Source organism: Dendrobates tinctorius, unplaced genomic scaffold (genome assembly GCF_039654945.1).
Source record: "Dendrobates tinctorius isolate UK_male_01 unplaced genomic scaffold, ASM3965494v1 ptg000117l, whole genome shotgun sequence".
Classification (NCBI taxonomy): Eukaryota; Metazoa; Chordata; class Amphibia; order Anura; family Dendrobatidae; genus Dendrobates; species Dendrobates tinctorius.
Window position 1 is genome coordinate 12,995,447 of NW_027361785.1, and position 267,827 is coordinate 13,263,273.

At 44.7% G+C, this 267,827-nt stretch overlaps 2 protein-coding genes across 3 annotated transcripts in view; one reads left to right on the forward strand and one right to left on the reverse strand.

Moving 5' to 3' along the window:
• Positions 1 to 19,715, reverse strand: part of SCIMP (SLP adaptor and CSK interacting membrane protein) — a 64,746-nt gene extending 45,031 nt beyond the window's left edge. The window contains exons 1-2 of one of the 2 annotated variants that reach the window (XM_073590598.1): positions 19,077 to 19,715; positions 17,754 to 17,820 (exon numbers count right to left, since the gene is read on the reverse strand). The gene's annotated coding sequence lies outside the window, so the exon portion shown is untranslated. The remainder of the gene's footprint in view (positions 1 to 17,753; positions 17,821 to 19,076) is intronic. The other variant, XM_073590600.1, reaches the window with a different exon arrangement.
• A 92,400-nt stretch (positions 19,716 to 112,115) lies between these two features.
• RABEP1 (rabaptin, RAB GTPase binding effector protein 1) lies at positions 112,116 to 234,207 on the forward strand. The gene is made up of 18 exons (XM_073590566.1): positions 112,116 to 112,311; positions 135,855 to 135,983; positions 137,168 to 137,371; positions 138,140 to 138,300; positions 140,589 to 140,708; positions 144,310 to 144,445; positions 159,374 to 159,552; positions 162,433 to 162,552; positions 169,877 to 170,341; positions 178,609 to 178,713; positions 179,418 to 179,534; positions 183,609 to 183,707; positions 183,789 to 183,929; positions 187,415 to 187,604; positions 190,979 to 191,034; positions 191,336 to 191,434; positions 232,000 to 232,116; positions 233,831 to 234,207. The coding sequence occupies exons 1-18, from the start codon at positions 112,278 to 112,280 to the stop codon at positions 233,930 to 233,932; spliced, it is 2,574 nt and encodes an 857-aa protein (XP_073446667.1). The 5' UTR covers positions 112,116 to 112,277; the 3' UTR covers positions 233,933 to 234,207.
• Positions 234,208 to 267,827: the final 33,620 nt, after the last annotated feature.

A 267,827-nucleotide genomic window follows, 5' to 3' on the forward strand; every position in this document is an offset into this window, starting at 1 on the left:
GTTTTGATTTTTCATTGTTACGCTGGTTAACGACCAGATTAATTTATTTTATATTTTGATGGATCTGAATTTCCTGAATGCTGCGAATAGTCTTCTTAGGAGACTGAAAGCTGCGATCATCTGATTGCTTGTGTTATACATAGCAGTGCTGATATACTGCTATGTGTACCAAAAAGCGCATGATCTCCTATGAAGGAGTATAATAATGACAGACACGGAGGTCTTTTGCAGAACGCCATCTGTTATGACAACCGATCGGCACCCCGTGATCATGTGACAGGGGCACTGATGGGCGCAATGAATTACGTGCTTCCAGCTGGCGCTTGTTAAATCCCACTCTCAGTAATTGACAGTAGGATTTAACTGGTTAGCAGCTCCAGGTGGAGCGGCACTCCACCCGCAGCGGATCAAGGCGAATGATGGTTGATTAAATCTGATTTAATCAGATGGCTGATTTACACCAAACATCATGAAGGAGTTAATGAGGCTCAACTTAGAATTTGATCAAAATGGTCACCACATCACATAATTTCATGCTACAACACATTCTAGTCATGTTTCAGGACGGGGTTCCAGATGTTTGTCTGGACTTTCTGACTGAGAAGCAGCATCGTGAACAAACATAACTGATCTACTCACTCAGCCGCAAAGCAGGACTGAAGCAGGAGAAAAAAAAAAATTGTCCTTAGCATACACAGGCTTTTATTCTTCCGATTCACGCCTGTTGCATGCTCATTTCTAAACGTTCTGCTCAGCCAGCTTGAGAGATTTACAGTAGGGCACAGAGAATGACTGAGCATAGTGGATGGTAAGTGGCCACTATTGACACCCTGAATGACCGTGGTAACTAGAGACCTAAAAGGCCACTATTAGTACTAGCACCTATTGTGACACTGCAGCAGAATTTCAGCTGTATTGTTGTGAAGACACCAACTGCTGATGGGGTTCATCTCCTGAGCCCACTCCATCCCTGAACCTCAAGGCTATGTGCCCATGTTAGCGCTTTTAAACGCACAGAAAACCGACTCCTTCCCAGAAACCGCGCGTTTTATTTCCGCGCGTTTTTTGTGCGATTTTTGCACAAAAACCGAGCGTTTTTGATGCATTTTTTTCCGCGCGGTTTCTGGGTACATTGGAAATGGCTAAAAACGCAGAGCAATGCGGAAATTAATGAGCATGCTGCATTTTTAGCCGCTAAGCGTTTTGGCACAAAAAGCCAAAAATGCATTAAATTTAATGGGAAGCTTCTTTTAAGCGTTTCTACAGCGTCTGATCCAGCTCAAACGCTGCGGAAACGCTTACAAAAACACAATGTGGGCACACAGCCTCAATGTATGGTCATTTTTTTAAAAGCACTTTACATGTGTGGTGGATGTTGACTAGGGGTTAAAAAGGGCCTATCATTACAAGTGGGTTAGAACTTATGTGCAGGACTTTGACACCAAGCAAGGCTTCTAGCTGAATGATGGCCAGTGATGGACACATACAATACAGGGTTCATTTGAAACAAATACAGTATATCTGGTTTTTGCAGCTAAACATAGAGGTTATAGTCTCTCGTGCAGGTACTACCTCCATGGCTACACAACAGACCTGATGTAGTTTTGGTGGTTACATGTCAATACTAAGGCACATAGCTTTGTGTTTACACCAAAACAGGAACAATCTCTTAGCTTGAAAGTTCTACTTCTACATAGTATACTTTGACACTGATTCATCAAGGCTGGTGTTTTGCACACCATTCTTGATGATCATGGTGGATCTTAGAGAAACCTACAATATGTGGTGAAAAGAACTGATCATTTGTGCATATCCTGAACAGATGTACACAACCTGGTGCAAAACCTGTTACTGCCCAAGGTACCTGTCACGCTGGTGGAACGTGGACTTACTGCGCCACTGGCCGGGGAGAGCCTGGAGGAGCATAACACCTGGGTTTTCACTAGAGCCCCTGATGGTGCGTTAGAATTGAACCACAGGAGGATGCCAGCTGCCACTCCTGATCCAGGACAGATTCCGGTACCGCAGCAGCTGACCCCAAGGGACAGTATAGTAAGCACAGACTCGGAGTCCAAGACACGACCAGATTCTGATGGAACAGATATTGGAATTGGTCAGACACTGGAGCTGATCCATATAATGAGGGTCTCAAGCACAAGTCCTGGTTCAGGTACTGCAGGTGCAGTTTCAAGTTCTGATACAGCATGTGCGGTTTCAGGTTCAGGTACCACCAAAAATGGTTTCAAGTTCAGGTACCGCAGGTGTGGTTTCAGGATCAGGTACCACCAGAGCAGTTTCAGGTTCAGATGCCACAGGTACGGCTTCAGGATGAGGTGCTGATTCAGACAAGGCTGGAACTGGTACAGGTAAGCAGAACATGTTCAGGGACCTAACAACAGACTAGCAGCTTGCAGACTGACTAATTGGTGCTCATGTACCTCCCAACAGGTGGAGGTGCCTTAAGTACTAAGTGCATCCCAGCTATTGGCTGGGGACACATTGGGAGTGTACAAGTGCATGCCATAAGCACGCTGTCTGGAGACCTGAGCAAGCCCTGGGACATGGGAGTTTGACCAGGAGACTTGGCAGGGTGGCCTGGGCGGTGAGTAAGTCAGTATCCCTGCAAGGTGGGAGGAGCAGAGGCATGTAGAGATGTTGGCATTACAGTGCCCATGGTGGTAGAAACATCTTTGCACATTTTTTGGGATTGTTGCTTTGCACAAGGCCTGTTAGATGCTATGGAATACGAACTCACTCAGTACTAGGACAACTTATCAATCACTACTGACCTCCAATGAGGGCACCTTACCCCTTGTCAGCGCTTAATCTTCCTGTGTTCGTGTGATATTATTATCTCCTGTGAGCCCTCCAGCCAATCAGTGGCCGATTCCCTCTCATTTCCTTCTGGCAAACTAACACCCGGAAGAACATGAACCTATGTTGCCCATAGGCAATAACATGAAGTCCCATAATAGCAACAATAACCTATTGTTGTGCTGCATAGCAAGTAAGGTTCAATACATTATAGAAAGTAGGTTCTCAGAGAGTCAAATGGGTGTCCATAATCTCAATAATGAATCATTATAGCAAGCAGATGTTACCTATATGACTCCATATGCAATGCACATAAATCATCAGAGCCTTGCGGGAAATAAATGTTCAGCAGATAAACTAAATGGTAATTATACCCAGCGAAAAGTATGGTCATATAGTCAGACCATGGTAGGCAGTAAATAAGGTTACTCAGAACCACGGATCAAGTCATTGTCACCCCTTGACGTGCGTTTCAGTCAATCTTACTCAGCAGGGGTGTGTCAAGGGGTGAGGAAGATTTTTACGCAAACTACACATTACAATTGACTCTCTGCTCAGGAATCCATTTCTAAGACTCATATATGCATATCTAACCTTTGTATTATTTATTGCTACATATTATTCTACTCCTAATGACTATAATAATCCTGGATATGCTCTATACCATAGTGAGTTATCTACTCTGGTACAGGATAGATACAGACATTTCCTATGTTGGATATCACATAGACATATCGACATACTAACTTGAATATTGAGTTGCATCAGAGTCTAGCCTTCACATTCAGCGGCATATGAAACTAATCACTGAAACTTTGTCGCAGACATGTTTCGGTTCAATGTTTTCTTTTTCTATCTGGGTACTTGGCATCTCGGTATTTTACATGTTTTTATTTATATATTTGTATCAATAAAATTCATTCATTTACATTTCAGTAGTCATAGAAGGACCTTTTCTTCTGTAGGTTATTAATGCCCGGAAGAAGTGAGATGGCGCTACTTCTATATGACTTCCTCCAAATGTCAGTTACATCCGAAGGAAGTGAGAAGGAAGCAGCCGCTGTTTGGCTGCAGGGTTCGTGTGACATAATGTCATATAGGCCCAAGAAGAGCAGGAGCCAACATAGTTGGAACGGCACCCACACCGGAGGGCATAGCTGAAATTATTTTACATGTGGAACTATGATGACTGAGACGGGGTTATCCGAGTAGTGGATAAACCCTATTCTTTGCAGATTGTATCTTTTTGTTGTGTGACTTGTTATTGCAATATTCTGGAATGATAGTGTGGTGTGGGAGTATGATACATAGTGTAAGTTAACCTGTGCTGTGTATTGTACTCTTGTGTTATGTTTGGTAAATATAATTATTTATCGTATGCTGCTACTTAGCCTGCTCTTCGACACAGTACATTATATATTTGTGTTTGATGAGGGCTGAATAACAGGAGCATACGATTTGTAAGTGTATTAAAAAGCAGTAAATTACTGTATTTTTTTGGATTATAAGACACACTTTTTTCCCCAAAAATTGGAGGTGAAATGGGGGTGCACCTTATAATACGAATTGTAGCCGCGGTAGCAGAGTCCCAAGGTCACTGCTGCCGGAAGCTTCTGGCACAGGCAGTGGTAGGAGTCGGGCTGGTACCACAAGATTTCAGTGGTGAAGGGGCTTCGCCAACATTTTATGAAAGCCCGGAGCACCGCACCATAGTCTTCTATGTGGTATACCGGAGGCGGCGCATGTGCAAATTGAGATCTTGGCACCGAGGTTTCATCTCCCAAGATCATGGCTCCAGAGCTCTCAATTGTTCATGCGCAGCAATTTTCCCAGAGTGCATCGCATTAGAAAGCATGTAAAGTGTGCGGCTCCGGGCTTTCACAATATGTCGTTGGAGCCCCAGCACCACTCAACACCTCGTCATACCAGTATGGGTCCTGCAGTCAAGGCTAAATTCCTGCCACTGCCGAACACCCTGTCCTACCGGTTTGGAGCCTGCAGCACCTCCTGCCTCCACCAGCAGTGACCCTGCCACCTGGGACACCGCTCCACCACCAATGCCAGCCAGGTAAGCTACCAAAAAGCAGATTATAACATGCATCTTTTCTTAAAAAAAACACATTTTTTTCCTATTTTCTTCCCTAAAATTTGGGGTTTGTCTTATAAACCGGTGTGTCTTGTAATCCGCAAAATATGGTATATGGTGTTGATTCACTGGTACACGTAAGAATACAGGTTATAGTAATTATCGTAACATGTATTAGCTGTAGCAGTGAGTCAGCATAATTAATTTTTCTCAGTAGCAAGTTATACAATTAACATTAATATAATAACAATTAATATGCTAATATTAATATTGAGCATAATTAATTTCAGCCTATTGGTTCAGTTCTCTACGACAGTCATGGTCTCTCATATAGCCCCTCTTGAAAACTAATTGCCCACCCCTGACCTAAATCCATGTACCAGAACAGCAGCGAATTGCCAAAACCTTGAGAAAATTTGAACTGTTCCCTATTTACAGCAGATATTTGGATTTTTTTTGCATATTAAGATGAATACCACTGGAAAGGATGTCAAAGAGAGACTAAAGTTTTAGGTATATGGTATTCAGATGGAAATCCTCAACAGAGAACATACAGTGGGAAAATAAGCCTTTGATACACTGATGATTTTGCAAGTTTTGCTACCTACAAAGAATGAAAGTATGTAATTTTTGTCATAGCTACACTTCAACTGTAAAAGACAAAATCTTTAAAAATAAATCCAGAAAATCACATTGTATAATTTTTACTTACTTAATTTGTATTTTATTGAATGAAATAAGTATTTTATGCAATAGAAAAACTTTGCAGAAAAGCACCCCCAAAGTATGATGTTTCCCCCACCATGCTTCAAGGTTGGGTCGGTGTTCTTAGGGTTGAACTCATTCTTCTTCTCCCTCTAAACATGGTGAGTGGAGTTGATATCAAAAAGTTCTATTTTGGTTTCATGTGACCACATGACATTCTCCCTTCCTTCCTCTGGATCATCCAGATGATCATTGGTGAACTTCAAATGGGCCTGGACAAGTGTTGACATGAGCAGAAGGACATTGCGTGCACCGGAGGATTTTAATCCATGATGGCGCAGTGTCCTCTCACAGAGAACAGGAGAGAAGGGTCTGTTACATCCATGTGCTTTTTTCTCACAGACTTTCCGCTGCAGAGAAGAACTATGATTTGGGAGATAAAGAGCTTCTAGCCAATATTGCTGCATTTAAGGAATGGAGGCACCATCTTCAGGTTAGGATCATCGTAACCTGGAATTCCTTAGATCTGCTAGACGTCTTTCTCCACTGCAGGCTTGATGGAGTCTATTTTTGAACCAATTTAATTTTGTCATTTCGTACCGCTCAGGTTCACGAATCCACGCCACGGATTCCGTACCTGGGACCGCGTCTAAGGCCGCCTTGTCTGATGCCAACTTTGTCGGAGTCATTCAGAATAAGGACTTATGGAACCATTAAGGAGGTCTATGACGCAGACCCATTTCCCCCAACCCAACTGCTGATGTGAACTTAGTTCTCAAGAATGGTATGTGGGTCCGGGATCAATGTTTATATGTTCCAGAGGCCGTAAAGCTGCAGGCCTCAAGTTTGTCCATGACTCCAAGTTGGCGGGTCATCGGCGGGTACAGAAGACACAGGAGTTCCTGAGCCGTTTCTTTTGGTGGCCTACCTGTCTGAAAGACATGGAGAGCTACGTTCTGTCTTGTGAGGTATGTGCACGCTTTAAGACTCCTCGTGTATCACCTACTGGATTGCTACAACCACTACCCGTCCCCTCTCGCCCTTGGGGTCTATTTCGATGGACTTTATAGTAGAATTGCCCACCTCTGGGGGGAAAGAATTCTATTCTGGAGATTATAGATTGCCTTTCTAAAACTGCCCAATTCATCCCTTGTACTGGTCTTCCCTCAGCCAAGGAGACGGTAAATCTGGTCATCCAGAATGTGTTCCGGCTGCATGAAATTCCGGACTAAATCATCTCGTATCGAGGAGTGCAGTTTACGTCCAGGTTCTGGAAGGAATTCTGTTCTGCGCTTGGTGTTAATGTTTGTCTGTCTTCTGCGTATCATCCTCAGACTAATGGGCAGACGGAGCGAACTAATGAGATTCTGAAACAGTATCTTCAATGCTATATCAGCCATTCGCAGGATGACTGGTTGGTGTTGCTTCCATTAGCAGAATTTTGTTACAACAACTCTCAGAGTTCATCTACTAAAGTAACAACCTTCTTTGCCAATCTGGGTTATCATCCCAGTATTCTTCCCAGATCCCCAATCGATGCACTGAGGACTGTAGGAGGCAGAAAGTGGAAAGGCAGAGCACCAAGTAAGGAGCAGCAGCAGCGAGTACACCAGCAGACAGGCAGGAGCTCTGGAGCCAACAGCAACAAAATACTCAGGGACAGAGGAGCACATGACCTGGACTTAAATAACACTGTTACCAAGGTATTGTCCCTCGGACAATTTTGAGTGTTCCTGATAGGTTTTTTTCATGCTGATTTCAGAAATGTCTTCAGATTTTTCCTATCACATAAGGCTTTTGAGAAATGATACGAAACATTATAATATTCTGTTACATTTCTAAAAACTTATATATGAACTTTTTCTGAAACAATATATTCTTAATTTTCCACTGAAATAACATAAATCGCTGATCTACACATATGCAACCACTCATTATGCGAATTCCGCGCAGGCGCAGTGAATCATTCGGCTGACCGTGTATGGAACATACATCTCCTGGGCAGGGGAGGAATCAAAAGACAATGCTGATGATAAGAACTGAATGAGTTAAATGAATTCTGCTGAACTTTATCTTTTCTTCGGAGATGTCTCAGACATCTCCCTTGTGAACCAAGGTCAAATATTTCCTGCTTACATGGCAAAGCTGTTGTAGAAGTAACTATTTTTCTTTTCTTTATTGCGCATGTCTGTAAATGTCTAAATTCTTTTCTATAAAAGATGGAAGCCTAACTGATAGCCAGAGGCATCTTGGCAGGCATCCCGAGTTGTATTATACAGCTTATGTCTGTGTTATTCTTCTCGACGGAGCAATCAATTAGAGACATATGGTGCCTTACACCCAAGAACATCGGTCCTTCAGATGAAAGAGATATCTGAGGTATCCCGACAGTTTCCTGGCGCCCGAAACAGGGACCTGATATAGGCACCTCTCCAAGACTACCCGATCTACAGACCACTCCAGTTACTGATGAAATTGTGAACAGCAGACCTAAACACCTGGCCAGGTAAGAGATCAATTTTTCTCTTCTCTGCTCTTCATAATGTATCATTATAACTAAGGTCTGTATAAAGGGGAATCTAGTAGAGGAGGGGGCCGTAAGATCAGGTCCATATAAGAACTCTGAGGAAATCGGGTGTGACACGCATATGTAACTTCTGCTCGAATGAGAGGTTATTGTAGATTCTGCCTGTATACTGCTATCTTTAGGAGAAGAGCTGATGCAAATCAAAATGGGTATGGTGCATGGACGTTTGCGGGAACAGTCCCAGGGTTGAATATACAAAAATATCACCACGTACGTAAGGGAGATGAATGGTGGATATTATTAGCATTAAATACACATATCCCATTGAATGATACGTTGAGAGGTCTAACATTACGGAATCTAAGGCTGGGTGAACAGTTCATACTGCGCAGCCCGGACGGACAAGTTTTTCACAATAGACGATTCCGCGTTAGGAATCAAGGAGGTCGTTGAGTGGCTGCTTTGATCTGAAAGATTGTGGAAAGTAGAAAAATAAGCTGCACAGTAGGTATTCGTTCAAAGAGTGGTGATATTGCCTAACTGGGTTATGTGACAGCGTCCTTTCGGGGAGGTCACCGCCTAAGCTTAAATCAACACCCTTTACGAATAAACCTTGTGACAGATAAGAGTGTGACCGAATGAGCACAGGACCACGAAATGAGCCTGTGACAGGATATGATTGAAGAACCCCAGTAGATGGACACTTTATTTACAATCCTGTGTGTTGTGGGAGTGTTACTGTTCGGATGCTACCTAGCATATAAGTACACGAGACACGTAGTACAAGGAGGAACAGACACCCCGTTTAACCTGTTGGCAACTTAGGAAGAAGGTAACGAGGTATAGTAGAGCCTAGTCTTGAGCTTACCCAATACACCACCTAAGGAAGAGAGGATTAACAGGAAAGAAACAAGAAAAACAGGATAAGAATAAAAGATAAAATGGGGAACAATCAGGGAAAGACACCCGAAGAAGGAGACCGGTTATGTGATATAATTGAGGATAGATATGGAAGTAGTGCAGCAAAGAACCTGGAAAAAGTATTAATCAAATCCAAAGTGCAAGATAGGCAGGCTGTGTGAATCCTTGTATATATGTCTATGAGAACCTCTGAATAAGATGAGAGATGAGGAATTGAGTATAAAAAAAAAAAAAAAAAAATCAGTGAATGAGCACGTATGAATGAATCATCACACATCATTTTTGTGTCAAGAGATTTGTGACCTTTCTAGTTGTGGTGGAATCCCGGACAGATGCGTTATAGATATTTCAAATCTACATCTGAGACTGAATGAATTGAGTAATGATATAGCTCGTGTTATATGTGGCATTATATTGTAAAGTTTCCTGAATGCATTTGGCCAGAAAAAGGGCAAGGCATGGTTAATCTCATTATACAGTTATCTGCCCTTACAGTGAAATCCCGTGATTTTGAGTTTCTTTGTAGAAATTGATTTTGATAAGTCTAAAGAACTACAGAATTCTGTGAAGGACGACGCTGCATTCTGATGGGAGGGGGGAAGGATGGCGCTGCGCAGTTTTTCTTCTCCCTTCGCTCTTATCTCTGCTGAGTGTGAGCTGTGCTCAAAATTCTCTGTAATTCTATCCGTAAGGTACGCGCTGAAAGATTTGTGCATTTTAAAGCAACAGTACTTAATTGAAGATTGGAAGTTAAAAGTAAGATATGGTGCCTAATTTAGAAGGGAATTGTAAGTGATTGTTTGGTCATTAATGTGTTTGAACCTGCTTCTAGTTGTGTGATTGATTTGTATAGCAAATTGTGTACAGCTAGGCAAATTACAAAAGACAGAGAAGGAAGGAAACAGTAAAACAAGTGGGACAAATATTGAAAAAGGCAAAAATACCAGAGTGTGAATGTTTGGATGTACAAAAAGGCACAGACAAGGGAAGAAAATAGCAAGTGAATAAATGATGCTTGAGAATGTGCAGCAGTATGGAAGGTGTATTATGAATGTTTGATTGACAAAGTGTAACCAGAGACCCAGACAAAACAGATGGACTTGTAAACACTGTGGTCAGACTCAGACAAACCCAGACTGAATAGCTACTTGTGTGACCTGTGCTACTGACCTAAGCGAATTGCACTAAATCCTATCCAGACAAGATCATAAGAAGCTGACATAATAGTGTGGATAGTGGGTAGTGGGGACATTGGCCCTTGAGGAGTAAGCTGACAGTAGACATCAGACGACCAACCCCATCAGGACCTAGAAGTGTGACTAGAATAAGAAAGATGCAGGTGTATTATCCCTGGAGCCCCTCTGACCAGCTAGCTTTGCTGAAGCAGCTGCCTGACCCTGAAGACCAACCATTCCCGTTTTACAGACACATAAAGGAAGTACAGCAGACATATAAGTGTACCTGGGCAGACCTAGAGAGGTTGGTGAGTTTAAAGGCAGGTGACGCACTAGATCATATAATTAAGACACATACAGATGTGACAAAGAATCAGGCTTGGGGCATGGATGATAAATCTGCACGATCTGGGGAGACGTACTGTGAGTCACTAAGACAATGGGCTATAGTGGAACAATCAGAGCAGTCTGTACTCCTGACTAATGTGACACAGCAAAAAGGAGAGAGTGTAGAGATGTACTTTGGACGGTTACAGCTGAAATGGGCAGACATGGGGTACATTTGCATAAACCCACTTGATGTTAGAATACTGGTGAATGCATTCATTGACGGTATGAACAAAGACTTACGAGACGCAGTACAGACAGTCAGACCTGAATGGAGACATGTAGATCCGAAAGACCTCCTTAAGGTAGCTAAAGAAATTGAGCAAACAAGGACAATAAGACAACCTGTCATGTATGCTGGAGCACAAGGAAAAAAGTGGAGACGTAATAGGGAAGGCATGTGAGATCACACTGACGTTTCTTTTGACAATCTATTCCCCACATGACATCCTGCCATACTCCTACAAGTTCAACCAAAACATCTGTCTATGGCCAGACAGCTCCGACTTGAGTGTGCTCTACTAATTCCTGAGTATGTCACTCCTCAAAAGATGTAACGTTCTGAATCCAGCCACCCTCCTGCCTGTGGATTCAGAAAAGGGGGAATTGGTGACCGTATTAGCAAGTGAGGAAGGATACTTTGACATGACGCATGAACATGTCTGCATAGAACTGATGAGTCAGGAGACAGTTGGGTTTGCACACATTCATGAAAAACCTGTTCCTAATGCAGACTTTGAGTTTCTTTTTTGAAGATGGCCCCAGATACCACCAGGATGGACGATTCTACACTGGATATGCAGTAGTATCCTCACATGAGGTAATCCGAGCGGAACCACTCTCTCCTCACATGTCGGCGCAGGAGGCAGAGTTGAAGGCACTCACTGAGGCGTGTAGAGCCGCTGCAGGTAAAGTCGCTAATATTTTCACAGATTCGAAGCCCATTAAAAATGCAGAGCTGGTGAAACAATTGATGGAGGCATTGATGTTACCAGTCCAGGTTGGCATTGTCAAGGTAAAAGCACACACAAAGGTGACTCCGTGGAGGTAGAGGGCAATAGAAGGGCGAACGAGGCTGCTAAAATAGCACAAGGCGGCCTAGAGAGAGCAGTGGACGGTGGCGGGGAGTCAGCGTATTCCAGCCACATTGGGTCTAGATGTCCTGAAATCCCTCCAGCATAAAGCTGCCCAAACAGAGAAGGTACACCGGGGGAGACTGGGAGCTGAGCTGAACTCAAATGGAGTATAGGAGAATAAGGATAAAATGTGCCCACCAAAGTCCCTGTTCCCAATCATGGCGCAAGCAACACATGGCCCCAATCACACCTCAAAAAGTCACATGTGTGCCATGGTAGATGCCTTCTGGATCGCTCCTGGTTTCAGTTACGCAGCCGCGAAACTTGTACAATCATGCCTCATCTGTGCACAGCACAACCCAGGTAAAACAGTAAAAGTCCCTAAGAAAGCGACACCTAGGCCTCTCTACCCGTTTCAGAGACGGCAGATTGACGACATACAGCTACCAAGGTAGGAGTGTATGCAAATATCCTAGTATGTGTAGATCTCTTCTCTGGGTGGCCGGAAGCCTATCCGGTAAAACGTGCAAATGCTAAAATGACTACAGACAAACTGATGAAAGAACTGATCTGCAGGTATGGTGTCCCAGAAACCACAGAAACAGATAGGGGTGCACACTTCACGGGATAAATAAAGAGGGAAGTCATGCAGGCCCCGGGTGTACAGCAAACATTTCATACACCATATAGGCCACAAGGTAGTGGGAAAGTGGAAAGACTAAATGGGACACAAACTGAAAATTCAAAAGGCCATGGCAGACACAGGAAAGAGCTGGGTGGAGTGCTTGCCTCTTGCACTCTTTTCAGTCAGACACACTCCAAATAGAAACACAGGCTTGTCTCCTTCTGAAGTCCTGAGACTTAGAGATCAGTATGATAAAGACAATGATCCTACTAAAGATGGTTGGTGGTCAGACACTTTCTCCTTTCTTAATCCAGCTAATTGGTTTAAGGGTATTGGAGGCTGGATAGCTGGGATTATACTAAGTTTATTACGTATTGCCGTTTGTCTCCTTATAATATATGTGCTATTGAGGCTTGTTTTTTGGTGTATCTCTGTATGCAAGAAAAGATGTAGAAATAGATAAGGAAGTTTGACTGTAAACAACAAGAATTTAACTATTATTCCTTTGAGTCCTAGGTTGACATCTCATTTCTGGCATGAAGGAGCGTACTCTTGCAATGATGGACGTGGCTTCAGTATCTGGGGGATGGAGAAGGTAGAAGACCTGTCTCCCTCGGGCAACCCGTCGGCCTGGGATAGTACCTGGTGAACGAGCCACTATCCGCTGTTGTTGCAGGATCCAGTGTTCCAGATTGTGGAAAATGAAGATGTCAAAGGGGGGAATGATAAGAACTGAATGAGTTAAATGAATTCTGCTGAACTTTATCTTTTCTTCGGAGATGTCTCAGACATCTCCCTTGTGAACCAAGGTCAAATATTTCCTGCTTACATGGCAAAGCTGTTGTAGAAGTAACTATTTTTCTTTTCTTTATTGCGCATGTCTGTAAATGTCTAAATTCTTTGCTATAAAAGATGGAAGCCTAACTGATAAGCCAGAGGCGTCTTGGCAGGCATCCCGAGTTGTATTATACAGCTTATGTCTGTGTTATTCTTCTCAACGGAGCAATCAATTAGAGACATATGGTGCCTTACACCCAAGAACATCGGTCCTTCAGATGAAAGAGATATCTGAGGGATCCCGACACTGACATACTTAGAGCATGGCTGAATGGATCACGACTTTCAATGCCGTTTGCAGTGCCAATGATATGGAGAGAGCAGAGAGATCATGTAACAGATTGCTACTTCTGCCTTACAATTGTAACAGGATATTCAGCAAAGGACATGAAATCAATAGAATATCCTAATCTTCCTTCAGCCATAAGACCAGTGCCACACAATGAAAGTCTTCGTGTTCCAAAGCCGCCCAAAGTATGGACAATGGAGGACGACGAAGATGAACTAACAATGTCAGTGGAAAATGAACAAAGAATCAGAAGCCTTTTCTTACTTGCAACAGAAATTTCCAAGAATAAGTGATGCAAAGATTAAAAAAGGTATTTTTATTGGCCCACAGATCAGAGATATAATTAATGACAGTAGCTTTGATAGTCTTTTGCAAGGTGCTGAGCAAGTGGCATGGAGAGCCTTTAAAGATGCGACCTTCAACTTCCTTGGCAACATCAGGGCACTGAACTTTGAACAACTTGTGGACAACATGCTCACAGCATATCATTTGATGAAATGCAATATGTCACTAAAAATGCATTTTCTACATTCTCACTTGGACTTTTTTCCAGCCAATATTGGAGCCGTTAGCGATGAACACGGTGAAAGATTTCACCAAGACGTTGAGCTGATGGAGAAAAGGTACCAGGGAAAGTGGAGTACGTCAATGCTGACTGACTATTGCTGGAATCTTATTCAAAAAGCATCTAACACGGATTATAAACGAAAGTCGTCTGCAAAACACTTTTGACCAATTGCTTTTGCTACTGACATCGATGCACATGTATGTAGTGTCTCAGACTTCATAATATAGACTATGAACTGTTGTTTCTTAAAAACCTTATGTAATACAGACTTTTGGAGCACATATTTGTGTTCAGCATATCAAAATCTATAAGATACAATAAAATTTTCTCAGAGGACAAGTACTTCCCTGAAATTTGTTGCGCAGTGTAATCAGGACAGACAGGAAGTTCCATGAGAGGGCGAGATACGAGACTCCATCTTGGATCAGGGCAAACAAGTACAAAGGAAAGTCCGGAATCCTTACACTGTGTTGATGGAACAAGAACCGGAGTGTTCTGTACCCAATACTGTGTGTTAAAGACTGATGTACTTGAACAGTCCAGTAAAGTTGAACTTGTTAAAATGAACTGAGTGTCGCCTGATGTGTGTGCAGCTGTTCCTGGAACTGAGGATGTGGAGACATCGAAGGCATCCAGCCTGCCATGGAGTACAATGCAATGTACACAGCACAACACTTATGGACCAGAACACGCTGTACGAGTTTGTAAAGTGCCAGAGCGTGAAGAAGCAGCAGCTTGCCCATGGCCTCCTTCCTGGACACCTTACAACTGCATAGCACTAATTGAGCACTATGTAGGCTGAAAAAAGACTGGTTATATATTGAATAGATATTATCATCAGGGTTCCCAGCTGAATCTGGCCAGTTCCTGATAGAATGAAGGAGCAGCAGTGTAATGTAGCAATGTGCACAGACATTGCTGTAGGCTTAGGCCTGTTTCACACATCAGTTTTTTTCGTCAGTTAAAATCCGCTAAAATGGCGGACAACGGATCCGTTCCAGTACTGACCACAACATTTGGCACCGGACCGTTGTTTTAACGGATCCGTCGAAGGAAGAATTTTAAAGGAACTGCTGCCCGGGGAGGAGAGAGACACAGAGAGAGAGACACAGAGAGAGAGAGAGAGACACAGAGAGAGAGAGACAGAGAGATCGAGACACAGAGAGATCGAGACACAGAGAGATCGAGACACAGAGAGATCGAGACACAGAGAGATCGAGACACAGAGAGATCGAGACACAGAGAGATCGAGACACAGAGAGATCGAGACACAGAGAGATCGAGACACAGAGAGATCGAGACACAGAGAGACACAGAGAGAGAGAGACAGAGAGACAGAGAATTTTTTTCAGACGCCAGAACTGAGTTTAGGGTTAAATTTCCGACACTGGCATTTCTCCCGGGCATGCGCAATAGAAAATGCGGATCTGGACGGGGAAAAAAACATTTCATTGTCCGTCCTGTCCACTCAGCGGACGGCAAAATCTTGGCGGATCCGTAAAAAAAACGGATCGAACGGAAGACCATCCGTCAAGATCCGCCGTTAATACAAGTCAATGGGGAAAAAAACGCATCCGCCAAGAAAAATGGCGGATCCGTTTTTTTTGCAAAATGGTGGATTTTGACTGATGGGGAAAAATGGATGTGTGAAACAGGCCTTACACTGCCTGCCATGTAAACATGGAGTAAAATTGACTTTTCTTCCTGTTAAACATGTTTGCTTTCATTTTGTAGCGCTTTACTAGAAGTAAAAAATAAGGGCAAATAAAAAATATTTTCTAATAAAGGCCCTGCTGAAGTCTGTTAGCTGTATATCATCTACAGGAAATGGCAATTGTACATAGTAACATGATAGATCATAAACACTAAAAGCTCTGTATTGAGTAAGAGTTGGAAACTGACCACAACTTCTTCCAAAAAATGAACTGCTATTACATTATGCGATAGTTGCGTGTGAATTATATTTTTTCCTGGAATGTGTAGCAAGAAATTCAATATAAAACTGTACATATATTGCAAAGTGTTTTTCCAACCCTTTTTTGTCACGTAAGAACCAGTGAGTGCTGCTATAAAAATATGTGATAGTTCATGTGAATCATTTTTTCCTGAAATGAGTAGCAAGAAATATTAAATATATAACCAAATATGTTAGGGCTTTTCCAAACAATAATGTAAAAACTACAAGGAAAGATGAGTAGTAGTTTTTGCAAAAACAATAAAAAGTCTAGTAAAAAAGTCCCAGAGCGGCAGCACAACTAATTTAAAAGACAATTGAAAAAAAAAAATGCAATGAGTGCAAATTAAAGGGGTTGGCCATTACTCTGACAACCCCTTCTCAATTCCTATGTTTCCCCCCCAGCTCCATTTCAGTGATTTCGGTGCATGTTCTCCCGGAGATTGCGTGACTTTGTCTGTCGAACAAATAAGGCTTCCGGTGAAAGTCTGAGATGCGGCTGTTCTCTCGCCTTCTCCAGATGTCAATGTTGTGAGAAGTCCATACTCATTAGATTTTATTGAGACTTGCTTGTCACAATCGCAGTACCCTCGGGGTCGCAATGTGACCCCATTCACTTGCATTGTACTACGATATAATAGCGATACTGAGTGTAGCTTGGTTGGAAGACAGGTGTAGTGTTCAAAGTCGCCGTATAGCCCTAACCTAGGATAGGAGAGGGACACAGCCATCTGATACTAAAACTCTGTGGAAATTAGTTTGCTGAAAGAAAACTTTTATTATGCTCACAGAATAAAACTTGTTACAATGCGCATATAAAATCATGATGAGGTCAATTACCGACACAGAGTTTCGCCCGGCTTTTTCCAAGGGTATGACCTGCACTACCTCAATTCCTGTTTAAATTCACCAAAACACCAAACTCTGTATACATACCAATACTGTTTCTGCCACTACTACGGGAGTGTACAAACTTAGGTCATATGAATCGTATTCAAAAATTCTAATTAAACTAATAGAATTAAGAAGTATAAGTAAAAATGAAACAAATTCATGTATATATTAAAAAGAGGTACTATAGGAACAACTTATTAAAGAATCAATTGAATCTTAACATGATATAATTTTATATTTACACTCCATGTTTCGACAAAATAACACATATTTCAGGGTATTTGACTCTCATTGGAAAAAGCATTACTAGAAGGCAAGATAAAAAGGCTATATTCTGAAATTATAAGAAAATCTTACTACGGAGCGTCACTATTGGGAGGACGTGTCTTCCTGCTATTTTGTTTTGTGATAGGTGAGATGGGAGGCAGCTGAAATTTCAAGGTGGGTGAGGTGTGGAATTAATAGAGAACTGGATACCTGTTTTGTACCTTACATACATTCATATACATAGATATATACATTGCAAGCCTTGAAACTTACAAAACTAAAAGGTTATTCACAAAATTGTAAGTTGTTCCTTATAAATAATAAAGCTTACTAATTGCTTGGGGTCCGACCCCTGGCACCCTTAGCAATCCAGACAATGGATTTCTAGATCACAGGAACCAGGCTCTGTAGAGCCCTGTATTGAATTGAGTGAAGGTGTACATGCTAGACCACAACTTTACTCATTGTCTTTAAGACTGTCAGAAATAGTCAACTACAGCCCCGACTATTCCCGACAGTCACATAGGGAATAAATTATGATTTTGGAAAAACCTTTTTAATTTAAAACAGCTGAAAACTAAGGATGCATCTAAGCAGCTTTAAATGTTTAAAGAAATCTTAAACTTACTGTCTGCCTTGTAAGTGACCGCAGCTCTAATGATCCTACTTCTTGTTTTATACTGCATGGTCTTAGTCTAGGAAGAAAGGACTTAGTTCACCAGATTTTGAAACACTCCTTTCCACATCCTGTTAATGCAATTCTCATTATTGTTTGACTAAATTAAATTATTTTCTTACGACTTTTGACTGTGGTTATCTTGACTTGGGTAATAGGAAACTGTGAATGCAGTTGAACCAACCGGTCCACAATCCAATTTTAGGAAGCAGATAGAATAGTAGTTGTAGAAAAGAGAAAAGTAGTCAAATTAAACCAAAATGAAAACCAAAAGTCAAGATAATCTAGAAATTAAAACTAGAGTCTAAAGCTAGCCATAGGGCTGCTATATACACTTTAATATACATTTTGCATGCAACTTTTATTTTTCTTAAAAAAGAAAAAATAGCTTACTAAACGTGATAGGGGCTTAAGAGTCATTTGTTGAGTGGTGGGCATGTGCTTGTTACCTCTTCATTTAAATGACTAAACAAAATATAAGTTAAAATTAGTCAAAAGTGTTCAGTTGCCTTTTTATAAGAATTATTGCTAAATTACTGGACGGTTTATTAAGGGTACGGATAGGCAAGCACAGTAATGTGATGAGTGTATGATTCAGGGAAGTCTTATTTTGTGCAATGAAAAATGTCATACGTGTGTGACAGGTGAAACTTAAGTGTAGAGACAGTTCTCTAACTGGAGAGCTGTGAGACTTTTTAAAGGGAACCTGTCAGAACCCCCAACAAAAAAAAACACAACAAAAAAAAAATAATATGATTTTGTTGCCCTTTAAGAGATAAGCCAGTCTATCCTAAGGCACTCACAAAGTTAGCAATTACTTTTTGAAGTTGTGTCTGGTTAGTGCATTGTAGTGTAACAATGCACTTCTAGTTTTTCAACCTCCTGCCGTATTCCCTGCCTAGCTCCACCCGAGCAAATCATCTGTCAATCAACCATAATAGGATGCTGATAGGTAGGAAATACAGCATGAGGCTGAGAAACTAGAAGTACATCTTGACACCCAAATGCAATAATCTGACTCAACTTCAAAGCGCGATTTCTATGCTGCTGGAGCAGCACTTTGGGATCATAAAAGGATTAACGAATGTATCTTTTATAGGGCTTCACAATCATATAAATGATTTGGAGTGGGATAAAGTTTCTGACAGGTTTGAAAGAAGATTCCTGGCTCCACAAGGGGTCAACTACCTTATGGATGGAAGATGGAAAGTCTGATTGTTGCGGTGTTGATATCCGAAAATTTACAAAAAACGAACAAATTGTTAGGCAACTCACCAAACCCTGACTAATGCACTGGCAGGATACAGCAAAGCCCCAGTGATAAAGGCTGGGGCAGCACAGGTGCATTCCACTGATAAAGACAGCCAGTTAACCCATCAGGGTCCGGCTGCCTAGTGGGAAATGCACACTAATAAGGCTTGCATAAGACATAAGTCACACTGATAAGTGTGATGCATAGTGTCTGAGCAGCCTATCAATGACGCCAAAATAGGCGGGCCGCTCAGCACTGTATACATGCATCACACCAAATACCAAGCCAACATGAAGGGCTAAGCTGCATCCTGTAGAAATGATAAAAAGTGCAAAAAGATAAATGATAAAAAATATGGGGTATTGGTTACTATTTTGGCCAAAGCAGATAAGCTCACAACCCATCGTCAAGGGTCCCCAGATATTGTGAGTCCCTAACACTAAAGCTAAATGGCGAACACAAGAAAAAATAAATTTTCCAAAAATTTACAAAAAACGAACAAATTGTTAGGCAACTCACCAAACCCTGACTAATGCACTGGCAGGATACAGCAAAGCCCCAGTGATAAAGGCTGGGGCAGCACAGGTGCATTCCACTGATAAAGACAGCCAGTTAACCCATCAGGGTCCGGCTGCCTAGTGGGAAATGCACACTAATAAGGCTTGCATAAGGCCAAAATAGTAACCAATACCCCATATTTTTTATCATTTATCTTTTTGCACTTTTTATCATTTCTACAGGATGCAGCTTAGCCCTTCATGTTGGCTTGGTATTTGGTGTGATGCATGTATACAGTGCTGAGCGGCCCGCCTATTTTGGCGTCATTGATAGGCTGCTCAGACACTATGCATCACACTTATCAGTGTGACTTATGTCTTATGCAAGCCTTATTAGTGTGCATTTCCCACTAGGCAGCCGGACCCTGATGGGTTAACTGGCTGTCTTTATCAGTGGAATGCACCTGTGCTGCCCCAGCCTTTATCACTGGGGCTTTGCTGTATCCTGCCAGTGCATTAGTCAGGGTTTGGTGAGTTGCCTAACAATTTGTTTGTTTTTTGTAAATTTTTGGAAAATTTATTTTTTCTTGTGTTCGCCATTTAGCTTTAGTGTTAGGGACTCACAATATCTGGGGACCCTTGACGATGGGTTGTGAGCTTATCTGCTTTGGCCAAAATAGTAACCAATACCCCATATTTTTTATCATTTATCTTTTTGCACTTTTTATCATTTCTACAGGATGCAGCTTAGCCCTTCATGTTGGCTTGGTATTTGGTGTGATGCATGTATACAGTGCTGAGCGGCCCGCCTATTTTGGCGTCATTGATAGGCTGCTCAGACACTATGCATCACACTTATCAGTGTGACTTATGTCTTATGCAAGCCTTATTAGTGTGCATTTCCCACTAGGCAGCCGGACCCTGATGGGTTAACTGGCTGTCTTTATCAGTGGAATGCACCTGTGCTGCCCCAGCCTTTATCACTGGGGCTTTGCTGTATCCTGCCGGTGTTGATATCCGGGCTGATTACAGGTTTTCTGCGTTCCCCCATTCAAGCAAAGCATCTGGCAATAAATAAACCAAACACACATATGTATATCAGCAGTTAAGAAAGTATATACATATATTTTAAAGTTAGGTTCAGAAATATTTTGAAAGTGACACAAGTTTTAGCATTTTAGCTTTTTACCAAAATATATTCAAGGTACAGTTATACACTGCTCAAAAAATAAAGGGAACACTTAAACAACAGAATATAACACCAAGTAAATCAAACTTCTGTGAAATCAAGCTGTCCACTTAGAAAGCAACACTGATTGACAATCAATTTCACATGCTGTTGTGCAAATGGAAAAGACAATAGAGGGAAATTATTGGCAATTATCAAGACACATAATAAAGGAGTGGTTCTGCAGGTGGGGACCACAGACCACATCTCAGTACCAATGCTTTCTGGCTGATGTTTTGGTCACTTTTGAATGTTGGTTGTGCTTTTACACTCGTGGTAGCATGAGACGGAGTCTACAACCCACACAAGTGGCTCAGGTAGTGCAGCTCATCCAGGATGGCACATCAATGCGAGCTGTGGCAAGAAGGTTTGCTGTATCTGTCAGCGTAGTGTCCAGAGGCTGGAGGCACTACCAGGAGACAGGCTAGTACACCAGGAGACATGGAGGGGGCCGTAGGAGGGCAACAACCCAGCAGCAGGACCACTACATCCGCCTTTGTGAAAGGAGGAACAGGAGGAGCACTGCCAGAGCCCTGCAAAGTGACCTCCAGCAGGCCACAAATGTGCATGTGTCTGAGCAAACGGCTAGAAACCGACTCCATGAGGATGATCTAAATGCCCGACGTCCATAGATGGGAGTTGTGCTCACAGCCCAACACTGTGCAGGACGCTTGGCATTTGCAACAGAACACCAGGATTGGCAAATTTGCCACTGGCGCCCTGTGCTCTTCACAGATGAAAGCAGGTTCACACTAAGTACATGTGACAGACGTGACAGAGTCTGGAGACGCAGTGGAGAGCGATCTGCCTGCAACATCCTTCAGCATGACCGGTTTGGCAGTGGATCAGTAATGGTGTGGGGTGGCATTTCTTTGGAGGGCCGCACAGCCCTCCATGTGCTCGCCAGAGGTAGCCTAACTCCCATTAGGTACCGGATGAGATCTTCCGACCCCTTGTGAGACCATATGCAGATGCAGTGGGCCCTGGGTTCATTTGATGCTTGACAATGCTAGACCTCAAGTGGCTGAAGTGTCAGTAGTTCCTGTATGATGAAGGCATTGATGCTATGGACTGGCCTGCTCGTCCCCCAGACGTGAATGCAATCAAGCACATTTGGGACATCATGTCTCGCTCCATCCACCAACGCCACATTGCACCACAGACTGTCCAGAAGTTGGCTGGTGCTTTAATACAAGTCTGGGAGGAGATCCCTCAGGAGAACATCTGCCACCTCATCAGGAGCCTAGGCATTGTAGGGAGGTCATACAGGCACATGGAGGCCACACACTACTGAGAATCATTTCCTTGTCTTGAGGCCTTTCCATTGAAGTTGGATCAGCCTGTAATTTGATTTTGCACTTTGATTTTGAGTATCATTCCAAATCCAGACCTCCATGGGATATGAATTTTGATTTACATTGATCATTTTTATGTTTTATTGTTCTCAACGCATTCCACTATGTAATGAATAAAGTTTTGCAACTGGAATATTTCATTCAGTGATATCTAGGATGTGGTATTCTACTGTTCCTTTTATTTTTTTGAGCAGTGTATAATTAATATGAGCTTAAAGTGAAAATGGTTTAGACATTACAACTCCTTAATATATAGCTGCCTATTTTTCAAGTGGCCAAAAGTAAATGGACAATTATCTAAAAAGCTCTTTAATGGGCTGCATGGGCTATACCCGTATTATTCCATCTTCAATTAAAAAGGTAATTTCGTGATGTCCATGGCTTCCAGGCATCAGGCAGTCATTGTCTACAAAGAATTCTCTGCAAAGCATTAAAAATGAACATTTTATTTACGGCAAAAGTTAATCTATATAATTACTTTTGAGCTCCTGAAATGAGGAGGCTTTGTAAAAATATGACTGCAATTCGTAAACTTGTTCAACCCCTTTAATTAATCCTGAAAATCTACACTTCAATTGCATCTCAGTTGTTTCATTTTAAATGAAAAATAGTGGCATGAACAATCCAAGTCACAAAGATTTTGTCACTGTCCAATTATTTCTGGACCAAATTGTATATACCAGCTTCTAGCAATGAATAAACCATGCACCCAAGTTTATGTCAGCAGTAAAGAAAACGTATACATAAGTATATACTATATCCACCAATGAATAAACTATATACGTAAATATATATGAGTAGTGTACAAACTCTATATATAACTGTATTCCAGCATCTTGAAATGCATGAATGAAAAAAAAACCATACACACAAATATATATTGGAAATGAAGACACCGTATACATCTGGGGGGATATACCAATGGTGCAACCTGTAAAGCCACACAGGGGCCACAGAGGTAAAGAGGCCCAATTCCACCTTTATTTGTGCATTATGATGAGCTGCAAAGGGTCCATATATTGTTCTACACAGGGGGCTCTCTTCTGTCTGTGTCTCCCCCTGGTATGCATAAGTATGTAGAAGCATCCAGAAATTAAAAAAACTATACACATAAATATATATCAGTAGGCAGTTGTGAATAAACCACATACGTAATCACAGTAAATATTGCAGAAATAATTAATCATCATCTCACCTCTAGATTATAAGCACTGTAATTATTGCAGTAATCATCCATACCATCCACCCCTGATTATTAACATAGAAACATAATTTGCAGTTATCTCCCATTATATACAATTTACCATGCTCACTGCTGCCTACTGTTTATTGTCACAGACAGTAGCCATGATGACCTGCACTAATCTTTATAAACAGGGTTTTAAACAACTGCTGTTTGGCAATCATTAAAAGCTGCAAATTGACTAGCACAGACATGTAATGTCTTCCATACAATAGTAGTATCCCTCATTGTGACACCTATACAATGAAATGTCTCACATTCTAGCCCCAATATAGTAATAATGTCCCTCATAGTGACCTTAATATAGTGATGATGTCCCTCATTCTGGCCCTAATATTGTAGCAATGTCCACATCTGTGGACATCATGCAAAATAATGGCCCTCATTTTGGCACCACCCAGTATAATACATTGCTCTGTGGCCCTCCATACAGTATACTGTCCCTCTCAATGATCCCCATACAATACAATATGTTCCATTCTAGCCCCCATACAGTACACTATATTCCATTCTAGCCTCCATACAATGTAATGTCACCCATTCAGTAAAATATCCCCTATTCCGGTCCCATTACAATAATAATGTCCCCTATTCTAACCATAATGCAGGATAATGCACCCAATTTTAGCTCGCATTCAGTGTAATATCCCCCATTCTGGACTCAAAATATTAATAAGATACCCAATTCTGCCCACAATATAGTATAATATCCCCAGTTCTGGCTCCAATATACTAATAATATCCCCAATTGTAGCATAAATATAATATAATGTCCCTCTCTGTGTGGCCACCAGACAGTATAACGTCTCCTATTGTGGACTACATACAGTAAAATGTCCTCCATTATGGCCCTGATATAGTAATACAGTTCCCCATTCTAGCCCTAAAATAGTAATAATGTCCATCATTCTAGCCCACATACAGGATAATGGCCTCACTACAGTAATAATTTCCCTATTGTGGTCACCATATAGCATAATACCGCTTATTGTGGCCTACATACAGTATAATGTAACGTTTCTGTAATAATATCCCCAAATTCTGTTGTCAAATTAGTAATGCCCCTGTTAGGCATCGGGTTCCTGCCACTGCACAGCAGGAATCCAGAGCCTTGCACCCAGCGGTCTCCCATTCTTTTTCAGCCTCAGTGGAGCCTGCTCAGCAGATTTGTGGGTCCCAGCACTCTGCCCAGGCCAACTCCGTGGGTTTGCTTGCTGCTGCCACCTCTGGCACAGCTATGACAATGCATGCTGCTCAGCAGCGAGCTTCTCCAGGGACTAAGTCCTCATGTCGGGCCACTGAGCATGCCCGTGGAGTGATCTCCCATTGGAGATCGAGGGTCACGTGCTCAGGTCCTGCTCGTGTTCAGATTGGCCCATCCGAGAAGCCAGGAAGGTCCCGGACGCCCGTGGCTATAAAAGGTTTGCATGGCCGCTCGCCCATGCGCTAGGATAGACTGTATTTACAGATTATGTGGAGTGAGTGATGTATGCACGTATGAATGTCTCTGGTGAATGACTCATTATGAAACCCCTACCCTTGATACACATATATTGTGCAGCCTAGCCTGCTAGCGCCCAGGCTTAGGCGCAGGTAGGTCTGAGGTTGAGTCAGGCATCAGGCCTCACCAGGGACTCGGCACGCCTCAGTGTACGTGCTCCATAGCCAGCATCTATAGCGGCGCTCGCGGCAGCAACGCCGCGCGTTCAGTGGGCCTAGAAGGACTCTAACCCCGTGTCCTTGGGGTAGAGTTTTGTGGCCGTACACTGGGCGCTCTTTTGGCCGGGCTCTGTGAGCTAAACAGGCTCCGGCATCTACGTTCAGCGGTGGTGCGGCTCTGTGCAGTAACAGAGTTCGCCCTGTTCACATTGGGTGACGTAACCCATATGTGACTGGTTTCACACCGCTTAATTCTTCCGCCATTACTTAGCAGCAGTGTTCCACCTCTGCATGGTGGATCCCGGGCTGCGAACGCACCTACTATTATTTTATAATTTGGTGCGTTCCGCCAGCCCTAACATTATCCTAGCGCCAGGGTCTGGCTAGTAATGGCGGATGAACAGCGACTGCTGCAGTACATCCAGCAGCTGCAGGGCAGGTTGGCGGCTCTCGAGCGTTCAGCCTCAGCTGCGGATGTTACTGCAGTCTCTGTTCAGGCAGCCACAGAGGCTGTCTCCCGTGTGTCCACAGCCATCCCTGCCCCGACTTTGTCCTGCCTCCCGCTGCCCGAGAAGTTCTCGGGCGAAAGTGCTTCTTGTAGGGGTTTCGTAAGCCAGTGCTCTATACAGCTGGAGCTGCTGGCCGCACGATTCCTCTCTGAGAGGGCTAAAGTGGGATTTATTATTTCCCTCTTGTCGGGCAGGGCTTTGGAGTGGGCCACACCGCTGTGGGAGCGTGGTGATCATGTGGTGCATAGTGTCTCGTGGTTCTTGGATACTCTGAAGCAGGTCTTCCTGGGACCACGAGTCACCCATGACCCCGCGCTCCGGCTGCTGGCATTGTCACAGGGCTCCTCCATGGTCAGCCACTTTGCCATCCAGTTCCGGACGCTCGTCTCAGAGTTAGAGTGGCCAGATAAGGTCCTCATTCCGGCATTCTGGAGAGGTTTGGCTGGCCATGTGAAGGACGCTCTGGCCACCAGGGAGATTCCCGCTACACTGGAGGAGCTTATCGCTGTCTCCACCCGTATAGATCTTCGCTTCGCCTAGCGAAGGTTGGAACGGGACCAGTGTAGGCAGAGGTTTAGGTTGGCACCTAGTTTTACTAAACCTCTGGAATCTTCCGATCGGGCGTCCGAGCATTAGGGGGCTTCATGTGAGGGATCCAGGCCCAGGTCCGCTCGAGCTCCTGTGAGCTGTCATGTTTGCTGGCAGTCTGGTCACCTTGCCAACCGGTGCCCACAGCAGCTGGGAGAACGCTCTCACCTAGTGGCCGTAGGAGGCGGTGCACTAGAATCGGCGACGTTTTCCTCCAAGCTGTCCTTTAAGGGGACACTTGAGTTTGATTCTTCCACTCTGGCGGTGGAGGTTTGCGTGGATTCCGGGCAGAGGGCAATTTTATGTCGTCAGCCTTCGCTCAATGGAACGCTATACCCCTGGTTATGATGTCTACACCAGTCACCATCAGAGTGGTGAACGGCACCACTCTACCCTCACAGATAACCCACCAGACCGTCCCCTTGTTACTCTCAGTGGCTCCATCTCATCAGGAGACGATATCCCTCCTCGTCATGCCCGAGGGTATTGACCAGGTACTTCTAGGGGTCCCCTGGCTGCGGCACCACTCCCTCATATAGAATGGTCCTCAGGGAGGATTATTGGGTGGAGTAAATCATGTGAGGGTAGATGTCTGAGGGAGTGCGTTCAGGTTGCCTCCACCAAGGTTCCCGCTGATCGCTCCTCACTCCCCAAACACTATCGACAGTATGCAGACGTGTTCTCCAAAAAGGCGGCGGAGACCCTTCCACCGCATCGCCCCTATGACTGTCCTATTGACCTCTTGCCTGGTGCTGAGCCTCCCCGGGGTCGAGTCTATCCCCTATCTCTCCCAGAGACAGAGGCCATGTCTCAATACATCAGGGAGAATCTGGCAAGAGGAATCATTAGGAAGTCAGTGTCACCAGCGGGGGCGGGATTCTTCTTCGTCCAGAAGAAGAGTGGGGAACTACGTCCTTGCATTGATTACAGGGGTCTTAACGCCATCACCGTTAAGAATAAGTATCCTCTGCCCCTGATATTAGAGCTGTTTGATAGGTTACGGGGAGCGAGGGTGGTTTCCAAACTTGATCTGCGGGGGGCTTACAACCTGATTCGCATCCGTGATGGGGACGAATGGAAGACGGCATTTAACACCTGGGATGGGCACTATGAATACCTGGTGATGACCTTCGGCCTCTGTAATGCCCCGGCCGTCTTCCAAGACTTTGTGAACGATATCTTCCGGGATATGCTTACCACCTCGGTTGTAGTCTATCTGGATGATATTCTCATCTACTCTCCAGATATTGACTCAGGAACCTCATTCTCTCAAAGCGGTGCAGCGCTTTATGGGGTTCATAAATTATTATCGCCAATTCATCACCCACTTCTCGACTTTGGTAGCACCCTTGGTAGCCCTCACCAAGAAGGGTGCAAATCCCAAGTTGTGGTCGGAACCGGTCTCCAAGGCCTTCTCCTCCATTAAGTCCCATTTCACTAGCGCTCCCATTCTACATCGCCCCGATGTAGATAAGCCCTTCATTCTGGAAGTGGATGCCTCTTCCATCGGTGCTGGAGCGGTCCTGTTTCAGAAGGACACTCAAGGTCGGAAGCACCCATGCTTCTTTTTCTCCAAGACCTTCACACCGGCGGAGAGGAATTGTGCCATCGGGGACAGGGAGTTGCTAGCGATGAAGTTGGCCTTCCGGAGTGGAGACACCTCCTGGAGGGGGCTCGCCACCCTTTCCAGGTGTTCACCGACCACAAAAACTTGGTGTATTTGCAAACAGCCCAGCGGCTAAACTCTCGCCAGGCCAGATAGTCTTTGTCCTTTTCCCGGTTCCACTTCACCCTCCATTTTCTCTCCGGGGAGAAGAACGTCTGGGCCGATGCTCTCTCCCGCTCCGTGGTGTCATCGGAGGAAGAGGAGGAGGAGCCTCGGCTGATCGTCCCATCCGAGAGCCTGAGGACTATGGCTCCGGTTGCCCTTGAGTCAGTACCTCCGGGCAAGACTTTTGCCCCTGCCCGTCTGCGACCGGAGGTCCTCTCTTGGGCTCATTCTTCCAGGGTGAGTGGATATTTCGGGACAAAACGGACCTCTGAGCTTTTGGCGAGGACGTACTGGTGGCCGCATATGCCCGTGACGTCAGGGATTATATTCAGGCGTGCGTCTCTTGCGCCCAGAATAGGTCCTCTTGGCAGCGGCCCGATGTGCTTCTTTTTCCTCTGCCGGTAGCGGACAGGCCCTGGGAGATGGTCGGTATGGACTTTGTGATGGGGCTACCCAAGTCCAGTGGCAGCACGGTCATTTGGGTTGTCACCGACCATTTCTCTAAGATGGTGCACTTGGTACCTCTCTCCTGGTTACCTTCTGCGTGGGGCCTGGCAGTGTTGTTCATTAAGCACGTTTTCCGCCTGCATGGCATGCCGGACAAGATTGTCAGTGACTGGGGTCCTCAGTTTGCATCCCGGTTTTGGAGAGAGCTTTGTTCCCTGCTCAGCATTGAGCTGAATCTCTCCTCGGCCTATCATCCCGAGACGAACGGATTGGTAGAGAGAGCCAACCAGACCCTGATCACATATCTTCGACATTTTGTCTCGGCCAGGCAGGACGACTGGGCATCCTTGCTGCCATGGGCAGAGTTCGCTTTGAACAATGCTGTGGCCGACTCCACCGGTCAGACCCCATTCCTCCTAAATTACGGTCAGCATCCGCGCGTCCCTGTGCCCGTGCCCGTGTCATCCACCGACTCCAGGGTGGCAGATTGGGCGGTGGAGGCACGCGACATTTGGGATCGCACCTAGGATGCTATCCGGGCTTCCAAGGAGAGAATGAGGACCTCCGCTGACGCACACCGGCACCCTGCTCCGACTTTTGCCCCTGGCGACTTAGTGTGGCTCTCCGCCCGAAACATCAGACTGCGGGTAGAGTCCGCTAAGTTCACACCGCGCTACATTGGCCCCTTCAAGGTCCTTGAGCAGATCAGCTCTGTGGTCTACCGTCTGGCCCTTCCACCACACTTGGTTATCTCTGATACATTCTACGTGTCCCTCCTTAAGCCTGTTCACTTGTCCCGGTTCTCCGAGTCATCTGCTGGGACATCAGACTTGTCTTTGGACGAGTTTGAGGTCAATGCCATTGTGGGTAGCAAGGTGATGCGGGGCAAAAAGTTTTATTTGTTGGATTGGAAGGGTCATGGTCCAGAGGCTCGGACCTGGGAGCTAGTGGAGAACATCCACGCTCTGCTCCTCATTGCGGCGTTTGAGCGTAGCGAGGCTCAGAGGGGAGGGGGCCCTAGGAGGGGGGTAATGTTAGGTGTCGGGTTCCTGCCACTGCACAGCAGGAATCCAGAGCCTTGCACCCAGCGGTCTCCCTTTCTTCTTCAGCCGCAGTGGAGCCTGCTCAGCAGATTCGCCGGTCCCGGCGCTCTGCCCAGGCCAACTCCGTGGGTTTGCTTGATGCTGCCACCTTTGGCACACCTATGACAATGCATGCTGCTCAGCAGCGAGATTCTCCAGGGACTAAGTCCTCATGTCGGGCCACTGAGCATGCCCGTGGAGTGATCTCCCATTGGAGATCGAGGGTCACGTGCTCAGGTCCTGCTCGTGTTCGGATTGGCCCATCCGAGAAACCAGGAAGGTCCCGGATGCCCGTGGCTATAAAAGGTTCGCATGGCCGCACGCCCATGCGCTAGGATAGACTGTATTTACAGACTATGTGGAGTGAGTGATGTATGCACGTATGAATGTCTCTGGTGAATGACTCATTAAGAAACCCCTACCCTTTGTATGCATGTGTTGTGCAGCCTAGCCTGCTAGCGGCCAGGCTTAGGCGTAGGTAGGTCTGAGGTTGAGTCAGGCATCAGGCCTCACCAGGGACTCGGCACGCCTCAGTGCACGTGCTCCATAACCAGCATCTATAGCGGCGCTCGCAGCAGCAACGCCGCTCGTTCAGTGGGCCTAGAAGGACTCTAACCCCGTGTCCTTGGGGTAGAGTTTTGTGGCCGTAAACTGGGCGCTCTTTTTGCCGGGCTCTGTGAGCTAAACAGGCTCCGGCATCTACGTTCAGCGGTGGTGCGGCTCTGTGCAGTAACAGAGTTCGCCCTGTTCACATTGGGTGACGTAACCCACGTGTGACTGGCGTCACACCGCTTAATTCTTCCGCCATTACTTAGCAGCAGTGTATCACCTCTGCACGGTGGACCCCGGGCTGCGAACGTACCTACTATTATTTTATAATTTGGTGCGTTCCGCCAGCCCTAACAGCCCCCTATTCTAGTCCTAATGCAGTAGTACTGTCCATTATTCAACCCTTTGTACAGTAATAATGTCCTCAATTCTGGCCCCAGTAGAGTATAATGTTTCCCTTTGTGACCATTATACAGTATACGTAATGTCCCCCATTCTGTCACTAAAATAGTTATTATAGTCCCCATTCTGGCCTTCATACCGTATAATGTCACTGATTCAGTCCACATATAGTATGATGTCCCTCTTCTATGGCCCCACAGTATAATACACCCCTTTGGTGTAATGTCCCATATTTGGGCTCTAATACAGTAATAAAGTCACCCATTCTGGTACCAATAGAGTAATACTGTTCCCCATTCTAGCAGTGAAATAGTTATAATGTCCCCCATGCAGTATAATGTTCACCACTCTGGCTACAAGATAGTAATAATTTGCCCATTGTGATCACCATATAGCATAATACCCCTTAGTGTGGCCTACATACAGTATATTGTCTCCTTTCTGGCCCCAATATAGTAATAACTAGAGTTGAGCGACTTTTGTTTTTTTAGGGTCGAGTTTCATAGAATCATAGAATCATAGAATCATAGAATCGTAGAGTTGGAAGGGACCTCCTGGGCCATCTGGTCCAACCCCCTGCTCAAAGCAGGATTCGCTAAATCATCCCAGTCAGATGTCTGTCCAGCCTCTGTTTGAAGACTTCCATTGAAGGAGAACTCACCACTTCTCGTGGCAGCCTGTTCCACTCATTGATCACTCTAACTGTCAAAAAGTTTTTTCTAATATCTAATCTGTGTCTCTTCCCATTCAGTTTCATCCCATTGCTTCTAGTCTTTCCTTGTGCAAATGAGAATAAAGTTGATCCTTCTACAATGTGACAGCCCTTTAGATATTTGTAGACAGCTATTAAGTCTCCTCTCAGTCTTCTCTTTTGCAAACTAAACATTCCCAAATCCTGCAACCTTTCCTCATAAGACAGGGTTTGCAGACCGGTCACCATTCTGGTCGCTCTTTTCTGAACTTGCTCCAGTTTGTTGATGTCTTTTTTAAAATGTGGTGCCCAAAACTGGACACAATATTCCAGATGAGGTCTGACCAAAGAGGAGTAGAGGGAAATAATGACTTCACGTGATCTAGACTGTATGCTTCTGTTAATACATCCTAGAATTGCATTTGCCTTTTTTGCTGCTGCATCACACTGTTGACTCATATTCAGTCTGTGATCTATTAGTATACCCAAGTCTTTTTCACATGTGCTGTCACTTAGCCCTATTCCTCCCATTCTATATATGCTTTTTTCATTTTTATTGCCCAGATGTAGTACTTTGCATTTCTCCCTGTTAAAAACCATTCTGTTAGTTGCTGCCCACTTCTCCAGTTTATTTAAATCTTTTTGAATCCTCTCTCTCTCTTCTCTAGTATTAGCTATCCCTCCTAGCTTTGTGTCATCAGCAAATTTAATCAGTTTACCCTCAATTCCTTCATCTAAATCGTTGATAAAGATGTTGAACAATACAGGGCCCAGGACAGAGCCCTGTGGTACCCCACTTGAGACATTCTTCCAACTGGATGTACAGCCATTTACGACCACTCTTTGGGTCCGATCACTAAGCCAGTTATGAATCCACCTAACAGTTGCCTTGTCCATTCCATACTTAGTCATTTTTTCAATAAGGATTGTATGAGAGACTTTGTCAAATGCTTTGCTGAAGTCAAGATATACTATATCTACAGCATTTCCTTGATCCACCCAATCAGTGATACCGTCATAGAAGGAAATTAAGTTAGTCTGACATGACTTATTAGTTACAAACCCATGCTGACTCTGTTTAATCACTTCATTCTTATCCAGGTATTGACATACATGTTGTTTAATAATTTGTTCAAAGATCTTTCCTGGTATAGAAGTCAGACTCACCGGCCTATAGTTGCCTGGGTCCACCTTCTTCCCCTTTTTGAAGATAGGAACAACATTTGCTCTTCTCCAGTCTTCTGGCACTTCTCCTGTTCTCCAAGAATTTTCAAATATTATGGAGAGGGGTTCAAAAATTTCTTCTGCTATCTCCTTCAGTACTCTGGGGTGTAATTCATCTGGACCTGGAGACTTGAATTCATTTAGGTTAGCTAAGTGTTTCCTCACTATCTTTCTGTTTATAGATATCCTGGATTCTTCTATTCCCTTAATAGGACAGTGAATAACAGTTGATGTTGCATTTCCTTTCTGAGAGAAAACAGATGCAAAATAGGAATTTAAAAGTTCAGCCTTCTCAACATCCTGTCTTACCATTTCATCATTTTCATCCTGTAAAAATCCTATAGCATCTTTGACTTTTCTTTTACTTTTGACATATCCCCAAAATCCTTTATTATTGCTTTTGACATCTCTTGCAAGCCTCAGTTCATTTTCAGCTTTAGCTAATCTGATTTGTGCCCTGCAGGTTCTGCAGACAGCATTATATTCTTCTTTAGATATGCCTCCCTCTTTCCATTTTATAAACATTTTTTTCTTCCTTTTTAGCATGTGCTTAAGTTCTGTGTTCATCCATCCTGGTTTCCTTAAATGCTTCCTATTCTTCCCTCTTTTCGGAATTGTTAACAACTGTGCTTTGAGAATTTCATTTTTCAAGATTTCCCATCCTTCCTGGACATTTTTGTCTTTAAGGATATCCAGCCATTGGATCCCTCCAATTCTCTTTCTGAATCCCTTAAAATCTGCCTTTCTGAAATCTAACCTTGACGTCTGAGTCTTCACAGGTCTTCCACCTCTAGTAATCCAAAATTCTAAAATAGCATGGTCGCTACCTCCTAGGGTCCCAGCCACTTTTACCTCCTCAACCATTTCCTCCCTGTTTATAAGGATTAGATCCAAGGTAGCAGTTCCCCTTGTTTTCTCCCTTACCTTTTGGAAGATAAAGTTGTCAGCAAGAGAGGATAAGAATTTCCTTGACCTGTTAGTTTTGCCTGAGAGAGATTCCCAACAAATGTCTGGATAGTTGAAATCTCCCATGACAACTATGTCATATTTTTTGGAGAACTTGGCCATCTGATGCATAAAGAGTTCATCTATATCTTCGGCTTGCACAGGCGGCCTGTAGTAAATGCCTACAATGGTGTCCTTTCCATTGTTCTGTCCTTGTATTCTTACCCAAACAGTTTCCACAGAACTCCCAGTCTCTGAAGCTTCAATCTCTGTGCAGATATACGCGTTTCGAACATACAATGCGACACCCCCTCCTCGTTTATCAAGTCTATTTCTTGCAAATAAGTTGTATCCTTCTAGTCTTGTATTCCAATCATGTGTATTGTCCCACCAAGTTTCAGTGATTCCAATTACATCATATTTCTGTTCCTGTGTTAGTAGTTCCAATTCTCCTTGTTTGTTGCCCATGCTTTGTGCATTAGTATAGAAACATTTTAGTTTGTGATTGGTTTCTCTTTCTCCATTATTTTTATTAATTAGATTCTTTCGTCTTTGTTCTTCCTTTCCACTTCTAATAGCAGAGTTCTCAATAGCATTTGTCAGGTGTATGGCTTTTTCTGGTCTTTTGCTTCCCTTCCCATGTTGTTCTAGTTTAAAGCTCTCCTTACAAGTGTAGCAAGGCGACTTCCAAATACATGCTTTCCAGTCTTCGTAAGGTGCACCCCATCTCTAGCAAGTAGTCCATCGTATAAGTAGTTCACTCCGTGATCCAGAAATCCAAATCGTTGCTGACGGCACCATCGACGTAGCCAGTTGTTCACCTGCAGAATCTTATTCCACCTCCTTGTTCCATGGCCATCCACTGGGAGGATGGAAGAGAAGACCACCTGCGCTCCCAGTTCTTTCACTTTCTTGCCTAAGTCTTCAAAGTCTCTGCAGATGGTTTCCAGGTCGTTTCTTGCGGTGTCATTTGTCCCCACATGTAGTAGCAGGAATGGGTAGTCATCTGTAGGTCTGAAGAGTCCTGATATCCTGTCAGACACATCTTTAATTTTTGCACCTGGAAGACAGCACATTTCTCTTGTAGTTATATCCGGTCTGCAGATAGCGGCCTCTGTTCCTCTCAGCAGGGAATCCCCCATGACCACCACTCTCCGTTTCTTCTTCACAACATTTTTCTTTCTCCATCCAGGAGGACTCTGAGGGCGTACAAGGTTGCTGTTTGTTGGCAAAGTCTTATCCTGATGTATTTCTTCATCGTTTTCCTGCGTGAGAGCCTGGTACTGGTTCCTGAGCAGTATGGGTGCTGACTGCCTCCTGATCCTCCTGCTTCTCTGGGTCACATGTCTCCATTCCTCTGTTTCTTCAGGTGCACTTCGAATTTCTTCTCTTTCTGTAACATGAAGAGATAATTCTGCTCTGTCCAAGAACTCTTCACCTTCCTTAATGATCTTCAACGTAGCTAACCTCTCTTCGAGATTTTGCAACTTTTCCTCCAACAGGGACACAAGCTTGCATTTGTGGCATGTGAAGTTTGGCTTTTCCACTGGTAAATCTGTGAACATGTAGCAAGAAATGCAGCTCACCAAATGGCTCCTGGCCTCTTCCATCTTGAGATTTCTTAAAAACGATGAAAGATGAGCCAAATTTCGCTGCAACGGCCAAAACCCAGTGATCGTTGAGCTCGCGGAGACTCTTCACTTATCCCAGAAGGCACTGGGAATATGCAAATGATCTCCTCAAGACTCTTCCCCTGGTTTTCCGATTTCCTCTTTTCAGCTGCAACGGCCAAAACCCAGTGATCGTTGAGCTCGCGGAGACTCTTCACTTATCCCAGAAGGCACTGGAAATATGCAAATGATCTCCTCAAGACTCTTCCCCTGGTTTTTTTTCGTTTCGTGAAACCCGACTTTTCCAAAAGTTGGGTCGAGCAAGATCGGCCGATTATAGGGAAAAGTCGGGGTCGTCCCGAAACACGAAACCCAATGTAAGTCAATGGGGAATAAAAGTCGGCAGTGAGAGGAGGACAGGAAACACACCTATAGTGCCCATTTGAATGCCAAAAGCATTAATTCTTCTTACTTAAGCTTGTCAACCTTAATTAACTTCATAATACAAAGTTACGCACTGAAAAATGGGGGTTATTTGGCTAAAGTTGTGGGGGGGGTAGGGCTGGCTCCAGGTTTTCATGTGCCCTGGGCCAAAGAGCGCCCCTTTAACACATACCACAACTCATCATGCTCCGATACGGCAGAGAAATAGCGGTATAGTACAATGAAAAATACTTCACCTTTTACATCTCATGACGAGGCCCATCTATTTCTCCATACAGAATCATTGGCTCCACATAATGCTACAGTATATGTTGGTCCCCATGGATGAAGCTCCACTGTCTTATGGGCCCAAATAATGCTCCAAACATAATGGGCCCCATTTCTAATGCTCTAGTGTATAATGGGCCATGTAAATGCTGCTCCAGTGTCTGATGTCCACCTTTGGAATGTTCCAGTGTATGGTGGGCCCCATCTATCATTCTCCAGAGTTTAGTGCTCCCCAAAAATTGCTGTCCCAACATTGAAAACAATCAAATAAGTCTCCTCGCTAGGGAATCCCTGTACTAGTCTGGACTCCTCGTCGTCCCCATCTTCCATCTCACTGCACAGTATTTCAACCTTGCAAGTGCTGTGATCCTGAGCAAGCAGGGGGGGCCCACTCGTTGGCGACGGCACTGGCACAGGGCCCCTGATAGTACGGTGGTGTGTCTGATGGCGGGTGGGCCGAACCTGCACTTTCATCTGCAGCTTCCTCTTTGTCACCGTGTAATATGGAACTGTATATGGGAAGGGTAACCTGAGTTTCATCAGGGTCAGATTCAGGCCGTGTAGCGTGCGAGGGGAATGTAGTGGTCTGGGTCAATGTACCAGCAGATTCATCGAGCAGTGGCTGGGCATCAGTGCACTTGTGTCGCCCGCAGGAGTACGGTCGACACAGTGGCATTACCTTCCTCCTAGGGAGTGTGATGTCATGCTTGGGAGCAACGAAGGATCTCTCTAGCAGGTTAACTGATTGGGCGGCGTTATTCCCACGAGTCATGACCCTCCAAACAGCGTTCATGAAGGCAAAGTGTTTGTTTTACGTGGCCAGTATGGTTGCAAAGCTGAACCTTAAAGGAATGTCCAGAAGGGCACCACCAGGAGTGGAGCCTACGGTTAAATTCGACTCCACCTGGGAAACCTCAACCATGCCAGCTACAGAACAGATGCACACATTGCAAGCTTAATTCCGTTAACGAACGAGACTCCGTCATGCCCCGCGGTCCGAGTCCGGCTTACTAGAGGGACACGTGAGGCTCTGGCACATGAGATTGGCCAATAACTGGTGTGTCATGCCCTTACATGTCCGTGGCTGCATGTGCGCTACACTGAAAAGGCCAGCGTTTGTCGCTTACAGGTGCAGATAACCCGCTGAACAACGTTAGTGATGGGGATCACTGATTACAATTATTACCCGCGAACGATGATTTCCCAGTAAGTGCAGGTCAACCGCAGTTCCGGAATTAGGCCTAACGTCATTCCTGAAAAAATGAAAAACTTACGTGTGCAAACCACAGGTGCTGTAGCTTGCTTAACAGCTCGCCTAACAGCTCGCCAGCCGTTCTCACGCCCAGTATGGATTACACGTGATTGCACAAAGGTGAGAAAGGGTACCGTATCCCCGGATAACATGTATGGATAGCGTACACATTCAAAATATATGTCTATACATCAGGAGGCAGGCTCAGACGGTGTTAGGCCCAGTATGGATTGCACGTGATTGCACAAAGGTGAGAAAGGGTACCGTATCCCTGGATAACATGTATGGATAGCGTACACATTCAAAATATATGTCTATACATCAGGAGGCAGGCTCAGACGATGTTAGGCCCAGTATGGCTTGCACGTGATTGCACAAAGGTGAGAAAGGGTACCGTATCCCCGGATAACATGTATGGATAGCGTACACATTCAAAATATATGTCTATACATCAGGAGGCAGGCTCAGACGGTGTTAGGCCCAGTATGGATTGCACGTGATTGCACAAAGGTGAGAAAGGGTACCGTATCCCAGGATAACATGTATGGATAACGTACACATTCAAAATATATGTTTATACATCAGGAGGCAGGCTCAGACGGTGTTAGGCCCAGTATGGCTTGCACGTGATTGCACAAATGTGAGAAAGGGTACCGTATCCCCGGATAACATGTATGGATAGCGTACACATTCAAAATATTTGTCTATACATCAGGAGGCAGGCTCAGATGGTGTTAGGCCCAGTATGGCTTGCACGTGATTGCACAAAGGTGAGAAAGGGTACCGTATCCCCGGATAACATGTATGGATAGCGTACACATTCAAAATATATGTCTATACATCAGGAGGCAGGCTCAGACGGTGTTAGGCCCAGTATGGCTTGCACGTGATTGCACAAAGGTGAGAAAGGGTACCGTATCCCCTGATAACATGTATGGATAGCGTACACATTCAAAATATATGTCTATACATCAGGAGGCAGGCTCAGACGGTGTCAGGCACAGTATGGATTTGACGGCCCAGACTACACAGCGGAGGAGCAGGGAGAGGTAAAGATTGCAAATGCTGGGGCCCTGCCCAAGCAAGGGGGGCCCACTCATGGGCGTCGGTACTGGCACTGGGCCCCTCATAGTACGGCGGTGTGTCTGACGGTGGGTGTGCACCACCGTCAGAGACACTTGATTGCACTATGAGGGACCCTGTGCCAGTGCCCGCGCCCAAGAGTCGGCCTACCCACCTGTCCAGGGCAACGGCACTTGCACGGTGTCGTGCGCTAGGTGGTGACCCCGGCCATGGGGGGGGAGGCAGCACAGTTAGGGAGTTTTAGAAAGTGGCATATGTTGATGTTGGACATTCAGCTGATGCAAAAGGCGAAATAGGTCAAGTCCCAGGAAGAGGTGGACCAAAGCAAGCCATTTTTCTGTCACCCTATGTGTCATCAGGGGAAGGTGGGACAAAATCCTTGGAAACCCATGCATGGTTCATTTTAATGAAGGTTAGATCATCCACATTTTGGGTTGACAGACGGGTCCTTTTTTCTGTCAGGATTGATCCAGCTGCACTGAAGACTCCGATAGCACACTTGCAGCTGGGCAAGCGAGCTCCTGTAAGGCATATTGTGCCAATTCAGGCCAGGTGTCCAGTTTAGCGGCCCAATAGTCAAAGGGGAATGACCTGTGTGGGAGAACATCGATATGGGAGGAAAAGTAGTTTGTAACCATAGTTGACAACTGCTGTCTCCTGTCACTTTCCATCGAAGCAGTATTACCAGTTGTGTGAGCGGTACTTGAAAAATCAGTCCACAACATTGTCATGAAACCCCTGTCTCCAACGCCACTTCTGCTGTGTGCACCACGAACACCTCTGCCAAGCTGCCCCCGGCCCGTACGGCTCGTGTGAGAACCATCACCGCTGCTGTGTGCTGGGAATGCCTCAAGCAACCGATTTACCAGAGTTGCTTGTTTATTAGCCAATATTAGGTCAAGGTTCTCCTGTGGCATGATGTTTTGTAATTTGCCTTTATAGCGTGGATCCAGGATGCTGGCCAACCAGTAGTCGTCATCGTTCATCATTTTGGCAATGCGGGGGTCCCTTTTTAGGATCTGCAAGGCATAATCTGACATGTGGGCCAATGTTCCCAGTGTCAATGATGCACTGCGAGTGCTGGGTGGAGGAGCACTTTCTGGCAAATCCACATCCCTCCAGTCACGCACAAACCCTGTACCAGACCTTGCCACTCCAACATTTTCACTTGCCCCACGAGATACATCCTCCTCCCCTAAGTAATCATCCCCATCATCATCCTCCTCCTCCTCTTCTTCCTCCACCTCGTCCAGGAGAGGTCCCTGAGCAGACAATGGCTGAATGTCATCAAGGATTCCCTCCTCCTCTTCCTCCTCATCAACATTGGCTGCAGACGCCTGCTCCTTAAGGTGCGTCAAAGTTTGCATGAGCAGACGCATAAGTGGGATGCTCATGCTTAGGATGGCGTCGTCTGCGCTTACCAGCCGTGTGCATTCCTCAAAACACTGAAGGACTTTACAGAGGTCTTTCAGCTTCGACCACTGCACACCTGTCAACTCCATGTCTGCTCTCAAAGTGCCTGGCCGTGTATCCTCCCACAAATGCATTATGGCCTGCCTCTGCTCGCACAGCCGCTCCACCATGTGCAGGGTGGAGTTTCACCTTGTTGCAATGTCGATAATGAGGCGGTGGTTGGGAAGGTGGAGCAATCGCTGCAGCTTCTGCATACGAACGGAGTGTACAGGTGACCGGCGGATGTGCGCGCACAGTCTTCGCACCTTCTGGAGCAGGGCTGTTAACTCCGGCTAATTTTTGAGGAAGCACTGCACCACCAGGTTCAAGGTGTGAGCCAAGCAAGGTATGTGGCTGAGTTTTGAAAGGGCTATGGCTGCCACAAAATTACGGCCGTTATCACTAACTACCTTGCCTGCCTCAAGATGTACACTGCCCAGCCATGACTCAGTTTGTCGCTTCAAGTACTCGGCCAGCACCTCGGCGGTGTGTCTGTCGCCCAAACACATCATCTGCAACACAGCCTGCTGACGCTTTCCACTAGCTGCTCGATAGGGGGACACCTCGTGTGCAACAGTGGCAGCTGCAGATGGAGTGCTCGTACGACTGCTCTCTGTGGACGAGCTTTCGCTTCTGGAGGAGGAGGAGGAGGAGGAGGGTCGAACACCTACAGCCAACTGTTTCCTATACCGTGGGCTAGGCAGCACTGTCCCACCACCGCTGTCCCCTGTGGACCCTGCATCCACCACATTAACCCAGTGCGCAGTGATGGACACGTAACGGCCCTGGCCATGCCGACTGGACCATGCATCAGTTGTGAGGTGCACCTTTCCACTCACTGACTGCTTGAGTGCATGGACAATGCGGTCTTTTACATGATGGTGGAGGGCTGGGATGGCTTTGCGAGAGAAGAAGTGGCGACTGGGTAGGTCATAGCGTGGTACTGCATAGGCCATGAGTTCGCGGAAAGCTGCGCTTTCCACCAACCGATAGGGCATCATCTCAAACGAGATTAGTTTGGCAATGTGGGCGTTCAAACCCAGTGTACGCGGATGAGAGACTGAGTACTTTCTTGACCTACTCATAGTGTCTGGGAGGGTGAGCTGGACTTGAGAGCTGCATATGGTGGAAGTAGCAGTGGACAGGGCGGACTGAGAGAGGGTTGATGATGGTGATGGAGTTGTTGTTCTTTCTGATGGCCTAGATTCAGTATTTCGTTGATATAACAGTGGGATTCCCTGACTGCTGTGGCCTTGCAACGACACCTCAACATTTGCTGCTGTGCTAACCGGTGGGCTTACAGTGGGGGAAACAATGTAGCGTTGCTGACTACCTTCGTTGTGATCAGTTGCACATGTGGCACTTGAGGTTTGGTGTTGTGTCCACGCTTGCAAGTGCATGCTGGTTAAATGTCTAAGCATGCAACTGGTATTCAAATTTTTCAGATTTTTCCCTCGGCTAAAGGTCTTTGCGCACTTCTTACAGATAACCTTGGCCTGATCATGAGGATTTTGTTCAAAAAAGTGCCACACTGCACTCTTCCTACTTTGGCAGACATTTTGCGGCCTAGCACGCTGTGATCTTTTGACCCTCTGGACAAGCTGTCCAGCAACTCTTTTGATTTTTGGAACCTGTCTTTGGAGTGCTCCGGGCCTGCCAGATAACAGCTGTTGCGATGTCGATGTCTGCTGTGGATGCTCCTCCTCATCTGAGCTATTGGAAGCAGCACCCTCTTCCCCCAATGCATGCCAATCTGGGTCAACAACTGGGTCATCCATCACCTCCTCTTCAATGTCATGTGCACCTTCCTCTGTGTCACCGTGTATGGTGGTATAGTGTGCGGGAAGGGGCACCTGAGTCTCATCAGGGTCAGAATCTGGCTCTGTACACTGCGAGGACAATGTAGTGCTCTGAGTGAATGTACCAGCAGAATCATCTATCAGCGGCTGTGCATCAGTGCACTCCATGTCAGATTCATCTTAGCCTGGGTAATTCACCATTTCACTTGATAATCCAGGCATGGTATGTGAAAACAGCTCCATGGAGTAATCAGTAGTATGGCCTGCGTCATCCTTCAATCTTGGTTGGGGTGAAGGACACAAGGAAAGGTGTGGTTCATGAACATGAGCCTCCAATGACGACTCAGTGCTTTTATTTTTTACAACTTCAGAAGAGGAGGCGATAGAGCTGGAGGCTGAGTCAGCAATGTAAGACAAAACTTTTTCCTGAAGCTCTGGCTTTAAAAGCGGTTTGCCAACTCCTAGAAAACTAAGCCTTCGAGGCCTTGTGGAGCCAGACGATGACGCAGGCTCAACACCTCCTGCATTCGGTCCTATTTTGCTTTTGCCACTACCATCAGATCCACCACCAACACCATCATTACCAGCTGCCAACCCCCGCCCAATTCCACAGCCTCTTCCACCAGCCTTCCTCATTTTTGGTAGAAATGTAGACAAAATCCAACAAACTATATAGTAATGTAAAACAAGGTACAAGGTGTCTATAGGACAGGGGAGATTTTGAATTTCTGCAGACACTTGTGGACACTGGACACTTTTGGATTGTGTGAGGCCCACTGAATATCAGAGCGCTATGTCACAGGCTCAATGGCACAGGTGTGAAAAAAGTGACTACAGGACAAGGGAGATTTTGAATTTCTGCAGACACTAGTGGACACTGGACACTTTTGGATTGTGTGAGGCCCACTGAATATCAGAGCGCTATGTCACAGGCTCAATGGCACAGGTGTGAAAAAAGTGACTACAGGACAAGGGAGATTTTGAATTTCTGCAGACACTAGTGGACACTGGACACTTTTGGATTGTGTGAGGCCCACTGAATATCAGAGCGCTATGTCACAGGCTCGATGGCACAGGTGTGAAAAAAGTGACTACATGATAAGGGTATTTTGAATTTCTGCACACACTAGTGGACACTGGACACTTTTGGATTGTGTGAGACCCACTGAATATCAGAGCGCTATGTCACAGGCTCGATGGCACAGGTGTGAAAAAAGTGACTACAGGATAGGGGAGATTTTGAATTTCTGCACACACTAGTGGACACTGGACACTTTTGGATTGTGTGAGGCCCACTGAATATCAGAGCGCTATGTCACAGGCTCGATGGCACAGGTGTGAAAAAAGTGACTACAGGATAAGGGAGATTTTGAATTTCTGCAGACACTAGTGGACACTGGACACTTTTGGATTGTGTGAGGCCCACTGAATATCAGAGCGCTATGTCACAGGCTCGATGGCACAGGTGTGAAAAAAGTGACTACAGGATAAGGGAGATTTTGAATTTCTGCACACACTAGTGGACACTGGACACTTTTGGATTGTGTGAGGCCCACTGAATATCAGAGCGCTATGTCACAGGCTTGATGGCACAGATGTGAAAAAAGTGACTACAGGATAAGGGAGATTTTGAATTTCTGCAGACACTAGTGGACACTGGACACCTTTGGATTGTGTGAGGCCCACTGAATATCAGAGCGCTATGTCACAGGCTCGATGGCACAGGTGTGAAAAAAGTGATTACAGGATAAGGGAGATTTTGAATTTCTGCAGACACTAGTGGACACTGGACACTTTTGGATTGTGTGAGGCCCACTGACGCTGTATGGTGTTAAAAAATGCACGCTCAGTACCTCAGCAGGACAAAAAAAAAAATTGGGATTGCTTTTAAAAAAGCAGTTTGCAGAGCAGTGGGTAAACAGCAATGCAGCTGTCAGGAAGCCTTAGAAGGCAGCCTAACAACCAACACCGCTGATCCACCACAATATAGCCTCCCCTTGCACTGCACACACAGTGACTGGTGTGTTGTACAGGCAAAATCGCTAGCAGCAGAAGCAGTTTTTTTTTCTTCTTCCCTGCCTAACGCTCTCCTTACAGAATCAGCAACCTCTCCCTATGCTAAGATCGGCAGAAGTAAGATGGCGGTCGGCGTGCACGCCCTTTTATAACCCCTGTGACGCCCACCAAAGCAAGCCAATCACTTGCATGCCCTTCTGAAAGATGGTGGTGACCCCTGCCTATGTCATCACGTTGCCCACAGTGTCCGTGGATCCTGATTGGCTGATAAAGAGCGCAAAACAAACTTTTGAAACGCGACTTTGGCGCGTAAGTCGCCGACCTCGTGGCCGACCTCATCCTAGGGTCGGGTTTCGTTTCATGAAACCCGACTTTGCCAAAAGTCGGCGACTTTTGAAATTTTTCGACCCGTTTCGCTCAACTCTAGTAATAAGGTCCTAAAATTCTGGGCGCAAATTAGTAGTAACATCCCTTATTCTGGTCCTCTACAGTAGTAATGCCCCCTATTCAGCCCTTTGCGCAATCATATAAAGAGAAAAATGAACACAAGAACCAAAAATTATAAACAATTAATGAAAATGTTATTTAAAGATCAAAAAAAATTTAAACACATGCAACCAGAAATGTTAAAAAATGGAAAACCACAAGGTGGCGCCACAGTCCCATACATTAGACAAGGAGAACTAACATTGTGTGGAGGAACAGATAAGAAGCAGAGTAGATTTAAAGTAGGCCTAAAAAATAATGATGACACCTATGTAGCCCAACACACCTGGAAAATTAATGGCTCACAAAGGAAAAAAATCTTGTAAGATTCCAGAAAAACCGCTACAAAAGATCCTATACAAGACACTCTAAGAGAAAATTACTAAGGTGCTACCTGAAGTTAGGACGTGGCACACATCAAACAACCCGAAGTACGTTTCGGTGAAAAACCTTCTTCCCGGGGTGATATCACACTAGCACGCACAGTTATTTAAATCATCAATACACCAATCACAATACGCACACCTGATCTTTAATTAATCAAGGTGATTTAGGAAGGTCATATATTTTGATTTGTGCCTCCATAATGTTCTCACACATAATGGTAAGTTGTAATCAATCTATTATCCTGACAACATCCACAATCAGGATCTGCCAGAGGCCCAAACCTGTCTATATCCATAGTGACGCACGTCACCTTGCCAATCCAGGCGGGCGTACCACGGGACCGCATCAAAGGCAGCACCCTAGCCACAGGACCTAGGATATGCCGCCCACATGAGTCACGTGAGCATGAGTCACATGACTGGGGCACCACCCCGTAGACACGCCCTGAGATCGGAAAGGTGCGCGCGCGCAGGATCGAGAGAGAGGGTAAGTAGTCCAAAAATGTTCCAAAAGAGAAAAAAGGAGGAGGAGGGGAGAAGGTTGTCAAAGAAAAGAATACCTTTCCTTTTCGAAGGGTGAAAACCCCGAAGGCACATAAGGGAACTGTGCACACATATAATCAAAATAATCATGGCAATATCCATGGTCTATAGTACCCCTATTCTACATATTTTAAAAAAAAAAAAAAGGGGGAAGACAAGCAATGTAAATAAGGTACTGGGACATATAATGTAATAATGTAAACAGAAAAGATAAATAAGAACTATAAAGGCAAGTGTACCCCATGGCTCCACACACATATAGATAACAGATCCACACTTATAGATTCCAGAAACATGATAATATCATATACAAGTATGCGCTAAAATTCAAAGAATTGCATCATATATGGGTATACAGATAGGGGAACAAACACTATCCATAGAGATATAGAAGACATATCTGCAATATTGATCACACAAGACTCAAAACTACAAAACAACACTGTTATTGACTCCACCATTCCCTACAATTAATCAATAAAGGAGAAATAAAGGGATTCAAAGTGAAAGAAAATTCATGGGATCACATCTTTCTTCACATAGTTTGTTTTTCTTGATGGACCTTCAAACAATACTCCAATACTCTCCCAGACCGAAGGGACGAACGGAACAGGAACAAGAGCAGATTTGGAGGGATGCAGGTGTGTGCACACTAAAACAAATAAATTACAATAAACTTTGCAAACAAGAATTAAAAACAATTGTGATAAAAAATAGGCAATGGATAACACAAAGGAATGCAGCAAAGTTGAAATTTTCATTTAAACCCAAGGGTTGTACAGACTGGAAGGTCCATATCAGTTTGGTTTCTAGCTGACTAAGGCTACTTTCACACATCAGGTTTTCGGCGTCAGGCGCGATCCGGCGTTGTGCCGGAACGCCGGATCCGGCAAATGTTTTGTAAAACCTGATGTGCCGGATCCGTTTTTCTGCCGGATCCGTCTTGTTCTTGACAGACAAAACCGGATCCGTCTCATCCGGTTCATCCGTTTTTCTATCCGTTTTTCGACGGATTACGCCGTATCCGGTTTTTAAAATTGACCCTTGTGGCCTTCCGAACGGGATTGGCTACTGGAAAACTATATATAGCGTGTTCCTACAGCCCTTCTTTGACAGGTTGGAGAGGAGAAAGTGCAGGTTGGAGAGAAGAGCAAGTTACTGGCGAAGATGGATGTTGTGATTGGAAATATTTTGAAGAATTTGGCGGATTTTTATAGCAGAGGCGAATCGTTTGAGGGTGATTGTTCTGGAGAAGGAGAGAGCGAGACAGCAGCGCATCAGGCATCGTAGACGACGTTTGTGGATCCACCCCATCACAGCCAAGAGAATGACGCGTGGGGTCTATTCTACACTCTGCATGGACCTTCGACGAAACCCGGATAAATTTTTTGGATATGTTCGGATGAAAATGGAGAATTTTGATTACTTGGTGGAGCGCATTGCACACCTCATAAGAAAAGCGGACACCTATTGCCGCTTCTCTGTTTCACCCGCAGAGCGTCTGATGGTGACTTTAAGGTAAGCCACATTTATTGGATGTGATCGCATCAGAGTACACTTTCACTGCAATCTTGTTGGTGGTAGTTTGTATCTCCAAGTGTTATAGCTGAGTTTTGGTATGTAATGCTGTGATTTAAAACTAATTTATTGTTTTTTAATTCCCCACAGATTTCTTGCAACTGGAGAATCCCTTTCGTCACTGCATTTCCAGTACAGACTCGGGATTTCCACCATATCTGGAATAGTGAAGTACACATGCCGTGCACTGTGGGACTCCTTAGCTGAAGAGTTTTTACCTGAGCCCACAACAGAGAGGTGGATTGAAATTGCTGACAAGTTTCAACAGATATGTCAGTTTCCCAACTGCTTGGGCGCTGTGGACGGGAAACATATCCGCATTGTAAAGCCAGCCGGATCGGGATCGGAATATTTCAATTACAAGAAATATTTTTCAATTGTCCTCATGGCCATCGCTGACGCGGAATACAAATTTATTGCTGTTGATATTGGGGCCTATGGCCGCTCCAATGACTCTCAAGTTTTCAAACTGTCTGCCATGGGGCGTAAACTGTATGGAAACACCTTCCAGTTCCCACCACCTAGACCGCTGCCGCAAACATCTGGTCCACCTATGCCATTTGTCTGTGTAGGGGATGAAGCCTTCCAGCTGTCAAAACACCTTTTGAAACCGTACTCTAGCAGAGGATTGACAAGACCAAAACGCATTTTTAATTACCGCCTCACAAGAGCAAGAAGAATGGTTGAATGTACCTTTGGTATTCTGACAGCCAAATGGCGGGTCCTATTGACTGCGATCAACCTCAAGACAGAAACTGTGGACGAGGTGATCAAAGCGTGCGTGGTACTCCACAATTTTGTTATCTGCAAGGAACCCATTTCCATTGAGGACACCTCTGAAGAAACCACCTTGCAAGATTACCATGACATTACCACTAGAAGTTCTGTGACGGTTTCAGTAATGAGGGACAATTTTGCACTATACTTTATGTCACCTCAAGGCAGAGTACACTGGCAGGATGACAGAGTGTGAAAGATTTGTGCCCAACCAAACTTGTGTACCTTCTGTACCAACAGTATATACCTTTGCCAACCAAAGTTGGCTATCTTGTCATGGTCTCTATTTTTAGCTTTAGGCCACAGGTGTGTACCTGGTTGTGTTTTATGCAAAGTATTTCACCTTTTAACAAAAGTTGTGTACATTGTTATGAAATCACCAACAATAAACACAACTTTTCAGGTGAAATACTTTGCTTCAAACACAACCAGGAACACAACTGTGGCAAAAAGCTAAAATTTACCCACAGTTATATACCTAGTTTTGAATACCATTTCACCTTTTAAATACCCTGTATTTAACCTTTTTCGCCGCAGAAAGAAATGACAGACAACCAGTGTAAACAATAATTTAACTTTTATTTAAAATATTTTTTTTGTTGTAAACTGTTTTTTAAAGTTAAAAAAACTTTTTTAATAAAGGTTTGAAAAAAAACTGGGCATTTTTATTACAAAACACACATTACAAATCTGTGTAGTGTGGGGTGGAAATACTGCTGGAGGGGCTGCGGGACACTTCGACAATGGGAGTGTGGAGAGAGGACTGGGATCGTGGTGGGGAAGGAACAGTTAGAGGTGATGGTGTGGAAAAAGCTACAGAATGGGTGGACATGTGGGAGGCAGAAGAGGTGGTGGGCGGTGGAGTGGAGGGTTGGGCAGGGACTGTAGGAGCAGATGATGTTGATGGAAAGTTGTATGGGGAAGGAGTTTGGTACGGGGAAGGAGTTTGGTACGGGGCAGGTTGCTGGAAGTGGGGAGATGTCTGGTACTGGGGAGGTTGCTGGTACTGGGGAGGTTGCTGGTACTGGCCAGGTTGCTGGTATGTAATAGGAAGGGGAGGATGGAAAGTGGCTGGAGGGGGTGCAGATGTAATAGGAGGGGGAGGATGGAAAGTGGCTGGAGGGGGTGCAGATGTAATAGGAGGGGGAGGATGGAAAGTGGCTGGAGGGGGTGCAGGTGGAGGAACTACAGTGGTGGGAGGTGGAGGTTGGGAGGTAGCCTGCTGTAGAGCACCATGGCACGAATGCATTACATGCATCTGCTGGGTAGGAGATAGTGTTGCCATGCGCTCCACAACAGACCTGAAAAAGGTGTGGTTTGGCGAAGATCTTGCTTCTGAATGCATGGTTTGCAGAAGTGTCTTCACCTCCAGAATGCTGGAGTTGATCTGCTGAAAGCCTGCGGAGATTTGCTCTGACAAGACTTTTAGACAGTTCTGGAAAGATGCATTCAGATGCAAGAACTCTGGCGCATAACTCTTTTCCTGACCCCTCTGCCGCTGCCGCCCAGTACCCGCAGGTGTACTAGAGGTGGCAGGGGCAGAAGGGTGGGGTAAAGGGAAAGCGATCTCCTCACCAGCAGCTTCATGTAATGTAGGCGGCCACGATGCTCCTGTGCTGGTGGATGGGACAGATGGGTCGAATGTGTGGGAAGGCTGGGAAGGTGCAGATGTACCGGGGCGGTCGAAGTGTCCCTCGGTGCCGGTCTCCTCAGGGATCGCCTCAGAAGGGTCCAATCGTGCAGGCTCCCGAGTGCTGCTCACCGTGCTGTGGAATAAAGAGAAAAAAAAACAATTAAAATAGTGACACGGTATGGCCCTGGCTGAAAAAAAAAAGTTACATCTAAACATTTTTTTGTCACATGTGGTGTGTAATATTTACCTTCTGGTGAGCATTGTCTCCCGGAGGAACGACAGGGCTCGTGCGTACTTGTACTTGCTCCTGCGTCCTTCAGATCCACTCGGGGCCCGCATCTCTTTATTGAACTCCTTCTTGAAACGATCCCTCACAGACCGCCACCGCTTCACAATTCTCTCCCCTGAAACGAGAAAGGACAAAGTGGTTAGTATACAACATCAGTGTTTCCCAAACTCCAGTCCTCATGGTCCCCAGGGGTCATGTTTTCAGGATTTCCAAAGTAAATAGAAATCCTGAACACATGATCCGTGGGGACCACGAGGACTGGAGTTCGGGAAACACTGGTTTAAATCAAGCAACCGGTACTGTATATACTTACGCTCTTTAATCTGGGCCCGAGCTTCGAGGTCCTCCCAGCGGTCCACAAGGAGCGAACAGATTTCCTCCCAGAGTCGTCGGGTAACAATCAGGTCAGCGTGGCGGCGGTCAGCCATATTCCAGAGCGGCTCCCTTTCTCTGACGAGATCGATGAGGCGGTCCACATCAATCCCTCCATCCTCACCGTCAGAGTCGGGAGCACGCTGTGAAGGCTGTTAAAGAAAAAGACAAAAATAACATAATTAGCCTCCACAAAAGAAATGAAATAAAAAGTGCAAAAAAAACAAAGCAAAAATATTTATACTTACACGCTGGTGACCGCCGCGTTGCTGTCGCCGACGACCCCGGGAGGCACTGCGAGGACCTCTTGGCCGAGCACCAGATTGGGAAGACTAGAGAAGAAAACAAAAAATGTTATGTCTTTGGATGTAGGCATTTGTTTGCTGTGTGTGGTCTGCAGAACATTGTTTTCTATGTGTTGTGTGTAGTGTGATGTTGTGTTTCTGCGTTTGATGCAAAAAACTTACCAATTGTGAGCCCACTCCAAGTGTCTGTCCACCCCTTTCTTCTTCTGGGAGCTCCTCTTCATCTTGTGATTCCTGTTTTGAAATAAAAGGCAATGAATAGACATATATTACAGAGATGATGGATTTTGGAAATAAAAACTTACCGTCAAACGCTGACGATGCGAGGGAGGGCTCCCAGAAGAAGATGTGCTGTCTTCCTCATGGCCAGACTTCATGGCTGTGGGTGGTGTTCCTGCTGCTGCCATTGCTGCTGCTGCATCTATTGGGCGGCTGTTGAATAAAGAGAAACAAAGGGCCAATGAATATCTTGATATTCCATAGCCCTAGTTTGGAGGAATGGGGGATTTGATAATTACCGTCTCTCATCTGCTGCTGGACTCCCCTCCCGTTGTTCAGCATGCTGCTCCATTTGGGGTGGTGCTGATGGTGCTGCTGCAGATGTCTGCTGCCTTCTCCTGCTCCTGGTTCTTGGCTTGGGTGGCATGTTGGGTGTGGCTGAGGGTCCCACTGTCTTGCTTTTATATATGTCTTGTGGGCAGAGCTACTGAGCATGCTCAGACCAAAAAAACCGGATCCGGCCACCGGATCAGGCTGTCGCCGGATCAGGCGCATTGCGGCGCTCATAGGCTTTCATTGTATGAAAAAGCCGGACACGCCGGATCCGGCGTGTCCGGCTTTTTCGCCGGAGACAAAAAACGTTACAGTAGCCGTTTTTTCCAGACGCCGGATCGCGTCACATTGCCGGATCCGGCGAAAATCGGATGAAACGCATGGCCATCCGGCTCGATCCGGCTCTAATGCAAGTCAATGGGGGGGAAACCGGATCCGGCATTGCATTTCGCCGGATCCGGTTTTTGTCAAAAGCGCCGGATCGCGCCTGACGGCGAAAACCTGATGTGTGAAAGAGGCCTAAGGCAGCAAGTTTGACCTCCACGTACTCCCATCACTAATAGTCCTCTTGCAACACAATTATGCAAGTTTTTGAAGTATTTTGGCAATGTATGTAAAGTTTCAACCTCATTCACTTCTTTAGCAGCTGAAATATTTTGCACATGCTCCTGAACGCGCACTTTCAAGGCCCACATAGTAAGCCTGATGTATATTTTTGGGCTAGGGCATGTAGCACAGTAAACTACTGCCTTCGTGAAGTAGGCACGAGGTGCAACTTACTGCGCTGGAATACAGTGAATACAAAGAAGAAGAAAAACGCTCCGAATTGTAGTGCACATGTGGCGCCCCTGAGGCTCAGTCGCCACAGAGGTACTGCACCTTCTCCTAAGGTGTAGTGCCCCACCATCCAGGAGGTGGGAACTCCTTTCCACGCTCCAACACTCGCACCCCATACAACAGGGTAGTTCTGCACAACCACATTGCGGCTCAGTGCTTAGAGAGTAGCAGAGCACCTCTGGTGGTTCCCTGCTTGGAACACTGGATGTGCTGGGAGGTGGGTGGAGTTGAGATATATAAAAGAGTGGGAAAGTGTATGATTACAGGTTCAGTCTGGCAGAAGGTCAGGCGGGTAAGAAGTCACTCAGTCAGGAGTGAGGATCCCTGGAAGAAGGGATGGAGGAAGGAGTGCTGCAGCTGCCTCAGTGATCTGAGCCAGCTGGCACGGGAAAGGGAAAGAAGGAGAAAGACGTAGAACTGCAACCTAAGCTTCCATAAGAGAGAGAAAGATCAGTACGGAACGAAGGAGTAGAGAGAACAGAGAGGACGTGGGTTAGAAGAGGAACCCTGCCTATAGGTTCTCAGCGCAAGGCCGGGGCCCGGTCCCCAAGGTTGTATGGACACTTATGGTTCTGCAGCAGACATTGGTGGAGTAGTGGGCTGTAAATGCACTACTCCCATCTAAGACTTGGGGCACAACAGCAACTGATTTAGAGAGCCGGGACTCAGGAGAAGGGAGTCCTCGAAGTAGGCTACAGCTGTCTGCCATACGAGTAGAGTTCTTGGGAACATCTGACAGGAGGAACTCCAGGGTACCACGGTACTGGAGATCTTCACACTTTAAGGCGCAATAGAGGAGTCGTTCAGGAAAGGTACATGTTGGCGGAGTGTTGGAGAGGAGCTTTCCATCTGGCCTGGAGGTTGGCTGAGTCTCTGACCCGGAGGACACGGCCTGGAGGCAGGCACCCTTGTGTACCGCAGACTGTGAGTAAAGCTTTGGAACTGCAAGCCTTGGTGTCCTCCATTCATTCTTGCGCCAACCCGCTCAGCACCGCTACATCTGGGTACCATCCTTTACACTGCCTGCGCCTTTCCACAACCAATACAACTTGGTCAGACCTCATCTGGAATATTGTGTCCAGTTTTGGGCACCACATTTTAAAAAAGACATCAACAAACTGGAGCAAGTTCAGAAAAGAGCAACCAGAATGGTGACCGGTCTGCAAACCCTGTCTTATGAGGAAAGGTTGCAGGATTTGGGATTGTTTAGTTTGCAAAAGCGAAGACTGAGAGGAGACTTAATAACTGTCTACAAATATCTAAAGGGCTGTCACATTGTAGAAGGATCAACTTTATTCTCATTTGCACAAGGAAAGACAAGAAGCAATGGGATGAAACTGAATGGGAGGAGACACAGATTAGATATTAGAAAAAACTTTTTGACAGAGTGATCAATGAGTGGAACAAGCTGCCACGAGAAGTGAAGAGTTCTCCTTCAATGGAAGTCTTCAAACAGAGGCTGGACAGACATCTGACTGGGATGATTTAGCGAATCCTGCTTTGAGCAGGGGGTTGGACCAGATGGCCCAGGAGGTCCCTTCCAGCTCTACGATTCTATGATTCTATGATTCTACACTGCCCTGGGACATCAGCCCTGCCTGTGGAGAGCTATACCATCACTGCTGCACCATACCATCTGTCCCAGAGGATCTGTCTGCAGCATCGGCTTAACACCTCCCTTGCCAAGCACCACAGGTGGCGTCACAAACTATTCCATTCTATTAACTACATAACCCCCCCATTACTTGGGCGCCCAGGGCCACGGACCGGGTCACCGCTGCTGTGACACATTCCCCTGACACCGGCCCGGTACCGAGTACCCCACGGCCCTGGGAGGGCGACCCACACACAACCAAGAATACTAATAAAACGGTTTGCCAAAAACAAGTTGCAATTTAAAAACATACACACATAAACTGACAGAATAAGCAAGAAGGACAAGTCCTAAATAGGCAATGTACCCAAAATACCAATGGAATATGTAACAACAATAAATTTACCACAAATAGGATTTACAATTAAATGCATACAAATAGGTTCACAATTAAATTGTAATAAAATGATAGCGCCTCTCATCGAATATAAATTACTGACTTATAAAACCCATTGCAAGGGGATGTAAATGCTTGGTAAAAGAAATATATAACAACTAATTGTTATATGTGCTTTACTAGAATTAATATGCTTGGTTGTGTGCACTACAATTCTGAGAGTCTTTTTTCCCCTTTGCATACACGTTTCCCACATGGGTGAATTCCCCATCTCGGAACTTGTGGGCATGTAAAGGGCAGGGTCATCTGGCCGGTCTTATTTTAATGGCTTTGCACCTGTCGGTCCCTCAAATTTTTGCTACATCTCGCAGCTACATCCGGTTTAGAGGATAGATATTGTTTTAGGCTGTGTGCCCACCTGGAGCTTTTTAAGCGTTTCCGCCTCGTTTTTGCTGCTGTGGAAACGCTTAGAAAAAGCTAACAAAATGCATCCCATGCAATCCTACGGGATTCCGCAATTGCTGTACCAATGCTGCAGATTTTTCCGCTGCGGAATCGCCGCCATAGGATTGCATTGAAACGCTCACTATACGCATGTGGCTATGCCCACCATCCTTCAGGCCCTGGGTACCATATTCCTGTTAAAAATAGAATTAAAATAAAAAATAGGGATATACTTACCCTCTGTCGGCCTCCGGAGTCCTCAGCGGCGTTGCCGGCAAGTTCAGTTCCAAGGCGTGCTTTGCAAGAATGACCTCTGATGACGTAGCGGTCACACGACCGTGACGTCACAAAAGTCATTCTTGCAAAGCACGCCTGGGAACGGAATTTGCCGGGAGCACTGTTGAGGACCGTGATCGTCGCTGAGGAGATCGGGGGCCGCCAGGAGGTGAGCATATCCATATTTTTTAATTATTTTTAACATTCCATCTTTTACTATTGATGCTGCATAGGCAGCATCAATAGTAAAAATTTGGTTTCTCTTGTCAAACACTATATTTGACAAGTGTGACCAACCTGTCAATCGCTTTCCAAGCGATGCTTCAAAATGCTTGGAAAAGCGCTTGCATTCTGCAAGCTAAAAACACTTGCAAAGCGCTTGTGTTTTGCGGGAAAACTCAAGAAAATTCCGTGTGCGCTTTACCCGCGGCGGAGAGTTGCAGAAATGCTGCGGAAATTCCGCAGCATTTCTGCAACATGGGCACATAGCCTTAAAGTCTTATCCGCAAATAGAATCGGCCTGTGTTTCATTGATTTTTTCATCAAGTGAAAATGAGAATGGTATTGCGTAATCATACATATTTTAGCATTAGATGGACATACGTGGGTAGTATGAACAAGACTATGGCGCCAAGAATGTTTAGCCCTGTTACACGCATGTTTCAGGGAGCGGTTACTATAGTCAAATTCCCGGAACCTCTCCATAAGTTCCTCTGCTCTACCTTCAAAGTCAGTATTCCACGAACATATCTGTCGAATCCGTAAAATTGGTCAGATAGGCACAGAATTTATCACATATGCCAGATGTGATGATGTAGCATGAAGAACCATATGGTTGGAAGTTTGTTTGCGAAACAGGTCTGCTTGCAACATGCAGTTTTGGTCAAACCTTCCCGTAACGTCCAAAAAAATCAATAGCAGTGCCACATAACTTATATGTAAGACGCAGATTCAGATTTATTTCCATTGAGCCCGTTAAAGAAAGGAACCAAATCCGTCGGACTTTTCTGCCAGATTAGGAATACATTGTCAATGAACCATTGAGGGATGCTGATCTGACAGGAACAGGTCCCGCTCCCACAGCCCCAGGAACAGGTTTGCATAGAACGGCACAAAGGCCGTCGCCATGGATGTTCCCTGGATCTGTAGGTAGCAGGACCTGCCGAAAAAAAAAAATTGTAGGTAAGTGCAAATTCTAGGAGTTGGAGAATGACAGCAACCTCATCTACCATCATGTTTGTCATAGACAGTTAAAACAAAACCACATTGAGACCATCATTCATGTGCAACAGAGCCATTTTTTTTCTAAAAAGTCGGTAGTGTCACATGTGTATGAAGGCAGAAATTGTACAAGTGGTTGGAGAACTGCATCTATGTACTTACAATCGTTTTCCAGAAAGTTCCCAACTCCCGAAACGGTAGGTTTCCCTGTAGGTATTTGGCTATTTTTTTTGGACCTTGTGGAGGAAATAGAGAGTAGAAATTTGGGGTTCTGGCACTATTAAATCATTTGGCATTTGTTTAGAAATAATGTTGTTATCACATGCCATATTCAAAATTTCCAAAAGTGAATCAGAGTAGGCTGTCAGGGGGTTGAATGTTAATTTGCGGTAGCATTGCTTATCCCTCAGTTGACGATTAGCTTCCGATTCGTACATTTGACATGGCCAGGTCATTATGTTTCGACCTTTGTTTGCAGATTTATAAAGTACATCGTTTATATTGTTAAGTCTATTTAAACTGGTGCGCTTCTCAAGTGTCAAATTGTCTTCATGGATTTTTCTTGGGATATTTTTTTAAATCCTCAGACACCAGTTGGACAAAAAGTTGTACGTTAGGACATGTGGACAAAGGTGCACATTTCTGAGACCTGCGGTGTAAGCAGGGAGGTACTTTACCTAAACCATTGGCATCATGTTCATCAGATAATTCCTCCAAGGTACATAAAGCCAATTATTCTTTGGGGGTTGGGAACATCTGTTGCAAGTCCTCATTGTGATACCATTACTTAAAAATTAACGACATGGCGAAGATGTGAAGATCTTTTACTGTCAAAAAAGCGTCAAAAAGTGCTCATGGTGAAAATATTAGACCAGGCGAAGGGTTAGTGGTTCCCAAATTCGGCGTTTTTTTAAAGAAAGCGTGGAAGTTAATAGAACGGTCATTTGCAACCTGTGCTGTACCAAAATCTGAAGGGGCCACAACCAGCATGCTCAGGCACATGTCATCAAAGCACTCAACATGGTGTGTCAAATGCCTGGGTCCACAATCAGTGTCTAGGGGTGACACCACTGCCTCTTTCTTCCCCTGTCCTAGTTGCTTGCCAGTCCTCTGTCCAGGATGCAGGTGCAGATGCCTCCCACCCTGCAAGTGTCATTGGACATTTGCAAGTAGCATCATCAACACCTCAAATTCTTTGTCCTAGCACAGCCTTCAGCTGTCTCTTCCCCAGGACTTGGAACACAAATGGAAATACCCAGCCACCCACTCACATGCCCAAACACAAAATGGCCACATTTCCAGACTGCTTGCCCTGGAAATGTTGCTCTTTAGGCTTGTAGACACTGAGGCTTTCTGCACCTTCATGGAGCTGGCCGTCCCTCAGTACTTGGTCACCAGCTGCCACTAGTTTTCCCGGTGTGCCGTCCCTGCCTTACACCAGCACGTGTCCCATAACGTCACCTGTGCCCCGACCAACGCAGTTACTGGGAAAGTCCAATTAACGACTTACATGACAAAAAGTACTTGAGGCCAGGGATGCTACATTTCCCTGACAGCACACTGGGAGAACCTTGTGGAGGCTGGGACAGAGTCGTTCTCTGGAATGGCACACGCACTACTGACGCCGAAAATTGTGGGCCTTAGTTACACCAGGGTTTATTGCACCTCCTACACCAGTTCCGGCAGCCCTCCTCATCCTTCATCTCTGAATTGTTATCTCGGAGCACGTCATTCATATCATTGACAAGTTGGAAGCGCAGTGAAGCGGCAACATTCTCTGCTGAAATTAATTTGTTTAGGTGACAAACAGCAAACCACCACAGACATATGGATATGTATAACAGACCAGACAGATCTGTCGCCAGGGGTGAACCTAGCCTCTCTGCTGCCTGAGGCAAACTGCAAAATGCCCCCCCCCCCGTAGTAAAATCAGTACAAATAAATATGGTTTACTCTTTACTAGCCTAACCTGATGCACATGTAAAATACATACACTTTTAAATAGGAATATATTTGAAACATTGATCTTTACACTTGTCTTCAGGGACTCAATGCCACCTGAGGTGAAGTGATCAACTTGCTTCATTTTAGGTACGCCCTTGGCCGGGGAACAGTGCTTACTGTAGCACTTCTTCCCCGGCGGTCGTCCGTGTGGTACTGAAACAGCACATGGGCGGCACACAGTTGCCACACATATGACACACACGGACATCTACAGTACCGGTTTTTCCGGTACCGGAAATATCAGGATGTGTGAAACCAGCCTAAAGCCACATTCACACGTTCAGTATTTGGTCAGTATTTTACATCAGTATTTGTAAGGCCAAATCAGGAGTGGGTGATAAATCCAGAAGCGATGACATGTTTCTATTATACTTTTCCTCTGATTATTCCAATTTTGATTTTGACTTACAAATTCTGAGGTAAAATACTGAACTTGTGAACGTGGCCTGATAGCGTGTTTCTGTTACTTCTGACTTCCTGCAGACAGAAGTTGCAGTCACAAGATGGCACCTATAAAAGGTGAAGACGGCAGCAGGATGTATAGGAGCAGGGCAGGGACTTTAGGTTAGAAGCACCACTCCAGGGCAGTCCCCCCCAAAAAAACACAAAGTGGTGCTTACACTGGGAAACCTAAAAAATACAGCAGTGACCCAATAATCGGAGCAGATTGTTAACAACAAAAAATATATATTAAAGACGAAATGTGGAAAAACGCAGTGTTTCTGCACTTAGGACAATAGCACAGGGGACAGACAACCTGGATATATCGGCAGTACCCAGGGTGTATGATTTGGGGCAATTCTGCTGACACAAATTACCTGTGAATAAAACTGGTGATAAATCTTATTAGTGCTTAGTAATAGTGTAACAAATGCTGTAAGAACAATGGAGATTCCTCCTGCTTTGTCCAGGCTCAGCACCTTCCTGGGAGCAAACATTGCCCGTGTGCACACAGATAGGGCTGCCACTAGGAATTTCAGAGCAGTATAATTTTCGGGGCCCCCTTGATACTCCACCCAGGCTCCACCCCAGCCCCGCCTCCACCCCTCGACAGTCCCATCCGCCCTCTCTTGGAAAAAAGGCACTACTTACCAATCACACATTAACAGTTCCCATCGCCAGATCTCACATATATCCAGCAGCTTTTGTTTTGGCCCAAAAAATTTTTAAGCCACCACCACGGACAAGGTAGACTCTTTTGGCCGGGCCCTACTCTACTCTAATCTATTAAACATTTGTTAAAATATCCAATACAATTTAGGTATATTTTTATTTATTTTTCAATTTTTAAAATGATCAATAATTTCACATACAGGGGACAAATACCACCGCACCATGACCAAACCATATAATACCACCACAAAATGACCTATAATACCACACACAAAGGAACAAATACCACCACAAAATGTCCAGACAACATATTACCACCACATAGAGAACTATAATACCTCATACAGGGAACAAATACCACCACACCATGTCCAGACACCATATTAGCACCACAGTGACCGAATAATACCACATACAAGGAATAAATACCACCACACCATGTCCAGACACCATATTACCACCACAGTAACCGAATACCACATACAATGAACAAATACCACCACACCATGTCCAGACAACATATTACCACCACAGTGACCAAATAATACCACATACAAGGAACAAATACCACCACACCATGACCAGACCACATATTACCACCACATGGTGACCAAACAATAGCACATACAAGGAACAAATATCGCCACACCATAGCCGGACAACATATTACCACCACATAGTGACTGAATACTACAATACAATAATTAACAAAAACACACAATACTAATATCACCTTAAGCTCTATTATACACAGGATATCTGTACTTAGTATGCAGTGTCTGTGAACAGGTAATGCAGTAATCACCAGTGACATTATACACAGGACTTCTATCTATAGTGTCAGTGTACAGGTAATACAGTGATCACCGGTGACATTATACACAGGAGCTCTGTATATAGTGTCAGTGTACAGGTAATACAGTGATCACTAGTGACATTATACATGTTCTGTCCCCGCATGAGGCGAATGAAGATGTGGCTGGTGAATAGGGGTTGGGAGAGATTCCTACCTTCATTTCCTTAATGCAGGGCAGACAGGACCATGTTGCTCAGCGTCTGGAGAGATAATGCACACCAAGGATTATGAAGTCCAGACTTGTTTAATTGGAAATCTGGACATACAGCATATGATTGGTAATACAATAGGTTCTCCAGACGTGCAGAGTGTTAACGAACTGATACAGCAAAGTGGTACAGCAATATGGTAGAGCAAGGTGGTCTAAAAACTGATGCCTTTCACAGCTCGGTACAAGCATGTCTCTCCCAGGTGAAAGTGAAACTAACAATGGCTGGAAGCAGGAAGAGAAGGCGTGACCTCTGAACTGGAAGTGAAAGGCATGTACAAGAATTAATTAGCTGCAGGCTGCCATACAGAAAAAACACCAGCAGGTGGCAGCAGAGCAAATGCAAGACAATTATACACAGCATGGAAAATAACACAATCTATGGAAACCATAAAAACATAGCTTAGGCAGAACAGCACAATACACAGGAGCTCTGTATATAGTGTCAGTGTACAGGTAATACAGTGATCACCAGTGACATTATACACAGGAGCTCTGTATATAATGTCAGTGTACAGGTAATACAGTAATCACCAGTGACATTATACACAGGAGCTCTGTATATAATGTATAGGTAATACAGTGATCACTGGTGACATTATACCCCGGACCGCTGTATATAGTATGCAGTGTATAGTGTCAGTGTACAGGTAACACACTAACTCACAAGTGATGTCCCTAGGTGAAGTCCTTCATCTTTGCTTTTCATCTTTCATCCAGCACAGACCGCCGTCACTTCTTCCGGCGAGGGCTCATCTCTGCAGGAAATAACACAGTTATCTAGAGCACCGCTTGTAGAACACATTACTGAATTTTATCCCAAATTTTAAACTACACCAGATGAAGAAAAAAAGCGACAGTGTTGCTCTGCACATTAACTGGACCACCTCCCGCATATAAAACAGTATCCTCAAAAATAAAATAAATACATCACTGCACTAATAATATCCCTCAATTAGCATATAAAGCAGATTATCTGTGTAGCAAGGTGGATATTAAAATTTAACCTTTATTAGGTAAAATTATAAAAAGCCAAATTAGTCAAACAACAAAAACAAAGGGGTACCACAGTATAGGAAGTGCTTGTTACAAAGGTACTACTGGCCTCTCAGATCCTCAATATTAATCTGACCTGATATCCTATGGGCAACTATAGTCATTTTGCTATGTCATCCACTTGCCCTCATTTTGCTATGTCATCCACTTGCCCAAGTGATAATAACATGTATGGGTATAACATCCTTTTCTTATAAGCACCACTTATTTGTACCATATAAATGAGATAATGTATATACTACTCATCCTATGGGCAACTATAGTCATTTTGCTATCAGGTCAGATTAATATTGAGGATCTGAGAGGCCAACAGTACCTTTTTAACAACCCCCCTCCCCCTTTTCTGTTCATTGGTTATAGGGCACTTCCTTCACTGTGGTACCACTTTGATTTTGTTGTTTGACTAATTTGGCTTTTTACAATTTTATCTAATAAAGGTTAAGTTTTAATATCCACCTTGCTACACAGATAATCCCTTAATTAGCCCCAATGGTATATCCTGGCCCCCGTGTGTCAAATTCCTGGCTCCAGCCGCATGCTCTCCCATCCTGCCCTCATGAGTATCCATTCTGCCCCATGTGATGTCCCATGATCCTGCCCCATCTGTCTCCACCGTATCCATCCTGCCCTATGATCCTGCCCCATCTGTCTCCATCATATCTATCCTGCTCCATCTGTCTCCAATCCTGCCTCAACTGTCTCCATCCTGCCCCATGATCCTGCCCCTGCTCTATTCTGCCCCCCATGCTCTATTTTGGCATCCCATGCGCCATTCTGCCCCCCCGTGCTCCATTCTGGCCCCTCGTGATCCATTCTGCCACGTGGCAAATTTTAGGCCACACCCCAGACCACACCCATTTCACAACTAGCCACGCCCATACCCACACCCCAATCACACCCATTTAGCACTACTGATCACACTGACTGGTACTGAGGGCACAGTGGCTGGTACTATGGGCACACTGACTGGAACTGAGGATAAAAAGAAAGAACAGAGAGAAAGAAAGAAAAAAAGAACAGAAAGATAAAGAAAGAAAGGAGAGAGAGAAAGAAAGAACAGAGAGAAAAAGAAAGAAAGAAAGAACAGAGAGAGAGAAAGAAACAAAGAACAGAGAGAGAAAAAGAAAGAAAGAAAGAAAGAAAGAGAAAGAGGGGAAAGAAAGAACAAAGGAGAAACAAAGAACAGAGAAAGAAAGAGAACCGAGAGAAAGAAAGAACAGAGAGAGAAAGAAAGAAAGAGGGGAAAGAAAGAACAAAGAGAGAGAAAGAAAGAACAGAGAGAGAAAGGAAGAACAGAGAGAAAGAAAGAAAAATAGAACAGCGAGAGAAAGAAAGAAAGGAGAGAGAGAAAGAAAGAACAGAGAGAAAAAGGAAAGAACAGAGAGAGAAAGAAAGAGGGGAAAGAAAGAACAAAAAGAGAGCGAGAGAAAGAACAGAGAGAAAGAAAGATGGGAAAGAAAGAAAGAACATAGAGAAAGAAAGAGGGGAAAGAAAGAACAAAGAGAGAGAGAAAGAAAGAACAGAGAGAGAAAGGAAGAACAGAGAGAGAAATAAAGAAAGAGAACCGAAAGAAAGAAAGAACAGAGAGAGAAAGAAAGAGGGGAAAGAAAGAAAGAACAAAGAGAGAGAAAGAAAGAAAGAACAGAGAGAAAGAAAGAAAAATAGAACAGAGAGAGAAAGAAAGAAAGGAGAGAGAAAGAAAGAACAGAGAGAAAAAGGAAAGAACAGAGACAGAGAAAGAAAGAAAATGAGAGAGTGAAAGAAAGAAAGAACAGAGAAAGAAAGAACAGAGAGAGAGAAAGAAACAAAGAACAGAGAGAGAGAAAAAAGAAAGAAAGAAAGAAAGGAGAGAAAGAGGGGAAAGAAAGAACAAAGGAGAAACAAAGAACAGAGAGAGAAAGAAAGAACAGAAAGAAAGAGGGGAAAGAAAGAACAGAGAGAAAGAGGGGAAAGAAAGGAAGAACAGAGAGAGAAAGAAAGAGGGGAAAGAAAGAAAGAGGGGAAGAAAGAACAAAAAGAGAAAGAAAGAACAGAGAGAGAAAAAAAGAGGGGAAAGAAAGAAAGAACAGAGAGAAAGAAAGAGGGGAAGGAAAGAACAAAGAGAGAGAGAAAGAAAGAACAGAGAGAAAGGAAGAACAGAGAGAGAAATAAAGAAAGAGAACAGAGAGAAAGAAACAGAGAAAGAAAGAGGGGAAAGAAAAAGAACAGAGAGTGAAAGAAAGAGGTGAAAGAAAGAAAGAACAGAGCGAGAAAGAAAGATCAGAGAGAAGGAAAGAAAGAAAGAAAAAAGAGGGGAAAGAAAGAACAGAGAGAGAAAGAAACAGCGAGAGAAAGAAAGATTCTATAAAGATACTATAGCAGCCCGGCTCCCATTTTAGTGCCCACCTGAGCCTCCCGATGCAGGACATATCATGATCCGCTCACATGGCTGGCATCCCTGATTCCAAGGCGATCCCGCTGTCCACGCTGTCGGAGGACACGGTGATGGATATGAAGCATTCCCTGAAGTACCTCCATGGTTTCGTCACAATCTCCTCCCGAAATTACCTCATTTCCGGTCAACTTCCAGCACGTCACTTCCGATGGAACGTCACGTGCGAGTTTTAAAGTGCTCCTCGGGGCTCCACTGTGTACTCCTGTGTCCGCAGGAAAAGTAAGCTCCCGGCCGGGACAGCAGAGCAGACTCTCAAAATCGGGACTGTCCCGCTGGATCCGGGACAATTGGGAGGTATGAATGCTCCCCACAATACACCTCATACACACACGGTTCCGCTTGGCATGTCTCGTACACATGCGGCTCTGCTCCATACACCTTGCTCACAAGCGGCCACACTACGTACACCTCGTACACACATGGCTCCACTCCGTAAACCTTATACACATGCGGATCTGCTCCATACACCTCATACTCATTTGGCTCTGCTCCATAGACACACGGCTCAGCGCCGTACACTTCGTACACACAGGGCTCCATTTCGTACACCCCGTACACACGTGCCTCCACTCCGTACACCCTGTACACACACGGCTCTGCTCCGTACACCAAGTAAACACGTGGCTCCGCTTCGTACACCTTGTACACACACGGTTCCGCTCCGTACATCTCGTACATACGTGGCTCCGCTCCATACACCTGGCACACACACGGCTCCGTTCCGTACACCTGGTACACACACGGCTCCGTTCCGTACACCAAGTACACACGTGGCTCTACTTCATACACCTTGTACACATGTGGCTCCACTCTGTACACATCGTACATACGCGGCTCTGCTCTGTACACCTAGTACACACACGGCTCCGCTCTGATACACCAAGTACACACGCGGCTCCGCTTCGTACACCACGTACACACAGGGCTCTGCTCTGTACATCTTGTACACACACGGCTCTGCTCCTTAAACCCCGTACACACACGGCTCCGCTCTGTACACACACAGCTCTGCTCTGCTCCGTACACCAGGTACACACACGGCCCTGCTCAGTACACCTATGGCTCTGTACCGCTCCATACACACAAGGCTCCGCTCCGCACACCCCGTACACCTCGTACACACGCGGCTCCACTCCGTACACATGCGTCTCCGCTCCGTACACCCTGTACACACGTCATTAACGGGGGGCCTGTCGTCACATCACCAGGCGGGGGAGCCGCCCGTCGTTACCAGGTGGAGAGCCCCCTCGCTCTATATGTAAGGTTTATGACAATAAAAAACAAAATGTCCTGGAAGTTATGAGGCTGAAGTTGGTTTCTTATTCGTCCGTTTCGTATTCTGCAATTTTTTCATTTCTGTTTTTTATACATTTATCAACAGAAAAATGAGCATCACAATAACAACATACAATGCAGCGAGGTGCCCAGATGTGAACACATTTAAAAACATCTACAAAAATTATAAAGCTGGCACAAAAATGGGCATCAAATTGGGCACCAAAGGGCATTAATAAAAAGGGTTAAATGACTTTGGGCCACTGGTCTCACACTAATAATACATAGATACTGATCCCTTGCATCAAACCCAGGACTCTCCAATCTGGCCCAAATAGGTTCTGGGCATCAGAATTGGCATCAAAGAGGGCAAACAGCCAATTTTCCCAGATTTAAATAAGTAAGTGATATTTTTAAGGGGTTAAATGACTTTGGGCCACTGATCTCACAATAAGAATACATAGATACTGATCCCCTGCCTCAAACCCAGGACTCTCCAACCTGGCCCAAATAGGTTCCGGGCATCAGAATTGGCATCAAAGTGGGCAAACAGCCAATTTTCCCAGATTTAAATAAGTACCTGATGTTTTAAGGGGTTAAAGGGAATCTGTCACCCCATTTTTTGACTATCAGCTGCCGGCACCGCCACCAGGGGTTTATCTACAGCATTCTGTAATGCTGTAAATAAGCCCCGATGTAACCTGAAAGAGAAGAAAAACAAGTTAGATTATACTCACTCAGGGGCGGTCCAGTTTTGGTCAGATGGGTGTCGCGGTCCGGTTGAGCGCAGAGCAGAGTCCTGCAGTGCGCAGGCGCCGGACCTTTATGACCTTTCCCGGCGCCTGCGCACTGCAGAACTCTGCTCTGCCCTCAACAGGGCAGAGCAGTGCACCTGCGCAGGAGCCACAACGGGAAGCAAAGAAGAGGACATCACCATTAGAAGATGGGAGGTGCCAGAAAGGACCGCAACACCCATCAGACTAAAACCGGACCCGGACTGCCCCTGGGTGAGTATAATCTAACTCGTTTTTCTTCTCTTTCAGGTTACATCGGGGGCTTATCTACAGCATTACAGAATTCTCTTTAAATGTCTTTGGGACACTGATCTCACACTAAAGGCTCATGCCCACTTGCGATTAAATTGGACAAATTCAATCCGATAAAAATTCAGATTGAATTCGTACCAATGTTAATCTATCATTGTGTCTTCATCTGCGTTTTTTTTTCCAGATCGGATCATGATCAGACTAGAAAAAAAATTGCAGCATTGTGCGATTTGCTGCGAGTCTCGGACAAGACTCGCCAATGCAAGTCAATGGATGCGAGAAAAAAATGCACAGCACACGCACCATGCGTGTGCTGTCCATTTTTTACGCACCAGTGTCCTTAGAAAAGTCAGCATTTCATATGCAGCTACTGTAAAATCACACTGACATGTTAAAAAAAAAAAGAATACATGTATATACATAGAATAGGTGTCTATATATATGTCAGTGACACATATATTTATATTTGTTAGAGATATATATAGCAAAATAGCCGTTAATTCAATTGTCGGGTTCTGTAAAATAATTGCTGAACCCTACATATAGTAAACCATGTCATATCAAAATGATTTATATATGTCAGTGTTTATTAAATTGTTTAGTGTGTGCTAGGAAAAGATTTGAACTCTAGGGGTTAAATAGGAAACTCCCATGCTTATGAGTTCATCTCCGATCAGCCAGGTAGGCTGCGCAGAGATGAATTCATAAATTCAGCAGCGGTTTACAGCTGGGCAGTAGCATTAGCACCGCTCCCGGCTATAAACTAGTTTACCCCTTGTGAAGGATTGCAGCGGGGGGGGGACATGACTGAATTGCGGACAGATATGGATATTGTTCGTTTTTTATGTTATTTTTTTACAGGTGAACAATGGCTTAAGATGGATTGGCAGTGAAATAAATTTGGTCAAAAACTATGTGTCATTCTTTCATTAAAATATTTTGTAATTAATGTGGGTGTGTATTTTTTAACCCTTTACTACTATAGGATTAATAATGGATATGTGTCTTATTGACACCTCTCCATTATTAACCCGGCTTAATGTCACCTTCCAATAGCAAGGTGACATTAACCCCTTATTAACCCATATGCCAGCGCTACAGGGCTATGGGAATAGAGAGGTTGAGTGCCAGAAAAGGTGCATCTTATAGATGCGCCTTTTCTGGGGTGGCTGGGGGCAGATGTTTTTAGCCGGGGGGGGGGCAATAACTATGGTCCCCTTCTAGACTAATAATATCTACCCTCAGTCACTGGTTTTCCCTCTCTGGCGGAGAAAATTGCGTGGGAGCCCACGCCCTTTTTTACGTGATTATAGCCTTTAATTTAACGCCTAGATTTCCAATTTTTTCCTAACACACAATAAACAATTTAATAAACATTGACATATATAAATCATTTTGATATGACATGGTTTACTATATGTAAACCATGTGTCATATTCTGTCGGGTTCTGTAATGATTTTACAGAAGCCGACAAATGAATTTACGGCTAATCTATCTAAATCTCTATGCAATATAAAGATATATAATATATATACAGTACAGACCAAAAGTTTGGACACACCTTCAAAGAGTTTTCTTTATTTTCATGGCTATGAAAATTGTAGATTCACTCTATGAACTATGAATTAACACATGTGGAATTATACTGTATATACAAATATATATATATATATATATATATAATATATATTATAGATATATAAATATATACAGTCATATGTTAAAGTTTGGGCACCCCTATTAATGTTAACCTTTTTTCTTTATAACAATTTTGGTTTTTGCAACAGCTATTTCAGTTTCATATATCTAATAACTGATGGACTCAGTTATATTTCTGGATTCAAATGAGGTTTATTGTACAGAACAGAAAATGTGCAATCTGCATTTAATCAAAATTTGACCGGTGTAAAAGTATGGGCACACTTATCATTTTCTTGATTTGAACACTCCTAACTACTTTTTACTGACTTCCTGAAGCACTAAATTGGTTGTGTAACCTCATTGAGCTTTGAACTTCATAGCCAGGTGTATCAAATCATGAGAAAAGGTATTTAAGGTGGCCACTTGCAAGTAGTTCTCCTATTTGATTCTCCTATGAAGAGTGGCATCATGGGCTCCTCAAAACAACTCTCAAATGATCTGAAAACAAAGATTATTCAACATAGCTTTTCAGGGGAAGGATACAAAAAGTTGTCTCAGAGATTTAACCTGTCAGTTTCCACTGTGAGGAACATAGTAAGGAAATGGAAGAACACAGGTACAGTTCTTGTTAAGCCCAGAAGAGGCAGGCCAAGAAAAATATCAGAAAGGCAGAGAAGAAGAATGGTGAGAACAGTCAAGGACAATCCACAGACCACCTCCAAAGACCTGCAGCATCATCTTGCTGCAGATTGTGTCACTGTGCATCGGTCAACAATACAGCGCAATTTGCACAAGGAGAAGCTGTATGGGAGAGTGATGCGAAAGAAGCCGTTTCTGCAAGCACGCCACAAACAGAGTCGCCTGAGGTATGCAAAAGCACATTTGGACAAGCCAGTTACATTTTGGAAGAAGGTCCTGTGGACTGATGAAACAAAGATTGAGTTGTTTGGTCATACAAAAAGGCGTTATGCATGGAGGCTAAAAAACACAGCATTCCAAGAAAAACACTTGCTACCCACAGTAAAATTTGGTGGAGGTTCCATCATGCTTTGGGGCTGTGTGGCCAATGCCGGCACCGGGAATCTTGTTAAAGTTGAGGGTCGCATGGATTCAACTCAGTATCAGCAGATTCTTGACAATAATGTGCAAGAATCAGTGACGAAGTTGAAGTTACGCAGGGGATGGATATTTCAGCAAGACAATGATCCAAAACACCGCTCCAAATCTACTCAGGCATTCATGCAGAGGAACAATTACAATTTTCTGGAATGGCCATCCTAGTCCCCAGACCTGAATATCATTGAACATCTGTGGGATGATTTGAAGCGGGCTGTCCATGCTCGGCGACCATCAAACTTAACTTAACTGGAATTGTTTTGTAAACAGGAATGGTCACAATTACCTTCATCCAGGATCCAGGAACTCATTAATAGCTACAGGAAGCGACTAGAGGCTGTTATTTTTGCAAAAGGAGGATCTACGAAATATTAATGTCACTTTTATGTTGAGGTGCCCATACTTTTGCACCTGTCAAATTTTGTTAAAATGCAGATTGCACATTTTCTGTTTGTTCAATAAACCTCATTTGAATCCAGAAATATAACTGAGTCCATCAGTTATTAGATATATGAAACTGAAATAGCTGTTGGAAAAACCAAAATTGTTATAAAGAAAAAAGGTTAACATTAATAGGGGTGCCCAAACTTTAACATATGACTGTATATATATACACACAAGTATATATACAGTATAATATATTATATACATATATCTATTATATATTATAGATATATATTATATATATATGTATATATATATATTATATTATATGTATATATGTGTGTTTTGAATAATATTTTGCTTTAAAACGATGTGTAAAAGACAGAGAAGTGCTCTATGTAAAAGCTCATGTTAAAATCGCATTGCAGTCTGATAGCAATCGTACTGCATTCTGATGTAGATTGGATGCTATGTGTGAAAAATCTGATTGTACTTGCACAAAAAACGCATGACACTCGCCTGACAATTGCATTATACTAGTCCGACTCTCCTGCATCAAAATTGGACCTTTTTTAATCACTAGTGTGTCTCTGCCCTAAGAATACATAAATAGTGATGCCTCGCATCAAAACCAGGTCACTCTAGCCTGGCCCAAATGGGTTCTTGGCATCAGAATTGGCATCAAAGTGGGCAAACAGCCAATTTTCACAGATTTGAATAAGTAACTGATGTTTTTAAGGGGTTAAATGACTTTGGGACACTGATATCACTCTTAAAATACACAGACATTGATCCCCTGCATCAAACCCAGGACCCACCAGCCTGGTCCAAATGAGTTCTGGGCATCAGAATTGGCATCAAAGTGGGCAAACAGCCGTTTTTCCCAGATTTAAATAAGTACCTGATGTTTTAAGGAGTTAAATGACTTTGGGCCACTGATCTCATGCTAGCAATACATAGTGATGCCCTGCATCAAACCCAGGACCCTCCAGCCTGGTCCAAATGGGTTCTGGGCATCAAAATTGGCATCAATGTGCGCAGCCTGCCAGTTTTCACAGATTTGAATAAGCAGCTGATGTTTTTAAGGGGTTAAATGACTTTGGGTCACTGATCTCACACTAAGAATACACAGATAGTGATGCCCTGCATCAAATCCAGATCCCTACAGCCTGTCCCAAATGGGTTCTGAGCATCAGAATTGGCATCAAAGTGGGAAAACAGACAATTTTCAGAGATTTGAATAAGCAACTGATGTTTTTAAGGGGTTAAATGACTTTGGGCCACTGAACTCACACTAAGAATACACAGATAGTGATGCCCTGCATCAAACAAAGGTACCTTGAGTATGGCCCAAATGAATTCTGGGCATCAGAATTGGTATCAAAGTGGACAAACAGATGATTTTTTTACAGATTTGAATAAGCAACTGGTGTTTTTAAGGGGTTAAATGACTTTGGACCAAGGATATTACACTGCAAACATATAGAACAGGGATTCCTACATCAAATCAAGGACATATCAGTCTGGCCTAAATGGGTTCTGAGCATAAGAATTGGCATCAAAGTGGGCAAACAACCGATTTTCACCGATTTGAATAAGTAACTAATGTTTTTAAGAGGTTTAGTCCAGTCAAATTATGAAAAAAATCCTTTACCCTGAACAAATTCCAAGAAAGCTTTTTATTGGTTTTTTTGTTAGTATTACATGTAGGGAAAAACATACTAAAAGTTTACCAAGATAGGGTTACCACAAAGCGTCCAAATGTGACGTCAAAGAATATGGCCGCCAAAGCTGTAAAATGTTAATTGCGACTCGCCTTTCAGTGTCTATCATATTTCTTTTACAATTACTACTATTATTATATTTATTATTTAACAACTTATTTATCTTCTTTTACAGAGCTGAGAATGATGGAAAGTCAAGAAACTTGCCCGTTATGCAGCCATGAAGTAGAAGATGATAGAGAAAGAGTGGTGATTGGTGCGAAAGGAGCTGAAGGGATCAATAAAGCCAGTATTGAGAGGGGCATTAGCACTGTGGTAGCTGCTGGAGCAGTGGTGCACAAGAGATGTCGTATGAACTACATAAACAAGAAGCAAATAGACTTGCATAAGAAAGCTACTTCCGTTCATCATTCACCTGCCAAGAGAGGTACACGGGTGTCAACTGGATCCTATGATAGCACGACGCAGTGTTTGCTCTGTGGACATGAAGTGGTGAAGACAAGATCTAGTAGTGATTTCGATGACTATAGCTTTGTTAAAACGGATGGATTTGTAAGGTCCATCTTGTCACATTGCAAACAGCGTAATGATGACTGGGCAATTACCATTCAAGGGAGAATCGCGTACTTTGGGAAGGACTTACATGCTGCAGACTGTCTGTATCATCGTTCATGTGACATTAACTTTCGGACAAATTACGGAATTCCTATGCATCATGGTGGTGGATCTACTACAAAGAAACCGCGGAAGGTAGGGAGGCCGATGAACATGGACCAAGAGCAAGCGTTCTTGAGAATGTGTGCATTTCTCGAGGACAACGATGAAGAGCAACTGACTGTCACAGATCTTGCAAAGAAAATGATGGAGTATCTTGTAAAAGGAGACAGTGTTGCCTATAGTAATAAATGGCTGAGGTATAGGCTGGAGGAGAGGTATGGCGATTCGCTGTTCATAGCAGAGTGTGAAGGGTTGCCTAACATTGTAGCGTTCCGTGAAAAGACCTGAATAATTCTGAGGGACTATTTCCGTAGTCAGGAAATGGATGAAGAAGCCCAGAAGAGAGCCATCATAGAGACTGCGGCCAAACTAATCAAGAGCGATATCAAGTCTAAAATCCCATCTTCAACCGATGACTATCCGATGAATTCTTTGCTTGAATGTCAGTCTGCCTTAGATTATCTCCCCCTGAGTTTGCTTTGCTTGCTTGAAACCCTCTTCATTGGAAAGGACATTCACAGGAAGGTCGCAAGCATTGGACAATCAGTTGTTCAGGCTGTACGTCCCAGGGCTGTAGTAGCTCCATTGCAGCTTGGGTTAGCAGTCCAGCTCCATCATCGTTTCAGGTCTCGATTTCTTGTAGACAGTCTCTCAGCCATGGGATATTGTTCATCATATTCGGAAGTTCAGCGATTCAAGGAAAACGCTGCCGCTTCTGTTGGCCAGGATGTACTCGGTGGTACCATAGACAGACTGGATACGGCACTGCTGTTCGCTGTGGACAATGTCGATCATAATATCATCACGTTAGATAGGAAGGGGACTTTCCACGGCATGGGGATGGTAGCTACTGTGATTCCAGGAAGGAAGGTCAGTCGCACTGTTCTCAGACGGAAGACTGCGGACTTGGAGATAGTTGAACAAAGCAGAGTTGATGTAAGGGAATACCGTTTCGCAAAACACACTCGCCGAAACATAAAATTCAAGCCCTTACCATTCCTCGACGCCATTGACCATCGTGTTGATGTATTGTCGGAGATGTCTTTACGCTTCAAACAGCCTGCACCGAGCTGGAATGGAATGATGCACATGCTACATAAAGACTGTGATCATCAGGGGTCGTCTTCGGTAATCTTCCTGCCCATCATTGACATGTATTCCGGAGACAAGTCATGCATCTTCTCTACACTTGAGTATCTGTACAACCTTGCTGATAAACACCGATCCGCTGCAGTTGTTACATTCGATCAGCCACTCTACTGGAAAGCGTCAGAAATCAAACACGAGGTGCCTGAAGACTGCCCGGTTTGAGATGCTGTCCTGATGCTCGGGAGCTTCCACACATTGATGAATCTTATGGGTGCCATAGGAACGTTGATGGATAGGGGTGGAATCAAAGAGATCTTGGGAACAATTTACGGTGACAATGCTGTGCAACACATCATGACTGGAAAGGCAGTTCAGGGTGCAGTTCGTGGCCATCTCCTCCTTGATCAGTGTCTTACTCAGCAAGTTGCAGACAAAGTACTTTGCGACCATCCCGGTTTTGCAGACCTGTTGCAAGAACTTGAGCAGTTGTATGCTCGGACACTGACAGGGGAGAGTGACTTGAATTCGGTCATCACTTCTACCTGCCTTAGTGAAATTGTCCACCTCTTGTCCACCAAAAGAAACGGATTATCCGCTCACTCTCGCACCAGTAAACTATGGCTGAATTACCAACGGATGGTTGGAATTGCAAGGGAGCTTATCGAGGCTGATAGTACAGGATCCTGGCTAATGCACCTTCATGCTGTAGCTGAATGTTTGCCCATTCTTGCAGCTGCTGGGCATGGGAACTATGTGAAGGCCGCCCACCTTTACCTCCAGTCTATGACCACTCTGGAAGATGAAATGCCATCAGTCTTCCATAGATTTAGGAATGGCTTGCATGTTGTAAGGCGGACTGATCAGTACTGGGCAGGCCTGGGTTGCGACCTAGTCATCGAGCAAGCTCTGATGCGCTCCCTAAAAACTGCAGGAGGACTCACCAGAGGAAGTGGAATGTCCGATCATCAGAGGGCCTTGTGGACTCTGTGCCAGTGTCCTCTTCCTACAGTGATGCAATCCAGGGTTTCACTCGCCAGAGCTTTGTCACCAGTGAACAACACAAGGAGGCAAGAACATCAAGGACGAGAAGAGATCGTGAAGACCTGGAGAAAATTGCAGATAAACTCAAGACCTTTTCACTTTTCTCTGATGAAGTGTCTCTTCGCAACATTATCACCGGTGTCAATGCAAATAAGGATGTGAATGTCCATAACCTGTTCACCATTGGCAGAGAAATAGTGGCAACAATGGAGGGTCAATCACTTTTTTCAGTTAAGTACAAGTGGTCAATGAAAGTCAAGGGTATTGACGTTGCTAAGGACAAAACAATAGACCCCGCTCTTTTGTTCCTTGATGAGGTGATGGCATATGAACTTTCACCATACCCACCATCCCTCTTTGAGGGAAAACATCTCTTACGCAAACCAAACAAAGCACAACTGATGGCTGCTATAAAAGAACAGAGTTCAGATGACACAATACTCAAGGATGTACCAGAAGTGGAACATTATGTTCTTGACGGAGGTTCTCTTCTCAATCGACTGAAGTGGTCAGAAGGAAAGACATATTGTTCAATCGCTGAAGACTATGCATCTTTCACACTAAAGCACTATGGTAAGGCTTCGATAGTATTTGATGGTTACATTGGAGGACCAAACACTAATGACATTACCCATCAGAGACGGCGCAAAAAACGAACAAGTAACAAAGTGAACATTGCTGAAGGAACGAAATTTCTCAGGAAAAAGGAGGACTTCCTTTCGAATGTGGATAACAAACAGTCTCTTATCAATCTCGTTTCACAGCGCATGAATGACAGAGGTTGCCACGTAATACAATCAGAGGGGGATGCAGATGTGGAGATTGTTAAGGCAGCAGTGTAAATGTCATCCAACAAAAGTACTAGTCTCATTGGCGAAGATACAGATCTTTTGGTGTTGTTACTTCATCACGCGTCATCCAGCGATGGCAACAAGCTTTATTTCTACTCGGATAAAGGGAGTCCTGCAACAGTATACGACATTAAGGTTATGAAGAAGTTCCTGGGAAACCATGTCTGCAGCAGTCTTCTGTTCCTTCATGCATTCACGGGTTGCGATACCACTTCCGCGGTTTTTGGAATCGGAAAAAAACTCGGTCTAAACAAGATTTTGAAGGGAGACTCGGTCTGAAATAGCTGTGCTAAAATCTTTTCCACATCTAACAAAAACAGAGCTGAGACTGAAGACGCTGGGTGTAAAGCGATGGTGGCATTGTTCGGGGGCAAACCTGGAGACAATCTGTCTGCAATGAGGTATTCTACTCTCTGCAAAAAAGTTGGTTCAGCCAAAATCTTTGTTACACCTGAACGACTGCCACCGACCTCCTCTGCAACGAAGTATCATGCCCTTCGGAGTTACCTCCAAGTGATGCTTTGGATGGACAATGGTGAGGCCATGGACACTACTGAATGGGGATGGGAATTGCAGAACAACAGTCTAGTTCCAGTGATGATGGATACTTCACCCGCGCCAGAAACACTTTTGAAAATAATTCACTGCAATTGTTCTCGTGGTTGTAGTACACTTCGGTGCACGTGCAAAAGACACGGACTTACATGTTCACAGGTATGCCGACCATGTCAAGAAGGGCATTGTGACAATATGAGTGAGGAAGCAGTGTCTGATGATGAAAATAGTGACTATTGACCTGACACGCTTATTCAGTGATGAAGTAGGTCTTAAAATGCACTGTGTATTAATTCTATAATTTCTAGAAATGTACATATGTCATGACGTCATTGATGACATCATGACCTCGCCTGTCCATGTAGTTAGTATAAAACTTTGTAAAAAAATTGTTATATGAAAATATATAGTATACAAAATCCAAACTCTTCTGTAACCTAAAGCTACAGCTTTGAAATAGGGAAATATTCGTTATTTTTAGTGCGATGGCTGTCATCATCTTATGACGTCATAGTTAGGACCTTTGTGGTGATCAATTTTTGGAAAACTTTTATTATGTTGTTCCCTACATATAATAGTAATAAAAAAAATCATAAAACGCTTTCTTGGAATTTGTTCCGGGTCAAACCGTATTTTGACTGGACTAGTTAAATGACTTTGAGCCACTGATCTCACACTAAGAATACACAGAAAGTGATGCCCTGCATCAAACCCAGGTCCCTCTAGCCTGGCGCGGGCATCAAAATTGGCATCAATGTGGGCACACAGCAGATTTTCACTGATTTGAATAAGTAACTAATGTTTTTAAGGGGTTAATTGACTTTGGGCCACTGATCTCACACTAGCAATACATAGGTAGTGATGCCCTGCATCAAACCCAGGACCTTCCTGCTTGACCCAAATGGGTTCTGGGCATCAGAATTGGCATCAATGTGCGTAAACAGTCACTTTTCACAGATCTGAATAAGTAACTGATGTTTTTAAGGGGTTAAATAATAATAATCTTTATTTATATAGCACCAACATATTCCGCAACACTTTGCAGTTTAATAGTTTCAAAACACAAGTCAAAATTAGCGTTAACAATATAATAATTAAAGAAAAATAAGACGACCCTGCTCGTGAGAGCTTACAATCTACAATGAGGTGGGGGAGATACAAAGTACAGGTGTGCATTTACAATGGTGTATTTACAATGATGGTCCAGCCATCTTGAGGGAGTGGGGGATAGATGGAGATAGTGAATAGGCTACACATGCACACTTCCACATAAAATTACTTTGATTAGTGAACATGATAGGACGCTCTGAACAAATGTGTTTTGAGGGAGCGCCTAAAACTATGCAAATTGTGGATAGTCCTAATTTATTGGGGTAGAGCATTCCAGAGGATTGGCGCAGCATGGGAGAAGTCTTGGAATCAAGAGTGGGAGGTATGGATTAGTGAAGAGGTTAGACGAAAGTCGGTTGCAGAGCGCAGCGGTTGGTTAGGCCGATAGAGAGAAATGAGGTAGGAGATGTAGGGGGGTGCCACACTGTGGAGCGCTTTGTGGGTGAGAACAAGTACTTTGAATTGATTGGTTTGGGGAGGGCTATATTTATCCGCCCCTGTGCTGGACCCGTCGTCAGTGATACTTCCGTTCTTGGCTGAGCAGCTGACGCTTGTTATACCTGTGTATAATGCCTGTTCTTGTATGCTTGTGGGTCGCCCTCCCAGGGCTGTGGGGTACTCAGTACCGGGCCGGTGTCAGGGGGATGTGGTGTCACAGTGGCGGTGACCCAGTCCGTGGCCCTGGGCGCCCAAATCAATGGTGGTTTATGATATAGTTTATGCGATAGTTCGTGACGCCACCTGTGGTGTTTGGCAAGCAAGATGTTAAGCCAACGCTGCGTGCAGATCCTCTGGGGCTGATGGTGTGTTGCAGCATAGATGGTGTAGCTCCCCACAGGTGAAGCTGTAACTCCAGGGCAGTTTATAGGCGCAGGCGGTGTGAGGAATGTTGGTACCCAGATGTAGCGGTGCTGACGGTGTTAGCGCACAAATGAATGGAAGACACCAGGGCTTGTAGATCCAAAGCTTTACTCACAGTTCGTGGTACACACTGGTGCCTGCCTCCGTGCCGTGTCCTCCGGGGCAGAGACTCAATCAACCTCCCGAGCAAGTCAGGATTCTCCTGTCCAACACTCCACCAACATGTACCTGTCCTGAACGACTCCTCTATTGCGCCTTAAGGTATGAAGAGCTCCAGTACCGTGGTACTATGAAGTTCCTCCTGTCAGATGTTCCTAACAACTCTACTCATATGGCAGACAGCTGTAGCCTCTCTCGGGGACTCCCTTCTCTGGAGTCCTGGCTCTCTATTCAGTTGCTGTTGTTCCCCCGAGTCTTGGAATGGGAGTAATGCATTTACAGCCAACTACTCCACCGGTGTCTGCTGCAGAACCATAAGTGTCCATACAACCTCGGGGACCGGGCCCCGGCCTTGCGCTGAGAACCTATAGGCAGGGTTCCTCTTCCAACCCACAACTCCTCTCTGTTCTCCTACTCCTTTGTTCCGCACTGTTCCTTCTCTCTCTTATGGAAGCTTAGGTTGCAGGTCTATGTCTTTCTCCTTCTGTTCCTTTCCCTGCCAGCTGGCTCAGGTCACTGAGGCAGCTGTAGCACTCCTTCCTCTCAGACCCATCCTCAGACTCTCCTGACTGACTGTCCTTCTTCCTCGCCTGACCCTCTGCCAGACTGACCTGTCATTCTAAACCTTCCCAACTTTTTATATATCTATCTAACTCCACCCACCTCCCAGCACATCTCGTGTTACGAAGCAAGGACCCATGAAAGGTGCTCTGCTACCCTCTAAGCATGGAGCCACAATGGGGTCCTGCTGAACTATCCTGTGTGTGGGGTGCAGGTGTTGGAGTGTGGAAAGGAGTTCCCAACTTACCTAGTTGGTGGGGCACCACACCTTAGGAGAAGGTGCAGTACCTCTGTGGCGACTGAGCCTCAGGGACGCCACACTTGTACCGTGCATGACCCGACCTGGCCTGGCCTTCGTTTTGTATCTGTAGACTCTGTACCTTCTGTCTTATCTTTGGTTTTGACCTTGGCTAAATCTCCCTGACTATTCTCTCGTTTGTGCCCTTGGTGACCGCGTTACCCTCTCTGGCATATGACCCTGGCTTGTATTATACCACGTTGTCTGTCTCCTCCTCTGGTTACCGCGTTACCCTCTGGTCTGACATCGGCTTGCTTCTCTCGGCTCCTGTCACCGTTTTCGGGGGTACGCCTCCAGCCACCACCACAGTTATCACGTGTTGCAGGTCCTGGTAACCTGCGTCGCACTCACGGCCGCGGCCACACGTTACAGCAGGAGTCCTCCAACTTGCTACACACTTCCCCGGGCATACATTCTGACTCTGGTGCTGTGTCCATTACAAAAGATTTACATCTGGAATACTTCATTAAGTGATATCTAGAATGTGGTATTTTAGTGTTTCCTTTGTGTTTTTTTGAGTAGTGTATATTGATATACAGTGGGGGAAAAGTATTAAGTCAGCCAACAATTGTGCAAGTTCTCCCACTTAAAAAGAGGAGAGAAGCCTGTAATTGACATAGAATCGTAGAGTTGGAAGGGACCTCCTGGGTCATCTGGTCCAACCCCCTGCTCAAAGCAGTATTCGCTAAATCATCCCAGACAGATGTCTGTCCACCCTCTGTTTGAAGACTTCTATTGAAGGAGAACTCACCACCTCTCGTGGCAGTCTGTTCCACTCATTGATCACTCTGTCAAAAAGTTTTTTCTAATATCTAATCTGTGTCTCGTCCCATTCAGTTTCATCCCATTGCTTCGTCTTTCCTTGTGCAAATAAGAATAAAGATCAGACATCATAGGTAGACATCATATAAAGACATCATAGGTAGAGATATTATAAGTAGACCACAACTAGGAGAGTCAAAATGAGAAAACAAATCCAGAAAATCACCTTGTCTGATTTGGCAAGATTTATTTTGCAAATTATGGTGTAAAATAAGCATTTGGTCACTAGTTGGCACGTGCAAAATTTTCACACATTGGTCGTCGGGGGCGCAGGCAATTTCAGAAAAAGCAAGCTGGTCAAATGTAAATGTACTTCATGAGATGATGAACACAGACAGATATTTATAAATGTAGATTGGTAATACATTAAATTGGTTTGATAAGTAGAGGCCAAAAAATGTCTTCCGGTTAAGCTGCCACCTGTAGGTCATTGTTTCTTTCTGCAGGTTTATGAAAATTAATGTTTAAACTGTTTTTAATGATAAAATCATGAAAGTGTGGCTTGTTTGGCTCTTTTCTTGTTGAAGGGGCAAGTTAACCTTTCAAATGGTGTATCATTTGTGTGTGTGGGGTGTAGTAATCAGCAAAAAAGCAGTGCATGTTTACAAATGTATTTGCATATGTGACTCACCATTTGTGTGTGGGGCGAAGTAATCTCCGAAAAAGCAGTGCATGCTTACAAATGTGTTAGCATATGTGACTCACCTGCAGTGAAGTGTACAATCCTCCACTGTGCCTGAAATAGGCTGGGCAAGCACTTGGGCAAGCTGGAAAGACCCCAAGACAAATGTCTGGATTTGTTTGTGATGTCTGTAAACAGCTTTGTGGTAGTGTGCTGCCACCTACAGGTCATTTGACCTTTCAAACGGTGTATCATTTGTTTGTGTGCGTGGAGTATGAACTGAGCAAGTGTGCAATTCAATAGGCATGCATGTTTACAAATGTATTTGCATATGTGACACACCTGCAGTGAAGTATGTAATCCTCCAATTTGCCTGAAATAGGCTGGGCAAGCTGGAAAGCCCCCAAGGCAAATGTTTGGATTTGTTTGGGATGTCTGAAAGCAGCTTTGTGGTAGTGTGCTTTGGGGTAGTGTGGTGCCAACTACAGGTCATTTTCCCTTACTGCAGGTTTATGAAAATTAATGTTTAAACTGTATTTTTTTTATCAAATCATGGATTTGTGGTTTGTTTGGCTATTTTCTTGCTGAAGGGGGCAAGTTTACTTTTCAAATGGTGTATCATTTGTGTGTGTGGGTGAAGTATAAACGGAGATACAAAGTAATCACTGAAAAACAGTGTTTAGAAATAATAGAATAGATTAACAAGAGTTCATCTCAATATTTTGTTATATATTCTTTGTTGACAATGACAGAGGTCAAACGTTTTCTGTAAGTCTTCCAAGGTTAGCACACACTGTTAGTATCTTGGCCCATTCCTCTATGCAGATCTCCTCTAGAGAAGTGATGTTTTGGGCCTGTCACTGGGCAACACGGACTTTCAAATCTCTAGAAAGGTTTTCTATGGGGTTCAGATCTGGAGACTGGCTAGGCCACTCCAGGAACTTCATATGCTTCTTATGAAGCCACTCCTTCGTTGCCCTGGGGGTGTACGTGAAATAATTATCATGCTGAAAGACCCATCCACGTTTCATCTTCAATGCCCTTGCTGATGGAAGGAGGTTTGCACTCAAAATCTCACGATACATGGCCCCATTCATTCTGTCATCTACACAAATCAGTCGTCCTTGTCCCTTTGCAGAGAAACAGCCTCAAAGCATGATGTTGCCACTCCCATGCTTCACAGTAGGTATGGTGTTCTTTGAATGCAACTCAGCATTCTGTCTCCTCCAAACACGACGAGTTTTGCACCAAAAACCAAAGCATCCCAGACACTGTTCGGAGAGGTACACTGTTTTCCTTCGCCGTAAATCTCCCATTCCCATTAAATAATAAATCTTTATTTTTATATAGCGCTAACATATTCCACAGCGCTTTACAGTTTGCACATATTTTCATCACTGTATGGGGCTCACAATCTAAATTCCCTATCAGTATGTTGTTGGAGTGTGGGAGGAAACCGGAGTGCCCGGAGGAAACCCACGCAAACACGGGGAGAACATACAAACTCCTTGCAGATGTTGTCCTTGGTGGGATTCGAACCCAGGACTCAGCTAACCACTGAGCCACCGTGCTGCCCCTATTCCCATTCTTAATTGTCCTTACGGGCTAGCCAAGCAGTTAGAGGAGGACATTGATAAATGCGATGGACCATTGTCCTGCTTAAAAATCATGGCTTTCCTGAAAGATGCACATCAGTCCATAAAACCTTTGAAAAATCTGTCTTTAGGTATTTATTGGCCCAGTATCATCTTCAAATTCAAATTGCTCCCCCCCAAAAAAAAAAAAAATATTTGTTGTGGTCACAGAAGATCATATCTCACAACTTTCCAGCCTTTACAAAGTAATTTTCCCCCAACTGAAGCCCTAGATTCCCTTTCATTGCACTCATACAGTATGATGCCAACAAAAGTGCCCCACAATCACAGTATGATACCCCCACAGTAATCATCACACGCACAGTATAATGAACCCAACAGTATGATCCCCCAACTGTGACCCCCACACAGCCCTTCATGCAGTATAAGGGACCTACATACAGTACAATGGCCTCGCACCTCACCACACTGTATAATGTCCCCGTTAACCTTCCATACAGTATAATGGATGCAACATAGTCCATCGGAAAGTATAAATGCTCCTGCATAGCCCTCCAAATATTATAATAGCCCCCATATACAGATAGTATAATGGCCCCATAGTCCTCAATATTCTTTACTGCATCCCATAATCCTGCATATAGTATACTGCACGCCATAGTCCTATATATAGTATAATGCACTCCTCATACCTCCATATAGTGTAATTCACTCCATATAGTCCTCCATATAGTATAATGCACCCTAAATACAGTATTTCACTCCCCATAGTCCTCCATACAATATAATGCACCCCAAAGTCCTCCATACATTATAATACACTCCCCATATTTCTCCATATAGTATAATGCACTCCCCATAGTCCTCCATAAATTAGAATGCACCCCATAGTCATCCATACATAATGCACCCTGCATAGTCCTCCATAGTCCATACAGTATAATGCACTCCCTATAGTCCTCCATAGACTATACAGTAAAATGCACACACCCCCATATTCCTCCATACGGTATAATGCACTCCATATAATCTTCCATAGTCCATACAGTATAATGCACTCCATATAGTCCTCCATACAGTATTATGGCCACCACAATGTTCTCATTGATTCAAATAAATAGCAATACTCACCCCTCTTTTTCGTTTCCTCGCTGCTCCGATCTCTTCAGCGAGCAATCTGAAGCGCCCACACATCTCTGCGCATTGAGCGCCATGTAGTGACGTCATCGCGCCCGCTGTACTCAGAAATCAGATGCTGAGGAAGAATGATGGAGAAGGAAGCATAAGCTCACACTCCCTCTTTCAACATTGCTTTCAACTGTGTCAGCATCCAGGATTAGTTAATTCTCGTTTTTGGCCCATTTTGTGTGAGATAACCAAGCTGCCTTATAATTTTGCCCACCTTGATAAAGGGTGTTATTATCCTTAGGTCACAGCCTCCCTCATTACACAAATAAACATCATCTGAAATGCTTCATCCAATAAGCATTCAAGTTTATATAGCTTACAGTTGTAAAATCTTGTAAAATGTAAAATTGATGACCTATGTGTAGGATAGGTATCATTGAGATTGGTCGGGGTCCTACAGCTGAAATTCTCTCTGGCAGTAGGTGTTCGGTGTGGACCCTGAACTCTACTGTTCGGGGGCTGCCCATCACTAACAGGGACAGAGGTACTAGATAAAGACAGAGGTACCATATAAAGCTATGAAAAGAAGTACTATATACAGACACATACTGTACTTGTCTAGACTACTAGCATTATTATTAGGGCTGTCTATTCCTTTTTTACTTTTAAAAATATGCCCATGTGGTCTGAAAACTGACTTGTTGGCTGCATTGGTCATATGCAATCGGGCCCACAAAAGACTGTCTCCTTGCTCTCTCTTCTTGCATGGGGGACACATGACCAGCGCAGTCAACCACTGGCCATATGGTGACACATTGATCTCTGTGACATCAAGACATCATGGTGCTTAATAAGAGGTAAAGATGCCAGAATGCCAGGCGGACGATCGCCACCGCAGTAGTAAACACTGCTCATGTCTGACTGTCACAAAGGGATGCTGTTCCAGTGTAGATTGAATATTTTTGCTCATTTGTATGCATTAGTATTATCAAGCGGGTTGGCCATTTTCAGGAAAATAGACCCCATACTTTGAAAAATACTTAAAATAACAAGCTTAGCAGGTACTCAACCTCCTAGGGTCCAGGACTGGCTCTCAACTGTTTCCCCAGTCTCAGTATTTTGGCTGTAGTGGTGACATCTCGTCAGCAGTGTGTCACTGTTCTAGCCAATCCCTGAGCTCAGTGGCTGTTCTAAGGTTGAAGACATGTGCCCACTGAGCTCAGAGTTTAGCTAGAGCAGTGACGTGCTGCTGTTGTGACGTTTGTGGCGCCCCTGAGGCTCATTCGCTACAGAGGTACTGCACCTTCTCCTAAGGTGTAGTGCCCCACCACCTAGGTAAGTTGGGAACTCCTTTCCACACTCCAACACCTGCATCCCACACACAGGATAGTTCAGCACTGACCACATTGCGGCTTCATGCTTAGAGGGTAGCAGAGCACCTTTCGTGGGTCCTTGCTTCGTAACATGAGATGTGCTGGGAGGTGGGTGGAGTTGAGTTATATAAAAGGTTGGGAAGGTTTAGAATTACAGATCAGTCAGAGATCAGTCTGAGAGGTCAGTCTGGAAGGACAGTCAGTTAGGAGTGTCTGAGGACGGGTCCGAGGAGAAGGAGTGCTGCAGCTGCCTCAGTGATCTGAGCCAGCTGGCACGGGAAAGGAACAGAAGGAGAAAGACATAGAACTGCAACTTAAGCTTCCATAAGAGAGAGAATTAACAGCGCGAAACGAAGGAGTAGGAGAGCAGAGAGGAGTTGTGGGTTGGAAGAGGAACCCTGCTTATAGGTTCTCAGCGTTCTCAGCGCAAGGCCGGGGCCCGGTCCCCGAGGTTTTATGGACACTTATGGTTCTGCAGCAGACACCGGTGGAGTAGTTGGCTGTAAATGCACTACTCCCATCCAAGACTTGGGGCACAACAGCAACTGAATAGAGAGCCAGGACTCCAGAGAAGGGAGTCCCCGAGAGAGCCTACAGCTGTCTGTCATACAAGTAGAGTTGTTAGGAACATCTGACAGGAGGAACTTCATAGTACCACAGTACTGGAGCTCTTCACACTAAAAGGCGTAATAGAGGAGTCGTTCAGGAGAGGTACATGTTGGCGGGGTGTTGGAGAGGAGAATCCTGACTTACCCGGGAGGTTGATTGAGTCTCTGCCCCGGAGGACACGGCATGGAGGCAGGCACCAGTGTGTACCACGGACTGTGAGTAAAGCTTTGGAACTACAAGCCCTGGTGTCTTCCATTCATTTGTGCGCTAACACCGTCAGCACCGCTACATCTGGGTACCAGCATTCCTCACACGGCCTGCGCCTATACACTGCCCTGGGGTTACAGCTTCACCTGTGGGGAGCTAGACCATCTATGCTGCAACACACCATCAGCCCCAGAGGATCTGCACGCAGCGTTGGCTTAACAACTTGCTTGCCAAACACCACAGGTGGCGTCACGAACTATCACAAACTATATCACAAACCACCATTGATTTGGGCGCCCAGGGCCACAGACCGGGTCACCGCTGCTGTGACACCGGCCTGGTACCGAGTACCCCACAGCCCTGGGAGGGCAACCCATTTCCGCTACAGTCAAACACTGTGACTGATGCAGCGGCCAGATGCCTGCAATTGGATCAGTGATGGTGAATATCTGCTAAGTTTTCTTTTTTAGGTTTTTAAAAAAAATTGCGTACTAATCTGCTAAGTTTTCTTTTTTAGTTTTTTTTTTTTAAATTTGGGTACTATTTTGCTGAAAATGAACAACCCCTTTAAACCCTTAGTGACCAAACCAATTTTGACCTTATTGATCAGGACAATTTTTTTAAATCTGACCAGTGCCATTTTATTAAGCAAAAACTGTGGAACACTTCAGATTCTGTGACTGTTTTTTTTTCGAGAAATAGTGTACTTCATAATTGTGATTAAATTTGTTCGATATGACTTGTACTTATTTCTGAAAAAATTGGAAACTTGGAGAAAATTTAGAAAAAATTACACAATTTTCAATATTTTAATTCTTATGCCCTTAAAACAGAGAGGCATTTTCACACAAAATAGTTAATAAGTAACATTTCCCACATGTCTATTTTACATCAGCGCAATTTTGGAAGCATAATTGTTTTTGTTTAGGAAGTTAGAAGGGTTAAATATCGACCAGCAATTTCTCATTTCTACAACTTACAAAACCAATTTTTTAGGGACCACATCTCATTTGAAGTGACTTTGAGGGGACTATATGGAAGAAAATACCCAAACTGACACCATTCTAAAAACCGGACTCCTCAATTTCGCAAAACCACATTCAAGAAGTTTATTAACCCTTCAGGAACTGCAGATTGGTTGAAGGAAAAAAATGTAACATTTAACATTTTTTTTGCCAAACTTTTTCTTTAGCCCTCTCTCCACACTACAATAATGCCAAACACATGGCTCCTTATTGTGGTTCGGACACAGTGTAGCTCTGAAGGACAGGGGCATTTGGATTTGAGAGCACAAAATTCACTGGTTTTTGTTTGAGGGAGGCGGGAGTCAAATCCCTTTTCCAGAATCTCTGTTCTAGCAGTAACATGGAAACCTCCCATAGCTCCAGTGACAGGAGATGGACGTGAGTGGAGGCTGATTTTGTGCGGGATAAATTAGGGTTTTTTATTGGTAACATATTGGGGTACATAACATTTTTTGATCGCTTCTAGTATAAGGCTGGATCACATTCTTGTATTCTACACTGAGCACTTACGTCAGGGTTTCTGTGTAAATCTCATAAAAATGCAATTCAGACAAAACCTCCTACGGAAGCACCCACCCTAATAAGGAAGATGGAGAAACTTTGATGTCCGTTTGGCGTCTGCTCTGGTGGTATCATTCTTTTTAGTTGTGCATAGATCTGTGCTCTACCATACTTGTGAACTAAAAAGACGCCTAAAATGATGGGACACTGCCAGAACAGAGACCAGTCCAAAGTGACTCCATCTTCCTCATAAGTGAGTGGTTCCGTCAGGGGTTTTGTCTGAAATGCGGTGTTGGGGAATTTACACGGAAACCCCAACGTAAGTGCACAGTGGAGAGTGCAGGATAAATATGAGGGGAACCTTATTCCGATTTTTGGGAGGTAGAATGAACAAATAGACAGCAGTACAAGAGTTGTTCTTATTTTTATTTTTGCGCATTTCACCATGGTATAACTTTATACCACAGTATAAAGTGATAAGAAGTATTTATTCTTCAGGTTGGGGCAATTACAACAATGCCAAAACGATATTGTTTTTCTTTTTAAGTTTTAATGCCATCATACAGTTTATTTTGCTTTTTGTAGTTTTTTTTAATGCTATCATACAGTAAAAAAATGTTGTTTTTTTTTCATAAAAAGTTTTTTGTCACGTTATTCTGAGAGCTGTAATTTTTTTGATTTTTGGACGAATAGAGCTGTATGAGGGCTCTTGTTTTTGCGGGACTAAATTACAGATTTTTTTAGTACCATTTTGGGAAATAAGATTTTTTGATCACTTTTTATTCAGAATTTTCGAACACAAAATATAACCCAGTAATTCAATTATTGTTTTTATGTTTTATTTTTTTGCACCTTTCACAGTGCGGGAAAAATAATAAGACCGATTTATTCATCGGGTTGGTACAATTACAGCGATACCAGATTTATATACTTTCTATATGTTTTTATGCTTTGATATTTTTACTCACTAAAAACAATATATTACAAAAATGAATTTTCACCATATTCTGAGAGCTGTAGCCATATTAGGGCTTGTTTTTGTGGGACGGTTTGGCATTATCATGTATGCAATTTTTTTCCATATGACATTTTGATAGCTTTTTATTCACTTTTTTGTGAGTCGATATGATGAAAACGCAACATTTTTGGCAAGTTTAATATTTTTTTTTACGGCGTTTGCCATACGGAATAAATAACGTGTTTTATAGAGCGGATCATTCCAGACGCTACGATACAAATTGTGCACTTTTTTTTGTTTTATCACAAACGCTACGTTTTGTGTGGCGAAACGGATTTTAGTGATTTGTGTGTGCTTTTTTTGTGTTTTTTTTTTTTTTTTTACTTTTGTACATATTTTATGTAACTGTTTTCACTTTTTAAGTGCCACTGGGATACATGCATAATTTTTAGTTTGATCCCAATCGGATTAAAACCTTCCGAGGCCGATGCCATCATGTAATGTGCATCTGACGCCAGCGGGAATTGTGGCCGCCAGGTTAAAATGCATATCGGCGGTCGTAAAGGGGTTAAAGTATAACTGTCATATCTAGAGAACTTTCAGCAGAATGTCTGTGTCTGGCTCTAACTACTCCCAACTCCGTAGAATGTAATAAATAGCAGCTGTCATCATTTCAGTAATGAATCTAAATACAGATACTTCTAGTGAATTAAAGGGGTTGTCTGGTTTCAAACTACAAGTATGCAGTCTATGTGACTGCAGACTTGTGGATCCTAAATATTAAGCTTATTGTGCGCTGTGAAGATTCTTCGATGCCAGAAAAGGAGGAGGCATACATGTGGTCATGTGCCAACTAGACTGTATCAATGCAAGTTTACTGAGTGAGGCCAGATACAGTTTAGTTGTAATGTGATCGTAAGTATACAAATCGCATACTTGAAGTCACATGACCTCTCGCTGCTGGCACCAAAGAATCCTCACAGCTTGCAGTGGGCCTACTGTGAGGATTCACAAGTCATGTAGTGACTGCAGACTTGTACATTAAGAACAGACAACCCCTTAAATCCCTTTACAATCTATGATGTATAGGTATGTCATAGGTTGCCTCCCCCTGTGTGGTGCGGGCTCTAGCGATGAGTCTGCAACTTTTCCGGCACATGTCAGCTGAAATCAGCTGATATGTGCCTCTAACAGCCACGGGTGGAATCGCGATCTAACCGCGGCTGTTAACATATTAAATGCTGCTGTCAATCTCTGACAGTGGCATTTAACATGACCACACCAGAAGTGCATCATTAGATCCACCCATCGGTGCCCATGTCACAAGACCTCTGCAGGAGACCACTGTGGTTGTCATTGCCATATGTCTATGAGCGCCACCCTATGGCCGGCGCTCATAGCAAATGAGCATTTTAGATTAGCATAGCTGCAATGTGTAAAACAGGCAATCGGATGATTGCACCTTCTAGTCTCCCATGCAGACTACTAAAGCCAGTAAACAGAAAAAGTTTTTAAAAATATATATAAAAAAAAATAAAAGTTCAAATCACCCCCCCCCTTGCCCCAAAATAGTCTTCGTTACTTACTGGTAACAGGATTTTTCGGAGCCCATGACAGCACAACAAGAGAGGATCCGCCCTCCAAGGACAGGAGACCTACAGACAAACAGGCGGCACAGCTCCAACGCTCTTGATCTACTGTACCTTATTACCAAGTAATCAGGGCTATTGGAGGGAAGGCATATGCCAGGCTGAAGATCCATTGGACAAAGAAGGCATCTACCCCCTGTGGACCTTCTCTGGGGTTGAGAGAACAGAACCTTTCTACTTTCCTATTCCCCCTGGTGGAGAAGAGGTCTATATCTGGGCAACCCCACATTTGTACACTCCCACTGAAAATGGTATGATTTAGCACCCATTTTCACTGCCTGAGCTTATTGCTTCTTAAAAGGTCTGCCTTGATGCTCTCTCTCTTATGTGAAGAGCTGTTAATGACAGGAAATAAGTTTTTACTATGTGGAATATACGATCCTCCACTTCCAGTAAAGGTCTAGATCGGGTTCCCCTTTGGTGGTTGACGTAGGCCACTGTCACCTGATTGTCGGAGAGGATGATGACCCTGTAGGGATATAAGGAGCCTTCTTATTGCTAGCTACATTGCCATCAATTCTTTTAGGTTAGATGAACCACCTTGGGGCTAGTGTCCATGGTGACTACCCAAGATATGTGATTCACCCAGGCAACCCCCTGTACAGATTAGTAAAATCTAGCCTCCAATAAAGGGATTGTATAAAAAAATGGGGATAGAGATATGATTCCTTCTAGGCACCCCCTAAGTGAAAAGTCATTAGACAAGACATCCCACTGCAAGGCGCTAGTATGAAATTGATCCTACAGGATAGCTGGAAAGCAGGAAGTTAGTGACTCTAGAAGGGACATCGCACTTCTAAGTTACATAGAGGGACTCTACACGGCTGTCAACACCTGGCGTTTGATGCTCTCTAATTTATCAATTGGTAGCCGACACTCCTGTATCTCAGAATCCAGCACAAGCCCTAGGAACTTCTGCACTATTAGGAGTTCTAAACGCGACTTCCTAAGGTTTAATATTCACCCCAATCGCTCCAAAGTGGATATTATCTCCGCCACATGTGTAGTGCAATGATGGGCTAAATTGCCCACTATTAAAAATCATCCAGATAGGGGACAATTAAGACATTCTTTTCATGAAGATGTGCCATAACCTCTGCGACCACCTTGGTAAAAACCCATTTGGCAATAGCGATACTAAACAGGAGGGCTCTAAACTGAAACTGTCTAACCGTACCCCCCAGGGTCACTGCCGCTCTGGGGAACTGTTGATGATCTGCATGTATAGTCACATGGTAGTACGCATCTTTGAGATCTAATACCACCATAAAACAATTTTTAAAGAGTAGCTTTATTGCTGACCTAATGGATTCCATTTTAAATGGGCGCAATTTTAGGAGCTTGTTTAGACCCTTTAAATGTATAATGTTCCTTAAGGAACCGTCTGGCTTCCCAATAACAGAAAGGTGGGAATAGAATCCCCTGCCCCTTGCTGACAAGGAAACCTCCACCAGGACAACCTTGTGCAACAGTTCCAGGACTTCTGCTTCCAGGACCTGTTGTTCCGCAGAGGGTGTTACCATGAACCTATCCCGTGGAACTGAAAGAAACTCCAGCCTCAGCCCAGATCTTGTTAGGCTCTGGATCCAGCCATTATTCGAAATTTCTCTAGCAGGGTAGAAGGCCAACAGCCCCCCCCAACTCACCCACCTCAGCGAGTAGTCATTGGGGTGGTTTCTTATGATCTTGGGAGAGGTTTCCAAACATGAAACCCCTACCTTTTTTCCTTCTGTCGTTCCACTTGACCCGAACTCTGGAGGGCTTCCCACGGATGAATCATGTTTTGCTTAAGGGATGTCTGTAGGAGGGAATCGACAGGCTAGGAAATCTTTTCTTTTCATCCTCTGCTTTCTCCAAAAGCTCATCTAAGACTGGCCTGAACAGGTGCTCCCCCTCACATGGAATGGCGCACAATTTTGACCTGGCCTGGAGGTCTCCTGTCCAGCACTTCAGCCATAATTCTCTCCTAGCTGCGTTTGAGAGGACTGCTGCTTTTGCTACCAACCTGACCGAGTCGGATGAGGCATCCGACAGGAAGACCGCGCTATCTTGCATCATTGGTAATGAAGCTAGTATGCTCTCTCTAGAAGCCTTATCCTTTAGCTGGGTTTCTAGTTGATACAGCCAGATCATCAAAGACCTGGCCGTGTAAGTAGCCACTACCACTAGTCTTAGAGATCCTGCTGACATCTCCCAGGTGCCTTTAAGAAAGGTATCCACCTTCTTGTCCAGCGGGTCCTTTAAATTTCCCATAACCTCAAAAGGCAATGTAACCTCAAAAGGCAATGAGGACTTCCTAGATGCCTTAACCACTCTGCATCCAGCTTAGAGGTTTTATCCTAAGACGATGAGGTAGGCTCCTCAAATGGATATCTCCTTTTAAAAGCTGAGGGAAGGGAGCATTTCCTCTCTTGTCTATTCCACTCTCGATGTATGAGATAGTGGATACTGTCATTTAAAGGGAAAGATCTGCATCTTCTCTGGTCCAGACCCCTAAACATGATGTCCTGCACCGATCTCACTGGCCTGGACTCTACTATCCCCATGGTATTATTAACTGCTTTTACCAGCTTGTCTACCAGGTCTATAGAGAAGGAGCGGCTTGAGCTGAAATCCAAAGGGGAGGAAGCTGATGCAGATGACACAGGAATTCTCTCCACTGACTGAGTCACTATAAGGGTATGTTTCCACGGGGCGTAATCCTTCAGGATATGCTGCGGATTGGACGCTGCGTACAGCCGCAGCATCCAATCCGCAGTGTCCAGATGTTACAGCATAGTGGAGGGGATTTTATGAAATCCTGTCTCCACTATGCGTGCACGGCCGCATCCGGCGGCCCTGCGTAACCGGACATGCGGCGCGTCTTTATAGACCGCAGCATGTCTATTTATCTTGCGGAGATGCTCAGTTTCCGCAAGAGAAATAACACAGTCTATGAATAGGATGTGGTGATTCCTCATGAGTTCAATGAACGCATCCGGAATCACCGCGCGTACAACAGGGGGTGGCGCTGGGTGGAGCCGGGTATCCGCTGCGTCCAAAGCGCAGGGATTCCGGCCCGTGGAAACATACCCTAAATGTTCGACTCAGGGGACCTAGCCTTTCTCTTTTTCCCCTTATGGGCATCTTCCTGGTAAAGGGATTTCATAGACTCCTTAAAAGCTGCCCTGATAATATCTCGTAAACTAGCTAAATTAGGGGTTTCTTCCACTACCATCTGCTCAATGCACAACTGGGAACACAGTCTCTTTTGCTAAGAGTCCAGCAATAGGGACCTGCAAAGTGCACACTCCTCATGCTTTGATTTTGATGTACACTTCCTCCCTCGCAGAAATTGGGAGAGATAAAGGGCAGACTACATTACTGAACTAACTTTTACGATGGTCACTTACCAGTGTGGAGCAATGGAATGGTACCTGATAATGAGGGGGACACATCTCAGCCAAAGGACCATCTCTTGAGGCTGATGAATCATCCTGGAGCTTCTATGACCGGATCTCCCTGCAGAAACACTCTCTCACCGATAAGGCTACCTCCTGTACTGGTATGGAGTCGTCGACGAGATGCTTGTAGGTGAGGCTTCCCACTGAGTTGCTGCTGCTCCTGCTACTCTGGTGACTCCATCTTCCTTGGAAAGGATCATGGGTCAGGAAGTCCTTGTGTCCATTTAACTGATAGGCCACTCCCCCGATTTGCGTGCCACCCGGACTAGGGCCACCGCATCGAGACACCGCCAGCAGAGCTCCAGGAGATACATACCTGCATCATCTTCTGCGTAGAGCATGATTGAGCTGGTAATCCTACCCGGATACTGCTCACCTGCTCCGCACACTACCGTGAAGTCCCCCCTGGACCCACTGTGGTGCTTCCAGGGTCCCTGCACCGGCTGAGGCAGGGGACATCCGCTGCCTGAACAGACCGTCCGGGCCTGGGAATGATTCCTCTGTCAAAGGTATGTCTGTACAGGTTCACCCGTCAAAGACAGAAAACCAACTGATTGGTGGGAGATGTGCGGCCGTTTTCCATCTGTAGGTTTCCTGTCCTTGAACGGCTGATCCTCTCTCGCTCATGATGCTGTCATGGGGTATTGAATAAAAACCAATAAAAAAATGCACATATTTTGGTATTGCCATGTTCATTATCGCCCAATCAATATATAACAAGAATTAATATGATTGGTAAATGGTGTAAAGAGAAAAAAAAAAAAAATTTTCAGAAGTACTTTTTTTGGTAACTGCAACATTGCATTGAAATACAATAACGGCTGATCAAAACATCGTATCTACCCCAAGATGGTATCAGTAAAAACGTCAGCTCGACACAAAAATTAAACCCTCAACCAGCCCCAGATCATGAAAAACGGAGACGCTACAGGTCTCGAAAAATGGTGCCTTTTTTTTTTTTGACAAACTTTGGATTTTTTTCACCACTTACCGTATTTTTCGGACTATAAGACGCACTTTTTTCCTTCAAAAATGTGGAAGAAAATGGGGGTGCGTCTTATAGTCTGGTTGTACCGACTATGGCTGTGGTGGGGGAGTGGCATCGGCGGAGCAGCGGGCACAAGGGTCAGCCGCAGGCCCGGCTTCTGCACAGTGTAAGCCGGAGTATTCTTGCAGCTGCCGGGCGGTCACGTGTGCCGCTACTTAAAGGCTCATTCACACGACAGTATTTGGTCAGTATTTTGCATCAGTGTTTGTATGCCAAAGACAGGAATGGAACTTACCGAGAAAAAAATATAATTGAAAGACTGACTCCTGTTCCTTATTTTGGAGACATTCCTGGTTTTGGCATACAAATACTGATGAAGTACTGATCAAAAATACTGATGTGTGAAAGAGGCCTAAGAGAAATAAATACTCACCTCGCTCCACGCCAAGAGAGGTGAATATTCATTTCTCTTAAGTAGCGGAACACGTATATACAAGGATAGGGGATATTAAGTACAGAACTGACCACGTTTTTGGCTTCAGTTTTTATTTTTCCTAATTTCCTCCTCTAAAACCTAGGTGTGTCTTATGGTCTGGTGCGTCTTATAAGTCTTATTTTTGTAGTCTGAAAAATACGGTAAATAAAAAAAGAACCTAGACATGTTTGGTGTCTACGAACTTGTAATGACCTGGAGAATCATAATGGCAGGTCAGTTTTACCATTTAGTGAACATGGTAAAAAAAAAAAAAAAAAATTGTGGAATTGCACATTTTTTTCCAATTTCACCGCACTTTGATTTTTTCCCTGTTTTACAGTACATTATATGGTAAACCAATCCAGACAAAACACAGGTGAATGGTACCAAGGTACTAATCCACCAGCATGCAGTCCAGGATCAATCACAGGCACACTATGTGCAGCACTCTGCATGGGATAACCAAGGTGCTCTGCATCAGAAAAAACATCAATGAAGCATGAAAAAGAGAAAAAGATGCGGCACTCACCCAAATTTGCAGTGCGATATTACTTTATTCAACCATTAAAGCTCATACAGCATTGGACAGGCAGAAAACATGAGGCAGGGAGAACGAACGGACGACAGCCACCTGGACCTGTTGAAGCGTCTTTGCACGCGAAACGGCTGTCGTCCGTTCGTTCTCCCCGCATGCCTCATGTTTTCTTGCCTGTCCTATGCTGTATGACCTTTAATGGTTGAATAAAGTAATATCGCACTGCAAATTTGGGTGAGTGCCGCATCTTTTTCTCTTTGGCGTCGTTCAAAAGTACCACTCGTCCCGCAAAAAAACAAGTTATTGGTCTGGGAAGAAGCTAAGCAAAAAACTAAAACACAAAAGCGCAAAAACCCAAGGTGGTGAAGGGGGTCAAGAGTGAAAGTTTAGCCCAGGCAGAAATAAGCAAATTTACCTGATAAGATATATTACAAAGTGACTTGTTTTCATGTGTAGTATCAATGTATGAAATAAAAATTATAACTACTGTTAGGGTATTTGCACACGCTGCGGATTCTGCTGCGGATCCGCAGTGGATTTGGCCTCTGCGGATCCGCAGTAGTTCTGCAGACAGCGTACAGTACAATAAAAGAAAATCCTCCTGAGCAATATATTTGATCCCTTCAAACATAAATATCAAAAAGAGCAAATGAAGGCGCATGATCAAGATTATATTAAAAAAAACAAAATGTATTATATATATTTAAAAAAAACAAAAAAAACAACATATAACACCACAATAATTAGAGTACCAAAGAGCAGGGACAAAAAAGGTACAGTGAAGCCTACAGGTGCAGCCCCCAAGGCTAGAATATATATATAGGATATGCGCTATAATATACAAAGCACATATAGTCCTATAATTAGCTAAATGAGTATACAGAAGGGCACAAAATCATCAAATAGCAATCAATTTGTATGGCCACTCAGTATATAAATAAGAATGTATATAATGTGCAAAAAAATATCCAACTGAGCTCCACCATTACTGGATAGAAACAACCAAATTGTCCCTCACTGATATGCCATCAGGTGCCTAAAATATATAAGTTATTACCTGCCGTCATGATGTAAGGGGGGGTGCTGCCTGTCCAAAGACACCTCGACGCGCGTTTCACTGCCACTATGCAGTTTCGTCAGGAGGTAGTGTAGCACGCATCTCTGTGGCTTTAAATAGTTCAAAAATTAAACGAATATCCATCATGTGTGTCAGCGTGCGGCCGCCATGATGCGACATCATGAAGGGGACGGCGCTCAGTGTGCGCATCATCTGGTCACATGCCCCGATCACATGACCGGTCAGGTAACTAGGATGACGCCACACAACTACAGAGCACTTCCCCATCACAGCGCCACAGCGCATGTGCGTCGCGCGCAGCCATGTATGGATGTGAATGCAACGTAGATAATAAAATGTATGTGCTTTGTATATTATAGCGCACATTATATATATATATATATATATATATATATATACACTCACTGGCTACTTTATTAGGTACACCTGTCCAACTGTGTGTTAAGACTTAATTTCTAATCAGCCAATCACATGGCGGCAACTCAGTGCATTTAGGCATGTAGACATGGTCAAGACAATCTCCTGCAGTTCAAACCGAGCATCAGTATGGGGAAGAAAGGTGATTTGAGTGCCTTTGAACGTGGCATGATTGTTGGTGCCAGAAGGGCTGGTCTGAGAATTTCAGAAACTGCTGATCTACTGGGATTTTCACGCACAACCATCTCTAGGGTTTACAGAGAATGGTCCGAAAAAGAAAAAAAATCCAGTGAGCGGCAGTTCTGTGGCCGGAAATGCCATGTTGATGCCAGAGGTCAGAGGAGAATGGGCAGACTGGTTCGAGCTGATAGAAAGGCAACAGTGACTCAAATTGCCACCCGTTACAACCAAGGTAGGCAGAAGAGCATCTCTGAACGCACAGTGCGTCGAACTTTGAGGCAGATGGGCTACAGCAGCAGAAGACCACACTGGGTACCACTCCTCTCAGCTAAGAACAGGAAACTGAGGCTACAATTTGCACAAGCTCATCGAAATTGGACAGTAGAAGATTGGAAAAACGTTGCCTGGTCTGATGAGTCTCGATTTCTGCTGCGACATTCGGATGGTAGGGTCAGAATTTGGCGTAAACAACATGAAAGCATGGATCCATCCTGCCTTGTATCAACGGTTCAGGCTGGTGGTGGTGGTGTCATGGTGTGGGGAATTTTTTCTGGGCACTCTTTGGGCCCCTTGGTACCAATTGAGCATCGTTGCAACGCCACAGCCTACCTGAGTATTGTTGCTGACCATGTCCATCCCTTTATGACCACAATGTACCCAACATCTGATGGCTACTTTCAGCAGGATAATGCGCCATGTCATAAAGCTCGAATCATCTCAGATTGGTTTCTTGAACATGACAATGAGTTTACTGTACTCAAATGGCCTCCTCAGTCACCAGATCTCAATCCAATAGAGCATCTTTGGGATGTGGTGGAACGGGAGATTCGCATCAGGGATGTGCAGCCGACAAATCTGCGCCAACTGTGTGATGCCATCATGTCAATATGGTCCAAAATCTCTGAGGAATGCTTCCAGCACCTTGTTGAATCTCTGCCACGAAGAATTGAGGCAGTTCTGAAGGCAAAAGGGGGTCCAACCCCTTACTAGCATGGTGTACCTAATAAAGTGGCCAGTGAGTGTATATTCTAGCCTTGGGAGCTGCACCTGTAGGCTTCACTGTACCTTTTTTGTCCCTGCTCTTTGGTACTCTAATTATTGTGATGTTATGTTTTTTTTAAATATATAATACATTTTGAATTTTTAATATCTTGATCTTGCTCCTTCATTTGCTCTTTTTAGTGTACAGTACAATGTATGTCTATGTGATTTACAATCCGCAGTGCACATGTTGCAGTTTTTTCACTGCAGAAAAGCTGCGGTTTGACAATGTGATGGTGTGATAGGCTATGTGGATATCATTTTGTGTATATTTCTATTTCACTTATTTTCATAGTGTTTTTCCTGTATGTCTATAGCCTGACTGTATCTGTCTCTTGATGACCCCCTGTAGTTCTTTAATCCCCAAGGCTCCTTTGTTCTCCTCTGGGAGGCCTGGAAACCGCCCCAACCTGTTTGACTACCCCTGGACACAAGGAAGGGGGTAGGGAGAACAGGAGCTGGTCAAGTCAGTTCCTGTGTGGAGTGGATCGTGTAAAGAATGCATTTCAGAGAGAAGGACCCATTTTATCCTCTGGTGCTAGAGTTTTGGAACATTTTAACCTGTTACTGGACTACATTCTTGTCTGGACTATTGTATCCTCAGTGTGGTGGATTGTTTATGGACCTTCTAATTTTGCCTTTAATAAAGGTCTTGGGATTGTTCACCCTTCCCTCGCTCTGTTGATTGTGTGGTATCGGAGAAGGACCCCGTGACACCTGGTGGCAGCAGTGGGATCAACAGAGCGTAACCCAATGGAGAACCACCCACAGAGTACAGAAATTGGACTGTATCCAGTTTACAGGAGAGAGCCAGAGACCTGGGCCTGAACTACCAGGGACTTACTAAAGAGGCCTTAATCGATCTACTGGTGGGCGCTAGCCCGGCCACCTCCTCCCAGATGTCTGAAGGAGTCCTCCCAGATGTCTGAAGGAGGGGCACTGGAGACAGGGATCCCCATCCAGAAAAGCCAGTGGTTGGTGATGGCAGTTCTGGGCCCCGGCGTCTCTCAGGAGTACAAGGAGGAGGCTGCCCGCCGGGCACAGCGGAGACAGGAAGCAATGGAGCTTGAAAGAGGGAGTAACGCAATGTGGAGTGTAACCCCAACGGTCCGGGAGCATGTACGGATCACCCGGACAGAGTTTAAGCCATTTGATGAGGCTTCTGGAGATGTGGAGGGGTTTGTCAAAGACTTTGAGCAGCAGTGTGCTGTGATGGAGGTGCCCCACTCTAGATGGATGCGTTTGTTAGTGGGGCTCCTGAATGGAAGCATGGCGGAGGTGTCATGATACCAGTGCTGGGTGACCGGCACTTCTGGGGTTAATGTTCTGATCTCAGTGCAGACTCTCACCTGCACACCTGGGACCTATTATGGTGGCCTCTCATTGGTTCTGGGGAGGCTTCTTATAGCATCAGGAAGCTCCTATCCCCCGTCAGTTATGCTTTCGCCCTTGGCATTGTGTGGTGACCCCTGAGTGTGTTAGTGCTGTGTTCTGGTTACTTGATTCCCTGTGTATGACTCGGTCTGTTCTCTGGATATCGCTTTGGATTCTGCTTGGTACCTTCTATGTCTGTTTGGTTTTGATCTCTGCTTGGCCCTGATTATCCGTTCTGTCTCCTCCCTGGTACTGTATTGATATCTTGTGTATGACCTTTGGCTTTGTCTGACCTCCCGTCTGTTTATCCCTCCTGTACCTCGCTGGTCTGTACTGTGCATGACCTCTGCTTTGCCTGACTGAGTTCTCTAGCTTCTCTGAAAGCAGGATGCTAAGCCCCGCCCCCTTGCAGTCACATGACCATAGGTCCTATGCCGGCTTGCTGAACTTCAGCATCAACAGGTCCTGTGCATCGGTACTTTCTGGCTGAACCTGACCCCGGTACCCCTACATTGCGGGTGAGTCCCTGCTCGGCGGAGGCTGCACGCCGGCGCTGACAGGATCCTGACACTCAGGACACGCGCACTGGCTCAGTGAGCAAGTACAGTGCGGTGTTCTTGACATTATAACTGACCATTGCAGTTTTTTTTTTTTCCTCAAAAAAAAAAAAAAAAAAAAAAAAGTGTGTTATCCTCATGGATCCCATACAAGCTTTGGCTGATCAGGTCAAGCACCTGACCCAAATGTTCCACAAACTTAATGTGGAACAGCGCACGATGGCCCAGACCCAGCAACAGTTGGTGGATACTGTGCAGGGGGCTATCACTACAGGGGCTCCTAGTGCTGGGGATAGAGATGTGTCATTGGCATTCCCAGAATCTCTGGTCAAATTGCCCGACCTTTTCTCAGGCGATAAAAAGGAGTTCAGGTCTTTCAGAGAAGGATGCAAGCTTTTTTTTTTTCTCTGAGGCCCCGCTCTTCGGGGGATGAGTTCCAGAGGGTGGGGGTCGTCATTTCCCTACTTCGGGGGGCTCCACAGGCATGGGCTTTCTCTCTCTCTTCCTCTGCTCCTGAAAGTATGTCTGTGAATTTGTTGAGGCCCTCGGGCACATTTATGATGAGCCTGATCGAGTTTGTCTGGCAGAGGACATGGTGATGAGTGTCTGTCAGGGGAAACACTCAGCTGAGTGGTTTTGTACTGAATTCCGCCGCTGGGCCGCAGAGGTCTCTTGGAACGACGCCGCACTCCGAGGACTCTTTCGCAGAGGCGTGTCCGAGCGGCTGCAGGATGCCTTGGCGTTACATCCCCCACCTAACTCTCTCGAGGACGCCATGACCCAGGACATCCGGATGGACCACAGGCTGCGGGCCAGAGGGGTGATGGAGGTGGAAACTCCATTAGTCCCCAGTAGAAAAGAGACTGCCTCTGAGCCCATGGATGTAGGCACCCTCTCCCTGAAGGATACGGAGAGGAGACGCCGGAAGGACAAGCAGCTATGCTTTTACTGCGGTAAAACGGGACATTGGAAAAGGGAGTGTCCTGACTGCCCGTCTTCAAACCCGGTCGGCGGGAAACGACTAGGTCTGGGTAGTCAACGGGGAGACTGTTCAGACCCTCAGGTACCATTTTCCTCGTTTTCTAAAGTGTCACTCCCTGTGGAACTGTTTGTGGACGGTAGTTCTTTTTCCTCTACAGCCATCATGGACTGCGGATCATCTATTAACCTCATTGACTCCCAATTGGTCACACACTGCAAGATAGGGACAGTTAGGTGTCACGTCTCCTTCAGATTTGGGGCCTGCTGTTCCGGTCGCAGCCACTAGGAGGCGCCGGGCTGCCACTTCGCCGTCAGACTCGGGGACGGCTGTTCCTGCCTCGGCCACTGGGAGGCACCGTGGTTCTATTACGTCGCCGTCAGACTCAGGGCCTATGGTCCCAGCTTTAGCCACTAGGAGGAGCCGGTCTGTCACGTCACCGTTGGATTCGAGGCCTGCTGTTCCGGTCACGGCCACTAGGAGGCGCCAGACCGCCACTTCACTGTCAGACTCGGGGATGGCTGTTCCTGCCTCGGCCACTGGGAGGCTCCGTGGTCCGCCCGTGAGTTATGGTGGTGACAGAGAAGTGGCTCCTGCGCAGGCATCTGGTGGGCGCAGGCTCCGCCCCTCTGTCAGTCATCAGGGGGTTACTGCAACTCCATCTGGCCTGGTCCTGGGGGCGGCCCTAATGACATCACCAGTCCAGGAACCTGTGAGGGATGACCTGATCCCTCAAATACCTTGGGACTGGTCTTGCAAGCCGCCGGATATATTCTTGGTTCCCCTGTGTGTTACTTAGTGATTGATTTCTGTTTGACTCTGACTTCAGCCTGGATTTCTGATCCCTCTTTTGCCTGACGATTCTGTACTTTTGCTACTCTCCTGGTTTGTGACCTTGGCCTGGATATTCTGACTCTGTTACTTCCTAAACGATTCTGTACCTCTGCCGCCCTCCTGGTTTTTGACTCTGACCTTGGCCTGAAATTGACTCTGCTATTGCCTGCTGTTTTTGTACTTCACTCTGACGACCGACCTGCTCTGGCCGCTGATCCTATTCAGACAGCGCCTCCTGGGCTCTGTTGTAAATCCAGATCCCTGTATAGGGGTAAAGGGTATCAGTGTTTCTCGGGATGTTGCCTGGCTGCAGCCCAGAACCGCAGACGGACGTTACATTATATCCGGCCCTAAAATTAACTGCTTCTTGTGTATATACCCAACATATACAAAAGCAGTCTCCCTGAACTTTTTTTTTTTTTCTCTTCTTCTGACTGAGCTGATTTTTGGCCTGAACACCTGGTGCACTGCACAGCCTGGAAGATCTCTCTCATTTTCTTGCACAACTATGCGGCAGTCTGGAGTCTTCAGGGAGAGAGCTGCACCTCAGAGATCCATGCTCCTGGCACGTCGACCTCTGGGCAACTACTCTGGCTATGGTTGCCCAGAGGTTCAGGTATTGCCCGCAGATGCGGCTAAAGTTTTATTACCCATTTCAGTTTCATGTGGTCAGAAATCGCTGTGTTTAAACGCGTATGTGGATAGTGGCTCTGAAGGAAATTTTATGGATTCCTTGACTGCTAGGAATCTGGGTGTAACACTACTAACACTTAATGCCCCTATTAAAACCACGGCTATTAATGGCACGTCCATTATTCAGGAGGGGGTTAAGTTTGTTACTGCCAAGGTTGCTATGTCTGTGGGAGCATTACACACTGAGCTGGTGTCATTTTTTGTGATGGACAATTTAACCTCTTCAGTTATTCTGGGTATGCCATGGCTACGCCAGCACAATCCTGTCATCGACTGGCACTTGGGTGACGTTGTACGCTGGAGCCCACAGTGTCAGAAAAATTGCATATCCTTGGCAGTAAACCAAGTTAAGGTTAAAACCCCCCACATACCGTTTGCTTTCAGAGATTTTGAGGATGTCTTTTCTATTGTAGAATCTGAAAAGCTACCCCCTCACAGAGAGTATGATTGCCCTATTGATCTGATTCCTGATGCCCGTCTCCCTAAGGGAAGAATATTTAATCTCTCTGGTCCAGAGCGTCAGGCCATGAATGACTATATTGCAGATAGCCTAAGAAAAGGGTTTATCAGACCGTCCATTTCTCCAGTTGGGGCCGGGTTCTTCTTTGTGGAGAAGAAAGATGGTGGTCTCAGACCCTGCATTGATTATCGGGAGTTGAATGCAATCACTATAAAAAACAAGTATCCGCTTCCACTCATCCCTGATCTTTTTAATCAGCTAACAGGAGCCCGTTGGTTTACTAAACTTGACCTCCGGGGGGCATACAATCTAGTCCGCATAAGAGACGGTGATGAGTGTAAAACGGCCTTCAATACACCCCTTGGCCATTTTGAGTACCTGGTTATGCCGTTCGGACTCAGCAACGCACCTGCCGTATTTCAGCACTTTGTTAACGATATTTTTAGAGACATTTGTGGGGTGTATGTCGTGGTGTATTTAGATGACATTCTGATTTACTCTGCTGACCCTGTGACACACTCTCAACACGTCTGTCCTGTGCTACAAAGACTACGTGAACACTCCTTGTTTGCTAAACTGGAGAAATGTGTCTTTTTTGCTGAGGAGGTACAGTTTTTAGGATACATGGTTTCAGGTAAAGGCTTCCGCATGGATCCTGCCAAGGTCCAGCCTATTAAGGCTTGGGTGCAACCAAAATCGCTGAAAGCGCTGCAGCGATTTTTGGGGTTCGCTAATTATTACCGCAAGTTTATTAGAGGTTTCTCAGAGATTGCCAAGCCACTCACGGATCTGACCCGGAAAGGGGCGGACGTGGCCAACTGGAATCCTGAGGCAATTCAGGCGTTTTCTACGTTAAAAGAGAGTTTTGTGGCCAACCCAGTTTTGGTTCAGCCGGATCTGGACCGTCCATTTATTGTGGAGGTGGATGCCTCTGAAGTCGGAGTGGGAGCAGTGCTATCACAAGGCACTACATCCCTCACTCAGCTTGGTCCATGTGCGTTTTTTTCCCGCAAATTCTCTCCCACGGAGAAAAACTATGATATTGGGAATCGGGAACTATTGGCAATTAAATGGGCCTTCGAGGAATGGCGTCACTTCCTCGAGGGCGCCAAACACAAGATCACGGTAATTACCGATCATAAGAATCTGACATACCTAGAATCAGCAAAAAGGTTAAATCCTAGACAAGCAAGGTGGGCATTGTTTTTCTCTAGGTTTAATTTTATAATCACCTTCCGCCCTGGTACAAAAAATGTGAGGGCCGATGCCCTCTCTCGCAGTTTCTGCCCCTCACAAGCCGAGGACTGTGAACCAGTTCCGATATTGGCCACTGGGATCATTGTGTCCGCAGTGTCATTGGACCTTCTGGAGGAGATCCGTAAATCCCCAGAACAATCCCCTGACACTACGCCACCCAACAAATTGTTCGTTCCGCCTGCGTTTCGCCTACAAGTGCTTAGAGAATCACATGACTCTGTCTTGGCAGGCCATCCTGGTCTCAATAATACCGCCAGATTGATAACTAGGAATTTTTGGTGGCCGACGGTGGTTAAGGACTGCAAAGAATATGTCTTAGCATGTGAGGTCTGTGCCCGTGCCAAGTCCTCCCATACTCGCCCTGCCGGCTGGCTCCAGTCCTTGCCCACTCCCGAGAGTCCATGGACCCACATCTCCATGGACTTCATTACGGACCTACCGTCCTCAGATGGAAAGACGTGTATCTGGGTGGTGGTGGACAGGTTCAGTAAACAATGTCATTTTGTCCCCCTGTCGGGGTTACCTAACTCGGAAACGTTGAGTAAACTGTTTATTGTACATGTGGTACGTTTACACGGTGCCCCGGTCAATATTGTGTCTGACAGGGGTACCCAATTCGTGTCAAAGTTCTGGAGGGCGTTCTGTAAACGCATTGGTATTGAGCTATCTTTTTCCTCGGCTTACCACCCTGAAACCAATGGGCAAACCGAACGTGTCAACCAGGCTCTGGAGCAATACCTTCGTTGCTACATCTCAGAACACCAGTCCGATTGGGCAGAACATCTGCCACTAGCCGAGTTTGCCCTAAACAATCAGTATCAGGACTCCATTAAGTCTACCCCCTTTTTCTGCAACCACGGGCTGCATCCGCGCTTTGGCTCATTCTCGGCCAGAATGTCGGAGCTTCCTGGGGTAGAGAAAAATATACATCGTTTAAAAACCATTTGGTCTGAGGTAAACTCTAACTTGAAAGGGGCCCGGGTTAGACAGACCTCGGCAGCGAACAAACGGCGATCCAAAGGACCGCACCTGGGAGTTGGAGACAAGGTTTGGCGCTCCACCAAAAACATCAAGCTTAAAGTACCGTCTGCCAAACTGGGTCACAGATTTATTGGTCCATACGAGATTATAGAGGTGATTAACCCGGTGGCCTTCCGTTTAAAACTCCCTCAGTCTTTCAAATTACCCAATGTCTTCCACAAGTCTCTCCTCAAGTTGTATCGCTCCCCAATTCACCCTGTCCCGTCCCCTCCTCCTCCCGTTTCGGTCGGAGGGTCCTTGGAGTATGAAGTCCAGGGTGTCCTTGACTCCCGCCTTGTAAGAGGGTCCGTACAGTATCTGGTACACTGGAGGGGCTACGGCCCGGAGGAGAGGTCCTGGGTCCCTGCGCGGGACATCCATGCAAAAGCACTAATTAGAAGGTTTCACCTCCTTCACCCTGACAAACCAGGTTTTGAGGGTCCGGAGGCCCCTCTTGGAAGGGGGGGGTACTGTCACGTCTCCATGAGATTTGGGGCCTGCTGTTCCGGTCGCAGCCACTAGGAGGCGCCGGGCTGCCACTTCGCCGTCAGACTCGGGGACGGCTGTTCCTGCCTCGGCCACTGGGAGGCACCGTGGTTCTATTACGTCGCCATCAGACTCAGGGCCCATGGTCCCAGCTTTAGCCACTAGGAGGAGCCGGTCTGTCACGTCACCGTTGGATTCGAGGCCTGCTGTTCCGGTCACGGCCACTAGGAGGCGCCAGACCGCCACTTCACTGTCAGACTCGGGGACGGCTGTTCCTGCCTCGGCCACTGGGAGGCACCGTGGTCCGCCCGTGAGTTATGGTGGTGACAGAGAAGTGGCTCCTGCGCAGGCATCGGGTGGGCGCAGGCTCCGCCCCTCTGTCAGTCATCAGGGGGTTACTGCAACTCCATCTGGCCTGGTCCTGGGGGCGGCCCTAATGACATCACCAGTCCAGGAACCTGTGAGGGATGACCTGATCCCTCAAATACCTTGGGACTGGTCTTGCAAGCCGCCGGATATATTCTTGGTTCCCCTGTGTGTTACTTAGTGATTGATTTCTGTTTGACTCTGACTTCAGCCTGGATTTCTGATCCCTCTTTTGCCTGACGATTCTGTACTTCTGCTACTCTCCTGGTTTGTGACCTTGGCCTGGATATTCTGACTCTGCTACTTCCTAAACGATTCTGTACCTCTGCCGCCCTCCTGGTTTTTGACTCTGACCTTGGCCTGAAATTGACTCTGCTATTGCCTGCTGTTTTTGTACTTCACTCTGACGACCGACCTGCTCTGGCCGCTGATCCTATTCAGACAGCTCCTCCTGGGCTCTGTTGTAAATCCAGATCCCTGTATAGGGGTAAAGGGTATCAGTGTTTCTCGGGGTGTTGCCTGGCTGCAGCCCAGAACCGCAGACAGACGTTACATTAGGCTCAAGGTTCCGATCAAGGTGATGGCCATTGACTCCTCTCCCCTCAGTAAGGAGGGAATTCTCTGTGTCTGACGTGTTTTCGCTCAGAGTGGGCGCTACTCATGTGGAAAACCTAAGTTGTTTTGTGCTGGACAATCTACCTGCAGGGTTGGTGTTGGGCATGCCCTGGTTACAACGCCATAACCCAGTTATTAACTGGAAAACGGGGGAGATTGTTCAATGGGGGTTTAATGATTTTGAGTTACGTAATAAATCCGCACTGCTGGTTGAACCTGTTAAATCTGTGTCTGTATCATCTGTCGAGCTGGAAGGTATTCCGGAATGCCTGAAGGACTTCGAAGATGTATTCTCCGAAAGCAAGGCCGAGATGTTACCGCCACATAGACCCTTTGACTGCGCTATTGAGCTGGTCCCGGGGGCTAAATTACCTAAAGCCCATCTGTTTAATTTGTCCGGTCCTGAGCGCTTGGCGATGAAGGAGTACATTGCTGAAAGTCTGTGCAAAGGACACATACGTCCTTCAGTCTCACCTGTGGTGGCAGGTTTCTTTTTTGTAAAGAAAAAAGATGGCGGGTTACGTCCCTGTCTCGACTTTCGGGAGCTTAATCAGATTACTGTACGGAATACGTACCCCCTTCCGTTGATTCCCGATTTATGTAACCAACTATCAGGGGCAAAGTGGTTTTCTAAAGTGGATCTTCGGGGGGCATATAATTTGATAAGGGTCCAAGAGGGGGATGAATGGAAAACCGCGTTCCTCACGACCGAGGGACTATTTGAAAATTTAGTCATGCCATTTGGTCTTACCAACGCCCCCGCCATATTTCAGAATTTCATCAACGTGGTGTTCTCGGATCTCATTGGTCGTTTTGTCGTTATCTACTTAGATGACATTTTGATATACTCCCCCAACAAGCATTCTCATTTGGAACATGTACGAACTGTTCTCCAAAGACTGAGAGAAAATCATCTGTATGCCAAATTGGAGAATTGTGTATTCTGTGTGCAAGAATTGTCTTTTTTGGGGTTAATTGTATCCGGTGAGGGTTTTCGCATGGACCCAAAGAAGGTGCAGGCCATTGCGGATTGGGTGCAACCCCGAGATCTTAAGGGTCTTCAGCGCTTCTTGGGGTTCGCCATTACCGCAAATTTATCCGGGGGTTTTCGCAAGTGGTCAAACCTCTCACGGATCTAACATGCAAAGGTGCGGATGTAAGAAATTGGTCCTCGCTCGCAAAAGAGGCATTTGCGACGCTGAAAAAATGTTTTATGTCTGCTCCTGTCTTGATACAGCCAGATCCTTCCAAGCCATTTGTGGTGGAGGTGGATGTCTCCGAGGTGGGGGTGGGGGCGGTGTTGTCCCAAGGGCCTGCCACTCTAACCAAACTCAGGCAATGTGCCTTCTTTTCCAGGAAGTTCTCTGCTGCTGAAAGAAATTATGATGTAGGCAATAGAGAGCTTCTTGTGGTTAAGTTGGTGTTTGAGGAATGGAGGCACTTTTTGGAGGGGGCCAGTCACCCGGTTACTGTGATCACTGATCACAAAAATTTGTCTTACATCGAGTCTGCTAAAAGATTAACGCCCAGACAGGCCCGTTGGTCACTTTTTTTTTTCTCGTTTCCAGTTTACTATTACATTCCGTCCAGGGTCAAAGAATGTCAAGGCTGACGCCTTAGCTCGTAGTTTTCACCCTGTGTCTGTCCCTGAGCCGCCGTCCTCCATTCTGCACCCTGGGGTGGTGTTAGCAGGGATCTCGTCTGAATTGGAACGGGAAATTGAGGGGGCCCAGTCGCTGGCTCCTGCGGCCAAGCCAGGGGGCAAGTTGTTTGTCCCAGAGCAACTTCGCCTTAAACTCTTGCAAGAGTTCCACGAATCCAAGTTGTGTGCTCACCCTGGTATATCAGCCACGCGACTGGCGGTGGCTAGGATCTTCTGGTGGCCTACTCTGGGTTCTGATATAAAGAAATTCATTTCTGGTTGTGGGGTCTGCGCTCGTTCTAAAAGCTCCTATAGCCGGCCGGCAGGGGAGCTGATGCCCTTGGAAGTTCCCGAAAGACCGTGAACCCATCTGTCCATGGATTTTATTACCAATCTTCCCTCTTCCAGGGGTAATACGGTGGTATGGGTAGTGGTGGACAGGTTTTCTAAGCAGGCTCATTTTGTACCCCTGTCCACATTACCTTCTGCTGAGACCTTATCCAGATTGTTTGTGCAGCATGTGGTCCACTTGCATGTGGTACCCCTGAATGTGGTGTCTGATCGTGGTGTGCAGTTTGTGGCTAAGTTTTGGCGTGCTTTCTGCAAAAAATTAGGGATATCTCTGTCATTTTCGTCTGCATACCATCCTGAGAGTAATGGTCAGACGGAACGCACTAATCAGTCTCTGGAACAGATCCTCAGATGTCTGACTTCTGCTAGACAGAATGACTGGTGTGATATACTGCCTTTAGCTGAATTTGCCTTCAATAGTCGGGTGAGTCAATCCACTGGTATGTCCCCTGACTCTGTTCAGCGGTTAAAAGATACATGGGCAGAAGTCCAGCGGCGTATATCTAGGTCTCAAGGCAGGTATAAGTTTTTCGCGGACAGGAAATGAACACCTGGTCCCATGTTTCGGGTGGGAAAGAAAGTTTGGCTCTCCACGCGAAACATTAAGTTAAAGATTCCGTCAGCCAAGTTGGGCCCCAAATTCATTGGCCCGTACAAGATTGTGGAAAAAAATCAACCCAGTAGCGTACAGGCTGTGCCTTCCACCCTCTTTCAAGATCCCTAACGTCTTCCATACATCTCTACTGAAGCCATTTGAAGCAGTCCGGGGAGAATCCGAGTCTGCTGCTCCTCCGGTTTCAGTTGAGGGACATGTGGAATATGAGATTGGTCACATTGTAGATTCTAGGTTGGTACGGCGGTCAGTACAGTACCTAGTTCATTGGAAGGGGTATGGGCCGGAGGACAGGTCCTGGGTGCCAGCCCGGTTGATGCATGCGGATCGTCTGGTTCGGGCTTTCCATGCTAGGTACCCGGGCAAGACTGGGGGTCCAGAGGCCCCCGTTGAGAGGGGGGTACTATCATGATACCAGTGCTGGGTGACCGACATTTCTGGGGTTAATGTTCTGATCTCAGTGCAGACTCTCACCTGCACACCTGGGACTTATTATGGTGGCCTCTCATTGGTTCTGGGGAGGCTTCTTATAGCCTCAGGAAGCTCCCATCCCCCGTCAGTTATACTTTCGCCCTTGGCATTGTGTGGTGACCCCTAAGTGTGTTAGTGCCGTGTTCTGGTTACTTGATTCCCTGTGTATGACTCGGTCTGTTCTCTGGATATCGCTTTGGATTCTGCTTGGTACCTTCTATGTCTGTTTGGTTTTGATCTCTGCTTGGCCCTGATTATCCGTTCTGTCTCCTCCCTGGTACTGTATTGATATCTTGTGTATGACCTCCCGTCTGTTTATCCCTCCTGTACTGTGCATGACCTCTGCTGTGCCTGACTGAGTTCTCTAGCTTCTCTGAAAGCAGGACGCTAAGCCCCGCCCCCTTGCAGTCACATGACCGTTCACATGACCATAGGTCCTATGCCGGCTTGCTGAACTTCAGCATCCACAGATCCTGTGCATCGGTACTTTCTGGCTGTACCTGACCCCGGTTCCCCTACATTGCGGGTGAGTCCCTGCTCAGCGGAGGCTGCACGCCGGCGCTGACAGGATCCTGACACTCAGGACATGCGCACTGGCTCAGTGAGCAAGTACAGTGCGGTGTTCTTGACAGGAGGCTTACAGAACCATTGACGCACCTTGGAATCGGGATTATAACATTGTAAAGCGGACTATCCTGGATTACCATGCTATCACCCCAGACTCATATAGGGCCAAGTTCCGAGACCTCCCATGCACCACGGGGGGGATCGTTTAGGATGTATGCACTGTGGTGTAGTAACCACTGTGTCCACTAGGGGGCGCTGTTTGGATATCCCAGGAGAAAGGCTAAATGGCAGAATACGGAATGGCCGTTATGTATCCCAAACTGGGTGGCTTTGGGATGGAGACTTATGTGTTCAGCAATGATATTGCTGAGGTGTTGCTTCAATGTATAAGGGAGAAGTCACCAGGTAACTAGAGAGTTTGGCGGGCCTGGTTACCTACAAACCCACCCAGGGGTGTGTTTAAGAGTGTCATAATAAAGTATATATGTGGCTCTGTGTAATAGGACCTTTAGTGAGGTCATAGCCATGTGATCACCTGTGGGTGTGGTTATGGACCATATAAAGTACCTGAGGTCCAATCACGAGAGAGCGCATGGATCTGATTGGGCCGAGTGGAAGGTCCCGGCAGGCCTATGTAGAGGAAGGTTTGCTACCTTCCTGAAGACCACGTGCTGAGGCTGCTGACCCGGTGAGGCCTATGTATATTGGCTGTATGTGAGGAGGGATAAGCCTTCTGTGTTTGCTGAGGCTCCAGGACTGAGCCTGAAACAATGGACACTTATACTTACTTTCGCCTGAGCTAAAGGCTATTCCTTATGTTATGTGCTGGTTTATGGGTTATGGAGCAATAAACCCTATGAACTTTTAAAGGAACGTGCCTCCTGATTGTCTCCCGTTGCGCTTGAGCGAGTTGAATCCCTACAGCACATAAGATGTCCCAGGCATGTCGGAGATGGCTGGAAGAAGAAAACGCCTTTACTGTGGAAGATGTTATACAGGCGTTCCTTATAGAACAATTTCTTGCCAAGTGCCCCGCAGAGGTACGGGAATGGGTCCGGGAGCGCACGCCGTGTACCATGGATAGAGCTGCAGCCCTGGCCGATGAAGCCCTTACTATCCGGCCGCAATGGAGGAGGCTTCTGGACAATGAACCATGGCCTGCTCCCACGTCCCATCCCCCTCCAATTATATCTGCCCTTCCACCTAGTCACAAGCCGATGACAATCACACCTCACAATCCTAGGCCCCAACAGTTCCGACCACGACCTGGGGGTATCAGAGTGGAGGTGTTATGGGTGTGGGCAACCTGGACATTTGCAGTCTGGCTGTCCCTCCAGGATTCGGAGGGAGCCCCACCTCGTCCAGTGCATCTTGTGCACTCCACCCTGCCTGAGGAAGAGCTACCACCACCCCCAACAGAGTGGACCACCGACCACGGCACCATAGATACTCCTCCTGGAGTGTACGGACTCCGGCCTCTGTCCTTTAGCTACTCAGAGCAACGGCAACGCCACACAAAGTGTCAGGATTTAGAGACACGGGAGCATTCTTGACTATCGCTGACCCCCTTGTGGTTCGACACGAGGCAATTTACCAGGGTCCGGGAATTCCCATTGTCCTGGTGGGGGGTGCCCGCAAATATATACAGCGAGCTTCTGTGCATTTGGATTAAGGTTGTGGAGAAAAATTGTGTTGGATTGGAGTTATGGGAGGACTTCCTGCAGATATCCTCCTTGGTAACGACATTGGGGAGTTACAGTGCCAATTTGTGGGAGCAATCACCAGACTACAGGCCCTTCAAGCACTACATCATCCGGACCTCACCGGGGAAGCCAACACCAGAACGCCGATGGTCTGTCTCGACAAGAAGAACCATAGGCTCCCCAGGCCGACCTACCCCTGCCACTGTACAAGGAACTATAAATGGTTGAGCAATGTGGACTCAAGTGAGCAGGCCAGAGGTCTGTGTAGACCTCATAGCATGCTCACTTATTATGGGGGGGGGGGGGGGAAGAGGTTGTGATGGTGCGATAGGCTATGTGGATATCATTTTGTGTATATTTCTATTTCACTTATTTTCATAGTGTTTTTCCTGTATGTCTATAGCCTGACTGTATCTCTCTCTTGATGACCCCCTGTAGTTCTTTTATCCCCAAGGCTCCTTTGTTCTCCTCTGGGAGGCCTGGAAACTGCCCCAACCTGTTTGGCTACCCCTGGACACAAGGAAGGGGGTGGGGAGAACAGGAGCTGGTCAAGTCAGTTCCTGTGTGGAGTGGATTGTGTAAAGACTGCACTTCAGAGAGAAGGACCAATTTTATCCTCTGGTGCTAGAGTTTTGGAATCTTGTCTCCCTGGACATTTTATCATGTTACTGGACTACATTCTTGTTCTGGACTATTGTATCCTCAGTGTGGTGGATTGTTTATGGACCTTCTAATTTTGCCTGGAATAAAGGTCTTGGGATTGTTCACCCTTCCCTCGCTCTGTTGATTGTGTGGTATTGAAGAAGGACCCCATGACAGACAACTATTCCATTGTCTAGGTGTCAAACTGCAGGGGAAAACTGCAGGTCACTTTACTTGCGGTTTTACCTGCGGAACAATCCGCTGGTGAATCCGCAGCGTGTGCACATAGCCTTAGGCCTGTTTCACACATCCGTTTTTACATCAGCTGTAATCCGCGAAAATGGCGGGACACGGATTCGCAACCGTTTTGAAAGCAAAGTGTGGTAGTGGACCGTTACTTTGACGGATCCGAAATGTAAAGGAACCTGAGGGGAGAGAGAGACAGAGAGAGAGATTTTTTTACCAGCCGCCAGAACGGGATTTAAGGTTAAATTTCCTGCAAAAGCAATGCTTCCGGGCATGCGCAGTGACAAATGCGGATCTGGCCAGCCAAAAAAACGTTGCATTGTCCGTCCTGTCATGTCAGCGGACGCCAAAATTTTGGCGGATCCATAAAAAAATGGATCCAACGGATGACCATCCGTCAAGATCCGCCAATAATGAAAGTCAATGGGAAAAAAAATGGATCCGCCAAGAAAAATGGGGGATCCGTTTTTTTTTGCAAAACGGCGCATTTTGACTGATGGACACAAACGAATGTGTGAAACAGGCCTTATCCTTTAAGTGTCCCAGGACATCAGGGACATATGCATTGACTGATTACCGCAAATATTTACAAAAATAATTTGCAATAAAAGCTGTCTGTAACATTTCTCTACAGCAATGTCACTGTAAGCAGGAGCTGCAGAGCACCCGGCAGCAGAGACTCCTCAAAGCAGTGGCTCCCGGCAGCAGACTCCTCAAAGCAGAGGCTCCTCACAGCAGAGGCACCCGGCAGCAGAGGCTCCTCACAGCAGAGGCACCCGGCAGCAGAGGCTCCTCACAGCAGAGGCACCCGGCAGCAGAGGCTCCTCACAGCAGAGGCACCCGGCAGCAGAGGCTCCTCACAGCAGAGGCACCCGGCAGCAGAGGCTCCTCACAGCAGAGGCACCCGGCAGCAGAGGCTCCTCACAGCAGAGGCACCCGGCAGCAGAGGCTCCTCACAGCAGAGGCACCCGGCAGCAGAGGCTCCCGACAGCAGAGGCTCCCGACAGCAGAGGCTCCCGACAGCAGAGGCACACGGCAGCAGAGGCTCCTCACAGCAGAGGCACACGGCAGCAGAGACTCCTCACAGCAGAGGCACCCGGCAGCAGAGGCTCCCGACAGCAGAGGCACCCGACAGCAGAGACTCCCGACAGCAGAGGCACCCGGCACCAGAGGCACACGGCAGCAGAGGCTCCTCACAGCAGAGGCTCCTCACAGCAGAGGCTCCCGACAGCAGAGGCTCCCGACAGCAGAGGCACCCGACAGCAGAGACTCCCGACAGCAGAGACTCCCGACAGCAGAGACTCCCGACAGCAGAGGCACCCGGCACCAGAGGCACACGGCAGCAGAGGCTCCTCACAGCAGAGGCACCCGGCAGCAGAGACTCCTCACAGCAGAGGCACCCGGCAGCAGAGGCTCCCGACAGCAGAGACTCCTCACAGCAGAGGCACCCGGCAGCAGAGGCTCCTCACAGCAGAGGCACCCGGCAGCAGAGGCTCTTCACAGCAGAGGCACCCGGCAGCAGAGACTCCTCACAGCAGACGCACCCGGCAGCAGAGGCTCCTCACAGCAGAGGCACCCGGCAGTAGAGACTCCTCACAGCTGTCTAGACAGGAGCCGCTATCAGCTGCCAGACAGTAACATGGACTCCCAGAAGCGCTGAGCTCTTAGAAACGTCACGTCCAGTGACGTCAGCGCGCCGGCTGTCACGCTGTCAGGATGACGCGGTTCTGGAGGATGCACAGGCCGAGCTCTGAACTAAGCGTTCCCCTACAGTGAGAGCGACCGGCTCGGCTGTCAGGATGACGGAACCGGGGCGCGTTCCTCCCATGGACGGTGAGTGTGCATTGGAGGAGCCGGGGAACGCCTGGCTGTCCGGTGGCTGAGGCGGCTTGTGGTGGGAGCCCTGCACCGGCTGGGGGCAGACACATGCCATGTAGTGGGTGACGCTGCTGGTTAGCTGGGTGGGAGCTGCCGGTGTTATTGTCCCGGCCACGTCCTGCTGTAGCATTACCGAGTCATCACCCTGGTGTTGGTCACCGGGACCACCGAGCTGCGGCTCCGGACTGCCAGCTCTGCTGTGTGCGGAGTCACTAGCACACTACTGTGCAGACTGGAGGGTCCCTACAGACCCCAGGACCCTCTTACAGCAGGCCAGGTGCCACCGCCATAAACATTAATAAAACATCCTTAGACCCCAGCAGAGAAATCAGCTCCAGCTCTGGATTGTGTCATTAGCATCCATCGTTTCTATTATGGGATGTCCCTTTCTGCAGCAGTTTAGGCCTAATAGTGTCTGTTCCTCAATCCCCTGATACTATGTCTCGGGGTGTGACATGTAGGGGTCTTCTGGGTGGGCTCAGTCTGTCTCATTGTGCCCTATCTGTTCTACGTGCCAGTTAATAAAAAGTGACACAGTCCTACTGATTATTGTAAGGGTGAATTTACACACCGCAGATTTCTGACCTATTTATCTGAATGAGGCTGAGGGCACATTCAGACATCCGGTCAGATCCATGTGAAATCGGACCACGATGCACAGACTGGCCCCGGGTCTTCCAACCGAACATGACTGCGTCACATATTTCTATCAGGCTCAGGCCAAGAGATCCGCAGCCAGTCCATGCCTTAGCGGCCCGATCTCTGATTTGTACGGACGTCTGAATGCGCCCTGACAGAAAACCTTGTGCATGCTGAAGAGCCACAACTGCAGCTGTTTATAATGAGACCAACCTTAGCTCTGCTGTACTGTTCTATTCATACACTGCTCTGCTATGAGAGCGCCCATTACATATTACACTGGTAACATCCCCTTTTATTTAAAATAAGCTCTAAAGACAGATTGTTGGGGAGATCAGTGTCCGACCCGTAAATCTTAAGAGCTAATTTGTACTGCTCTATGGAATAAGACATCGGTTTGTAGATATCAAGGTATCGCATTATTCAGCTTCCTATGACCTACATGTCCATATAGATGGCTTAGGAGGGTTGATTCTGTTGACAGATTCCCTTTAAGATTAGCCTTTTTTTCAGTCCAGTTAAAAAGGGAGGGAGCTGATAAGTTCAAGTTTATTTAGTCTCCAACCACCTTGCCTGATAGCCAGCTGTAGTTTGTACAGAACAGTGTGAGATCTCGGCAGCAGGGATTTGGAGTCGGAGTCATTATAAAATGGACTGGCTCCTAAAATATATAATACATTGGATACAGCAGTACGATGCAGGATGTACTGTAATTTTTTCATAGTAATTTGGGAAAGTTATGAAATGTCCTCTAAATGTCTGTTCTGTTCCTGATCTCAGGATCTTGGCTTTTGGTTGAGATGAATCTCTGCTGCACTTTATGAACTTGCTCAGTAGTGACCAGTGCTGAAGAGTCTTGAGTCGGTGGTTTGGCTTACCGACTCCACATCCCTGCTTGGAAGCAGGAGAGACACCGAAGCTGTCGGGCTTGGTGGGCAAAGAGTGAGGGTTAATGTTCTTAGATCCATGAGTCCATCAAGTTTAACCTTTCTCTATTTATTGCTAAACTCTTACAACTCACGGTGTCATTTGTTGTGAGAAAAGCATTCAGACCTTTTTTTTTAATACTGATATCATGTCTTCCATTACTACCTCTTGTGGTCGGCATTCCACAGTCTGACTGCTGTAACTGTAAAGAACCCTTTTCTGTTTAGTTGCCTGTCGCCTTTACTTCACATGCATTGGATGTCCCACTGTCCCTTGTAAGGTCCTTGGAAGGATTGTCATGTGCCAGTCCTTTGTATTGGCCACGCGTCTTTTTCTAAGCTAAATAAGCCCAACCTTTCCAACCTCTCTTCATACATCAGGCCTTCCATCCCTTGTAATAATCTAATTCCCCACCTTTAAACTGACTCTAACTTCCGAATATTATTTTTATAATATGGAGTCCCAAACTGTGTCCCATATTCTAAATGTCGCCTTGCAAGTTTATAGAGGATCACATTTGGATGACAGGATTTTATCTTTTTATACACACTAAATCTTGTTTTCTTTTGCTGCTGCTGCTTGACATTGAGTGCTGCTGCTCAGCTTACTTGTAACCAGAATACCCAAGTCCTTCTTCTGTTCTGTAGTCCCAAGTATACCCCCATTTAATGTACACCTCTGGCAAAAATTAAGAGACCACTTCAAAATGTTTAGTTTGTCTGATTTTTCTCTTTATAGGTATATTTTTGAGTAAAATGTAAATTGCTCTTTTATTCTATAAACTACTGACAACATGTCTTCGAATTTCCAGTCACTAAATTTTGTATTTATTTTCAGAAAATGAAATGGTCAAAATAACAAAAAAAAATGCAGTGCTTGCAGACCTCAAATAATGCTAAGAAAACAAGTTCATAATAATTTAGAAATAACAATACTAATGTTTTAACTCAGGAAGAGTTCAGAAATCAATATTTTGTGGAATAACCATGATTTTTAATCACAGCTTTCATGAGTCTTGGCATGCTTTCCACCAGTCTTTCACACTGCTTTTGGGTGACCTTATGCCACTCCTGGTACAAAAATTTAAGCACTTCTTTGTTTGATAGCTTGTGATTACACAGGTCAACGAAAAAAAAATTTTTTTCTGGTGTCCAAAATATTTTAATGAATTTGGGGTATTTTTGGGGTGCTGATTCTGAATATGTCATCAGTTTTGCCAGATTGGCTCAAGTTTTTGAGATTTTTGGTATCTTATTTATAGCACTTGTTGGTAAATGCGACGCATCATCTCATTAATTTCTTTGGATTAGTACTTGAACTGAGCAGTTCTCAATATAGTTTTGTGTTAATTAGTGTTCTAAAAGTTTGTTCATAGCTTGATTTTTGCACTAACTTTATGTTGTTGTCTGTTTTCCAGTGAAAAGCATGAACTCATCATGAAGAAGTTGTCTTAACGATCCAGACTCATTCTGTTACATTTGTGGTGAATATACACTGCCAAAACATAGAAGAAACATAACACACTTCGTAAAAAAAGTGTATTTTGCCTATTTTGGGGTTATGCTTGGGGACCAAGACAAGTTTTGGGCACCACACATAGTGTGCAAAGCATGTATCGAATTATTACGAAAATGGAGCAAAGGACAAAGAAAAAGCTTCAAATTTGGTGTTCCAATGGTGTGGAGAGAGCCAAAAAATCATCATGATGACTGTTATTTCTGTGCAGTGCAAGTGCAAGGATTCAATAAGCATAAGAAACGAAAATGGGAGTAACATGGAATCTGCAAGAAGGCCTGTCCCTCATTGTGAAGATGTGCCTGTACCTGTGTTTACCATAAATAACAGTCATCATGATGATTTTTTGGCTCTCTCCACACCATTGGAACACCAAATTTGAAGCTTTTTCTTTGTCCTTTGCTCCATTTTCGTAATAATTCGATACATGCTTTGCACACTATGTGTGGTGCCCAAAACTTGTCTTGGTCCCCAAGCATAACCCCAAAATAGGCAAAATACACTTTTTTTACGAAGTCTGTTATGTTTCTTCTATGTTTTGGCAGTGTGTATTCACCACAAATGTAACAGAATGAGTCTGGATCGTTAAGACAACTTCTTCTTGATGAGTTCATGCTTTTCACTGGAAAACAGACAACAACATAAAGTTAGTGCAAAAATCAAGCTATGAACAAACTTTTAGAACACTAATTAACACAAAACTATATTGAGAACTGCTCAGTTCAAGTACTAATCCAAAGAAATTAATGAGATGATGCGTCGCATTTACCAACAAGTGCTATAAATAAGATACCAAAAATCTCAAAAACTTGAGCCAATCTGGCAAAACTGATGACATATTCAGAATCAGCACCCCAAAAATACCCTAAATTCGATGAAATATCTTTGGCACCAAAAATGCTGTTGACCAGTGTTATCCATCTTCCTCTTGATTACATTCCAGAGGTTTCCAATGGGGTTCAGGTCTGGAGATTGTGCTGGCCATGACAGGGATTTGATGTGGTGGTCCTTCATCCTCACATTGATTGACCTAGCTGTGTGTCATGGCGCATTGTCCTGCTGGAAAAAACCTTTCCTCAGAGTTGGGGAACATTGCCTGAGCAGAAGGAATCAACTGTTTTTCCAGGATAACCTTGTATGCGGCTTGATTCTTACGTCCTTTGCAAAGATTAACCTGCCCAATTTCAGCCTTGCTGAAGCATCCCTAGATCATCACCGATCCTCCACCAAATTTCACAGTGGGTGCAAGATACTGTGGCTTGTACGTCTCTCTCCGGGTCTCTATCTCACCATTAGATGACCAGGTGTTGGGCAAAGCTGAAAATTAGACTCATCAGAGAAGATTACCTTACTCCAGTCCTCTATGGTCCAATCCTTATGGTCTTTGACAAACTTCAGCCTGGCTCTCCTTTGCTTCTCATTGATGAAAGGCTTTTTTTATAGCTTTACATGACTTGAGCCCTGCCTCTAGGAGCCTGTTACGAACGGCTCATGCCATGCACTTCACCCCAGCTGCCATATACCATTCCTTTTGTAGGTCATTTGATGTCATCCTGTGGTTGCTGAGTAACATTCGAATAAGATGACTGTCATCCCGTTCAGTGGAGAGTAGTTTTTGCCCTCTGCCGGTCTGTAGCTTTGTTGTCCCCAATGTCTGCTGCTTGACCTTGTTGTAATGGACTGCTGTCTTAGAAATTTTAAGGATGGAGGCAGCATGACGCTCACTGTATCCCTCTGCTAGTAAAGTAAGAATTGAGCCCTTTTCCTCACTGAAGACTTTACTTTTCAACTCCTTTGGCATGGTTAAGTTATTTTTTCATTGCTATTACTTTTGAGATATTAACAGCCATTGTTTTGCCATCCAGCTTGTCCTATTGCAAGAAGATTGTGAACACCACAGCAGGGTTTTTTATACTTTCCTTCGTTAAATAAGATTTGGCTCAGATAATCACCTAATCAGAAGCACATTAAGTAGAATGAGGTGTACTCTGGTTGGAATTCAACTGACACTGGAATGGAATGGCTGTCAGACATGTAGAGAAGCTGATTTTTATAAAACTGTGCAGTGATCTCTTAATTTTTGCCAGAGCTGTATATGTAGCAATACAATTACTCCGTTCTAGGTGCATTACTATACATTAAGGGTGTGTGCACACTCTGCAGATTCTGCTGCGGATTGATCTGCGCCGATTTTGCAAAATCCGCAGGTAAATCCGCAGGTCAAAAGACATGTCAATTCTTTCTGCGGATTAGAAACCGCAGCAAATCCCTGCGGAAAAATCTGCACCGTCTGCACTGCGGTTTCCATTTCCCATAGGATATTATGGTACTGTACACCGCAGCAGAAACTGCTGCGGATCCGCAGGGCCAAAACCGCTGCAGATTCACACCCTAAACCTCATCTGCCTTGTTTTTGCACATTTTGACAACGTATATAGATCATTCTGTAGTATTAAATAGTCTTGCTCAGTTTTTATTATCCAACAGTGTTGAAGTTCCCCTGCTCCTTCAGTGCTGCGGTGGCAAAGCTACGGTTTCCAGCAGGCTGGGAGAGTGCTCAGTTCAGACCAGCAATGCAACTATGACGCTGGTCCAGGAGCACCGTTTCTTCCCTCTGGTAAACAGGAGACTGGGAGCTGTGCGATCTTGAAAAAGGAACATTAGAAAAAAACATTTAAGGCTATGTGCACATGTTGAGTATTTGCTTGCAGAAATTTTTGCAAGGTTTCTGCATCTCTTGGCAGGAACAATGCTGTAGAAAAAATGCGCATTTTTGCTGCATTTTAGTATGCGTCTTTGCATTCATTTTTGTACAGCAATAAATGCTTTTTTGAGCTAAATAAAGATATGTAAAAAAAAGATTTGATTTACTGTAATTTCTTGGTTCAACACCACCTTTTTCATGCTGTTGCAGTAGCATCAGAATAATGGAATTAGGGCTTGGAGTCAGCAGCTGTCATTGACACCTAGCTCTAGGCTTAGTAATGAAAAGGTGTCAGCCTGACACCCTCATTAATAAGCCAATAAGTAAACACAAGCACACGCATGGATATTAGCCCCTCCCAGACTAAAAACATCAGCTCTCAGCTGCCCTAGAATAGGCGCATCTATAAGATGCAAAAACAATCTGGCACCTAGCCTCGCTCTTCCCACTTGCCCTCTAGAGGTGGCAAGTGGGGTTCATATTTGTGGGGATGACACCTCTGTATTTTCAGGTGATCTCAAGCCCACAAGTTAGTAATGGAGAGGTGTCTATAAGACACCTATCCATTAGTAACCCCATAGTGACATTGTATAAAAACACACACACCCAGAACAAAGTCCTTTATTTGAAATAATGACACAGACTCCTTTAATAATCTTAATTAAACCACACTTACCGAAGCCAAAGTCTCCTACAACAAAAATAAAATAATAAACCACAATATTCCTCACCTGTCCGCCTAGAAGATAATCCGTAATGTCCCATGACTATCCTGATCACTTTGAGAGCAGTCACATCAGTGAGATCAGTCACCGGAGTTCATCAGCTCTGATGATCTCCTTTACGGCACCACTGCTGTGTGGGAATGTTATCCCAATGTGAGTGTTCTACATGTGAGATCACCGTGGGACACTTGGGTTTATGTGGACTACGGCGGATCGGTTATTATATGTTGGTTTATTATTATATATTATTTCTATGAGACGAGGGCATCGGGGATTTGGTGTTGGGTGAGTATAATGTTTTATTTTTTTATTTGAATATGTATGTAATTTTACTTTTTTTTTTTTTTTTTTAACTGTGAGCACACGATTCGGCAGATGAGACTGTCTCCCATTAGCTGCACCTGTCACTGTAATCAGTGGAAGCAGACATCGCTTGATGGGAGCAGTAGTCTCATCAACCCAGGCCTGCGGGTCACAGTCACAGCTGCAGGGTGATATATAGATCACACTATTCACAATGTGATAGTTAGGCTGTGTGCACACGCTGCGGATTCATCCGCGCGGATTTTGTAAAATCCGCAGGTGAAACCGCAGGTCAAAATACCAGCGGTTTTACCTGCGGATTGCTCTGCGGTTTTGCCCTGCGGTTTTTCATCTCCTCAATGGAGGAGATGGCAAACCGCAGCAGAATCCGCAGAAAGAATTGACATGTCAATTCTTTCTGCGGATTGAAAACCGCAGATAATCCGCGCGGAAAATTCCGCACCATCTTCATTGCGGTTTTTGATTCCCATAGGGAATCATGGTACTGTACACCGCTGCAGGTCCGCAGCGGCCAAAACCGCTGCGGAACCGCAGCAAAATCCGCAGCATGTGCACACAGCCTTACAGCTCACCTCCTTACCTGAGCAGTGGTCTCTGCACAGATCAATGAGCATGCCTATATTGCACAGCTATAAAAGGCAGTTAGCCAAAACCTGTCTTTGGGGCAGCTGTAATAAAACGTGTTTCCACCAAGGGACACAGCGCTCTTCTGGGAGGTGAGTATAGGATTTTTATTCCTTTATGATGTATTTTAGGGCAATTTAGAAGGTGTTGTCCAGTAGTGTTCAATCCCTTTACTTATCTGAGCATAAGTAAATAACCTAAAGGGGTCTATGGTTTTACATTTCTGACATGATGTGTTTTTTTTTTTCTTCACATCATATAGTAGCGTATATGAACACCAACTTTAATTTACAATATTTATGCTTTTAAAGGGGTGTTCCAGCTGATAAGTCATTGCTGGGCGATGTAGTCACATCAGCCGGTGCCTGTGCTCACATTTAAAAAAAAAAAAGAATGCGCCATATGAAATAAATGCATGCACATTATACTCACCTAACACCAAATCCCAGATGCCCTCGTCTTCTAGAAAAAATGTAAAATGAAAAAACAACTTAGTCTGAGAGTACAGAGTAACTGCTGCATCATTATAGTGAGTGGCCCCTCCCTGCTGAGCTTCACAGTGTGCCTACACCACATTTAACGTCCACATGTTTGGCATTTCTGTAGCTATGAGAGCCCGCCTTATTTGCAGGGGCATGTCTCCAGAAGCATGAGCTGGGCACCACTATGTACTGGGCACTGCAATGGCGGTTTGCAATTTTCATTCAGCAACATGCACTGCTGCCTGTTTCTGGAAAACACCCATGGAGTCAAAATCATCAATATATCTGTGGATAAATTCTTAAAGGGTTATAATTTCCAAAATGGGGTCACTTGAGGTGGAATTCTGCTCTTCTAGCACTTGGGAACTCTGTATATGAAGTTCACAAACTAGTCTAGCAAAATCTGTGCTCCAGGAGACAAATAGTGCTCCGTCCCTCCTGAGTCTTGCCGTGTGGCTAAATAGTACTGTACTGCCATATATAGAGCATTTCTACATTCAGCAGAAACTGTTGGACAAAATGTGGTGCAATTTTTACCCATTTCCCAATGTGAAAAAGTAAAATCTGGGGCTAATACAAAATTTTTGTGGTAGAAATTTAATTATTTATTTTTTCTTCACTGCCCAATGGTATAAAATTCGCTGACACTCCTGTGGTGTCTATATGATCACTGCACCCCTGGATGAATTCATTGAGAGGTGCAAGTTTGAGAATTTGTAAAATGGGGTATCTTATGGGTGTTCTGCTTTTCTGGCACCTCTTGAGCTCTACTAATGTGACATTGCACCCTCAAACCAGTCTAGCAAAATCTGAACTCCAATATGGTACTTCTTCACTTTTGAGCTTTGCATGGTGTACTCAAGCAAAATTGTACCCCAATTTTGGGGGTCTATTTTCTCCTGTTACTCTGTGAACATAAAAAATTTTGGCTAAAAGAACATTTCTGTGGAATTTTTTTTTTTTTCGTTAATTTTCATGGCTCAACGTTATAAACTTCTGTGTAGCACCTGGGGGTTCAAAGTGCTCACAACACATCTAGATAAGTTCCTTGAAGGGTCTAGTTTCCAAAATGGTGTCTCTTATGGGGGGATTCCACTCTTTAGGCACATCAGAGGCTCTCCAAACATGACATGACACCCGCAGAACATTCCATCAAAATCTGTGTTCCAAATTATCACTTCATCCTTTATTAGCACTGTTGTGCGTCCAAACAGTAGTTTTCCCCCATATGTAGGGTGTCGGCGTACTCAGGAAAAATTGCACAACAAATTTGGGGTTCATTTTCTCCTGTTACCATTGTGAAAATAAAAAAATTGGAGCTGAAAGATTTTTTTGTGGGGAAAATGTGATTTATATATACCTTTTTTTTTTTTTTAATTTTCACGGCTCAACTTTATAAACTTCTGTGAAGCACATGGGGGTTCAAGGTGCGCACAACACATCTAGATAAGTTCCTTGAGGCGACTAGTTTTTAAAATGGGGTCAATTGGGGAGGGGGTCTCCACTTTTTAGGCACATCGGGGGTTCTCCCAACACTAATGATTCCAAATTTTGCATTCAAAAGGTCAAATGTCGTTTCTTCTCTTCTGAGTCCTGCCTTGGGTATCTGCGTACTCAGGAGAAATTGCACAACAAATTATATGGTACATTTTCTCCTGTTACCCTTGTGAAAATGAAAAAAACATTGTTTTTTTTTTCCTTAATTGTTTATTTTTACGGCTCAACATAATAAACTTCTGTGAAGCACCTGAGGGTTCAAGGTGCTCACCACATATTTAGATAAGTTTCTAAGCGGTCTACTGTAGTTTCCAAAATGGGGTCACTTGTGGGGGGGTTTCCACTGTTTTGACATATCAGGGGCTCTTCAAACGTGACATTCTAGCTATACTAATACTAATCTTAAAGAGGAGAAAACGGAGTAACGGATCCAAAATATATGCAAAAGTATAAATTTTTTATTAGTACTCACATCAAGTGCTGACAAGTATACAAGTTGACTAAAATAGGGGGGATAAACCCCAATGATACAACAATCAGGATAGACAAGGACAGGGTAAATAAAATGATACCAGTGCTCCAAATCTACATGGCACAACGTTCAGTCAGCCCATGGGCATTGCACATAACAGACATATGTCTAATGGTAAAAGATAGTCAAATATGGCATACTCAATTAAATGTGTATTGTACATAGTTGTACATGTCTGGAGCGCCAAAACAAAAAACATCCAGAGGGGTCAATGTGCAAGTCCAATGGACACTGAACATAAATGAAACAATGACATGTGAAAGAATTCTTAAATAGTTAATAACATATGTATTAACATATCAAAACTGCGCAATTGTGCCAGAGAGAACCCAGGAGACGACCCGCCCAGCGGTCCAAATGACCGAAGTGTGGAAACAAGTAAAGGCAGGCTGCTTACCGGGGAGCAGAGGAGGTGAAGGCCCATGCAACGACCCCCGACGTACGTTTCGCGCCCGCCACAGGCGCTTTATCAAGGCGCTTTATCACACCTGGAAGTGTAGCGGCTTCAGAGAAGAGAAGGTGGAAAGCAAATATGTGCGGCTTGATATAGGTGATCATACCCACTGCTACTAATGATAATGGCAATTTAACAAGTTTGGAGCGCTGAGCAAGGAAGAGTGGGCGAAGATTGCCAGTTATGAAATCTGTTCTAGATGTTCCCTGCTTGTGGACTCCTACCCAAAAAGATTGAATTTTGTTATAAATTCAAAAGTACTTTAGCAAAGAATTAGTTTGAGAGCTCGCTCACACTGGCGTATAAATTGGGAAAGTGCAATACCAGAAAACATTGCATTGTACGCTGACCAATGTTAGTAAATGAGTCTGTGCTCATTTGTGAGTTTTTTTTCTCAGTTCGTATTGGACTGGTACTTCGTATGAGTCTGGTAGAATTGGATCGCACTTGCCAATGCAAGTCAATGGGTGCGAGATAAAAAAAAAAATATCTTGGCACACGGACCATGTGTATGTCATGCAATTTTTATTCACAGATCTCAAAAGAAACCCGACATTTCATGAGCCAAGTACATTAAATTCACAGCCTGAACCGTCAGAATAGAGCTGTGAGCTGGTCTTATTAGTCTGGGAAAGGACCAATAACCATGGACAAAGAAGACTGGGATCATTGTGGGACCTCCATTTGGATTACGGTGCTTTCTACAATTAATGGACTTTTGTGTGTGTTTTTTTTCACTGCGGTGTTAGTAATGGGAGTATCTGACAGGCACACCTCCATTATTAATTCCTGGGCTTGATGTCAGCAGACATTAAACAGCTGACATCATCCCCGAAACTATTACCTCGATTGCCAATGCACCAGGGCAATCAGAAAGAGCTGAGGCTAAGCGCCGGAATTGATGCATCTAATGGATGTGCCATTTCTGGAGCGGCTGAAGCCTGGTCTTAGGCATGGAAGGGGCCAATATCCAAGTACCTTCCCAGCCTATTATCAACATGCAGCTGTCTGTTTAGCCTTTGCTGCGTGTTAAAAAATAGGGGAATCCCATGTTATTTTGATTTATGGTCCCTCCTTTTTAATAACCAGTAAAGGCTAAGCAGACAACTGTAAGCTGATATAGGCCTTGAAGCTTCATTGTTATTGGCCCATTCCCAGTCTAATAAGACCAGCTTACAGTTGTCTGCTTTCCTGTAGCTGGTTAGTAAAATTACATTTTTTTTCTACTTTTTACATTTATTCCTAAAAAACTGCCGGGTAAGCTTCACAGAGCTTATTAAATATCTGACAGCTCTCTCTCTCTCTCCCCCTCTCCCCCCCTCTATCTATCTATCTATCTATCTATCTATCTTTCTTTATCTACCCCATATCTATCTAACCATCTATTTATATCTGTATATAAGATTGCAAACTTTGTAAACTAGCTTTAAATTACATAGAGAATTGCAGTATGTAAAGATGTTAAAAACGCATTGCATACAGATTGGCTATGCATGTCATAGTTGAGAAAAATCGTATTCTACTCGCATAACACTCATGCTACTTTTCTGGATCAACATCGGACCAATTTTTTTTTTATACGCTAGTGTAACTCCATCCTTAGAGTATACATACAGTTGTGCTGCTCAACAGTTTACATACCCCCGCAGAAATTTTGCTTTTTGCTTTCTCTGCCTTTTTTCAGAGACTATGAATGATAATGTCAAAACTTTTTCTCCACTCATGGTTAGTGGTTGGGTGAATCCATTTATTGTCAAACTACTGTGTTTTCTCTTTTTAAATCATAATAACCAAAAACATCCAAATGACCCTGATCAAAAGGTCACATTTGTCCCTGGTGATTTTGGCCTGATAATATGCACAGAATTTGACACAAATGGATTTGAATGGCTACTATAGGTAACATCCTCACCTGTGACCTGTTTGCTTGTAATCGGTGTGTGTGCATAAAAGCTGAGTGAGTTTCTGGGATCCAGACAGACTCTTGTATCTTTCATCCATCCACTGACGTTTCTGGATTGTGAGTCAGTGGGAAAACAAAAGAATTGTCAATGGAACTACTCAACTACTGGAAAAGGTAGTTGAACTGTATAACACAGGAAAGGGATACAAAAAGCTATCCAAGGAATTCATAATGCCAGTCAGCAGTGTTCAAACTGTGATTAACAAATGGAAAATCAGGGGCTCTGTAAAAACAAAACCATGGTCAGGTAGACCAACAAAAATGTCGTCCACAACTGCCAGGAAAATTGTTTGGGATGCAAACAAAAACCCACAAATAACATCAGCTGAAATACTGGACTTTCTGATAACTAGCGGTGTGGCTGTTTCAAGATGCACAATATGGAGTCACTTGAAGAAAAATGGGCTGCATGGTCGAGTCGCCAGAAGAAAGCCATTACTTTGTGGCATTTGCGCAGTATCTCGCCTACAATACGCAAAACAGCAGAGACCAGCCTCAAAACTTCTGGAACAAGGTAATTTGAAGTGATGAGACCTAAATTGAACTTTTTGGCCACAACCATAAATGTTACATTTGGAGAGAGGTCAACAAGGCCTATGATGAAAAGAACACCATTCCTACTGTAAAGCATGGAGGTGGATCGCTGATGTTTTGGGGATGTGAGAGCTACAAAGGCACAGGAAACTTGGTCAAAGTTGAAGGAAAGATAAATGTAGCATGTTATCAGCAAATACTGGAGGTAAATTTCCAATTCAGCCTGGAAGCTGCGCATGGGATGTACTTGGACGTTCCAACATGACAACGATCCAAAACACAAGGCTAACTCGACCTGTCATTGGCTGCAGCAGAACAAAGTGAAGGTTCTGGAGTGGCCATCTCAGTCTCCTGACCTCAGTATAATTGAGCCACTCTGGAGAGATCTCAAGTGTGCAGTTCATGCTTGGCAGCCCATTAATTTACAGTAACTTGAGGCTTTTTGCCAAGAAGAGTGGTCAGCTTTACCATCTGAGAAAATAACCTCATCCACAACTACCACAAAAGACATCACTGTCATTGATGTTAGAGGGGGCAATTGTTATGAATGGGAAACCGAGGAGGAAAAAAAGACAACAAGCGAAGTCTCAGAAAACCAGAGAAGTTGGTAACTATGCAGATTGCAGATCCCTGATCTTAACCGTACAACTAGCAGCAGTCGTGGAGTGTTCCTACGTTGGTCCTAGACGCCTCGTCACAACCGGAGAACTATATAAGCCTAAAGCAGGAAAAGAGGAAAACTAACTGCCCCAGAGCAGACCCCAAAGGAAAGACAGCCCCCCACATGTATTGACGGTGAAACAAGATGAAAATACAAAACAAAGACAGGAAAATAGGCTGAGCAAACGATGGGGCCTGGCTAACTAAAAAGGACAGAAAAGGAAAGACACTGTCTGCAATCTGCCAAAAAAACCTATAAAAATATTGTCCAACACTTCTGATAGCAAGATTAACCCTGAAGTCACTAGACTTCTAAACCTATATCAGCACTCTGAAATATTCTGAGACAGAGCAAAAAAGAGGCCAATCTAATAAGGGACAAAAAAAAGCAGATTGGCAAATACTGATTAATAGGAGTGGAATTTCAGCATAGCCCCAGCAGGGGCAGGCTGATTACACAAAAAACTGAATTGACCAACAAGCGCAAGTGTGAACATTAGCAAAAAACAAACTTAACTTTGAGAAGACTGGAAGAGAGCTGAAGTCCAGGACCTGAGAAGCAGACTGAATCATCAGCACCCGGATAGGGCGTCGGCTGTCTTATATCCAGTCTGATACTCCAGAGATCCAATCGTTATCTTCCTCATTAGGTGGCAGATCACTACCACTTAAACCAACCGCACTACCTCCTGTCACCACCAGAGGGAGAACGGAAGGGGAACTCTCAACTGGTGGAGCAGAAAATGAGTTCAAGACAGGCAATACACGGTATTAAGAAATGGGGTATGTGAACTTTTGGTCATGGTCATTTGGATGTTTTGGGTTGTCATTATGATTTAAAAAGAGAAAACACAGTAGTTTGACAATAAAAGGCTTCACCCAACCAATAACCATGAGTGGAGAAAAGGGTTTTGGTGCTATCATTCATATTCTCTGAAAAAAGGTCAAGAAAGCAAAATGCCTGGGAATGTAAACTATTGAGCGCAACTATATTTTATACAACCACATTATATAATAATAGGGGCTGTAGACTTTTTATATTCATTTTACATATCTCAAAAGTGGTGACAGATTCCCTTTAAGAAGGCAATTTGGGTAATAGGTTTCTAGAAATTGCCTGTAATTCAGTTCCTTAAAGGCTATGTTTTGACAAGCTTATTTTAAGGTTACAGCATTTTTTCTAGACCTGCCTAAAACTTTTGCACTATGTGTCTGTATAAAGTACAGGAGAAGGACCAGGGCGATACACAATTGCATGGTAGGATTCCTGGCATACTTGAGTTGGAAGTTTCAAAATTCCTCTTCCTCCATTGGCAGACAAGGTATCCTAGAGAGTTACAGGTGCCATTTCCCACTGTTGAAGGTGATGCCATTGGGCTTTATATATAATGCTTCACTAAAGCCATCTGATTGTATATAGCTATCCTCATATAGCAATGCTATTTCACTGAAGTTTCTCTGCTAACTGTCCATGTATAGTTTACTTCATTCACGTTTCCTTAGAGAAGCCTCAAGGACTTAAATCCATTATATTTTGGCAGCTATACAGTCACTGAGAGGGCTTTAGTAGAGCAGTACAGAGTCCCCATGCCACCAACATCACCTTCTGCAGGCCCGCAACCTCATCAGCACAGCTTGGGCACCCTTAGGTTTTCATAGCCTTGCCATCTCCAGCAACTCACCCAAGCAACTTCCTCTACGTGTGCCAAGCCAAGTGTCTTCTTGGTGGAAACCCTGCCTTTTCCCACCTACCTGGCCATCAAACGTGCATCTAGAGTGCTCCTCATTCTGTCTCTGCCTGATGAAGCTTCTGTGGTACGGTCATTTGTGGAATCTGCATACATATATTTCCGATATGAATCTTCCAAACGTTTTTCCCCCCAAATCTTACAGTATGTCACTTCTGTCAAATGAATGGGAAAAAGATGGAAGCAAAAATGCATCAAAAACTTGCAAATTTTAGGCTGATTTCACACTTTCTATTTTTAGCGCTGCACCTCGTGCGCTATCGTGCGCATCCGCATTGCTCCCCTATCGTTAACATGGCGGGCGCATGGTATAGCGCTTGTACGCGTTCATGTGCGTTTTTGTGCGCTGCGTTTTTTCCAGGTGTGCGCCCAGGCGCGCCAGACGCAACATGTTGCATTTTTCTGTGCGCCCAACTGCCAAAAACCGCATGCGCACATTAGCGCACGGAATGCGCAAAAAACCCCAACATTAGTCTATGGGATCGCACGTGTGCGCTAGGACATGCGCACGCACGCGTTTAAGAACGCATGCGTTTTTAGAGATAACATGGTGACAAACTGGTTAAATCGCATGCGCAAAAAAAACAGCAAACGCATGCAAAGCGCTTAATGCGTTTTTTGCATGCGTTTGAAATGCGCACGAGGTGCAGCGCAAAAAAAGCAAGTGTGAAAGTAGCCTTACACAGTTTTTCCCACCAACAGTCTGTTTTTTTCAAAGAATGTACGTCTTCTATTACAGTGTCTTCTATAGATTGATGGGAGTTTTGGGATAACAGCAGGTTGGGCTTTACGGCGTGTGTTCACAGTGCTGGGTGACTTGGTGTGAATCCTCTCGCTGCCCACGTGCCATGTACAGAAGATAATGACATCTTGCACTCCTCTTGGCATCCTGTCGTCAGCTCACACGTGTACATTTCCATGTCTGTGACACATAGCACACCTCATTTAATTGTTGATCACACCAAATGAGATGCTGCACGTTTTGTCTCCTAATTATAGTTGTGGTCATTGCTCAAGAAATGGCATATCTTCTTGATAGTGATATCACAGCGCTCACTATGTCATTCCTTCTCGGCTCTTTGCCAAATAGTATTTAATAAACACATGGTGAACCTGAGCCAGGAAGAGGAGTCAAATATCAGATGGTAACATTGTTTCAGTCATGTGTTGTTGTTTTTTCTTGATCAGCAAGAAGTGAATAAGGCTACTGCACTCCATCAGTAATAGCTGCGTTGTATATTAGAAGCACAGTGGATGGGATTACGAGCTGCAGCATGTCAATTTCTGTAGCGGAGACGCTAGTGAATCATCCGTATGTACCGACAAACAAGTGCAGCAATTAGAACGCAGGGTTTTGGACGTTATCAAGATCTGTTTTTCTATAGGAACCTTCAATGTTTACTTCTAAACAATGAAAACTTGTTCTGCTGATGTGATGGACACAAGGGTGCATGGCATGAAACCCCTGTGCTGATAACTATCTTAAAGCTATGTTCAATGGTTGCGTTTTTGATGCGAGTTCTTTTCTTTGCAAATTTTAAGCTGCGTTTTACAGTACCACCAAAGTCTGAGATTTCAGAAATCTCATGCACGCACATTGGTTTATTCTCCTGACTGATTAAGGCCGGTTTCACATTTGCGCTTCAGGGCGCAGCGACAGCCTGCGCACGGCCGCCGCTAAGCCCCGCCCCCTGCTGCGCCTCCGCCGGTAGCTCCGCCTCCGGGCGCATGACGCTGCATGCGTCCCCTATCTTTATCACTGAGGACGCAGGCCGTGCGCAGTATGCGTTTTTTGCGGCGCCTGCATCCTTTTGACGGTGCGCCGACCAGCGCCAAACGCAACCTGTTGCAATTTGGTTGCGCTCGGCACACCGTCAAAAGGATGCAGACGCCACCAAACGCATACTGCGCACGGCCTGCGTCCTCAGTGATAAAGATAGGGGACGCATGCAGCGTCATGTGCCCGGAGGCGGAGCTACCGATGGAGGCGGGGCTTAGCGGCGGCCACGCGCAGTCCGTCGCTGCGCCCTGAAGCGCAAATGTGAAACTGGCCTTAGAAAACTGCTGCGTTTTTGCAAGCTGCAGCATGTCACTTCTTTCGGCCTATTTGCAGTGTATTTTCACCCATAGCAAACAATGGCTAAGTGCAAAAACACAGCAAAAAACACCAGTATCGTTTTGTTTTTTTTGCAAAAGCCTAAGGAATTTAAATGTTTTTTGTTTTGTTTTTTTTTTTTGGGGGGGGGGGGGCAACTAAACATTATCAACATGGACAAGATGCAACAAAAACACAGCAAAAAGTGCAGCAAAACCTGCTTTTTGTAAGTAAGGTTTTTCCTGCAGGAAAAAAACACAGCAAAATCGCAACTTGTGGACATGGCCTAATAGTCAGAAAAAACAAGGTACCCAGATAAGTGGACAACAAAGTCGACAGACAGTTATTCAAATAAAATGCCTCTATTTTAATATGACGAATGGTAGGTACCAAACCAGAACATGTGCCTGTAATTAGGAACCAACAAACTGTAGTACCAATTATTTTTACAGAAAATCAACGTGTGAAATATATACTTACAATATGTAAAAAAAGCCCCTCAGTTTAGACAATAGGAGATTAAAAAGTATTGTAGAATGAGATATTTATAAATATGTTGTATCCGGAACCAGAAGGCCAGAAAAAGATACTTGTGTATAGTATGCATCATTATATAGTATGTAAAGGAAAAACTCCTGAATATAAATACTAAGAAGTGAATACACACAAATGAGTTACCAAAAAAGTGCATATGTGCAAACTGGTTAAATGCAATATACCACATAAAGTGCAAAAAGTGCCAAAGGGAAGGGGGAAAAAATGACAGGAGAAAATTAATTCCAGTCAGTGTGATGCAGCACGCAAAGAACACTAACACAGCAGTATCATCTTTGAAAATAAGAGGGGTATATACCATTAAATTCCGCCAGTGAAGCGCACACCCTGACGTGCGTTTCGGAAGTACATTCCTTCGTCAGGGGGCGAAGGAGTATATGGTAGACTTAGATACTGAAACACCTACTTCCTGGAGAGTGTTCTTCACTTGGTTTGGTTGGATGTTGTGAAGGGCTGTGGAGTCGGAGTCGGTGCTCATTTTGGTGGAGTTGGAGTCGGTATAAAATGGACCGACTCTGACTCCTAAAATATATAATAAATTGGGTACAGTAATTTAATGCAGGATGTGCTGAATATTTTTTCATAGGAATTTGGGAAAGTTATGAAATGTCCTATAAATGGCTGTTATATTCCTGATCTATGGCTACATTCACACACAGCGTTTTTCCTGCGTTTTTTGAGGTTACGTTTTTCAGCTGCAAAAGCCGATCAGCTTTTTAAAAAACTGCATCACCTGAAGAAAGGTTTTTGAGCTCATAGATAATGTTTTCAATAGCAAAAGCAGATTAGAAATCTGCTCTATCTATCCATTTATCCATATTTGTCCATATCGTATCTGTACCAAAAAGAATGAAAACCGGGTAGTACACAGACTAACACTCCTTTTTTTTTTTTTTTTAGCACCAGTCAGGTACACCTCATAGCTGCCCAAAAGGACGCCCAGGACAGGCATTGCTCGTCTTCAGTAACACATCGACATCAATTGATAGTTGGAATAAATAGACTACATTCATCACCACCACATCTTCTTAAGGTGCAGGCTTTATTTTCAAGTGTAGGGGTGTGCAGCATGAAGTTCAGCAGCAGCTGAGGTGTGCAGGATGAGGTTCTGCGGAACAGTATGAGGTTCTGCCCCCCCAGGTTTGATCCTGGCTACGCCCATGGTGTGAATGTAGCCTGAGGATCTAGGCTTTGTCTTAGCTGAGATAAGTCATAGTGTTATTATATATTATATTATACACACATACACACAATAAATAAATATATATATATATATATATATAGTACAGACCAAAAGTTTGGACACACCTCATTCAAAGAGTTTATTTTCATTAATATGAAAATTGTAGATTTACTCTGAAGTCATCAAAACTATGAATTAACATATGTGGAATTATATAATTAACAAAAAAGTGTGAAACAACTGAAAATACTGAATGTCTTATATTCTAGGTTCTTCAAAGTAGCCACCTTTTGTTTGATTACTTCTTTGCACACTCTTGGCATTCTCTTGATGAGCTTCAAGAGGTAGTCACCGGAAATGGTTTTCACTTCAGAGGTGTGCCCTGTCAGGTTTAATAAGTGGGATTTCTTGCCTTATAAATGGGGTTGGGACCATCAGTTGTGTTGTGCAGAAGTCTGGTGGATACACAGCTGATAGTACTACTGAATAGACTGTTAGAATTTGTATTATGGCAAGAAAAAATCAGCTAAGTAAAGAAAAACGAGTGGCCATCATTACTTTAAGAAATGAAGGTCAGTCAGTCCGAAAAATTGGGAAAACTTTGAAAGTGTCCCGAAGTGCAGTGGCAAAAACCATCAAGCGCTACAAAGAAACTGACTCACATGAGGACCGCCCCAGGAAAGGACCAAGGGTCACCTCTGCTGCGGAGGATAAGTTCATCCGAGTCACCAGCCTCAGAAATCACAGGTTAACAGCAGCTCAGATTAGAGACCAGGTCAATGCATAGAGTTCTAGCAGCAGAGACATCTCTACATCAACTGTTAAGAGGAGACTTTGTGCAGCAGGCCTTCATGGTATAATAGCTGCTAGGAAACCACTGCTAAGGACAGGCAACAAGCAGAAGGGACTTTTTTGGGCTAAAGAACACAAGGAATGGACATTAGACCAGTGGAAATCTGTGCTTTGGTCTGATGAGTCTAAATTTGAGATCTTTGGTTCCAACCACCGTGTCTTTGTGCGACGCAGAAAAGGTGAACGGATGGACTCTACATGCCTGGTTCCCACCGTGAAGCATGGAGGAGGAGGTGTGATGGTGTGGGGGTGCTTTGCTGGTGACACTGTTGGGGATTTATTCAAAATTGAAGGCATACTGAACCGGCATGGCTACCACAGCATCTTGCAGCGGCATGCTATTCCATCCGGTTTGCATTTAGTTGGACCATCATTTATTTTTCAACAGAACAATGACCCCCAAACACACCTCCAGGCTGTGTAAGGGCTATTTGACCAAGAAGGAGAGTGATGGGGTGCTACGCCAGATGACTTGGCCTCCACAGTCACCAGACCTGAACCCTATCGAGATGGTTCGGGGTGAACTGGACCGCAGAGTGAAGGCAAAAGGGCCAACAAGTGCTAAGCATCTCTGGGAACTCCTTCAAGACTGTTGGAAGACCATTTCTGGTGATTACCTCTTGAAGCTCATCAAGAGAATGCCAAGAGTGTGCAAAGCAGTAATCAAAGCAAAAGGTGGCTTCTTTGAAGAACCTAGAATATAAGACATATTTTCAGTTGTTTCACACTTTTGTGTTAATTATATAATTCCACATGTGCCAATTCATAGTTTTGATGCCTTCAGAATGAATCTTTTTTCATAGTCATGAAATATAAGAAAACTCTTTGAATGAGAAGGTATGTCCAAACTTTTGGTCTGTACTGTATATATTCTATCTAAATATCTTGATTATTGGATCATAAAAATGATTAAATGTCTGACGTTCACATTGTACTGCAATAAATTTTTCACTTAAATATAAGCAATATGTGTGGGAGTTGGAGTCGTAGAGTCGGAGTTTGAGTCGGTGTAAGGGAAATTGAGGAGTCTGAGTCGCAGGTTTGGCTTAGGCCTCTTTCACACTTCCGTTTTTTACAATCAGTCACAATCCGCCAGGTTTTGAAAAAAACGGATCCTCAAATTTTTTGAGGATCCGTTTTTTCCCCATTGACTTGCATTAATGGCGGATTGTGACGGATTGCTGTCCGTTGCATCCGTTTTTTTGAGGATCCGCCAAAAGTTGCTGTCCGTCACCATCCTCAAAGATTTCAAAACGGAGCTTGTAACGTTTTTTTTCTCTGGCGGATCCTCCAGACACTAATTTAACCCGAAATTCTTTCTGGGTGCCAGACAAAACAAAAATTCATTCTCTCTCTCTCTCTCTCTCTCTCTCTCTCTCTCTCTCTCCAGCATTTCCTTTAAATTTCCGCATTTTCAGGATCCGTCTAAAAACGGATCCTGTGCCATCCGTTCACATCAGTTAACAACGGATCCGCTTCTGTGACTTTTTGGCGGATTTGAACTGATGCAAAAAACTGAAGTGTGAAAGAGGCCTTACCGACTCCACAGGCCTGCTCTTATCCACCACTATTGGACATCCAGGCCGTTTTGACTTTTTAAGCTCACCAATGCGCCCTTTTTTTTTTTTTTTTTTTTTTTTTTTTTGCAGAATGTACTTTTTTTTATTTTTTAGCCTAATGAAGATATGTTTCTCTTGCATTGAGGTCTCCTTTTCTCGCTTTTTGTGGTTTTACAAGAACGGGTTTCAAATGACAATGACAGATCTGGAATCAGCTTCAGACCTTTTACCTGCTCAGTTGATGATGGATTAATGAGGGAATAGTCCATTCAGCGCCCATGAAAGAGCTCTTGAGACATCTGTATTACTTTTCTTCCAGAGGTGGTTCTATTTATGTTGACTAACCATGTTACTCCTCTTTTCCTCCACAAAGTGGCTGTGAACCAGGTGATCTTGGAGGTTTCTGCCCCTTCTAAATGTGATCATTGGTTTACCTGGCAGGACATCTGAGAGATTACAATCTGCTTTCAAGATGGGCCACAAATCTTATATGATACTCCTGACCTTGTGACTGATTATCAAAAGTGCCAGTCAAATGGATGTCATTATTTGGCTTTGTTGTCACACGAAGTGACGTGTCATTTCATATCTGTATTCTTCATTGAGCATTTATTTTGGAAAACTGTACCTCCATCCTGCTGGAATATCATATACTGTTTTCAACATGAATTTCCCTGTAATTAGCCCCAGTGGGCAGTGTGAAAATTGCAAGATAGCGATTTTTTTTTTTTTTTTTTCTTGTTGTATATGAAAAGAAAATGGCAAAAACTTTTAAAACATACACATAATACAACTTAAGAAATCTGTAATATTATGGTTACCATCCTGTGTTTCAACCCAAACACAGTATGTTAAGGGGCCTTTACACACAGCGATATCGCTAAAGCTTCACCGATTTTGTGACGCAGCAGCGATATCGCTATGTGTAATACTCACCTCCGACTGGCTCCCCCGCTGTCTGTCGCTGATCGCGCAAGATCGTCCAGGTCCATTTCTCATCGGCTGCTTCCTGCTGGCGCCGACGAGCGACGCGTGGACGTGGGCGGGAGGACGTCAGGATCGCCGCGTCTAAAAGGTAAGTAACGACCGCTGCTGCGTCGCTGTGAGATCTGCCTGTGTGGCAGCTCACTAGCGACCATTTAGCGATGCACCAGCGATCCTGACCGGGTCGTATCGTTGTCGGGATCGCTGGTGCATCGCTAAATGTAAAGGGGCCTTAATGTTCCAACAAATTGGGTGGGATTTATAGACCTCTAATGCCCACTGTGTTTTTTAGTTGTGTGCTTTGTAAATGACATGCAGTGCATTTTAAAAGTTTACAGAATGTTAATTTCTCTTGCGAGTACACTGACTTTTCTGTGCGGATTTTCCACATAGAATTGCATTAAATCTGGAAAATCTGCAGGTAAAAAAATCGCAAATGTGGAATACCCTAGAAATGCATGTAATCCGCACATGACTGCATAAATAAAATTTTGTCAAAGCCAAATGCCAGAAAGTATAGAAAACAAAGCGTCTTTATTTATAACCTTACATATCAGCAAGAGACAAAAAGCAGTGTCAAAAACGTATATAAAAAAAAAGCACTCTCAAAAACTCAATGAAAAAATGCAAGTGACCTAATTTAACTAAAAGTTGCGGAAATGCTGCAGAAATACTACTATATGCAAAACTCCCCAATCTCATCTTGAGAATTTAGCCTAACTTTTCGTTTTGATCTTCTCATATGAATTACGGTATCTGTGCTCGGTCTTGTGATACCAGATTATAGTATAGTTCTTTTATTTTGGCAAAGAACCTGATTGATAACGAATACTTCTGCTCCTAAGATCTTTACTGTAATTGTATATAAAATAGATGTCTTGTTTTCCAAATGTTGTGAGTAATACTTTTAATAAATTAACCTTTATCTGTCTTGATTATCAGATGATATGCAGAAACGGGTTGAGGAACTGGAGAGAACGAATGCAGAAAATCTTCAGATTAAGGCACAACTAGAGCAAGAATTTAATCAAAAGAGAGCAAAATTTAAAGAACTTTATTTGGCTAAAGAGGGTAAGCTTATTACAAACATGCCTTAGCCCTGTTCAATTCAAGATTTAGGTTTTATGCTCAGATTCTTTGACAAATCCGTCAGGTTTGCCATAGGAAAGTTTGTTGTGTGAACTTGGCCAAAGCCCATTTTCATGCTAGCATTGTGTATAGTAGGCACATTTCAGGGCCCACGTTACGACCAGCATGTATGAAACTTGGCAAAATAGACTTAGCAACTTTTCTGTTAAGTTACAGTTATCGAAATACATTTGTTTTTCTTTTAAAGTTAAGTATATTAATTTCAATCAGATCAAACTTGCACAGGGTTTAGTTTATCTTGTCATTTGCATTTTTACAATTCATTTTTTGCAAGTATCTTTACAGATTCTCTTTTTTCCATCTTTTACATTTTTTTCAGTTGTTTTGCTTTTCGTTTTAGAGTAGGATTCTCCTGTGACTTTATTACATACAGTATATATTGTGATTTATGCAATTGTGACTTTACCTGTCACTTAAAGGAGTTTTTTTTTCACTATGGGCCTAAGAACTAACTGGCAGGTGGTTGCTAAATACCTGCCTGTTGTGCCCGATGCCGATTCCTGCCGGCATAGAGCAGTCAGAGACCGCTCCTGCGGATGATTCAGCAGCTTTACTGATCTCTCCTCAACAAAGCAGCAGCTTCTCTTCCGCTCTGCGCTGTTGACAGGATGTGACTTTTAATGACATGCTGATTGACAGCCAGCTCCCTGAAGTTAGGCAGCGGGGAGCCAGCTGTGAAACTTCAGGGTGTTGGCTGTCTATCAGCATCATGGCAGTCACGGCCCATCAATAGCAGCCCGGAAGAGGAAAAGCTGTTCTGTTAACATGGAGCAGCTGAATCGCTGGCAGGAGCGGCCATGACTACTATTCTTTCCAGAGCATGGTGCATTATGGTAGATTAAATGTAAGATGTTTAAAGTTCCATTGTCCTAGAACTGTTGTACTGTTACTGTAACAGGCATCTACGCGGTTTAATGAAATACTTGCCTGCACTTTTATAACAGGAAATTTGCAAATAGTTATCTAATAATAGACACTAGTGTATCTTTGCTGAAATTGTCTTTGTAGATACACTAGTTTCTATTATTAGATTACTGTATTTGTGCAGAATTTTTCTTTGGTCTTCAGATTGTAAGACATGTTGACTTCCTCCTCCTCCTGTGCAGAAGACCTAAAACGGCAACATGCAGTTATCCAAGCGTCACAAGAAGAGATCGCCCAGTTGAACCTCCAGCTCTCACAAGCCCAAGCAGAGATGGAGAACATCAAAGCTATAGCTACAGTGTCTGAGAACACCAAGCAAGAAGCCATTGATGAAGTGAAAAAACAATGGCAGGAAGAGGTGGCTTCGCTCCAGGCTATCATGAAAGGTATGGTATGGTTGGCTCCTAATTTAAAAGGTGTCTGTCCACAGTTTTTACCATGTGAAAATGCTGAAACAGAGAGGTTTGTTCTGCTGAAGAATAAGATGACTCTATATAAGCAAAGCATAATAAATAATACATGTGGCAGCTATAAATACTATCGGGCACAAAGAACTGTAAAGAAACGAGCCAGTGCTGCATAGTGTGTAGAGATGCCGGTAAATTAAGGGTAACAGATTAAAATGACTTTACTAGAATATCTAGGCGGCTGTACGATCACTCAGTCCAGTGTTATCTCTGCCTTTTGTCAATTTTCCATCTGAAGATCGGCTTTTGTGTCAAACTGCCACAATTTTTAAGATGCCTCCATCCTGTGACCAGAGCGGTTGGTGGGTATTACTGTAACTATTGCTGCTGATGAAAAATGCTGTATTATAATTTACTATATTATCGTCTAATTCTGTCTGTAACGGAAATCCCGCGGCGCTGATTGGTCGCGCTCGGTCGGCCGCGACCAATCAGCGCATTCGAACGACGCACGCCTCCGTCGGGAGTTCTGCGGAGCAGAGAGAGAGATATATTCTAGAATACCCGATGCGATAGAATCGGGCCACCATCTAGTATTTAATATAAATGTAACTTTTGTATAATTTTTTTTCTATGTGCGGGCGCAACCATATGTCTGTTGTGAGACCCCATCCTGGGAAATGTCTCAAACGTATGTTTATTTTCATGTTTGTTTGTATCATCTTTTTTTTCCCTGTATTTTAATAGACACACTGCGAGAATATGAACTTCAGTTTCATCGCAGATTGGAGCAGGAACGAGGCCAGTGGGGCCAGTACAGGGAGTCTGTGGAACGGGAGATTGCAGAACTTAGGAGGCGACTTTCCGAAGGTCATCAAGAGGAAAACCTGGAAAATGACATGAAGAAGGTATGCAAATTTTCATATACACTTTATTTCACTTTTTTGTTGCCCTAGCTGTAAGCTTTTTAAAATGTGCTTTTTTTTTCTTTCAAGAAGCTATCGCTTAAGTATTACACATGATTTGTGTTAAGTAAAAATTAGATTTCACTGAAGGGCAACACAGTATTGACGGACAAATCTGGAAAACTGACAATGGCATAAAAGTGTCTAGCCTTATTATTCAATTACATTAACCTCCTCCCAACAAGATGTTAGGTTAACATTATGGAGCAGGCTTAAGAGCTGAGCCTCCAACTCGCATAGTATGGGCTGGCTGTGTGATACCTGCCTGCCAGCACGTGCTTCTTAAAGCATTGAGCAGAATTAGCTTAAAATTGCTGTCAAGGCCGCTTTACCGCCATCTTTGTGCTTCTATGAAGTCCAGCCTTTGCCTGAGCTTTACAGGAGATTGTTAAAATCAATTATGTATTACAGTATAGAGTGCAAGTAATCAAATGATTACAGGTTCAAGTCCCCTAAAGAGACTTAAAAACAAGTTTAAAAAAAAAAAAAACCCGCACTGCCACCGGCATTCGGGACCAGAGTGTGCGGCTGCATGTATTTCTATGCAGCTGAATGCTCCGGTCCGAGTGCCAAGTATTGATGCAAGAGACTCGCATTGCATTCGCAAGTGTGACCCTGGCCTTACAGCCTGAATTCAGCTTACCGGCGGGGGGAGGTGACGATGGCAGAGCAGGGCCAGAGGAGATGTTCGGAGGTGCGACGCTGCGGGGTGATGCTGTGAGTTCAGTCCTAGGCTGGTAGAAGAGTGTGTTCTACCTCTAGCGGCCATTTTCCCTGAGCCCACCATATTGAAACCGTGGAAGCGCGGGGGCTCCAGGCTTTCACAAAATGTCGGCAGACCCTGCCCCTCGCCACCGAACACCCTCTCCTACCAGATGGGGTCTCGCAGAGTTGCACCTCTGAACACCCCCTCCTCCCAGCTTAGGGCCGGCACTATTGCCATACCCCTGGTAAGCTACATTCATCAACCCCCCGGTAAGCTACATTCATCAGGTTGACTTGTGTGAGGTAGGGTACAGTGTATCAGGCTGACATACGTGAGTTGTGCAGTGTACTTCAGATTGGCTTACATGAGATGTGTAGAATGCATCAGGTTGGCATATGTAAGTTGTGCAAGTCGGAAAAATAAATTTAGCAGTTCATAGATGTGTGGTAGTCTGAAGCATTCTTTTATACATAAGCCAGGTTTGTCGGGGCCGGTGCCTTTTTGCCAAATTATGAACTTTCTTATCCCCCTTCTGTACCACACTCGGCACCTTTTTTGCGATTTCCCTTTCTTTGAGGTTTAAGGGACGGTTACAGCACAGATTATGGGTTGCACATCATTGTTTCAGGCAATTTGATTGTGGTTAGCTGATGGAGATCATAGTTCCAGGAGGGAAGAGGGGGTGATGAAACACTCCGGAAAACGAGCCCAGGTGCCCTGCTGTCAGAAACAGTAGGCACCTTAATGCGATCATCGTGGTGCCGCATTTTAGCCATGATGTACTAGGTATGTCAAAGGTCAGGAAAAGGGTTAAAGAAGCGATGGAAAAAAACTAAAGTTGTAGAACAAATTTTGGCCATGAGGGAACGTGTTAAATTGCCTTTCATATATACTGTAGATAAACTGATATAAAACATTTTGCTGGTAATGACGTGTTTGAAGTTCTATACCTTTCCTTCTTTTTTTACTTGGATATCTTCCATCTCTCTAATTGTTTTGTCCTCTAAACATTTTTCAGGCATGCTGGTCTTGCAGGATTTTGTTACCAATAACCAGTTTGGCAGTGTAGGAACCAGTAGAATCAAGTTTTCAGATCACCAGAAAAAAAAAAATGTGAAAGACTGCAGAAGAACAATTACCTTTTCATTTACATGTTTCTTAAAATACACTGCTTACACAAGTTACGGTATTCCTTTGTTCCACATTGACCATTGAACCCAAAATGATTGAAAGCGGAGTCTGTAAGAGACTTAATTTGATCAGGAGTCGCCAGAACAGCCGAAAATTAGAGTAAAAGAAGAAAATGAAAGCGACCATAACTATTACAAATAACGTATTGTCCTGCATGGAAAAGTCAGAAGATTTGCTGAATTCCATTGGTAGCTCCACTGTATTCCTCAAATCTCCATGTGCTATACTATGAATAATGCTAACTTGCCATATTCAGTATGTATGCAATTAATCCTGAGCAGTTCATGATATAATGCTTACTGTAGAAATTATAAATTATTTCTTTTACAAACAGGCCCAAGAAGATGCTGAAAAGTTGCGATCTGTAGTGATGCCCATGGAAAAGGAGATTGGTGCATTAAAGGAAAAGCTTTTTGAATCTGAGGAGAAGATAAAAGAGCTTGAGGCATCTAAGGTGCAAACAAAAGCCAAATATTTTGGTGTCCAAATCATATGGGTATCAATGCAATACTTACATAAAGAGTTTGGCAGATGATCTGTTCCTTGGTTTCTACTACATAAGGGGACTCTGCTTCCCACACTCTCTTTTCCAATGAGCTAAGTGCATTCTTACATCCACACCACACTTTTCACTGCCACCTCTCATCGTTTTGATAGGCCAGCGGAACGCCTGCACTGGATCACAGACTAGCACACACAGTACCTAGCTTTCTTGAGCACCTGATGGGTACTTTTCTTGCACTCTGGCATACACAACCAAGCTATATTTGCTCTTCTCAGGGTTTGTGGATACGTTTAGAGCAGCAAGGAGCAGACTTATCAAGATTGAGACCTAATATTAAAAAGTACACAGTGCTTATAAAGGTAACAAAAGATGGAAAAATAACAGGACGTATCCACAGGCAAAAACCGTTATCAACAAAAGGATAAAATATAGATACGTCTTATGAATTGGATCCAGGAGCGCTTCTGGTGGAGGAGTATGCCATGGGAAATGTGGACAGATCTGCGTTACTCATTTCTTCTCTTTGGGTCTGTCAATGATTTTCAATAGATGAGATATTAGACTCACCAGACCCTTCACTCTTTCCTTAGCTGAGATAAGAGGAGGATGGCTGATCATATGTGATTACACAAGTTTTGTCCCTAATTTCTACTCTGGATCATAAATTACCCCATGATACTCCTAGAGAATGAATATGGCCGTCATACATACTTCAGGAATTCTATCCACACCAAATATGAATGTTATACGCGTATTTGTAATTCAGGGAGATACTGCATTCCTGTTGATTGCCAGCTACCATCACTTTTATGATTTTGCCAAAAAGTTCCCTGAGAATGAATGTATCAAGGAATTGTGTCAAACTCGCATTACTATAAAGATAACCTTAAAATATTGTTTTTCTTTATAGGGAACCTGTCACCAAAAAAGAAACCGTATTAACCTGCAGATCTAGGGTTAATATGCAGGTTAATAGCGTAATTTACCTGCCCAGCGGTCACAATTAGCTGATCGCTGTGTGGAGAAAATTAATTTTATTACCCCCTGCAGAATTCCGATTTCAGTTACAGGGCGGCACCGTCGTTGTATACAAAGCTTAAGCTGTAACCGTGACCCTACCACTGACTGACAGCCAGCCCCAATGCAGAGCCAGTGTCAATCATTGGCGGGGGTGCCTCTTACAGCCATCGCTTTCTATGTTTGGAGCCGGAACTGAACCCAGAATGCTGTGGGGGGGAATCAAGTTCATTTTCTCCCGCAGCGACCGGCTAATTGTGGAAGCCAGGAAGATTAATAACGCTATTAACTTGCAGACTAACCCAATATATACTGGTTAATATCGTTTTTTGTGGTGACAGGTTCCAAGTTAGGTACACCTGCTGCAGAGCCATAAGTGGCTGGGGTATTCAGGCCCTTCTCTCACCTTTGGTTTGGCACCTAGGTGCTAGCAAGGAAGCATGTGGCAAATGTCTGCTCCGTTTTTTGGTTATATCTAGAGTGCACAACTAGTTGCTAATTACTGTATTTACGCAAACAATGTGTTATTTATCTGGGGATAGCTAATTTCAACTCCCCACTCAAAGGGGGGCACTGCCAGTGCTCAAATGATTTAAGCTAGGGGTCCTCCAACTTTGGCCAGATCACGGTCCCTCAGGCCATTGGAGGGCCGGAATATAGTTTAAAAAAAATATTAACAAATTGCTATGCACACTGCAAATATCTTATTTTGAAGTAAAACAAAACAGGAACAAATACAATATTTAGAATGAAGAAGTAAAGTTAAATCAACAAACTTAGGCTGTGTTCACATTGCGTTAGGGAGGTGCGGTTAACGCATCCGTTACATAGCGGCATTAACGCACCCATAGACTGCTATAAAAGAGCGCATCGCCAACGCATGTCATAAGCGGCATGCATTAGCGATGTGCCGTCATTCTGTGACGGACCCTCGGACGTGGTCTGCAGTGTCCGAGGGTCCGTCACTGCTAGCACAGATAAAGTATCGGCTCTAACGGGATCGCATAACGTGACCAAAAAAAGGCAGTTGCGCTAGCGCAGCCCGTTTAACGCATACGTTGAACGGACTGCACTAACGCAATCTGAATCTGGCCTTACAGATTTTTTAATTATTTCTTTGAATATCCTACACTTCGAGTCAATTTTTTCTCTTTCTTGATATCATTGTTTCATAGGGATTCAAAATCGCTATTAGTAAAATATCAATATATATACAGCGCTACAAAAACTATACCAGCAATAAAATTGCCCACACAGAGATATACAGACTGCACTGCCCATCAATGCAGCCTGATCAGTACCCATGAATGCAGCCTCACCAGTGCCCATATTGGTGGAACTCCACTTTTACCACAGGCTCAGACTGGTGTGGTGCGAGAGTCCTCAATAGGCAGGTGAATGTCCCCAATAGGCAGCATTGTCCCCAATAGGCAGGTAATGTCCCCAATTAGCAGCACAGGTCCCCAATAGGCAGGTAAATGTCCCCAATAGGCAGGTAAATATCCCCAATAGACAGTTAAATGTCCCCAATAGGCAGCACAGGTTTCTAATAGGTAGCATAGATCCCCAATAGGCAGATAAATGTCCCCAATAGGACCCGATGTTAAAAACAAAAAAAACAGTACTCATCTATGTCCCCCGCTGCTCTGAAGAGGCGCCCGCTCGTCTCCGTTTTCTTCCGGTACAGGCGGTGTGACACCATTATGCCGCGCAGGCGGCGTGATGACCACAAGTCGTCTGTGTGTGCTCGCTGCATACGGAGGGCTGCGCAACGCCTTTCCTCAGTGCCTCGTTGTTCCGCCCGCGATTACAGGGCCCGCCGGCATTGAATTGCAGTGAAGTTCAATGCCTGGCCCAGGGGCCGGATAAAAGTCCTTGGTGGGCCGCATGTGGCCCGCGGACCATAGTTTGAGGACCCCTGATTTAAGTCTTTGATTGACATAATTCACAACAAATCCCTTTTCTTGCGAGTTCAGTTCCGAACCCCTGATCATCAGCTTTTAGTACATAAGCTTTTGGTTAATTATGCAAAGGCCTAATAAGGCAGAAGTTGTTTGATTTTGAATTAACATGGCAGTCTACCTTTAAAGTGTATAGCTTGCTGTCGCTGCAGGGGAAACTTAATAGTATTATTGTAAAACATGAACGAGTTGAGACCGCCAGTATACGAGCTGTACTTATGCAGATGCCCCTCCTCCACTCTGGCTTTTAGAAGGGTAGTCCATAGTGGGGAACCTCCTCCGACATCCCATAGGCGCTGTGGAGAAGTGATCAAAATCGCTATAAAACCTCATGTGTTCGCAAATTTATCATCTCGAGTGTATTTCTCTAAAGTGTGTGACCCCCCCCCCCCACACACACACACACACACACAAACCCCTATCATACACTTGCTGTCAATGGTCAGAATTTAGACCTTCTGAGCCATGCTGATATAACTCGCAATGCTTTGAAGTTGTATGGTAATAATGAGTGAAGTATATGAACTTACATTCTTCTTTTTTTTTTTTTTCCCTTTAAATTTATTTACTAGATGAAGGAACTGAATCATTACCTGGAAGCTGAAAAATCTTGCCGGACAGACTTGGAGATGTATGTTGCGGTTCTGAACACTCAAAAATCTGTCTTGCAAGAGGATGCTGAGAAGTTGCGGAAAGAGTTACACGAAGGTATTCAGTACTACACCTTGTAACTTTTGTATTATCTTGTACATTTACAATTCTTGAAGTTCATTCATGTGTTGTTTGTGTGGAGCACTCCTTAAGACTAGTGTGAACTGTCCATATACGACAGTGGCATGTAAAAGTTTGGACACCCCTGGTCAAAATTACTGTTATTGTGAATATTTTAAGCAAGCTGAAGATGAAATGCTCTCCAGCTGAGAATCTTCTGGTTTAAGGGATTTTCATCCATTCTTCCTTGGAAAATTCTTCCAGTTCAGTGAAATTCCTGGGTCGTCTTGCATGCACTGCTATTTTGAGGTCTAGCCACAGATTTTCAATGATGTTCATATCAGGGTACTGTGAGGGCCATTGTAAAACCTTCAGCCTGCGCCTTTTGAGGTAGTCTATTGTGGATTTTGACGTGTGTTTAGGATCATTATGCATATGAAGAAGTCATCCTCTTTACTCTGTCGCCTCATTGGGGGACACAGAACCATGGGTGTTATGCTGCTGTCCACTAGGAGGCGACACTATGCATAATCTGAAAAAAGATTAAGTATGGCTCCTCCTCTGCAGTATACACCCCTGGACGGCGTCAGCCTTCTCCAGTTTTTGCTTACTGTCGCAAGGAGGCGCACCTTTTTTTCTTCCGTTTTTTCCTTTTTCGTCCGGAATACAGATGAAGAAAAGTGGGTCTCCAGCGAGACTCCCGGCATGGCTCCTTCCTTGGTCCCCTTTTTTAGGGGTGCCCAGTTGAAGTAGAGACGGCTATTCCCCATGTCGCTCCTTCCCCAGTCCCTCGGGTACTGGTCCGAAGTTGAGACCCCCCCTCCTTCCCCAACCCCTTTGGGGTCTGGGTTGAGGTTGAGGCGAGGATAAAGACCCCCTGACGGTGACAGACGCACCCTCCCTAATCCCCTGCAGGGGGCATTAGGTTGAGACGCCTCAGGTAGGGTCGGAGAACAGGCAGCATTCTGCAGCATCCAGGGACCCCAGACCAGCTGTGGGATCCTGCTGGGGCCGGGGGAGGGTGCAGGCAGACATGGCACAGCAGAGAGAGGGCTTTCTGTGCCCCTGTCTCTGCAGCAGCAGCAGCGGCTCCATGGCGCTCCAGGAACCCCCCAAACAGGAATCGCTACCCCTGCTGCCCCCACCGCTAGCCAGTCGCCCATTCCGGGGGGGGTCTGGTACAAATCCGACCCCCTCCCAGACTACCGCGCCGCTCTGGAGCCCTCCTGGGCATCAGGCCTCTACTTGAGACCACGGCTTCGGCCCAGCTGAAGCCGCCGCCTTTTCCCCGCCCCCCGGCCCGCCCCCCGATGACTAAAATGACACTCTATAGTGTCATAGAAGGGGCGGATCGAGGCAGAAAGGGTGCGTTTCTACATAGCCCAGCGCGCCCTTTTCTGCTCTCCGCCCCCTCCTTCCTCTCCTCAGCATCCCGGTGGCCATTTTTTTTTTGGCTGCAGACATCCTGATAATGGACGCCTCCAGCAGAGGAGAACCACATCAGTCTCCGGGGGGCACAGAACTGGGATCTGTCGGCGCTGGACCTAGGGGCACATTGGTGGGGTAAGCTCACAGCTGGGTTCTCTTTACTCAGCTGTGAATCCATACTTCCTATAAGGCTCTCTGTGGGTTCCCTCTGCGTAGCCACCCCTGTAGGATCCCTGATAGCCAGCCTCTGCGCACTATGCCGGGCTCAAGAAAGAGAACCAGGCAGGAATGTTTCTATGCATTCTGCACAGCCTGCAAAGCCACGCTCCCCAGTGGCAGCACGTATCCGCACTGCCTTGATTGCATCCAGAACTCTGGGTCAGAACCCCAGGGAGTCCCTACCAACGCTTCAGTGTCAGATACCACGCCGGAATGGGCTACTCAGATGTCAGTCTATGACACAGTCCATAGGTAACTTAACCGCCACATTGCTGCAAGCTCTGCAGGGTTGGGTCCCGGCTATGAACGTTACCCAGCAAATGGACAGCTTGTCTCAGGAACATGCTGCTTCCGACTCTCACAGACGTAAGCGGACCCACAGGTCACGATCACCCGAGTCGTCCTATAGCACAAGGTCATCCCCCCCCGGGAGAGACACCGTCATTCCAGGTCTCCTAGGCAGTCCCCTGTCAGAGACAGACAATGCAGGTCACCACAGAGATCCCCCACCACAGAAGACCCCCGCCCCAGGTCGCCCACCAGGGATCACCTTAGCGATACACAGGATTCGGAAGACATCTGTGACTCTGACTCAGACAACGAAACGGAGAGGTCCGTGGTACCTTCTCCCCCTAGCAATACAGCGCTAGTTGAGGACATAATCTCTGCCATCCATCGGGTGCTGGAAATTTCAGAGCCAGCCTCGGAAGCCCCAGAACATAAGATTTGTTTCGAAAGTGTTCAGAAACCACCTAAGGTCTTCCTTAATCACCATGAGTTTCAGGAGATACTTACTAAACAGTTTTCGCAACCTGAGAAAAAATTTGCCAATCGCAAATATTTGGAAGCGAAGTACCCTTTCTCACAGACACCAAACAGTGGACAGATACACCCGAAGTGGACCCCCCGGTATCTAGACTAGCAGCGCAGACCTTACTCTCTCTGCCAGACAGCTCAACCCTCAGGGACGCAGCACACCGGCAAGTAGAATGCATGGCTCGTTCCATTTTCGAAGCAGCAGGGGCCTCCCTGGCCCCTGCGTTCGCTTCAGTTTGGGCGGCCAAGGCCATCCTGGCTTGGGCCAAAAAACTACAGGAGGATCTTCAAGCTTCAAATGCCGTGCTTTCGGACCAAGCGGTCCAGATAGCAGTGGTAGCAGACTACATGCTTCATGCAGCCCTAGACTCAGCAAGAGGTCTAGCGGGGATAGCGGCAAACGCCATTACGATTCGGCGTATCCTCTGGCTGCGAGAATGGAAAGCGGATGCGGCCTCAAAGAAGTCGCTCACGCATCTTCCGTACCTTACTGGAAGGCTTTTCGACGAAAAGTTGGACACAATGATAGCCAATGCAACTGGGGGTAAGAGTACCTCTCTCCCTCAACTAAAACCGAAATGCACGTTTAAACGAAGAAACCAGACACGATTCCGATCCTTTCGGAATTCTTCGGGCTGGTCCGTCTCGCGCCCAGTGCAAAACCGTAACCGCTCTCCATGCAGGGACAACCCATGGACGGCGCCGAGACAGGACAGGACTTGGCAGTCGAAAGCAGGCCAAGCGAAACCCAAGGGAGGGAAACCTCACAACTTCGCTTCATCTCGACTCACGAACTCCGGAAGACACCCCACCAGTAGGCGGGCGACTTTTATTCTTTCAGCAAGTCTGGCTGCCTATTACAGAAGACAGGTGGGTCAGGGAAATAGTGTCTTCTGGATACAAGATAGAGTTCACTTCCACTCCACCGAACTGGTTCTTCCTCTCTATCCCTCCAACACCATCAGACAAGGCTCGTGCCTTCCACCAAGCGGTCTCCTCTCTCCTTCAGGCAGGAGTCGTGGTGCCGGTTCCCGCGAACGAAAGATTCCGAGGGTTCTAGTCCAATCTGTTCGTAGTTCCCAAGAAAGGAGGCAGCGTTCGGCCCATACTAGACCTAAAACAGCTCAACAAATATGTACGGGTCCGTCATTTCCGCAAGGAGTCCCTCCGGTCCATCATTGCATCCATGGAGCAGGGAGAATACCTTGCCTCCATAGACATACAAGACGCATATCTGCACATACCAATTGCTCCCGCCCATCAAAGGTTTCTCAGGTTCGCGGTCAACCAAAAACCACTACCAGTTTGTCGCCCTTCCGTTCGGACTCGCCACGGCTCCAAGAACGTTTACCAAGGTCATGGCAGCCACCATGGACATTCTGCACTCAAGAGGCATTCTAGTCGTCCCGTACCTGGACGACCTTCTCATCAAGTCTTCCACCTTCAAGGACTGCGAGGTCAGTGTCTCAATCACAATAGACACACTGAGTCGTCTGGGATGGTTAGTCAACCTACAGAAATCGTCGACTACCCCGAGTCAGACTCTAACCTTCCTGGGAATGTTATTCGACACCTCCAGGGGCCTGGTGCTCCTTCCCAAGGACAGAACACTGGCCATCCGTCTGGGAGTTCGTACACTACTCCGCAGTCCTCCCCGATCTCTCCGGTTTGCCATGAGTCCTCGGCAGGATGGCAGCAGCAATAGAGGCAGTGCCATTTGCCCAGTTTCACCTCAGGCCTCTTCAACTAGCCATACTCAGATCTTGGGACAGGAATCCCTTCTCCCTCGACAGGGAGTTCCGGTTGACATCGTCAACCAGGAGGTCCCTGCATTGGTGGCTCAAGCCAACCTCGCTTGCATGAGGAAAGCCCTTTCTCTCAGGTCAATGGAAGGTCCTGACCACCGATACAAGCCTGACAGGCTGGGGGGCGGTGCACCTACATCACAGGGCACAAGGCAAGTGGTCACCAAGGGAAGCGACCTTGCCCATCAATATCCTGGAAATCTTCCTGGCACTGAGAGCCTTTCATCACTTGCTTGCAGCCTCGCACATACGGATACAGTCGGACAATGCCACGGCTGTGGCATATGTGAATCACCAAGGCGGGACCCGCAGCGCCCAGGCGATGAGAGAAGTGGCACATATCCTCCACTGGGCGGAAGACACGAGGTCGGTACTCTCTGCGGTCCACATTCCGGGTGTAGAAAACTGGGAAGCCGACTTCCTCAGCAGGCAAGGAATGGACTCGGGCGAGTGGTCTCTCCATCCCGAGATTTTTTTTACCAGATCTGTCAACGCTGGGGAACCCCGGATGTGGACCTAATGGCATCCCATCTCAATGCCAAGGTCTCCAATTTCATGGCCAGGACACATGACCCGCGGTCGCTCGGAGCGGATGCCCTGGTCCAGGACTGGTCCCAGTTCCAACTCCTGTACATTTTTCCACCCCTCCCCCTGATCTCCAGGGGTCGTGAGGAAGATCAAACAAGAGGGAGTTCCAACCATCCTCATCGTGCCAGATTGGCCCAGACGTACATGGTACGCCGATATCGTTCAACTTACAGCAGGCGCCCCCTGGCGTCTACCCGACCATCACGACCTTCTGTCTCAAGGTCTGTTCTACCATCAGAATTCAGGGGCTCTCAATTTGACGGCATGGCCCTTGAAACCTGGATTCTAACCTAGTCATTGCGACCATGATCAGGGCAAGGAAGCCAGCCTGCACCAAGATTTATTATCGTACCTGGAGAGCTTTTCCTGGTGCGAATCTCACGGACAAGTCCCACTCCCTTATTCCCTCCCGAAGGTACTAGGTTTTCTTCAATTGGGCCTAGACGCCAAGCTATCCCTAGGCTCGCTTAAGAGTCAGGTGTCAGTGCTTTCAGTCCTTTTTCAAGGGCGCATTGCTACCAAACCGCAAGTCAGGACTTTCCTCCAGGGAGTTTCCCGATTGGTTCCCCCCTACAAACGTCCACTGGAAACGTGGGACCTCAATCTGGTCCTGACAGCATTGCACGCACCACCCTTCGAACCCCTTAAAGAAGTTCCACTCTGCATTCTGTCACAGAAAGTGGTTTTTCTAGTGGCAATCACCTGGTTATGCAGAGTGTCGGAATTGACAGCACTTTCATGCAGACGGCCTTTCCTAGCCTTTCACCAGGACAAGGTGGTTCTCCGAACGGTACCATCCTTCCTTCCGAAGGTTGTGTCCACCTTCCACCTATATGAGGAAATCTAGCTGCCATCCCTTTGTCCGGTTCATAGAGTGGAGAAGGCTCTGTATACGCTTGACCTCGTCAGAGCATTGCGGATTTACGTGTCCAGGACTGCACCCTTCCAGAAGTCTGATTCCCTCTTCATTCTTCCGGAAGGCGGTCGCAAGGGACTGCCGGCTTCCAAGGCTACCCTTGCCAGGTGGATAAAGTCCACCATACATGAGGCCTACCGACTTAACAGTTCCCCTCTTCCGGCCGGTATCACGGCACACTCTACATGGGCAGTAGGGGCCTCCTGGGCCATTCGGCACCAGGCTTCGGCACAACAAGTGTGTAAGGCGGCCACTTGGACTAGCCTACACACGTTTACAAAACACTACAGTGTTCATACCCAGTCCTCAGCGGATGCGAGCCTGGGTAGACGGGTTCTGCAGGCGGCAGTGCCCCAAGTTTAGGGACCTGCTAGCACAATATTCATCCATTGCTTCCCACCCAGGGACTGCTTTGGGACGTCCCATGGTTCTGTGTCCCCCCCCCCCCAATGAGGAGACAGAGTAAGGAGATTTTTGTGTACTCACCGTAAAATCTTTCTCTTAGCCTCTAATTGGGGGACACAGCTCCCACCCTGTTGCCCTTACGGGCCGTTGTTACGGTTGAGTTCTCATATTGTTCTTTGAGCTCGTACATAGTAGCCTTCTTACAGGCATGGTTATGTTATTGTTACGTTCCTCCTAATGCTTTTGCACAAAACTGGAGAAGACTGACGCCGTCCAGGGGTGTATACTGCAGAGGAGGAGCCATACTTAATCTTTTTTCAGATTATGCATAGTGTCGCCTCCTAGTGGACAGCAGCATAACACCCATGGTTCTGTGTCCCCCAATTAGATGCTAAGAGAAAGAGATTTTACGGTGAGTACACAAAAATCTCCTTTTCAACTTCAGCTTTATTACAGATGGTATTATGTTTGCATCAAGAATTTGTTGAAATTTCATTGAATCCATTCTTTCTTCTGTGAAATGTTCCCCATGCCATTGGCTGCAACACGAGCTTAATGGTTGGCAAGATCTTCTTTTTCTGAAATTTTGTGCCTTTTTTTTTTCCACACATACCTTTTGAGCATTGTGGCCAGAGAGTTCTATTTTAACCTCATCGGTCCACAGGACTTGTTTACAAAATGCATCAGGCTTGTTTAGATGTTCTTTATCGCTTCATTGGGGGACACAGGTACCATTGGTGTATGCTGCGGTCACTAGGAGGCGCTGACGCTATGCAAAAGGAAAAAATAGCTCCTCCCCAGTAGTATACACCCACTGACAAGCACTAGGCTACTCAGTTTAAGCTTAGTGTCTGTAGGAGGCGGACCTGGATCTAACCCCAGATCCACAGCTTTTTCCCTTTCAGGTACCCTGTTGTGTTTTATTAATATCCCTCTTTTGTTTAACTTCGCCCTGTGCTTGGCCACGCCCATTATCACATCATGCAGCTCAGCGTAGCCCAGGCCATCTTAACCTCCGTGCTCCTGCGGTGTTCTTCCTTGGCTTTGTCCTGCAACACACAGACTGTGCTCTGCAGACATCTGAGAGAGGGACACAGGATCTTCAGCTGCATCGTCACTGGCATCGGGTAGGCTCTGTCCCACTTCTCTTCCCTGTCCCTCTGGCGCCATAGCACTCCTCAGCAGTATAGTTCTGGCACTCTTTACTAGTATATACCTCGTCAGCAATGCCCATCTCTGCAGGGGCTTCGGGTCCTCCCTCTAAGACCACCATAATTCGTTACGCCTGTGCCTGCTACAAGAGAAAGTGGTCCGTCCTGCATTCCTTCCCCCATGTCTGCCCCACAGGAGCCCTCTAATTTCCAGATGAGTGCACTCCCCTGCCTCCTGAGTGGGCTGTTGCCATGTCTGTCGGTCTTGGACCTGACTAAACATCACAGTCCCTCGTCCAAGCCCTGGAACATCTTCCGAATTTATCTGCCGCCACCAGTGCTCCGTATGCCTCACAGGGTGATTCCGCACGCACCTGACAATGATCTTCGCAGGGACAGATCAAGAAAAGAAACTAGAAACAAGACTCTCCCTAGCTCCTCATCCAGTTCTCCGGGCCCCTCTGCTCTTTCAAGATTGCCCTCTCTCCCCATCCCCCCTCCTCGGAGGAGACGTTTGGGTATGAACTGGATTCCCAGTCTGGGTCTGACTCTGTTTCAGACCAGACTTCAAAGCTACAAGATGTGGTTGATATCCTCACTCTAGCTATCACCCATTCCCTTAAAGTAAAAGAGGATGAGGTTCCCACTCCAGAACACTCCGTCTCCTTCAAACGGGTAAAACGTACTCACCAGACTTTTCCCGATCACAAGGAGTTTGAGGCGATCATGGCCGAACACTGGAATCATCCTGAAAAGCGCGTCCCTGGAAGGACGCAGTTAGTCATACTGTACTCCTTCAGCCCAGACCTTACAGGCAAATGGGCAGAGTCTCCATAGGTGGACCCTCCGGTTCCCCGTCTAGCCTCAAAGATGGTTCTGTCTCTCCCAGAACGCCACGGACAGGCAGATTGAATCTTTAGCCAAATCGGCCTTTGAAGCGACAGGTGCTTCCCTCTGCCCTAGCTTAATCCACATGGGTAGCAAAGTCTATATTTCTGTCTAGGCTAAGATCCCCCGCCAGGGCATTGTAGCTGCAGCTCCTCCGGAAGAACTCGCAGATTTGGTGAGTCAGATAGCCACGCTGGCAAATATCTTCTAGCCGCTACTTTGGATGCGGCCGGCTGTTCCGCCAGAGCAAGCAGCAATATCATTGCCATACGCCATATCCTCTGGTTAACAGCGTGGAATGCAGATCATTCTTCCAAAAAAATAAAAATAAAAAATCTCACAAGCCTGCTATTTCTAGGGCCCAGGCTCTTCGGGTCTAGGTTGGACCAAATAATTTCGGACGCCACCGGGGGGGGAAGAGTACTTTCCTTCCTCAGTCTAAGCCCAATTGTCCCTTTGATAGGAAAGGTCCCCAGACCTTCCGCTCCTTTCGGCCCTTCACCCCCACCTGAAAATCTTCCAGGGTGGGAGGACGCCGCTGTCACGCGGGGCTTAGTTCAACTAAGGCTGAAATACCCGGGGCCCCTGTGATGTCCCTTTAACTAGGGGAAACCCTGTCTGACCCTCAACCCAGGGTTTTTGCTGATGGTGCAAATGCCTGAGCCTCCAACCTTTCCTTATCTCCTGCTCAGCCCTGCACTTAACCCTCCACCCAGTGAGGAGACACACCACCAAAGCCCCCACACAAATTATGACAGACAGGGAGAACTTAAACTGCACTGCGCCGCACACAAAAAGGGATATACAGTAATGTGAACAGGGCACAACTAAACACAAATATGGGAAGGAGAAAGGATAACAACGGATCATACGCCACCAGATACGAATCTCTCTCTCTCTTCGACACCTCCACTCCAGACCGGAACCACTTGGTATGAAACACAAGCTATAATCGGCGACGCCCATAGGCCAGCATGACTATTTAAAGATGGTGGGCGTGACTAACCATCCAACCTGGTCTCCAGCAAGATTAACCCCCGAGAGCCTGAAGATCAAGCCGGCACCACTGAGGCTATAGTGGATGGAGGTGGAACTACCTCTGCCTGCCGGACGCTGTGGTGTGAACAGCGTCCGACATGACAGCCGCCTTCTTTTCAGGGATGCATGGTTATCAGTGGTCAGCGACGCCTGGATATCGACTTTTCTAAGACCACAGCCTTAACAGTATTAACCAGGAAGACGCTTCTTTCTGTCACGCCCGTCAGAGTCTCAGTCAAGCTCCTTGGGTTCTTCAGGCGGTCTCTTCCCTTCTTCACTCAGGCGTAATAGTGCCGTTCATCCAAACGAGCAGTTTTTGGGGTTTTACTCCGATTCTGGACCTCAAGCGTTTGAATTGCCATGTTCAGACCCGCCTTTTCAGGATGGAGTCCTTGCGTTCGATCGCCTCCATGGAACCGGGGAAGTTTCTTTTCTCTGTCGACATTCAGGATGCTTATCTTCACATTCCTGTGTGTACAGCATCAGAGCTGCCTTCAGTTCGCAACCCAAGAGGACCCTTATCAGTTCACGGCTCTTCCCTTTGGCCTGGTGTCTGCCCCCAGGTTCTTCACGTAGGTCATGGCAGTGGTCATGGCCATCCTTCGCTCCAAGGGGTTTTTCATAATCACTTACCTAGGCGATCTCCTGATCTAGGGACCGTCACGCCAGGACTGTGACCACAGCCTTCAGATCACTCTGGACTCTCTGGTTCACCTAGGCTGGATAGTCAACAAGGAGAAATCCTCCCTTCTCCCATCTCAGCGCTTGTTTTTTTCTGGGTATACAGTTCGATACGGCTCAGGCCGTGTCTTCCTTCCAAGGGACAAGTTTGCGTCTCTATGTCAGGGAATTTTCTCTCTAAGAAAACCATTCCCTCTCCCCTTACGCTCTTGCATGAGGGTGCTAGAGAAGATGGAAGCCATCCCTTATGCTCCGTTTCACACCTGTCCTCTCCAGCAGGCTCTCTTGTCTGCTTGGGACAAGACAACTGTCTCCCTGGACCAACTGGTTCTTCTGTCTCTCAAAGTGAGGCAATCTGTGACTTGGTGGTCGCTATCCACCTCTCTCCTGCACGTGTAGTCCTTGCTCCCTCTCCCGTGGCAGGTCATCACCAGCGACGCCAGTCTCCGTTGGGCAGCAGTTTTCCTCCACCACACAACTCTGGGGTGCTGGAACGCTTGGGAAACCCTTCTACCCATCAACCCCCTGGAGATCAGGGCAATCCTTCTTGCCCTTCTCTGCTGGTGGTCTCTGCTCACAGGCAAGCCAGTCCGCATTCAATCGGACAACGCCTCGGCAATGGCATACTTAAAACACTGTTCTGTCCCCACATGAGGCGAATGGAGGTATAGTTAATTGGGGTTGGGAGAGATTCCTACCTTCCGTTTCCTCAATGCAGAGCAGACAGGACCATTGCTGCTGTTTTGCTGTTCATGCATCCGGAGAGGTGATACACACCAGATATTGTGAAGTCCAGACTTGTTTATTGGAAATCTGGACATACAGTGTATGATTGGTAATGCAGTACTTCTCCAGAAATGCAGGTATAACGGCCAAGGTGGTACAGCAAGATGCAGCAAGGTGAGCAACGGATTTGTATGTGAAATTATGGTAAAAAACTGATGCCTTTCACAGCCTGGTAAGCGTGTCTCTTCCAGGAGAAAATGAAACTAATAATGGCCACCGGCAGGAAGAGAAGGACTGACCTGACCTGGAAGTGGAAGGCATGTACTAGAATTAATTAGCTGCAGTCTGCTATACAGAAAAAGCACAGCAGGCGTCAGCAGACCAAATGCAAAACTGAACACAAAGAATGGTAACATAACACAATCTATATAAGCATATAGTCATTACTTTAGATGGAACAGCACAAACACCAAGGCATTACTCGCAGCAGACGAGCCATGTCAGAGGCGACAAGGATTTTGAGATGGTTGGAATGTCACGTTCCTGCCATATCAGCAGTTCACATCCCGAGGGTGGAAAATTGGGAAGCCGATTTTCTAAGCCGTCAGAGCATCACGTCAAGCGAGTGGTCCCTCAATTCCGCCGTCTTCGACCAAATATTTCAGAGATAGGGCACCCCGGACGTCGACCTCATGGCGTCCTGGGCTAACCTCAAAGTTCCTCTGTTCGTAGCCAGATTACGGGACCCGTAGGCCATTTGCTGCGACACTCTACGGATCCCGTGATCTCAGTTTCAGCTGCCTTATGTTTTTCCACCTCTCACCTTGATTCCAAGAGTCGTAAAAAATAAAAAGGAAGATTAAGGCAGAAGGGGTTCCCGTTCTTCTGATTGCTCCAGACTGGCCCAGACGGGCCTCGTATGCAGAGCTGATGAACATGCCCGTGGACGTTCCCTGGAAGCTTCCAGACCGTCCAGATCTTCTCTCGCAATGCCTCCTCTTCCACCTGAGTTCTCGGTCACTGAGTCTAACGGCATGGCCATTGAGGCCGCAGTCCTAAAATAAAAAATAATGAAAAGCCGGTTTCTCGACCAGGGTCATCCAGACCATGATTAAGACAAGGAAACCAGCATCCTCACACACCTACCACAGATTTTGGAAAGCCCTCTTCGGGTGGTGCGAGGATAACATTTTGTTTCCTCAGGTGAAGTCTTTCATTCAGAGGGTCGCCCACCTGGCGTCACCTTACCATCCTCCGGTAGATTCATGGGATCTCAATCTTGTTCTCTAGGTTCTTCAGTGGTGCCCCCTTTCAGTCCATCCAGGATATCTCGTTTTCTCTCCTGTCTTGGAAGGTGGCCTTCCTAATCAACATTACGTCTATCAGGAGAGTTTCCGAGCTAGCAGCACTGTCGTGTCGTTCTTTCCTGATTCTGCACCAGGACAAGGTAGCCCTTTGTCCTGTTCCTTCCTTTTTGCCAAGGTGGTTTCTGCCTTTCACATCAATGAAGACGTCGTCTTTTCCTCTCTGTGTCCTTCTCCTGTTCATCCACTGGAAAAGTCCCTCCAGAAACTGGATTTGGTCAGGGCTATTCAAGTCTCCCTTTCTAAGACTGCTCCCTTTCGTCAGTCAGATTCCCTTCTTGTCATCCCTGAGAGTCGTCTAAAGGAGCTCCATGCTTCTAAGTCCACGATTGCCCGTTGGATTAGTTCGGCAATACTGGAGACATACCGTGTTCAGGGCATACAGCCTACTCCGGCAGTGAAGGCTCACTCCACCCGGGCGGTGGTAGCTTCCCAGGCCTTTCGTCACCAGGCTTCGGCCCTGCAGATCTGCAAGGCCACAGCCTGGTCATCTTTGCACGCCTTTACTAGGTTTTACGAGGTTAATACCCAAGCCTCAGCTGATGCAGGCCTGGGTAGGAAGGTTCCGCAGGCAGCGGTTTCCCAACGGCCGACCTAGGTCCCCTTCTCTTTGCATATATTTTTATTCTCCCACCCTTGGGACTGCTTTTGGACATCCCAGAGGGATTTTTGGTACTTAACGTAAAATCTCTTTCTTGGAGCCTTCATTGGGGGACACAACACCCTCCCTAATTGTTTGTACAACGGTTGGCCATGTGCTGTCGTTTTGAGTTGTTACATATGTTGAGAGTTTGTTTGCTTCTCCTACTGCTTTGACACCAACTGAGTAGCCTAGTGCTTGTCAGTGGGTGTATACTACTGGGGAGGACCTGTTTTTTCCTTTTGCATAGTGTCAGCGCCTCCTAGTGACAGCAGCATTCACCCATAGTTATGTGTCCCCCATTGAAGGCTCCAAGAAAGAGATTTTACGGTAAGTACCAAAAATCCCTCTCTTGCGTACTTCTTACGCTGAATCTTTCATTGAGTAATCAGGAGAGGTTTTCTACTGATGAGTCTACCATGAAGGCTAAATTTGTGCTGGTGTCTCTGAACAGTAGAACAATGTACACAATTCTAGAGTCTGCTAAATCTTTCTGAATGTCTTTTGCAGACAAGTGGGGGTTCTGATTTGCCTCTCTAGTAATCCTATGAGCAGCTCACTGAAATTTTGCTTGGTCTTCCAAACCTTATATTGATCTCCACTGTGCCTGTTAACTGCCATTAATTACATTTTGAACTGTGGAAAGGGCAACTTCAAAACGCTATGCTGTCTTCTTAACGCCTTCTCCTGCTTTGTGGGCCTCCACCATTTTGAGCACACAAATTTCCAAAAGTGCCCAAACTTTTGCATTGGCCCATTTTCCTTTTTGTAATTTTTAAAATGTTAAAAATGACAATATATGTGTATTTGTTTTTGCCTAAAATACAAAGGTAATATGCCATCTTTAACATTAGGCCTTTTAGAGATCATGTCATCCTCCACTTGCTTAACAGTTTACGATAGCAGTAATTTTGACCAGGGTTACTCAAACGTTTACATGCCACTGTGTGTGTTGTGTAGCATTTTGGCAAGGCATTAAGAAGTATAAAATGTGTCTATGTAAAACAAACATGCATAGGTATATGTATGTGAATAACTGTGTGAGTGAAGCTGAATGGCACCAGAGTGGTATTTGAATCTTGCATTCCTGAACTGGAACAATCGCCAGTCTGTAGCTTACTTCAGTGTTACGTCACATGAGCATACTTGTAAAATTGAGCAAAGAAAAGTGCCACTCCCCGAAAGCTTCAGAAACCATAATCCCTTATTTAGACGAGGACATCAGGAAGAGCCATTTGCAGGGGGGTGTGCTGGAGAGTGATGAGCTGGACAACGGCCGTCTCGCTCTACAAACTGTCGTCCAGCTCATCACCCTCCTGCACACCCCTTGCTCACCGTTCCTCCTGATGTCCTTGTCTAAATAAAGGATTATGGTTTATAAAGCTTTCGGTGAGTGCCACCTTTCTTTGTTCAATTTTACAGTTATATGTATGTGTCTTTATATACAGTTATGGCTGAAAGTGTTGGCACCCTTCAAATTGTTCCAAAAAATGAAGTATATCTCCCAGAATATTGCAATTACATATGTTTTGTTTTACACGTTTATTTCCTCTCTGTGTATTGGAACAACGGGGAAAAAAGGGAAATTAGACATAATTTCACACAAAATAACAAAAATGGGCAAGATAAAATTGTTGGCACCCTCAACTTAATATTTGGTTGCATACCCTTTGGATAACTGCAATCAATCGCTTCCTATAACCACCAACAAGCTTCTTACACTTCTCGACTGGAATTTTGGACCACTCTTCTTTTGCAAACTGTGCTAGATCTCTCATATTTGAAGGGTAACTTCTCCCATCAGCAATTTTAAGATCTCTCTATGGGTGTTCAATGGGATTTTGACTCGGACTCATTGCTAGCCATTTCAGAACTCTCCAGCACTTTGTTTCCATCCATTTCTGGGTGCTTCTTGAAGTATGTTTGGGGTCATTGTCCTGCTGGAAGACCTAGGACGCAAACCCAACTTTTTGGCACTTGGCACAACATTGCAACCCAAAATCCTTTGGTGATCTTTACATTCCATGCACACAGTCAAGGCACCCAGTGCCAGAGGCAGCAAAACAACCCCAAAACATCTTTGAATCTCCAGCATATTTAAGTGTAGGTATTGTGTTCTTTTCTTTGTAGGTCTCAATCAGTAAACAGTAGAATGATGTGCTTTTCCAAAAAGCTCTATCTTGGTTATGGTTATGATCAGTCTTGCCTTATGCATTATCAGTTTACTTTTCATTGACTTCTTTTGCTTCTTTGAGTGCAGTTTGTCATCTCCTGGAACAGGAAAGGCAGCAGCACAATCAGCTGAAACACACATGGCAGAAAGCAAACGATCAGTTTCTAGAGTCCCAGCGCTTGATGATGCAGGATATGAAACGAATGGAGGCTGTACTGACGACAGAGCAACTTCGACAGGTTGAAGAAAAGAAAAAGAAAGACCAGGTCCGTTGCACATAGTTTAAACCAAAAAACACTATTTGCTTATAATAATTTATACTTGCAGGAAAGTAAGAATCCACAGACTTGTCCAAAAGGCATGGTTGTCTTGCTTTTCGGGTCTCTTTAAGTTGTGTGGTTTATTAATTTATGATACATACAGTACAGACCAAAAGTTTGGACACACCTTCGCATCCAAAGAGTTTTCTTTATTTTCATGACTATGAAAATTGTAGATTCACTCTGAAGGCATCAAAACTATGAATTAACACATGTGGAATTATATAATTAACAAAAAAGTGTGAACCAACTGAAAATATGTCTTATATTCTAGGTTCTTCAAAGTAGCCACCTTTTTCTTGGACTACTGCTTTGCACACTCTTGGCATTCTCTTGATGAGCTTCAAGAGGTAGTCACCGGAAATGGTCTTCCAACAGTCTTGAAGGAGTTCCCAGAGATGCTTAGCACTTGTTGGCCCTTTTGCCTTCACTCTGCGGTCCAGCTCACCCCAAACCATCTCGATTGGGTTCAGGTCTGGTGACTATGGAGGCCAGGTCATCTGGCGTAGCACCCCATCACTCTCCTTCTTGGTCAAATAGCCCTTACACAGCCTGGAAGTGTGTTTGGGGTCATTGTCCTGTTGAAAAATAAATGATGGTCCAACTAAACGCAAACCGGATGGAATAGCATGCCGCTGCAAGATGCTGTGGTAGCCATGCTGGTTTAGTATGCCTTCAATTTTGAATAAATCCCCAACAGTGTCACCAGCAAAGCACCCCCACACCATCACACCTCCTCCTCCATGCTTCATGGTGGGAACCAGGCATGTAGAGTCCATCCATTCACCTTTTCTGCGTCGCACAAAGACACGGTGGTTGGAACCAAAGATCTCAAATTTGGACTCATCAGACCAAAGCACAGATTTCCACTGGTTTAATGTCCATTCCTTGTGTTCTTTAGCCCAAACAAGTCTCTTCTGCTTGCTGCCTGTCCTTAGCAGTGGTTTCCTAGCAGCTATTTTACCATGAAGGCCTGCTGCACAAAGTCTCCTCTTAACAGTTGTTGTAGAGATGTGTCTGCTGCTAGAACTCTGTGTGGCATTGACCTGGTCTCTAATCTGAGCTGCTGTTAACCTGCGATTTCTGAGGCTGGTGACTTGGATGAACTTATCCTCTGCAGCAGAGGTGACTCTTGGTCTTCCTTTCCTGGGGCGGCCCACATGTGAGCCAGTTTCTTTGTAGCTCTTGATGGTTTTTGCCACTGCACTTGGGGTCACTTTCAAAGTTTTCCCAATTTTTCGGACTGACTGACTGTCATTTCTTAAAGTAATTATGGCCACTCGTTTTTCTTTACTTAGCTGCTTTTTTCTTGCCATAATACAAATTCTAACAGTCTATTCAGTAGTATTATCAGCTGTGTATCCACCAGACTTCTGCACAAAACAACTGATGGTCCCAACCCCATTTAAAAGGCAAGAAATCCCACTTATTAAACCTGACAGGGCACACCTGTGAAATGAAAACCATTGACTACCTCTTGAAGCTCATCAAAAGAATGCCAAGAGTGTGCAAAGCAGTAATCAAAGCAAAAGGTGGCTATTTTGAAGAACCTAGAATATAAGACATATTTTCAGTTGTTTCACACTTTTTTGTTAATTATATAATGCCACATGTGTTAATTCATAGTTTTGATGCCGTTAGAGTGAATCTACAATTTTCATTGTCATGAAAATGAAGAAAATTCTTTGAATGAAAAGGTGTGTCCAAACTTTTGGTCTGTACTGTGAGTGTGTATGTATGTATGTATGTATATATATATATATGTGTGTGTGTGTGTGTGTGTGTATATATATATATATATATATATATATATATAATATATATATTAGTGTGTGTGTCCCCAATCCTGGTATGCATGGTCCCCCTAGTCCCTATCCTGGTATGCATGCCCCTATCAGAAAAACATTAAAAAATTAAATAAACCATTCTACTTGCCTTCCCTGCGCTCGTTCGCAGTGTCCTGTTCTGATGCCAGCAGCTGGTTTATGCTTGTAATCAGCCCATGGCAGTGACATCATGCAGTGCTTGCAAGCAGAAGACAGCTGCTGGAATACTCGCTGTTCCCCACGTCCCTGACTATAGGACTGGAGAGCAGGGAATATGAATTTCTCTTTAATAGCGGATATGCTGTTAGCAGCTGCCAGCTTCTAGCGGCTGCTGGGCTCTAAAGTGTGCCCACTAAAGTGAATGAATATTCACTGCAAACCAATCCCAGGGGCGTGGAGAGCAGTGAACATTCACTCTCTTTAATAGCTGGTACACGTGATCGCCCAGCCGCTGCAGGAAGCCGGCGGTTGAGGCTACTGTTCTCGCTATTAATGATCAATGAATATTCACTGCTCTCCACGCCCATGGGCGTGGAGAGCAGTGAATATGCATTCCCTTAGGTAGCGAGCACACTTCAGAGCCCAGCAGTTGCAGGAAGCCGGCGGCAGCTGTTAACAGCGTGTCCACTATTAAAGGGATTAATATTCACTGCTCTCCACTACCATGGGAGTGGAGAGCAGTGAATATTCATTTCTGTTTAGCAGCAGGCACAGATGTTAGCCATGGCAGCTGTGACCCACCGCTGCCCCCCCCCACCTCCCCAGCCACAACAGGTACTTCCGGACTATAAGACGCACCCCCCATCTTCCTCAAAATTTTTGGAGGAAAAGAGTGCGTCTTATAGTTCAAAAAATACGGTACCTACTGAGTCACACTTCTATTTTTTTTTTTTTCTTCTCCCACATTGTAATAACTGCACTTAACACATTTCTTATCTATGCATATAATAATCCAATATACGCGTAATTATGCTATCTGAATAATTGTTTTTTTAATCAGGAGGAAGTTGAGCAAAGAAATCGTGAACAAAAAGAAGGAATACATATGGAGGAAGAGGAGACAAAAGCGCTTGGAACTGCAACTCACAATGAAATGCTTTCAAACCTTCACAGACAAGAGGTTTTTATTTATCAGTCAAAATTCAGTAGAAGGCAGATCAAGGGAACCTGTCAGCAGGTTTGGCCAATATAAGATACAGCCACTGCCTTTCAGGGCTTATTTACAGCATTCTATAATGTTGTAGATAAGCCCCCGATCTGACCTGAAAGATAAGAAAAATAAGTTTTTTGTTTTTTTTTATTATACTCACCTGGGGGCGGACCGGTCTAGTGCTGTCCGATGGGTGTCGCAGGTCCGGGTCCGGCGCCTCACATCTTCTTGCGATGCTGGCCTCCTGTTCCTTCATCGCTTCCCGGCATCGCGCTCCTGTGCAGGCATACTTATCTGCCCTGCTGAGAGAGTACTGCAGTGCGCAGGCGCTGGGCCTCTCTGACCTTTCCTGGCGCCTGCGCACTGCAGTGCTTTGCTTCGCCCTCAACAGTGCAGATAAGTACACCTGTGCAGGAGCACGATGCCGGGGACCATGAAGCAAGCAGGAGGGACGGCATCGCAAGAAGATGGGAGGATCCGGACCTGTGACACAAATCGGAGCGGACTGCACCGAACTGCCCCCTCATCCCGGGTGAGTATAATAAAACATTTCTCTTTTGTCTCATTGGGGGACACAGAAACCGTGGGTGTGTGCTGCTGTCACTAGGAGGTTGACATTATGCATGAAAAAAATGTTAATGCCGCCTCCGCAATATACACCTCTCCGACAGGCTGTAGGACAATCAGTTTTGCTTAGTGTCAGCAGGAGGTGGACAGGGGTCTCTCGCAGACCCATGCCTACCTCAATGTGCGTCGTTTCTTTTCAGGTAACCATGGAGGGATACAGAGTAGAGCTGCTACATCTGTACTCCCACGCCGGGATCATGCGTACGGCGTGTACTGCCACCCCATATCCTCATGAATCCCACGCGCAGGACCCTATCCCCTAACACAGGACTCGAGTTCAGGTGGCAGCTCCTGGTCCTGACCTTCGTCTCCCATCACTCGCCCACCAGAGCCTGATGACTGAGAGAGATGCCCTTCAGATAAGGTTTGGGACAGCAATCTTTTCATGCAGATAACCGACCCCTGTTACGGGGTGAACTGGAGGTAAGAGGCTGCAGCGTTGTATAATTCACTTACTAGCCGCTCTGGCTGAATGTGACCGCTGTAATCAGCACTCGGGCTTACAGCCCAGGGCTCTATACTTATGTTAAAAGCCAACACTTAACTTTCAAGCACGCAGTGCAGCGCGGTTCCAGCCTCCTCCCGTGGCGGCATTATGGCCCTGGGCTACAGCAGGAGTCCAGCAAGGTCGACGCTAGATTCTGGCTTCTGGCAGGCTCCGCCCCCCCCCCCCCCCCCCCCGGTTTCCTCTTCCTGTACCAGCGCCATCTTGGTGCTCCAGGAGGCCAGAGCAGGGCCCCGCCCACCGCTTCCGGGCGGGGATTTCATAAGGCTTCTAGGCATGGCTGTTCACCTCGCTCTCTCTCTCCCCCTCATCAGCCTTCGGGCGGCAGCTGCGGCGGACACACAGGTCGTGGGTATGTGAGTACTGCACTACAGGTTGCTCCCTCACTCCACTTTCTACCCCCAACGGTCGGCACCAGGTAGAATCTGTCAGTATGCCCAAGGGAGACCAGTCCCGCTCATCCTCCTCATCCGCTTCAGTGACCTTGGTCAAATATTTTGTATGTACCAAATGTCAGGCTTCCTTCAGGTCAGTCCTCGCCACTCTGCTCAGATTGCAACAGACCTGTGGTGTCACCTACAATAGAGAGCAGGTGCAGCCCCCCGTTTTGCCTGTCAGAGCTCCCACATTACCCCTGCCGCCCAGGGGCCATCCATCGCCATGGGAAACAGCGAGTGTCCAGGATGGGCTTCTTCCTTATCCAAGTCCGTGGCCGACCTTACCAGGGTATCACAGACCTTGGTAACGGCGCTTAACAGATTGCCACTTCAGACTCCAGTGGACATAGGAGCACCAAAGGAGCCTCCTTTTGGGCCTCCTAGAGGCCGTAAAAGGTTTAGACAGGACCATCAACCCAGGTCCCCTTCTCACTCCGTCTCACCGCCAGAATTCCTCTGGCCGTCTGCCTCCTCCCAGTCCTCATCCCCGGAATCAGGCGAGGCATTATCAGAGACACACTCAGAGGAGGGTTCTGAGAATGGGCCAGAACAGTCCCAGGTCAAGGATATGGTTCAGGGCCTCATTGCCGCAGTCAATGAGACATTTTAACATTGGGGATGCCACATCAAAACCTAATGATCAGGCTTTTTCATTTAAGCGTCATAAGTCCCCCTCTAGGGTTTTCGCCTCCCACAAGGATTTTGAGGAAGTGTTGGCCAGGGAAATGGAAAACCCAGCCAGGCGATTTCAGAGAGGAAGTTGTTTTGGGATTCTATATCACTTCCCTCCAGATCTCACCGCCAACTGGACTGCCTCCCCTTCAGTGGATCCACCAGTGTCCAGACTCGCTACCAATACAGTCCTCCCACTCGCCAGTGGGGCAGCCCTAAAGGATCCCATTGATAGGAGGATAGAATCCCTGGCAAAATCCGCCTTTGAGGCAGCAGCCGCCACATTGTGTCCAGCCTTCGCCTCAGCTTGGGTAGCTAAGTCTGTTACAGAATGGGAGGGCATAATGGCTGGGGCACCACCAGCGGAACTGGCGGAATTTGCAGATCAGATCTCCCATGCCGGGGGAGGTATATGGTATCAGCAGCCCTGGATGCCCCGTCTTGTGCAGCTAAAGCATCCAGTAACTTAGCCGTCCGGCGGACGATCTGGCTAAAGGCTTGGCAGGCTGATTTGTCCTCAAAGAAATCACTGACCAATCTGCCGTTTCAGGGCACCCGGCTCTTTGGGTCAATGTTAGATCAAATCATTAAGGATGCAACGGGGGTACACGCTTCCTTCTCCCCCATGCCAAGCCTCGTCGATATGTTTTCAAATGTAGGGCTCAGCCCTTTCGCCGTACCCCAGCGACAGGCACTTATGCTCAGAGGTCGCAAGCATCGAGAGATAGGAGGAAGGTATCCTTTTGGGCCACCCCTTCATGGCATTCCCGCAGTTCCAACAGCAGAACTACCAGGTCAGGGTGGGGCAGAGCCACTTCAGCCTGACTCCAGCAGGGAGTCCAACTCCCTTTCCAGTACCTCTCACAGACTAGGAGGCCACCTTCTCTTCAGAGATGTCTGGCAGAGTTCAGTAGAGGTTATCTGGGTAAAGGAGGTAGTATCGACAGGATGCAAGATAGACTTCAATGTGCTTCCGCGAGATTGCTTCTTTCTATCGCAACCACCAAAAGACGCTGCTAGGGCTCTAGGTTTTTCTGCGGCAATCGACTTTCTGCTCAACGCAGGAGTAATCGTCCCCGTTCCCGAGCAGGAACGTTTTGCCGGCTTTTACTCAAACCTGTTTGTGATACCAAAAAAAGATGGCTCAGTTCGTCCCATACTAGACCTCAAAAGGCTAAACAAGATGGGTCCGCTTACGCCATTTCAGGATGGAATCGATTCGGTTGGTAATTACGTCTATGGAGGATCAGGAATTCCTATGTTCCATAGACATCCGGGACGCCTACCTACACATCCCCATTTTTCAGGGACATCAGAGGTTTCTGTGTTTTACTGTCCAAAAGCAGCATTTCCAGTTTGTGGCCCTGCCCTTTGGGCTGGCAACAGCCCCCAGAATTTTCACAAAGATTATGGCAGCGATGGTAGCTATATTAAGGGTCAGAGGCATAATATTGGTACCATAGCTCGACAAGGCGCCCACCTTCGCTCAGGCCCAGGAAAATCTAGTGGTAGCTTTAAACACGCCGTCCCGGTTTGGTTGGATGATAAACAGGGAGAAATATCACCTAACGCCAACACAACGCCTAGAATTCTTAGGAATGGTAATCAACACCCGCCGCTCGAGGGTCTTTCTCCCAAAAAGAAAGTGGATTACCCTCCAGCAGGGAATTCGCTCTCTGTTGAAATTCCGGCTTCTATCCTTTCGCGCTGCCATGAGAGTCCTGGGAAGGATGGTGGCAGCTTCAGAGGCAATACCCTTTGCCCTGTTTCGTTCCAGGATACTACAGAGGAACATCCTCCTTCAGTGGGACAGGTCCATCTCTTCGCTGGATCGCCCCTTCTTCCCTTCCATTCACACCAGGGAGTCCCTCAAGTGGTGGCTGACCTCCCCCCTTGTTCATCTGGGACGGCCTTTTCCCGCTGTCCACTGGCAGGTAGTAACTACAGATGCCAGTCCCCTGGGCTGGTGTGCAGTATTTCGTCACCTGACGGTCCAGGGACAATGGTCAAGGCAAGAATCCTCACTATCAATCAGCATTCTAGAACTGAGGGCGGTCTTCCTAGCACTTCTACATTGGGAAAGATACCTCAACAACCAGCCAGTCCAGATTCAAACGGACAATGCCACGGCGGTGGCATACATCAATCACCAAGGGGGAACCAGAAGTCCCCGGGCACTGGCCGAGGTGTCCAGAATCTTCAACTGGGCAGAAACTGCAATTTCGGCAGTTTTCATTCCCGGCACAGACAACACTGCCACCGACTTCCTCAGTCGGAAGGGGCTCGCGACAGGAGAATGGTCCTTACACCAGGACGTGTTCCGTCGGATATGCCAGCTATGGGGGACTCCAGACATGGACCTCCTGGCATCGCGACAGAGCAGAAGGGTCCAACAGTTTGTCTCAAGATACCACGATCTTCTAGCAATAGGGGTCGACGCACTGGTCATTCCCTGGACACAGTTCAGACTCCCTTACCTGTTCCCTCCCCTTCCTCTCCTGACCAGACTGCTAAAGAAGATCAAGGCGGAAGGGGTGCCGGTCATATTGATCGCCCCGTACTGGCCCAGGAGGGCCTGGTTCGCAGAAATTATCAATGTTCTCGCAGGCACCCCCTGGAGACTCCCCGACAGACCAAATCTCCTGGCTCAGGGGTCGTTTTACCACCCGAATTCTCGGTTGTTCAATTGGACGGCATGGCCGTTGAAACCACAATACTGAGAGCAGCGGGATTTTCGGACCATTAATCCCAGGATTTTCGGACCATTTCGGAGTCATTAATACAATGATCCAGGCTAGGAAACCATCCTCTTCCAGGGTCTATTATCGAGCCTAGAAGGCCTATTTTGGCTGGTGTGAGTCTAATCACACCTATGCTCTGTTCCCTGCCATCTGTCCTAGCTTTTCTCCAGGCAGGGTTAGATGGCGGTCTGGCCCTAAGTACCTTGAACGGCCAGGTATCTGCTCTCTCTATTCTTTTTCAAAGAAATTTGGCCTCCCGCTTACAGGTTAGGACCTTTCTGCAAGGAGTGGCACATGCGGCCCCTCGTTTCAGATCCCCTGTGGCTCCAGGGGATCTTGACGGTCTTGGAAGCCTTGACAGGTTCACCCTTCGAACCCCTCCAGGAAGCTCCCATGTCTTTGTTGTCCTGGAAGGTGGTATTTCTCGTAGCCATCACCTCTATTAGGCAGGTTTCAGAATTAGCTGCTTTGTCCTGTCGCCCTCCATTCCTAATTATGCACCAGGACAAGGTTGTTTTGTGGCCTCCTAGCTTTCTTCCCAAGGTGGTATCGGCCTTTCACCTGAACGAGGATATAATCCTTCCGTCATTTTGTCCCGCTCCAACCCATCCTCTGGAGCGTTCTTTGAATAAGCTAGACCTGGTCAGGGCAATAAGGGTCTATCTGGCCAGGACCGCTCCCTTCAGGAAGGTGGACTCGCTCTTTGTTATCCCCAATGGGGTGAGAGGAGGCCTGCCGGCCTCTAAGGCAACAATTGCCCGCTGGATCAGAATGGCAATTCTGGAAGCCTACCGGGTGAAGGATAGGGTGTCCCCTGCTGGGATCAAGGCCCATTCAACCCGGGCAGTGGGCGCCTCATGGGCGGTACACAACAGGGCATCAGCCATGCAGTTGTGCAAGGCTGTCACATGGTCGTCCGTGCATACCTTTTCAAGGTTCTATAAGGTCCATACTTATGCTTCAGCGGATGCCAACCTAGGCAGAAGAATCTTGCAGGCGGCAGTGGTGAGTTCTCCGACCTGAAGGAAGTTTCTGTCTTTTCCCACCCCAGGGACTGCTTTTGGACGTCCCTCGGTTTCTGTGTTCTCCAATGAGACAAAAGAGAAAACAGGATATTGGTTGCTTACCGTAAAATCTGTTTCTCAGAGTCTTCATTGGGGGACACAGCGCCTTCCCATGATTTTGTTATCTGTAATGATTGTATGATTGACTTACATGATGATGTCTCCTCCTACTGCTTTTTCACTAATTGATTGTCCTACAGCCTGTCGGAGAGGTGTATACTGCGGAGGCGGAGTTAACATTTTTTTTTCATGCATAGTGTCAACCTCCTAGTGACAGCAGCACACACCCACGGTTTCTGTGTCCCCCAATGAAGACTCTGAGAAACAGATTTTACGGTAAGCAACCAAAATCCTGTTTTTTCTTATCTTTCAGGTCGGATCGGGGGCTTATCTACAGCATTATAGAATGCTGTAGATAAGTTCTGAAAGGCAGTGGCCGTATCTTATATCAGCCAAAAGAGGTGACCGCTTAGCTTTAATACTGTAGCTGGTTTTTACTATAGATATTTTTTCTATTTTTGCAGGCCTGTTGTGTCTGTTATTTCTGATAGATTATTTTCAGGAGTGCATTTCTCCTCTTCTTACCAGTGTCCTGCTTGTAGGAGTGGTGCGCTGTTGAACAGTTAGTGCAGTGGCATGGTCGTGCTGCTAGTCTGAATTGTGTGCTCTCCAATGTTGCTTGCAGAGGAGGTTTTGCCTCTGTAGGATCAGAGGTGCACAGTTGCACGGAAGCGGCTGGATCCAGTGACCCAGCCAGCTTCAGAGCAGAGTTTGAAAGCATGCGCCTTACAAAGGAAACCAGACACTACTGATACTCTACAGGGTGGCAGTAACGTAGGCAGCATGCAGTAAACTGTGCAACTACAAATTGAGATGACAGTCGGACACATAATTAATAGTAACTACTGGTAAAGCATTTATGATTCTTCCCATTTTTGTCTTTCTCTGAATGTACCAGAACATCCTGCATACTTGTGGCTGAGCCAGCATGTAGTGCTGGATGAATTCCACCCTAAAGTCTGCAGAATTGGGAATTCCTGTTCTAATTTAAAAGGCATCTTTTAACACACTTTTTTATTTTTTCTGTCTTAAGAATTAATGTCTTTTTATGGCTTTTACTTTTAATTCAATGTACAAAATACTGTGTAGATATATTGTATTAAAGGCTTTCTACCTGTATGGATGCACTTTATTAGTTACTTTGTCTGTGTTCTACATTCAGTTATGCTCATTGGGTTTGTTTTTTAGGGTCTCATGAATAGTTCTCATGGCTCAATCCATTCCTTAGATGCTGACTTGGCCTTGCATGAAGGGGAAGATTTTGGTAAACAAGATGACTTATTTAAAGATGGACTTCGGAGAGCCCAGTCTACTGACAGCCTGGGTATATCAGGGCCGCTGCAGGCAAAAACTCTAGGTTATAATAACAAAGCCAAATCTGCTGGGAATCTGGATGAGTCGGATTTTGGCCCACTAGTTGGAGCTGATTCTGTGTCTGAGAATTTTGACACGTCTTCCCTTGGATCATTGCACATGCCAAGTGGATTCATGTTAACCAAAGACCAGGAGAAAGCAATCAAAGCCATGACTCCTGAGCAGGAGGAAACTGCTTCTCTTCTTTCAAGTGTCACTCAGATTATGGAGAGTGCATATGTGCCTCCTTCTGGTTATCGTCTGGTCAGTGAGACCGAGTGGAATTTACTCCAAAAAGAGGTAAAATTATTCTTCCCGTATGTGATTTATACTCTGTGCAGTGCATGTTGTATTGATGTTACTTCTGGTTGTTCAAGATCAGGCCACTTTTTTGAGTTCCTGACCAGGCATATTTCATTGTATGTGCACTTTTTAACGGCTCTAAAATGTTTTCTCGTTTAGGTAGTCAAATAATTTTTGCGCCTCATTTTTTCGCAATGTATGGAAATTTATTTTTGGATTATATTTTTCCTTTTTATGGCCACAAAAAAAAACATTTTAAATTGAGTTCCCTTTTTGTAAAAATGTTGTTCCTTTTGTTATAATGTAACTATATTATACGTATTATATTTTATAATTTTTAGTAGTTTTTTTTATATTGCTATTGAAATAAGGAGATTTTTGTGTACTCACCATAAAATCTCTTTCTCTTAGCCTCTAATTGGGGGACACAGAACCATGGGTGTTATGCTGCTCTCCACTAGGAGGCGACACTGCATAATCTGAAAAAGATTAACTTTGGCTCCTCCTCTGCAGTATACACCCCTGGACGGCGTCAGCCTTCTCCAGTTTTGTGCAAAAGCATTAGGAGGAACATAACAGAAATAACATAACCATGCCTGTAAGAAGGCCACTATGTACGAGCTCAAAGAACAATATGAGAACTCAACCGTAACAACGGCCCGTAAGGGCAACAGGGTGGGAGCTGTGTCCCCCAAATTGAGGCTAAGAGAAAGAGATTTTACGGTGAGTACACAAAAGTCTCCTTTACTCTGTCACCTCATTGGGGGACACAGAACCATGGGACGTCCCAAAGCAGTCCCTGGGTGGGAAGCAATGGACGAATATTGTGCTGACAAGTCCCTAAACTTGGGGCACTGCCGCCTGCAGAACCCATCTACCCAGGCTCACATCCGCTGAGGACTGGGTATAAACTTTGTAGTGTTTTGTAAACGTGTGTAGGCTAGTCGAAGTGGCCGCCTTACACACTTGTTGTGCCGAATCCTGGTGCCGAATGGCCCAGGAGGCCCCTACCGCCCGCGTAGAATGTGCCGTGATACCGTCCGGATGGGGAGAGTTTTTAAGGCGGTAAGCCTCTTGTATGGTGGTCCTGATCCACCTGGCAAGGGTAGCTTTGGAAGCCGGCAGACCCTTGCCAACGCCTTCCGGAAGAAGGAAAAGGGAATCAGACTTCCGGAAGGGTGCAGTCCTAGACATGTATATACGCAATGCCCTGATGAGGTCAAGCATATGCAGAGCCTTCTCCACTCTATGAACCGGAGCCGGGCAAAGGGATGGCAGTGAAATTTCCTCATTGAGGTGGAAGATGGACACAACCTTCGGAAGGAAGGATGGAACCGTACGGAGAACCACCTTGTCCTGGTGAAAGGCCAGGAAGGGCCGTCTGCAGGAGAGTGCCGACAGTTCAGACACCCTGCGTAGCGAGGTGATTGCCACCAGAAAGACCACCTTCTGTGATAGAAGGCGGAGTGGGACTTCTTTGAGGGGTTCGAAAGGTGGTGCCTGCAATGCTGTAAGGACCAGGTTGAGGTCCCACGTCTCCAGTGGACGTCTCTGTAGGGGGGAACGAATCGGGAGACCCCCTGGAGAAAAGTCCACACTTGCGGCTTGTTAGCAATGCGTCTCTGGAAAAGCACTGAGAGCACTGACACCTGGCTCTTAAGCAAGCCCAGGGATAGCCTGGCGTCCAGGCCCGATTTGAAGAAAACCAAGAACTTTTGGGAGGGAATAAGGAAGTGGGATCTGGCCGCGGGATTCGCACCAGGTAAAGAAAGCTCTCCAGGTACGGTAATATTTCTTGGCGGAGGCTGGCTTCCGTGCCCTGATCATGGTTCTAATGACATCCGGTGAGAGCCCTGCCTGGGTTAGAACCCAGGTCTCGAGGGCCACGCCATCAAATTGAGGGCCCCTGAGTTCTGGTGGAAGAACGGGCCTTGTGACAGAAGATCGGGACGGTCGGGGAGACGCCAGGGGGCGTCTGCTGTAAGTTGTACGACGTCGGCGTACCATGTACATCTGGGCCAGTCTGGTGCGATCAGGATGGTTGGAACTCCCTCTTGTTTGATCTTCCTCACGACTCTGGATATCAGGGGAAGAGGTGGAAAAATGTAGAGAAGCTGGAACTGGGTCCAGTCCTGAACAGGGCATCTGCTCCGAGCGACCGCGGATCGCGTGTCCTGGCCATGAAATTGGGGACCTTTGCATTGAGATGGGATGCCATTAGGTTCACGTCCGGGGTCCCCCAGCGATGGTAGATCTGGCGAAAAATTTCGGGATGGAGAGACCACTCCCCCGAGTCATTCCTTGTCTGCTGAGGAAGTTGGCTTCCCAGTTCCCACCCGGGATGTGGACCGCAGAGAGTACCGACCTAGTGTCTTCCGCCCAGTGGAGGATATGTGCCACTTCTCTCATCGCCTGGGTACTGCGGGTCCCGCCTTGGTGATTCACATGTGCCACCGCCGTGGCATTGTCCGACTGTACTCTGATATGAGAGGCTGCCAGTAATTGACGAAAAGCTTTCAATGCCAGGAAGTTTGCCCGAATTTCCAGGATGTTGATGGGCATGTTCGCTTCCACTGGTGACCACTTGCCCTGTGCTTTGTGATGTAGGTGCACCGCACCCCAACCTGTCAGGCTGGCGTCGGTGGTCAGGACCTTCCATTGACCTGAGAGAGAGGATTTTCCCGCTGCAAGTGAGGTTGGCTTGAGCCACCAGTGTAGGGACCTCCTGGTTGCGGATGTTAGCCGGAACTCCCTGTCGAGGGAGAAAGGATTCCTGTCCCATGACTTGAGGATGGCTAGCTGAAGAGGCCTGAGGTGAAACTGGGCAAATGGTACCGCCTCCATCGCTGCTGCCTTCCTGCCGAGTACTCTCATGGCAAACCGGAGAGATCGGGGGGGATTGCGGAGGAGTATGCGGACTCCTAGATGGAGAGCCAGTGCCTTTTCCCTGGGAAGGAGCACCAGACCTCTGGAGGTGTCGAATAACATCCCCAGGAAGGTCAGAGACTGACTCGGGGTAGTTGAAGACTTTTGTAAGTTGACTAACCAGCCCAGGCGACTCAGAGTGTCGATAGTGATTGAGACGCTGACCTCGCAATCCTTGAAGGTGGAAGCCTTGATGAGAAGGTCGTCCAGGTATGGAACGACTAGTATATCTCTGGAGTGTAGAACGTCCATGGTGGCTGCCATGATCTTGGTAAACGTTCTGAGAGCTGTGGCGAGTCCGAACGGGAGAGCCACGAACTGGTAGTGGTCCTGGTTGATTGCTCCTGCCCATCAGAGATTTTTCAGATTCGCAATCGGTATATGTAGGTTTGCGTCTTGTATGTCTATGGAGGCGAGATATTCTCTCTTCTCCATGGATGCAATGATTGACCGAAGGGACTCCATGCGAAAATGACGAACGCGAACATACTTGTTGAGTTGTTTTAGGTCTAGTATGGGCCGAACGCTGCCTCCCTTCTTGGGGACTACAAACAGATTGGAGTAGAACCCTCGGAAGCGCTCTTCTGCAGGAACCGGTACTGTAGGAGGGAGGAAACGGCTTGATGGAAGGCACGAGCCTTGTCTGGCGGTTTTGGGGGAACAGAGAGGAAGAACCTGTACGGTGGGCTGGAAGTGAACTCGATCTTGTATCCGGAAGACACTATTTCATTGACCCACCTGTCTTCTCTAATAGGCAGCCAGACCTGCTGAACGAGTAGCAGTCGTCCACCTATGGGTGGGGTGTCTTCCGGAATTCGTGAGTCATGAAGAGGAGAAAGTCTGAGGTTTCCCTCCTTTGGGCTTTGCCTGGCCTGCTTTCGACTGCCAGGTCCTGTCCGGCCTCTGCGCCGCCTGTGGGTTGTCTCTGCGCGGAGAGCGGTTACGATTTTGTGCTGGGCGCGAGACGGACCAACCTGAAAAATTACGAAAGGATTAGTCGAGTTTGGTTACGACTTTTGAACATGCGTTTAGGTTTTAGTTGAGGGAGAGAGGTACTCTTACCCCCTGTGGCATTGGATATCATTGTGTCCAACTTTTCACCGAAAAGCCGCCCACTGAGGTGCGGGAGATGCGTGAGGGACTTCTTTGAGGCTGCGTCCGCTTTCCATTCCCGCAGCCAGAGGATACGCCGGATTGTGATAGCGTTTGATGCTATTCCCGATACACCTCTTGCGGAATCTAAGCTGCATGAAGCATGTAATCTGCTACCCCCGCTATTTGCACCGCCTGGTCCAACAGCTCAGGATTTGAGTCTTGGAGGCCAGCCTGCAATTTTTTGGCCCAAGCTATAATGGCCTTGGCCGCCCAGACTGAAGCGAGAGCCAGAGAGGCCCCTGCCGCTTCGAAGATTTAACGAGCCATGCGTTCTACCTGCTGGTCTGCTGCGTCCCTGAGGGTTGAGCTATCTGGCAGTGAGAGGAGGGTCTGTGCTGCTAGCCTAGAGACTGGGGGGTCCACTTCGGGTGGATCTGTCCACTCCTTGGTGTCCTTCTGTGGAAAGGGGTACCTTGCTTCCAGATATTTGCGATTGGCGAATTTCTTCTCCGGCTGTGAAAACTACTTAGTAAGTATCGCCTGAAATTCCGGGTGTTTAGAGAAGACCTTAGGTGGTTTTAGAACACTTTAAAAACAAATTTTGTGTTCTGGGGCTTCCGGGGGTGGATCAGAAATGTCCAGCACCCGATGGATGGAAGAAATTATGTCCTCAACTAGCGCCGTATTGCTCGGGGGGGCCAGGGGCCAGAGACCTCTCCGTTTCGTTTTCTGAGTCGGAGTCACAGATGCCTTCTGATTCCTGCATGTCGCTAAGGCGTTCCCTGGTGGGCGAACTGGGGCGGAGGTCTTCTGTGGTCGGGGATCGCTGTGGAGATCTGCATTGTCTGTCTCTGTTAGGGGACGGTCTAGGTGACCTCGAACCACGGTGTCTCTCCCTAGAGGGTGATGACCGTGTGCTATGGGATGACGCGGATGAACGCGACCCGTGAGTCCTCTTGCGTCTGTGAGTGTCGGAAACGGCATGTCCTTGACACGAGCTGTCCCTTTGCTGGGTAACATTCATAGCCAAGGCATGACCCTGCAGAGCCTGGAGTAGTGTGGAGGTTAGGTTATCTATGGACTGTGTCATAGACTGCGACATCTGAGTAGCCCATTCCGGCATGGTAGCCAACGCTGAAGCATTGGTAGGGGCTTCTTGGGGCTCTGACCCAGTATTTTGGATACAATCCCGACAGTGCGGGTACGTGCTCCTGCTGGGGAGAATGGTTTTGCAGGCTGTGCAGAAAGCATAAAAGCAGTCCTGCCTGGTTCTCTTCCTTGAGCCCGGCATAGTGCACAGAGGCTGGCTAGCCGAGGACCCTACAGGGGTGGCTATGCAGGGGAAAAACTATAGGAGAGCCTTATAGGTAATATGGATTCACAGCTGAGTAAAGAGAACCCAGCTGTGTTCTTACCCCACCAGTGTGCCCCTAGGTCCAGCGCCGACAATTCACAGTCCTGTGCCCCCCGGAGACTGCTGACATTGCTGCTGATGTCACAGATGGCGTCTGCTGCAGCGAAGATGGCCACCGAGAAGACGAGGAGGAAGAAGGGGGCGGAGAGCTGAGAAAGAGCGTGCAGGGCTATGTAAAAACGTGCCCTTTCTGCTTCGATCCGCCCCTTCTATGACACTGTAGAGTGTCATATTCGTCTTCCGGGGGGCGGGGAGGAGGTGGCGGCTTGAGCTAGGCCGAAGCCGCGGTCTAAATTAGAAGCCTGATGCCCAAAATGGCTCCAGGCCGGCGGGGATGTCCGGGAGGGGGTCGAATCTGAACCAGACCCCTCCGGATTGAGAGGCAGGATAGCGGTGGGGCTAGCAGCGGTAACAGGGCCATGTGAGGGGTCCCCCTGAGGCGCTATGGAGCTGATGCTGCCGCAGAGACGGGCGCAGGGAGCCCTATCTCTGTATGTGCCATGTCTGCCTGCACTCTCCCCCGGCCCCAACAGGAGCCCGCAGCAGGGCTGGGGTCCCTGGCTGTTTAAGCTGCAGAATGCTGCCTTGTACCGACCCTACCTGAGGCGTCTCAACCTAATGCCCCCAGAGGGGGATTAGGGAGGGTTCGTCTGTCACCATCAGGGGTCTTCATTCTCGCCTCGACCTCAACCCAGACCCCAAAGGGGATTGGGGAAGGAGGGGGGTCTCGACTTCGGACCAGTACCTGAGGGACTGGGGAAGGAGCGACATGGGGAATAGCCATCTCAACTTCAACCGGGCACCCCATAATAGGGGGCTGAGGAAGGAGCCATGCCGGGAGTCTCGCTGGAGACCCACTTTTCTTCATCTGTAATCCGTCGGAAAAAAATAAATAACATTTTTAGGTGTGCCTCCTTGCGACACTAAGCAAAAACTGGAGAAGACTGACGCCGTCCAGGGGTGTATACTGCATAGGTGAAGCCAAAGTTAATCTTTTTCAGATTATGCATAGTGTCGCCTCCTAGTGGACAGCAGCATAACACCCATGGTTCTGTGTCCCCCAATGATGCGACAGAGTAAAACAGATTTGAATTGAGGGTGTTGCTTTTTGTAAATTGTATTTATTTTACACACTGCGCACCCCATGAGGTCTTTAAATGACCTTTTGGGGGGCATTTGAACTTAGTAATACATTATTCTTTTTATTTCCCCTATAACTGGGACTAGTTACAATTACAGGGAAAATTCAACCTAGCTGCAATGCAGAGCTCCTGCATTCTCCCTACACCCAGCAATCAGATGATTACTGGGTCCGGAGAAGGAAGCACTGTTTCCTAATCTGTATACACAGTGTGCACAATTATTAAGCAACTAGATGGAGGCCCGACGCTATCGCATCGGGAGGGCGGTAATGTCACAATGGCGGCAGGCTTTGCAGCGTTGAGAATCTCTCCACCATCCCCATGTGCTCACCCACCTATCCACTCTCTTTCCCCATGTGCTGACTTCTCCCATCTGTGCTCTCTTCTTTGACTTGTCTAGCACATGTGTTTTCTGCTATCTCTCTCCTTCCTGTGCTGTGTTCTCCCCTCATTTGCTGTCCTGTTGGAGCTGTCTCTCCCCCTGTGCTCTGTCTCTCTCACCCCTGTGTCTGACAGTGTACAGAACATACCACAGCTCCTGGGCAGGGGAGGAAGCAAAAGACAATACTGACATTACAGCAGGAGATCACAGAGGATGCATTTTGTGAGGTAAAATATTGTTTAAAAACAGTCAGTGAAATATTTTGCCTCACAAAATGAATGAGTCGGTTAAATCTTTTTTTGGCCCATTGTGCTTGAAGAAAACAAGCTACCTTTACTTCTGCACACCTTGATAAAGACTGTTGATATCCTTAGGTCTCACCCTCACTCATTACACAAATACACATCATCTGATTTAATTCATCCCTAAGGCATTCAGGTTTATACAGCTTGCAGTTGGAAAATATGCAAATGATGGTCAAAATACTCAGTTGCTTAAAAATTGTGCACACTATACAAAACAATTGTTCAGCGATGTGTAGCCAACGATCAGAAAGGCAAACATATAAAAAACACGTCTGGCTGCGTCTGTGCAGCTTCGGGGCAAGGAGCTGACTGTCAATCACCTACAAACTGTTTACTCAGCTTTGCTGTTGTAGAACTTCAGTGCAGAGTAAAGTGCGCACCATCCGGACATTTATAGTATATTTGTCATCCAAAAGAAGTTGGTGCTACAAGTTGTATTTTAGTTATAGAAAACAAACTGCCATAAGCCTTTCTGTAAAGGGAATCTGTCACCAGGTTTTGCTACCTTATCTCAGCGCAGCATCCAGGAATGGATCACTCAATGGGCTACTTGCTGCAGTAGTTTTTTCTGCTGCAGATCCACTTGTCCTCTAAATCCTGAGCTGTCTATTCATGCCCACCCCACTGATCGGCAGCTTTCTGTGTATACTGTGCATAGGCAAAAAGCTGCAGAGGGGGTGGAGTAATACAGAGCTTAGTATGGAGGGTATACATGACAGCAGGCTTACTATTTTAGTTATAAGTGATTTAGTGTTTTTTTTTTTTTTACTTTATATACTGCATATGTCAACAGATATGTCAGAGATGGTGCTGTTGATGCAATGGCATGTACACATTTTGGCTTATTTTACTCCGGCTATGAGATGCTATCTGCTTAGTCATTATTTAGTTTCGGGAGTTAAATGTATGGGATGAAATCTTTGCAGATCATTGTGGCAGCTAATGCAAACTGAAAACATTTCTATTTTCATATGTCAACAGTCTTCTGCAATGTGTTTCAGGTGCAAACAGCAGGTAATAAACTGGGAAGACGCTGTGATATGTGCTCTAACTATGAAAAACAGCTGCAAGGGATCCAGACGCAAGAGGCAGAAACTAGGGATCAAGTGAGTTTTGGTGCGCTCACATTTAAACCTAAACCTCACAGTTTACCTATACTGTTTGTTCTATACGCGGATTCACAGCTGATTTCAACCTGCTCCATTGAAAGGAGGGAAAACTGCAACAGAAACTGCCATTCTGCAAAGAGATTTCACATCATGTGGAGGAGACTTCTTGAAGGGGTTGTCCACTACTAGGACAACCCCATCTCAATCTGAATGATTGCCCCCCACCCCCCCCCCCCCTGTTAAAATAGAAACACTTATACTCACCTCCAGTGCATGCGCTGTTCTAGAGGTGTTGGCACTCACGTTCCGGGGGGGCTCCAGGTTATTACGTGAGCCCTGTGCCCAATCATTGTTGGTGTCACTATGACGTATAAGTAATCAAGAGTAAGTGAGCAAGTGTTGATTACTTACATACGTGTCCAAGGGCAGGGACAGTGGCGCCAAGGCAGATTGGACTCAGGGCTCATGTGACGTAACCACATCACGTGAGCCCCGGAAATGTGAGTTCCGACATCGCTGGAGAAGCCCCTGCGCGGGAGGTGGGTATCGGTGGTTTTATTTTAACGGGGCAAACGTTCAGATCAAGAATTGGTTGTCCTAGTAGTGGACTACCACAAAGTCACAAAGTGCACCACTGAAGATAATAAATCTGAAATAAGAAAAAAAGATTTGTTGGCATTAGCTAATATTTTTTTCCTCAGGTAAAAAAGCTCCAACTGATGCTGAGACAAACAAATGACCAGTTTGACAAAACCTTGAAGGACAAACAAGAGCTTGAGGACTATATGAAACAAAACACCGAGGAAACAACTAATCAGGTAAGTGCAAGATCAGTTTTCCATAAAAGTCGATGACCTCTCCACAGACACCAGTCTCCATTGACAACAGTAAAACATACCTCAAGACTGCTAGAAAGTGAGTGGGGCAGCATCAGCAGTTCAGCAAAAAGAAATCAATATTTCTCCATTACCACATTGGGGGACACAGGACCATGGGGGGATGCACACCACTGGTAAGAAAGTCACAGCCGTGGTCTCCTGCAGCAGGGTTCCGAGTGCTCTCCCGTGGCGTCACCCTCCCCCGGGTGCCCCCCAATGAGTGGCTCGGAGAAAAGAATTTTACAGTAGGTACACAAAAATCCATGTTTTGTGTGACCACCTTTTACCTTCAAAGCAGCATAAAAGCATTCATTCTACTAGGTACACTCACACACATTTTTTTAAGGCTCTCAGAAGGAAGGTTTTTCCAAACATCTTTTGATAACTAACCACAGGTCTTTTTCTGTGGCTGTAGGCTTTAACAAATCCTTCACTCTCTTCATGAATCCCAGACAGACTAGGATGTTGAAATTGGTGCTCCTTTGGAGGTTAAATCAGTCCCTTCCAGGCCTTATCTATCATTCAATGCCATCAGATTTAGGCTATTTTCACACGTATGCAGAAAATTTCTGCATAAAAACAGGACTCCTACCCAGAAAACGTGCGTTTTTGCCGCGACCCCAGACACACAAAAAAAAGCCAGAAATGCGGAATTTTCCGCGAAATTAATGAGCATGCTGCGTTTTATACCGCGAAGCGTTTTTTTTGCGGAAAAAAAACGCATCAATATGCACATAAAGTGCAAAATGCATTAAAATGCTTCTTTAAGCGGTTTTAAGCGGATTTTTTGGTAAATCCGCGAAAACAAACGCCGTGTGTGAACACATCCTTAATCTGATTAGCTCCAAATTTATTCTGCAGCAGTACAATAATGCCAAACATACAGCCAATGTCATTAAAAACTATCTTCAGTGTTCTGGTCCACATAAAACATTCATCTTAACATGATCGATTCTTCGGTGATTACACAAAGAGACAGAAGGATTTCCACAAGTTTACATCAACAGATTGTTATTTCTCAGTGATGTCTGGAATAACTTCTTTGCCTAGTTTCTTCAAAAACTGTGTGCACGTGTGTCTAGAAGAATTGCTACTTTGCTGTTTTGAAGGCGAAGAGCAGTCACACCAAATATTGATTTTCAATTTCTGTTGTTCATTAGTTTTATATTTTGTTGAAATGGTAATACCGTATATACTCTTGTATAAGCCGACCCCCCTAATTTTGTCACAAAAAACTGGGAAAACTTATTGACTCGCGTATAAGCCTAGGGTGCACAGTGAGTGGCCCCAGTTTTGCTGCACAGTGAGTGGCCCCAGTTTTGCTGCACAGTGAGTGGCCCCAGTTTTGCTGCACAGTGAGTGGCCCCAGTTTTGCTGCACAGTGAATGGCCCCAGTTTTGCTGCACAGTGAATGGCCCCAGTTTTGCTGCACAGTGAGTGGCCCCAGTTTTGCCGCACAGTGAGTGGCCCCAGTTTTGCCGCACAGTGAATGGCCCCAGTTTTGCCGCACAGTGAGTGGCCCCAGTTTTGCTGCACAGTGAGTGGCCCCAGTTTTGCTGCACAGTGTGTTGTGGCCCCAGATAATGCTGCACAGTGTGTTGTGGCCCCAGATAATGCTGCACAGTGTGTTGTGGCCCCAGATAATGCTGCACAGTGTGTTGTGGCCCCAGATAATGCTGCACAGTGTGTTGTGGCCCCAGATAATGCTGCACAGTGTGTTGTGGCCCCAGATAATGCTGCACAGTGTGTTGTGGCCCCAGATAATGCTGCACAGTGTGTTGTGGCCCCAGATAATGCTGCACAGTGTGTTGTGGCCCCAGATAATGCTGCACAGTGTGTTGTGGCCCCAGATAATGCTGCACAGTGTGTTGTGGCCCCAGATAATGCTGCACAGTGTGTTGTGGCCCCAGATAATGCTGCACAGTGTGTTGTGGCCCCAGATAATGCTGCACAGTGTGTTGTGGCCCCAGATAATGCTGCACAGTGTGTTGTGGCCCCAGATAATGCTGCACAGTGTGTTGTGGCCCCAGATAATGCTGCACAGTGTGTTGTGGCCCCAGATAATGCTGCACAGTGTGTTGTGGCCCCAGATAATGCTGCACAGTGTGTTGTGGCCCCAGATAATGCTGCACAGTGTGTTGTGGCCCCAGATAATGCTGCACAGTGTGTTGTGGCCCCAGATAATGCTGCACAGTGTGTTGTGGCCCCAGATAATGCTGCACAGTGTGTTGTGGCCCCAGATAATGCTGCACAGTGTGTTGTGGCCCCTGATAATGCTGCACAGTGTGTTGTGGCCCCAGATAATGCTGCACAGTGTGTTGTGGCCCCAGATAATGCTGCACAGTGTGTTGTGGCCCCAGATAATGCTGCACAGTGTGTTGTGGCCCCAGATAATGCTGCACAGTGTGTTGTGGCCCCAGATAATGCTGCACAGTGTGTTGTGGCCCCAGATAATGCTGCACAGTGTGTTGTGGCCCCAGATAATGCTGCACAGTGTGTTGTGGCCCCAGATAATGCTGCACAGTGTGTTGTGGCCCCAGATAATGCTGCACAGTGTGTTGTGGCCCCAGATAATGCTGCACAGTGTGTTGTGGCCCCAGATAATGCTGCACAGTGTGTTGTGGCCCCAGATAATGCTGCACAGTGTGTTGTGGCCCCAGATAATGCTGCACAGTGTGTTGTGGCCCCAGATAATGCTGCACAGTGTGTTGTGGCCCCAGATAATGCTGCACAGTGTGTTGTGGCCCCAGATAATGCTGCACAGTGTGTTGTGGCCCCAGATAATGCTGCACAGTGTGTTGTGGCCCCAGATAATGCTGCACAGTGTGTTGTGGCCCCAGATAATGCTGCACAGTGTGTTGTGGCCCCAGATAATGCTGCACAGTGTGTTGTGGCCCCAGATAATGCTGCACAGTGTGTTGTGGCCCCAGATAGTGCTGCACAGTGTGTTGTGGCCCCAGATAGTGCTGCACAGTGTGTTGTGGCCCCATGATGTTGCTGCTGCTTCCGCTGCCTCCGTTACAAAAAACAAAACAAAAAAACAAACTGTATACCGCTGCTCATCAGCGTTGCCGGCTCTGGAATGGGGACAGGTGAATATGGCTCCCCTCGTTCATACTCGCCCCCTCCTGGCGCTTGTCTCTGCAGCGCAGCCCCTGCTTGTTCCATGTTCTCCGCGCCGCTGTGCTCTTCCTGCTTCAGCAGTCACGTGGTACCGCTCATTAGTCATAGATATGCGCATATTCATGAGTTACCACGTGACCGCTGAAGCAGGAAGAGCAGGGGTGCTGAGAACATGGAGCAAGCAGGGGGGCTGCAGAGAAGAGCCAGGAGGGGGTGAGTATGATCTCTGACAACCCCGATCCCCCTCCTCCACCGACCCCCTCTCGGTATGTGACTCGTGTATAAGCCGAGAGGGGGGGGGGGGGGGGGCTACGGGGACTTTCAGCCCCCAAAAAATGGGCTGGAAATCTCGGTTTATACACGAGTATATATGGTAGTTTATTTTTATTATCTTTTTGAAAGCAGTCTTACATTGCAGATTTTTTTTTTTTCTACAGCTGCCTAATATGTATATGCATATATAGTATACTAACATGTTGTCTACATTATTGTGGATGCATGTCCTGTGATACCCCTTGATCATTCAAAAATCCGCACTGTATTGCACTTATGCACAGAGTGTGCACAGGCTCATAGAATTGTGTACAGGTTAATACACTTTCTATTGAGCCCGTGATAGCTTAAAAGGTAACATTTCACCAGAAAAAAACCCACTATGAACCAGTAGATATGGGGTTAATCTGCAGGTTAATAGCGTTATTAACCTGCCCGGCGATGGCACGTAGCCGAATACTGTGGGAAGAAAAAGAACTACTAAAGTTATAGTGTAGCTGCACAGTGTACTAGATCTGATCTGAGCAGAGATTTCATGTCCCCAAGTTGTACTAAACACCGCTTTCATCCTATTTGCTGTCTGCTGATTGTATAGTTTTTGCCTGTCGTTTTTTTTAGATATCGACAATTACCCAGAAAGCTCAGGATTCAGAAACTCTGCTTACAGATTTACAGCATGCGTTCTCGATTGCAAAGAGAAGTGTTCAAGAGCAAATGGTAATACTGTGGAATAAGATGGAAAGTGCAATCTTAGTGTAAAAAATAATTTATACTGTGAATTAAATATTTCATTTTCAGGAAGTTCTTATGCAGTCTCGAGAGCAGGTCTCTGAAGAGTTGACCAGGTTACAGAAGGACAACGAGAGTCTTCAAGGAAAACATGGTCTGCATGTGTCACTCCAGCAAGCAGAAAACTTCATCCTTCCAGATACCATTCAGGTATTTTTTAGTTTGTCTGTCCAATCGCAAGAATTTATTTATGGACCGCTGATAATATAAAATTACAAAAAGAGTAAAACTTTACCAATCCTCTGCTGCTTCCATACTGATGCTTGCTTGGTCTGCTGCTGCTCTCTGTTCGTCTAACTCCAGCAAACATGAGACTACTGCTTCAAGCCACTGGTGTCCGTGCTGACTTCAGTAATGTTGACCCAGTGGCCGGCACCTGACATCGGCGAGCCAGTCACAGTCCGTGCATTACAGTGACGTCATGTACTGCCCATTGTTTGCACGCAGAAGTCAGCTGCCTGCTTCAGGAGAGGGGTAGCAGAGGGAAGGTGAGTAGTATTGTTTTTGGTAAAGAACATTAGCAGAACAGGAGATGCATGAATCCGAATGGGGGATATATCAGGTTGGGCACAGATGGGCTCAAGATGGGGGAGACGTGCATGTCTACTAGGATGGGCCCAAGATGGGAGACATATACCAGGATGGAGGACAAGGATAAGGGACCGATATATCAGGGTTGGACCAGAATGGAGGACATTACTACATAATAGGAGAGGGGCAACATGTTTTTCCTTATATTATTTAGAAAGCTACGAGGTCCCCCTTCATCTGACCATCATGCGGGAGGGAGTGAGGCCTAGGTCCAAGTCCAAATTTTGCATTGGGGTCCATCAGACTCTAGTTTTACCACTGTTTTTGAGGTACTTTTGGGTTCTAGATACACAATACATTCCTTAATTAATTCCATTTGGGTTGTAGTTTCTGAAATGCTTTTTTGGCACCTCTGGGTTTCTGCAAATGCTACTTGGCACTCGCGATCTAATAAGCTAAAATTATGCTCCAAAAGTCAAATGGCACTCCTTCTTAAAGCCCTGTCATGTGCCCAAAGAGTAGTTTCCAACTTCATGTTGGGTAGCTGCATCACAAAAAAACAGTCAGTTCGTCACCGGGACAGGAAGTAGTAGTCCAAGGTTATTACCACATAATGTGACATATGTCATTAAGGCAAAAATAAACTTCGGTTTAAAGGGGTATACAAAATTTTTCTCAAATGTTTCAGGCTTTGCACCTTTTTAAAATTCTTTATTTTATCTCGCTTTGTACACTTAAAGGGAACCTGTCTGTAACACTATCCCTACGAAAGCAGAGGTAGTGCAGGACAGTGTAAAACAGTATGAAAAATACCCATCCTTGCGCAATATGCTGCGCAGTGTCGCAATTAGGCTTTATTTGACATGCAAATTAGGTTAGCAAGGGCACCTACTTCTTTTCTGCTCCCAGCTGGCCACCACCCTTTCACCTTGTTTCATAGTAAAGCGTAGTGATAGGCGAACTGTAAAGTTCGGGGTTTGTATCGAACACCTTGTGTCCGTGCAAGGACACCGAAAATGGACTTCTCCGTGAAGTCAGTGTTTCTGTTCAGGTCTTGCAGCTCAAACATAGTCTGTTTCCCACGCTGTCATCTGACATCTCTAGAAACACCGGCAGCTCTGATCGGCTGCTCTCCTCATCCTACGCCTGCTCTCGCTGTTAGGAGCAAGAGCAGGCCAGGTTGATGAGAGTATTCATCAGCCGATGCCTGGGCAGTAAATGCATTTTTTTTTTTAAAAAAGTGACGTGTGTTCTCTTCTATTCTAGGTAACCAGTGCAGGCAAAACAGGTAGCTATGGGTTGCAACCGTCAGCTGTCAGCTTTTATCTTGGCTGGTTATAAAAAAATAAAAGGGTCTCTACACGGTATTTTATAATTATATTTAAATTTTTTTTAATAAAACGGTGTGGGGTCCCCCCATTTTTGTCAGTCAAGCTAAAGCAGACAGCTGGGGGCTGGTAATCTCGGACTGTGAAGGGGCCATGGATATTTGCTTTCACCAGCCTACAGAGAGCTGCCCTAGAAAAGGTGCATCTATTAGATCCAGGTGTTCCAGCTGCTTGAAACTCCAGTAACTTTAAAATGTTCCTCAAAGTTTCCCATGAAGTTTCCGGGCCTTGTAGCTGCCAGGAAACCCGGTGGCTGTGAACCCTGGTAACCTAAGCTTTTTAATGTCAGCTGACATCAAGCCCCCATTACTAACCCCATAGTAAGATTGTAATAAAGACTTAAGAATAAAGTCCTCTATTTGAAATAAAACTCACCACAATCTTTCTATGGGGTTAGTTATTTGGTTTTCTTATAGTCGCCTCTCCATTACTAACCGACATTACAATGCTAACATCAACCCCACAAATGTTACCCCGCACCAGGGCAAATGGGAAGAGCCGGTCAAATCTAATCTAATAGATGCCCTTTTTCTGAGGCGACTGTGGGCTGCTAATTTTTGGGTGGTGGCTGGGGTGCCAGTATCCATGGCCCCTTTCCTGTCTGAGAATACCAACCCCCAGCAGTCTGCTTTAGCTTGCCTGGTTGCCAAAAATGGGGGGACCATATGCTGTCTTTTTTACTACTAAATAACCAGCCAAGATAACTCTGACAGCTGAGTGCTGCAGCTCACAACTGTCAGTTTTGCCTGCGCCAGTTGTCAAAAGAAGGGACCACACTTCATTTTTTTAACTCTGTATTTATTTATTTATTGCACAGGTGCCAGCTGATGAATTCTCCCATCATCGTACACCTCTCATGCTGCTATCAGTGAGAGCAGGTGTAGGATGATGAGTAGTACCCTAATCAGCCAACTGCTGTGACCGGCGGTAACCTTTTTACCTCTGGTCACAGCTGCTGACTCACACGCTGTCATCTGTATGACAGCGTAGGAACTGCAGCGCTCTGACCACGATCGTTACCGCCAATCAGAGCCAGTGTTTCTCGCGCTTTCATAGATGACAATGTGGGAAACGCTCGATATTCAGGCCCCCCATTCATTTGAATCGGTTTTGAGTTCTGGTACCGTTCTGGTACCCGAACCATACTTTTTTAAAATGTTCGGCTGGACCTGAACATCCACGGCTACGCCCACCTCTAGTAAAGAGTAGAGGTGACTTAATATAGCAGTACCTTGGTTTTCTCTGTCAATTAAGATGTGCAGAGAGGAGCCGTAGACTATAGTTGCGCTAATATGCTTGAAATATCTTTCATGATGTTTCACACTGCACTATCTGATACTACTTACCTATTCTTTTGCAGGGGTAGTGTTACTGTCCGATAGGTTCCCTTTAAATATTGATATGATTGTGTCATTTTCTTGGAGGTCACTCTAGAAATGAGATTTCAGGGGAGCAGATCTACTATACTACTTCCTTCCATGCACTTCTAGCTTTCCTAAAGTCGCATGTTTTTAGTGGAATCATCCCATTTTTATAGGCTATTTCCGATATAAAAGAAGTACCATAATCTTTCTCTCGGCTCCTCTGAAAATACAATGGGAATATTGCGTTTATGCTCCCGTTTGTTTAACACAATGTAATGTATCTTTATGACATTATCGGCAACATTTTTCAATATGCTGTTGTAGGCTAAAGCTTTCTTTTGTTTTTTTTCAGGAACTGCATGAGTTAGTTTTGAAATACCGTGAAGCCATTATTAGTGTCCGTACAGCCTCAGACCACCTTGAAGAAAAGCTGAAAGCAGAACTTCTCTTCTTAAAAGAGCAAATTCAAGCAGAACAGTGTCAGAAGGAAAACATAGAAGAAACACTTCAGATTGAAATAGAGAATTGTAAAGAGGAAATAGGTAACTTCTGATTGTACTTATCCAGGACGGGATGTCTTGAAAAAGTGATGGCAGAACACAATTGCTCATTATTTTGCACTTTCATGTTGCACATACAAATTTGTAAAAAAAAATAAGACTATATATTAAAGGGGCTAATAAAAAGATTTTAAAGATAATCTAAATGTTGATGAAACATTTTTATCCATTTTAATACTTTGGATAAAATCCACAGTGAATCCGAAAGAATAGAGCATGAAACTGATTTTCTGCATCTTTTTTTGCCATTCATAGGCACATTTAAAGGGCTCTTATACAAAATTATTAAAACACAAAAAAACTGTATATCCTAGAAGTCACTGCACCTCAGCTGTTGCGGATCTACAGGGGTTGGATAAAATAATGGAAACACCTGGAAACATCAACAAAAGTTAGTTTAATATGGTGTAGGTGCACCTTTTGCGGCGATTACAGCCTCAATTCTCCGAGGTATGGATTCATACAAGGTGTGAATTGTTTCCAAAGGAATTTTAGCCCATTCTTCAGTTAAAACACCAAACAGTTCTTTGAGCGACAATGGTGGCGGAAATCGACGTCTAACTTGAATATTTAAAATCAACCATAAATGCTCAATAATGTTGAGGTTTGGGGATTGTGGGGGCCAGATGAGATGCTCCACTTCATTACAATGTTCCTCGTGCCATGCTTTAACGATTCTAGCTGTATGAATTGGTGCATTATCATCCTGAAAGATGGCGTTCCCCTCCGGGAACAGTGCTTGAAACATAGGATGCACTTGGTCGCCCAAAATGCCTAAATAATCTCGGCTGTTAATTTTTCCATGAAGGGATATCATTGGCCCTGTGGATCTCCACGAAATAGCACCCCAGATCATCACAGAACCTCCGCCATGTTTTACGGTTGGGAGAAGGCAGTCTGGATGGAATGCTTCTTCTGCTTGTCTCCAAACGTACACTCGGCCGGAGGTCGGAAATAGGGTAAACGATGATTTGTCTGAGAATATCACATGCTTCCACTGCTCGAGGGACCAATTCTGGAGGTTTCTACACCACTCTAAACACTTGGAAACATTTGTCATTGAGAGCAGCGGTTTTCTAATTGCAGCTCTTCCGAGTAATTCAGATTTGTGCAGCTCCCGACCAACAGGTTTCGTGGAAACTGTTCTGTAGGTGTTCATTGAGCTCAGCAGTGATTATCGGAGCTGTGGTCTTGCGATCCTCTCTCACAATTCGCTTTAGAGTCCGACGGTCTCTCTCAGTCAACTTTGACTTTTGGCCGGACCTGTGCTTTGCTGCGGACGTTTTTCCTTCTCTTTCAAACACAGTCATTACTTTGGAGACAGTACCTCTTGACACGCCAAGCATTCCGGCACTTTCTGTTACACTAGTGCCTGCCATACGAGCACCAACAATTTGGCCTCTTTGAAAATCCGAGAGGTCTGCCATTGGTATCAGGTTCTCATCAATATTCTTACAATTCTGCAAAACAAACAGTTAATTTACATACACATATCACATAACACAAATGATCAACTACAAAACATTACCATATGTCACAGTTTGCATGTTTATAACATGTTCGAAGATTATGATGCCAAAACGTTAGGTGTTTCCATTATTTTGTCCAACCCCTGTAGTTGAGAATAGTGTAGGAGGCATGACATCTTTATTGTGCATTTGTAGGTTAAACACGGTCGGGACAGATTTCCTGTCTCTGGATTGGGAACTGTACCGCCAACAAACTGCATAAATCAATAGTACAATCTTTCCAATATAACTTTTTAAAGAAATGTCCATCTTTTTCCTCTCATCACCATAGCAACTAATCTCTATTCACAAGCTCGGAGATGGATACAATGCAAAGGGAAAAAGTGCCGAATAATAAAGATACTAATCATGTCATATAGTGTTATTCCTCGTCTGTACATACTTGACAGTTTAAACTGAATAGTTTCTTGAAAGTATAGTTTCCCATTGAACAAGCATGGTTTTTATGGATGGACGGCTAGCAGATTTATTTTCATATAATGGATTCCTTGAATTTTTAATTGTGAATATCACTTTTCCAGTGGGCAGTTTTATCCTTGATTTACAGCTCTTGTTGTGTTAGTGTGCATAGAGAGACAGACTCCCAGGAGTAGAGGTGTAAATTATAAAGTCCCAGGTTATGCTTAATATTTTCTTACAGATCTATACATCAAGCTGCTCCCTGCTCTACAACATGATTACTACATTTTCACAGTGCAGGGTTCCCTTTTAAAGGGATTGTGGTCCCCATGCCCCAAAAATATATGTATATTTTTTTGTCGACACTCCAGCGTGCTATTAAATATCCAATCCCTCTGCTCAATTGCAGAATAGAAAAAACAATTTCAAGATGTCAAATTCCAGGATGTGTTTTTTTGTTTTAGATAATAATGCTCTTTAAATCTTATAAGCATGTTTGCAACCCTATTTGTTCTTGTTGATCTTTTATGTTCTTTTCTTGTCTTCTTTACCTATCACTGAAAGACATCTTAGAAGGTATGAGATTTGTTTCTTCGGTCCCATATTCATGCACTAAACTAACTCTGGTAGGCTCAAATTGGCTGCAGACACAAGTCCTGAAGAGTGAGAAATCTACTCCTCTTTGTATATTGATGTCTTCCATTGTCTATCTATCTGGACTTTTTGAGGATTTTTAATATTTTTATGGACTTTTCTGGGTTTTTTTTATTGTTTTCATCTAGAATTTTAGAAAAAATCTAACTGGCCCACAAAATTTCCATTTTAGGCTATGGAATAAATGCTTTGCTTCACTGCTGACAGTTTATGTGCCATTACAGCATTAAGCTGGACATCTCAGTTAAAACGGAATCTATCAGTAGGTTCAGTCTCTATTTAAGACTGTCAAGTTTTTTATATTGTGCAATGCACACACTGTCGCAATTCCACTGTATTTCCCTTGCATGTCAGCAGTCACGTGATCAGATCACATGAATGCAATTTGCTTACTTGGGGTCACGTGCCGACTAGAATCTCTTCCACTTCTCCATGTTTTAACACAGGAGAGTTTAGTCATATAGAGTAACTGAAGACTTCTTTTTAGTCTGGACATGGACAATCCCTTTAAATCTGGCCGTCAAAACATTATTTACCAGCAGTGATGCTTTCTTTAAATATTTAGATTTGGAGTAAGTTCATATTCACAACCCTCATTGTGTACCTTTAACATTCCTGAATACAGATGTCCAATACATGACCGTACGTATGGTCATCATTGTGATTTATTCATGTAGTTTTTGTGCCATCACTGTGTGCTTTCATATGGTAGACACATTCTCAGCTGGATTTATTTTTCTGCAATGCTCATATAATTTGCTTCTCTTTTTATAGCATCAATATCAAGTTTAAAAGTGGAGCTGGACAGGATAAAAGTGGAAAAGGAGCAGGTATGGACCTAAATCTATGGTCTTATTGAGGATTTTCACATGTGGACTCTTTTTTTTTTTTTTTTTTTTTTGTAGCATTTCTTTATTAATGCATGTTTGTCAGGATTAAAGCCAAATAGCCTTGAGTTACCTTACCCGGATCTGAGGCAAATGAAAAGTCAAAAGATGCATTCACGGTCTGTTGGCTGATGGTTCCTATATGGTGCCAAGTGATCTCGAGGCAGCTCAATTATAAAGGTGTGGTGTACAATAGTATCATAGTGTGATTAGTTGGCGTTCTTTTTTTTTTTTATTCCTACAGCTGGAATCCACCTTGCAGCAAAAAACAAAAGAACTTCAGGATATTCAAGAACTGAAAATCTCTTTAGAAGAGCAGCTTAGAAAGGAAACCTCAAGCAAGGTAAATGTAAAGACATTTCTTGTATTAAGGATTCTAGATTGTAATAGATTTGCTTGAAGATTTCCAAACTTTGTTGACTTGGAAAATACCCTTTTGCTGCTTATACACGTCATCGATAGCTGTTGGCCAACGCTCACCTGTCACATGTCTCCTGACTTTCTAAGAAATATTCATGCTTGGATCAGGTGTGTGATAGTGGGTATCTTTAGGGAAACTCCACCCAACCTTGGTTAATGGCTCACCACATGTGGGTACAGTTTCAGACTTGTGGCCAGCCACTCCCTAAACCTAAAGGATCCTTGAAGCGACTTTGCTGATAAATATTTACAGTGGTTATGGAAAGTATTCAGACCCTACAGCCATTTGGTAAATTCAAAAAAGCTCATTTTCTTTCATTAATGTACATTCTGCACCCCATCTTGACTGAAAAAAACAGAAATGTAGAAATTTTTGCAAATTTAAAAAAAAACAAACTGAAATATCACATGGTCATAAATATTCAGACCCTTTGCTCAGACACTCATATTTAAGTCACATGCTGTCCATTTCCTTGTGATCCTCCTTGAGATGGTTTTACTCCTTCATTGGAGTCCAGCTGTGTTTAATTAAACAGATAGGACTTGATTTGTAAAGACACACACCTGTCTATATAAGACCTTACAGCTCACATGTCAGGCCAAATGAGAATCATGGGGTCAAAGGAACTGGCCAAGGAGCTCAGAGAGAATTGTGGCAAGGCAGAGATCTGGCTAAGTTTACAAAAGAATTTCTGCAGTACTCAAGGTTCCTAAGAGCACAGTGGCCTCCATAATCCTTAAATGGAAGAAGTTTGGGACCACCAGAAGCCTTCCTAGACCTGGTCATTCAGCCAAACTGAGGAATCGTGGGATAAGAGCCTTGGTGAGAGACATGAAAAATAACCCCATGATCACTATGGCTGAGCTTCAAAGATGCAGTTTTGAGATGGGAGAAAGTTCCGCAAAGTCAAATATCACTGCAGCCCTCCACCAGTTGGGCTTTTATGGCAGAGTGGCCCGACGGAAGCCTCTCCTCAGTGCAAGACCTATGAAAGTACTCAAAGAGTTTGATAAAAACACATGAAGGACTCCCAGACTGTGAAATAAGATTCTTTGGTCTGATGAGATGAAGATAGAACTTTTTGGTGAAAATGCTAAGCAGTATTTGTGGATAAAACCAGGCAATGCCCATCACCTGCCCAATACAATGCCAACAGTGAAACATGGTGGTGGCAGCATCATGCTATGGGAGTGTTTTTCAGCTGCAGGGACAGGACGACTGGTTGCAGTTGAAGGAACCGTCAATGCGGTCAAGTACAGAGATATTCTGGATGAAAACCTCTTCCAGAGTGCTCTGGACCTCAGACTTGGCCAAAAGTTCACCTTCCAACAAGACAATGACCCTAAGCACACAGCTAAAATAACAAAGAAGTGGCTTGAGAACAACTCTGTGACCATTCTTGACGGGCCCAGCCAGAGCCCTGACCTAAACCCAATTGGGCATCTCTGGAGAGACCTGAAAATGGCTGTCCACCTACGCTTACGTTCAAATCTGACAAAAATGAAGAGGATCTGCAAGGAAGAATAGCAGAGGATCCCCAAATCCAGGTGTGAAAAACTTGTTGCATCATTCCCAAGAAGACTCATGACTGTACTAGCTCAAAAGGGTGCTTCTACTCAATACTGAGCAAAGGCTCTGAATACTTACCACCATGTGATATTTCAGATTTTCTTTTTTAATAAATTTCCAAAAATTTCTACATTTCTGGATTTTTTTTAGTCCAGACGGGGTGCAGAGTGTACATTAATGAGAAAAAATGAACTTTTTTGAGTTTACCAAATGGCTGCAATGAAACAAACAGTGAATTTAGAGGTCTGAATACTTTCTGTACTCACTGTATGTGCTTGATTCCCATTTACTCAAAAATCCTGAAGGGACTGTGGTGCACATTTATTTAGCAGTTTACACCAGTTTTTGTGTTACAGAATTGCCCACGAAAGTGTGCACCAAGTTAGAAAAATATTCAGAATTGAGAGTCCTCAGTGGTTGATACCTTTTAATGGCTAACTGAAAAGATGGTAACACATTGCAAGCTTTCGAGACTACTCAGGTCTCTTCATCAAGCATAGACTAATACAAAATCTGAAGAGTCACATATTTATGCACAATACAGTACAGAAAAAATGCAATAGATGAGACAAGTGACGTGAAGCAGAATTATGATTATGGGAGAGGGAGAAACATAAATATTGGACCAGTTCATAGATAAGGAGTTCGGATGTTTTATTGTCCTCTGATTGGGGTCTCTGTTGTGAGTTCATTTTCTGGTCTACCAGCTGTGAGCTCTCCTTCCCGGCTCCCTCTGGTGGTAACAGGAGGTAGTGAGGCTGATTTAATCAGTAGAGATCTGCCACCTGATAATGAGGATGACGATTGGACCTCAGGAATCTGATTGGATTTAAGACAGCCGACGCCCTACTCTTGTGCTGGTGATTCCTTCTGCTTGTCAGGTCTTGGTTCTCAGCTCTGTTCCAGTCAGCTCAAGCTAAGTTTCTCTGCTAATGTTCACACTTGATTTATCTGTATTTGCCAATTTGCTTTTTGTCCCTTATTAGATTGGCCTCTTTTTGCTCTGTCTCAGAATATTTCAGAGTGCTGATATAGTGGGAGAAGTCTAGTGACTTCAGGGTTAATTTTGTTATCAGAAGTGTTGGACATTATTTTGTAGGGTTTTGGGCAGATTGCAGACAGTGTTTTTCCTTTCCTCTCCTTTCTAGTTAGTTTGGGCCCCATCGTTTTCTCAGCCTATTTTCCTGCCTGTGTTTGTGCCTTCATCTTGTTTCACCGTCAATACATGTGTGGGGGCTGTCTATTCCTTTGGGGTCTGCTCTGGGACAGTTAGTTTTCCCCTTTTCTTGCTTTAGGCTTATTTAGTCCTCCGGCCGTGACATAGTTACCAACCTCTCTGGTTTTTCTGGGCTTAGCATGTTTAGGTTTTTTCCTCCTCGGTGACCCATTCATAACAGGTCTTGTCAGATTCAAAGTAATTGTGGGTGAGGATGAATTTTATAAGTTTCACCCACAATTACTTTGAATTTGACAACAAGTTCTATCTACAGGAGACTGGCACAGCTATGGGAAGTAAAATGGCTCCACAGTATGCAAATCTTTTCATGGCCAAGCTTGAAAGCGACTTTTTGTCCTCATGCCCCATCAGGCCCCTGGCCTACTACCGCTTCATTGATGATATTTTAATCATCTGGACGGAGACTGAGCAACAGCTAAAGACGTTCCACGAACAGTTTAATCAATTTCATCCCACCATCAATTTAACACTCAAGTACTCCAGCACTGAGATTAACTTTTTGGACACCATCATTAACCCCTTCACCCCCAAGGGTGGTTTGCACGTTCATGACCGGGCCAATTTTTACAATTCTGACCACTGTACCTTTATGAGGTCATAACTCTGGAACGCTTCCATTGATCCCGGTGATTCTGACATTGTTTTCTCGTGACATATTGTACTTCATGTTAGTGGTAAAATTTCATTCAAATAACTTGCGTTTATTTGTGAAAAAAATGGAAATTTGGCAAAAATTTTGAAAATTTCGCAATTTTCCAACTTTGAATTTTTATGCCCTTAAATCACAGAGATACGGCACACAAAAAACTTGATAAGTAACATTTCCCACATGTTTACTTTACATCAGCACAATTTTGGAACCAAAATTTTTTCTTGTTAGGAAGTTAAAAGGGTTAAAAGTTGACCAGCGATTTCTCATTTTTACAACACCATTTTATTTTTAGGACCACATCACATTTGAAGCCACTTTGAGGGGTCTATATGATAGAAAATACCCAAAAGTGACACCATTCTAAAAACTGAACCCCTTAAGGTGCTCAAAACCACATTCAAGAAGTTTATTAACCCATTAGGTGCGTCACAGGAATTTTTTTTGAATATTTAAAAAGAAATGAACATCTAACTTTTTTCACAAAAAAAATACTTCAGGTTCAATTTTTTTTATTTTACCAAGGGTAACAGGAGAAATTGGACTGCAAAAGTTATTGTGCAATTTGTCCTGAGTACGCTGATACCTGATTTGTGGGGGGGAACGACTGTTTCGGCGCATGGCAGAGCTCAGAATGGAAGGAGCGCCGTTTGACTTTTTCAATGCAAAATTGGCTGGAATTCAGATCGGACGCCATGTCACGTTTGGAGAGTCCCTGATGTACCTAAACAGTGGAAACCCCCTACAAGTGACCCCATTTTGGAAACTAGACCCCCCAAGGAACTTATCTAGATATGTGGTGAGAACTTTGAACCCACAAGGGCTTTACAGAAGTTTATAACGTACAGCGGTACAATTAAAAAATCATATTTTTTCCACAAAAATGATCTTTTCACCCCAATTTTTATTTTCCCAAGGGTAACAGGACCCTAAAAGTTATTGTGCATTTTGTCCTGAGTACGCTGATACCCCACATGTGGGGGTAAACCACTATTTGGGCACATGGCAGAGCTCGGAAGGGAAGCAATGCCATTTGACGTTTTTGGCTGGAATTGAGATCGGACACCATGTCGCGTTTGGAAAACCCCTGATGTACCAAAACAGTGGAAACCCCCCACAAATGACACCATTTTGGAAACTAGACCCCCTAAGGAACTTATCTAGATGTGTGGTGAGAACTTTGAACCCCCATGGGCTTCACAGAAGTTTATAACATACAGCCATACAATTAAAAAATCATATTTTTTCCACAAAAATGATCTTTTCACCCTCAATTCTTATTTTTCCAAGGGTAACAGGACCCTAAAAGTTATTGTGCAATTTGTCCTGAGTACGCTGATACCACCACATGTGGGGGTAAACCACTATTTGGGCGCATGGCAGAGCTCGGAAGGGAAGCAATGCCATTCCGACGTTTTTGGCTGGAATTGAGATCGGACACCATGTCGCGTTTGGAAAACCCCTGATGTACCAAAACAGTGGAAACCCCCCACAAATGACACCATTTTGGAAACTAGACCCCCTAAGGAACTTATCTAGATGTGTGGTGAGCACTTTGACCCCCCCAGTGCTTCACAGAAGTTTATAATGCCCGGGCGTGAAAATAAATAATTCGTATTTTTTCCACAAACATGATCTTTTAGTCACCATTTTTTTATTTTCCCAAGGGTACCAGGAGAAATTGGACACCAAAAGTTGTTGTCCAATTTGGCCTGAGTACGCTGACACCCCATATGTGGGAGAAAACTATTGTATGGGCACACGTCGGGGCTCGGAAGGGAAGTAGTGACGTTTTGGAATGCAGACTTTGATGGAATGGTCTGCGGGTGTCATGTTGCCTTTGGAGAGCCCCTAATGTACCTAAACAGTGGAAACCCCCCACAAATGACCCCATTTTGAAAACTAGACCCACTAAGGAACTTATCTAGATGTGAGGTGAGCACTTTGAACCCCCAAGGGCTTCACAGAAGTTTATAATGCCAGGGCATGAAAATAAAAAAATCGTATTTTTTCCAGAAACATGATCAATTAGTCCCCAATTTTTTCATTTTCCCAAGGGTAACAGGAGAAATTGGACCCCAAAAGTTGTTGTCCAATTTGGCCTGAGTACGCTGACACCCCATATGTGGGAGAAAACTACTGTATGGACACACGTCGGGGCTTGGAAGGGAAGCAGTGACGTTTTGGAATGCAGACTTTGATGGAATGGTCTGCGGGTGTCATGTGCGTTTGGAGAGCCCCTGATGTACCTAAACTATTGAAACTCCCCACAAGTGACCCCATTTTGGACACTAGACCCCCACGGAACTTATCTAGATGTGTGGTGAGCACTTTGAACCCCCAAGTGCTTCACAGAAGTTTATAACACTCGGACGTGAAAATAAAAAAATCATTTTTTTCCACAAAAATGGTATTTTTGCCCCCAATTTTTTATTTTCCTAAGGGTAACAGGAGAAATTGGACCCCAAAAATTGTTTTGCAATTTGTCCTGAGTAGGCTGATACCCTACATGTGGGGGTAAAACACTGTTTGGGCGCATGGCAGAGCTTGGAAGGGAAGGAGCACCATTTGACTTTTTCAACTCAGAATTGGCTGGAATTGAGATCAGACGCCATGTTGCATTTGGAGAGCCCCTGATGTGCCCAAACAGTGGAAACCCCCAATTATAACTCCAACCCTAACCCCAACACACCCCTAACCCTAATCTTAGCCCTAGCCCTAACCCTAGCCCTAGCCCTAGCCCTAGCCCTAACCCTAAGGCTGTGTGCACACGCTGCAGATTTTGCTGCGGTTCCGCAGCGGTTTTGGCTGCTGCGGACCCCAGTACCATGATTCCCTATGGGAATCAAAAACCGCAGTGCAGACGGTGCAGAATTTTCCGCGCGGATTATCTGCGGTTTTCAATCCGCAGAAAGAATTTACATGTCAATTCTTTCTGCGGATTCTCCTGCGGTTTGCCATCTCCTCTAATGAGGAGATGAAAAACCGCAGGACAAAACCGCAGAGCAATCTGCAGGTAAAACCGCAGGTCTTTTGACCTGCGGTTTCACCTGCGGATTTTACAAAATCTGCGCGGATGAATCCGCACCTAATCCGCAGCATGTGCACACAGCCTTACCCTAACGGGAAAATGGAGATAAATACTTTTTTTTAGTTTTATTATTTTTCCCTAACTAAGGGGGTGATAACAGGGGGTTTGACTTACTATTTATGGCGGTTTTTATGTTTGGCGGCTGTCACACGCTAAAAGACGCTTTTTATTGTAAAATAGTTTTTGCATCACCACATTTTGAGAGCTATAATTTTTCCGTATTTTGACCCACTGAGTCATGTGAGGTCTTATTTTTTGCGGGACGAGTTGACGTTTTTATTGGTACCATTTTCGGGCACGTGACATTTTTTGATCGCTTTTTATTCCTATTTTTGGGACGCAGAATGAACAAAAACCAGCGTTTCATGAATTTCTTTTGGGGGGGTGCGTTTACACCGTTCCGCGTGCGGTAAAATTGCTAAAGCGGTTTTATTCTTCGGGTCAGTACGGTTACAGCGATACCTCATTAAGGCTAGTTTCACACTTGCTTTTTTTTGCAGCGCGTTTTTCCCGCAAAAAAACGCATTAAAAAAACGCATACAAATGCATACAAACGCTGCGTTTTTTTCCAGCATTTTAATGCGCATGCAGGAAAAAAACGCAGCGTTTTTGCGCGTTTGTATGCGTTTTTTGTGCGTTTGCGTTTTTTTACAGATTTTGGAAAAACCCCACAAAAAAGAAAAAACAACCATTCAACAACACACAAGACCAATGGGACTTCATTGTGGGTGTGGTATGTTAATATATATACACCCTGTCTACAGTATTCTTCACATTTGCTTGATTCTTCTCGTGACCATGGATCTGCGCTGGAAGAGTTTTCACTTCAACTTGGATTTGGACATCGCGATGGCTCAGGCGTATGCAGTTGCTTGCCATGAACAAAGGAAGAGAGAGAGGCAGCGAAGACGGCGGCGTATGTGGATACATCCGATTGTTGAACTCCGGGAGAGCCGTGGGGCATACCACACCCTCTACAGCGAGCTACGTGCAAACCCGGAGAAATTTACTGATTATATCCGGATGTCCCACGAAAGTTTCATGGATTTGCTTGCTCGTGTCCAACAATCCATCCGGAGACAGGACACACAGCTCCGTCGTGCGATTCCTCCTGAGGAACGGCTACTGGTGACATTACGGTATGTTTTAAAAACAAAGGGGTGTGGTCTGATGTTTTTTTTTGTAAATTTAGTATTCAAAACCTTGGGTAATTAGTTTTCGTGAATGTACTAATATTTTTTTTATAGTTTTTAAAAATAATATACATAAATATTAATTTTACTTCTTTGTCTGTTCACAGATTCCTGGCGACTGGAGAAACCCTATCCTCACTACACTTCCAGTACCGTATTGGAATCTCTACCTTGTCTGGAATTGTTGCTGACACCTGCCGGGCTCTCTGGAATGTTCTTTGCCCAGAATTTATGCCCCTGCCCACCGCTGAAAAGTGGATGGAAATTGCTGACAAATTCTGGACAGTATGCAATTTTCCCAACTGTTTGGGAGCTGTTGATGGGAAACACATACGGATCATCAAACCCCAAAGAACGGGATCTGAGTACTATAATTACAAAAAGTACTTTTCAATAGTACTCATTGCAATTGCGGATGCCGGATGTATGTTTGTAGCAGTGGACATTGGAGCATTTGGCCGTGGTAATGACTCGCAGGCTTTTAAAAACTCAGACATGGGCCGGAGGTTGTATGGCAACCAATTTAATTTCCCTATGCCACGGCCTCTTCCTCACACCGAAGCTCCGCCACTGCCCTTTGTAATGGTTGGCGATGAGGCTTTTCAAATGTGCGGAAACTTACTGAAACCCTACTCCAGCCGGGACTTGGACCACACCAAAAAAATTTTTAATTACAGGCTGACCAGGGCCAGAAGAACTGTCGAGTGTGCTTTTGGGATTCTTGTTTCCAGATGGCGAATTCTGGGCACGGCCATTAATCTTAAACTTGAAACAGTCGATGAGGTGGTGAAGGCCTGTGTGGTTCTACATAACTTTGTGATGGCTAAAGAGCACCCGACCTTTGAACTGGACGATGATGCTCCTAACCCATTGCCTGAATTCACTCAGCACACTCTCAGGTCATCCGTTGAAGTTGGCCAAATGAGGGACAAATTTGCGGCCTACTTTATTTCTGATGTAGGACGGGTGCACTGGCAAGATGAAATGGTGTAATGTTGTTGTTTATGGTAATAAAAATCCTTATTTGATACCATTACTGAGTGCACTATATTTTTTAAACTCCGATTAATTAAAAAACTTCCCATGTATAACTGAATTTTGTTATGTTCACACACCTGGGCAGGTAAATACACATACGAGTTAAAATGCAGCATTGCTAGTCTGCGTTAAATATATTGGAATGAGCAAAGCTGCAGGCCATGAATCAGGAAACCATTTTTTTTCAAGATAAAATTGTGCAAATAGTTTAAAACAAAGTATGTGATTTTCTCAAAACACAACACTCAAAACCCAACCCCAATGAAAGTCCATGGGGAATACAAGTCAGCATTGAGTGGATGAATGTAATCTGCTCCATTAAAAGTTATTACACTAGGCCTTTGAGTGACTATACTAGGCCGTGGTATTTCAAATATGAGTATACTAGGCCTTGGGGCTAGTAGTATAGTAATATGTGAAATACCACGGCCTAGTATAGTCATACCAAGGCCTACTGTAATAACTCGATTTTTAACAACTAGCATCTTGTTTCACCAAAAACAAACTGGTGAAACTAGAAAGAAACTTATTTTTTAGACAAGTTTCAACAGTTTGTTTTTCATGAAACCAGATTCTATTTTGTAAAACTAGAGTTATTACACTAGGCCTTGGAATGACTATACTAGGCCGTGGTATTTCAAATATGAGTATACTAGGCCTTGGGGCTAGTAGTATATGTGAAATACCACGGCCTAGTATAGTCATACCAAGGCCTACTGTAATAACTCGATTTTTAACAACTAGCATCTTGTTTCACCAAAAACAAACTGGTGAAACTAGAAAGAAACTTATTCTATTTTGTAAAACTAGAGTTATTACACTAGGCCTTGGAATGACTATACTAGGCCGTGGTATTTCAAGTATGAGTATACTAGGCCTTGGGGCTAGTAGTATATGTGAAATACCACGGCCTAGTATAGTCATACCAAGGCCTACTGTAATAACTCGATTTTTAACAACTAGCATCTTGTTTCACCAAAAACAAACTGGTGAAACTAGAAAGAAACTTATTTTTTAGACAAGTTTCAACAGTTTGTTTTTCATGAAACCAGATTCTATTTTGTAAAACTAGAGTTATTACACTAGGCCTTGGAATGACTATACTAGGCCGTGGTATTTCAAATATGAGTATACTAGGCCTTGGGGCTAGTAGTATATGTGAAATACCACGGCCTAGTATAGTCATACCAAGGCCTACTGTAATAACTCGATTTTTAACAACTAGCATTTTAAACAACTAGCATCTTGTTTCACCAAAAACAAAGTGGTGAAACTAGAAAGAAACTTTATTTTTTAGACAAGTTTCAACAATTTGTTTTTCATGAAACCAGATTCTATTTGTTAAAACTAGAGTTATTACACTAGGCCTTGGAATGACTATACTAGTCCATGTTATTTCACATATGACTATACTAGCCCTTGGTTTGGTTTTTAACATGTATTTACCCATCAGTGTGTGTGAGCGGCGCAAACAACATTAATGAAACTTATTAATGGTGAACCACAAATGTAAATTTATTTTTTATCACAAAAAAAAAATTTAAAAATTATTTTTTACGGCGTTTGGGGGCAGATGGTTTCAATTTGGGGGTGTGCAGGGAATATGCAACACTTGCAGTTGAAGACGGTGTTTGAGGGGAAGGGGCAACAAAACTTGTGGGGGAAGGTAGTCCAGTTAAGGGAATTAAACTTGGAACACTTGTAGGAGAGGAAATCTGTTCAGTTACATTAGTTGTAATGGCATGTCGCCGTAGGCTTGTGTGCCTGGACCGACTTTGGCCCAATGCCCGCCTTGATTGATTTCGCCTTGAAGTAGGGGCAAATATGGAATGTAGGTCCCCCGTCTGCTGGTATGGCTGCTGCTGCTGAGGTGGCGGCTGCTGCTGCAGAGGTTGCGGCTGCTGCTGAGGTGGCGGCTGCTGCTGCAGAGGTTGCGGCTGCTGCTGAGGTGGCGGCTGCTGCTGAGGTGGCAGCTGCTGCTGAGGTGGTTGCTGCTGCTGAGGTGGTTGCTGCTGCTGCTGAGGTGGCGGCTGCTGCTGAGGTGGTTGCTGCTGCTGCTGAGGTGGCGGCTGCTGCTGAGGTGGCTGCTGCTGCTGAGGTGGCGGCTGCTGAGTTGGCTGCTGCTGCTGAGGTGGCTGATGCTGCTCTTCTTGGTCAGTGCTCGTCCTTGCAGGAGGACTGGTGGCGGCAGTGATGGCCCAGGTTTGCAGAGTGGTGGTGGCAGGGCTACTACATGTTGTTGTAGCGGCAGGGCTGTTCCATGTTTGCCTAGTGGTGGCTGAGCTCCACGCATGCATGGGATTGGCGGTGGTGCTCCAGACAGGAGCAGCGCTTGCCATGGTGGTGTCGGTGAAGTGACCAGCTGCACTCAGACTTGTGGTGGTGTAACGGTGGGTGTCCAGCCTTTGAAGAGAGGTGTCCGTGCAGTGGTATGCAGCACAAGTCGGTAGTGAGGTGAAGCGAGTCAATGGTGGCACAGGTGGAAAGGACAACACTGACTGCTGACCGTACCGATTATGCTGCATAGCCTGCAAGAAAGCATTGTTGCAGGCCTGCAGCACATTCAGCTGTTGATCAGGACTAAGGTGTTCCGCCATGCCCTTTTCAATCTTACTAAAAAAATGGTGTGCTGGTCTGTTGAGGTCGGCCTCCAGACGGTCAAGGCGCTGTTCTACAGAATTGAAGCGGTGTTCAAAGTGGTTAAAACCACGTTCCATCAGTGCAAAACCGCTTTCAACTCTGTCGGACAGTGACTTGAGGCTGGAATTAAATGTCTCGCTCAAATGCATAAACTCGGGCAAGACATTCCTGTCCAAGGCCCTCTGCCGCTGGCGGGTAGTGCCCGCATAACCAGTGGCAGAGACCTGGGACAGGGGAACACCTGATGGCCCAGCTTCCTGGTCACCAGCTGTGTGTGTGTGGGACCTGCAAGGTGCTTCCTGGCTGTCGGATGGCTGGGACGGGTCAGAGGACGTCCGAGGAAGGACCGCTCCAGGGCCAGGTTGCAGGGTGCTGCTCCAGGTGCTGTGGAAGAAAGGAAAATCATTACTACCATGCCTTTACAAGAAGCATCAGCTGTGGATTAGAAAAACACAGATTAATAAAAATAAAAACCCAAAATGTATAATACTTACGATCTTGTGGCAAGGACCGGTCTTAGGAACTGCAACGCGTGATAGTGACGGTATCTAGTTCTGGTCCTTGACGCAGATCCACTGCGAACCTGGCCCTCAGCACGAACATCACTGTTGAAGCGGTCCTTGATCGAACGCCAACGTGTTCGGACTTTGTCCACTGTTGATAAAAAAAAACAGTGCCGTCAAGGACAACAGTCACTGCTTCACAATTTAGCAATACAATACTCAAAGCAGTCACTGTACACCCCGATGACACTGTTGGGTTTCCTGCTAGAATACGCCTAGCACGAAACCCAACAGTGCCGTCAAGGACAACAGTCACTGCGGCACAATGTAGCAATACAATACTCAAAGCAGTCACTGTAGACCACGATGACACTGTTGGGTTTCCTGCTAGAATACGCCTAGCACGAAACCCAACAGTGCCGTCAAGGACAACAGTCACTGCGGCACAATGTAGCAATACAATACTCAAAGCAGTCACTGTAGACCACGATGACACTGTTGGGTTTCCTGCTAGAATACGCCTAGCACGAAACCCAACAGTGCCGTCAAGGACAACAGTCACTGCGGCACAATGTAGCAATACAATACTCAAAGCAGTCACTGTAGACCCCGATGACACTGTTGGGTTTCCTGCTAGAATACGCCTAGCACGAAACCCAACAGTGCCGTCAAGGACAACAGTCACTGCGGCACAATGTAGCAATACAATACTCAAAGCAGTCACTGTAGACCACGATGACACTGTTGGGTTTCCTGCTAGAATACGCCTAGCACGAAACCCAACAGTGCCGTCAAGGACAACAGTCACTGCGGCACAATGTAGCAATACAATACTCAAAGCAGTCACTGTAGACCCCGATGACACTGTTGGGTTTCCTGCTAGAATACGCCTAGCACGAAACCCAACAGTGCCGTCAAGGACAACAGTCACTGCGGCACAATGTAGCAATACAATACTCAAAGCAGTCACTGTAGACCACGATGACACTGTTGGGTTTCCTGCTAGAATACGCCTAGCACGAAACCCAACAGTGCCGTCAAGGACAACAGTCACTGCGGCACAATGTAGCAATACAATACTCAAAGCAGTCACTGTAGACCCCGATGACACTGTTGGGTTTCCTGCTAGAATACGCCTAGCACGAAACCCAACAGTGCCGTCAAGGACAACAGTCACTGCGGCACAATACAGAGCAGGGAAATACTCACTAAACGCCTTTTTGGCGGATGCTGTGGCGCTGTCCCAGCCATCCATCAACGCTGCGGCCACCTCATTCCATAGCCGCCGTGTCACCACATTGTCCTTGTACAGCCGGTCACGGCTGTCCCACAACGGCGAACGCTCCTGGACCAGGCTGATGAGCTGCTCATTATCCAGGTAGACGTCTTCATCCCGTTGTGGAACCTAGACAAAACACATTCATTAGAATAATCAAATTTAAATTGACTAAAAAGTTACAAAAAAAGAAACAAAAAAAAGAGTAAAAATAGAAGATAAAAAAAAACAAAAAACATTACAAATCATTTGATACTTACATTACGTATAACCACCGGGAATTGGCTTCGCTGCTCCTGCTGTTCGCCCTCACTATTCCCGTCCGCAGATGATGATGACGATGTCTGAAAGTTGAAAAAAACGTAAGAGATTTGGCGAAGCAGCAGATATACTTACCAGATGCACGAAAATAATCACCTCACGGTCTGCTTGCGCCAATTCCTGCCGCGATGGGGAATACTCCGATTCTGAAGACATACTGCATGTAAAAATAATAAAAATCATTAGTACATACATAATTTAAAAGGACAGGCATATAATGTAATATACTCACATTCTTCGCTGATATAATGGGTTCTTGGTTGAATGTCTGCTCTTCAATCTGTCTAGTGTAGTAGTGGCAGAGTTTTGGCAGGCACCTCCTTTATATAGCCTTTTTTTTTTGGACTTTAGAAGATTCTAACTAGGATAAAAAGTGGACACCACCCAAAAAACGCTGCGCTAAAAAAGCGCATACCTGCGCATGCCAGTGCGCACGTATGCGCATCCATAGGCTATAATGGCCATTTTTAGCGCAAAACGTGCGCATACGTGCGCATGCGATTTTTTCAAGGGCCAAAAAATGCAACATGCAGCGTCTGGAAAATACCAACGCACACCCCAAAAAAACGCAGCGCATGAAAATCGCATACATGCGCTTACAAGTGCGCAGGTATGCGCACCCATGTTAAATATAGGGGAAAAATCGCATGCGCACGTATGCGTTTTTTTCCAGCGCTAAAAAACGCAAATGTGAAACCAGCCTTAGGTCGTTTTTTTATGTTTTTGTCGGTTTTATGCAATGAAAACTATTTTATATAAAAAATAATTATTTTTGCATCGCTTTATTCTGTGAGCTATAACTTTTTTATTTTTTCGCTGATGATGCTGTGTGGCGGCTCGTTTTTTGCGGGACAAGATGACGTTTTCAGCGGTACCATGGATATTTATATGCGTCTTTTTGATCGCGCGTTATTACACTTTTTGTTTGGCGGTATGATAATAAATCATTATTTTTTGCTTCGTTTTTTATTTTTATTTTTTAAGGGGTTCGCTAAAAGGGTTAACTAATGGGACAGTTTTATAGGGCGGGTCATTACGGACGCGGCGATACCTAATATGTGTACTTTTATTGTTTTGTTTTTTTTATTTTTAAAAAATGAATTTATTGGGGAATATTTTTTTTTTTTTTACTAATTTATTTGGCGATTAATTTATTTTTACATTTATTTTTAATTTTTTTTTTACTTTATTACATAGTCCCAGGTGGGACATCACTGTCCTGTGACAGATCGCTGATCTGTCACATCACAGATCACTGTGACAGATCAGCAATCTGTCACAGGCATTGAAGCAGACTTCCTCTTGCCTGCGCTTTGCAGGCACTGAGGAAGCCAGCTTCCTCAGGTCCCCGAAGGCCCCCGTCGCCATCTTGGATTCGGGGGCCTGGAGGATAGGAGCCCCCCGCAGCAGCGCTGCACATTGCGCTGCCGTGGGGGGCTCAGGGAAGCACGGAGGGAGCCCCCTCCCTGCCGATGCTTCCCTTTAACTCCCGGTACACCGCGATCATGTTTGATCGCGGTGTGCAAGGGGTTAACGTGTCGGGGGCGGTCCGTGACCGCCCCTGACACATAGTGCCGGGTGTCAGCTGTGATAATCAGCTGACACTCGGCCGCGATCAGCGGTGCTCACCACGTGGGCGCCGCTGATCGCGGTAGACGTACTATCCCGTCCACGGTCATACGGGCCCGGGTACCGTGGACGGGATAGTACGTCGGATGTCAGGAAGGGGTTAAGCAAAAAAACAATGAAATAGAGACATCCCTGTATCAGAAGCCAATCGACCGTCCAACATACCTTAAATGGGACAGTTTCCATCCAAAACACATAAAGAACTCTATTATCTATAGCCAAGCCATCAAATACAATCGTATATGTTCCACCCCCATGGATAGAGACTAACACCTTGGTCGCCTCAAAAAGACCTTTTTGAATCAGGGCTACCATCCAAGAACAATTTAAAACCAAATTACAAGAGCCACCAGAATGTCAAGGAATCACCTGCTACATTGCAAAGCTAAAGAAGAAAATAACCGTGTGCCTCTAGTAGTCACCTACAACCCAAATCTGGAAGTGCTAAGGGGAGCTGCACGGAAATTACAACCTTTACTACAAAAAGATGCCCCATTACAATCCATTTTTCCAGACCCCCCACTACTGTGCTTTAGGCAGCCCCCAAATCTAAGCATCATTGTCAGAAGCTCCCTGTCCTCTCCAACAGCTGCAGGAACCTTTCCTTGCAACCAGAAAAAATGTAAAACCTGTATCCATCTATAATGACCACGGACAAGATAAAGATCCCCAACTCACATCAGGACTACAAGATCCCAGGTTCTTTCAGCTGCATTACATCTAATGTGGTGTACTTAATTATTTGTACTAAATGTCCAAATGGGGATCTGTATGTGGGGAAGACAGGGCAAAAGCTTAGAACAAGGATGAATGCTCATTGTCACACAATAAGCGAAAAAAGAATGGATCTACCTGTGGCAAAACATTTTTGTATGCTGGACCACAACACCAGGGATATGAAATTACTGGTATTGAATGGTAACTTCACATCTCAGAGAGAGAGAAGAGTCTGTGAGTATAAATTTATGACAACCTTTGACACTCTCAATGCTGGAATGAAGGTGTCGCATGGATTTGTCTTTTTACATCAATTAAGGAATTTGCTCCTAAGACCTTGTGGGAGGATCACAACACATTAGGAGACCCCAATCAGAGGACAAAAAAACATCCGGACTCCTTATCTATGAACTGGTCCAATATTTATGTTTCTCCCTCTCCCATAATCAAAATTCTGCTTCACGTCACTTTTCTCATCTATTGCATTTTTTCTGTGATGTATTGTGCATAAATATGTGACTCTTCAGATTTTGTATTAGTCTATGCTTGATGAAGAGACCTGAGTAGTCTCGAAAGCTTGCAATGTGTTACCATCTTTTCAGTTAGCCATTAAAAGGTATCAACCACTGAGGACTCTCAATTCTGAATATTTTTCTATCTACTGGCTAATACGGTACAAAGATATACATCTTTTCTGCACCAAGTTAAGCACTTTTTAATTTTTTTGCCAAATGATAATTGAAAGATGCATATTTTAGAGACTTCTTAAGATAAGTCATAAAACTGCATACATTTTTTCACAAACTTTCACCTTTTCATCACAGGATTTAATTTTCTCATTTTCAGACAGTCTAAAATACTTTTTATGTATTAATTGGTGTGTGCCAATAATAAATTTGAAGCAAACCACTCCAAAGATCTTATTTATTAGGCTGGCATATGAAACACCAGTATTAAAGGGAACCTGTCAGGTGATGCATGCTGCCCAAACCATGAGTATAGGCAGAGGCTTGCCAGTCACTGTCAACAGGTGGGGCGAAGCTGCGGGGACCCTGCCAGTATGACTAGTCATCCGCGCTTCTCAGTCCCAGGTGCCTATTAAAAGTTTATCTTTCTCTGAAATGACGCAGTGTTTTAGAAGCAAACATACATAACTGTGATTGTACAGCCAGTGACTTATACATGCTGCTCTAACCACGGTTTGTGCAGCATGCATTACCTGACATGTTCCCTTTTAATAAATGTGATCTGTTAATATGCTGAAAGCTCCTCTTTATTAGCAAGAAGGGAGAACTCCAAGTAAAATCACTGCAAGCTGATAGTCTTAGACCCTTATTCTTCAAAGTGTTTACCCCATTAAACTCTTTAAGCATAAAGAGTGTATGCTGTGTAGAGAAAGGTTACTCAACTCGTGGCAGAAAACACTGCCGCACTGCCTTGGAGTTGAAATAGGTTATTATGGCAGAAGTGAAGAGCTACATAAAATCCTTGATCCACCGTGAAGGCTATAAATTCTAGTTCTTTTCCCCTTCCTGCATCAATCTTCTGTTTTCGAAGAACCAGTAAGGTCAGAATGAGAGTGTGTGTCTTCAGATTCCTCTTCAGACTGTGGTGCAAGAGTTTGCCTGTGCTTCACGGGAGAAGGAACTGATCGGTTGGTCAAGGCAGTAAGGTCCACCATGGGAATCATAGTAGATTCTAAGGCACAAAAGTTAGTGTAGGACATCATGTTGGGGTGGCTGGAGCAGAAAAAGCAGTGAGCCGTCCCAGTAAATGAGAAGATACAGGCTCTCTTTCAGCAAGAGTGAAAAAGACCTGAAAATAAAGCACCTAAGATAGATGTGGCGGTGGCCAAGTTGTCTAAAAGATCTACATTTCCCTTTGGGGATACGAGAATACTTATAGATCCTATATGCGGGGGCGTGGCCTGGCACCTGTGAGCGGACAGCTGCTGGCATTCCTCCGCTGTGCAAAACCTATTATCCTGCCGTGAAATCCCTCCAGAGTCCCGGGATTGGTCTGTGCTGGTTGGGGAAGGGAGCGGAGTCTGACCCCGACATACAGCTTCGCCAGGAACGGCTCTGATGGGTCGGAAAAGACAGCAGGGCGCCAAGATGGGAGCGGGGAACCAGGCTCAAGATGGCGCCGGCAGCACTGAGGCGAGGGAGAGAGCAGACGCCGCCAATGCCTCCTATGCAAGGAGGTTAAAGGTAGCAGCCAGGCTGGAAAAATATGCCTGGGTGGAGGGAGCTGCGAAGGAGATGGCTGAGGTGAGGAGGGAGAATGACGGAGAGACTGAAACATATAAGGAAGAAAACTCAGAAGAAGAAGTGGTGCGGGGGGAGTCAGAGGGGGAGGTAGAAAGCCAGGAGCAGGAGAACATGGAGCAGGAAGTTGATGTGGAGTATGAAGTGGGGGGAGCCCACACTGCGTGACATTTATGACTTGGTTAAATTCTGTAAAACCACATTAACGTCCCTTACACACAGAGTGGATGGGGTTAAAAGTGAGGTGACTAAACTGAAAGCGGCCATGAATAAAGTTGATACCAGAATAGGTGCAGTGGAGGAAAGAGTGATTGTGCTGGAAGATCAGCTTGCTAAGATGCAGAAGTCTCACACTCAATGTCTGCAGAAATGTGCTGCCTTGGCTGATAAAAATGATGACTTGGAAAACCGGTCCAGAAGTAATAATGTGAGACTTGTGGGCATCCTTGAAAAGTCTGAAGGGACTGATCCTACAAAGTTGATTGATGATTGGCTCCAAAGTAAGATTGGCGTCACCAATTTGTCTAAACTATTTGCAGTGGAAAGGGCCCATCGTGTCCCCATGAGACCCCTTCCTCCTGGATCTCCCCCTCGTACCATCATTGCCAAAATCCTTAATTACAGAGACAGAGACACCATACTGAGGAAATCCAGAGAGGCTGAGGATATGTGTATCAATTGTCAAAAGATCTCTATTTATCCTGACTACTTGGCTGAAGTGCAAAAACAGAGGATTATGTACGGAGCAGTGAAGCAGAGGCTGAGAGACTTGGCATTGAGCTACTCCACACTATACCCAGCAAAGCTCAGGATTGTGGCCCTGGGCACGGTTCATTTTTTCTCAACACCGGAGGAGGCTACCGAATGAATTGACTCAAATACTAAGAAACTTAAGGCGGGAAAGGAAAGAGGGAAGTGAGAAGAAGACAAAGATTTGTTTGGCAAAATTGGACGATCACCGCTTTGTGGAGTCTGATGGTTCCTGTTTTTAATATAGGATGCAGGTTTAAGAGGGATAGTTTTATGTTCAAAAAACTGTATTACTATAGTTTTGTATATGCGGAGGAGTTGCTGGGGTGTGCTGGATTGATAGCAACTTAGAGGTAACGTTAAGAGGGTAATCAGTATCAGGTTTACCCACTCTCCGAGAGGAGAGGTTGAATATATATCAAAGTTATGTTTATGGGCTATTGTAGTGTTAAATGTTGGGGAGGGAGGGGGGAGTGGAGGTTTTTTGTTCTGGAACAAGTTCCAAAAAGCACATGCAGCGGTGGTCTATTTCATGGGTTCTGGGAAATTATCCCCCTGAGTATATATGATGGGGGATAAAATTAAAATACTCAGCTGGAATATGAGGATTGCCTGAAGGGACACGGAGGGCGACAATTCTGGAATATATTAGAAAGAGTGGGCCAGATGTGATATGCCTTCAGGAGACGCATTTATTGAGGGAAAAGGTGGAGATATTACAAAAGAGGTGGATTGGGAAGGCGTATCATTCCACATATTCTTCATACGCCAGAGGGGTCTCCCTGCTCATAGGGAAATCTACGCCATTTGAGGAAGTGGAGAGTCATGTGGACAGTGAGGGGCAATGTTTTTTTAATTTGTCGAATTTATGGGCAGCCGATGTGTGTGGCGGCTGTGTATATACCGCCCCCATTCTCGAGGACTAAGATCCGGGAAATATTTGACTTATTTAGGAAGGGAATGGGATTACCACTGCTACTTATCGGAGATTTTAATAAGGTAATAGATGAAGGATGGGACAGACATAAAAAGGGAGTGGATAAAGGTGCAAAGAAACTATCGCCATTTGGTATGTTCATGAGGGAATTGGGGATGATGGGTCTCTGGAGAGTTAGAAACGAGAATGACGTTTGCTACTCCTGTTACTCTGCGACTTATGGGTCCCTCTCAAGGATAGATATAGCATAGCGTTGGGCAATGAGTTAATGACTCGGACGGTCTGTGGGGTGGACTATCTCCTAAGGGTAATTTTGGATCATAAGCCTATTGAATTATCTATTAAAAAGACAATGGGGAGGATTGGGCGAGGGGGGGGGGGGATGGAGAATGCACCCTTTATGGTTCGAACATATAAATATGGACATCATAGAGAGGGAGATGAAAGAATACTGGCAGCTCAATGAGGGCAGTGCTAGTAAACGGGTGGTTTGGGATGCCATGAAAGCCTTTCTGAGAGGCCTTTTCTTTCAGGAAATATCTAAGTGTAAATCTAAAACTAGATTAAAGGATAAGGCGATTGTGGAGTAATTGGAGAGGGGGGAGATGGATATGGTGGCGGACCCATCGGAGGAAAATCAGAGAAGGCTTAGGAGGTCCCAGGAAGCAGTTAATAAGCTACTTGGAGAAAGTGGAGAGACGGAGAGCTTTCCAGAAAACGCAATTTTATGAGGTGGGAGAAAAAGTGGGACACTCGGTGGTGTCGGCGGCACAGAGAGACTCTTCATGTGTACAAATTAAGGACGGATGATGGGGTACTGCTGGAAATCACGGGATATCTTGGGAGAATTTGGAAAGTTTTATAAAAAGTTGTATTCATCTGGTCTGGAGGCTTCTGTTGGGGACATTAAAGACTTTTTTGAGAGGGTGAGACTCCCTAATATTAAAGATTGTGACAGACTTGGGTTGGAAGAGCCCATAACGGAAGAGGAGATTGAATCTGCCATCATGTCAATGACAGATAATAGGGCTCCTGGGGCGGATGGCCTGCCGGGAGAAGTCTATAAGCAATTAAAGGGGATGACAATGACTCAGTTGAAGGCAGTTTTTGAGGAGGCACTGAAGGAAGGGGAGCTGCCGATGTCCATGAGAGAGGCGGTGGTGGTGGTTATTCCAAAGGAGGGTAAGGATCCGGAATTAACTGAGTCATATCAGCCCATTTCGTTGCTGACGGCAGATGTTAAGATTCTTGCTAAGGTCCTGGCTAACCGATTGACGAGTGTGATCCAGGACCTTGTTCATCCGGATTGATCTGGCTTCATGCCAAATAAGTCCAGAGCAATTAGTCTACGTAGACTATTCTTGAATTTGCAGCTGCCGTCGGACAATGGGGGTCGTAGAGTGGTGGTGTCGTTGGATGCGTGTAAAGCGTTTGATAGTGTTGAATGGGGGTATCTATGGGAAGTGTTGAAGAGTTTGGGGTTTAGGCCAATTTTTATTTCATGGATACAGTTATTATATACATCTCCGACTACTAAGATTAAAGTTAATGGGCAATTGTCAGACAGTTTCGGCCTTTACAGAGGGACTAGGCAGGGGTGTCCGCTGTCCCCGCTACTTTTTGCATTGGCAGTGGAGCCCTTGGCACAGACAAATAGAAATGCGGCCTCGGTCAGGAGATTTAAATATGGGAAGATAAAAGAGAAAATAGCTTTGTATGCAGATGATGTGCTGCTCTTCTTGGAGGATTCGGGAGACTCATTGTTGGGTGTGATGAACATTCTTAAAACATTCGGGACTGTGTCGGGCTTAGTAATTAACTAGGAGAAGTCTAATATTATGGCAGTTGATGAGGAGAACGAGCTCATGTTGGGGGAGAGGGAGCGAAACTAGCGGTGGTTCAGAGATTTAAATACTTGGGTGTTCAGGTGTCGCTTCCACTTTCTAGTTATATTGATCTCAATCTGGTTCCGCTGTTGGGGAAATTCAGAAACAAAATAGGGACATGGAGCAGATTGCATATCTCAATGGTGGGGAGAGTCAATTTGATTAAGATGATTTTAATGCCTCAGCTACTATATATGTTACATAATGCCCCTATCTGGATTCCCAAAAGGTGGTTTCGTACCATTAGTTCCATTTTCAGAGATCTGGTTTGGGGGCAAAAACAGGCAAGGCTTCGACCGGAAATTCTGCAGAGACCTAAGGATGAAGAGGGCTTGGAACTTCCGAATCCTTGGATTTACTATTTAGTTGAGCAGGGTCAACATATAAGGGGCTGAAGAGAAATTGATAATATGGGTTCAACACAAAGGGTCTTGGCCCATGTTTTAGATAGGAGTCCACTGATCCAGGGCCTGGAAGCAGGATGCTTTAGGAAATTTGGATTGGTCTACCCCACTTGTTTACTGATTCATAAGATGTGGGAGGAAATTAAGAAGATTAGGGGGGTGGAATATCTAACTGACTTCTCTCCAATATGGCAAAATTATAATCTACCGGAGCTTGTTAAAATGGGGGACTTTAAAATTTGGATGGGTTTGGGAATATGTTACATTGGCCAGGTACAGGACGAGCTGGAGTTGTTACCTTTTGAAAAACTACAGGAGGTTTATGGGCTGCCGGAGATTTGTGGGTTTCAGTACAGGCAGTTTCACCACGCTTACAGGACTCAGAGTAAAACAGTTAATATGAAAGTTCAGGCGGATATTCTGGTAAACTATGTTTGTGCAAAAGGGGGAACGAGAAAGTTGTTTCAGGTATATATAGGGACCTAGTGTTTGCCTTCCTACAAAGATATCCAATTAAAGCAAAAGAGAAATGGGAGAAATAGGTAGGGGACATAGAGGAAGAAAAATGGGAAACAATAATGGAATATAAAATAAAAATATATAGGGTTAACTTGCGCTAAAGTGTACACAGGTTATATGCAAAATATCCAGCTAAAACAAGTACAATGACCTCATGAGAGGGCGAATTACCTTGAATAAACTTTAGTTGGCAAGGGAGGAATTATACCGAGGAAGAGTGCTTTCTAACAGTTTTTTATATATGTATATATAGATTTTTCTTTTTTTTCGTTTCTACTGCCTGTCCTTTTAAGACCATAATATGACTGGTTTATGGTCCGATAGGAAGAAAAGAATATGTAATATTCAAAGATTTTTTTGTTCATCATATGAAGAATCATTAGTTCCCCCTAATAAAGATGATATAAATCCTGCTATTAACTCATTAAAGACACTAGAGCAGCTCCTTATAAACGAAATGAGGGATTTGTGGGAGATACCTTTCCAATGTGGCTCTCTCTCTATTAACGCCGTTCCTAAAGGACTTGTGTATAAATCCCTTTCAGGTGATATTGGGGATGGTGACACTCTGGCTGAGTGGAATACTATGTTTCACGATTATTCCAAAAAAGCAGTATCCTTTATCATTAAGAAAAGGAAGGATGGTTTAATCAAAATTAGGGACGAAATTTCCAACTTATTTGAGGCCATAAAACCATATGAATCTCATCCCGAAATATTACATCTTTCAGTAAATATTTGCAGAAGGATACATATAAAAGAAAAGGAAATCGTAGAGAGGAAAAAAAAGAAATTTGGGAGGGATTGTGTATCAAATGATCCTAGCAATCATAGAATCATAGAATCGTAGAGTTGGAAGGGACCTCCTGGGCCATCTGGTCCAACCCCCTGCTCAAAGCAGGATTCGCTAAATCATCCCAGTCAGATGTCTGTCCAGCCTCTGTTTGAAGACTTCCATTGAAGGAGAACTCACCACTTCTCGTGGCAGCCTATTCCACTCATTGATCACTCTAACTGTCAAAAAGTTTTTTCTAATATCTAATCTGTGTCTCCTCCCATTCAGTTTCATCCCATTGCTTCTAGTCTTTCCTTGTGCAAATGAGAATAAAGTTGATCCTTCTACAATGTGACAGCCCTTTAGATATTTGTAGACAGCTATTAAGTCTCCTCTCAGTCTTCTCTTTTGCAAACTAAACATTCCCAAATCCTGCAACCTTTCCTCATAAGACAGGGTTTGCAGACCGGTCACCATTCTGGTCGCTCTTTTCTGAACTTGCTCCAGTTTGTTGATGTCTTTTTTAAAATGTGGTGCCCAAAACTGGACACAATATTCCAGATGAGGTCTGACCAAAGAGGAGTAGAGGGAAATAATGACTTCACGTGATCTAGACTGTATGCTTCTGTTAATACATCCTAGAATTGCATTTGCCTTTTTTGCTGCTGCATCACACTGTTGACTCATATTCAGTCTGTGATCTATTAGTATACCCAAGTCTTTTTCACATGTGCTGTCACTTAGCCCTATTCCTCCCATTCTATATATGCTTTTTTCATTTTTATTGCCCAGATGTAGTACTTTGCATTTCTCCCTGTTAAAAACCATTCTGTTAGTTGCTGCCCACTTCTCCAGTTTATTTAAATCTTTTTGAATCCTCTCTCTCTCTTCTCTAGTATTAGCTATCCCTCCTAGCTTTGTGTCATCAGCAAATTTAATCAGTTTACCCTCAATTCCTTCATCTAAATCGTTGATAAAGATGTTGAACAATACAGGGCCCAGGACAGAGCCCTGTGGTACCCCACTTGAGACATTCTTCCAACTGGATGTGCAGCCATTTACGACCACTCTTTGGGTCCGATCACTAAGCCAGTTATGAATCCACCTAACAGTTGCCTTGTCCATTCCATACTTAGTCATTTTTTCAATAAGGATTGTATGAGAGACTTTGTCAAATGCTTTGCTGAAGTCAAGATATACTATATCTACAGCATTTCCTTGATCCACCCAATCAGTGATACCGTCATAGAAGGAAATTAAGTTAGTCTGACATGACTTATTAGCTACAAACCCATGCTGACTCTGTTTAATCACTTCATTCTTATCCAGGTATTGACATACATGTTGTTTAATAATTTGTTCAAAGATCTTTCCTGGTATAGAAGTCAGACTCACCGGCCTATAGTTGCCTGGGTCCACCTTCTTCCCCTTTTTGAAGATAGGAACAACATTTGCTCTTCTCCAGTCTTCTGGCACTTCTCCTGTTCTCCAAGAATTTTCAAAGATTATGGAGAGGGGTTCAAAAATTTCTTCTGCTATCTCCTTCAGTACTCTGGGGTGTAATTCATCTGGACCTGGAGACTTGAATTCATTTAGGTTAGCTAAGTGTTTCCTCACTGTCTTTCTGTTTATAGATATCCTGGATTCTTCTTTTCCCTTAATAGGACAGTGAATAACAGTTGATGTTACATTTCCTTTCTGAGAGAAAACAGATGCAAAATAGGAATTTAAAAGTTCAGCCTTCTCAACATCCTGTCTTACCATTTCATCATTTTCATCCTGTAAAAATCCTATAGCATCTTTGACTTTTCTTTTACTTTTGACATATCCCCAAAATCCTTTATTATTGCTTTTGACATCTCTTGCAAGCCTCAATTCATTTTCAGCTTTAGATAATCTGATTTGTGCCCTGCAGGTTCTGCAGACAGCATTATATTCTTCTTTAGATATGCCTGCCTCTTTCCATTTTATAAACATTTTTTTCTTCCTTTTTAGCATGTGCTTAAGTTCTGTGTTCATCCATCCTGGTTTCCTTAAATGCTTCCTATTCTTCCCTCTTTCTGGAATTGTTAACTGTGCTTTGAGAATTTCATTTTTCAAGATTTCCCATCCTTCCTGGACATTTTTGTCTTTAAGGATATCCAGCCATTGGATCCCTCCAATTCTCTTTCTGAATCCCTTAAAATCTGCCTTTCTGAAATCTAATCTTGACGTCTGAGTCTTCACAGGTCTTCCGCCTCTAGTTATCCAAAATTCTAAAATAGCATGGTCGCTACCTCCTAGGGTCCCAGCCACTTTTACCTCCTCAACCATTTCCTCCCTGTTTATAAGGATTAGATCCAAGGTAGCAGTTCCCCTTGTTTTCTCCCTTACCTTTTGGAAGATAAAGTTGTCAGCAAGAGAGGATAAGAATTTCCTTGACCTGTTAGTTTTGCCTGAGAGAGATTCCCAACAAATGTCTGGATAGTTGAAATCTCCCATGACAACTATGTCATATTTTTTGGAGAACTTGGCCATTTGATGCATAAAGAGTTCATCCATATCTTCAGCTTGCACAGGCGGCCTGTAGTAAATGCCTACAATGGTGTCCTTTCCATTGTTCTTTCCTTGTATTCTTACCCAAACAGTTTCCACAGAACTCCCAGTCTCTGAAGCTTCAATCTCTGTGCAGATATACGCGTTTCTAACATACAATGCGACACCTCCTCCTCGTTTATCAAGTCTGTTTCTTGCAAATAAGTTGTAGCCTTCTAGTCTTGTATTCCAATCATGTGTATTATCCCACCAAGTTTCAGTGATTCCAATGACATCATATTTCTATTCCTGTGTTAGTAGTTCCAATTCTCCTTGTTTGTTGCCCATGCTTTGTGCATTAGTATAGAAACATTTTAGTTTGTGATTGGTTTCTCTTTCTCCAATATTTTTATTAATTAGATTCTTTCATCTTTGTTCTTCCTTTCCACTTCTAATAGCAGAGTTCTCAATATCATTTGTCAGGTGTATGGCTTTTTCTGGTCTTTTGCTTCCCTTCCCATGTTGTTCTAGTTTAAAGCTCTCCTTACAAGTGTAGCAAGGCGACTTCCAAATACATGCTTTCCAGTCTTCGTAAGGTGCACCCCATCTCTAGCAAGTAGTCCATCGTATAAGTAGTTAATTCCGTGATCCAGAAATCCAAATCGTTGCTGACGGCACCATCGACGTAGCCAGTTGTTCACCTGCAGAATCTTATTCCACCTCCTTTTTCCATGGCCATCCACTGGGAGGATGGAAGAGAAGACCACCTGCGCTCCCAGTTCTTTCACTTTCTTGCCTAAGTCTTCAAAGTCTCTGCAGATGGTTTCCAGGTCGTTTCTTGCGGTGTCATTTGTCCCCACATGTAGTAGCAGGAATGGGTAGTCATCTGTAGGTCTGAAGAGTCCTGATATCCTGTCAGACACATCTTTAATTTTTGCACCTGGAAGACAGCACATTTCTCTTGAAGTTATATCCGGTCTGCAGATAGCGTCCTCTGTTCCTCTCAACAGGGAATCCCCCATGACCACCACTCTCCGTTTCTTCTTCACAACATTTTTCTTTCTCCATCCAGGAGGACTCTGAAGGCGTACAAGGTTGCTGTTTGTTGGCAAAGTCTTATCCTGATGTATTTCTTCATCGTTTTCCTGCATGAGAGCCTGGTACTGGTTTCTGAGCAGTATGGGTGCTGACTGCCTCCTGATCCTCCTGCTTCTCTGGGTCACATGTCTCCATTCCTCTGTTTCTTCAGGTGCACTTCGAATTTCTTCTCTTTCTGTAACATGAAGAGATAATTCTGCTCTGTCCAAGAACTCTTCACCTTCCTTAATGATCTTCAACGTAGCTAACCTCTCTTCGAGATTTTGCAACTTTTCCTCCAACAGGGACACAAGCTTGCATTTGTGGCATGTGAAGTTTGGCTTTTCCACAGGTAAATCTGTGAACATGTAGCAAGAAATGCAGCTCACCAAATGGCTCCTGGCCTCTTCCATCTTGAGATTTCTTAAAAACGATGTAAGATGAGCCAAAATTCGGTTTTTCCGATTTCCTCTTTTCAGCTGCAACGGCCAAAACCCAGTGATCGTTGAGCTCGCGGAGACTCTTCACTTATCCCAGAAGGAACTGGGAATATGCAAATGATCTCCTCAAGACTCTTCCCCTGGTTTTTCAATATCACTCCACACGTTTGCACTATCCCACTACTTGGGGCACTAACTCCCATATTGAGGAGAGTCACGTCTGTTCTAGACCGTTTAACCCATTAGTGACTCTAGATGAAGTACAAGGACAGGAAAACTCTTCCTTTTTAACTTCAAGTGAAAGATTCTCGATTCATTTGACCTCAGGCATGGACGATATGAATGTTAATAATGTACAGGAGACAGTCCACACACAGGGCATAGACTCGAATATAGAAAATGTTCAACTCCAAGAGACAGTAATAGCCGCATCTACACCAGTACCTGCTATCCCCATTCAGAATAGATTCTCTCCACTCGCTAATACAGGTAATTATCCTTCCACTTCAGACACTGTTTTAGCTCAAAAGCCTATAGTTACAAACAGAAAGATTCCCCTTATGAAGAAATCAAAACCCAAAACCAAACAAAGTCACTTGCCGTTTTTTCACGTAGGTCAAAGAAAATACGGCAGAGGGGATGTAGGGGCGGGAAACTCTCCAAACAAAAGAATAAGCTACAACCATCAAAAGACCAAGTAAGCCATTCAGAACAAAAAAATTTCAATCTCAGAGACCATATTTTAAATGACAATGAGAGGGATTTATTGAGTAAAGGACTAAAATTTGCACATAGCATTGGATTTAACAAGTTTCAGGCTTTTATAGGCATCAAATCCTTTATGAGGAGATTGGCTATTAAGAAATTTTATATGAAAAAGAAAATGGCCTCTAGCGATGTTGGGAGTATGCCTGTAGCGGCAGATCCCTATCAACATACAGGTTTAAAAAAGAAATCTAATTTTAATCCGATCTAAGAATATTCAGAAGCTTTTGAGGCATTTCAAAATAATGTGATTCATGACATTAGGAAAATATCCGATAAAAGATGTAAAAAATTTAAATACAATCTATCTGGTAAAGAACGACTAGCTATAAGACGTCTTCAGGAGAATCATGCTATTACAATAAGACCAGCAGATAAGGGTGGTAGTATAGTAATTTTGAATACCTCTGATTATGACAGAGTCCCTAAGGATACTGTCGAACTCACGCACTTACAAACTGTTGGATAGTGATCCATCAGAGAAGTATCTTGCAGACATGCAACATTTAATTAAGCAGGGCCTCGATAAAGGCTATATAAAATAAGAGGAATTTGATTTCATTAACACCACTCATCCTAGGATACCATATTTTTACTATATTCCAAAGGTCCATAAGTGTTTAACTAATCCACCTGACAGACCAATAATATCGGCTATTGGAGGCTTAACAGCCAATCTTTCTAAATTTGTGGACTGCCATCTACAGAAGTTAGTCCCTGCATTACCGGCGTATTTGAAAGATAGTACTCACGTGTTACGTATTTTAGAAACCATAGAATGGAAGGACCATTTTATCTTGGGGACTCTCGATATAACTTCTCTTTATACGGTCATTGAGCATGAAAAGGGATGTAAATCTGTGGAATTTTTTATGTCAAGAGCCAATATTTTACCTAGTGACCAAATCACTTTTATTATTGATTGTATTGATTTTATACTCACTCATAATTATTTTCGGTATGGAGCGAACTACTACTCCCAGCAGTGGGGGACTGCAATGGGTACCAGGTTCGCGCCCAGTTATGCAACTTTGTATGTTGGCATGTGGGAACATGAAACCATCTTCCCTGATGGCAATCTGCGCGCGAATCTGGTCCTATGGCACCGCTTCATAGACGATGTTTTTTTTATTTAGTCTGGGGGGCCCCACCCTTCTTATGGATTTTATTAATGAATTAAATAAAAATTGTTATTTTTTAAAATTCAATGCGACCACTAGTCCTACGGAAATTAATTTTTTGAACTTGAGGATTTTCATTGAGGATGACTCCATTCATACAAAATTATTCCATAAACCTACTGACTCGAACAATTATATTTCACTAGAAAGTTGTCACCTTCCGAGTTGGTTTCTGAACATTCCGGGAGAACCAATTTGTACGGGCTCACAGAAATTGTTCCAGGCCACAAGACTATATTACTGAGGCTGATACCATTATTAATAAGTTTGGTCAAAAAGGGTACGATATCCAATCTTTGTGAGAAACTAGAGAATGTATTGGGAATATACCACGGGGACATCTCCTCAGACATAAAATAAAAAATAAGGAAAATTCAATTATGGATGAAGTTCCCATTGTGACTCAGTATAATTCTAATAGTCAAATCCTCAAAAAGATTGTGAATAGATACTGGAGAATTCTGAGGAATGACAAGGTTATTGGTACGGTTTTGCCAGCACGCCCAAGATTTGTTTTTAGAAGGACAAATAACTTGGGGAATTTAATAGCCCCCTCCATCTCCAGACCAATGACAGGGGATAACTTTCAGTCACAGCAGCAGTTAAAGGGTTTCTTTCCTTGCAGAAAATGTGCACCTTGTAGGAAATTAGGCAGTAGGAAACAATTTACAATCATGAATAAATCTACAGAGATTCAAATTCATGATTTTATTACGTGTGACACGAAGGGTGTGATATATGGCATCACGTGTCCCTGCGGCAAATTATATATAGGAAGAACAATACGTCCATTAAATGTCCGGATTAGTGAACACCTACGTAATATCTGCAAAAAATTTACAGGTCATCCTCTCTCTAATCATTATTTGATACATCATGGGGGTTCTATAAAGAACACTATAATTACCGGCATTCAAGTAGTTAAGAGGAGTTGGAGGAAGGGAAATTTTATTCATCAAATGTCCAGGACCGAAAGTAAATGGATTTTTGAATTAGACACTCTGATTCCAAATGGTCTCAATAGTGAGATTGAATTGTTCGTTTTTATTGTGTGATGATATGTCTCTGTTGGCTATATAAGGGGCACTTACATTCTCTGGAGCCATCCCTGAAGAAGGAATCCGAGAATTCCGTAATGCGTAGGATTTCTACCTGTTTTTGGCTCTCACAGCGCTCCTTAGCTATTCTCTGCCTGTCACGTGACACGTCACGTGACTGTGACGTCACGCAAGGTCCTGCAGTGTTTTTGGACCTTGCAGGCTTGCCCCTTATGCAGCGTCTGTAAGCTGCATAGGTCGGCGCTTCATATCTCCAGCCGCACGCTAGTTTCCAGCCGGGACAGCGGCGTGCAGGGAGATTAGACCCCCTTGTTTGCAACAGAGACAACTGTTATCTCAGAGCGACTGATTATCAGTGGAAAGGACCTTTTTCCTTGGATTCACTCCTGAAGATTCTCTTCCTCGGTATAATTCCTCCCTTGCCAACTAAAGTTTATTCAAGGTAATTCACCCTCTCATGGGGTCATTGTACTTGTTTTAGCTGGATATTTTGCATATAACCTGTGTACACTTTAGCGCAAGTTAACCCTATATATTTTTATTTTATATGTTTCTGGACAAATTGAGTGGTTTTTTGTCCTATTACTTGCTGCTGTGCACTCTAAGGTCTTGCGCTTAGCACCGTTAGGTATTTTATACTTATTGATAATAATGGAATATATACCGAAGTTATCACTGAGCGAACCGGCCAGACTGTCTCAGTTATATGTGCTCCATAGAGTGTATAGGACTCCAGATAGGCTATACAAGGCCGGGTTGAGACAAACCTCCGAATGCCAGAGGTGTCGGACCAATAGGCTCGGATTGTTCACATGCTATGGCAATGTCCAAAACGAAATACGTTTTGGGTGGAAGTGACAGCCGCAATTGGAAGGGTATATACAGTAACTGAAGAATTGAAAGGGACCCTCTGATATGTGTTTTGGGGTATGTAGAGGAGATTGGGGTATCGAATTGCCGTAAACTAGCAATAGCTAGATTATTGTATATTGTGTGAAAACTGATCGCCAGATGTTGGATAAGTGAAGAATCACCGACAATGCGGGAGTTCTATAGGCAGTCTGACTACATTATGGGTATAGAAAAGAGTATATACGCTAAAAGGAAAAGGGCTGGTACCTTTGAAACAATATGGAATCCCTGGGCGGAGAGGTGCTGACCTCAGAAGATCTATGCTGCATTACTGTGTACTTTTATTTAAATAGTTGTATATGTGCTTTACAGAGGGAAGGGGGGTGGGGGAAAGGAATTGGAAATATATTCAAAAATTTATAACTTGTCTACTGTTGACAGATTGAATATGCTTGTTGTTTTGTACTTTGTTATGCAATTTGCATATTTCCCAGAGGAGCATTACGGCTTTAAGTCTCTTCATCTCGGCATGCCTAGCATATCAATCTCCGCAAGGAGAAACGATACTTCTAAAGATCCTTTAAAAAGAAAAGCAGATCATTACTTGAAGTGCCTGGGTTTTCTCGGAAATAGCCCTAAAGCCAGCTATTTCAGCGATATGTACCACTAGGTCCATGATGGTCTGGTTAAACCAACTGGATAGTCAGCTAAAGGATAAAGTGGAAAGAGAAAACATCCTGACCACTATCCCGTTGATGCGGGGAGCAGTGGCATTCCTAGTAGACACTTCCGAAGACTCTGTGACATTGGCAGCCACTTCAGCAGTTCTCTCCATTGCAGCCCGAAGAGCCCTATGGCTGGCCTGTAGATATCTAATTGATAACCAAACTCTGCTCCATCCCATGTGAAGGGGAGTATCTGTTTTGACCCTGTTCTGGATAACATCCTAGACAAAGCCGGAAATTGCAAGAAGGGGTTTCCTAATTTGTCCATCCCTGCTTACAAGAGATCATCTCGGAAGAGAAGATATGGCTGGAGGAGACCTAGAGAACAAGACAAATGGAAAGAGTGGCAGAGAAAAAACAGAGGGTTCATGTTTGTGGCGTCTCTCCTCAGACAAAAAATCATCCCAGTGATGCCATTCCCTGGGTAGAGAGAAGGATTTCAATCTTCTTCCCTGCCTGGGCAAGAATCTCATGGAGTGGCTGGATTCTTCAGATAGTGCAGCCTGGCCTAAGATTGAATTTTATAGCTGTTCCTCTGCAGACTTTTGTGATAAAGACTCCTCAGAGGCCTCTGGGGAACAGTTAGTCCTGGAAACCGAAGTTCTGGAACTTGTACAAAAATCTGTTCTCATAGAAGTTCCAGTAGAGGAAGATATAGTTTCTATTCTCCCCTTCTCTTGAAAAGGAAGTCAGACTGCACCTTTAGCACCATCATCAATCTGACAAATGTAAACATGTTCCTGAAAACCTGACCTTTCAAGATGGAGTTCATAAAGTCGACTATAAAGCTTATTTTTCCATGGTGTTTAGATGGTCGTTCTGGAGCTACAGGATGCATACCATCATGTCCCAATTCATACACAAGATCAGAAGTTCCTGTGAGTGGAACTACCCAAAGTTGGGAAAATCAGGCATTTTCAACTCATGGCCCTGCCCTTTGGTCTGTTAGTGGTCCCAAGGGTCTTTATGAAAATTATGGCAGAAGTAGCAGTTCATCTGCAGGGGCACAACACCCTACTAATACCATATTTTGACTATTTTCTGAATCTGGGCAAATCTGTTGAATATTGTAACGCTCAGTTAGCGAGTGTCAGAACCACCCTGACCAAATTAGGCTGGCTTCCGAACCTGAAAAAGTCCAGACTAATCCCCTTGATAGTTCAGATTTTTCTGGGCCTTTTTCTTAGACTCAGTAGAAAAGAAGAAAAATGTCATACCAGGTGTGAAAAGTCAAGAAAGGCACATCCAGCCCATAAACGGCAGCGCTTACCAGTACTCACATCCAAAGATGATATTTCACATTTTTTTATTTCATAGGTTAAAAAAGAGAGACAACGCGTTTCGGATACAGTGTATATCCTTCATCAGGTATCATAAAAACACAGTACAAATCCTCTGTTTTTATGATACCTGATGAAGGATATACAATGTATCCGAAACGCGTTGTATCTCTTTTTTAACCTATGAAATAAAAAAATGTGAAATATCATCTTTGGATGTGAGTCCTGGGAAGCGCTGCCGTTTATGGGCTGGATGTGCCTTTCTTGATTTACTCATCCTGTGTGAGCCTGAACCTGGCTCTTTCACTTGGATCCACCCAAGGCAAGCTGCAAGCCCTGTCTACTGAGAAGTATCCCAAAAGGAAGGATTTTTGAGGATACACAATCTAAAGCTATATTAGTCTTCTATCAGGTGAGTGCATAAAATTGTGCACCCTTTAAAGACTACAATATTGTGTTTACGCACTTAGGGCGCCGCGATTTGTCTGTTCTTCTCTCCCAAACAGGGTATTTTTTGCAGGTATGAAAAGTGATAGACAACCCTACCATGACTCTCAGGAAGGCCATGTCGTTGCTGGGGATTTTGACATCTTGTATTCCAGGATGTACGGGCACAGTTGCACACTGAAAGGTTATATAAAAATATCCTGATTGGTGATGAGCGAGTATGCTCGTTACTCGAGTTTTCCGAGCATGCTCGGGTGTTTTGGGCGTGTTGGGAGATTTCGTTTGTGTCGCCGCAGCTGCTTGATTTCCGGCTGCTAGACGGCCTGAATACATGTGGGGATTGCCTGTTTAGAATGAAGATTGAATCTTCAGTTACAATGAAATTTCTTTTGATGGCTAAGCGTAGAGAATCTGTCAAGGGGACTTCACGTGGGAACGTCCTGTCTCAAGCATCATAACTACAGATGCAAGTCCAAGAGGATTGGGTATGCACATTCGGAAGACCATCTGGTTCAAGGTTGTTTGACAAGACGAGAAAGGTTGGGTTCCGCCAACATGAAAGAGCTACTGGCGATGAAGTATGCTGTGGAGAAACATCTCTCATCTATACAGATCCTGCATGTTTGCATCCTGTCAGAAAGCAGAGTGGCCGTAGCTTATATCAATCATCAGGGAGGAACTCAATCTGGTTCTTTTATGGCGGTAAAGATAACATTTTTTGAGATAACGGAAATCCAAATTTTTGTTAACAGCACTGTAAATAAAAGGGAAAGAGAACAACAAAACAGACATCCTAACCTGTAGTTTGCTGAGACAAGGAGAAGGGGCTCTGAATCCATCAGCATTCAAGCAGATAGTGAAGTTTTGGGGTCTTCCAGATATAGACCTGATTGCGAACAATCAGAAAAGTAAAGATGTTCAGCTCATTGAATCCAAGAGAAGAGCCGCATGTGGTAGATGCCTTTCGATGGGACTACTATCTAGCCTATGCTAGATAGTAGTGGCTGCTGCCTGAGATCTCAAATCGGTTCATCCAGGGTCCAGATTAGCATCTCCAGGTGAACTTGAGGTCCCTTCTTTTTTTTTTTTTTTTTTTTAAATAGCGGGGTTTTCACCAGATCTGGTCTGCACCTTACTCCAAAGTAGAAAACCGGTAACAATCTATGATAGAACCTGGAAGAAATTCCTAACCAGCTCATTGGTAAGACTAGGAGACGAAGTTAAACCTATCTTAGAGTTTCTACAAAAGGGTCTACAATGAGGGTTATCTACTAGCACTCTTAAAGTTCAGATTTATGCTTTAAGGGCTTTATATAATCATGATCTGGCAGGTAACAAAGGGAAAGCAAGGTTGAATAAAGTGTGTGTCCAAAGGTACCACCTTGGGGGTACTAAACTTGGTGCTGGTGGCACTCACCAGCTCCCCTTTTGAACTGGTAGATTCGCTATCAGTCAGAAACCTTACATTGAAAACTGTCATTCTGGTTGCTCTAACTTCAGCTCGTATAGTTAGCGATATTCAGACCTTGTCGGATAGTGCTCCTTTTATACAAGTCCTGAAGGATAGGGTTATTTTGAAACAAGACCCAGCTTACCTTCCTAAAATAACTACTGAGTTCCATAGGAGTCAGGATATCATATTTCCTTCCTTATGCCCTAACCACCGAAATCATAGGGAAGAAAAGTTCCACACCCTGGATGTCAGGGGATGCTTGCTAAATTCTATCTTGGCCACAAATCTTGAAGGAAAAGCGAGTCATTATTAGTTTCCTTCCAGAGACCTAGGAAAGGTCTGAAAGCTTCAAGAAGTAATTTAGCCAGGTTGATTAGCTATTCCATTAGGTTAGCACATTCCTCAAGTGATAGGACAGCCCCAGTGCAGCCAGGTCTCATTCTACCCTGGCCATTGCAACCTCCTGGGCAGATAAGGCAGACTTGTCTATTGATCAGATATGTAAGGGGCAACATGCTCCTCTCCTTCCACATTTTGTAAGCACTATAGATTTGATTTGTCCTCTTCTGTTGATTTGTTCTTTGGGAAAAGAGTTATACAGGTGGTGATTTCTCTGTAAATCTCTTTGTGCTGTCATGGGTGAAAGAAAAACACATAATTAATTACTGGTAATGGACCCATGACAGCACACTTATATTTCCCCCCGCACCCTCCCGTTACTGATAATGGGTGTGCGCTAGTTGTCTTTTGGGTGTGTAGTTGTTGTTATTATTATTTATTTATATAGCGCCATTAATTCCATGGTGCTGTACATGAGAAGGGGGGTTACATACAAAGTTATAGATATCGTTAACAGTAAACAAATTTACAATGACAGACTGGTACAAAGGGGAGAGGACCCTGTCCTTGCGGGCTTACATTCTGCGGGATAATGGGGAAGAGACAGAAGGTTGGGGGTATAGCAGCTCTGGTGGTGGTGAGGCGGCAGAATGGTTATTGCAGGCTGTAAGCTTTCCTGAAAAGATGGGTTTTCAGGTTCCGTTTGAAGGATCCGAGGGTGGTGTATAATCGGACGTGTTGAGGCATGTAATTCCAGAGGATAGGGGATATTCAGGAGAAATCTTGGAAGCGGTTGTGTGAGGAACAAATAAGTGTGGAGGAGAGTAGGAGGTCTACGTAAGGGAAGATATTGGGAAATTAGTTCAGAGATATAGGGAGGGGGGAGAGGTTGTGGATGGCTTTGTAGGTCAGTGTTAGTAGTTTGAACTGGATTCGTTGGGGAATTGGGAGCCAATGGAGGGATATGCAGAGGGGAGAGACGGGGGAGTAGCGAGGAGAGAGGTGGATTAGTCGGGCAGCAGAATTGAGGACAGACTGGAGTGGTGCAAGAGATTTAGCAGGGAGGCCACATAGGAGAGTGTTGCAGTAGTCAAGGCGGGAGATGATGAGGGCATGTACAAGAGTTTTAGTAGATTGAGGGCTGAGGAAGGGACGAATTCTGGAAATATTTTTGAGTTGGAGGCGACAGAAGGTGGCAAGAGTTTGGACGTGTGGTTTGAAGGACAGGGCAGAGTCGAGAGTTACCCCAAGGCAGCGAATTTCAGGTGCGGGGAGAGAGCGTGATGCCTTTTACCATAATAGATAGATCGGGTTGGGAAGATACGTGAGATGGAGGAAAGATAATGAGTTCAGTTTTGTCTACATTGAGTTTTAAGAAGCGAGAGGTGAAAAAGGAGGATATGGCTGATAGACACTCCGGGACTCTGGACAGCAGAGAGGTGACATCTGGGCCAGAGAGGTAGATTTGAGTGTCATCTGCATACAGAACTGGCAAACTCTGGTGTGATAATTCCGGTTCCCTGGGCAGAAATTGGGGCGTGCCACTATTCGTCCCTATTTTCCATCGCAAAGCCATCCGTAGAATCCCGTACCATTATAAACCTGAAACCCTTAAATGCCTGGGTAACGTACAAAAAATTCCGAATGGAGTCAATCAGATCCACAGTCCATCTGATAGACAAGAATGCCCTGATGTGTACCCTGGACCTGAAAAATGCCTACCATCAGGTACCAATTCACCCAATGTCACAGAGATTCCTGAGGTTTGCAGTAAGACTTCAGAATCGGACCTGCCACTTTCAATTTCAGTGTCTTCCATTTGGTCTGGCCTCGAGTCTTTACGAAGCTAATCGCGGAAGTGGTGGCATTCCTATGAAATCGGGGAATAATCATCATTCCATACCTAGACGACTTCCTCCTGGTAGCGAGATCAACAGAGGAACTGCGGCGGCACAAGGAGAAGACAATAGAGGTTCTAGAGTTCCTGGGCTGGATCATAAACAAAGAAAAATCGGGCCTAGTACTAGAAAAAGAAAAAAAAAATTTTGGGAGTACTACTGGACTCCAGAAGCAGAACTTCCTTCTTACCACCAGAAAAACAGACAAAGATACGAGACAGCATGAAGGAACTTCAAAAAGGCCGCATTTCCATCAGAGTAGCAATGCGCGCTCTGGGCCCCATGACATCCCTGCATCCCTTGTGTCCGATGGGCACAGTTCAATTCGAGAACCCTTCAAAAAGAAGTACTTGCCGCCTGGGATCGTCACCAGATCTCCCTAGACAAGAAAATGGCCTTGTCTCCAGCAGTAAAAAGATCCCTGGTGTGGTGAATGCAGCGACAAAACCTAAGGAAAGGTGTCCCCTGGATCACCTCTCCATGCGTCATAATCACTACAGACGCCAGCAAATGGGGCTGGGGGGCTCATCTAGAAGGCAGAATTCTTCAGGGAGAATGGCTGGCAAACATGCGGTCCACTTCCTAAAAACTACAAGGAACATTACGCCACATGGGAGGCCCTAAGAAGAAATCAGGACCGACTACAAAAACAACACGTCAAGATTCTATCGGACAATGTGACGGCGGTATCCTTCCTCCGGCATCAAGGAGGAACAAGGCATTGGGCACTCCACGACCTGGCAAAAAAGATTTTTTTCCTGGGCAGAAAATACGGTTCTGTCAGTAACAGCCATCCATCTCGAAGGATCACAAAATACAGTGGCAGATTATTTAAGCAGACAGAAGATCTGTCCCACAGAGTGGGAGCTGAACACAGAGATTTTCCAAAACCTATGCCAGCGCTGGGGAAGTCCACACATAGACCTCTTCGCAACCAGAAAGAATACCAAGACGTACAGGTTTTTCTCTCTGAATCCGCTGGACAATCCAGAAGGGGTAGACGCCCTAAGCCAGAAGTGGGGGCACTCTCTCATACGCATTTCCCCCGATAGCTCTCATTCCAGCCATCCTCAGGAAGATTCAGGAGGATCAGGCAGCTGATAGCACGTTATTGGCCGAAAAGGAGTTGGTTTCCACTCCTGGGGATTATGGCAGAAGATCGACCACTTCTGCTTCCACAGAGGGAAGACATCATTCACCAGAGGCCGGTTCTTCACCAAGATCCAGGAAGACTTCACCTGTCAGCCTGGATCCTGAACGGCAGATCCTGAGGGCTCGAGGCCTGTCAGACCAGGTCATATCGACTATTCAGGCCAGCAGAAAGCCTGTATCTTCTGCGATATACCACAAAATTTGGAAAAGATTCTGTCTAGATTGTGGCAGGCCCGACTCAGCGGAAGGAAAACCAGAAATCCCAAAGATACTAGATTTCCTTCAGGCAGTCTTTAGTAAAGGACTTAGGCCTAGCACGCTGAAGGTCCAGTTCTCGGCGTTAAGCGCCTTTCTTGATTACCCCTGGGCCTCCCATCCCTGGGTAATAAGATTTATCAGGGCAATTCAGAGGTTACATCCCACAATCAGGAGGTCAGTCCCCCCATGGGATCTTAGTCTTGTCCTGCGGTCCCTTTGCTTAGATCACTTTATCCAGAGCCAGGAGATGCCCATTTCACATCGAACCATGAAGGTAGCATTCTTAGTGGCGATCACCACCGCGAAACGGATAAGTGAGATACAGGCGCTATCTATCCGAGACCCATATCTCCGAATCTGGGAGGATCGTATAATCATGAGACTAGACCCCACCTTTTTGCCCAAAGTTGCGTCAGTCCAGAACTTAAACCAGGAAATAATTTTGCCTTCCTTTTGTGAGAACCCGTCAAATGACAGAAAGGGCCCTGCACGAATTAGACGTACGCCAGGCAGTTATTTATTACATCAAGGCCACGCAGGGTTGGAGACAGGACCATAACCTATTTCTACTCTTTGGGGGGAAAAACAAAGGGAGGAAAGCCTCAAAAGCGTCCATCGTGAGATGGATAACATCACTAATTAGTTTAGCCTATGTCTCTCAGGGGGTTCCTCCCCCAGAAGGGTTAAAAGCTCACTAAACACGAGCATTATCAGTTTCCTGGGCAGAAAGGGCAGGGGCTTCAGTAAACCAAATCTGTAGGGCCGCAACCTGGTCCAGGTTGGACACATTCTGTAAACATTACAAATTAGATGTATTATATGCTTTCGGGAGATTGGTTCTCCATGCAGTCATCCCACCCTAAGGGGATACTTTGGTATTCTCCCTGGTGCTGTCAGGAGGGATGTCCTGGAAAATAGGCATTAGACCTACCGGTAATTATGTTTCCAGGAATCCATCCTGACAGCACGAATAGTTCCCTTCCCGAAATAATTGTCATCTGTCGTAATATGATTCTGTAAATAAAATGTTCAGTTGCATCATCCACGGTGTGGTACTTGGAAAACCACTGAGGGAATGGGGGTGGAGACTGTTTTTAACCTCTTGTGTGCTCTTCCTGTCCCTGCAAGGAGGCGAGGGACGTCCTCCCTGGTGCTGTCAGGATGGACTCCTGGAAACCTAATTACCAGTAGGTCTAATGCCTATTTTTTGGTAATTGTCATTTGCGCAACACAGAATTGCGGAAGGAGTTAGCGACTTTTGGCGTTTCCAAAACAATTTAAATGAGCTCCTCCAAAATGGGCCAAGCTAGAGAAGAGATATGGGAAGGGGATAGAGTGTCAAAATGTTACTCCAGACAGTAACTGGAGTAGTATTTATGGTGAGGTGCACACCAGATGAGAAGGTGCTTTGTACCATCCTACTCCAAAATGCCTTCACTAAGACTGGTTTGTATGTCCCCCTTAATAAATCAGGCCGCAAGCCCACTTATCTTTGCAAGAAACAGACCTGTACCGAGCAATTGTTAATTATATATAGATATAGGCAACCCTGGAACTTGAACCACTTTTACATATTAGTAGCATGTTAATATCTAATGATTAAAATGTTTAAGCAGCTGAATAGATATTTTTGTTCCTGTTTTTTAGACAAGTCTTGAACATTTGCTCTTTGAAGAAAAGAACAAAGCACAGCGGCTACAAACAGAACTGGATGTTAGTGAGCAGGTGCAGAGAGACTTTGTGAAGTTGTCACAAACTCTGCAGGTGATAACACATGAACGTTATTATATATTGTTGGAAACTGTATATTCATTTAGTCTTCTATTTCAAAGATTTTTGGTGTAAATTGTGTTGTGTTATACAGCATGCGTCCTCTGAATACATTTGCCACAATTGTATTTCTTAGAATCTATTGATAACAAGTTAGCTTCAGAGACATACTTCATACTGTATTGATTAGAATTACAAAGTCTTTAAGTCTTGTGTCATCTACCTTTCATTGACCTCTAAAGTCAGTGAATAGATGAAGTGCTTACATTTTGTCACAGTCACCACTGCTGCCTTGAGCTGCAATGTGATTGCACACATGTATTTGTTATTTTTTTGTACAAGAAGCCGATGGAGTAAAATTTAAACTGGACAATCCCTTTAATTCTACTTGGTGCAAACTACCGGGCCGCATATGCGGAAATAAGTTAAAAAGATGTTAGATTTTACTTTAGCAAAGTATATAGTTGATGTTCATTAAATTAAACAGAAAGATAGCCTCACCATGTCCTATATTATGATTCAGTTCGTCTTACAAAGTAGTGGGTCTCCAGCCAATAGTCGTGACTTGCGGCTTATCATAGAAAATAAATTTTGGCGAGTCCCAAAAATAGATAAAATCCTCAAATATATTTCAAAAATTATTATTAAAAGATCAAAAGAGATGTATCCCCAACCTATATGTTCATTAAATGAGTTGTCTCATGAGAAAGTGCTGGAAGATCAGCTGATGGATTACTATACACGACAATTTGTGTCCACCAGAAAAGACTTGTTCTTGGAGATGACCCCGAGCTGGACTTCTTCTGTCATGTCTAAATTCCCTGATAGGGCATACGTACAGGGGTTGTCTTCGTGAGAAAAAACCCTTTTAAAGTTGGAGTTTTAATATTTAGCAATTTTTTTTTTTTTTTTTTTTTTTTAAATCTTATTGATTGTGTCATAGTTCATGTAAAAGTGACTGGAATCCTTGCTGAGATGGTGTGAAATCTATCAATTTGTACTTTCAAGCACAGCAAGAGCAGAAGATTATAAATTGCCCCTGGTAATACAGTGTTTATACATAGCAGTCAATCGGAGAAAGCAAAGCCAGAGGGAGAACCCAGAAGAATGAACCAATGAGGTGACAGGGGGTCTGTCTCAGACCACTTCACACTTCCTCTATGTCATCTGTAATCACAGATCACTGCTCCGCCCTAATGGAGCAAAGTGAAAAGCCAGCACTAGCTATGCAAAATTAATAGTGATGAGCGAGTATACTCGTTACTCGAGAATTCTGAGCATGCTCGGGTGGTCTCCGAGTAGTTTGGTCGTGCTCGGAGATTTAGTTTGTGTGTCCGCAGCTGCATGATTTGTGGCTGCTAGACAGCCTGAATACATGTGAGGAAATGCCTGTTTGTTAGGAAATCACCACATGTATTCAGGCTGTCTAGCAGCCACAAATCATGCAGCTGCGGCCACACAAACTAAATCTCCGAGCACACCCAAGCTACTCGGAGAAGACCCTGAGCATGCTTGGAATTCTCGAGTAACAAGCATACTCCCTCACTGTTTGTCAGCAGCTACATAGGAAAGATAATCCTTGAACTCCTGACAAGACCATTAAATTATGTTTATTGGTATTTTAAAAGATTGAATTGTTGTATGTATGTTTTATAAGTATTATGTGGGTGGCCACACAAAACAGTAAATTTATGTTTTGTTTTTTCAGGTGCAGTTGGAACGCATTCGGCAAACGGAGTCAATAGAGGCAATCCGAGCTATCCTGAACGATACAAAATTGACTGACATTAATCAGCTTCCTGAGACATGACATTGCTGTGTCACACTCATCTCTGGTTGCAGCTGAGTTTTTTGTAAAACTCATCTTTATAGTAACAATTAATTATTTAACTCTTATCCCAGATCAGAGGACATGGCTGTATGTGAATAAGAGCACTGTATAAGGGAATAAATCATTATGCAGGTAGGTGTCCTGAAAGCTAGGAGCAAAATCTTTCCATGAGGAACACTAATGAAACTTTTTGCTTACTCTTTACTAAACAGTGCTGTCCCTACAATAATAATAATAAAAGTATGTGTATTTTGTCTTTTCTTTTCATTTTAAGTAACAAAAGCAAAATAACGTGAGGAGGACCTTGTGACGGCCTTTACATAAACCATTCTACTTGTCCCATTCGCTTTCTCACAAGTATAGTTATTTGACAGATCTATCATGCACATTATAATTTGGTCCTTTTCTTTTGTACAAAGCCCTTCTGTTTGAATTATTTTACTTTTAGGATTATAACATTATGGAAATTTTGGAATCTACTCTATGAACATAAATCCAGTTGTTACTTTTACCCATATTGGACATCTTTGTATCTGGTGCAAACAGAGCTTGACCCAATGATTAATCCAAACGCAGAAACTCTGAACATAAAGTGGTATATTGGTTCTCATTTCTGTATGGCTGGAAGTCGGAATGTCATTTCACGGTTCTGTTGTCTAGATGCAGCTGCAGTAAACATTGATCATTCGCATATGAAGAACATTAGCAATACTGATGCAATTGTCTGGGGTTTTTTTTTCTTTCGTAAAGGACTCGTAACATAACGAGCAGCGGTGTGGTCTGTCAATAATTCTGCTGTGCAGTATATAGACATGAAAACAGAGTTTATTTCTGTATATTGCAGCATGCACTGCCGGTTTAATTTGTACAGCGGTAACAGTGATTCTGTCTGTTGCATGTCATGTTTGTTTTTTTTTTTTTACATCATATATAAATGCTCATGTCATACTTGCATTTATCTGTAGAAAGGGTTAATTTCACTCGCGTATGGATGCTGTATAATCTTGCAGTTTTACTTTAGCAGGAGAGAATCTATCAACAAGACGCACCTATTAAATTAGGGCTAGTCCTAGTAGTGGAAAAAGTAACCCCGTATACAATCATAGTTTACATAGAGACAGTTATTACCAGTTCTTCAGATTCTAATTTTTTTTTCTTTTTTACACCCTCGGACAGCTTCCATTTGTAACATTCACAGTTTGTGTATTGACAGCGTTGTCCAGACAGGCTTCAGGTCTCCTGAGCTGAACTCAACAACCTCATATATTCCTAAGTTGTGGAGTTGGGTTCAGGAGACCTTTGGCCATCCTGAACATTGTGCTCTGTGTTTGGAAAGTGGATGCCGGATATGTGAAGTCCGCTATAGAAACACTATTTCAGTAACTGCATTCCATAGTCGTTCCGTTAGATTATTTTATGTGATTGTACAGCAGTAATTAAAATAATTTTATATTTTTTTTTTGTGAAACAATAGTTTGACCTTTCAGTAACAGTTTACAAGTATATATTTATAAATTGCAAATCTTCTAATACATTCCTAATGCTACTACCACTCACACAATGGAGATAACATCAAAGCCATTAGGTTCTTGTGCAGGTAGCACATAACCAGGCAAAGATGGGAGCTCTATCGCCCATTAATCCTCTTGGTAGTTGGGCACCCCTAATGTCACTAGTAATCAGTGCACTATTCCCATTGGATGGCTCCCTGCACTTTCAATCAGGGGACTACAAAAAGTGCTTGTTTGTTAAGCAGCAAACCTTTTGTTGAATGGCGAGGATGGAACTAAAATGGCTTGCTAACTAGCTTTAAGACAGTTATTAGTTAAATGGTCCAGTGATCCCTTCCAGCCAGAGTTTCATAAATGGTGGATTTCCTCTTACTTTGCATTTGAGAGGCTTCTCCATTACTTCACCATTGTCCTCATTAACAGCTTGAGGGCATCTCATACTGCTTCTGACTCCCAAGATTCCATTTTTAGAACTCCTATTCCTTAGAATATTAGTGGTAGTTTCCTGATATTTTTTCTCACTGGTGATTTACTTACGTGTAATTAATCATTCTGTGTTGTATGGCTGACTATTAGTGATGAGTGCACGTGCTTGGTTAAGGTGTTATCCGAGCATGCTCGGGTGATGAGTGTCTTTGCTGCTCTCAAAAAATATGTTCAAGTCCTCACTGCTGTTCTGACAGCCACAATACATGCAGGGATTGCCTAGCAAACAATCAATCTTTGCATGTGTTGCGACTGTCAAACAGCCGTAGGGACTCAAACATATTTTTGAGCACGCCAAAGAAACTTGGTTAGCACCTGAGCGTGCTTGGATAGCGCTTATCCAAGCACGTTCGCTCATCACTACAGACTGTAAAAAACACTAGTCAGTAACCAGCCCAGGGGTGGGGGACAGTAGCATCTTGCTGAGCCTGTGATGATACCGGTGCTGATTTTCATACTACCTTAGAGCCCCAATATTCAGTACTGCAATGCTGCAGGTGTCAAGCATTAATTGTGTTCATAAGGCCAGTTTCACATTTCAGTAATTTTTATCTTGTTCATGAAAAATGGACTGTTTTGTTCATAGTGTGCTGGATTTATTTCTGGTCCTTGAATCAATTATTGCAAAATTCAAAATTTCTATAATGTAATTGGGACAGCAACATACTGTAATTTGTCCAAAGTCTTTATTACTGTAAGCCTTTTACTAAAACGTCAAAAATGCCTTTAAAAAAAATGATGCAAAGAGACATGATTATTAGAAAAAAATTGCATTCGAAACAACAGGTATTTTGGTAGATGGGTCTATAGGGCTGTTCACACGTCCATGATGAATTGCAAGTGGTCAATATTTGTCATTGTCAGATCAAACTCTGCAATACAAGTCTGTGGGTCCATCCCAAAAAATCATCCAGAAGGCATCAGAGTGTTGTCTGTTTTTCACGAACCGTTCTACTAGGCGATCATAGAGATTTTTTTTCCCCCATATATGAGAAAAAAATGAGGAAAATCACTGAAAACTTTTTTTTTTTTTTGCATATGGAAAAAAAAAAGATGTCTGTATGAGCCGTAATAATAAACCCTTAGCCAAAGCAGCCAACACTGGAAAATAAGCTATGGGTAAAAATGTCACTTGATTTTCCCACTCTACACCACAGCCGTAGCATTATACTGCTTTGCAATAACTTTCCCAGCATTGTATAAAATAAAGGGATTGTCTTGCTTTTGAGGACACTTTTTTTGGGGCTTAAACACGTATTTTTGGATAAAACTATTTTTGAAAATTGTTTTATTAAAAATGTTGTAGGTCCAAAGGGAGAGTTTAACTTTTTTGCCTGTCTTTTCTTGAGCTCTCGATTTGATTTGTGACCACAGACCACATCAATGTTGAGCTTGCAGAGAAAAAAAAGCCTAAAAAATTAAACGATGCAATATGTTGAATGCAACTAAATTGCAAAAAATATATGCATTTAAGAAAAAAAAAATTAACAAATTTAACTTTACATTTATTAATAGGGGATTATATATAAATGTCTTCATCTGTGAAGTTATTTCTCTGATTTTTATTTTTTTCAAAAAACAAGAATGAAGACTTACAGAAGTGAATGAGGAAACCCTTTATTGTTAGGAAGATTTACTTTCTCATTTTTGCCGGTATTCATTTTCAATTTTGCATATGAATACAGCAAGAAATAAAGACTGGAACACATCTAATGGCTCGTTCTTTCTTATACAATGGCTCTTGTGAACATTGCAGGTACATACTGGTAGGAAAACTCACTAAAGGTCCCCATAGAATTTAGTTGATGAATGTGCCAACTGCGCACAGGTCATCATCTGAAATTAAATAGTCTGTATTTGATTAATTTTTTTTTTTTGCAGAACTGAATTGCATTAGATTGAAGTATATTCCCAGAAAGATTGTTTGACACTTGGTGTCATTTAACATGTGTGGCAAAGTTGAGAAATGGACTAAATATCTTTTGGACTTGACATTCGTTTGATGATTGAACCAACTACTTTTATCTAACGTGTGGCCACCAATACTGTTACTAGATATTGCATGGAAGTGCACAATAACGGAGATCAGATACACTCCCCCCCCCCCCCCCCTTCCCCCCTTCCTACCCATGATGATGGTATATCAGATTATCAATGTAACTAAAAAGCTAACCCATTCTTAAAGGTAATTATTCAATAATGCTACCACTTAATTCTACAAAATAAGGATTTTGACAAATGTGTCCCATACCTGGCAATGTCCTTTTATAAAGTTGTATTACTCTTTCTGTATACCAAAGCTCACCACTCTTAGAATGCATGGTTCTTGTAATCTGGATGCCAGGTGCCATTGCCAGTAGCGGGACGTGATTTTCTGTTTAATTTATTAAATACAAGCGTAATCACTGAACAATTACTAGAACATTTCATGTAAAATACTACTTTACTGAGCAGGGTGTACTATATATGGTTTTGTGTAACAGACTGGAAAGGACAGTAGTCTGAGCTCTCATCTGAAGTCTTCAATGTCTCCTTCCAACAGGATTCTTTTCTATAACCCTGTGTAACATATGCTACAGATGTGTCCTGTATTGAAAAGTGTTGACAATTAAAAAGCTGCTGAAGAATCTCTTAATGTTCTCTTCTTTTTTTTTTTTTTTAAGTTGGGCATTTTGCATCATTTGGACAAAACTGATGGCATTCAAAAAAAGAAAAAAGCTGCATTACTAAAGAATAAAGTTTATGACCTGAAACGTTTGTTTCCTAGAGCCTGTAGACAGCACAGTATGGGTTAAGGTTACTTTCCTGATACAACAGAAGAGTCCGTTAAAAGGGTTGTCCACTACTAGGGCAACCACTTAAACTAAATGTTGGGCCCCGATAAAATAATAAAGCTTATACTCACCTCCTGTGTCGACACTTGCTCTCCCTGGGCTGTGATGCGGTGTTGTGATACGTGACGCTTGCGTCCAATGAGTTCTCACGTTGCTGTCTCCGCCTTTGTACTAACTGAACAAGAAGAGGAAGGCAGGGCTGCAACTCATCCCGAACTTCCTCTTCATGTTCAGTTTGAAGGCGAGGACAGTGACACCAGTGCTGATTGGGTGCCAGCCAACGTCATATGTCACAACACCTCATATCACAGCCTCGGGAAGAAGCAAGAAAAAACTCTTCTTCTACCCCTCAGGCTATGTTCACACAGTGTTTTTTTTTTTTTTAACTTTCTCAATGTTTTTAATAGTGAAAAAAACATCCATTGATAAATGTAATTTTAACATTTTACTCTTTTATCTGACAACGTGGTGTGTATAGAGAAAGCAAGAAAGACTGTGGTATGCAAAGACATGGATCACCAGACAAATATATATTTTAGTCAAATGACACACAAGCCAAAACAAAGACATTAAAAACACAAAAAGTACAAATGACCATAACAGTGTAATGGACCACAACACTATAGTGTTGAAGTCTAACCCACCCATCTGTTAGATGGTACATAAGGAACCAATAAAGAATAAGCCATGGTATTATAAATATGAAATTCTGCCAATAATTGTCTGGAGTCTGTATTAAGACTAAAGCACCATAAAAAGATCAATTAATGGTGCTACACCTGCCTCCCATGATTGGTATGAATCCGGGTGATTATCTCACGAAGTGTTGTGGTCCGTTATACTGTTATGGCTATTTGTACTTATTAGAAACACTTAATGTCTTTGTTTTGCCTTGTGTGTCATTTAATAAATATATATTTTAGTGAGATGATTCTTGTCTTTTCATACCTTCTCCTTTCTTAGTTTTTCGATGTTTATCATTTTGTATGTGACCACTAGATCTCAACCTTATTTATGGTGGTGCCCTCTACTTTTCCTTGCTAAAATGTGGTGTGTGTGAGACATGGTTAGACACATCCTGTTTAATTTATGAAGGAGGACACTGAAAATCACAAAGTCTAAGCGGTCAATGCAAGAACTCCCAAAATATACAAATGTATATTATGAGAATTGTAGAAGTAGGCCTCATGCACATTGTGAAAAATTTATGAAGGGGGAGGCATCATAGACACCCTGGAAAAATGAAGGAGGGCATCATCCACACTCTGGAAAAATCAAGAGCACAATGACTCTCTAATAACTTGAAACGAGGACTGCATGATCACTGTGGCAAAGTTGGCAGGATCAAGCCTTGCCATTGGAAGATCTGAGTGATGTGGGGAAGGCACTGGCTACATTAAAGAAGACAACAGTTTCATGGTTGGAAACAATTGGTGGGTACCTGGGGGTCTGGCATTTTGCCCTCATTTGAGCCTAGGTTGCCCACGGAATCAACTTAAGGAGGGAGGGAGCAGTGGCTGCAGCCTGCAAGCCTCAGATTTGGTGCAACTTCGTAGATTATCAAAATGAAACTGTACTTAACAAATGGGTGAAAAGCCCAAATGCATCTCTTGTGAGGGATGCTTGAAGCTCATTGTGCCAGTTGTACCCCGATTGGCTTCGAATCCAGCAGTCCTTGTTGGGGACAGATGACCGAAGGTTTGGTTTGCCCCTTTCTAAGAGGGTGTGGCATAACCAATGATAATACTTCGGCACTGTGCGACAATATGCAAGAACCAACAGGTTGGGATGCGCCTGTAAGCAGATCCCAGGTGATGCTAGACAAAATCCATAATCCAGGTGAAGCCGGTCAAGGCCTGAAGACCAGGCCTCGCTGGGGAAGACCCAGAACCCAGATGATAGTCAAGAGCCGAGGCCCAGCCCTAATTTTACCGGGTACAGGAGACACCTACCATCGGTAAAGCACTGGAGATCAGTGGGAAAACTATTCCTGGGGGTGGACATACAGTATAGTTGGTCCAACCTGTGCTACTGCACAGGGGCCCAAGATGTAAATGGGCCCATTTCTACCTTCAAAGTAAAGTGCATGCATTATGTGCAAGCGCTACCAAAAATTAGAAGGAGGCACTGCTATACACCCTGGAATAGACATGGTGTTACCATTTGTAAGGAGTGGGTCTGCTAGACTGGTAAAGCCAATGCACTGTGTCCAAGGCTGAAAAACATTTACCCCTTTGGGGGTGTATAAATATATAGATGTAAGAGGATTTTAGCGTTCGGCCTTTAAAAATTATATAGTAGGGCATCATACACACCCTTGAAAAACTATGAGCGAGGGTTGGATCATGACCCTGTAGATATGGTGGAGAAGGAGGACGCTAAAAATTACAAAACAAGAACTGTATATCCTTGTTTAGGTGGAAAGGGGCGCATGGGAATACAGCAGAAAAAAGGAACATTTTATTTGACTTTGTTATGCTGCTGTTGTCTGGTGGAGTTGAGAAGTTTGTGCCAATCCAGGCCTTGTTCATTTTTTTTCTCTTTAAACTATTTTTATTAATTTAACAATTTTAACAACAAGGAAAAGGTACAGTTACAGTATATTTATGACATGAAGCCAAAATCCCACCTTTTCCTCCCCCACCCCCTCCCCTTCCTACAATCGTCATCATTTGAAAGGATTCCTTAAATTGGTGCGTGTCCACTCATGCTTTGTAGCAGGTACCATCTGGTGCTCTCAAATTGCTTCCTAAGTCTGTTCCTAGATTCTGTATCCAAGGATGGAACAAAAAACGACCATCTGGTGAAGAACTTCTCTGTTAATTTTTCTTTGTTGGTCAAGGTTTCCAACCAGTCCATTTTAAACAGAAAATGAATTTGTCAATATTAACCCCTTACGCCCCAAGGGTGGTTTGCACGTTCATGACTGGGCCAATTTTTACAATTCTGACCACTGTCCCTTTATGAGGTAATAACTCTGGAACGCTTCCATGGATCCCGGTGATTCTGACATTGTTTTCTCGTGACATATTGTACTTCATGTTAGTAGTAAAATTACATTCAAATAACTTGCATTTATTTGTGAAAAAACGGAAATTTGGCGAAACTTTTGAAAACTTCACAATTTTCCAACTTTGAATTTTTATGCCCTTAAATCACAGAGATACAGCACACAAAAAACTTGATAATTAACATTTCCCACATGTTTACTTTACATCAGCACAATTTTGGAACCAACATTTTTTTTTGTCAGGAAGTTATAAGGGTTAAAAATTGACCAGCTTTTTCTCATTTTTGCAACACCATTTTATTTTTACGGACCACATCACATTTGAAGCCACTTTGCGGGGTCTATATGATAGAAAATACCCAAAAGAGACACCATTCTAAAAACTGCACCCCTTATGGTGCTGAAAACCACATTCAAGAAGTTTATTAACCCTTTAGGTGCGTCACAGGAATTTTTTGAATATTTAAAAAAAAATTAACATTTAACTTTTTTTCACAAAAAAAATACTTCAGGTTCAATTTTTTTTATTTTACCAAGGGTAACAGGAGAAATTGGACAGCAAAAGTTATTGTGCAATTTGTCCTGAGTACACTGATACCTGATATGTGGGGGGAACCACTTTCGGCGCATGGCAGAGCTCAGAAGGGAAGGAGCGCCGTTTGACTTTTTCAATGCAAATTTGGCTGGAATTCAGATCGGACGCCAAGTCGCGTTTGGAGAGCCCCTGATGTACCTAAACAGTGGAAACCCCCCACAAGTGACCCAATTTTGGAAACTAGACCCCCCCAAGGAACTTATCTAGATATGTGGTGAGAACTTTGAACCCACAAGGGCTTCACAGAAGATTATAACGTACAGCGGTACAATTAAAAAAATCATTTTTTCCACAAAATGATCTTTTCACCCTCAATTTTTATTTTCCCAAGGGTAACGGGACCCTAAAAGTTATCGTGCAATTTGTCCTGAGTACACTGATACCCCACATGTGGGGGGGGAACCACTATTTGGGAGCATGGCAGAGCTCGGAAGGGAAGCAGCGCCATTTGACGTTTTTGGCTGGAATTGAGATCGGACACCATGTCGCGATTGGAAAAGCCCTGATGTACCAAAACAGTGGAAACCCCCCACAAATGACACCATTTTGGAAGCTAGACCCCCCAAGGAACTTATCTAGATGTGTGGTGAGAACTTTGAACCCCCCCAGTGCTTCACAGAAGTTTATAATACCTGGGCGTGAAAATAAAAAAAATCGTATTTTTTCCACAAACATGATCTTTTAGTCACCAATTTTTTTATTTTCCCAAGGGTACCAGGAGAAATTGGACACCAAAAGTTGTTCAATTTGTCCTGAGTACGCTGATACCTCATATGTGGGAGAAAACTACTGTATGGGCACACGTCGGGGCTCGGAAGGGAAAGTGACGTTTTGGAATGCAGACTTTGATGGAATGGTCTGCGGGTGTCATGTTGCTTTTGGAGAGCCCCTGATGTACATAAACTATTGAAACCCCCCACAAGTGACCCCATTTTGGAAACAAGACCCCCCACGGAACTTATCTAGATGTGTGGTGAGCACTTTGAACCCCCAAGTGATTCACAGAAGTTTATAACGCCCGGGCGTGAAAATAAAATCATTTTTTTCCACAAAAATGATATTTTTGCCCCCAATATTTTATTTTCCTAAGGGTAACAGGAGAAATTGGACCCCAAAAGTTGTTCTGCAATTTGTCCTGAGTAGGCTGATACACTATATGTGGGGGTAAAACACTGTCTGGGCGCATGGCAGAGCTTGGAAGGGAAGGAGCACCATTTGACTTTTTCAACACAGAATTGGCTGGAATTGAGATCCGACGCCATGTTGCGTTTGGAGAGCCCCTGATGTGCCCAAACAGTGGAAACCCCCCAATTCTAACTCCAACCCTAACCCCAACACACCCCTAACCCTAATCTCAGCCCTAACCCTAGCCCTAATGGGAAAATGTAAATAAATACTTTTTTTAATTTTATTATTTTTCCCAAACTAAGGGGGTGATAACGGGGGGTTTGATTTACTATTTATGGCGGTTTTTATGTTTGGCAGCTATCGCACGCTAAAAGACGCTTTTTATTGTAAAATAGTTTTTGCATCACCATATTTTGAGAGCTATAATTTTTACATATTTTGACCCACCGAGTCATGTGAGGTCTTATTTTTTGCGGGACGAGTTGACGTTTTTATTGGTACCATTTTCGGGCACGTGTCATTTTTTTATCGCTTTTTATTCCAATTTTTGGGACGCAGAATGAACAAAAACCAGCGTTTCATGAATTTCTTTTGGGGGTGCGTTTACACCGTTCCGCCTGCGGTAAAATTGATAAAGCGGTTTTATTCTTCGGGTCAGTACGGTTACAGCGATACCTCATTTATGTCTTTTTTTATGTTTTGGCGGTTTTATGCAATGAAAACTATTTTATATAAAAAATAATTATTTTTGTATCGTTTTATTCTGCAAGCTATAACTTTATTTTTTTGCTGATGATGCTGTATGGCGGCTCTTTTTTGCGGGACAAGATGATGTTTTCAGCGGTACCATGGATGTTTATATGCGTCTTTTTGTTCGGCGGTATGATAATAAATCATTATTTTTTGCTTCGTTTTTTATTTTTTAAGGGGTTCGCTAAAGGGGTTAACTAATGGGACAGTTTTATAGGGCAGATCGTTACGGAGGCGGCGATACCAAATATGTGTACTTCTATTGTTTTTTCTTTTTTTATTTCCAAAAAATGAATTTATTGGAGAATATTTTTTTTTCCAATTTATTTAGTGATTTTTTTAAAATTATTTTTACACTTTTTTTTTTTTTAAACTTTATTAGGTTGTCCCAGGGGGGACATCACTGTCCTGTGACAGATCGCTGATCTGTCACATCACAGATCACTGTGACAGATCAGCGATCTGTCACAGGCATAGACGCAGACTTCCTCATGCCTGCGCTTTGCAGGCACTGAGGAAGTCAGCTCCCTACAAGCCCCCGAAGGTCCCCGTCGCCATCTTGGATCCGGGGACCTGTAGGGAAAGAGACCCCCCCCCGCAGCAGTACTGCACATTGCGCTGCTGTGGGGGGCTCAGGGAAGCACGGAGGGAGCCCCCTCCCTGCCGATGCTTCCCTTTAACCCCCGGTACACCGCGATCGTGTTTGATCGCGGTGTGCAAGGGGTTAATGTATCGGGGGCGGTCCGTGACCGCCCCTGACACATTGTGCCGGGTGTCAGCTGTGATAATTAGTTGACACCCGGCCACGATCAGCGGTGGTCACGTGAGCGACGCTGATCGCTGTGACGTACTATCCCGTCCCTGGGAATTAAGTCCCAGGGCACATGGATGGGATAGTACGTCACATGGGATTAAGGGGTTAAGGATTTTGATGGAACATTTGAGTGTAACCATTGATGTAATATACTTTTCCTTACTGCTGAGGCCCAAATCACTAACATGGCTTTGGTGTGCTTTGGCAATACTCTTTGGGTCTCCTCTAGGATATTAAAAATAGACCATTGGTGGGGTAAGAGGGAACTCAAAACCACTCAATTGTTGCAACTCGGAGTGGATATTACGCCATAACTTTTGAATTTTTGGACAACCCCGCATATGATGGAAAATATCAGTATTATGTAGACCACATTTTGCACATTGATATGAATTTGTGGAAGACATTCTAGATTGGACGTATGGGGAAATATAAACCCTATGTAGCAATAGTATGGCCATATCTGTATAACTTATATGGAATAACTTTCCTTTGTGTTTCAGTGTCCCGTATCCATCTCGCCGGACCCGAGGTTTTGGCCTCCCAAGACCAGGCCTTGTTCATTTTGATAAGTCAGCCTGTCAGCATTTTCAGTTGACAGGCAGATGCGCCTATCAGTTATTATGCCCCCGGCAGCACTAAAAACTCGCTCCGACAAGACAGGCAAGCTAGCACCTCTAAGGCGTAGAGGGAAAGTTCATGCAATGTGTCCAGCTTGGACACCCAATAGTTGTACAGCACAGAGGAATGACTGAGGACACTGGTCGATCGGCTAGGTACTCCTTCAACATGTTCATTAACTTTTTCCTCCTTGTAACCGTATCCCGCAAATCAGTGTCTGGGCGCTGGTAGGATCTAATGAAATTGTCCCAGCCCTTTGATAGTGTTCCTCTGCCTCTGTTATGTGTCTCCCTCTTCTTTACTCCTTGGTTGTCCAAAGAACTCTGACCTCCTACCGCCAGCGTTGTCAGATGAGAATTTTTTTTTACGAATTGATCTAAGGCCTTTTGGTTTTGCACCATTTTAGTAACCCTCTCTGCCACAGGAAGGGAGAGATGGAAAGTTCTCCTTGTAGTATGGGTCAAGAAGGGTAAACAATCAGTAGTCGATGGTGGCTAAAATGAGTGTAATGCGTGGGTCATGTGAAAGGCAGTGGGACAAAGTCTGCCATGTGTGCCAGACTCCTAACAGGCAAGAGTTCCCTGTCCCCACCAGAAGGATAACTCTTCATCTCCTCCTACTCCCTATCCTCCTCAGGCCATCCTCGCTGAACAGACGAGAAGCTGGTGTTGGTATTACCCGCTGTAGCGCAGGTAACCATCTCCTGTTCCTCATCATCACCCAATCCGCTTTGTGAAGATGAGATGAGGCAGGGCTGGGTAGTATTACCCTGTCTACTTTCTTCCTTCATTGCCACTTGTTCCCCATGCAAAGCTTGAGTAGACACAGAAGCGGGATGGTAACGCGGATTATGTCATCATCACTAGAGTTGATCGAAACAGGTCGGCCAGATTCATAAGTCACCGACTTATGGCAAAGTCGGGCTTCGCCGACCAAAACCCAACCACAGCGCGAAGTCGACCATGCGGTCGGCAAAACGAGCGCCAAAGTTGAATTTCCCAGAATGCTTGCACGTGACTTTTTTTCAGCCACTGAGCAAGGACGTACACTGTGGGCAACGAGATGACGTGCAGTGTCTGGAGAGAGAGAGTGAGACTTCACGCACTTTAAAAAAGCGGTCCGGCATGTAGGTGTGTTTACTGTCCCTCCACTCCCTGCCGACTTTGCTTCCCCATTGACTTGCATTGGGTTTCGTGTTTCAGTCGGACCTTCGACTTTTCACGGTAGTCTGCCGATTTCGTTCTACTCGACTTTTGAGAAAGTCGGGTTTCATGAAACCCGACTCGACCCTAAAAAAGGCAAAGTTGCTCATCTCTAATCATCACAGCTCAGCATCTTGGATGATTCCTCAAAGTTTGTGAGAACCACACAGATGTCATACATCCATGGCCACTCGTCGGTTGTTATGAGCGGAGGCTGAGCAGAATACTGATAGGCAAGTTGCAGCTGGTATTCAACTACTGCCCTTTGCTGCTCACAAAGCCTTGCCAACATATGCAATGTTGAATTCCACCATGTGGGTAGGCTGCAAACCAGTCGGTGAGGTGTCAGTTGCAAGTGCTGATGTAACACTGTCAGACTGACGGCAGCTGTAGGTAACTTGCAGAAATGGATGCACAAGTGGCTTACTTCCACAAGTAGCTTTGAAAAATCGGGAAGTTTTTCAACCACTAAATTGAGCACGTGGGCCAGGCATGGTACGTGTGCGAGGTTGCCAAGCTTCAGAGCTGCCACCAGGTTACGGCTATTATAACACATAGCCATGCCTAGTTGTAGGTTCAGTGGAAAGAGCCACACATCTGTCTGGTCTGTTAGACCTTTCAACAATTCTCACTGTGAGCTGTTTGTCACCTAAAGATAACAGTTTAAGTAGAGCCTGTTGCTTCACTGAAGCAGTGCTTACAGCTTGTGACTGATATGGACAATAATTCTGAGATGGAGGAGGAAGGGGAAATGCTCATCATCTCTGTGAAACAGATAAGAATCAGTGCTCTACCTGATTGAACTTAGACCAAGCAGTTCTCGGCATCGGTAGCATGTGTGCCGCCCCAGGGTCCGACTCAGTCCCGGCCTCCAGCCGGTTCACTAGTCAGGGAAATGTAACATGCGTGGTCAAAAGCACTTGTCCACATGTCGGTGGGTTAAGCGTACCTTCCAAGTAATTGCGTTGGTAAGGGCACGGATTATGTTAAGGGACACGTGCTGGTGTAAGGTGAGGACGGCTTTATAGTAGAAATAGTGACGGCTGAGGACAGAGTACGGAGGGACGGCTGCTGCCGTTAGATTGGGGAAGGTCTGTGTCCGCAAGCCTAAATGGCAACATTTCCAGGACAGGCAGTCTGGAAATGTGGCCGTTTAGTTATGTGGATGGGTGCTGCATATATTCTTTTGCATTTCAAGGCCGGTGGTAGGGGCAGCTGAACGCTCCTCTCGGATAAGGAAGTGGACGTGGTTGCTGATGGTGGTTGTGCATGTGCAGGATGGGAAGCATCCATTCCTTGGTCCTGGACAGGGGTATTGGCAAGCACATAGCACAGGGGAGGAGACAGTACAGAAACTGATTGTGGACCCAGCCCACCTAGTGGGATGCTTGGATGACATGTGCTTGAGCATGCTGGTAGTGGTCTGGTCACTGCTGAGCTTGGTACAGCACAGGTTGCTGATGAATGTTTTCTTGTTTTCCGCACTGTAAAAAAAAACAAAACAAAAAAAACGTCAGACTGCGGACCACCTAACCCTTGGCCTAGAATCTGGCCGCATGAGGGTACTCTGTGGAGCAGTTGACTGCTTTGTCCCTCTCTCAACCCCACTGCCTCTTCCTGACTGTTGCGGTGCTGCAAATTCCTCCCTGTCTACGCTACTGTGTTGCTTTGCATGCCCCCTTGCCAGGTTAGGTCAGTGACTTCATCATCCACCACCTCATCTTCTGCTTCCACACTCTGGACCTCCTTCTGACTTTTCTTAACCCAGCTTGTTGACAACTGTATCTCATCATCAACCTCTTGAGACTTGAGGGTAATTGCCATTCACCACCTTTGGCTTCTTCTGACCATGGCAGCTCAAATATTTATGCATCACTGCACACAATCTTCTCATATCCCTCTTGAAACTTGCATGGTGAGAAGCCATAAATGGAAGGATAAAGAGTTCCTCGGAGTGTCCAAGTATGGGGTTACTTGTCGCCTCGAACTTACCATGGTGGGAGGAAGGAGGATCAGGGTGAGAATTATGTGGTCCAGACTCTTGGCTGTTGAGACTGGACAGTATGGAAGAGAGGGTGGTGCTGGGAAACAGACTGGAAGCATTTTCTGCAATCCAACCCACAACCTGCTCGCACTGTTCTGGTTTCAACAGTGGTGTCCTGCACCCCCGTGAAAAGTGAGACAGGAAGCGAGGTCTCGAGGATGAGCGTGTTTGGTATGCTCCCTCAGCAGTCAGTTTCCTCTGGACCACGGCCTCTACATCCACCATCACCAGCATGTCCACTTCCCCATCCCTTACCGCATGCCTTGCATATTTTAAATTTACATCTACACAGCTAAGAGCAGTAATATTAGAGAATAGAATATTTTTAAATTGTCCCTGAAAGTTTTGATTGTACGTGGCAGCACCAAAGACTGTATTGCAATCAACCCTGCCGAAATTTCACTAATATGCTATCCCTACTCCGCCAGCTAACCCTAAACGAATTGCAGATAAGAGTTGTGTTATCAGAGGATAGTAGAATTTACTTGCATTAGCCCTGAAAAAGACTGTTGGTTTAACGTAGCCATATGCTACCTGAAACCGGTGTCTAGTCGGCCTGTATAAACAATTGGTGGTGGCAGCTTATTGTTCTTTTTTGCTTTGTGCAGTTGGAAGTGACCATACCGGGAAATAATATAAATAGAGAGAGAGTTTTACCCCTCTTTCTGATTTCCTGTTCTTTTGCATGTTTGTCACACTTAAATGTTTCAGATCATCAAGCAAATGTAAACATTATACAAAGATAACACAAGTAAGCACAAATTGCAGTTTTTAAATGAAGGTCTTTATTATTAAGGGAAAAAGATATCCAAACCTTCAGGGACCTGTGTGAAAAAGTGATTGCCGCCTAAACCTAATAACTGGTTGGGCCAACCTTAGCAGTAACAACTACTGTTATCAGGGCCTGAGCCTCACTCAAAATATCAGTAATATATAGAGGAGATCACTGGTGTTAGGACCTGAGCCTCACTCACTATATCAGTAATATATAGAGGATATAACTGGTATCGGCCTGAGCCTCACTCACTATATCAGTAATATATAGAGGAGATTACTGGTATCAGGGCTTGAGTCTCACTCAAAATATCAGTAATATGTAGAGCTCACTGATATCAGGACCTGAGCCTCACTCACTATATCAGTAATATATAGAGGAGATCACTGGTATCAGGGCCTGAGCCTCACTCACTATATCTGTAATATATAGAGGAGATCACTGGTATCAGGACCTGAGCCTCACTCACTATATCTGTAATATATAGAGGAGATCACTGGTATCAGGACCTGAGCCTCACTCACTATATCAGTAATATATAGAGGAGATCACTGGTATCAGGACCTGAGCCTCACTCACTATATCAGTAATATATAAAGAGATCACTGGTATCAGTACCTGAGCCTCACTCACTATATCAGTGATATATAGACATAACTGGTATCAGGACCTGAGCTTCACTCACTATATCAGCAATATAATGTGCCTTGCGAAAGTATTCGACTCCCTGGAACTTTTCAACCTTTTCCCACATATCATGCTTCAAACATAAAGATACCGAATGTAATTTTTTGGTGAAGAATCAACAACAAGTGGGACACAGTTGTGAAGTTGAACAAAATTTATTGGCTATTTTGAATTTTTGTGGAAATTCAAAACCTGAAAAGTGGGGCGTGCAATATTATTCGGTCCCTTTACTTTCAGTGCAGCAAACTCACTCCAGAAGTTCATTGTGGATCTCTGAATGATCCAATGTTCTCCTAAATGACTAATGATGATAAATATAATCCACCTGTGTGTAATCAAGTCTCCGTATAAATGCACCTGCTCTGTGATAGTCTGAGGGTACTGTTTGAAGCACAGAGAGCATCATGAAGACCAAGTAACACGACAGGCAGGTCTGTGATACTGTTGTGGAGAAGTTTAAAGCAGGATTTGGATACAAAATGATTTCCAAAACATTAAACATCCCAAGGAGCACTGTGCAAGCGATCATATTGAAATGGAAGGAGTATCATACCACTGCAAATCTACCAAGACCCAGCTGTCCCTCTAAACTTTCATCTCAAACAAGGAGAAGACTGATCAGAGATGCAGCCAAGAGGCCAATGATCACTCTGGATGAACTGCAGAGATCTACAGCTGAGGTGGGACAGTCTGTCCATAGGACAACAATCAGTCGTACACTGCACAAATCTGGCCTTTATGGAAGAGTGACGCGAAGAAAACCATTTCTCAAAGATATCCATAAAAAGTGTTGTTTAAAGTTTGCAACAAGCCATATGGGAGACACACCCAAACATGTGGAAGAAGGTGCTCTGGTCAGATATAACCAAAATCGAACTTTTTGGCAACAATGCCAAACGATATGTTTGGCGTAAAGGCAACACAGCTCATCACCCTGAACACACCATCCCCACTGTCAAACGTGGTGGCAGCATCATGGTTTGGGCCTGCTTTTCTTCAGCAGGGATAGGGAAGATGGTTAAAATTGATGGGAAGATGGATGGAGCCAAATACAGGATCATTCTTGAAGAAAACCTGTTGGAGTCTGCAAAAGACCTGAGACTGGGACGGAGATTTGTCTTCCAACAAGACAATGATCCCAAACATAAAGCAAAATCTACAATGGAATGGTTCACAAATAAACGTATCCAGGTGTTAGAATGGCCAAGTCAAAGTCCAGACCTGAATCCAGTCGAGAATCTGGAAAGAGCTGAAAACTGCTGTTCACAAACGATCTCCATCAAACCTCATTGAGCTCGAGCTGTTTGCCAAGGAAGAATGGGCAAGAAATTCAGTGTCTCGATGTACAAAACTGATAGAGACATACCCCAAACGACTTGCAGCTGTAATCACAGCAAAAGGTGGCGCAACAAAGTATTAAGTTAAAGGGGCCGAATAATATTGCACGCCCCACTTTTCAGTTTTTGAATTTCCACAAAAATATAAAATAACCAATAAATTTCATTCAACTTCACAATTGTGTCCCACTTGTTGATTCTTCACCAAAAATTAACATTTAGTATTTTTTAGTTTGAAGCATGATATGTGGGAAAAGGATCAAAAGTTCCAGGGGGCTGAATACTTTCGCAAGGCACTGCATCTACAGCGTTACAGAATGCTGTAGATAAGCCCTGAAAGGCAGTGGCTGCATCTTATAGCGGCCAAAACTATTGACAGTTTCGCTTTAAGCATTATTGTTACAGGTGCACTCAGAGCATTGTGACTATCAAAGTTGAATATGGGATATTATTACTTTTTAGGGACAAAATGTGGAGGGCACTAGCACAGGGCATTAGTAAAATTTCTCCCTAGAAAATATTATCTAGAGAGCAAAAAGGAGTCATTATTACTATGTAAGGGGCATAGTGGTGGCAGTATTATGTGGGGCGGTAAGAGGAGCCGTTATTGTGCCACACAGCAGGTGCTGTAGGACACATACAGCAGCAGTGGCTCAGTATTGGGGTATCAGGTGCTGTAGGACACATGGCAGCAGTGACTCAGTATTTGGGGTATCAGCGGAATGAGCAGTTTGTGTAGGTTGTGGATAGTTATGGACGGTGGTGGAAAAGTGAAAAGTCAGATGTTTCTGCATTTTTTTTTTTTTTTCAGCTTTCAGAAAAAAAAAAAAAAAAACCTGCAACTTTTTTCTTTTTCTTTTTTCTGTTTATGACGTTTACCGATCAGAATACTTAATTTTATATTTTCATAGAAAGGACTTTTATGGATTTGGTTATTCTTGATTTGCTTTTGGTTTTTAGATTTCTTAATGGAGGGTGGGGGTGATTCGAATTTTGTAATTTTAATTTCTTTCATAATTTAAAACTTTTTTTCCCTCACTTTGCGAACCATCACATTGCTTGTATTATATACCGCAATACTCCTTCACAGGCTGGGTTTCAATAAGGCTCTGTAATGATGATCATAGGGATCTTCAACAGAGCCCTGGCTTTCATAGCAACCCATCATGAGTGCGGAAACTGCTGATGGGCATATAGAATGACGGTTCTCGTGCTGGTACAGGCGTAGCTCCACTCCACCCGTGGCTGTTAATGCCACAGCCAGGATCTGCCAAGTATGGTGAGGGCTCAGCCTGTGAACCCTCTCTATTCACCCATTCCCAACTTGCACAGTAACTGTAGGGTGGTGGTCAGGAAGCTGTTAATCCTGACCATTTCTTAACTCCATATTCTAATATTGCAGCCCCTAACTTGTAATACCTCTTTGTACCACTGCAGTCTGCAGCATCAGAGCTCATCACATAGTTATAAAAAATTTTAAAAAAATCTCCCATAATTGCCAGCTCCCTATGCTAAGCAGCTGTTTTCATAGGTCTCCTATCATAGGTGACATAATACCTTGGTGTGACCCTCAAGTGCAAGCCCCAGATATGCCTGCAGCCATAGAGTGCAGAGAGCCAGTGACTCACTGCTTTGCAGTAGTTTTCAACTGGAGTTGCACCCAGGGACACACATCCAGCAGAAAACAGTGCTGGCTCTGCTTCCACAGTTGCAGCAACACCTGTGATCTTTATGCTTCTGAATAATTGTATTTATTAGTCTGAAGGAAGAATCAACAGTTGGTGGCCCTGGTGATTCAATAAATTTTAGCACGTGTAGCCTAAGGATGGATTCACCCATCTGTGTGTCACAAAATGCAAAGTGAATGAACAAAAGAGAAATATAAATCAAATCAATATTTTGTGTGATCACTAGGAATGAGCAAACGTGCACTGTGATACTTGGTTATCACTGTGCTCAGATGTCCTAGTTACTCGGCGAGTAATGGGTGGTGCTCTATGTAAAACTCGAATCCCCGCCCCCATCTTTGGCACCTGTTACACAGCCGATAAGCATGCGGGGATTGTCTGCGCATCTCTGTAATGCCATAGCCATCTTGGTTGTGGCATTACTGTGATTGGCTGGCCATGTGACATCATCAGGGATTATAAAAGGACAGGCGCCACCCAGCTCTGTGACACTTCATATTTGAAGGAGAGAGTGCTTGGCTAGGTCTGTGTGTACAGTAAAACAAATCAGAGGCCTGCAGTGTTGATACTAGTGCTGAAGCTGAACCATCATACTAACATTCCTTCTAAGGGCTAATCATTTGCAGCACATACAATCTGTATTTAGCCTAAGCAGGGAGAGAGAGTTGCAGGAGCAGGGAGAGTGTCAGAATCCAGTCTGTAGACAGGGATTATGCCTGTGCAGTCCGTGTGCAAATATATACCTACAGAAAATAGTATTAGACTTACTGGCAATTTGGTATCTAATATCCCACCATGACAGTACCACAGGAGGATGTCATCTCACCCTAATAGGGACAGGAAACACAAAAGAGGTCAAATAACCCTTCCCACATCCTCCCTCTAGTGTTATTATCATGGACCACAAGAATATGAATGCTACAAATTATATTTATTCTCACTCAATTCAAAATAATGTAAAAAATAATTTGAGAAAAGGGAGGGACTTACCAGTGCTGTCGTGGTGGGTCATTAGAAACCGAATTACCGGTAAGTCTAATGCTATTTTACCCAATAAACCCCCCACGACCGCACCACAGGAGGAATACCAGAGACTAATGCTCAGGGAGGGAAAATAGCATGGAGAATTTTCTCCCAAAGGACAGATCTTTAACAGATGTGAAGCGTGTAATATTTGGAAAAGGTGTGGACTGAAAACCAGGTAGCAGCTCTGCTCGATGGAAGCATTGGCTTCCTCAACCCATGAGACAGATACCGCTCTAGTGGAGTGAGCCGTGAGTTTCCCTGAAGGAGACAGGTCCTGAATTTGATATGCTCTTTTGATCCAGTTGGCAATTGTGCCTTTTGAAGTCTTATTCCCTTTATTCTAGCCATAAAGCTGGATAAACAGATTTTTGTCTTTTCTCCACCCATGTGTCACTTGGAGATAATGAGGATCACTCTTCGTACATCCAGAGAATGGAATTCTTCTTCCTTCTGGTTTGCTGGATTTTGGAGGAAGGATGGAAGAATTATCTCTTGAGATATGGGGAACTCTGAGACAACTTTGGGTAGAAATGAGGGGTCAAGGAGAAGAATGAGTCTATCTTCTAGGATTATAAAGTATGATTTATTAATTGAAAGGGCCTGTAGTACACCCACTCTTCTGGCTGAAGTGATCGCTACCAGGAAAGCTGTTTTTCAGGACAGTCTGTCCATCTTTGACGATAATTGCTGAAATGATGGAACAGTCAGCCCTTTAAGGACAATATTCAGGTCTCAGGAGGGAACTAGGTTGATCGCCTTAGGACGAAGACTGGAAGCTGCTATTATGAATGTTTTCAACCAGTGATGATCGGCCAAGTTCTAGTCAAAATATTAACTCAATGCTGCTACTTGAACCTTGAGAGTACTGGATTTGAAACTCTTTTCCAGGCCTTCTTGCAGAAAATCAAAGATCTGAGCGATGTTCGGTTGACGAATATCTGGATGGTCGGGTGCACACTAAGAAAGGCTTCCATATTTTGTGATATATGGCGTTTGATACTGGCTTCCTACTTTTTTGAAGAGTTCCAATGACTCTGAGAGGCCCTTGTTTTTTAAAAATTCAGAAGCCAGGCAGCCAGGTGTAGTTTCTTGTAGTCTGGATGGTAAATTGACCCCCTAGTGAAGAAGGGCTCTGATTGGTGGAAGGATCAGGAGATCGTTTATACTCAGGTTGTTTAGAGTGTCAAATTAGCTTCTTTTCAGCCAGAACAGTGCTATTAGAATTACTTTGGCCCTTTCAGTTCTTATTTTTTGCAGGGTCCTTGGTAGTATTGGGACTGAAGGAAAGGCGTAGGCCAGTTTGAATTTCCACTGGTGTGCAAAAGCGTCTATGCTTCGACTGGTATCGTTTGGGTTCAAGAAGAAGTATTGATCTACTTTTGTGTTCTGGTGTCTTGCAACAAGATGTACTTCTGGGCAACCCCACCTTCTGGTCAATATTTGGAAGACTTCTTCTGGATTTAGACTCCATTCTCCTGGATGGATATCTCTCCTGCTCAGTAAAGGCCCCTTTACATTTAGCGATGCACCAGCGATCCCGCCACGATATGACCCGGTCAGGATCGCTGGTGCATCGCTAAATGGTCGCTAGTGAGCTGCCATACAGGCAGATCTCACTAGCGATGCAGCAGCGGTCGGCGGTCGTACTTACCTTTCAGACGCGGCAAGGGTGTCCGTCTTCCGCCTGCATCCATGGCTCGCTCGTCGGCACCAGCAGGAAGCCGACGACGAGAAATGGACCAGGCCGATCTCGCGTGATCAGCGATAGCCAGCGGGGGAGCCGGTCGGAGGTAAGTATCACATGTAGCGATATTGCTAGCAATATCGCTGCTGCCTCACAAAATCGGTGACGCTTTAGCGATATTGCTAGCAATATCGCTATGTGTAAAGCCCCCTTAAGTCGGCCTAGTTGTTGACTGATCCCATTATATGGAGAGCTGATAGGAAGAGGTGTATTCGGCCCAGCAGAATATTCTTGCCGAGATTGTCTTTAGGTCTTCATATTTCGTGCTTTCCTGATGGTGGAGTTGAGCGACTGTACATATGTTGTCTGAGTAGACCTTTACATGGGTGCCCGGATCAGAGATGTTGCTGATTTGAGTACTACTTCTACTGCCTTCACTTCTCTGAAGTTGGAGGATCGCTGGCTGATCGCTCTTGACCAGAGTCTTGACCAGGTTTGGGAGGCTATAGTACCCCCATCCTCTTTTGCTGGCATCTACTTTTATGATTACCAGAGGTCCTGTGTCCAGGGGACTCCTCTCTTTAGGTTATTTGGGCTGAGCCACCAGGATAGTGATAGAAAGCACAGGGTGGTTATAAATGGTATATTCTCTAACTGGGTCGCTGTGACCAGTGGAGTACCGCAGGGGTCGTTGTTGGGACCTATTCTCTTCAACATATTTATTAATGATCTGGCAGAAGGTTTACACAGTAAAATATTGATATTTGCAGATGATACAAAACTATGTAAAGCAGTCAATTCAAGAGAAGATAGTATTCTGCTACAGATGGATCTGGATAAGTTGGAAACTTGAGCCGAAAGGTGGCAGATGTGGTTTAACAATGATAAATGTAAGGTTATACACATGGGAAGAAGGAACCAATGTCACCATTACACACTGAACGCGAAACCACTGGGTAAACCTGAAATGGAGAAGGACTTAGGGATCCTAGTTAATGATAAACTTACATGGAGCAAACAGTGTCAGGCAGCGGCTGCCAAGGCAAACAGGATCATGGGGTGCATTAAAAGAAGTCTGGATACACATGATGAGAGCATTATACGGTCTCTGCCTCTGTACAGATCCCACACATGGGAGTACTGTGTACATTTTTGGGCACCAGTGCTCAGTAAGGATATAATGGAACTAGAGTGAGTGCAAAGGAGGGCAACAAAATAAAGGGGATGGGGATCTATAATACCCAGAGAGATTAGCACAATTAGGATTATTTAGTCTAGAAAAAAGATGACTGAGGGGCGAGCTAATAACCATGCATAAGTATATAAGGGGACAATACAAATATCTCTCACAGGATTTGTTTATACCAAGGAAATGTCAGACCCCGCTGACTATCGGGTACTTACCCACGGCAGCGCAGGAGGCTGACCTGGAAGTCTGGTGCCGGAGGGAAGCCCGTGGTACCTTGGGGCAGCGAGCACAAGGGGTACTAGCGGTACAGAGGCAGCTAGCCGCTTGCAAGAGAAGGCAGACAGGACTTGCGGTCAGAGGAGTGGGCGGAGCCTAGCGCCGCTGTAAGGGGTGACAGCGTGGGGCTGCTGCGGCTCCGGGGGGCAACTGCAGGAGGGAGCAGAGGTCCCAAGGGTGTTAAAGGAGTAGTAGAGACAAGCGTAGTCACACATGCCAAGGTTAAAACACAGAGAGGGCGGCGCAGTACACAGGGGCAGTCAGAAGGAAAGTCAGAACATAGCCAGAGATCAGTTAACCAGGACGGGCAATAGAAGGTACAGAAACGGCAGGCAGGAATGACAACTGGGACGGAACCAGATCAAAACCAGACAAACAGACGATCGTACAGACACAAAGCACAGCAGGATCAGACACACTCAGTCAAGGGTCACAGTATAAAGACAAAGAATGGTCTCACAGTGAGGATATAAAAAGACTCCCAGGAACCAGAAAGAGGCAGTCAGAGTTAACCCTGCAACTACCTAATCCGAGAACCCAGTAAACCATGACAGGAATGTGACAGTCACAAGGTGGCATTCTCTGCATCTGGAGGAGAGGTTTTTCCACCAACATAGAAGAGGATTCTTTACTGTTAGGGTAATGAGAATCTGGAATTCCTTGCCAGAGGAGGTGGTGATGGCGAACTCAGTCGAAAGGTTCAAGAGAGGCCTGGATGTCTTCCTGGAGTGTAACTATTGTATCTTAGAGTGATTAGGTTCATTAGAAGGACGTAGATCTGGGGATTTATTCTGACGGAATATCGGCTGAACTGGATAGACAAATGTGTTTTTTCTGCCTTGCTAACTATGTCACTATGTTATGATGTTACCATAGAGAGGCTTTTACCAGTGCAGTATTGTGATTTTCTTGTACAAAGATTCTGAGGACCCATCTCAATTTGTCAGGACACAGGCCTGTAAGGATCTGGTGTGTGCTTCGGCCCATGTTACCGTTTCAATGCAAGATGTCATGGAGCTGAGGACGGACCTAGCAAACCTCACAGACATCCATGTTTTCATTCTTAAGACGCCTATCTTTGATATTATTAACTGAATCTGTTTTTCCTTGGGTAAGAAGGATGTTGGTGTGTCAGAATCCAGTAGAACTCCTAGGAACGTTTTTTTTTGTGGAGGGAACCATGTCTGATTTCTGGTGGTTCACCAGCCATCCCAGAGATGCAGGAAGAACACTGAACTGATAATGAACTATTTGTGTTCCTTTTGCAAACGGGAAACTCAAAAACGTCCAATATGTCTGCCGGATGAGTCACGCACGGATCCTACAGTCTGGAACATTTATAGATGTGGTTCAAGTTCACATATTTTTTACTCTTGCAATTTTGTCATGAACATATAAGATATGTGTCTAATATGCTTATAATGTGCAAATTGCCTCTTCAGAAAGAAAGAGGACTTTTACTCTACAGCGCCACCTATTGGTAGTAGCGATCCTACAAGTCACAATCAACCCTTTAGCGAGTCTTGTAATATGACTTAGGATAAAAGCCAAATCAGAATCTCAATTTGCAGACACGGTGTTTCGAGCTATTGGCTCTCGTCAGTGCAAAGTATGAGATCTGATTTGGCTAGGTGAGAGGCTCTGAAGTGAGGTCTAAGAGGTAAGGTTTCTCCCAGAGGAGCATTGCACGGTGAATAAGCCTCCTTACCTTGACAAGCCAGAGCTGGCATGTCACTCTCCGCAAGGAGAAACCTTACCTCTTAGACCTCAGTCCAGAGCCTCTCACCTAGCCAAATCAGATCTCATACTTTGCACTGACGAGAGCCAATAGCTCGAAACACCGTGTCTGCAAATTGAGATTCTAATTTGGCTTTTATCCTAAGTCATATTACAAGACTCGTTAAAGGGTTGATTGTGACTTGTAGGATCGCTATTACCAATAGGTGGCGCTGTAGAGTAAAAGTCCTCTTTCTTTCTGAAGAGGCAATTTGCATATTATTTTCCCAGAGGAGCATTGCATGGCGAATAAGCCTCCTTACCTTGACAAGCCAGAGCTGGCATGTCACTCTCTGCAAGGAGAAACCTTACCTCTTAGACCTTAATATGCTTATAGTTCTTTTGTATTTTATTTATCGTTAATGCTTGAGAAAGCTATATCACCAGTTTGTTTTGTATTGTGTTGGATACTGAAAATTTAATAAAAAGAGTTATAAAAAAAAAAGTCCAATATTTCAGGTGATTGGGGATGTGACAATACGTGTCGTGTAGATAGGGCAAGACTTTGCCATGATGACAATCTATCAGGGGAACTGTTAATCTGATAGACTCCATCTTGAATCTCTTGTATACAATCTTCTGGTTTAGGGGGTTCTAGTTTATTATAATCCAGTCGTTCCCACTTGTTTTTTTTTATAAGAAAAAAGTCAGGAGTAGTATCCCCTACTTTTTTCTACCTCCAGAACTTGGGAGATTACCCCCGAGGAGAGCAGGCTTTTTAGGCCAAATATAAAGGCATTTTGGAGCTTGGGACTTGGGAGAGGAGAGTTTGGTTATCGTCACATTTTGTGAAGGGTAGGAAGAGAACTCTATTTTTGCCTCTTCTTCGACTGCCTTTAGGGTCCATGGGTTTGCGCATATTTTATGCCATTGGGGAAGGACTGCTGAGATGTGACCCCCTACTCTCTTGGCATCATGGTGTGTTTTGACGTTGACCATGGGAGAGAAATATACTGTATTTCAGCCCTGCCCACATTTTGGATAACTCCACCTGCCCTACTTCCCTTTCTCTCTGTACTGAGGAGTTTATTCCTGAGAAGGTTGAAAGGATCTTTTCCTAGAGCATCCAGGCTCAGGCAGTGATTTTTTTTCTTGTCCGATGCCTTCTCCAACAGGTCGTCAAGGGCTGTTCCAAACATGTTCTTCCCCTTAAAGGGAATAGAGCAAAGCCTAATTTTTAAAGTAACATCACCACTCCATGACTTTAGCCAGACTGATGATCTTGCTGCCACCCCTACCGATTCTCCCGACGCGTCTGCTAGAAATCCCATGGCTTTCTGGAGAGGTAAAGATGCAAGAATTTCTTCTGTGGGAGAACCCATGGAGATTTTCTTCTAGTTGAATGATCCAGTAAGACATTGATCATGCTGGGCACATAGAGACAGGGTTGATGTTCATCAGAACTGTTGAAGTCTCCCAGTATTTTCTTAAAAGGCCCTCCATTTTGCATTCTAGGGGACCCCTCAGCTGGGAGGAATCCTTCAATGGTAAGGTTGTTTTCTTGATTACCCTTGCATCCTGAACGTCTATTTCCGGCACTTTGGACCAGCATTTTGCAGTTTCCTCATCCACTGGAAATCTTTCAGTTCAGCGGGAGTGCTCAACCTCTTCTCCGGAGATTCCCATTCATCCAAGACTAAGTTCCGGATGTTCTTGGGTATGGGAAATACCATATTTCTCCTTGATCGGAGACCGCCGAACATTTCTTCTTGTACCAACAGGTAAATCTTTTCTCTTCTATCTGCATGGTTCTCCTTACGTCCTTCAGCTCGTCTATGTTCACAGAAGAAAATTAATATATTCTAGCTTCTGGGCCTGGGCTTATTTCGCCTTCCTCCAGTTATTCCGGTATGGACATCTCCTCTAGAGAGTCTGAGTCTCCATCTTCTTCCAGATTAATCTTCATTAATCTTCAGAAAGAGGCCAGGGAAGATTGGATATCCTGGTGGACTATCCCTTTAATCAATTAAGAAAGGTTGCTCATCCCTGACAATCTTGTCAGTGCATTCCTAACATAGGGATTTGCTATGAGAGGATGTCAGTTTTTTCGCACAAATTGCACATTTGCGGCTTGTTGATTTAGATATACTCCTTGTCCCTCTGAAAGAGGAAAGAAGGAATAAAACTAGTATCCCCATACCTCCACCATGGATAAAGACCCCAATGCTAGACTACTTACTGGGACTAGAACGGCGCTGGGCTCTGCATATGCAGAGCGGGAAGAACCTGAACCTTCCATGTTGAACACAACAGCATTGGTCCTACCTTAAGGTGTCTGCTATCCGGAGCTCTTAGATGGGCAACCGAATTCAGCACCATCCTCATTAGAGTAACTTCTCCCACCTCCCAACGTCCAGGTGTGACAGGAGGCATTCCCTACAATCACAGGCTGTCATTTCCACTGCCAACCAGCGCCGATGTGTTCCGACGTGGACGCAAGAAGGGGTGGAGGGAGGCCTCCAGTCTGAGGAACCCCTCAGACCTCACCGGAAGGTGCGAACTAAAAGGGAAGTCCCAAGTCCATCTCAGAGACTGGAGTAGCGTCTGGAGAAGAGAGGTAAGGCCCCTCAATCTCCTGCTGCCTGGCTAGCTACTTTCTCAGTGTCTGCCGCATGCACAGAACACCGAAGGATGACCTCTTCATCCTAAGGCTACTTTCACACTAGCGTCGTGTGACGTAAGTCGCAATGCGTCGGGCCGACGTACCGACGCACATTGTGAAAGATTTGCACAACGGGGGCAGCGGATGCAGATTTTCAACGCATCCGCTGCCCCATTGTAATGTCCAGGGAGGAGGGGGCGGAGTTTCGGCCGCACATGCGCGGTCGAAAATGGAGGACATGACGCACAAAAAAAGTAACCTGTAACGTTTTTGTGTGCGTCGCGGCCGCCAAAACACGATGCATCCGTCGCACGATGGATGCGACGTGTGGCCATACGTCGCAATGCGTCGCTAATGCAAGTCTATGGAGAAAAACCGCATCCTGTGGGCAACTTTGCAGGATGCGTTTTTTCTCCAAAACGGCGCATTGCGACATACGTCACACGACGCTAGTGTGAAAGTAGCCTAAAGCCTGTTTCACACTTCCGTTTATGACCATCAGTCAAGATCCGCCGATTTGAAAAAAAAAAAACAAAAAAAAAAAAAACACGGATCCGCCATTTTTCTTGGTGGATCCGTTTTTTTTCCTCATAGACTTGCACTATCGGCGGATCTTGACGGATGGTCGTCCGTTCGATCTGCTTTTGTACGAATCCGCCAAGATTTTGGCGTCCACTCAGCGGCCCGGACGGAGCATGTAACGTTATTTTGTTCTCCGGATCCGCTATTTACTAAATTAACCCTCATTTCTGAATGGCTGCTGGATAAAATATTTTCTTTCTGTCTGGCTGCTGGATAAAATATTCATTCTCTCTCTCTCTCTCCTCCACGACATACTCCTCCACATCGCCGCTGCTGTCCCACGAGATCTCTCTCTCCTCCACAACAAACTCCTCCACATCGCCGCTCTTTTACGGCACCTTCTCCACGACAGCGCACCTACTGATGCCGCGACCACCGCTGCTGCTCCCGCTGCTGATCCCGCCGTGCCCACAGCTCTCGCTTCACCATGCCCGCTCCTGGACAGCGCATCATCGCCGGTATTTTTACTTTTTTTTTTCACAGGCGCGGTTCCTTTAATTTTTCAACTTCGGCGGATCCGTACATCCGCCAATCCGATGCTACCCGTTCCTGTCATCCGCTCAATGCCAACTTTTATTTCCCATTGACTTACATTGGGGTCAGGTTTCGGATGAAACTCTGACTTCTTTTTGCCCTAGTCGGACCAGTTTCATCTGAAACAAATTTTGTTTGTCGGGTTTCACGAAACCCGATCCGACCAAAGTCGCTCAACTCTAGTGATGACCATGTGACCTAATCACATGGTTAACAGGTCCTGTAGTGAACATATTTCCCCTTGAGAAAGCGAGGCGTTAACACGCAAAACGCGTGTTGCGGGATATCTGCACTTGCATGTGCACCGAGGGCTCTTTCTAGCAGCATGGGTAAGATTTATTCTTTGCTTACTCAGGACTGGGTTAAGGGTCATTTATACAGGAAGTTTAAATGACTTATTGGGAGACATGACATGTTATTCTAATTAACCATACTAATGTTTATCCTATCCTATGTGCCCATCTGCATGTATGTTAACCCCCTTTTTTGGTGCAAGTTGTCACCTGTTTAAAAATATACAAACACTTGTGGTGATTTGTATAAATAAAATTTTTTCCTTTTTTTTAAGCCTAAACTACTTCAATTCCCCTTCTTCTAGATTCTAGTTTGAGAAGTGGCTTTCAATGCAATGAGTCTATTAGGACTCTAGATATATGTATTTACAACCTGAATCACTTAATCCTCACTCTGATTCTCCTTCCCTCCATCATGTTGAGTCCCAGGAGACTAGTGATCCCACACCAAGACCCTCTGAAGAGCTCTTTATGTTTCTTGATTGTAGTCTCTCAACCTGCATGCTCCAAGGGGGACATAATGCTTAGTGATGCACAAACCTTAGCCCCAGCCACAAGAAGATAACGGTGGGAAACGGAAAAATTTATATAAGTAGGAAGATGATTTGACAATTGCCTCTAATTTTTTTTTGCTATTAAGTCAAGAAATCAGGAAGACCATGGTGCGGAGGTGGAAGACAAGGTCATGGATGACAACCTGGGAAGCTGGCATGCAGAGTTAGGCCAGCAGCACTGAGGGAGAGAGATCGGCAGCACCACATAGACAGGAAGAGGCAGTGGGGTGACCAGAGGGAGAAGGCAGGCAACTGTTCCGCAGAGCTGACACTCCTGAATTTCTCCATCAAAGAGTCAGGTGTTCCTCAGTCTGGGACTTTTTCTTAGGCTGGTGTCACACTTGCGAGAAACTCGCACGAGCCTCGCATCTCAATACCTAGCACTGCCGCCGGCACTCGGGACTGGAGTGGGCGGCTGCATGTATTTCTATGCAGCTGAGCACTCCAGTCCAAGTGCCGGGTATTGAGGTGCGAGTTTCTAGCAAGTGTGATCCCGGCCTTAAAGAGAGTTCTGAGATAAACATAATGGCCATTTGCAACTTATGCCATGATCACAGGGGCCTGACGACTAACCACCACCAGAATGAGATCAGGCACGTCATCTAAGCACCCAACTCGGTGGGCCCAACTTTTGGGTATACGATTGATGCAATCGTGTGACACTACTGCCTTTTTCCCTGGGCTAGGTTCTTCACAATCCCCTGTCCAAAACACTGGTGCAGATGCCGCTTGCCTTTCACCTATCCTTGCACATTCTGACTTGCCATCATCAAGCAATTCCAAATCCTTTTCCCAGCTCAGCGTTCAGCTGTCCTTACCCCAGGCCTTGAAACGAGAAAGTTTGCAGCCAACCACCCACAGGCTAAAACGGACACATTTCTAGGCTGCTTGCCGTGGAAATGTTGTCGTTTCGACTTGTTGACATGGAGGATTTCCGCTGACTAATGGCAGCAATCATCCCTTTTTACTCTGTCCCCAGCTGCCACTGTTTCTGCCGATGTGGCGTCCTCAGCTTAGACCAGTACATGTCCAAATACATCACCCGTGTCCTCACCAACGCACTTACTGGGATTGTACACTTAAAACAGACATGTGGACAAATACTTTTGGCCATTGACGCTACATTTTCCTGACTGCCCACTGGGTGAACATTGTAGGCAATGTAACATTCCCAAAAAGTGTTAAAAAATTTAGCTGTGTTACATTTCTCACTAAAACACTATTCCCTGTTCTGGGGTACATTTTTTTTAATTTGAACACTCCAAAAGCGTTCAAAATTTTTGCTGTTAAATTTCTCACCCACAAACTTTCGTCTTCTGGCATACCTTTCATTGTTATATGACCCTAAAAAAAACTTGTTCACAAATGTAATTGTATTACGTGTTCTTGGGTAGATTTCAGTGATATACAGTACAGACCAAATGTTTGGACACACCTTCTCATTCAAAGAGTTTTCTTTATTTTCATGACTATGAAAATTGTAGATTCACTCTGAAGGCATCAAAACTATGAATTAACACATGTGGAATTATATAATTAACAAAAAAGTGTGAAACAACTGAAAATATGTCTTACATTCTAGGTTCTTCAAAGTAGCCACCTTTTGCTTTGATTACTGCTTTGTACACTCTTGGCATTCTCTTGATGAGCTTCAAGAGGTAGTCACTGGAAATGGTCTTCCAACAGTCTTGAAGGAATTCCCAGAGATGCTTAGCACTTGTTGGGCCTTTTGCCTTCACTCTGCGGTCCAGCTCACCCCAAACCATCTCGATTTGGTTCAGGTCTGGCGACTGTGGAGAAATCTCTTTGAATGAGAAGAAGGTGTGTCCAAACTTTTGGTCTGTACTGTATAACCCTCAAAAATGTGTTTAAAAATGTATCGGTATTATGTTACCCATCCATAGGTTATTACATCTTCTTTGGTACATTTCGTTGCCATGTGAGATTAAAAAAAAACAAAAACCCGTGGCCAAAATTCTATGGTCTGGAGTACATTTCCTTGGTATATAACCCTCAAAAGTGTATATCCTTTGAGTCTAGGATTACCAATACATGACAATTTGAACAAAATTTGCATGTGGCCCTCCTTTGCATGTCTAATACAGGGTGTATCCGAGTCCCTCATTTTTGGCAGTTCTTGCTTCCTTTGTAAATTACGCTGAAATTTCCTATTTTTGGATTTAAAAAAAAAAATCAATTTTGGCTTACTTAACGACCAACGATACGTCTTTTAACAGAAGCAGTTAAGGGTACTTTTTCCTCAGCACCGCTTTTCAACTTCAATGAAAAATAAGGTTATAGCGCTAGTGTCAGAATTTCTCTGGGGCCGAGACCCCAGAGAAAATGATTCGGTTCAGTTTTTACCGACCCATGTTGTGATCGCCGTTTTTCACCGAATGCCGGTGACCGCAAAAAAAGTCAGATTTCAAATTTAAATTTCTCTCTCTTTTTGATGTGATCACACATCAGAGGAGAGAGAAATTGGGTCCTCTGGTGTCCCTGGACCCTCCTGCATCCCCTGGTGATGTCCCCCGGTCATCGGCATCTTCTTCCGGTAAGAAGAAAATGGCAGGTGCATGCGCAGTGCGCCCTCAGAGATCTACCGGCTGGCACCCAGCAACAATAGGAAATTTTTCCTGTTGATTCATTTTGATCACTGTGATAGGGTCTAACACAGTGATCAAAAAAATATAAAAATAGTAAATCAACCCTCCCCCTTTCATCACCCCACCTTAGGCTAGGTTCACATTAGTGTTTGAGTCCGCGACATATCATCCACTTAAGCATGCAAAACGCATATTTAAAAAATGCTGCGTATTCGCATCATCTTATACATGATGGAAAAAAATGTGTGTGTGCATGTGTTTTTTTTGCATGCATTTGCATTGTTTCTGCGCATGCGTTCGATATTTCCAATGCTTTTGCAGTAGAGTTTCCTTGACACCAGACACCCAATGGGCATCTCATGGGAATATATATTTATAAGACACACTGCACAGATGAAATCCTTGTCTTTTGCTGCTGTATCCAGCTGCAAGATGGATCTTAGCGTGGAAAGCTTCATTCTTAATTTTGATTTGTCATTGAAATTGGCTGTTGCCTTTGAATAAGAAAGAAGAGAAAAACTGAGAAGATGTCATCGTCGCTATTGGCAACACCCCATTGTTGAAGTCCGAGAGCCATGGAGCCTACCACTCCTTGTACACTGAGCTGTGTGAAAACCCACAGAAGTTTTTCGAGTACACGAGAATGTCGGAGCAGAGCTTCAATGACTTGCTGCTACGTGTCCAAGGGATCCATTAACATTGCTGTCATGTTATAATTTGGAGGCACTGTGGGTTGTCATTAGCACATGTTTTTTCTCTATGTAGGTCATCACTATATGGATTATAGATCAGTCATAACTGTTTTGATATGTGCTTTATTAGCCAGATTATTCTTGATTTATTGTGAATTTTCAAGTAATAGCCCGTATAATGTGTTTTAAATGTTTTGATGTTCATTTTGTCTGAGGTGGAATAAAGGTTTTGTCATATTTTATCACTATGTGAATGTGCATACCATTATTACTCTAGTCTTTTCTCTCCCCTTTTTCACAGGTCATATCACATTGTGACATCAGGTTAATAATGAAATCAATTATTAAACCTTATAATCAGTTCAGATATGATGTAACAAAATGGCTCTACATCCTGGAAGGAACCTTTGGAATGTGAAAGTGGAGACACACTGAATATTGTATATGGAGTGAAGTTGGCATGGACCAATCACAGACTGACACTATGTTTCAGAAGTTGTGCAACATCCATTTCCTGTGTATTACACGATTCTTTGCAGGGCTGTGGAGTCGGAGTCGGTGCTCATTTTGGTGGAGTC

What these genes read in the sequence shown, in the direction of transcription:
- RABEP1 (XM_073590566.1), top strand. Translation starts at nt 112,278, where the DNA reads ATGACGGAACCGGGGCGCGTTCCTCCCATGGACG. An exon ending in TCCTTCCAGATACCATTCAG is followed by an intron (nt 183,930 to 187,414) that starts GTATTTTTTAGT and finishes GTTTTTTTTCAG; the next exon opens with GAACTGCATGAGTTAGTTTT. An exon ending in GAATTGTAAAGAGGAAATAG is followed by an intron (nt 187,605 to 190,978) that starts GTAACTTCTGAT and finishes CTCTTTTTATAG; the next exon opens with CATCAATATCAAGTTTAAAA.